Genomic DNA, 280,062 nt, shown 5'->3' on the forward strand with positions numbered 1-280,062 from the left:
AAGCAGGAACTGAGTGTAACAGCTTTCTCCCCGCTTGCAATTCCTTGGCTCCCTGCCCTCAGGCCGGGAGACGGCCTTTTCCGTAGTTTCCAGTGCCCTCTAGTGGCTGTTAAAAGCCATGCCCACAGGATACTGAGGCTTTATTAATGTTGTGTTTTAGGATGGAGGCCAGCAGAAGTGACAGTGGAGCCTGCATGTCAGGGGAGGAGGATGGTGTCTGAGGGCGAGTGGGGGCCATGCCCCACCAATCTAAGCTTGCTCTCAGACAGCCCTCCCCCTGCCTGCCTTCTTACTGACATCCAGTCCAGGTGAGTTGCCCCAGCTGTCAGCTTCCCCTGCCTTTGTGGAACCCAGTGGAGAGTAAGATGGGGACCAAGCCAGAATGAGTTGGCTCTGCCTGTCAGTGGCTCTGGCACCACCTACTGTTGGGCCTCCTTGCCTTCCTCCCCACCAACAGCAGCTGTATCACTTTTCATACTGCAAATGTTTTGGGGTTGGCTTTTTTGCTTTGTATTTTTGTCCTGCATTTGTTGTGCTACAGCCCCTCAGACAGCGATAATGCAGGATCAATGTTTAAACCATAACCATAACCCAGGTCCAAAGTAAGGACCTGGGTTATGCAAATTTGCAAATTTTCCCTTCATTTCCCCAGTCATGCAAGAGAAGCTCCGAGAGCCACACAGTGTTCGTTCTATACTTATGAGAAATCACTCTTTTAATGTGGCAACACCTATTCTCTGGAAATTCCTGCCTATTGAGATTAGGCAGGTGCCTTCATTGTACTGTGTTCAACGCCTCCTAAAACCTTTTCTAAGGCAATGTAATTTTACCATGTACATTTGTTTTTTAAAATATGCTGATTTTACCTATATTTTGATAATTTTATTATGTTTACTGTTTTAAAAGTCTAATGTTAATGAAAATGTTAACAAATATTTAATACCATTTTATATAAGTTGTGAGAATTATTAAATTATCATATATAAAACTTGTTAAATAAATAAAACAAATAATTGCTTTTCTTTCTTTTTTTTTAAGAAAAAGAGGCCAAGTTCTAAACTTCCACTGTGTTGGACACATTTTATTTCCCCCAAGTAATTTTTTTTAAAAAAAAGACTATGTATGTATATATTTATAAACAACATCACAGTTTCTAAACAATTATTACAATATTCAAAAACCACAACAAGCAGACAGGACAAGATCTCTAAGAATAATCTTCAGTTCAGGATGGGGACAATGAAGGGTGGAGGTAGCAGACCTGGGGATTGGCTGTGGCTCCATACTGTGGCTGCATTCAGATGTAGTGCTAAGCTAAACCACAGCTTGGTGTTCCAAGAGTGAGCCTAGGTGAGCCTCAAGCCCAAGGACTCTCCACTCTGGTGCAGATGCAAAGAGGTGAGTCAAACCTTCTGCTTCCATTTTAGATTTTGCTTAACCACAGTTTAGTGTGCCATCCAAACCTTATGGTGCAGTTAATCTTAATGTGGTTTGAACTGAAAGAAACCAGATTCCTAAATTATGGTTTGAAGTCGGCTTGTTTCTGCTAACTATCGTTAAGAGTTGCCGTATTTTTCACTCTATAAGATGCACCAGACCATAAGACGCACCTAGTTTTTGGAGGAGGAAAACAAGAAAAAACCTATTCTGAATCTCAGAAGCCAGAACAGCAAGAGGGATCGCTGCGCAGTGAAAGCAGCAATCTCTCTTGCTGTTCTGGCTTCTGTGATAGCTGCGCAGCCTGCATTTGCTCGCTCCATAAGACGCACACACATTTCCCCTTACTTTTTAGGAGGCAAAAAGTGAGTCTTATAGAGCAAAAAATACGGTAATTTATGCAGTTTCAGATGACACTGGAATCTGCAGTTAATCAGAAGTAGAAGCTTCTGAACTCCTCCATGCAAATTGCTAGAGGAGGTGAAGGAAGGGGGGAGAAGAGAGTGTGTAAGGAGACTTGCTGTGGCTCATCCTCCTAAGGCTAAACTATTGCTCAGCACTAGGTCTGAACCTTGGTCTTAGGGCTCATCTCTATGCAGTTTCACTGCTTTGGAGCTGAGTCTTTTGGAGAGCTCAGCATAGCCAGCCCACTCCCACCTCCCAGGTCTTCTCCTGCACCAGGTGCCCTGCCAAGAGTGTCCCAAAAATAATAACAATAGTAATATTTTTTTTCCACTTGAGTCCTCTAGTTGGCATTACAGAGGATCCCCATATTTATTTTACCCTTCATGTCTTGCCTTCTTCAATGCCTTCTTCTATTTGCTCAAATTGGGGCATTTTCTTTACGTTTCACCCACATTTCATGCCTGGAAAAACGGGCTAATGCGGCTTCCGTCACAGTGCAAGTTTGCAAAATTGTAAACTTTCAAGGAGTGAACAAGAGGGCACACAGCCCACCCACTCACTCCGGGCCAAGAGCTTCACACAACCACATTGCCACAGGCCAAATGCAATCTGGAAGAGGGGTGGGAGAAGAGGGGGTGGGTAGGGGGGAGAAGAGAGGGCTGTCTGGGAAGTGCAGCACTGTCCCAGCAAAAAGCAGAGACCCCTCCCACCAGGACCCCCCGCCCCAGCAATTCTGACATAGGATTGTTTGGCTCCAAACCAAATCTGTTTTTGCTCAACCTGGGGGCAAAATGCATTCCTCGCCTACAGTAAAATAGCAAAACAAAACCCAGTATTATCTTCCACACCACCAGTGCACCAATGAGGCAACCTGAAGCAATGGGCAGCATGCTCCACAAGAGACAGGAGATCCTGATCCCCGCTGCCATTTTTCTTCCAGCTGCCACCCTTCTCTGGCCTTGGTGGCAACAGCTTCCATCTCAGTTTTGGATAAACCAAGGACACAGCTGAAAGCCAAAGCCAGGGAGAGTCTTGGTGAAAGGGAGCATTCCCCCAACCTGGTGCTGGCTACATTACTGCTGGTCTCCTTCCAGCAGGCCTGGATCTCTCTCCATGTGTGTGTCGGCAGTGTGTCTTGCCTCAGCCACCAAAAAGGTCTAGGGCTGGCCCTGCTCTTCCAGACCGGGGTGATCAGGTCAAGAGTAGGGAACAGGAGGCTCTGGAGATGCTTCTGGACTCTGACTCCCATCAGCCTCAATCAGCAAAACCATCTGTCAGAGGTGATGGGAGTTGGGGACCACAGCAACACCTGCAGAACCACAGATCTTCTGCATTAGGTTTCTGCCAGCATTCAAAGCTGGACCCTAAAAATGCAAGCCTCGGGTTCTGTGTTTCAAAGGGGCTCCCTTTGCAGCCAAATATAAAATGTACAATAACCATATTTGCAATGCAGTTGAGCATCCCCTACCCACCAAAAAACCTGACTGTTGTCTCATGTTGGGTGGAAGAAGGAGAGATGCTTCAAACATGGAATGCCAGAATCCCAGAATCCTATAGCATTTCCTCCACCTATCTAAAATTCTTTGGCCCTTTTGAAATGCAGGTGTTTCTTTCCCCCTGCGCATTAGTAGATGGGATGGCAACAGCAAAGGATTCAGGAAGAGCAAACACAGAACACCCTGCATTTTCAACATGGCGATCTTAGGACAGTGCCACCCAACACAGTGCCCTCTAGATGTTTTGGACGACAACCATCAGCACTAGCCAGCACCAGATTGGAGAATGCTGCCCTATGATTACCCAGAAACACTTCTTACCTCTGGCAATGGCATCCCCTTCAATGGCAGGTGGTGCCACTCTATTTTCAAGGAAGGGAGGAGGAGGAGGAGGAGAGTCTAGAGGGGGAAAGAATACCTTTGACCCATTGCTAGGACGTTTTGCTGCTGCCATTGATTATTCATGGTTGTGAAGAAAAGAGTAGGAAAGGTGTTGAGGGGAGAAATGACCTGTTCCCCATTTGGGGCTTCAAGCTGAGTGTGTTGGGCAGGAGGAATTACAGGGCAGGGGAGGGAAATGGCTGCCCCAGAGCTGCCGTTCGAGGGGCACATCTGAAGATTATGTTAAAGGGTCACCAGAGGGAAGAGATCTGCCCTAATCCTAAGAGCTACAACTGAAGTGAAGGTAACAGACTTCTGAGGATTACAAGACCTTGCAGTTGTCAAGGATCATGGATATATAGGCAAGCCATCGAAAGGTAAGTTGGCCTGTATGTTCTTGGGAATGTCCGGGTGCAAAGGGGGAGGCAAGAGGGATGACGGGCCCCAGAGATGGTGGGACCAGAGGGTTGAGACGGAAGAAATTCATTCTAATAGGACCTTGGTGAGGTCACAAGAGCAATGGCCAGAGGAACTGTGCAAATTATGAGCTGCAGGCCCCAGGGGATTGCATGGCGGGGCCTTGTTTGGGGCCCAGGAGGCTGTGCAAAACACAGTGCCTCCTGTCCCAGGGAGTGGAGTCTGCAGCTCCCCAGGAGAAGGGGGGAAAGATGCAAGGATGGGTAGGCCAGGCCAGGGGAGGCGGGGGGCGAGTTGTGCATTGGGACCCTCCCTCTACTTCTGCATGTCACACTGCAGCAGGAGGACAATGGAAGGGTCACTCTTGGCGGCTTCTTTGAACTCTTCCAGGGTGATCTGGTCATCTTTGTCTTTGTCCATCTTTGTGAAGATCTTGTCGACACGCTGCTGCGGCGTCAACCCATCTTGGTTCATCCTCATCATGATGACAGTGCCCACCATCTTGTAGATGGCCTGGAAGGTAAAGGAGGAAGGACTGAGGATATGGCTCTGTGGCTCAGAGACTCTCTGAGGTCTCTGCAGCCAGGAGATATCTGCTTGGGACTAGTCTCAGAGGGCAGGTGGAGGTAATTGCTGTTATCGGTGTCTTGCCATCCCAGGAAAAGAGCTTACCTGGCTGTCTACAGGAGGCTTCCTATGTAGTGCTCATGCCCCAAACGAGTTTTTGTCAACTTAGGGCCCTCCAGAGGTTTTGGACTACAACTCCCATCAGCCCCAGCCAGCCCTAACATCTGGAGAGCGCTGGGTTACCAAAGCCTGCACTATATTAATCTAATCCACCAAGACTGTGGAAGAAACACATCCACAGAGATTGCTAGCATTCTCCCATACCTCAATAATCTCCAGCATCTCCAAGCGTGTTATCTTGCCGTCTCCATCCAAGTCGTACATCTCAAAGGCCCAGTTCAGCTTTTGCTCAAAGCTTCCCCTGGAGGTGACTGAGAGAGCGCAAATGAACTCCCGGAAGTCGATGGTCCCATCCCCGTTCTTGTCAAACGTGCGAAATGCATGCTGGGCAAACTTGGAGGCATCACCGTAGGGGAAAAACTACAAGGAGATAAGATGGGATAGGAGCAGCCATGAGAGGGAAAGCAGCTAGCAGCAATCTGGGAGGCCAGTGGGCAACAGCCAGGCAAAGACTTGGTATAGGCCACCTATATTGGATTCAAGCCTTTTCCAATTTAAAGCCTAGATGGGAAAGCTTTGCCTACAAGTTGCATCAGCATTAGCTGACAATGGCAAGGCAACATTGCAGAAAATATCACAAGCAGGTTGCAAAATTCATGCTCTGCTCTTTCCCCTATTGTATTCATGGTGCAATTTCCCAACATGGAGATCACAGAATCATAGAATTGTAGAGCTGGAAGGAACCCCAAGGGTCATCATGTGCAACACCCTGTAATGCAGGAATCACAGCTTAAGAATCCTTGACAGACAGCCATCCAAACTCTGGTTAAAAACCTCCAATGAAGGAGATTCCACCATTGCAAAAGTCTGAGTTTTCAGGACATTATTACAGCTCAAAGACACATTCCAGCCGGGCAAAAACAATGAGTGTGTGGAGGAGGGCCACATTCAGTCGCTGGGAGGGCCTGAGGGTCCCTGTCTTATGGGAACTAGCTTTGCTGCTGTGCCAGGCTCAGACAGCAGGACCTCAACAAGGCCCACCAAGGCAGCCCCTGCATCCTTGTGCAGACCACGGACTCCCTGCCACCGCCACCATACCTTGATGTAGAGTTGCTGGAATTCCTCCAAATTGAGGATGCCTGTGGGGCAGTCCTTCAGGAAGCCCTTGTACCACTGCTTCAGCTCTTGCTCATTGAACTCAGTGCTCCTCACCAGGTCATCCAGCATCTCTGGAGCCAGTTTGCTGTTGTGTTTGCCCATTGCTGGTTCTGGAGAAAGAGCGACATGTCATCAGCGATAGTAAACCCCTGGCCTATGTGCAACAGATAAAACAACAACATGTTATTCCCTTGTTTGGCCCTCTGCCACCACTTCCCTTCATCAGGGGACTCACAGCATCCACTGGACAAAAACATACATTGTCACATAGCTCTCCCCTACATTTCTCTGCCCCTTGACCTATCAACCCACATATTGCAGGCAGGGTCAGACTAATAAATTTTCCCGCCTGAGGCAAAGGACAAGATGGTATCACACATCCTTCCTGTATACGGAGAATGACTGATTCTTTCCTCAGTACAAGCATCCTCAACTGCGCCTTCAGGGAGCAGGCTAGTTTTTTTGGGGGCAGGACATGTGATGTACACAGCACTGCCCCCCAACAAAGAGGAATAGCTAGAGACAGCCTCAGGGGGAACAGTTGGGGGTCTGCCATTGCTGCCCCTCCAGGGACTGACACCTGAGGTGGTTTCCTCCATTTGGCTAATGGCAGGACCGGCCAAGACACCAAGGAAAGCCAGCAGCTCAAAAGAGGGTGCTATTCCCCCCCGACTTCCTATACAGTTTAACAGGCGGCCTATTTTGGCAGAGATGACGAATCCTCCATCGCCAGCGAGGGCTCCCACGCAGCCTTGGCACTTCCTTGCTAGTTCACTCTGAACAACAGATGGCTGACGGGAAGGCGCTCGCTTCTGCCATCCTTGCATGGGGCTCTCTCTCCATTTCTTCCCTTGGAAGTTAGCTCAGAAAAAAAGCCCCTGCTTGGATGAGTCTCTCTCTCACTCGTAACAAACGCGGCCTTTTGTGCACTGTTACAGCACGACACACACGACACACACACCATCCAATGTACCATACACGGAAAGCACTATTATGCCGCTTTCAAGCGTCACGGCATCTCCTGAAGAATCCTGGGAACTGTAGCTTGTTACAGGTGCTGAGAGTTGTCAGGAGAAGAGCTACGATTCCCAGAGTTCCCTGTGAAAGAGGGATACAAGTCACACAGGAAATTGTAGCTCTGTGAGGGGAATAGGGTTCTTTGGGGGAAGATATGGCTGTGGAATGGTAGTTCTTTAAATGAATGTCTGTTCTGTGTGGCTGATTCTTATGTAAGCATCAGACTGCAGCCCTGATGGTGCCCTTAGAATTCACATGTGCAATAATGCAGTTCTGCCCTGAACCAGCGCCTCCCATTGCAGCTTTCTTCCAACCTGTCTCCCTCCTCTGCTGCCCTCATCCCCCCACCCCAGCAGCCTTGGCAGGCAACAGGTTGGACAAGGCTGCAGTACAAAGATAGGCACGAACCAATAGCCTGACTTCGTAATTGGAGTTTGTGTTTTGAAGAAGGTGTCAAAAGGTGGAGGCAGGTGACCCCCTTGCCCACATCCCCCTTCCCCACCTGCTCAAGCAAAGGAGATGCAAAAGCCTTCCCTTCCCTTGCCAGTTAAATTCCCCTCTGTCACTTCTCTCTCGGTGCCAAGCAACTGACGAGGGCACACTTCACATGTTCGCTCTCCCCTCTTGCATTTCAAGAGATAGTTATTTTGTTAACCTTCAGGGAAATCAAAGGCTGGGAGGAGAGATTCTATCCTCCGGTTCGGTTTTTGCTCTTGAAGGCAGCTGGGATCAGAAGTGCTTCCGTGCAGCAGTTTAGAGGCATGCAGGGTTGTGGTTGTTTGCTGCACTCACACAACCTTGTCCTCATAAAATTGCCATCCCATACCCCCCCGCCCCCATTTAATCCAAATCTAGGTTGTCACTACTTTGCTTTTGTTATTGTCGTTTTTTTACTTATCAAATTTTCCATGGAAATGGTAGATCCAGATCAAATGGGGAAATAACATACATTTTGATGAGAAAAATGTGATATGGACATGGCAAAGCTTGCATGCAGAAGCAGCACTAAGCACACAATAAACTGCTGTGTGGTGAAAAAGGTGTGCCAGCCAGCAGAGAGGAGTGGGGTGATATGGCCGGAGACCCTAACAGGAAGCCCAATTCTTTCTTTGTCTCTGCCCAGCTATTACATCCAACACAAATCATGTATCCATGCAGCCTTCCATACGCACAAGAGGTGGAGAAGTGGGGGATATTTTCTGCAGAGAAAGGTTAACATAAGAGCCCAGCTGGAGCAGATCAAAGGCCTGGTTTTGCATCCTGCTTCCGACAGTGGCCAGTCAGAACCCCCCAGGAAGGCCAGAGGCAGCCCTTGCCTTACGATTCAGAGGTAGGTTCCTTCTGAACATACCAGCTGCCTTGTCCTGAGGCTGTGTCCACACTAGGGCTTTAATGCATGCACGGGCCAATTTTCCCATGTGCGCATTTGTGTGCCATCATGCACCCATGAGTGCTTTCAATCTTGATGTTTCCAGTTCACATTGCATTTTTTGTATTTATTCCTCCTGAAGGACCCTAATAAGCACAGGAGTGGCCGGTCCATCCTGGGGTGTATTTGGGCTGTGTGCTGTTGTCCACCCTCCCTGAGTTCCAGCCCCTTTGCAGATTGAGTAATTGAAAATTGGTCACATCTCTATATACTTATCGCCAGAAAGATGGCTCACCTCCCCCACCTCCGCACTCTAAGTCTGTGCTGTTCTCGCTTGTTTGCACACACGAAGCAAATCTTATGGTTTTGATTTTTTGTAACAAAAATAAACAAACAGCTGTTTTGCGCTAGAGCAGTTTTGCAAGAAAGAGCTGCATTTTTATAATACAGAAATAAAAGAAAATTGTCACGCATGCAGCATCCTTTCCTTTGGGCTAATGGAAACAAAATGGGAGTAGGCACCTAGCGAAATGTCACAGCACACATCAAACCCACCCACCCACCCTGCATTTCAGTCTCTGATCATGAAAGGGAGGCTTTGCAGCTCTGCCTGTAGATGCCCTGTGGCATTAAACCTGGGAACGTCTGCGTGCAAATGATATGCTCTAACCACTGAACCACAACCCCATTCTATGGAGTTATCACAACTAGCAGCCACTGATAGTCTTATCCTCTATGAAGTTGTGAGCCTCTGCCATGTCCCATTCCCCCCCTCCCCCCGTCACCTGCTTTCTAAACAAAAATGCTCCAAATGTTGTAGGTTTTGCTCATGGTGCTGCTGAAAGTCTGCTGAGTTTCGAGGTGGGCAGGAACTGTTTAATTTCCAGATCAGGCAGCCTGAAATCTCACATCCGTTTTGCCACAACAAAATGGGACATGCATTTTAAAGGGCTCTGAAAAGCTCTATAGGTGACATGATGTGTTGCACTGTACATGTATTCCACCTCAGGCAAAATGTTACATATCTGGCATACACTTGTGTGAATAAACAGATATTTTGAGAAGAGGGTATTCTTACTTCCAGACTGAGGAAGAGCTCTGTGTAACTGAAAAGCTTGCAGCTACATTGCGAACCTTTGCCAGCCCTAATAACGGCTCTGTTCCACCGTCTCTGTAGATTTTGCTCTAACAGACCAAAATAGCTACCTCTTTTGATTAACAATAAAGAGATTATGAATAACAGCTTCTCTTTCAGGTTTTTCTGACCCCCCCTCCCGCTCCTTCACTGGGGTGTTATGTTCAGGAGGAGATTTGGGGCAGAGAAGAGAAGGGACAAGCATTTCAATACCCATCCTTGCTACACATAGCAACGGGTGCTGAGGCTGCCATGGCAACAGCTGCACTGTAGTGAAATTGTTCCTAGCAGCAGCAGCAGCAGCAGCAGCAGCAGCAGCAGAGCACATCCCTGAAGCTACCAGCCAACTCTTTCATCCTTGCATGTCTCCCCATTTGTTTCCCCCATCTTCCTTCCACAGACCTTATTTGATTCAGCCAAAAAAAGACCCCCTGCCCGCCGCACAATTAAGCCATTTTTTTCATTTTCTTTTGAAGGAAGAACAGAAATAGAAGCGAGCAAAAGCATTCTGATCCCACCCTGCAAGCAGTTATTATGTTACGCCTTCTCTATGACCCTCAAGCACGGCTTGTCTCCCCACATTCTAAAACCAAGCTGCATCCAGCTGATATGTATTTCGGTGCTCGTGTCACACAAAAGGGCTGCCCAACAGCTGCATACAGTATATTCTCATTCTCCCTCTTTCAAACACGGATGGGGAACCTGTAGCCCTCCAGCCAGCCCCAGCAGCATGACCAAGAGTCAGGGAAGCTAGGAATCATTTCCCAACAACAGCTGGAGGGCCAAAGGTTCTCTACTCTTGTTCTTTAAAACAAAAGCAAAAACCTGTTCAGGCAGCAAGTTCAAGAGATGAAGAGGAAAATCAAACCCACCGGCTACTTTTGCGCCAGATATTACTGGTGAGCTGTAAGGGTTTGGTATTGGAGTGCAAACAAGAAATACATGGAAAGGAGCACCTGTTTACTTTTTCAACAGGGCAGCCTTTCCCAACCTGGTGCACTCCAGATGTTTAAGACTGCCACTCCTAGCGACCCCAGCTAGACAAGAGTTGCAGTCCAAAACACCCAGACGGCACTAAATGCCAGAAGGCTGCAATAGCTGGTGTTGCTTCAAGGTCATGTCACTGGGCTTGTCTGCATGGGAACATTCAGAAGAGGGAATTTTTATCTTCCTTCTCCCCTTTTGCTTCTCTCCGCTATTAATCAGCCAAGATTAAAACGAACCCAGTAAAACTCAGGAGGTAAATGCTGCATTTTTCACTCTATTTCTAAATGTGGTCGAGGATAAGACATTTCCCTTTGAACTCATGATTCTACTCTGTTTCTCTAAATTCTTCTGCTTTGTTGGCAAATAAGCTAAGTTGTGCTTCTATGGCAAGAACCCCTTGGCAATAACAGCTGTGCTGGCTGGGGCTGATGAGAATTGTCCTCCATAACATCTGGAGGGCACCAGCTTGGGGAAAGGCTGATATAAATGTTGCCAATATTTTTGGGAGCCAAAATGAAGGTGAAACTGGCCAAAAGAAAATATAGGTTTGGGGGAGCATATTTCAGAACAGGAGGCATCAAACTGAGCATTTTGCCATCTGCTGGAAATGGAAAGGAGGGTGACTTCTTTAAGCCAGCCTTCTCCAACTGGCACTCTCCAGATGTTTTTGGACTTCAACTACCATCAGCCCCAGCATCATTCAACTGTGCTGTCTGGGGCTGATGGGGGCTGTAGTCCAAGCTGAAGCCAATCATGATGGCCCTCCAGAGAGTCTCTCAGCCATATGCAGCAACGACACTACAGACGCCACAGCCGAAGACATTTCATTCCTTGTGATGATGCTCAAATCTCTCTCTCTCCCCCTCTCTCGCTCTCATCTCACACAACACACTTCTTCCCAGGGTCAGACACCAATTCCTACCTTCGTCAACACCCAGCCATGGTAGCACCCAAAGCAGACAACTTCACCTTGTTGCATGATAGGTCTGACCCAGAGAATGTAGTGCCCACGTTTCTGGACTGCAGACAGGGAAATCCTCTCACTCCCCCAAATTAGAACCGCCTGGGTGCACCCAGTTTGGGAAGGAAAAAAAGTCCTCTGGTCCTGCAGCACACAAAGGCCACTATACACTATGGTTGTATTTTTTCCATGCTCTTACCTTGCTGATTGCCACACGTGCCTCTGTCTATTTCTTTCTCGCAATGCACCAAAGCCTCTACTGTGAAGCGAAGGCAGAACCAACAGCTGGGGTGTGAATGCAGATTTGCGGCTGGACTCAAGGAATCTCTGTCTAGTGTGTGAGCTGCAGAAATTTGCCTCCCTTTCTGGTCGACACACAGCCCTTCTATGCTGGCTGGGACAGGGGGAAATTATTTGCATAAGAGAACAGGAAACCTGTTGTAAAGGAGGCACCATTTGCATGACCCTCTCAGATGCAGAACTTAGCCTGGGAAAGGTGGCTTTTTGAGTTACCTTGAAAATAGAGCAGGGGTGGGGAACCTGTGCCCCCCCCACTGACCCTCCAGCGCACATCAGCCTCAACCAGGGTTTATGGGAGTTGTAGTCATGCAACATCTGGAGGGCCACAGATGTTCTCCACCCCAGGAGAGGGTGAAAACGGCACCAATTGATTTCAAAGGTGCTCCTCTTAATGCTCAAAAGCTGGTCAGCGTTGACATTGGCCCCATTAGCTGCACTAGGGAATTCCTGATGTAGAATTCCCACCATGTCTTTACCTCCCCCATCACCTGATGTCACACTTGATGCCAGTTATTGGGCAGGTGGGTGTGATTGGGGGCGGGGGGCAGCCTCATGAGCCTAATCAACTGGAAGTCAATAGCCTACTGCTGTTTTAGGAGCGGGAGAAGTGAGGCACCATTTTGAAGAAAATCTACTTCTGTTCAAAAAGGGATTATTTGTCCCAGTTCTAATGTGTAGGTTAGGTGAGGATGAGAGGTATGGGATGCTGGAGAGTGGGATGGGGCAAGAGCACAGAGATAGCTAAGGAGCACATGCGCACATTACGGCAGGGCAGAAAGCTGTGTGAGGTCTGGAGATTTTACACCTAACCACTGTACATCCTATCTGAGCCCTCCTCTGAATCCTAAGCCTTAACTTGTTAAACGTTTTCTCTGTAGCCATGAGGGACAGAAACTTAAAAGCAAAGAAACAACCAGAATAATAGACTTGCACAGGTGGAAGGGGGCCCAAAGGTCCAACCCCCTGGGTTGCAGAAACCACAGCTAAATAATCCCTGACAGATGGTCATTGAACCTCTGTTAAAAAACCCTCTAATGAAGGATGGTCCACCACCTTCCGTGGGTGTCCATTCCACTGTTGAATAGCTCTTACTGTCAGAAAGTCCTTCCTAATGTTTAGTCAGAATCTAATTTCTTGCCATTTGAATCCATTGGTTTGAGTCCTACCCTCTGGAGTAGCAGTAAATAGTCTTGCGCCAGATCCCGGGAAAAGTGACCATAACCCATACTCCTGCAATCTGTGTGGGCAGCGCTGGATTTAGGGAAGTGTGAGAGTTTCCCCCACAGGGCACCAAACTGAGGGGGTGCAAAATGATCAGTATCATCATCAAACCTATATTTATATGGGTACCTACTCTAAGTTAGGGGGTGCCAATTTCTGTCCTCGCTCAGGGCGCCCCTGATGTGGGGCTGCCCTTGAATAGGTCTTAAAAACCTCAACTGGTCCAAAGTGCAGCGACCAGATTAGTGGCTGGTGCTCTATTTAGATCTCTGATAACCCTTGTTTTAATACAGCTGCATTGATTGCCAGTTCAGTTCCAGGCCCAATTCAAAGTGTTTGTATTAAAGCCCTCCAAATATCTGAAAGACCGCCTCCTTCCCTACAGACCCCCTTGGGTGTTAAGATCAGCAAAGCAGGTAGTTCTGCTGCCCTCAGAAGTTCAGGAGTGGCGGCGGCTTAGAATAGGGCCTTCTCTGTGGCAGCCCCTAAGTTGTGGAATGCCCTCCTCACAGGGGTGCATCTGTCTTCACCCTGGCCTTCGACACCTGAAATCTACATTTTTGGGACCCACTCTATTTCTGTGAGTGTTAAGTTGCCCTAAACTGTTTTTAATATTGCATTTTAAATTCTTGAAACCCACCCTGTGACCTTAGGGAGAAGTAAGGGTAATAAATTAAAACCACCACCACCTTCATCATACCTAATAAACCAACACCTCAAAGATGGAGAAGGCAGGTCAGTGAGGTTTCAACCCCTTTCTCTTCCCAGAACCCCCAGTAGGAAAAAGGAAGCTCCAATATAGGTGGGTGAGAATCTCAAACTGGGCCAGAGATGGCTTATGAAAATGGAACTGCATTATGGGGAACCTTAGAGGACAAGAAATGTCCATTGCCCTCAACAAGCTGTAAGTTTATCACAGCAACAAACAGAAGGAAACACTAACTAGGATGTCAGATGATAATTGGATGCAAGGCACAGTTCTCCCCCAGTGCCACGAAACCATTAGGTCTGTTAACTACAGTTAAACTAGGTTGACTATGAATTCCTTACATGTACCAGAGTTGCTACATCAGATGGAGAGGTAACTACCAAGCGTGACGACCCTCAATGACAAGGGGGGAGTTGGAGAGTTTGCATCAGATCAGAGGAGAGACACAGCTGAATGTGACCATCCCCAACCTGGTGTCCTCCAGCTGTTTTGGCTACATTTCTCATCTGCCCCAGCCAAACATCTATGGTGCACCAGCTTAGGGGAGGCTGGCTTAGAGAAACCATTCTGCCCCATCTGCAACAGTAGAACACGGATCTGCCTTGCAGAGGTGTTGTAAGTAAGGATGGAAGGATCTGTCAGTTTCCCTTTTCCCAGTTTCTCATTTTTCCAATCTTACATGCACTTCTCCTGGTTTATGCAGCAATTTCTGAAATTTCTTCTTTTGTCAAATCCTCATGGAAATTCTTCAGCATTTTAGTGCAAATTTCTCCCAACAAATACATTTTTGCCTACAGTTTTAACTTATGTAATTTTTGCAAGCAATTTCTCCTACTATAATGCATTTTGTATGTTGCTTTCACTGGTATTATATTCATTTTTATACCCATCTCTCCCTAATATATGCATTTTTGTAATCATCGGTTAGTTAGAGAATTGGATTGCAAAATTCAGATATGTGTGAATTTTGAAGGGTGGTTCTGTATTTTGATTCTCATGCTGTTTCGGAAAGTGTGAATTTGATACATTTGGTTTTATAATGAGAGCTGAGGGCTTAACCACACTTCCTCTTGTCCTGCTGCTTTCCCCCACTCTTTAGTGCTCAATCACAGCAAATGGCAATTTGTGTTTTCTCCAGATTGACAGTTGCTTTGCTTTAGAGCTAAAGAGCAAGTTTTCCCTGGGAAAGGAGCAGGACATGGGGCAAACCACTGGAACCCGTGCTTTCTAGGCACCCGACAAGCAGAGGTTTGGATGAGGCCTGAATCGAATTTCTCCCCCATCTGTTACTGTAAGGATTACAGGATAATACATGGACACAGGAGACTCTTAAAGCATCATACAAATGTCAAAGATTATGCTTTCTGCCTCTTTTGTTTGCTGGGACCCTGTTCTGATAGGAAGAGAAACTTCCTCAACATCCACCCGTGGAGGGAAATCATTTATTGAAGTCCTTCCACTCTTCTTGTGCCTGTGCCTGGGAAAAGCCCTTAAAGTAATCTTCCCCATTTCATAGAATCATAAAATTGTAGAATTGGAAGGGACCCACATAGGTCCTCTCGTCCAGCCCTCTCGTCTCAGCTAAAGCATCCATGAGAGATGGCCACCCAACCTCTGTTTTTAAACCTCCAAGGACAGCGAGGCCACCACCTTCTGCGGGAGACCATTGCGCAGTTGAACAGCTCTTAACTTGTCAGATGTTCTTCCTGATGTTTAGTTGGAATCTCCTTTCTTGTAACTTGAATCCAAGTCCTTGCAAGAGAAAACAAGATTGCCCCATCTTCCATGTGGCAGCACTTTAGATATTGAAAGATGGCTCTCTTATATTCTCTCAGTCTCCTCTTATCCAGGCTAGACATGCCCAACTCCCTCAACCATTCCTCTTAAGGCTTAGTTTTCAGACCCTTGATCATCTTAGCCGCCCTCCTATGCAGACGTTCCAGCTTGTCAATAGCCTTCTTGAATTGTGGTGCCCAGAACTGGACACAGTACTCCAGGTGTGGCCTGATCAAGGCAGAAGAGAGTGGAACTATTACTTCCTTTGATCAGAACACTATACTTCTGTTGATGCAGCCGAAAATAGCATTAGCTTTTGTTGTTGCTGCATCACTGTTGGCTCATGTTAAGTTTGTGGTCCACTAAGGCATCCAAATCCCTTTCACGTGTACTCCTTGGCAAGCCAGGTATCACCACATCTTATAAGATGATTCTTTACTATGGGATAGGAGCCCCTCATGCACCCAGGTTTTATGCAGCATCTCTATTATGTCAATCTCATCAAAATGCCAGCCTGCATCTCTCTCTTTCCCCACCCTATTTAGCCTTTATGGGGGAAATACATGCCTGACGTGTATCTCAATAACTTGTTCACAGTACTGAGCCCCCACCTGCAAGCACATCCTGCCCACCTCCAAGATCTCTCTACATCCCTGCTTTGCTTGCTCATTTTTCTAACTGGTCTCAGGCAACTTCCTCAGGAGTGTTGCTAAGTCATTAAAGGACGTGGGACTTAGCCATTCTATAGCACACATTTCCATAACATATGCATATGCTAATTTTTATGTAAGGATGCACATATAAACTGATTTTCAGCTTATATTTAAAGTGGGCGGGGTCAGACAATCCTGGTGCATAAGGCCCAGGGCTCAGGTCCTTGCCTAACAACACCCCTACCACTTCCTCTTTAGATTTAAAGCAAAAAATACTTTGCTCTAGCCTGCTATCCTCCCCTTGGAGGTGGATATTGCAAAGTGGTGGGCTTTTATTCTGGAAGCTGCTGTTTGGCCACCTCTCATTTCCCCATCCTATTCCCGGTGGCAGATCTTGGGGTCTTAAAATTCAGTGGCACCCTGTGCGATGCCAAAATTCAGCGGTCCACCCCACCTCTCACCTTCCATTCTACATCATGGTTGCAGCACCCCCTGCGGCACCCCTGAAGTTCTGCACCCACTGTGACCGAACCAGTCGCACTTTCCTAACCTGCCTCCACTATTTCCCTATTTGCAGGAAAGGGAGTCAACCTTGGGCAGCTGCCCTCCTAAGCATTCTTACACAGAGGTCCCACAAAATCAATGAAAGTTTCCTCCAAGTAAACCTGCTAAGGACAAGATTGCCTCTAGGAGAATGGAGACCAACAACCTTTCAGTAGTGAAAGCAGAAAGTCCAAATAGCCCCAGTCATATGTGCTAATAATAAACATGAGCCACAACCCACTGGGAAGTTCTCCTGCACAGGCTTATTTGAAATGAATGGGAGAAATTGTGAGCTCAGAGGCACACCAAGATTTCTTCCAAGGTTGGAGGACTGAACCCAGAGCTCCAAACCCCCTGCTTCTTCCTTTCACAAAAATGCTTGATCCCTTACGAAACCCCTCACAACTCTGACTTTGGGTTCTATTTTGCAGAGGACTGGTCTTTATTTGATGCCTGCTACTCTGGTCTTAGTTCTGGCTTGTAAATACTCACCTATGGTGAATAAGACAAACCTCTGGGAGACCAGGGCTGCTTCCAAGCAGAGAAGTGTTTTGCACTCTGAAAGAGATTTGGCACTTTCCCTCTCCTCAGGCCATTGGTGTGCTGTAAATGGCTTCAGTCAGCCCTGCGTTGTCTAGTAGGTTTTGCAGACTTGCTTGCAAGGATATCTGAAACTGTATTTTTATGGAGGACAGAGAGGGAATCCTAAAAGGGTGACAGTCTACTGACGTCTCCAGTTGTTCAGTTGAATGAGTAAGACAATGGTCATGTCTGCACAAAACCACTGGCCTCAGCCGATGTGCCAAGGCTTTAGCTCCAAGAGATTATTATGCACACACTAAGTGTTCCTATTTAAGTGCCCTTGTCTTCTGGTACTTCTCCCAGATAAATCATTAGCCCTTTTAAGGGAACTGTCAGGATTCACCTTTTCCCTCCCAACAAATCCTGGCCATACTTCTGCTCTTCAGGGTTCAGCCCCCCTCTTTTGGGTCATTAGGTCTCTGTAGGCAGAATGGAGGCCTTTTGACTTGAGTGTACGTGGGTGTATCAACACATGCACGGCAGCCTCAAATGCCCAGGCCCTGTCTCCTTTTGAACCCTTTCAAACACCTATCCAGTATTGCTGAATGTGAATGTGTCGAGCACCCGCTTTTTCACAAGTCCAGGCAGATCCATCCCAAGATTAAATGCTCTATTGCATGTTCTTAGGAAACTGCCAGGGCCACTTTGTTTAGCAGCGCCTGCTTCAGAGGCTGTCACAGGAGAGGTCACTGCAAAGTGAAGGAACACAACCACCTCCAGCAACCTGTGGGGGTTGAATGGTGGGGTGTTCAGGCACTGCTGCGTGAGAATGGGGGGTGTTGCAAGTACAGGCAAGCATTCCTATTTTTGTCTGTGCAGTGTTGGAAATCAGTGCAGAATGGGCACAAGGATTCCCCCTCAGTCTTTGGAGAGCACAGTCAAACTGCAAAACTGAATTGCCGGTTCCCTCTCCCTGCCCAGAGAGGAGGCCACATCACACACCTCCCCCTTCGCTTCCTTCCTCCCTCTCCCCATCTGCTAGCTCCTAAAGGCAGGAACGTTCTCCCTCTACCACCACAGCCCCCCCCCTCCACTGCAGTGCCAGCCACTCTGAGATTTTATACGCTCAGACACGGAATCCACAAAGTCTGTTTTCTTTTTGAAAGGGGGTGTTGAAGAGAGAGGGGAAGAGAGATAATTTGGGAAGGGGGGATTGCTACAGGGGCAGCAAGGGGTTTGGATGGAGGGACTATGCCAGTGGGGTGGACTGTAAGGAGGGTTTCATCTGCATGTGCAGAACCCATTTTGAATTCCACATGCCAGCCCTAGAACATGCAACGGTAGAAGCATCAGGTCATGGGTATCCCTAAGCATGTGCAGAGAGCTTTTCCTCCCAGGCAAGGGACACCATCCCACTCCTATCTGTTTGGGATTAGGGTGGCAGGACTTCCAATAAAAGTTGATCCCAACCCCCCACCCACCCACTCACTTCTCTGCCGAGGAATTAAGCATTTTTTTAAAGCATCTGGTATTTTCCATTGTTTTGGGGTAAGACAGCTTTTCCTGGCATAATTGTGGTGAAACAGGTGAGTGGACCCAGTGGCGTAGCGTGGGGGTGCAGGGGGGCCGGCCGCACCGGGCGCAACATCTGGGGGTTAGGGTTAGGGGGCGCAAATCCACGGGTTAGGGGGTGCAAATTACTTGCCTTGCCCCGGGTGCTGACAACCCACGCTACGCCACTGAGTGGACCTCACTTTGAAGCTGTGTGCTTGCTAGACACCTGGGTGATACCTGCATCCCCCTGAATTAAAGGATAGACAACCAGGAGATGCCCTGACCAGAAAAGAGAGGACAAAACAGATGCCATAACTGCAGCACTGTTGATAGCACAAGGATAGTGGCTTGCGATTGTCTTCCCTGTAAAAGCATCAACACACACACACACACACACACACACACACACACACACAAACACACACACCCCATTGCTCTTCCCAAACCTCTGAGACTGCTGGGGTCACCAGAGCTGTTGCTTACCTTGGTGGGTCTGCCTGCCCCCAGGGGATGCCCACCGCAGGTGCGAAGTTTGAAGAGCAGGAGGGAGCGCTTAAGCCATCCACTGAAGGAGATGCTGCCTGCTGTTTTGACTGCTCCTCTTGCTGCTGCTGCTGCTGCTGCTTGGCACCTTCTTCCTCCTCCTTCACCTGCTCTGCCTTCTGAATTGCTTCTCCGCCTCCTCTTGTATCAGTATGTGTCCCTCCTAGCAGGGAGAAGGGAGGGGCCCCATTGGCCTGCCTCTCAGCCTCATTGGCTGCAGTGAGTGCCTGTCAGCGCACACTGCTCCAGGTGGGGCTCTGCCTTTTGCTCCTGTTCCTCAGCCCAGACCAAGGCTGAAAGGAGAGCTGCCAGGGCACGGTTCCCGCCTGGCATCAAGCAAGTCCTAGCCTGCTTGCCTGAAGGGCTCTCCCGCCCGACCCTTTTGTTTTTGGACAACAAGGGATGCTCATAAGTCACAGTGCTGGAGACAGATGCATAGTGCTTGGAGGAAAGTAATTGCAGCAGACTGCCAGCCCCAGTGCCGAGGCTCAGTTGCTGCCCTCAGGACCCAGAAGCCCTTAGACAGAGTTGGAAAGACATCCTCTAAAAAGCCTCAGCTCTCCCTGATCAGGGTTCGTTCCAGCCCTTCTTTAGCCTGATACTCACATACAGTCACAGTTACATGCTGTGGAAATGGGCAGAGGGGCAGAGCAAGCTGCTTTATCCCCAGTCAGTCCATTGCTCAATCTAGCGTAGAACTGCCAACACTGACTGGCAGCAGCTCTCTGGGGTTTCAGATAGGGGTCTCTCCCAGATCTGTCTGGGAGATGCCATGCATACAAAGCACGTGCTCCCCCACTGACCTACAACCACAGGGTGAGCTTCCGTTGCTCAGTCCCAGCTCCTGCCAACCTAGCAGTTTGAAAGCACATCAAAGTGCAAGTAGATAAATAGGTACCACTCCAGCGGGAAGGTAAACGGCGTTTCTGTGCGCTGCTCTGGTTCGCCATAAGCGGCTTAGTCATGCTGGCCACATGACCCAGAAGCTGTCTGCGGACAAACGCCTTGGCCTATAGAGCGAGATGAGTGCTGCAACCCCAGAGTCATCCGCGACTGGACCTAACGGTCCAGGGGTACCTTTACCTTTAAGGAACCTTTGGCCCTCCAGATGTTGTTGAACTACAACCCCACCATCCCTGGCCACTAGCCATGCATGCCGAGGCTGATGGGAATTGTAGGCCAGCCCCACATGGAGAGGCAGAGGTTCCCCATGTGTGCTTTAAAGTAAAGGCAGTGTCTCTTCCAGTCTAAGGATGTGTTGGCACTGAAGATATGCAGTGGGGTGACTCCTGACTAAAGTCACATTACATTACATTTATAGCCCACCTTTCTTCGAAGAAGCTCAGAATGGTGTATATACTTCTCTTCTCCTCACAACAACCCTGTGAGGTGGGTTAGGATGAGAGTGAGTGACTGGCCCAAGTGAGTTTCATGGCTGAGTGGGAGTTTGAATCCTGGTCTCCCAGATCTTAGTCCCACACTCTAACCACTGCACCACACTGGCTAGTTAACCTAGCCTTGGAGATGAGCCTTGGAGGTGAGACCCTCCTCCTGCTTGAATCTGGCTGGAATATTTGGGCAAGGAATGGCAACAGAGCAAATAGGAGTTCTGGGTAAAGTAAGCTCTGGACTCTTTTTCCAAAATGGAAGTTGGGATTCCGAGTTCTGCAACAGAACAGGTGGATGGGAATCCACAAGATAGGGTGTGTGGTTGTGTCAAGACTGAGGGAAATGATGGTATAGAGTTTGGATTTGATATCCTGCTTTATCACTACCTGAAGGAGCAGCTGCATGTGGAGGAGCGGGGACGCGAACCCGGTTCACCAGATTACGAGTCTACCGCTCTTAACCACTACACCACACTGGCTCACACGAATTTAATGCCCAGTACAGGATCTCATGCAAGCTTCCCCAACCTACTGCCCAGCCAGTGTAGGAGTTGTAGTCAAAAAGTATATGGAGGGCACCCGGTTTGGGAAGGCTGGGCTCCTGCACGCTCCCTTGTTTTGTTTCTCCTTTCCCTCCTCAATGCCTTTTCAAGTGTCAGCATTTGCTCTGTAACTTCCTTGGGGAAGGGCCCTTTGGTTGATGAAATTCTAAAGCGAAAAGTAAATTCAATAAACTACTTTGTTGTTAATAAACAAGCAAAGGCAACAGAAGCAGGTCCCGTAGATACCCCATGACCTGAAGATCACTGGATGGGCAGTGTATCTTCCCTTTTGACTCTGATCCTTTAAGGAATCCATGCCAGTTGGATGGACTGGTCCTCCCCACCCTTTGAGTGGGAGGAAAATCAACTACCTCTTCCCTTGCCCCGCTGTTGTCACAATCAGCAGGAGCCCTCTGAGACCAGGCAGCTTCACTCTCCACTCAGCTCCTGGGCAGGATTGAGGTCTCACCTGCTCCATCACTACACAAGGCTCAGACAGAGGGAAGGAGATACAGTTTCTTTTGTGAGAAATCTGTCGTCATGATCTTTAAAAAGAGGGAGAAGCAGATTTCAGAAACAAATGTGAAGCATTTCCATGGCAACTGCCCATGATATGGAAGATTCCCCCCCCTTCCTCCTCTGTGCTTCACTGCAACAGCCTATCCTGAAGGTTACAGAGACATATATATTTTTTTGAGGGGGAGCTTCTTTTATAACCAAAAGGGACCTATTTGAACAGAAGGAGGGGGCCAGGCTACCTCCCCTGGCCCCCCAAAGCCAGCCAATCCTGTTCGAAATGTCACAGAGAAACATTTAAGCAACCGAGACAGTAGAAATGGCAAAAAGGGGCATCTCCCTGAGGACACCCATAAAGACACTGGGCTAGGGAAGGGCCCATCACTCAGGCAAAGAACAACTGCTCTGCATGCAGAAGACATCCAGTTTCATCTCTGATATCGCTGATTAAAAGGGTGCAGTCGCAGGGGATGCAAGAGACCCTTCCCTGCCTGAGACCCTAGATGAAGTAGGAAATTTGGGGCACGACAGACTCAGTGTCTGAAGGCTTTATACGTTCACTAAGCACATGCAGAGTTCAGTGGGAAGGACCGTAGCTCAGGGATAGAGCACCTGGTGGCAGCTTGGCATGGGACCAGGAAACCTCTGGAGAGATGGTGCTGGCCCCTGTGGAGAAGCCTCCTTTAGCTTTGGGTCCTCAGGTGTTATTGGACAGCAGCTCCCACCAGCTCCAGCCACCTTAGCCAGTAGTCCAGGATGTTGGGAGTCACAGGAGCCAACTCCTAGGAGTCAAGGTCCATTCAGCTTCCCCCAATAAAGTATTTGAGGAGACTGCTCCCCCCCTCCCCAAGTTAATGGGCATTGCCATTCAAATGGTGTGCATGCACATTGTCTTGGTGGCTGATTATGCAGGGCTTGCCTTACCTGACCCCTTCCCCCCTGCCCATATTTTATTCAAGTTGGCACTCCTGATGGAAACTGTAGTCCAACAACATCTGGGGACCCAAAGAAGGTTGGTGTAGACAATTCTGAGCTGTACTGACCAAGGCTCTTGGTGTATATCAAGTGTAATTAACCCAGCTGCCTGCATTTTTGGACTGCCATGGGGTGGCTGTCATGATGAACTCTTGCACTTCAAAATTTACTATTACACCATTGTGAGTGTGTGTGCATCCCAGGGCTGGCTGGTCCATTAGCTTCGATGAGACAGTTCCATTGCTTTCCCCTTCAAAAACCTGCTCTGTAACACTGAATAGGAACAAACAGCAATTCAGGTTTTCTGTGGATTGCCGTTTGCTCTGATCCAGCAGCAAAGAGTGGGGTTGTGGGGGGAAACAACAATACCCACTTAGACAAGGCACTTTAAAATGTGGGACTGGTGTTACTAACAGGTTCGTGAAAGAGGGGGGAAAGAGAGCTATCAATTAAAAATCCCACAACATTCCCCCCCCTTCCATGATCCTCTGAAGCCTTGAAATATTTATGAAATATTAATTGAATCAGATAATTTGTGAGGCCAAGGGAATCCAGGATCTCTGACTGTTGGGGTAGGGGAGGCAGGATCCACCTTCCAAAGCATTAGCAATTAAGGTGGATTGTGTTTTGTTGTCCCCATTCCACTTCCGGAGGTCAATAGATCATTGGTTACTGGATCATTTTCTCTGCCAGCAAAGCACACACATTCCCCAAGAGCATGGAAGAAGGAGGATGCAAGGGTGGTGGTGCGGATTATTTTTGTTTTCATATTACAGTTACAGATAGGTAGCCGTGTTGGTCTGCCATAGTCAAAACAAAAAAATTTTTTTTCCTTCCAGTAGCACCTTAAAGATCAACTAAGTTAGTTCTTGGTATGAGCTTTCGTGTGCATGCACACTTCTTCAGATACGAAGAACTTCTTCATATTACAGTTGTAATATTACAGTTGTTTTACATATTACAGTTGTAATATTTATTCATATTACAGTTTTCCAGCAGAGCAAAGGCATTGCTTTTCATGCATCAGCTAGATGCAGAATTAAAATGCAAGCACTGTGTAGCACATATAGTGCTATGTTGTTTGGCAATTGCTACAGCCAATATCTGTCTATAATGTATACGCAACAGTTTGTCCCATGGAGCAAAATTCCCTTGCAATATTAGTTAAAAGTTTCTTTTTCTTTCAGATTTGGCCCTTTTTATTGCTTCCTGTGGAGTGCAAACTGGGGGGTCAGTGGTGAATTGTCTCTCAATAGAAGAGGACTAATTAAGGGATTATTCATCACTCCTCCCACAACTGTATTGGACAGGAAGGAATAAAATGAGCTGAATCTGCAAAGAGGGATTTTTCTGTTAAAGCCACAATAGCCCTTAGAAGTCTCCATCCCACTCTGTTTTTCCACACTAGGTACTGCAATTGTGTTTTGCTACAAACAATCACCCTGAATCAGGGTGTCATGCAGGGGCGTTGCAAGGGGGGGTGCAGTCCGACCCAGGTGTAATGCCTGGGGGGGTGACAACTCCCCCCGGGTGAATTGGCATGGCGGTGCTATCACCCCTGGCAGGCAGATTTTCATGATTTGCGCAATCGTCGTTGTGAAAATCTGCCCGCTGATTGCGCAAATACTTCCGATGATCAGCTTGGCACCCTGGCAGGCGTCATTTGACCTCCTGGGTGGTGGTGGTTGCATCCCCAAGGGGCGCTTTTATGCAATCAGCGGTTGGTTTATTGAGATCACCAGGTGGTGTTGGCACCCCCAGCAGGCCAACCCTCCCTAAAAAAGGTCAACAACTCAGGGCAACGTTCCCAAAAATTGCAATGTGGGGCAGCAACAAAAAAATATATATCGCACTGGGTACCACCTGACCTTGCTACGCCTCTGGTGTCATGGATTGGTTGGACGCAGAGGAATGGTGGGAGGAAGCATCTGGAGAACCACCAAGGGATGAAGGCTCAGAGCCCAGGAATGGTGGTGGGAGAATGCTGAATAGTAAGAGGGGAAAGAGAAGAAAAGACTGGAAGGAGGAAGCTGAAGAGGTAACAGGGCTTAGTGAGCTGGGAGAGTCTGTGGCAGAGAGCAGTCAAGAAGCAGAAGCAGAAGCTGAAGCAGGAGAGTGGAATGAGGAAGGCCAAGAGGCAGAGATCAGCTGGGCTGGTGGAGTCATGAGGGTCTCCCCCCTTGTCTCCCAGAACCAGAAGAGGCATTAAAAGGACAGAGGAGAGGTTGGCTGCCTGCAATTGCTTGGAAAAAGTCTTGGCAACTGATTTCATGAAGGAAGACCACTGGGAATGAGCTGCTCTGCTCATTAGGCCTGACACTCAGCCAAGTCTGTGGAGGTCATGTTTTTGCTAATAAATAGTTAACTCCATCTTTGACATGTGTGATCACTGACTGGCACACTCCTGTGACACACAGTCTGGTTTACCCTCTTAGGATGTCTTCAGGGTTACTGCTATTATTATAATAATTAACTCAGTATATTTATTAGTTCTGTTTTATTTTGGTGGACATACATTAATTCAGGTTCTTGGTGCAATATGAAAGTGATGGCTGCTTTTAAGTAATTCCTGTGTGTATAGTTTTGTTATGTTATTTTCCTGTTTTTTTAAAACTTGTGTGACCCATTCCAGCTTGCTTTAAAAATGTGGAAGATAGATTTTTAAAAATAATCATTACATTTGCCTCATCCATGTTTCATTGTCTGTATCTTAAGCATTTCATGCCTTCTTAAATATTTGTTAGCTGCCCTGAATGTTTCCTAAAACAGAAATGAAGAGGGGAAGCTGCCTTACACAGAGTCAGGCCATTGGTCCACCTCCCTAAGTACTGTCCGGGCTGGCTTCCCTGGTTTCAGGCAAGGGTCCTGACTTGGAGATGTCAAGGACTGAACATTCAGCCCTTCCACAAGAAAAGTAAATAATCTACTACATTAGAAGCTTAAATTCTAAGACACTTGATTTGCCATGACACTGGATCAATACTGAATTGAAAAGTAGAAGTAGCTGTGTGAGCCCATAAGGAAAATGGCAAAATGTGACTTTTATTAGGCCACAAAAGGGTATGCCAATTTTTGAGCTCTCCAGAACTCTTCACTGGATTATATGGTAAATGGGAGGCAGGGGAGAGAGAGAGATTGGCTAGTTATGAAGCCGGAGAGTCTGCATTGGGTACAATGCAGTAATCTGTTACCTGACAGTTCTAGACAAGATGTGTTATCAAATACATTTTGAAGCCAGGTAGTTTTCATCCTGCTCTAGACATTCTGCAGTTGCTGGCTGGCCTTCGGCAGCAGCAGGAGGCAGTCCTGCCTCTTATTTTTCCAAAATACCCCTCTCTTTTCAAAACAGAACCTCCAAGCTAGAGCCTTATTTGAAAGGATGTCATGACCAAGGCGAGACCAGCAGAGGGTGCAGGAGGACATACTGTAGTTATGAGTTTTTTAAATGCTCATTTCTACGGAATGAAGCAAAAAGTGGTGGGATTCTGATCCATCTATTTTCAAGCGTCCAGAAGTCAGAGGGCACTTGCCCTCCATGAATTTGCCTAATCCAAGCCATTCAAGTTGGTGGCCATCACTATCTCATTTTTTTTTAGTAGTAGCAGGCATCTAACAAATGTAATCAATAAACAATCTAATTTAGAGTACAGTGATAACCTCTACACGGGGCTGTTCGGAAACACGGGGCTGTTCAGAATGTTGTAGCCAGGCAAATTATAAGGAACATATGACACTCTGCATTAAAACAATGGCATCACTGGTGACCCATCTGTTTTCAAGGCACAATTCAAGGTGCTAGTCATGACCTACAAAATCCTACAGTGGGAAACAAGTGTGGTGTTGTGATTAGTTTTGGGCTAGCACCTGGGAGACCAGGGTTCAAATCTCCACTCAGCCAAGAAGCTGAATTTAGAGCCATCCAGTTCAACACAGTATAAACCTGTTAATCAAAATTGGGGAAAGTCACATCAAACTGGGTGATTACATATTCATGTGTGTCCATGTTGGCACAGCTTGGACTCACAATGCCAGATTGGGCAAAGTCATGCCAAGGCCATGCATCAGTCTGCTGTCCTGATTCAAAATGGAGCCCAGCACCAAACACAGAGGAAGATTGTCTCCCCCTCAGGAACCCTCGTTTTAAGTTGAGCCCTGATACCTTCAAATGTATCCATACTGGCACAGGTTAGAACCATCACAGAAGATTGGGCAACAATATTTTCAGAACTGTGTGAATTGCTGTACCTCGGGTTACAGACACTTCAGGTTACAGACTCCGCTAACCCAGAAATAGTACCTCGGGTTAAGAACTTTGCTTCAGGATGAGAACAGAAATCGTGCAGCAGCGGGAGGCCCCATTAGCTAAAGTGGTACCTCAGGTTAAGAACAGTTTCAGGTTAAGAACAGACCTCCTGAACGAATTAAGTTCTTAACCCGAGGTACCACTGTACATTGGTCTGGACCATCATGCCATGTCCCAGCAAATGTGGTAACAATGTCTTCAGAGGTATCTAAATTGGTGCAGTTTGGCCCATCACACCGAAAATCAGGTGATAACACGCCAAAGTCATATTTCAGTCCACCATCTTGATTCAAATGATGCCTGGCATACCAGTCTATGAAGACCACTGCCCCTACCCCAAGAACCCTTGTGCCAAGTTTGGTGATATATCCAAATGGACCAACAACTTTTTTATAGTAGATACACACACATGGGATGCTTCAAAGAATGGCAAATATATATTTCTAGATGTATCTGGCAAGGGAAGAAACCAAGAATAAAATATAAATTACTATCAGATACGAGAGAAAGAGGAGGTTTCGCCCTGCCAGATTTGAGATTATACTATGAGGCATCTTGCATTTGCTGAATCCAGGACTGGATAATTTTGAAAAATGGAGATGTGTTAGATCTAGAAGGACACGATAATAGATTTGGATGGCATGCATATTTATGGTATGACAAAGAGAAAGTACACAAAGGCTTTCAGAATCATATAAGAAAATCAATTTTTAAAGTATGGGAGAAGTATAAAGATTTACTAGAACAAAAAACACCCTGGTGGCTTTCCCTGTTAGAAGCACTATCTGTGAAGAAAGTAAATATGAGGACAAATAGAGAGCTGTTAACCAAGGTAGAAAACCAAGTAAAACTAAAAGATTTTGAAGAGGTGAGAGAACAGGTAACAGATTGGTTACAAATATCATCAATTAAATGACTTTTTAAGAACAGATAAAAAGAAAGTTTTTAGTTATGAATGATCAAGATTTCAAAAAGAGATTTTGGAAAATAACTTTAAACTACTGTCTAAAATGTACAATTTGCTCCTGGAATGGGATACGAAAGATTAATAGGTAAAATCTGTGATGATAAAATGGGTGAGAGATGTGGGACATAATATACAAATGGTGGATTGGGAGTTGCTATGGAAAACCGATCTGAAATTTATGGCATGCTCTTAATTGAAAGAAAACTGTATGAAAATGATGTATCAGTGGTACTTAACCCAAGTAAAACTAGAAAAAATGTTTAAAACAAGTAAGAATATATGCTGGAAATGTAAAGGAAAAGAGGGTACCTTTTATCATATGTGGTGGAACTGTAATGTAATCAAAAAATTCTGGGAAATGATATATAATGAAATGAAATTTTTTTTAACCTTTGTTTAAAAACCAGAAGCTTTTTTACTAGGAATTATAGGTACCAAGATTCCAAAAGAACAGAATAAATTATTTATGTATACAGTGGTACCTCAAGTTACAAAGACCTCAGGTTACAAATGCTTCAGGTTACAAACTCCGCTAACCTGGAAGAGTTACCTCGAGTTGAGAACTTTGCCCCAGGATGAAAACGGAAATCATGTGCTGGAGGCGCAGTGGCAGCAAGATACAACGGCTGCCCAGATACTGCTAGCCCAGAGATGGAAGGAAGAGACAACCCAGACAAAAGAAAAATGGCAGACCAAGTTGATGGACTATGCCAAAATGGCAAAATTAACTAGGAAGCTTAGGAACCAAGAAGACAAGAAATTTATAAAAGAATGGGAAATGTTTATAATGCATATGCAAAATTATTGTAAACAGGTTAAAACATTAGCAGGATTTTAAATACACTTGTAATGGAATAGAAACCATAGATAACTTAGGAAGATGAAAATTTTGGAGAGTACTGATATGCAGACGAAAACAGAATTAAGAGAACCCACAAATGGGATGGGGGAAGTCAGAAGATGCAGAGTAATCTCAATACGTGAATGTGTAAGACATTTAGATGTAATTTTGCCACCTTTCTTCTTTGTTTTTTTCTCTTTCTCTCTTTTTGAAAATCCAATAAAAAAATTATCATAAAAGATACACACACATGGGAAAGACTGCATTCTTCCATACAAGTTTGCCAGGAGAGGCTTGTCTTTTTTTGCCCCACCGATATCTGAAGCACATCCAGTGGAACTCAAGGGAGGGTCTTCTTGGTGGCTGCTCCCAGGCTCTGGAACTCCTTGCCAAGGGAACCTGGCTAGTCCCGTTTCCGATGGCCTTTTGTTAGCAACCAAATGATTTTTTATTTAGACCAGCCTTTGGCCCATAAGCTGACTTGAAAATATTTTGCATTTTGTTTAAGGATGGGAGAGAATGCAAACCTATCTAATTCATACTTCCTGAAACAATATGTGAATGGAAACAGTTATCCTTCGAAATTCGCACTTCTCTGAATTTTGTGATGCACTTCTCCAACCAAAACAGGAGTACAAAAATGTGTGAACTGGGGGGGAAATGTGCATAAAAATGCATATATTAGTGAAAATAACATACAGAAATGCATTATATTACGGGAAATAATTTGCAAAAATGCAAACATCAGGCAAAATTACATTAAAATGTATTTAATCGGAGACACGGGCACTAAAATATTGGTGAATGGTTAGGTCTTTTACTTATTTATTTAAAGCAAATTTATGTGGGAAATGGGGAGAACTGAAAACGGGGGGGAAGATGAGAAGCAGAAAATGACAGATTTATCCACTCCCAACGTGGTTTGAAATAGTTACTTTCATTGATGCTTAACCTGCCTTGTTTTTATTTTATTAATTTTGCATTTGATTGCTGTTTAATTATTAGATTGTATTGAGTTTGTAGTGTTGTTTTAGCCAACTTGTGCAACATATGATGGGAAAAGGGGGTGCAAATTGAACAAATAAAGAAAAAAAACCAAGAACTGGGATGTGTCAAACCGGGTGCTAATGTGTTGTCTCTCTTCAAGCATCAGGCCCTGGGAGAAGAAGGCTTGATCTGGGCATTCCTCCTGATTGGCTCAAGACAGGGGAGGGTTTTATTGTCTGGTCTGAGCATCTGTCCTGGGGCAGTTACACAACAATGTCCTGCATTGGTCCTCATTTGCTTGTTTACAGACCTTCCCCTTGATCATTCCTTCACCCTGCCTATTTTTTGCAGCAAAAGGTCTGTTGTTGCACCAGAGCTACAGAACTGCCCTGAGACCTCTGGGTATAGGGCGGTATATAAATTCAATAAATAATAATAACCCTTTAATCTGCTTTAACTGAGCATTATCCGCTTGGATCCCTCTTGCAAAATACTGGAGGCACCCCAAGTGTGGGGGGAGAGAACCAGCCCCAACACAACCATATCCTTTTTCCCATGGTCGGTTGCCAACGTTTTTACCGGCCCTGCTCCTCTGCCTCCAATAGTAGCCTGAGACGCAGAAAAGAAACAAGTGGTATCTTTTGCTGCTACTTCTCCCCATGCCAGGAACAGTTCCTCTTGCTAAATGTTTATCCACCAAGTGGCTGTTAAAGGCTTGAAAGCAGGGAGAAGGACAAGCCCCCTCCCACCTGCATTCCTTCCCAGGAATTATTCCAAAGATATTGGGGAGGGAGGACTATCACTAGAGAGAGCGTCACAATGGAACCAGCCCCTGGCGTCTCTTAGCACTCCTCCTCCTCCTCTCCTTGGGAGTATGGCAAGTAGCAAGAGGTATCCTGGAGCCAGAAGTCAGAAGGGAATCTTGTACAGATAACCTCCAGGGTCAAGCTGCAGAGCTGAGAGAGGACCCTCCAGGAGGAAGGGAAGGGTGTCGGTGGGGGTAGGAGAGAGGAGACCCTGCCATGATCTGACCTGGTTTTTCCTAGAAGCCTCTTTCCTGATAGGTTGCAGCATCAGTTGCACACGGATGAATCTTTTTTTGCAGGGCTCTGCTAAGCACAGCTATGACCATATATGGGATAGTTGAGGATTGGCTCACAGCAGCAGCAACAGCGGCGGCGGCATCTGAGGTAGAGAGAGGAGGGGGTCCCCGGTGGGCAGTTTTCTGTGTCACTGTGCAGCTTCCTTTATACGCACAGTCAGCTCCTTCCAAGCAGAAGGCAATGCCTTCCCCTTAGTAGTATTGTATCCCCAAGGGGGGCAGGGCAAGGGCCCCCTTGGATTGCTTCTTGCTGCGTGCGCTTGTGGAGAAAAGCTGCCTCAGAAAACTTCTGTCCGTTTCCGAGTACAGAGAACTGAGAGAATCAGAAAGGGTACAGAACAAGACCCAGCAAAAATAGCAAGCAGGAGCTAGCATTTAGAGGGTGCTTCTAGAGTGCTTAAAACACTTCACATACTTAACCACAGTTGCAGGGGGTTAGACTAGATTACTCATGGGGTCTTCCCAACTCTACAGTTCTGACAAGCCTTCAGAGGTAAAGGTAAAGGGACCCCTGACCATTAGGTCCAGTCGTGACCGACTCTGGGGTTGCGGCGCTCATCTCGCTTTATTGGCCGAGGGAGCCGGCGTACAGCTTCTGGGTCATGTGGCTAGCATGACTAAGCCACTTCTGGCGAACCAGAGCAGCGCATGGAAATGCCATTTACCTTCCCGCCGGAGCGGTACCTATTTATCTACTTGCACTTTGACGTGCTTTCGAACTGCTAGGTTGGCAGGAGCAGGGACCAAGCAACGGGAGCTCACCCCGTCGCGGGGATTCGAACCGCCGACCTTCTGATCGGCAAGTCCTAGGCTCTGTGGTTTAACCCACAGCGCCACCCGCGTCCCAACAAGCCTTCAAAACAGGCTTATATCCTTATCTTAAGAGGCTGAATATGAAAGGTGTTAGGCTACCTATGGCCACCTTGTGGGTTTGCAGGTGGGAGGGTGAGATTTGATTGGGGAGCCTTCCTAATTCACCAGCCGCAAGGCTATCAACAGCTACTAGCCGCAATGGCTCTGTTCTACCTCCACTGTAGAGGCATTATGCTTCTGAATATTAGTTGTTGAGAACAGCAGGTGGGCAGGGTCCAGCTTGCGGGCTTCCCACAGGCATTGAGTGGGCTGCTGCAAAAATAGGCTGCTGGACTGGGTGGGCCATCGGCCTGGTCCTGCTACAGGCTCACCTTATGTCCTTATAGTAATGCTCATGTACTAGCGGTCTTTCCAGTTCAGTGCAAATATCACAACACATTAATGGAGAGTGGTTAACCTGGAGAGAAGCTTTCATAGCCCATAGCATGCAGTTCATCCTCCTAGAAACTGAAATTGCTCCCCCTCCATAGTATCACATTCCACATGGCTCCTAGTCTGAGATATACAGCTGAAAGTAAGGGGGCACCCGCAGTGTGGGCATCAGGAAAAGGGAGTGTGCTAGGCAGGCAAGGAAGAACTTGGTGGTCTCCCATTGTCACCCCTTTCTGCCTTGTGGACAGGGAGCAAGCTCAGGCATTCATCCTTTGGAGACTGAAAACAGGGAGGAATAACACATTTGTTCACTGAAGTGAGACAGGACCAGGAAGCCTCTCTCAACCTGGTGCCCTCCAGATGTTTTGGACTGGGATTCCCATCTGCCGCAGTCATCATCAGCCACAACCTCATTCAGCCTGTGGGGTGATGGGAGCTGTAGCCCAAAGCATCTGAAAGGCACCGGGTTGAGGAAGGTGGCTTAGGACCACGTTGCCCATCATGTTGACCTCCATCTCCTTCAATGTCCTCTGCACAGGAGCATAATCTCCTATGCCTTATCCCCTCTTGAAAATCCCGGCACTGAACACCCTCCCAATTTTTTGTTTGTTTCACTGCTGAGATGCACGCTGAGCTTAGGATGTCTCTAGAAATGCAGCCCTTTGCACCTCATATCGATAATTACAGCACAGGCAACAATTAGCATTTTGTCTTTAAACACTCCAGTGGGACCAAGCAGTGATGAATTTCAGGGTGGAGAGAGAAAAGAAGATGTGTGCCCATGATTGGCTGTCTCCATGGAGATACAGGACTGACCGAGCCACCAGTAGAGATGCTGAGCAAGGCACGGAGGACGGCCAGTCACACCCTGCCTGCCTGCCTGCCTGGTGCCTTTCCAAGGGGGCAGATGCACTTTGCCAGGATGCATCAGGGCATCCAAGCAAGGGGGTCTGTGACTAGTGTGGCAAAGGGGAAAGTTGCCTTTCTCAGTTCAGGTGGGTTGGATGCTGCAGCCTGCAAGAAAGTGTGTGGGACGCATCCTGAGGACAGGCATGCTCTGACTATGGACAGAAGCAATACAAGTAGCAGTTTGAGGGCAACAGTATCTGAATTTAAACAGTGCGTGCCAGAAAGGTACCCGAGGGTATCAATGAGTGCTTCCTGACGGCCACTGTTTTGCAAGAGGAATTCAAGCATCTATTAGATTTAGGTTTGCACAATTAAAGAGGATCAAAGCATTTCATTCATTCATTCATTCATTTCATAAAGTTTTTACACCACCTGATAGTAAAAAAAACCTTCAGAGCAGTTTACAAAAAGATAAAATAATAACAGCGAGAAAAATTCACAACCCTACGTTAAAGCATGCAAAAGTTAAAATACTAAAGCAGATTAAAATTACTTCAACTTCCTAAGCATCTTGGTAGGCTTGTCTAAACAAGAGTTTTTAGCTGGCACCAAAAAGAGTACAGCCTGCTAATCTCAGTAGGCAGGGAGTTCCACTTTAAAATAGACAATAGGCAGCAAATCCCAAAAAACACCACACACAACCCAGACCTTTTGCGGTGAGGAATGTGACTGGACAATGCACTGAAACATGTGGCATGAACAAATGCTCACTAAAGGTCAGACATAGCCTAACCTCTGTGTAAGCTTTGCGCAAGCAGATCAGGATGGATGCTCTGTAAATAGTTACCTGGAGGAGCCTGATGCTTGTGGCCATGCTGCAAAGGAAGGATGCTCTCAGACTGGAGGGCTCACAGTGGCTCCCACCACCCACAGCAACCCTGAGAGGATCCTGGTGGAGCACCTGCAGAGAGGCTGCAGTAGTGCATCTCCTAGGAGTGGCAGAGTGGACTGGGTCACCGTACCTGGGGAAAGGTAGCTTCCTTTCTCCCCAGGGTTTTCTGTGGATGGCCATTTGCCCCAATTCAGTGGTAAAATGTGGGTTTTCCTGAGAGAAGCACCAGGACAACAACAAAAAACCTACTCAGACATGGAGCTTTAAAGTGCGGACCTGTGCCGAGAAAGCGCTACACAAAAGGACGTCTGGATGAGCCCTGAGTGATGTGGAGAAAGCCCACTTCACTTTTGCAGTTGTGCCACAAGCTCTGGGACTCAGCCCTGTTTGCAAATAAGGTCTCTGTTCCAGGTCTACCCAAAAGGGTCCTTCACTACACCCTACTCTGCATCAATCACCATTCAATATTTTTCAGATAGAATCCAGACCAAGGGCCAGGTGGCTTGATATGCCCAGTTGCAGAGTTTGCTATATATGTACCTACTAGCCACAGTGTCTGGATTCTACCTTCACTGCCAGAGGCAGCATGTCTCTCTGAATACCAGTTGCTGGGAATCACAGGAGGGGAGAGTGCTGCCGCCATCAAGTCCTGCTTGTGGGTTTCCCACAGGCATCTGGTTGGCCACTGTGAGAACAGGATGCTGGACTAGATGAGCCTTTTGTCTGATCTGACAGGGCTCTTCTTACGTTCTTATAGCTAATTAAAATCAGCACTGGAGCTTCAGCAAGGGAATTCAAGTCCTAGATATCAGCTTTCTCGGCCTGTCAGAGGTATGCCATCTTGCCTCTTCCTCAGAATCTGCAATCTTGGATCCACTCCACTGGCCTTACATCCTACAGTCAGACCCTGTAAGGCTTAGCCCATGCTTCTTTCCGTCCTACCCACAGAAACGAATTATTTCTCGCTGTGGGGCAACTCATGCGTTCTGCATCGCCAGCTACGTTCAAAGGCGGAGAGAGTACGGTAGTAGTGGCTGCTTGTCAGTGCTGATCAGCATCACCTGGGTTGCCACTTGCCTAAGATGAGAGATCTGGTTCAGGAGGCTAATGCATTCATGTCAGGCCCGGAGAAGCAGAAACAGCCCCCTCCCCACCACGTTCCCTCCTCGACCATCGTGCTTTGGGAATGGGGCCAAGACGCTTCCCTTTCCCTCTCTGGGCGACAGCAGGCAGCTTTTGTGCCCCAGATTTCTGTGCCCCTCCCTCCTCGTGGCATTTGCAACCCAAATGGATGAGCCAGCAAAACTCCAGCCTCTGCAGATCACCCAGCCTCCTCCTCCTGCTGCCTTCATTCCAAGCGGATGCCCACCACGAGCTGAGCATCCCTAACCACCTTCAGAGACAGCTGTTGTCATCATCACCAGGGTGTGTCCAGAGGGCTGTTGCTCTAGAGTGCACAACTGGAAGCCTGGCGGGAGGGAATGCATGCAAGCAATTTAGAAATAGGAGAAAAATGTGGGAGAAGAAAGTAATCTTCTTTCCTCACTTGCATTAAACCAGACCTCAGGATCACCCACTGACACTTAACCACCACCAGGTTCACTGGGCCGGACCTACCATTAAGCAGAGTAATACGGCTACCTCAGGCGGCAGATGCTGCGGGGCAGCAGTGCCAGTGAGATGCTGAGGTGTGCCTTGCCTACACTACCTTAAATTAACCTTCTGTTCACCAACCTCCTGCTGTGGTGCATGCTGCCCCATCAACAGTGTTGAAATAAGAGCTAACTGGCAATCCAGTTGGGTTCTGTACCTAGATGGGGAGGGAGCATAATCTTGTCTTTTGCTGCAGGCAGCAAAAAGTTTGTGACTGGCTCTGAAGGTTCTAGTCAGGAAACAGAAGTTATGGAATTTGCTGCCACAGAATGAAGGAATGTTAACAAAGACGTCTTGCAACAGCCTTTACCTAACCTCCAGGTGCTTTGGAGTACAGCTCTCATCAGTCCCAGTCGGCGTGGCTTATGGGAGTTGCAGTCCAGAACACCTGGAAGACACCAGGTTGTGCATGGCAATCTGCGGCCTCTGCCACTACAGATGAGACAAGGTCAAGGATCTTTGACATTGTCTGTTCAATTGTTCAGTGACATAAGGGAGTGGGGGGGGGTCATGTGGATCTGTTTAAAAATTGTGCCAACAATAATTTTTCTTTTTGACAAGGAATTCAGAGCTCGTGAATTCCTAATGGTGAATTCCATGGCAGGTGGCAGTGGCATGTGAAGACACTTCTGGACAAGTTTTAATATGTTTAATAGTTACTTTCTGAAGATGTGAATATGTTGGAATTCTTAATCCAGGCCCATCATAGGCTGAGATGGATCTCATAATTATGCCTTTTGTTGGGTCACCTGCAAGGTGCTTTTTATTGACTTGTGCTTGATTTTGCTTCATTTCTCACCTCATTTGCTATTTCATGTCCATCTGCACAGGCTCTGGTGGTTTTAAGAAGGGAATTAGACAAACTCATGAAAAATATAAGCTCTGGGACCTAAATGGACCCTCTTTGGTCAGAAACAACTGAGCTGCAGCTCTTCTCAAAAATATAAGTAATTAATGAGACATAGGGCTCATCCAGGCTTCCTTTTGTGCCACACTTTCCATGCACAGGTCCACACTTTAAAGCTCTGGGTCTGAGCATTTTTATTATTTTGACCTGGTGCTTTCCCTGGGAAAACCTGCTCTTTAGTGCTGAATAGGAGAAAATGACAATCTACAGAAGACTGGATTCAGCAGTAGAACATGGGTTTTACTTGGGGAAAGCATTGGGACAAAAAATAAAACTGTTTGGACATGGAGCTTTAAATCCCAGAGCTGTGCCTAGAAAAACTCGACAACTTGGGCTGCCCCACCCCCAACAAAAATCCTGGCTACACCCCAAGTGAAACACTGACAACAGGCCACAGATCCGCCTTTAACCAAGATTTTGATTTGGGGTTGTTATGCGTACAGCTCCTGTCTGGGACAGGAGGGACAGGCTGGATGACCTCTTGGGTGCCTTCCAATTCTCCATATCCTGAACCCAGGCTTCCCTTGCCTGGCTCTTGAGACTGAGAGAGCGAGAGAGGAAAAGAGGGCCTGGCACAGCAAGGCAAGGGTTAATCTGCCCTGGCTTCCTTGCACTGCAGACGTCACAGATGTTTTAGAAGGAGGGGAGGGGGCCGAGTAGTGGTCTATGGTGGTCTTTGTGATGCATTTTATACTGATAGCAGCAGCTGCACCAGCAAAGCTCCCTTCGTTGGATTGACACACACAGGGAGGGCAGCGCTCCTTCTGCAATCTCTCTCTCTCTCTCTCTGCAAAGGGGCTACTCTTCCCAGGCACAAGCAAGGATCTGCAGAAGATTGGGAGAAATATTATTGCATCCTCCCCAGCGTGTCTTTCTGAGATCTCTGGCTTTGCCTTGTCGTCCTCGGCAGAAAGGTGGGTGTCTCTTCCATTGGCAAGTGGGGAGGAGGAGGGGTGCGAGGACGGAATCAGACGAACTGAAATAGAGATTTTAATTATTTTTTTTGCAAGAACAAAAGCTGCATATGAGCACCTGGTATTTCCAGAGCAGTCCAAAACAGGATTTCTCATGAATCTTCCTGGCTGGCGGCCGGGGCACCCTTTCTACACAGTGACAGGGAGGGTGGGGGGAAGAACTGCTGAGTTGGGTGGGGGTCAGGGTCTCCCCAGTAGATTTTCTGAGCTCTCTTTACGCAGGTCGCCACCTGCTCGCCCACTGGCTTTCTATGCTGAAAACCTGGGCACCATCTCGCTCTAGGGTTGCACAGCCTCAGCGCTCTGTTCCCGACCCACACCCTGTTTACTGTTGCCGTCGGGCGCTGAGCAAAGGCGCTCTGGTCCCCTTCCGTGTCCCATGTGCAGGCAGGGACGGCGCTGGGGTAGCCGCTGCCTTTGGAAGCAAGAGCACGCTCCCCATTTTGTGCCGCGCAAGGCCAGGGTCTCGGTCTCTCTCTGATCTGTGAAATGGGTGGAGCGCAGGGAGATGTGCTGTGCCTGTGCCCCTCTCCTGCAAGGCGGCACTCATCGCTGCTTCATCCTTAGCCCCCTGCGGAATTTTCTTTTCCCCCTCCCTGCCTGCAGTCGCAGGAAATGAGATGCCAGCGGCAGCGGCAGCACATGGCTCTCTCTGCCTCTTTTGGGGGGGGATTAAAAAATAGCTGGGTCTGCTCAGTGAGATTCTTTTGTGTGTGTTGGCCAAGGAAGGGTATAGCTCCTGGTTGCTGGAGCGCAATGGGCTTTTGTCCAGAAGTTCTGCCCATAAATCGGTACCCAGGTGGTCCAAGATGCTGGTTACCTTGCAAGTGATGCTGCTGACCGGTGAGTGTGTATGGGCAAGGGTGACTATTGCAACCTGGGATAGGGATGGACTTATCAGTGTGTGTCAGCATCTAAATTCACCTGTACAGCTCTGTCTTCCTCCCACTGACATTGGTCCAGACAGAGGTCAAAGTCTCCTGGGATACTGAGCAGATAGATATAGAGAGTCTATTGTCTATTCTGTAATAATGAATGAAGATTCAGGTTTGGTCTCCCTTGTCAAATTGCACCCCCCCCAGCACTCTTTACTAGTTCCTAGAAGGGAGACTTCCTCTGAAGTGTGGGGGATAGGCAAGCTGCCTCCATACCCTTAGAAGCATTGAGCTGTCCCTTGTTGGAGGCCGGAGGCTGGACCAGGTGGTTGCTAAGGTCGTTTGGATGCTCATGTTCATATGTGCAAAGAGCTTTCCAGGTACATCTACCTCACAGCTGGATGAAGGCTACAGGCAACTGCCCCTAGGAATAGGTCGTAACCACTCAATAATTGTTGGATGTCTGGAGTGGATTCTGTTTGGGAGGATAATTATAGATGCTGCAGTGAAATCTACACTATGGGAGCTTCTCTTGGGAGATCTCATTAAGGAAAAAAGGGGGGGGAAACAGATCTGCTCAAAATCCAAGGCCTGCCTGGGGTTGATTTAGGTCACTCATTGATGGAACTTGAATGAGTGTGTTCCTTCCACAGCCAGCTTTGTGTCTCCTTTCTCACAACCTCTTGAAGGCTGTGAGTGGTCTCCTCTGTAGTTTCCCCCTCTTCCATTCTTTGTCTGGAAATAAGAGCAGAATCACAGACTCTGGTCTCCTTCATGCATTCGCTTGATATGGTGAGAAGAACAAGGTGCATGATTCAGGCTTGGTGTTGGCTACATGAGATCTGGGGCACTAGGCGCTTTCCCAGACAAGAAGCAAAATGGCCCCAACAGCATATGTAAAGGATTTTGATGCCCCAATGAGCAAAACCTGATTGCACATCTTGGACCAGAGGAAGCATGTGCTCCTGGATGGGGATGAAGAGGTAGTAGCAAAGGCTGGTCAACGACACATTGGAGGAAAGTGCCAGGCTTTACTTGGTGGGCCTGGAGTTGGAGCCTTTGCCTCCTGGTATCAAACAAGGTGGAACTCAAGATTCTGAATGAAGGGCTGATTTAATAGAAAGAGGAAGCTGCCTTGAACCAGGTCCAATCTAGCTTAGTACTGTCCATATTGACTGGCAGTGGATCTCCAGGGTTTGAGGATCCAAGCCACTAATGCCATTTCCCCTCTTCCCAGAGCCAGGTCCCTCCTTCACCCTCGAAACCAGTCTTTCTCCAAAGCTGGTTCCCTTCCAAACAATTCAGAGTCCAAATCCATGCATGGTTAATGATTAGGGATGATGGGAATTGTAGCATCTTGGCTGCTGCCTATGGCACAGGTCAGTCTTCTTCCCCCATGCTGGTGCCCTCCAAATGTTTTGCTGCCCCAATGGGCAAAGGAACGCAGCCAGCACAGCTGCAGAGGGCACCAGGTGCAGGAAGGTGGCGGCTGCAAAGTGTAGGCTTGCCTGATTTGGCTGCAGAGCACGGTGACAGTGAACTGGGAAGGTCTCAGACTGTGAGCAGTCAGTTTGCTCCTCCAACCCACCCCCCTTCCCAAACTACTTAGGTGTGAACCTGCAGAATTTATTTGCCTCTGGGATGAAACACTCCCTTCCTCCCTGGCAGAGCAGGAAAGGAGAAGCAGAGGGGCGACAAGGCAATGCAAGCCATTCTCCCATCTCAGCGCTGGTTGCCAGAGGCAAGGGGTGTGTGTGTGTGTGTGTGTGTGTGTGTGTGTGTGTGTGTAAAACAGACCAAGAAAATCTGGGTGGCATAAAACCTATGATGTGGTGTGCTTCCAGACAAGGGTTTGTTGTGGGATGTCTGCTCCTCATGCATTCCACCTGACACCATCAGATCAAAATGCCGGCTTGTATCCCCCACCCCATTTAATCCACGTTCACCCTTTTGAAGGGAAATCTGATAAGTTTTTTTAAAACCAAAACCATAACCTGTTTCCAGTCACTCATCTATGATATCTGAACAACCAGTTTACAATATTGTCCCCATCTAGAAGCCCCTGCAGAGACCATGAACTGTGTTCCTCTACCCAACTCTCAGGACAGACTGCTTCCTCCAGAATTTACTTTCCTGGATCAAAACATTTGGTTCTCCTCTCCCAAAGGCTGACTCCTGCATCTCCTCACCCCTTGCAAAGCCCAGAAGGTATTTGGCAAAGTCTAGATAAGGTGGACATAGCGCAGAGTGAAACCAGAAGCAGGGCAAGATCTAGAGCAAGGAAGCAGGTTCCAGGCAGCTGGTCAGAACTGGGTAGTGCAGGTGAAGGGAGACATCCCAAGCAGCACAGAAGGAGACTTCACAAAATCCCCATAGATGGTGCCCAGCAAAGGAAGCCACCAAGCATTTACAGGCACAGCAAACTGGCACAGAAGAATGAATTATGGTGGCGATGCATGGGTAGTGTCCATTGCAGGAATCTGATGAACAGGTGAGAGGCTGAGTCAGACTCCGCACCTGAAAGGTCAAAGGTGCAACCAGTAGGTCCTCCTTCTCACTAGGGAGGCTGTCAGGATATCCCTTTCCAAATTCTAGTGAATTCAAGGGGTCACAATACCTTCCACGTTGTCATTCCTGACTAAAAATGGAGCACAGGAAGCTGCCTTACACTGAGTCAGACCAATGCTCCATGTAGTTCAGTAGTGTCTACACTGCCTGGCAGCAGTTCTCCAAATTGTAAGGCAGGGTTCTCTCCTAGCCCTAACTGGACATGCGATTGAGGACTGAACCTGGGACCTTCTGCATGCAAAGCAGAAGCTTTACCACTGAGCTACGGCCCTCCCTGATCAAAGCAATTATCAAAGGCATCCCCATTGGAGAGATCTGGGACCAAGTCACAACACCAGCATGCAGCTCCTGGCTCTGTTTCCCCTTTTCAGATGACAAGAGTGCTCTGAGCATGTGCAAAATGTCTCACCCCTTGGCTTGCTCACATGCACTGGAACTGAGGGCTAGGAAGCAGAATGAGCCCCAGCACCTCTCTCAGAGTACCTTTTACTTCCCTCTCACGTCCAGCTCCCACTCACACCATTTTCTCATGAGCAAGGTTGCCAGTGGGCTCATTTTGCACCATGGAAGCATTTCGGAAGCCCCCCCACCTCCTAAAATGAAGTTGGCATAATTAGGAGCACAGAACCATTAACATTTGAGCATGCATAATGCGGGTCTGTGTAGCTCCTCTCCATTTTGTACTGATGCAGGAAATTGAAAAACCAAAGCAAATTTATATTTTGAAAGCCCTCCTTGTGCCCTTCAGAAGGGGGACCACAAAGGACTTACCAGAGCATGTCTGGCCTTATGGCACGTTTAAAGACACTCTCCCCCCTCACAAGCCCCTGAAGTCAGTTAAATCACTGTAAAACAATGCAAATAAACTGACCATTAGTTTACTGTGCAACTTTCACAAGAGACACTGCTTGTGCTGAAGGGAGGGGGAACGAAAGGCAGGCCAAGCCACCAGCCTCAGTGACTGCACCCTGCAGCAGAGGCAGTTTAGGATAGATCTTAAGTCACGTCTAGGGTTAAGTTCACACGGCAGCTTAAAGCTGTGTGTCCTAGGTGTGCATGCCTTTTTGCATTGTCCACAAGATGTCATCCTTACCCAAGTAGTAGCCTGCATTTCCCCCACCCTCTTATTCCACACTCTCTGGGCTCACCCACACTTCTCTGGGAAAACCTGATAATTAGCACTGAACTGGAGCAAATGTCGGTTAGGTTTTCTCCTGATTTAGTACTAAAGAGCAGGTTTTCCAGGGCAAAGCAGCAGGGGAATGGCAAAACTGCTCGGAGCCATGCCTAGAAAGCATGTGACAAGTGGAACACCACTTGGACCCGTGGACAAGCCCTCTCTTTTTTAAAATTACAAAGAATTGTGAAGAACCTGCAGCCAGGGCTTACCTCCTCATCTACTGGTCTTTCTTACAAGTTTGCTGCTAGGTGCTGAAACTGCAGGGCACACACCTTCAGGAAACGGCAGGCTGAAGAAGCCCAGCAGCCTTGCAGAGAAAAAGGAAGTTGCTCGCGTTGCTAATGAATTTCCCAGACTCAGGGAAATGAGAAGAACTGGGAACTTATAAGTAGCAATAGCAGTGGATTGGCCCTCAGTTGTCACCTGATTCCCTGGCCCAGGAGGATTCTGGGACGTTGTGCATAGCCCCCACTGGAGCTACCTCTGGTTCCTTCCTCCAACCCATGGAGCCAGTGCCTGACCTGGTTCAAGCCCCGCAGCTCCTGATACTGGTTGCATAAAAGAATGTTACAAAAATGTGTTGGAAGAAGACCTGGCACTACCCTGGCCCTAGCTGTCCTTTCCTCCCTCCCCCCAATCAATGAGGGTGGCTTTAAAAAGAAAAGAAGATGATTTTAATCTGATATTTGCTATGACTTCTATGGATGTAGCCCCGGCAGTAACCTTCATCAATGCTACATTACACCAGCAAGAGGTCTGGAGTAGAATGTGAAAAGAGAAAGAAATGATCAGGAGGGGACAGCATTGTCTGTGAGCCTAGAAATAAAGCAGTTTGAAAAATGAGACCTGCCTCTGCTCAGTTACTGAAACATGGTGTCAGAAGCAACCAACCCTTGCGACCACCACTTTCTGCAAAAGCTGAATAAAAGCTCAGGAAAGGCCAGGAAGGACTTAGCTAACTTTCAGCCAGGCTGCAGATAAAGTTCAAGGGTTGAGGTTCATGAAGCAAGTGCTCTGTGGTATGAAACAGACAGTGGAAGCCTTTTTGAACCAGGCAAAATGGGTTTTTGCAGTCAAGGACCTTCAGATGCTGTGAACAGGTCTGTCCTGCCTGTGTACACATTGGTACATTCCCATGCATTATCTGGGGATCCTCCAAGGTGGGCCTCGTAGGGACTGCCTTGGAGCAGCTACTCAGTCTGCGTAGGTCAAGTAGCAGCAAAGAGCTCTTGAGAAGACTAATCAGGAGAGAGATTTAGACGCCATTCTGCACACTGCAAGGGGGGGTGCACATAGCAGAAGACAAGCTCATGTACCACAAAGTTGGGTGGTCAGGTGCGTAGGACAGCTCTCTTTTGATACACTTGCCCAGTATCCTTAATTGACCTCTGAAATCCTAGTGGTTTGAATGGTTACAAAAGGTTTCTGAATTGTCTCTCTCTGTGTGTTTGCATAAATATTTGCATATGTGTGTGTAGTTTTCTAAAGGTCTGTTTTGCTCTGTTAAACTGCTGGGACCCCTGCAAGGTGGCTGGGTTTGTTGCTGGTGATGTTAGCAGCAGCAGTAGCTGTACACATTATCAGGAGAACGGGCACCTTTCAGTGCATGTAGACAAAGCTCTTGACTTTCTTCTTCAGAAGGACCGCTTGGTGGTCAGAGCTTAATTTCCCACTCAACTCATGATCTTGCAGGTGGGGAGCTTGATAAAACTCTGCCTCTGTCCTCCAGCATTTCCCAAAGAGAAAGAGAGAGGGCAGGACTTCAAGTGGGTTGCAGAGTGCGTCTCTCCTGCCCTCTCCACAGCTGCTGCCATAGGAGAAGGCTACTGAATCTGGGAAGGGGAGGTTCAGGAATCTCAAAGTTCTTCAGAGGAGAAATAGACATGGATAAGAAAGAGGAAATGGCTGTGCAGTGGTGCTAGCCTGGTAAAGCAAACACAGACCCCAGCCAGAGTTTACAGCAAGTGGCTTCTTCAAGCATTCACTGTTCGCTACAACATGTTGTGCTCAGGTTGTGCTTCCAGAGGCTGAACAGTTGTATATAAAGCTGCAGCTTGAGTCCACAGTGAACAGTTCCAATGACCTGTTCACGACAGGCGAGGAAAATGTTGCCAGCCAGAAGCAAAGGGAAGCAGTAGACTGAGGGTGATAATGCACTGAAGTTTGATAGGGGAGGGGGTGAATTTCACAGCAATTTCCTGCTAGTTGTTCACATCAACATGGCTTCAATTTGTTTTTGTTTGTGTACACACCAGGGCAAAGCGAGGGGGGGCAGTGGGCAGGGATATATTTACCCTATACAAAGGTGTTGGTAAGAGACAAATCAGGATCAGTGTGAAGGTAGTTTGAGAAACAGGACACCAAACAGGAGTCTTTTGTAATCCTGGATACATATGCATTTTGGATATTGTTGTGTGAATGTGGATTAAAACCCTGCTCAGCCTTCCTCTCCCCTTGTCCTGTTTTACCTCTAGACATGTGGATATAGACAACAGTGCCTTTCTGAATGCATAAAGACCCCTGCTTAGCTAGAGCTGGCTTCAAAACATCAGAGATTAGGGGAATGCTACTGCTGGGAAGGAAATGCCTTTTAGCCTGCTGGAATGGCCAGTGCAGGCCCTTAGGAACAGATAAAAAGACAAGGCCTCGGCCCTTTATATCAAGCCCCTGTGTACCTGCCATTCATCCCAATGGGGCATGTGATGTGGGGGACCTCCTCATGGACTGTATCCAAATAGTAAACTGATAGGTCATGAGGGATGAACCACCATGGCAGAATAACTCCAGGAATGGAAGAAGTACTTCATGCTTCTACTGAATAATGCTTGCCTTGGCCCGTGTGGCAATGTGAGGGAATAAAATGACTGTTCTGTGGTCAAAGAGCCACACTGTGACCTTTGGTCATCACCCTCTCCATTCCTTCTTGTGCGATGCACTTGATGAAGTGAATACTTTCTCTCTCTATCTCTGGCACGCATGCATGGGGTTCAGTTTTCACAATTCCAGGTTTCCACCAAGGACACAGCTTCATTTCAGGCACCTTCGATCAGCAATTTGAAGGCGAATTGCTTAGCTCATGAGAATGGTCTAAATCTGGAAGCCTAACGGTGCGTTTTCTCTCCCCCCGCCCCCTTCTCTCTCATGCTGCAGGATTCTCCCAGTTAATGAAGTGTTTTATGAACCCTACAGAAGCCTGCTTCTTGCTGTAGAGGTTACCGAAGCATCACAAACTGAGGTAAAAAATACAGCCCCCTTTGCTGCTTGTGTGATGCAGGGACCTATCCAGTCTTAGAGTTCAGAGGGCGCTGGGCAAGGCCTAGAAAAGCAAGTGTAAAGGCAGGTGTTCCTCTAAACATGTAGCAGAACAAGGTGGCAGAATCCTGAGGGAGCGGAGTGCACTGTGCCACATCAGATGGAACATAATATTTTTTAAATAAAAAAAATACTCTTATGTAAAGAACTTGCAATCAAAACATGAGAGTTTGGGGGTGCAAATAAGTATTTTTAAAATGTGACAACTCCCCCTCCCCCACTTGCATTTTGAAATTTGCAATCTGAAATTATAACCATCCATTCTGCCACATCACAACTTATTTATTATTTATCTGAAATATTTACAGACCACCTTTCACCACAGATTGTCACAAAGCGGTTTACGCAAAAATCAATAAATATATCAGTTTAAGACAAACCAAAATCACAGATAAAAACATAACTTGAATAAATAAATTAACTTGAACAAATACACTTGAATAATGTACAATTATTTAAATACCTGCTGAAATAGAAAGGTCCTTGAGAAGTGTTTGATTGAAGTCCAGTAGAGAAGGGGTCTGTCAGATCTCAACTAGTGAGGAGTTCCACAGAATTAGGCCCACAATATGGACTGCCTGGCCACAAGCCATGCATGTCTGACCACAAGTGGTGCTAAGTTCTTCTTTAATGCTAGGGGCTGCCTCCCCTGCTCACTCCACTTGCCAACTCCACCTGCCCCTTTGCCAACAGACCTTTCCCCACACTTGACCCCCCCTCGCTTTACACCTCACCCATGCCCTTGCCTGTGCCCTCTCACAGCTCACTCTGCACACCCTCCCCCCACCCAAGCTCACCCCAGGCCCCACCACCTTTTAAAGGAGAGTGAAGTGCTTCACAGAGCAGCTTGCTAAACTGCTGTGTGAAGTGTTTCCTGTCCTCCATTAAACCTTGCTGCAGGCCCATTGGTTGGTGTGGCTATCTATTGGCAAGCCACGCAAACTCCAGAGCATGACAGCACTTTACATTTCTATGTATATAGACAGATAAAGCAAGGATACTCACTTTGTAGGCCCAAAACAAGTGGTTTTTTTCCACAAGCTGGCTAACACAGGAAAATAAAAGTAACCACAAGAAGAAACTGAAGGATTGAGTCTTAGCTCCAACCCATAATAACTGGAGACAATATTTAACTCTGTAATTACCAATTACTACATTGGGTTGCTAGCAGTGATTCCCTCAAAGATCTCCACGATCAGGGAAAGTTATAACTCTTTTAAGTGTCCTGGGCCCAAGTTTTTAAGGGTGTTGTAAATTAACACCATAACCTTTAACTTGGTCTGGTAGCATATGGGCAACCAGTGCAAGCTTTTAAGCACCAGAGTTATGTGCTGGCAATAGTCTGTCTCCACCAACAGTCTAGCTGCAGCGTTTTTCACCAGCCAGCTTCCAGACAAGGCCCAAGGGCAGCCCCACATTGAGTGTATTGCAGTCATCAAGTATTTACTGCTTCATTCGCTGTATGGTTAGGTCAGGCTTACAAAGCATTCATTGGTACACAGTTGCAAGGAAGCAGAGAGCCGATCAGGAGGACAGGTCATTGACCAAGTGACTCACTTTTTATCCAAAGCGCAACAGAGCCTTCTCCCAGTCTCAGGCCTTTCCTGATGATCAATGACTGCCAGGCTCAACTCACATGAAGTCACAAGGAACTGAAAAGAGTCACTGTTGTTAGTGATGCCAAGAAAGGCTTCACATCACCCTGTACGGTATCAGGCATAGACCTTGTTGGGCACTTGCCAAGGCCCGCACACTTGCAGGGAGAGCCACTGCAACTCTCTGGAGACTCCTAGCCCTGCTGCAACTCCTCTTTGCTGTCACCTGCCTCCTCTGAGCATGCCAGCAGCAGCAGCAACACCCTCAGCGCTGCCTTGTGCTTTCCCTCTGGGTGATTGTATGGATTGGGCCTGGAAAGAGAGGACAAAGTGAGCAGGCAGACATGCTGTGGAGGAGAGGGCCCACTGAAAGTGCCTTACCTGAAACCTAGAGCTGCCCCAGTAGAGAGCTTTAGGAGAGCAAACTGGGCTAGTGGGTGGCTACTGCCAGGATCAGATTATGGTCTCTCCTTGGCAACGAGTGCCCATTCATACCCTAGTCAAGGGGTGGGAACATCTGTAGCCCACCATATGTTGTTGGATTTCAGCTCCCATCAGCCCCAGCCAAAATGGCCAATGGCCAGGGATGATGGGAGTCGTAGTCCAGCAAAGATGTCTATGGCCACAGGCTCCCCAGCCCTGCTGTAGGCATTGCGTGGTGGAACTGAAGCTGCTGAGCTACGGTTGTTCTGCTGCTGAGCTGGGAGGAAGGGGAAGTCCAGTGGAGGCTGGGGGCTCTGGAAGCACGCAGAAAGCTCTCACAGGAAGTCTGAGGTGCAGCACAGCACACTCTGCTTCCCTCTGGGAGTCCAAAATAGAAAATATAGAAGTGGTTGTGGGATTTCCACACAGACAAGGCTGCAATGAGATATACAGACAGAGCTGAGCTGCCTGCAGCAGCAGCAGTGACACGTGCCCTCTTCACTCACTCAAGCCCTTCAGAGAGGACCTGTTTGAGGACAGAGGGCTCTCTCTGAAGCAGGTAAGCTGGGAGGTCCTGCTTTCTCAAGGGTGCTGTGGGCGGGATGGTTTAGGAAGGAGAAAGGTGGTGGTGAGAAGCATTGAGGAGGAGGAGGGTCTACACTGGGCCAAAAAGGGGCTATGGACAGGGACCCCATTGGAAAAGGGGCTCTCAGTAAACACCTTTAACTCAAACACCCATTTCTGAATTTTGTACCATACATCTACATGGCGGAAGTGGTGCTGCTGCCACCCACCTTAGAACAGGCCATGTGACCCAATCGTGGGCTCCGACCCCTCAACTGAAGACCAGTGTTTCTGAGTAGGGGAAGCCAGTGTGGTGCCCTCCAGAAGTTCCCGCACTCCCAGTTCCCACCCTCACTGACCATTGGCAATGGGGGCTGCTGGGAGTTGGAGTTCCACACCTGGAAGGTACAACGTGAGCTGCTCCTTCTTCTCTAGAGGAACTCTGTACTCAGAGGAGCTTTCTTGCAGCCTTTCTCTTCCTCTCTCTCTCAATCTCTCTTTCTTTCTCTCTGCCTCGGTTGTTTTCTTCCATCTTCTGTTCTGTTTCTCCCGCTCAGGTCTGCTGGCCATGGGCAACCTGATAAAGGTATTGGGCAAAGATTTAGAAAACTGTCCTCATTTTTTCCTGGATTTTGAAAGTAAGTCCCATGCGCAAAGGAGGGACGGGGGTGGTGTCTGTGATTACTGGCAGAAGGAGTTGCTGTTCTCCACAAATTTTGGGGGTCACACTTTACTATATAAATATTTGAGGTGGTGCCAATATACTTTTTTTAAAAAAGAAGAAGACTTTGTTGGGAAGCAGCAGGCAGTGACAACCAGACACTGTAACAGACTGGGCATAACTACACTACAGATTTGCCATGGCTGCTCCCAGAGAATCCTGGGAACTGCTCCCCCCCAAGCTGTCTTAGCTGAACTGCAAAGTGAATGGAGTGGAAGCTGGTTTGAGGGAAGATGCATCAAACCACAGTCTTTCACAGGAAACTTCAGAATAGATACGGATTGTGACTAACATCATGTGTACACATCTTCAAACACCAGCAGTGGGAGCGCACTAGGGCCAGAGTAGACAGTTATGTGTACACAGCCTAAGAAGAACTTTAAGCTTGCAAAAATGGGACTTAGGAAGGGAATATTAATACATTATTATTATTATTATTATTATTATTATTATTATTATTATTTGCACAGAAAGTTAAGTTCCACTTTTCCCGTTGAAAGCAATAGGATGAATATTAGTTGTGACCAGCCCGTCCAACATCCAACATGCCCTGGTGTTCCCAGTCAGGTGTGGTAACTAAAGTGTGAGCTGAGAACTGGGCAGTCCCTCCTTCAAATTGTGTTCACCGCACTCAGACTACTATTTATTGGCCTTGGAATTTCCATCTGTAATATGTGGATATTAATTTATCTGGAAGAGACAGTTAAAGGATTACTGTGAAAGTGTATCTGAATCACTCTTGAGTACTTAAAAGGACTATATTAAGTATTATTGTTTCCAAGAGGAGTTGGATAGAAATATCTTTCTCTGTCTGAGGGCCAATTTCCACAACTTTTCAAACATTTGCCAAGTGTTTTACAGTTGACTGTCTTCACAATATTTCTTTCTTCAGAAGAAATCCATAGACTGACTAATAATAATAAAAATCTTTTAAGTGGCATACATAAAATAATATAAAATAATTATCAATAACACGGAAACAAAATCAACAGCATTTTAAAAACAATACACCTGCAAGGAATGCCAGGGTTTGAGAGACTTGTCCAAAACTACTCAAGGAACTTAATAGCCAAGGACAGAATTTGGGCCTTGAACTCATGGGTCTAATCCCCAAACTCTAGGGTCAGTGACATCTTGGACTCATCAAAGAGGGAAAAGAAAAGGCAGCCTCTGATCTGGGCAGCAGCAAACCATTTCGTGCCAGCTGTTCTTATGCCCTCTCTGTGCTCCCAACCTGGTGCCCTCCAGATGTTTTGGACTACAACTCCCATTGGCCCCAGCAGCATATCTGTATGATACTGGGGCTAATGAGAATTGGAGTCCAAATCATCTGGAGAACACCAGGTTGGGGAAAGCTGTTGCAGGGCTTTGTCTGTTGTTCCCTTTCCAAAGAGGTAAGGACTGATTCACAAAGGCCCTGCAGCATTTCTGGCCTGTTGCTATGGCCACCAAGGCTATTGGATCCTGCTAAGCAAACATGACTGGCACTTGTGCCAATGTGTGGGCCGAAAGAAGGCCTGATGGCTAAATGGAGCCCCTATGTGGGCAAATGATTTGGCTGCCATCATAAATTCAGCCTTTGGTGAGACTCCCAAACTTGCCAGCCATAGGTCCTGTTGAACAACCACGCTCCCCTTAGCCCCCAAATCTGGTTGGAGAACAGTGACTCTTGTCCTCCTCTGTTCCTTATCATTGGTCTTCCTCCCCATCAGTCAATGCACATCTCCATTCAGGGGCAGGAAGAGGTGGGGTGGGCCTCTCTATACTCAAACATGGACCACCAACAGTTGTTTATTTTCTTCCCCTCTAGTCTAGCCTTCGCCAGCCTGGTTCTCTTCAGGTGTTTTGGGCTACTACTCCATTGGGCTGATGGGAGTTGTAGTCCAGTACACCAGGAAAGAACCAGGCTGGCAGAGACTGGTGCAATTAATTGAGAACTGACTAAAACATATCTCTGAATGCTACAAAGTTTGTGGGCATGTTCACCTCATCACCAAGCACTTGCAGCCAAATAAGCCGTAATGTCTGGTTAGTGGTCCTATTTGAATGTAGAAATTGTTTGCTGAATGACTCTTCCTGCCACCCAGAAAGGGGCACCTTTCCCAGTGACATTCTCCCACAGACCTCTCCTTCCTTCCCCACCTCACTACCCATCATGCTTTTCTCCCTCTTGTCTCTTCTCTTGCAGGTAGCACATGGGGAACCTTCTTAAAGTGTTGACTTATAACGAGCTTGACCAAGGCCCTAATTTTTTCCTTGACTTTGAACGTGAGAAGGGATTTTTTTATTTTTTTGCCTTTGTTTTCATTCATGCCTTTCTTTCATTGATTTAATTCATGATTAAAATTGATTTATTTCGTTTTGTGTGGAGGTGTAGAGGCAAGGGCTTGTATCCTCAGGGCAGTTTCTTGTGGATTCAGCGCTGCTCAGGCATACAAATGGTTTTTTTGCAGCATCCACACAATGTTGACCTCACCAAAATGCCATCCCATATCCCTATCCAGATTTACCACTTCCACAAGTTATTTACTTACCAGATTTCCCATGGAAATGGTAAAAGACAAAACAAAAATTCCATATAAAAAAGGAGAATAATATGGGATAGTATTTTGGTGAGGTGGGTGTCATGTGGATGCTGCAAAAACATTACTGGATGAGCAGCACCGAGTCAGCAATAAACTGCCATGTGGAATTCCCCAAGAAGCTTCAGGGTGAGATCCAAAGAGGCAGAGGAGGGAGTCAGCAACCAGACAAGATAATGGCTGCTGGGCTGTGCACAGCAGAAATATGCTTCTGTTGCAGGTGCAATGCCTTCTCTCTGGCAAGATGACCATTATATAGCAGTGGGAAAGGGCAGTAGCCAATCACACTGAGAGCAAAGGAGGTGGGGCAAGGGAAGAGATTGGTGGACCTTCTCAGAACCCTGGATAGTGGACAGTTCTTTTCTGAAGAGGAGGGTGATGGGCCAGAAAGTAAGGCTTCTCCTCCAGCAAAGCGCTCAGAAGCTCCCACATTTGGAGACGTCCTACAGGCAGCAGTCTGCATCTCCTCCAGAGTGATGGTCTGACTGCAGCCACATTTCCAGGATTTGTTAGAGTTGTGCTAGCTTCTCAGTGAAGAGGCATTTAGCAGCCCTGAGGTGTCCAGGCAGCACTGCCAAACAATTAACTTTCAGGGTTGAATGGCACATTGCCACACCTCCTCACAAGCAGACACCAGCCTGGACCTGGACTGCTGTAGGTGGGCTCTGTGTGCCTGACCCCCTCCCCCTTCTCAAGCTCCCATAGGGTGTGCATGAGAACTGCTGGGCCCTAGGACTGCTGAAGGTATGCCGTCTGGGGAGAGAGGCATGGAAGACGAGTTAGCGCTAGATAAGGCAGACAGGCAGGCCAACAGTCCTGGAGCCCTGCTTTGGGGAGGAGAGTGGGGGGCAGCTCACTGCCTAGGATGCCATTGGCTTAGTGCCTCCTAGTGTTTTGTTTTTTATACTTTGTGGTTTCTTTTTGGTCCTCCTGTATATTTATTTTCTAATATTTTCCCGGCACAGCTAAGGGCCAAAGGTCTGTGGCAGCCCTCCCCAGCTTGTTGCCCTTAAGATATTTCGGACTACAGTTCGCACCAGCCCCAGCCAGCATGGTTGTATGAGTCAGGGTTTGTCCATATTTACGTTTGTCCTGTGGCAAGGAAGCACATGTCTGGGAGGTTTTCTGCTTCTCCCATGCTTTCTAGGCACACGTCCAAGTGGTTTTCAGTTTGCTTGGCCGTTTTCTTTGGGGAAACCCACTCTTTAACCACTGAATCAGAGCAAACGTCAATCCGTGGAAAACCCAGTTGACATTTGTGGATGAGCCCTCGCTGAGGCTCATGGGAGCTGTAGTCCAAAATGTCTGGAGGGCTACAGACGGTAAGGGTGGTCTGTGGGCTTCCCAGAGAAAAACATGCAAGAGAGGGGCTCTGTCGCAGCTCACAGGCCGGGCCATGGCTTCCCAGTGCTCTTTGGGGGCAGCCCAAGACCTCATCCCCTCCCCAGGCGGTTGCACAACGTGACCTGGGTACACCCAACAAGCCTTGCCCATGATGCCAAGGGGTTTGGGGGGAGGCAGAACTCTCTGGTTGCAAATGGCTACTCCCCTGGTCCCCCTGACATTCCTTGGGTTGCCCCCCCAACCCCTGACCAGGCCGAGGGAGCTCTTGGACCCCCTCATTCCAAGCAAGCCATCCCAATGTCCCTCCCTCCCTTCCCCCTGGGGCTGGGCTGAAAAAGTGTCCTGCAGCACGAGTGTCCTGACCTCTCCCTTTCTCTCTGGGCGGGGTTCACTGCAGATGCACAGCCCACAGAAGCCGAGACAGCTGTGTGGAACCAGGTGAACGCTGTCCTAGAGGAGGCGCAGACCATTCTGGCGGAACTGCAGTCCTACACCGGAGCTGGACAAGAGATCAGAGAGGTACTAGGAAGAGCCTGCTGGATCAGGCCAGTGGCCCACCCAGTCCAGCATCCTGGTCTCACAGTGGCCAACCAGATTAGTCAGTGGGAAACCAGCAAGCAAACAAGAGTGCTCTCCCCTCTTGTGGCTTTCAGCAACTAGTATTTAGAAGCATTGCTGCCTCGGACTGTGGAGGGCAGAGCATAACCGTCATGGTATGACCTGAGCCCTTCCCAAAGCTGACCCCCACATTCCAGAGCTAGGAGCAATGCTAGCAAGTGGTCTGGATTTTTTCCCCTCTCCCCACAATGATTTTTGTACTTTTGCAAAGCTAACATTTCAGGAAGAAAACTTAGCATCTTGTGTTACTTTATCACAGGCCATCCAAAACCCCAGTGACTTGCAGCTCCAAGAAAAGGCATGGAACGCCGTGTGTCCCCTTGTGGCAAAGCTGAAGCGTTTTTATGAGTTTTCCCTTAGACTTGGTAAGTGCCCTCTCCCATCTCAACAAGAGGGGGTGTTCTCTCATTTTCTCATTCTTCTCATCTTCAGTCCAGTTCGACCCATTTCCACATTAGTTTGCAAACCTCTTTTTTTTTTTTTTTTACATAAGGAAACAGTGCCACATGAAAATGTCTTTCTTCCAAATATGCCAATCTGGGTACATGACTTTGTTTAGCATATACATTTTTAAGAGGCAATTTGTCCCTAATACAATGCATTTCTTCATGGTTTTCAGGAAAATACTTGCTTCTGCATGCCCTTCTCATTACTATAAACGTTTTTGGTGTGAATTTTCAAAGGAGAAGCTGTGCTTTGGTTCCAGAAGCAGAGCTTTGGCAGATTCACATTAAAATGTAAATTGCACTAATCCTGCAAGCTGTGCAGGGATTGGCCGGGTGAGGGGGCTGCTGCCTAACTTAACCATCTCCCTCCTCCTGTCTCTCCCAGAGAATGCCTTGCGGAGCTTGCTGGAAGCTCTCACCAGCCCACCTTACGCCCCGACTCAGCACCTGGAGAGGGAACAGGCTCTCGCCAAACAGTTTGCAGAAATCTTACACTTCACCCTCAGTTTTGACGAGCTCAAGGTACGTGTGGGAGGAGGCGGCCGCCAACAGTGGCTGGTCCAGCGGCAGCAGGGAATGTGATCTGAGCATAATAACAAGTAAAAAAATCTCCCACAGGGGCTTCTGACTCTTGCTCCTGTGGAACAATATTAGGCACTTTGCACAGCACCCACTCTGGATGGTTGGCACAGGTGCAGATGTAACCTGCAAAAAACACACACACACCATCACTATCCCTTTCCCTCCCATATGTGAAGAAAAGCCTTCTGCTTCATCTTCTCCATCACCCCTGAATGAAGTCTCCCTTCTCTGTCTCCCAGATGACCAACCCTGCCATCCAGAATGATTTTAGCTACTATAGAAGAACCATCAGTCGAAACCGGATCAACAACCTGCAGGTAAGGAATGGTTCCTTCCTTTCACTGGGAGGCAGAGTAAAAACCCAGGCTGGGCAAAATGAATGGAAATTCTAATGGCAAAGGAATGGTGGGAACTTGAAGCTGCCATGCAAGTGGAAATGTGCAGAGATGCCAGAGCAAACAGAGTATATTCACTTGAGAGCCAGGGCTCATCTGCACCTCCTCTTGACCCATATTTTGATTGCCTTGTGTACTGATTAATTCCCTCAGGTCCAAGAGCGTTTCTTGTTCTCCCATGGCTGTACCTTGCAAAAATCCAAACTTACCTGCTGAACTGAAGCTCAATTAAGCAAAATCACTCTTTGGATTTTCTGCATATCCGATTCAGCAGGCAAGATCGGATTTTCGCAAGACACGCAAGCTCTCAGATCTGGGAGAATTAATCAGCACACAACACAATCAAATTAGGGGTCAAGCAAAAGTGTGAATGAGCTCTGTCAAGAAAAAGAATAATGGAAAGCCAAGTGGGAGGGGGAATGGAACAGAATGACTGGAAAAGAAGGAGAGAGACATAGATATTAAAAGAGTAAAATGAACTATCTCGTCTGGATAGGTGGTTTCCTGTTTCACACTGAGAAGTTATTTTTAAATGTCCCCAGGGATGGAAATGAGAGCTGTCTATAGAAATAAACATAGAAATTCAACATTTTAAGGTAGCTGGGGTTGGGCAACATGGTGCCCACCCTCTACCACCAACACACACACACACACACAAAAGTAACAACAGAAACAACCTAGTAAGGACTGAGCATGCCCAGTGGGCATGGAATGTTGGCTGGTTTTGGAGGGGAGGCGATGAAAAACTGATGGAGTAGAGTGGCTGGGACCTTAAACAGAAGCCCTCCATGCCGCAACGTTTTGCTGCAACTGATCTCCATTCCTGCCCTGCAGTTAGACGCTGAGAGTGAGGTGAACAACGAAATGGCCAACCGGATGTCCCTCTTCTACGCAGAGGCCACCCCAATGCTGAAGACTCTCAGCAATGCCACGACCAAATTTGTTTCAGAGGTGAGTGATGCCTCCCAAGGCGCAGAGAAGACAGAGGCAAGAGTTGCCAAGACCAGCTTAACGTGACAGCCTGCTGCAAAGTCCAGGCTTGCTTGGTTGTTCATGCAAGGTTAACACTGCACACTGGCTGGTGCGTTGATGGGCAGAATCCACCCCAAGGAATCTGTGCTGTGGTAGCACAGGGACTGGGGCTGCCTCTCTCCCTTCAGATATTCAGCTTGTTCTCTCCCTGGGGAGGAAGAGCAGGGGGTAATCAGCATGCAAACTGGGTCTCCTTTCAGAACAAAACTCTTCCCATTGAGGACACAACTGACTGTTTGAGCACCATGGCCTGTGTCTGCCGGGTGATGCTGGAAACGCCGTGAGTACAATGCCCTACATGCTTGGCAGGGGGTTGGACTCGATGGCCCTTGTGGTCTCTTCCAACTCTATGATTCTATGATTATAGGCCCCAAAGGCTGAGCAAAGTGGCCTTCAGGGTTGCACACATACAGCAGAGTCTAAAAAGCCACACAATTGACAATTGCAATTAAAACCCGACTAAACTGAGACCCCATGTTAAAAATATGGGGTCACTCAGAAACTACAATTAATCCAGAATGTGGCTGCTAGACTGGTGACTGGGAGTGGCCGCCGGGACCACATTTATTATTATCATTATTATCAAATGAATGTGCAAAAATGTAAATGAAGAGTCACCAAGGGCCACCGTACAATGGGATTGGTCAGCCTTCTACATGCCGCAAAGCAACTTACCTGGTGAGCCTCTCTAGGGAGGGAATTCCACATCAGAGGGGCAACCACTGCAAAGGCCTTGTTCCTGGTCACCAGCATTTTGACCTCTGGGCCAGGCATTTTTAGCAAGCTCCCACCCATTAGATGACTTTAAGGAACCCATACCGGAAATCACATCTTTTTAGAGTCTTTAGGCTGTGTTTAGCAGCTCCATGGTATGAGCTCCCCAGGAAAGCTGGGAAGGAAATGTGGGGCATGTCAGCTGGTCCAAAGAGGCTTGTTCATGAACCTCTTTCTTGTTTGCAACAGGGAATATCGGAGCCGCTTCACCAACACCGAAACTCTCCTTTTCTGCATGCGGGTGATGGTGGGGGTCATCATTCTTTATGACCATGTCCATCCTGTGGGGGCTTTCGCCAAGACCTCCAAAATTGACGTGAGTGACATTTCTCTCTTCATATAGAAACATCAATCAGAGAAACTCAAGGAGCTGACAAGCCAGCCTTTGATGACCTTGACCTTCTTGATGTTTTGGACTACAACTCAGCAGCCTCAGAATAATATAGCCTTAACTACTGGGGCTGATGGGTGTTGTAGTGCAAAACCCCTGGAGGGCACCAGGTAGGGGAATGCTGGAGCCCCCAGTGTTTTTAGTGACAATTGATCCTCAATTAGCTTTTAAAGGGAAGGAGGAGCAAAGATCCATAGGAGCAACCAAGCATCAGAAGAACAACGCTGGGTGGGACTTTCCATTCCAGTTTAAATGCGGGGTTTTCCCCCTCTCTTACTGCACCTCCCATATCCACATGTTCTGGAAGACCCTATTTTGCCTTTCTCAAATCTCGTGAATCTGCTCACAGACAAAGGGACTGTTGTCAGTATAAGTGGGTGCACTTTTCCAACATTTTCCCCCTTTGAAATATGACTAACAAGGGTTTTTTTCTTTTTCTTTTTTAATGCCGGTAGATGAAAGGATGTATCAAGGTCTTGAAAGACCAGCCTTCCAACAGCACAGAAGGCCTTCTGAATGCACTGAGGTACGGCAGCCCAAGAGGCACCTTTGAGGAAATGGGCTTTGGCAGCCAGAAAAGGTCTGCTGCAACTCTCAGAAAAGAACTGCAAGCGCATGCACACATGCACACACACACACCTTGCACAAGCACCAGGATTGCACTGGGATGACTTTGGCAGCCTAGGCAGGTGCTGGAGTTGAAGGTGCATGGAAGGATTTTTAGAAACTGAAATTGGTTTTGTAGACATGAGCAGTTCTTATTGAAGGAGTGCTGTGGCAGGAACTGGAGAAGTTGGCTGTTACTAAATGACCATTGACCTGGCTTCACAGAAGGAACTCCCTCGTGCATTGCCCTCACATCACAATTATCCTGTGGGGCAGACCATTATTCCCATTTTACAGCAGGGGAGTTGAGGCAAGCAGCCCCTCCAGTGTGCATCGCACAGGAGGGGCTGGCCTGAGTCCTGGATTCCGAACTAGCTCATGCCCACCAGCCGGTGCTTTGGTATCAAGGGAGCTGCAGTTTCTCAGCACTCAGACCATGTATGCTGTTCAGGGACACTGCATCTTCCCTGTCCCCAACAACTGGCACTTTAATTGCTTTGGCCAGCATCACAGAAACCTACCTTTTAGTCCAGGCGTGGGCAGCCTTTGGCCATCCAGCTACCATCATATCTGACTATTGGCTATGTTGGCTGGGCCTTATGGGAGTTGATGTCCAACAGCACCTGGAGGTTAAGCTATTGGCTACACTTGGGCATTCAGGTTCCTACCCTCCACTCACCGGCAAACTCCCCCCTATATCCACGCTTCCTTTCTGCCAAACTAGTCCCTACTAAGAAATCCCACATTTTTACCTTTGATCAGAGGCTTAGACGTGCATTGCACCTGTTCCCACAGCGGCCAGCACAATTGGCTTCTTTTCTCTGCAACTGGTGTGCCCTTTCCCACTGCCTCCCTTCTTCTTCCTAGGTACACCACCCGGCACCTCAATGATGACACCACATCCAAGCAGATCCGGGCCTTGCTGCAATGAGCACCCCCTGCAGTCGAGGGGTGGGTGGCATTCACCAGAGACCCAAGAAGGGGATTTCTCCATGGAACCTTCAGCAGAAATTTTAATGTTGACATATTGCTATAAATAACCATTGGCCATCATATTCGTCATTTTGTAAAAGAAGAAGAAGAAGAAGAAGAAGAAGAAGAAGAAGAAGAAGAAGAAGAAGAAGAAGAGGAAGAGGAAGAAGAAGGAGGAGGAGGAGGAAGGGGGGAGATTTTAAATGAATATATATATATATAAACATATATATATATATATATATATATATATATATATATATATGCGCACACACACACATACATACATACACACACACACATATATATATAAAATTATGAGAGATAATCCTTCCAGCTCAGTGCCAATCTGCCCCATCTCCCAAGACACTCCATGTTCAACTCTGGCAGAAGTGCAGCTTTGCCAGAGAAACGCCATGTTGGCAAGGCCGCTCCTCTTCACCGTTCCAGTCCCAGTCCCACCCATGTTGATGTGACATGTCTAGTTCTCAGCCCTGAAAGGCTGACATCGAGTCTGACCAAGCTTCAGGAGGGACAAAGGGGGCAGGGTTTGGCCAAGCTGGTAAGAGGTTGAACCACCATCTTGGAACCAGGTGGATGGTCTGTTCCTAAACTCTTGAGAGGTCCAGAGATGGATCTCCTGAACTAGCCCAGACTCCAGAGGAGGGTGGGGGGCTAAGTGAGAAAGATGGAGAGATGTTCTCTTGTTTAAGATGTAAATAATGTGTCTGGAAAATGACTGTTGATCAGGAATGACTAGGATGATTGATGCAGGATGATGATGATGGTGGACATCATCATTAAAAACTTCAACACTGATTCCATTCAAAATGGCTCAGTTACACCTTTTAGATTTTTAATATAAACAATTAAAATCCACTCACCTGTTATTTTGTACATTTTTGTGTCAAATAAAATAAAAAGAAAAAAATAATCTGTTGTGTGAGAGACTTGCCTGGTTGTCTGTTTTGCTATGTTGGCAAAATGCACATGCTCAGAGGGGTCCCTTTTATTATGATTTCATGTTCCAAACAAGGCGAAGGTGATCAAAAGTGAGATTTGTGTGCACGTGCACACAAACACATTATTCAAACATGTTTGTCAGGAGTAGGGAGTAATCTAGGTGGATAGGGAGAAGAAAGTGGCAAGATGTAAAGTGGTTGTGTAATCTGACCCACAGATCTGAGCACAAAAGCCACATTCTTTCCTTTATCCAAAATAATAGCACAACAGAAAAAAGGGTTCACATCAATATATTATACATAATCAAAATATTGTCAGTACTTAAATCAAGCCTTAATAGCTCAAGTAGCTGGGCAATGTATGGGCATACACACACACCTGAATAAGATTAAAAATGTAGATGTGTTTCAATATTATCTTCACCATCTGCTATTACAAATCAGGAAACTCATCCTTCAGAGTTTTCAGAGCACGGTCCACATTTCCTTAATTTCTGACTCTTGATTAAAAAACAAAACAGTATTACCGGTCCCTTTGTTGTCTAGTGGGTTTAGCATCTCAAGACCATTCACCTCTTTCAATGCCCATCATGGTCTATGAATGGCTTTATTTTTTTTATTTTTAAATAATACTTATTAAGAGTTTAAAGATTACAAATGAAAAAAAAGTGTTAAACAAAACAGAACAATACAATACAATACAATAAATACAATACAATACAAGAAAAACAAAAACACTACTTATCTTAACAAAACAAAAACAAAAACAGAGACAATTAAAAACACATCCACTATTTCCATATCTTATGTTTCATCTACTTGTTTCAGCGACCTCCTCGCACCTCCCTTTTTTGTATTCCAGTTCAGTTAGCTATTTCAGCAAATCCTTTCCATCTTCCTCAGTTTTCTGTTCTATAATTTATCTTAACACAATCTAACCTTATTTTTCCCTTTAGTCCATTAACAATCTATTTTTACTTAATTCTTTGTAACATTCCTGCTAAAGCCATATATAAAGACCCCTTTTCACCCACTGATCAACAACAAGATTGTACTCTCCAGATGTTTTGCTGTGCTGGCCGTGACCAACGGGTTGTAGTTCAAAGCATGTGGAAGGTACCTGGTTAGTGGAGGCTACATGAGACTACTGGACTATGAATAAAAAAGTAGCTTATTTCTTGTTTTAAGCTAGAGCCACAACTTGAGGGAGGGGAAACTCTGGATTTCCAAATGCCTCCTCTGGATACAAAACACACAGCCACATTGTTCCACTGACACTTGATTTATGTCAATAAAGAGTGACAATATTTTGGTAATACTGGTTGATGCTAACCTTTCTTCTGGCTAAAGCTCAATCACACTGAATCCGATCAAAATCAACTGGGCTCCATTAGCCACAGCCACTAACTGACATCCCATTGTTATCCAGGGCACAAGGGCAACACGCTTCCCCTGCCTTGAGGTCTATTTATTTACTTATTGAAAAGTTTCTATACTGCTTTTCATTTACAGAAAGAAATGCCAAAGTAATCGACACAATAACAAAGCAACAAAGGGTTGCAGTCAACTAACTTTTATTCAGAGCAGACCCGGTGAAATCAACGGGTCCAAGTTATGCATGGGCATTCATTTGAATGGGACTACTCTGAGTAAAACTTAGTAGATTGCAACTCAATGGCTGATAAACAATAATCGCCACAGTGCCTGGTATTAACAATACGAAGGGTCAGGGAACACCTGGGTGAACAAGTATGTATGTCTCCAATGGATGGGGAAAACACCTTGCAGGTGGTGCCAGCCTGATCTCAACAGGGAGAGCCTTTTGCATGACAGGTGCCACAGTGAAGAAGGCTCTCCTTCACACCCCCACAGATAGGACTCCATAGGTCATGGTATGGTCAAAATGGCCCCACCAGCAGAACCCAGTGGCCTGAGCCATCTATATGTCAGAAGATGGACCCTCACACCCATCAGGTTGTGGTGGTTAACTCAACACTGGTGTAGTAGAGGCAGCCCCACCAACCTCAGCTTGCCTTCAGCCAGCCCATACCTGCCTGCCTTCTTGCTTACAACTAGTCCAGAGGGTGGTCCTGCCTGGCAGTTTCCTCCTCCTCCTTCATCTCAGTGCTGCGCTTGTAGAACATGGCTGGGAGGAGGATGGGGACAAAACTGGCATGAGTTGGCTCTACTTGTTATTGGCTCTGGCGCCACCTGTTGGGATCCCTGCCTTCTGTTCTACCAGTCCCAATGGGCACCAGCCGCCATGCCAGTTTGTGGCTTATGGCTACAAGCGCTGTTTTGCTCAATCAGCCCAGCTCCTGTCTTGCCTCCCTTGGCAGGTAGGGGGCACTTGGGTACCACAAACAGCTGGTTAATTGCCTCGACTATGGCACTCTCTTGCCCAAACTGGAGCTGTGCTCTAGGCCTGCACAAACGTGTGTATTGTTACAAACAACTTAGGGACGCGGGTGGCGCTGTGGGTAAAACCTCAGTGCCTAGGACTTGCCGATCGCATGGTCGGCGGTTCGAATCCCCTTGGCAGGGTGCGCTCCCGTCGTTCGGTCCCAGCGCCTGCCAACCTAGCAGTTCGAAAGCACCTCCGGGTGCAAGTAGATAAATAGGGACCACTTACCAGCGGGAAGGTAAACGACGTTCCGTGTGCTGCGCTGGCTCGCCAGATGCAACTTCGTCACGCTGGCCACGTGACCCGAAAGTGTCTGCGGACAGCGCTGGCTCCCGGCCTATAGAGTGAGATGAGCGCACAACCCTAGAGTCTGGCAAGACTGGCCCGTACGGGCAGGGGTACCTTTACCTTTACCTTTATGGCACTCTCTTGCCCAAACTGGAGCTGTGCTCTAGGCCTGCACAAACATGTGTATTGTTACAAACATGCGTATTGTACCCATATATTCTTGGTGCAAACCTGGGTTTCATGTCATGTGTGAAAAGGCCCTTAGACCACATTTACAAACAAGCCCAGCCTTCCCCAACCTGGTGCCCTCCAGCTGTTTTGGACTACCAAACTGCCCTGAGATCTTTGGATGAAGGCCGGTATACCACCACCAACAACAATAACATCCTACACTAAAGATGTGGGATGGATCTCCAAAGTAAAATATTACATTCTAATCAGTGCAACTGTTCATTCATATTGTAGGCAGATCTAGAAACAAGTGAAAATGTGCCCTGCCCCCTCTCCAATCACACAGGCCCAGGAGAAAGACCCACCACTGTGTTGGACCATATGAAAGTTCAAGGACCACCCAATGAGGGATGTTCATCTTTCTCACATTTTCTACCTTTCCACGACAATTTCTTTGCCGAGGGGCCTCTGTCCATTGCAAAGGATTCTGGGACATGACCACCCATAGTATGCATTTGAGTCATGCTCAGCTCCTTGCTGCTGCCTTGAGCCAACTGACAGATTACACCCACCCAAGGCCCCCCTTGTGGTTGTGCAGTGCAGGGGATGAGAGCTGACTCTCCAAAAGGTTTGCCTGCCATAACTGAGCTTCTCTGGGGTACCACAGTATGTATTTGGAAAATCCCTGGTCTAAGCTTATTGGTGGCACTCGCAGACATCTTCCCGGGAATGAGCAGGATGTGGGAGAAGGGTTTCCAGGGAACAAGGCCTTGGTTTCCAGGGATCCCAGAGCCCTGAGCACCTCTCCCCTGAGAAGCTAAGCAAGATACTCCCTTAAAGTGCACACACTCCACTGTGTACAACGGCAAACTTTTCCAGGCAGCCAGCCCAAAGTGCTGCTTTCTGGTCTCAGGTGGCTTGTTCTCCTAACCGCCACTCTCTTGCTCCGCTTCAAAGAAGGGCAAAAGTCCAAATTCCGAAAGGTTGCATTTATCATGCATGCAAAACAAATACAGTGGGTGAGTTTTGCCGCCAAACCTCCAAGGCTTTCCCGCCAGGGAGCTGCTCTCTTGAATCTTTGCCGTTGATATGACACAACAAGCACCTCGCCTTGGAACGGCCCCAAACCAAAGCCACCAACATCTCTGGGGGCATCTTTATGCAAGTCTGAACCAGAGTTTGGGCTTAGCCCCAGAACCTATTTTTAATTGAAAGTCTCTGTCTTAAAACATCCCAGGAGGACAAGAACACCAATATTTATTTTTCTAAAGCATTTGAGCCCGGTCTCGCCAGGTTTTGGCTCCAGAGCCTAGCTTGAGTGCTTAGGTTTAACCTGTGAACTTGGTGTTGGAGAACTGGGACTACAAAACCATCCAATCCTCCTCAAAAGACAGACCCACTTACACTTTCCCCTTCCCTCCAGGACAATTTGTATAGCTAATAAGGCAAAGGATGACCCTGGGCCTCTGCAGACTGCCTTTCCCTCAACTCAGACCAAACTGCAGATTCCCAGGATTAAGGGACGGTATTGCCAAGCAGACCACCCGAAAGTTTCCAGTTGCAACTCTGGAAGAATGGCAGATGAAGTTGATTGACTGTATGGGACTGGCAGAAATGACCGGCAGAATCCGCGACCAGGGAGAAAAGTCAGCAGAAGAAGATTGGAAGAAATTTAAGGAATATCTACAGAAATATTATAAAATTAATGAACTTTGAAAAGATGTTGGTTTGAACTTTGGTGGTCTCTAGCTGTTATGATAAAGATAATGGGGATTATAATTGTTTTTGTTATTAAATTTAAAAAAAAGTTGAGTGGAAAATAAGGTGATATTCTAAAAGGAATGTTAAGAGAATAGGATTTGCTGAATTAACAAATTGAACTAGAGAACAAGAAGGGGAGGTATGAGGAAGTCAGAGAAACATGTGATTGAAAAACTGTTATTGAAACTGAATTGTTTTAAATATTTTTCTTTATCTTTTTCTTTTTGTGTTTATATAAAATTGGAAAATTTAATAAATATTCATTTAAAAAAAAAAAAAGAAAGTTTCCAGTTGCAGAGGGCAGGACTGCAAGGCAATGGTGGCTCGTGCCTGTTGGGCCTGGTAGGGCAGAAAGCAGGGAGCCCAACAGTAGGTTGCACCAGGGCCAATGACAGGCAGAGCCAACTTACCCCAGCTTTCCCTCCACCCTGCTGAGTTCTACAAGGACAGCAGTGAAATGGAGAAGGAAGCTGACAGGCCCAGCCTCCCCATGGCCAGGTTGCAAGGCAAAAAGCAGGCAAGCAGGTTGAAGCTGAGGGCAGGTTGAAGTAGGTGGGGCAGGGCCCCATTTGCCCAAGCAACAACCCAGAGCCCAAGAACGGCCCCTTTGGTGGCCTCAGATCATGAGCTCCTTCACTAGCACCCCAGGAGACCCTTGGGCTGCTGGGAGCAGACAGAAGGTCAGTTGGCAACAATTGGGAACTGGACCTGCCCCACTGGTGGAGGGGGTTAGGGCAGGCAGGGGGAGGGAGTGACGGCTGCAAGGGGGAAGCTTCCGTCAAATGGTAGGGAAAGCCATAGGAAATTGAAGACGGCAGGAAAGTGTGGCAGGTGTGGGCCAGCATGAGCGAAGGGAGAGAGAACTCTTTGTTGCAGGTGGTTTCTCCAACTGTTGAGCTGGGCCTGGAGCCAGCAGCCGGGGAGGGGAGGACATTCTCCATACATGCACACAGGGAAGGGCCGTGGCTCAGGGGAGAGAGCATCTGTTTCGCATGCAGAAAGTCCCATGTTCAATTCCGAATGGCACCTCCAGGGAGGGCTATAATGCTTTTGAATTTCCATTCTTGAATATCCTTTACCTGCTTAGAATCCTTACAGCAACCCTGAAAGGTAGGCTGGGAGAAAGGAGGAAATGAGAGGTGTTGGCATCAGGCCACCTTGTGAGTTAATCGCAGAAGTCAGATTCAAACCAGCAGCTTCCTTGATACGCAACTCAGCTCCTCCCCCTGCAATAGCTCCTTTGTGCTGATATTCCTGATAGTCCTCCCACCCACCTGACCCCCTCCCCGGAGCTGATGGGAGTTGTAGTCCAAAACAGCTAGGTTGTAGAAAGCTGCTCTGCAGTCAGCCAGCTGGAATGTTTTGCTTTCAAACTTCTGGCTTGAGACAATGCACACAATTGCTCTTTATGCTTCCTGGAGGGGCCTGTGTTTGCTTTGCACTCTGGAGTGCAGCCTTTGGGGAGAACAGCTGTGGGGGGGGCAGTGGCGTAGCGTGGGTTGTCAGCACCCGGGGCAAGGCAAGTAATTTGCGCCCCCTAACCCGTGGATTTGCGCCCCCTAACCCATGGATTTGCCCTAACCCCAGATGTTGCGCCCAGTGCGGCCGGCCCCCCCTGCACCCCCCACGCTACGCCACTGGGGGGGGGGGGGAGAGAAGGAGCACTAGATAGCACGTGAGCCATCGCTACACAGCTGCAAAACTTTGCAACCTGTTTGCAGGGGCAACTCCTGCCATTGGAAGTTAATACTAAGCACGCAGAATCAGCAAGATTTATTTGTTCGCCTCCACTTAAAAACATTTTCGAAATGTCATTCTGAATTGTGCCAAATTTCTGTAAATGAGTAAAAAAAATCAAAGTGTTCCTATTTTAGTGTCAACCCGTCCCATATCCCTGAGAGGTTCCTATAGACCTGCCTTCTCCAGCCGGGGTTTGAAGACCATCAGTCTCTGCCTAACCTACCTCACAGGTTTGTGAGAGGTAAAAAAGGAGGAGAGAACAGTATGTGCCACTTGGAGCTCCTTGGAGAAACGGTGGGACAGAATGCAGTGATAGAGAAAAGTAGTCCCCAAACACCAGGTTGGGGACTTGGGGGGGGGCAGATCTATCCTAGACCACTTCACTGGCCTCCTTCTCACAACCACTATCCACCGCTCCTTCCACAGTTTCAGAGCTTTTTGTTCTGCTTACCCAAATGTTGAGTCCAACCACCTATACGCCATTCTGAGATTTAATCTGGGGACCTGTCTCAGGTACCTTTTGCCTCTTTCAACTTAGCAAACAACCCACGCCTTTTAGACATGCTTCTGTATGCTGCTTTGAGTGCACTTTTTTTTTTTAAAGTAAAAGCAAGGCATAAGTGTCACAAAATAGACACAAATAGACAAAGCCAACCCCCAACCCCATTCATTTTAATGCCACTAGGCCTTCAAGCTACCTTGAAGTCACAGCTGTGCTAGCCAGAGACCCCCATCTCTAATTCCCTTCTTCACATGCTGAAAGTGGCTACTTAGGGACGGCTACTCTGCACACACCCAGAGGCATTCTGCTTCCTTTTATGCCACATTTTTTAAAAATTCAAGGCAGGTTGTGCAGTTGAACTTTCAGACTGAAACCCCGCCCCCCCCAATTTGCAACAAGGGAGGATGCGGTGAGGATGGATGGGGGTCAGTACATGTGTAAAACAGGGTTTGCATAAAAGATACAGACAGAGGGGAGGGACAGTGATGGTGGGCTTGCGCTGCCTTTTAATCCCACTGTAATTAATGACCTTATCTTTGGCCCAAGCCATTTAGCTAAAGTGGCTGGAGGAAAGAAGGGGGGGCGCACAGGGCAGCCAGATGGGAGGCTGGCATTTGTCTGCGGATTAGCTGTAGGCAGATGGAGCTAAGTGGCCTTCCTAGTCCCCACCCCCTCGCTACTCTCCCTCTCTCTCTTACACACACACACACACACACACACACACGGACTCCAAGTGATAACAGCCCCAGACCTGAGAAAGTACAACTGGTGATTGTGCCCATGGGAGTAAATGCAAGAAAGCTTTTTGATCCTTGCTGTTTCTTCTTCTGTAAGGGGCAGGGAAGGATATTACCTTTGTGAGCTCAGTAGGCAGACCTACTGATTCTCCATGCAGCGTCTATCCCAGAAAGGGCTGGGAGAAATTCCCTGCCTGTCAGTCACAGTAGAAAATGCGGGGTGGATGGGCCACAGGTGAAAGGAAGCTTCCTCTACTCCAAGACCTTTGGGTGCCTAAGGCAAGGAGCTCAAATTCTCCCGTTAACTCACAACGGAGACATCTGCACAGTTCATGGCACTTCTCTCTTAAGGGCACCCCGAATCTGCCCCCTCTCTGGGCCAGGCCTTGTCTGGGCACAGAGTCATCTCTGGTCTTTGGTCTGGGCACAAACAGGCTTCCCATTTCACACAGCTTTGTCCTGCTGCAGCACAGCTGCTTGCCTAAACTACCCTCACCAGGCCACTGTGCCAGCCTTGACACAGCACTGCTCTGCAAAGCAACGGGCTCCCTGCATCTCCACAGACCTGTAACTCTCTCCCTCCCTCCCAGTCCCCAGGTGGAAGCCTCCTTGAAACAAAGCCTGCTCCCAAGAGGGCAGTTCTCCATTCTCGACCCCATTAAGCATTTCTCCAGCAGCCACAGGAAGGCCTAAACCTTTCAAAGCAGTGATCTCCAAAGGGGGCAGTACTGGCCCCTGGGTGGGGGATTCCCTGGGGGGCCCTAAGAGGCAAAGGGGCGACAGGGGGGTGCTGGAGGTGGGAATGACTATCAGAATTTGAAAAGCTAGCATCACTGGATCAAGTTCATTGCTTTTGTTGAATTAATTAAACCAATTAGATTTAACTGGGTTTTGAATAAATGTGCAATTAACTGTTGCTGTTTTGAACTTTATTGTGTGATTATCTTCCTTAGTGGGTCGTGTAAACTGCTGCTCTGAATAATGCTTTTTATAGGGTAGGGGCGTAAGGGACACGGGTGGCACTGTGGTCTAAACCACTGAGCCTAGGGCTTGTCCATCTGAAGGTCAGCGGTTTGAACCCCTGTGAAGGGGTGAGCTCCCATTGCTCAGTCCCAGCTCCTGCCAACCTAGCAGTTCGAAAGCACGTCAAAGTTCAAGTAGATAAATAGGTACCGCTCCGGCGGGAAGGTAAACAGCGTTTCTGTGCACTGCTCTGGTTTCGCCAGAAGCGGCTTAGTCATGCTGGCCACATGACCTGGAAAAACTGACTGCGGACAAACGTCGGCTCCCTTGGCCAGTAAAGCGAGATGAGCGCTGCAACCCCAGAGTCGCGACTGGATTTAACGATCAGGGGTCCTTTACCTTTACCTTTTATAGGGTAGGGGCAGGGTTTTTTCCTAGCTGGAACTCACCGGAATTCAGTTCCAGCACCTCTCAGGTGGGCACCATTGCCAAATGGAACAAGGAAGGCATTCTGGCCCCCCTTTTTCTAGAAAAATAGCACTGGGTGGGAGGCACTGGGGATGGGTTTATGGAACCACAGGGGCAGTGGCCCAAAAAAGTTTGGGAACCATGGTTTTTAAAGTCAGAAAAACCCACATAGAAGGAATCCTATCACAGGCTAAGATTTATCTCCCTTTACAGCCAGAGGGTTTGGAGGAGAGGGCCAGAAGAAAGGGAATTGCATTTTAAAGTTGCAGATACAGGTGGATCAAGCAATTTTCACCAATCCATCCAGAACCCAGTTCAGATACTAGTCAAGTACCACAACAGGGTATTCAGATGTCAGGCCCAAACATGAAATACCCTCCAAGATCTGCACACACTTTGTGGGAGGAACATCATCAGCTGTGTAAGCTTCCAGCTATGGAAAAATTCTGAGTAGTACCAAGAAAACCCTTCAAAAAATCATCCCCAAAAAGGCTCTGTTTATGTGTTCAACTTGTATGAGATGAACAGAGGAGGTGACGGTCCCCTCCCCACCAAAAAAGTATTTTGCAGTTACTTAGGAAAGCTGTTTCCACATGCAATGCTACAAAAAGATACAACTAAATGAGAAATACACACTGACTACAGAAGCTTGTAGCTATGCTTGTGTTTGTTTCAGTTCATGGGGGCACATTCAAACCCTTTAAGTCAGCCTTTGCCAACCTGGTGTCCTCCAAATATTGTTGGACTACAATTCCCATGAGCCGCAACCAGCATGGCCAATGGCCAAGGATGATGGGTGCTGGAGTCAAGCTACATCTGGAGGGAGAACAGGTTAGCAGCAACCCCGAAGTTACTGGGGAACCTTGCCTTATGGTGACATTTCCCTGTTAAAAACAGATGGAATAAAATCTGAGAAGGTGAAGCAGCTTAAAATGATTGGGGATGTTTTGCAGCAGTCAGTTTCCTCGCATGTCTTCTTCCTCTATTCCCCAAGAGGATGCCCAGTGGATCTTTGCAGACACGCTGGTCCAATAATAAAAAGTCACTGTATTGGAATGTTTAAAAATATAGCCTTTATCTTTTTATATAAATAAAAAAATAGTCAGGAGGTAGAGCAGCACGCCGGCATTCATGCCTGGATCAACTCGATTATTTGCATAAAATGGAACCGTCCATCTCTGGAGAAAGGCGACTCGGCATTTTTTAGATGAGAGATCCTTGGTGAAGGTAGGATCCTGCCTTCCGGGCCAGCGTTCCCACCAACAACCTGGTTCCCAAAGATGGAGTCTACATTTCACAGGCTTCCACGCTCCCGTCCTTCTCCTCCTCTCTCTCGTTCCCACCAGTCATGGCACTTTCTTCATGGTGCTTTGTGGAAAGGGGATCTGAGGTCAGGTGTCGCTGCTGTTGCTGCTTCTTCTGGTGAAAACGGTGGCCTTTGGATTTCATGTGCTCTGCCAACACAGGTTAACAGGAGATCATTTTGGAAACAAGACCATGAACAGTGCTGCTTTTATATAATATTGCAAAAATAAGAATACAATACTGTTTATTATAAACACACGCTCGTTCCGCACACTGAATGTGTTTTGTACCTTTCATGGTGGAAACTACAGATAAATTGGTGTGGTCTGAGAGTCTTTCATCCAAATCCTCCAAGCAAAGTGCTAACCAGAAGTTCCATCCTGTATTTCAATTCTATTCTAAATCTATGATCGTGTGGATACACTGGGCACTGTCCAGTAAAGGTCAAGCATGATTTTGGCCTGGTCTACACATCTGCCACAGGTAGCTCTGAGATAACAGAGGAATCCTGAGCTAAAAGTCCCACTGTATTTTTGAATGCTCTCCAACTTAAAACATACACACACAAAAACACAAAACTCCTTGCAAGAAGAAAACTGGCACAGAACAAAGAGGCCTGGGGTCCTAGTCTGTCTTTACTTGCAGGAAGGTTTTTTGTTTTTGTTTTAACATGGGGCAGCATTCAAGAATGGCATTTTCTACCTGAAGAGTTAGGTGATTCTTGAGAGTGTCACTTCAGACTGCAGAGGCTGCCTTTTTAAAATAAAAAAAAAAGGTTCCAAGTAATATTCCTTCATGTAATAAGCATCTAGTAAACACAAGGGGCCATTAAAGACAGCATTGCATACTCAATCTGGCAATCTGAGACGGTAAATGTCAGGATTCCACCACTTCCACCTACTGCCTCAGGCAGGCATAGGCAAACTCAGCCCTCCAGATGTTTTGAGGCTACAATTCCCATCATCCCTAACTACTGGTCCTGTTAGCAAGGGATGATGGGGGTTGTAGTCCCAAAATATCTGGAGGGCCGAGTTTGCCTATGCCTGGCCTCAGGGGTTTATCAGCTCTAGGCTGGCCTATGAACACACACGGAAATAAGGTAGTAGACTCCTGGGCTGGTAGAGGGAATTGTAAAACAGCAGGTGGGGAGGACATTTCCAGATGGTTTTCACTTTTGGAAATGATCCCTGCAAATAAAGGTAGAAATGTTCTAACACAGCCAGTTCTCATCTCATGAGCCAGTTTTCTTCTTGTAGGGAGGCATGTGTCTATATACATATATTTAAATCTTTCTAAAAAGAAGGTTCTTTAAGAGAACCATGATTTGAAGTGATTGATGCCATCATATCACTACCAAGCCAGTTGGAGGCATGTGCAAACCACAACAGACTCCCATTTAAAAATATATCTTTCAGACATTACCTTCTAAACAAGCCTTTGGCTTCTTTGTTTCGGCTGCACTAAAAAAAAAACTTTCAACTCTTCCCGCTGCATTCATAAAGGACTGAATTACAGACAGCCTTCCAGATGTTTTAGACTACCACTCCCATCAGCCCCAGCATCACATAGCCCCACTGGCTGAGGCTGATGGGAGTCGTAGTCCAAAACGCCTGGAGAAGGCCAAGCTCAGACAAGAAAATCCAAGCACATCCCTTTCACCTTCAATGGCAAGGTTCCTGCTGTTCTAAGCAGGTGGAAATACCGTTTCTCCCTGAAGAAATGCTAATTTCTCTCCCCGCACCCCACATTTAATACGGAAGCAGATCACTCCTGCCTTGCATGCGATTGCTGGGTTCAAGATCCCTTTGCCCGAGGAGGCAACTGCTTTTACAGCTACAGTAGTGGAAAGTTCGGGGGGCGAGGGGGAGATGGGAGAGGAGGATAAAATGACAGATGGCGGCTCCTGGAAGGGTTTATGATTCTCCCCACCCCCTTGTAAAGTGGCTCCTTTTATAAGAATACTGTAAACAGCCCTCCAGGAGCTGATCACTCCGGCAGGCAGGAAGAGGTTGAGGAAATTTTGGGGGCAGGGGGCGGGGAGCAGGGCTTTGTTCCAGGGAACTGGGAGAGCTTTGTTCCTTTTGCTCCCTTCCCATTCCCACCCCATCCCCCAGCCACGATTTCCCCCTCCCCCCACCCAAAACCTCCTGCAAGCGCAATCCTTCACCTTTCCACTCTCTGTCCCCGATGATGACTCTGCTGCACAGCTCACACATGTGCCGCCTCCGCTTGCCCTCCTGGGCTTCCCCTGCCTCGTCTGCCATCGTGATGGGCTCGGCTGGTGGCTGCCGCCCCTTGCGAGGAAATGACATTTTGGACCAGTGGTTGCCAGCCATCCCCTCAGACTCATCCCCTGCTGCCCCTACCCTGCCCTTTAAAAAGCATTGCTCAGAATAGCAGTTTGCACGACCCACTAAGGAAGGAAACCACACGGTAAAATACAAATCAGGAACCATTTAATGGTGCATTTGTTCAAAACCGAATCAAAAGCATTTAGTTTAATTAATTTAACAGAATTAATGGACTTGGTCCCGTGATACTAGCTTTTCAAAGCCTAATAGTCATTTACACCCCTTGCCTCTTAGCACCCCGTCTAGGGAATCCCACAACCCCCCAGGAGGTGGTGCCATCTACTTTGGGAACCACTGGTTAGAAAAATGGTCCAGAAAATGAAGAGGGTGACAGAGAGGCTGCCCCTCCATTCCTTAAAAGGCAGGCGGGCCCCTGGCTTCAGAACTTAAGCAAGCCAGGCCTCTTCTCACCCTGTGAAGCTTCCCCACAACTCAGTTCCAGATATGGGGAAAGATGGTCAGTGGAACTCATTACATGTGAACTAAACTGGACTCTGCAGGAGCTCAAGAGGCCTCACTCTCTTCTTTAGCAAAATACCAGGCTGGATATGTGTGTGGAAAGAGAGAGAGAGAGGAACCCCTGAAGGAACTCAAGATGCCACAGGTTTCTTTTGTCAATCCGGTGCCTTCCAGATGTTTCAGACTACAACTTCCAGCGCTGTCTGGGGCTGATGAAAGCTGCAGTGGAAAACATCCCGAGGGCACCAGCTTGGTGAAGGCTACATTGCACACATGCCCTGTGGAGTCCCTGTGGGTAACCCAGGGCCAAGAGGTGATGCCTGCCCCTGGTAATCCTATTTTTTGCCGGTAGCCTGTTTACTTTCCCCATAGAACAGAATGGAGCCAGAAGCTGGCTGCTATCTGCACTGCCTCCCTGCAGCCCTAGCCTGGATGGTATTCCTTGGTCACATTAAGGTGTGACAACCCCTGGACACCTGCTTTCAATTTATTTGCAAATTTATGTACCCTCATATAAAATGGGCAAATGCATGTTTCAAGTCACATAATAAACTGCCTTATGCAGAGTCAGACCACTGGTCAACCAGCTCAAAATCGTCTAGACTGGCAGTCACTCTTGAGGATTTCAGACAGGGGTCTGTAGAAGTGCCATGAGGAATTGAACCCAGCACCCGGGACCTTGTGCGAGACATGCTGTTGAACCGAATGGAAACAGTAGCCAGAGCGCTACCAAAGCCAGCATAAAGTGGAAGTGGACGATTGCCACAGTCACAAAAGAGGAAACTTCTTGAAAATGAGAGAACTGGTAAGAAGGAAGCTGAAACGGAAGGGCAAAAGGGTCAAATCTCTGCAGAACACTTGGGGGTGATTAAAAAAAATACAATCAGAGCTCATCTAGGATGCATGTGAGCTGAAGGTTCTCAGCCTGGAAAAGTCCATACTGTACAGGTGAAGGAAGAAGCCAGACAGAATGTCAGCAGCTAGTTATTTTCTTTCTTTGCTTAGCAGAAATAAGGTTTTCAGCAGCAGCAAGGGGACATTCGGAGGGGAGAGCACTTGGGTCTGCCCACATCAGCACATGCAGCCCCCTCCATGGACAGAAGGAAAAACACCTCAGCAAAGGCTCCTGAGAAAACTTAGCAGTTTGCATGAGGTAAGAAGACAGGCCCTTTACTGGATCTGTCCATGGTTAAAACACAGGTATAAGAATAAATGGGTAGTTCTCAAAGAGGTAGGAGAGGTGAGGTCCCTCCAAGGGGGCCTAGGATCTTTCATTTCTTCATTAATGATCTATAGAGTTAGGGGTGAGCTGTGAGGTGGCCAAGTCTGTGGATGACACCAAATGATTCAGGAGGCAAAAAACCAGATTGCAAAGAATTCCCAAAGGCTCTCTCCAAACTGGGCAACTGGGCACTGAAATGGCAGCTGCAGTTCACTGTAACTCAGAATTGTAGATTTGCAAGGAACCCAACAGGTCATCTAGCCCAACCCCCTGCCATCTAAACTGATCCATAATCATGAGATGAGGCACTTCTGGCTGCCTTGAGGCTTCTGTGGGTTCCTGCAGGTCCTCCTCAGCTGCATGGAGGTTCTCCACAGAGCTCCAAGCCCCACTCTTAAGAGACGGCTTCCCCAGAGTTTGGGTCAGGCAAGGTCCTGCAAAAAGGCATCTCTCTCATCCTCTGGCCTTAAGAGTGCAACTGCCAGTCAGAGCAGACAAGACTAGGCTACAGAAACCAGGGAGCTGACTCAGCATAAAGGTGGCTTCCACTTTCCTAGCATTGAGTCTCTGTTGATTTGAAAAAGGGTCCTTCACATTTTTAAATGCTGTTTCTAGCTCCCTTGACTACCAGGTACCTGGACAAAGCTCTCCACGATCTGCACGGCAGGTTCCAGCACTTTCTCCTCCCACTGAGAGAGATCCGAGACTTCCAAGCCATAAACAGGGGGTACGTTTGGGCCGGGTCCTAGAGAGACCAAGGTAAGAAATCGGGGGGTGGGTGGAGGGAAGGCAGCAGTGAGGGTCAGCAGCCTGCCCACCCCATTTGCCAGTCTGGCAGAGGTCCATTTGCTCCCACCCTGCCTGGGATAAAAGCAGAAGGCTGAGCAACAGAGAGGACAACTTCACATTATTCCTTTAAGGGGTCTTCATAAGCTCAAGGAAAGGAGAGTGGTCAAGCATCTTTTGGAAGGGGGGAAACCACCACATGGGTACCAAGGGCCCCACCCACCACTGAAGTCTGGCCCTTGGAATGTTGCCCAGAAAAGAAAAGGACCCCCCAGCACCCCAATTTAAAGCAAAATGCAAACCATTGTGCCTTCTTCCATGAGATCTAGAAACTTGTTCTTTTCAAAACAACTTCTGCTGTAGGCATTCCAAATCCTGCATCAAATTCGTACCATGGGGCCTGCAGTCTCAAATGCCCGCCTGAGAAATCCGGGGGTGTGGCAGCCCACCCCACTCCCCACTTACTACCTTCACCTCCTGCAGGATGCCTCCAGCCAAAAACTCCTCCTGGTTTCCCCCCTCCAGCTCCTGCCCTTCTGAGGTCCAACTGCCAGCTGGCTGGGCAAGCTCAGTGGCACCAGATGAGACAAAAGGCTTCCCAAGTGCCAAAACCTAAGCAGGTGATGCCTCTTAATGCCCTGACCACAAAAACCACCAGCCCAGGGAGCACCTGTCGGCTTTTTGGCTGGAGAGGGAGCGCGGGCTGCGCTGCACCTGTGCCGGGAAAAGACTGGGCCATCGACCCAAAGCCTCTTCTTGTCCCTCCTCCCTTCTTGGGTTTCTTGAGGGCTCCTCCCCACCCCTGCCCCCCTCACCCTGCCTCGCAAACCTCCCAAGGACCTTTCAACAAGTGCTCGGCTCCCAGCTGTCAATCTTGGCTCTCCTCCAAGCCTGGAGCGAAGGGAGGGAAGTCCGGTTGGCTCCCAGCCAGAGGAGGCTGTGCAGCTAGCCAGGAAGGAGCCAATCGGATCGGGAAGGGCAGCTGTCTCTCCCCCCCCGCCCACCCTGTCTTTCACTCCAGGATGATTCAATGGGGGGGCACAGTGTGTGGGTGTGGGGGGTGTCTGCGGAGGGTCCCAACACATTTCTCTCTCTCTGCCTGGCCGGTGACTGACAGGGAACAAGTTGCTTCACAATTCATACTCTGCTTACAATTCACAGGCCTAGGTATGGCCTCAGGCCCAGCCTGCATAGGGAGAGACAGGGAAGTGGATCAGATCAAAGGCAGGGCTGGAATCAGAAAGAAAAGCCACACCCTCTTGAGTAGGTTGTGGGTGAGGGCTATGTCACTTTGAGGAGAAGGCACTCTGCACATGCTCAAAGGAACAGAAGATTTTCACAAAACTGAGCACTGGCTGTTTTTGAGGTGAGGGCAGAGGAATCCGGGTGAGCATTGGCCCCAATGAGGAGCCAAGGGAAGAGGGGGAAATGCAAAGACTTCAAGGAGGCAGAAACAGGAAATGGAGGGAGGGGAGGACAGCCGGCAGAGAGCAAAACGGCGGGAGAGAATGGAGGCAGGAAAGAAGGACTTACGTCTCAGGAAGCGGTTCCGGACCCACTTGTTCTGCTTCCGGGCGTACCTTTTGGTCACTATCTTCAGGGCCTGGATTCCTAAAATCATAAAAAGGGGAGAGGTCACAGAGGACAAGGACCCTGGGCAGGGAGCAAGCCTGGGAAAGGGGACGTGCTCAAATACTGCAAGAACTGATGCCCCAAGGGGGCAAAGGACAGATCCTTCTCAGCAAGACTGGGGAGGAGAAAACACCAAAAGAACCACCCTCCCGCAAAGAGTCTGAAACTGCAAGGCAGCGTTTACACTGCAAATTCAAACCAGCTTCACACCAGCCCAGCTGCCAGCCACTTCCCTCAAAGAATCTTGCCCATGCCACACAGGAGCTGGGAATTCTTTTCTAGAAGTCCAATTATTCTTCTCTGATTTTTTCTCAGTGATAGCTACACTGACCTAGATGGGCCAAGGGTCTGACCTGGTATAAAACAGTTCCCTACAGATGCAAAGTAGGGTTTTGAAAAGCAGCAGAACGTTTGTTCCATCCGCAATACATAAATCCAAAATGTATGGCCGTGAAACCCAAAACTCGCTGGCCAAATGTTGAAAAACATTGCCCATCCCTTCCCTGCAGCAAGAGCAGCCCCATTCCTGCCAGCCTGGTCCCCACCTTGGTTCAGGAGCTGCTGGCTCATCTCCTCTGAGCACTTGCCCTCTGCAATCAGGAACTGGTGGAATTCCTTGAAGCCGATGGACTGGAAAATACCGTGCTGATAATCCTGGCTGAGGCAGAAGAAGGGGGGAAAGCAGGCAGGTCAGCCTGTTCTCCAACTGCAAAACACCACAAGCCCCTCTGTACACTGGGGGCTGAGATCCAGGCTGGCCAGTCTGTCAGGCGACAAGCACATCCGTTCCAGCCATTATGAGCCATGCACAGGGTGCATTTCAGATCAAGTCACAGCACTTCAGAAGAAGAAAACTGCTACATGGGTGCTTGGTGCTCTCTGCCACTCCCCCCCCCCCCTCCGCCGGCATCCTGAAACCACACAGAGTCCCAGCCTCTGACCTCTATCCCCATCCTGGGTGGATGAATGCCAGGACAGGAAGTGGCAAGGCGGGCTGTGGGGGGAGATGGGAAGAAACTCGCCTGTTCTCATCTACCCTCTCCTGGTTATATCGCTGGTGGAAGTTCCGCAGCTCTCCCAGCAGCCCAGCCTCCAGCATCGCATCCACCCGCTGGTCCAGCCGTTCTTCTAGAACTGATGAGTACCCAGAAGGTTAAGGATACAGCCACGCAAAGGCACGCCCCACCCCATGGAACAGGTTGGGAAATATCGCTCTGGATGCCACGGGCAAAATCAGGTCACACAGGGCACCAAGCCACATCATCCACCTGATCTCAGAGGGTGAGAGGGAAGCAGCATTGCTATTTCCTCCATTCGTTCTCTGGAATAATCTGGTTGGTTTGGAATTTGCTGGGGGCTGGGGAAGTGGCCCACCTCTCCAACCCCTGAAATGGACCAGGTAATTTTTTAAAAAAGCATACTATGCAAAAGCCTGGAATATTCACATTTTGCATGCAGATTAAGTGGGCCTTGTGAAAGGATCAGAAAAGCAACATTTTCACCACTGCCCAAGGGGTGGAGGACAGGTGTAGGCAAAGCAGGAAGAAATACTCAGTCAAAGGGCTGTGGCCTTTAGTCCCTCCCTCTTTTTTACCTGCCTGCTCTGCATGTAGCCAGAGGATGCAAGGGTTGGGGTACTTCAGGGGGCCGCTCAGCGGCCCTCCCCCTTCTTCCTGCTGCTGCTGCTGCAGTAGCTCGCTGTGGGGGATGCCCGTTTTTTCAAACACTTGCAAACTCCTGCAGGCAAAAAAGACAGGCAGGCAGGTTGAGTGGGCAGAAGAGCATTTGGCCTCCCTCCCTCAAGCTTCATGCCTGGTGGGGGACAGGCATGGCTGACTTAGACAGGACTGCCATGAGGCAGAAATCCCCCCCCCCCATCCATCTGGCACAAGTGAGATGCTTTTGAACGTGCAAAAATCTGTCTTTAGAGCATTACTTTCCTGTTGGCCACAGCCAATCCTGACAATTGCTAGGAAGGGAAACCTGCAGGCCTTTGCAGGTTGTGGGACTCCAACTCCCACCAGCCCCAGCCAGCATGGCCACTGAACAGAGATGATGGGAACTGCAGGCAGCAACAGCGGGGGGGGGCACAAATTCCCCACCTGCTGGCTTAATGTGGGAGCCCGGGGGGGGGGGACCCTGAGGCCCTTGCGGATGTTGCTGGCATGCAGCTTCCATCTGCTCTGACCAGTGACCACGCTAGCCAGGGATGACAGGAGCTGAAGTCCAGCCACATCTGGAGGGCATCAAGTGCTCAACCACTGGGAAGAAGGAAGCTAGCTGAGCAGGCCACTGTGAGCCCCAGGAATCCACAAGGCACCTAGGATGCATACAGCTTCTCTCAAAGATGCAAACTCCTTTGCTGGAGAAGGGCAGGCAGCACCTTTCAGCTGAGGAGCAACTCAGCTCCATTCTCCTTCTGGGTTCACACGACTGCCTTCCTCTCAGACAGGCAGCACAGTACCCAAGTCAGGGGGGTGCTTTTTGGAGCTGTAGCAATGGAGAACACTGCTACCCCTGAAGGCAGCTTGGTGGACAAGTGTTCATGCAACAGGACTCACATAAAAAACCAGGTATTACCATGAACAGCAAGACCGCCAAGGAAGGCAGTCCAACGTGACACAAGCCCCAAGGAGCCCACACAAAAACTGCTGCCAGAGGCCAGCAGGCCAGTAACATGATATCTCAATCAGCCGGATGCTGCTGCCTTCCCCCACCCCCAACGTAGGGAGCAGAACAGCCAGCCAGCTTTTTGTGAAGTCACCAGAGATGCCTTTAGCGGCTACGGTGAAATTCCCAGCGTTTGTGTCGACATTGATATTAGCTCCTAGTTCCCAGCTGGGCAAAAAGCTAAGTGCTGGGCCCAGACACGAAGATGAGTGAAGAATCTTGCCTTTAATAATAATAATTATTAAATTAACATACTGTCCTTCATCTGAAGATCACAGGGCAGCTCACAAGACAGGCTGTACAGCCTTCTGATGGTGGGTGTTGTGGATGTGTGACGTTTGGGGTGAGCACAGGGTGCAACGTCTTCCCCACGTTCCCTGATCCTAAAGTGTGGCCTATTGCACAAGACAGAGAGTGTGTGTGCTCTGGCATCTCACAGGGGACAGTCTCCAGGGGGTGGCCTAGCCCTAACGTAGGGTAGCTCAAGGCTCATTTGGGATATGCATGTAAACTTCCGTTCCTTACTCAGGCTGTTGTAATAAAAAAGGAACTGGGAACAAAGAAGTCACTCGGGCCTCATGCATAAAACAGCCCCAGTCCTTGATTCTGTGCTGTTTGTAAGGCAAGAGGAAGGCGGCTCCACCCCGCTCTCCCAAATTCTCAGGAGAAAATCATCCCCAGCAACCAGCCAGCCAGCCAGCCAGCCAAGAAGTCCCGGGGCTAGGCAGGACGGCTCTGGCTCAGCCCCATCCCAGACACACCCCTGATCCATGTGAACGGGGTGGGTGTCTCTCTGCCTGGCTCCCAGGCAGGGCACGGCAGGGCAGGTCCGGCTAAGGCGGCAAGCTGAGGCTCGTCACTGCCCCATTTCCCACAGAGCTGCGGCACGCAGTCCAGCCGGAAAGGTGGCTTTCTCTCTTGCTGAAGTGAAAAGCATCAGCCAACACCAGCAGAAGAGCAGAGCAGCTGGCAGGGGGCGCGGGAAGGGGTGTGTGTGTGCAGCGGCTGCTTTGCAGTGCATGAAACAAAAAGGCAGGAGGGGAGGGGAAGCAGTTCACCTCCAGGGCAGCCTGCTTGAAGCCCTGGAGGGAGGAGGCTCTGCAACCAGGGAAGGAAGAACTGACTGTAAAAAAAGAAAGAGCATTCGCAATAGGCCAAGCAGGAAGAGTGCAGAACCCCACAGCTGGCTTTGTGGTCACGGCTGTGCAGGCAGGGAGAGCGTAGCTGGGATTCCCACTTAGGCTCAACCCCAGAGCCTGTAAAGGAGAGGAGACATGTAAAGCAGAGTGTGCAACTCTCTGGTTTTTTTGCAGGCACCAAGGGATTAACACAAAGCACATAATTGCTGCGGGCTTGCATGGCGTAGTGAATAAGATACGTGATTAAAATGGCTATTAATAGCAACAAGGAAACAGAGCCTCCATGCTCAGAGGCAGTGTACCTGGGAATAAGAGAAGCTGGGGAAAAGCATCAGTGGAGGGCAAGGGCTTCCCAGAGGCCTTTGACTGACCAGTTTGGGGAACAGAATGCGAAACGGACCTTTGGGTATCAACCAGCAGGCCTTTCTGATGCTACATTCTTACAGAAAGCTGCCCGTTAGTCACCCTTTTGCACTGACCACAGGTGACCAGGTGAAGGGGGTAACGAAGTCTACCTGGCAACTGTGGCTACCAGCTGGAGAAACAGACCTGGCCATCTTGCGCTTATCATGGGGGTGCAGTTTGGCTGCCATTCTGGGGTCCACCTGGCTTAGTCGGCGATGGAGCTCTTTGCCATCCAGTTTCTCCAGCTCCATTTTCCGATCCATAGTCCCCTCTGCCGAGCCTGAACTCCTGGCCACCTCCTGCAAGATTATAAACCATGTTCACCAAAGCTTCTGAACGTCACTATAGAACCAGGTAACCTGCAGCTTGCAAGGGGTGCCCTCCCACTCTTGGCAAGGGGGGCCAGCTGACCCAAAAGGAAAGGGCCCTTCCTTACGCCCACCTCAGGGATTAGCAGGCTGTCCTGCTGAAGGGCCAACAGCTGGGCAAAAGGGGCCCCCAGAGCCAGGTGAGAGAATTTCACCAGCATGGGATGGTTTCCAAGGTTGCTCCTACTGTGCTTTTTTTCTAAAAAAAATATATGTTTAGGGGTATTCTCATTTTCCTGCTCATACTGAAATACTGCCCCTCAATGAGGCCAAACTTAGATTCACAAAATGTTTAGGGGTATGCATACCCCTGAGTCCCCCCAGAAAAAAAGCAGTGGTCCTACTCAGGACTGTCCCAGTGAAGTTAACGGACACGACTAACTCAAGCTGATTGTTAGCATATAGAGCTGGTATGCAATAGCTGAAGTTAACTTGAGTGAAATGAATCCTTACTTGGAGCACTCCTTTATAACTGAAAGGCATTCAAGAGGAGACTTGGTATGAAAAAAGAATGCCTAGTTTATTCAAGGAAGTACTATAGAATTCTTTCCTAACTAACTAGGGAGAAATAAATAAGCCCTACTTGCTCCTTTGTTCTCAGAAAATACATCCAAGATGACCTCATGCCTCAAGGTCCAGAGGAAGTGTGAGCAGGAGGAGGAAGTTGTAAACAGGATGCAACCTAAGATTATCAGTCTAAACTTTAAAGGACAGAGAGGTCAACATAGAGGTTAAAGGTACAGGGATAGTCTGGGAATCTGGAGGTCCCATGCTCTATCTGTTTAAAAACCATGCGAACACCTTTCTACAAGCTGAGTTGCACCCAACATGAATTTCATTGGGAACATAAGACTCTGCCTTATCCTGAGTCAGACCTTTGGTCCATCTAGCTCAGTATCGACTACCCTGACTGGCAGTGGTTCTCCAGGATTTCAGGCAGGACTCTCTCTCAACCCTACTGGAGGTGCCCAGGATTGAACCTGGGACCTTCTGCTTGCAAGGCAGACTCTCTACCACTGAGCTATGGCCTTTCCCAAATGGGTCTGCTCTGAGTAGGACTTAACTGAATACCACTCATGGCCTTGCAAATCTCTCTAAATACATGGAGCTGTCAAAAATGTCTATGCGACTTGGAAGCTTGCATCCTCTTCTTGTGACAGAAGTTGAGCAACAGGCTCACAAAGGAGCTTAACATCAGCAATCAGAAAGTATTATGAGCAGCTGAATGAATAATGAACATTTGATTGGCTCACAAGCAAATGAACAAAGCGCTTATTTAAGATAGGAGAATCTGGGGTAAAACTTGCATTGGAGGAGAATGAACTGCAGCATCAGTATTTTGTTATTCTGCAGTCACAGAATTCTGCAAGAATTCAAGAAAATGGAGGGATTTTGCAAATCATTCTGCAATTGCAGATTTTATAGGACCTGGGGGCATGTTACAAAAATAAAACAGAAAGGGTCAAAACTCCCATCAAGAGGCCACAGCATGCTGATGACAGAATGCCCTGCAAGAAGGTGCTTGTGGAATAAATGGCTCAAGCAAGTAAGCCAAATATCTGAGAGCCGAAGGACACTTGGTGAAAATCCTCTCTCGTCTCAAATGTGCTGCTCAGCAAGGCCCCAAGAGTGGACCAGAAGCCCTTCTGTAAAGTGATCATTTTACCGAGCACACTTCCATCCACACCATCCGATACCCCTCATCTTATTGAAAAAGCCCCTGCTGCTGTTGCTGAGCGTGGCATCAACCCCTGAACCCAGGGCCAGCAGAAGAAGCCACAAATACCTTGGTGTCAATCAGAATCTTCCAGAGCAGGGACTCGATGTAATAGTTGGTCCCTCCGACCACAATGGGGATCTTCTTGCAAGCAAAGATGTCTTCAATGTAGGCCATTGAGGATTACAAGTGAGAATGGCAAGGAACAACCCCAGGAAAAACAAGTGCTGCATTTAACAAGGAAAAAAGGCAGCCCTGAGGACAATTGGGCAATTTGCCTTGCCCTCAAGGGCCGCCCTGAGAGCAGAGGCTATGAGCTACGCTGTATCTCTGAGCTGCAGGCATTGAACATTCCTTGCAACAGAGCATGGCAGATTCCTGACAACTAAAGTCACACTTTGTCTTTTGAGCCCTCTCCTCCTCACACAGGCCAGTGAGCCTCTCTGTGCTCCCTGCATTCAGTGCAGCTGCCTTCGTCGTCCTCAGCTGCTCATGGTACTTGCTGGCACCTTTGTGCCAGCCTCTGCATCTCTAAAAACGATGGTGCTTTTGCATGGGCATAAGAACAGAAGAAGAGCCCTGTGGGATCAGGTCAGTGGCCCACCTAGTCCTGCATCCTGCTCTCATGGTGGCCAATCAGATGCCCCAATGGGAAGTACCCAAAGCAGGACCTGAGCACAAGAGCCCTCTCCCCTCCTGTGTTTTCCCAGCAAGTGGTATTCAGAAGAGTGCAGGCAGAGCAGAGTCTGTACCATCAGCAAGACTGGGACAAGAACAGCAGGCAGTTGAAGCTGGAAGTGCACAGCACAACTGTGTGCTCTCAGATTTCCATTTATTTTAAAATCACCAATCTAACTGCAGCCAAGAAGGCTACTGTAAGTTCTAAATCTACTTCCATCCATTATTTCTTTCAAACAGACCACCCTAGCTTACTTTATATACTCCTAATTTCCTCTGTTATCTCCAATATTTCCTGCCAAAGAGTTCTAACCTTGGGGCAGGTCCAAAATACATGTATAATACCTGCTCCCATATTTCACAATCTTCCACAATTATGCTCTTGTAATCTCTACTTCTTCAGGAGAGCAGGTACAAGATATCATCTGAAGGGCATTTAATGGGCATTTTCCTTCAATGTGATTGAGATAACTTTTTTTTTTTGCATTCTTATATAACCAGGTCCATTCCTTCTTAGTAACTGAATCATTCTTGCCATCCTTCTTCAAATTTAAAGTCAGTCTGGTCTAGATTTAATAATATTTCATACCATCCGACTGAGATTCCTCTACTACTAAAGGCATGCATTAAATGCTTCTGTCATTTTCCAAACTTCTTTTTTAAGTGCTTAATTAGTGTTTCTTAATTAGTGTTATTTTTTATTTGTAAGTATTAGAATATGCAGATTTCATCTCCCAGAACTTCCTGGTCATGTAATTTTGGCATTCTCTCTCCATAGTTTCTCAGCTGGTCTAGACCAGAAACAAAGCATGACTCATGATCTCTTGGTATTGCATTATAAAAGATCAAGGTCAGTGGTGACTTAGCGTGACTTAGTTCACTTTTCAATTTGTACCAGACAGTATATACTGATGTTAGATCTTTCTACAACCTCCTTCCTACTAGATCCTGCTTCCGGCCACAAATGGTTCATCAAAGGCATTTCTGCCTCCTCTGCTGACTTCCCTGATTCACAGAATCCTAACAAGAATCCACCAGGAAGGGCACAGACTATTAGCTGCCCATCTCAGCTGGAAATGAGCATTTTCCAGCTTTTTCCTTTTCGTTCTCTTACATCCATTATCAGCCCCTCACATCTCATTGTTCCCCAATTCCGCTTGCCTGCTCAAAGGCAGATGATACCCCCTAATCGCTGTCCTGTACTACACCCCAGATGCCACACGCCCCAGAAAGACACTCCCCCTATGAAAGGATATGAGGGCTGTGGCCTTGTTGCGGAAGTCTATCACGGTGTAGTTGGTGACCAAGGGGTCCACAAAGCTGATCATGTGATGCCTGCACAGCCGCTGCTCCTGAGGAGAGGCTTTGTTGGTGATGATGTCCAGGCCTTGGTACACCTGAGAGAGGGAAAGAAAGGGACATGCAGACTTTCACACTCACTTTGGGCTTAGTTTTATAGATAAAATAAGATCCCCCCGTTTTGTTTTATACTGGTTTCAGTGCAAATGTTTGCTTGCTTATTGTAAGCTGCTTTTGCTAAAAAAGAAAAGAAAAAAGAAGTGACTAGTAAGTTTTAAAAAATACCGTACTTTTCTGTGTATAAGACTATGTTTTTTTTTAAATTCAAAAATCATGTTCAAAATTAGGGGTCATCTTATACATGGGCTGTGCATTGTGGGGACGTGGGATTGGTTGCTGCTGCGAATTGGAGATTGTTACTGGTGGCTGCGGCAAGGGCTGTTGTTGATTGGCTGTTGCTACGGCAATTGGGCGGGCGATTTGCTCTGCTCCCCCCCAAAAAAAGCTCTACAAAAAAGCTCAGTAATTCTGGGCAATCCTCCCCCAAAAAGCTCAACAACTTTGGGGGAATCTTCCCCCCCCCATTTTCTTAATTTTAAATTCCCCAAAATAGGGGGCATGTTATACATGGGGGCATGTTATACACAGAAAAGTATGGTAAATAGTTCTCACAGAAGGGGTGGTCAGCTGCTGTTTGGACCATCCCACTGCAGAGCTGCAGGTCACCCAGGGCTGAAGGCTCCCCAATATAAAACATCCATTTCACAGGAAACTAGCATGTCAGGAAGAAGGAAGCCAGCCAAGCCAGCCCCCTGACTTGCTGCTTCTCTGTAGGCAGGTGCGTGGAGTTGGAGGTCAATGACTGGGGAGGTGTGCGTTGCAAGGGGCGGGGTAACCTGCATGTACCTACAGAGAAGCATTTCTTCATGTGAAATCTGAAGTGGCACAGCCCAGATGCAGGTTGTGAACCAGACTTCATGTGTTAGTAAGATTTCAGGGTCTTTGGGCTGGTTCCTGATGCTCCTGGACAGAATGGACTGTGGTCCACTGGAAGGAAGGAAGGAAGGAAGGAAGGAAGGAAGGAAGGAAGGAAGGAAGGAAGGGCTGGGTTCCTAGGGGAGCACAGCACACACTTACAGAAGGTGGCAGCAGGTCACTTGCCTACACCTCTAAAATAAAATAATAATAAGTGATAGGCAACGGACCTCCCAACAGCTGCAAGCCATGATAGCAATGTTGCATCTTCACTGTTGGAGGCAGTATCTCTCTGTATACCAGCTGCTGGGAGTCAGAAGTGGGGAAAGCACAGCTGCAGTCATCTAGCTGGCCACCATGCAAACAGGATGCTGGACTAGAGGAGCTCCCTTTGCCTTGATCCAGCAGCCAGGAACTTCTTGTGTTCTTACGCCCAAGACCCTTGAGAGCTACTGGCAGTCAGAGAAGATGACACTGGGCCGTAAAATGGGGAAAACAGTCCGGAGGCACCTGGGGTGGCAAGAAAGGAAGGCAACGTGGCAGGAAGTGCCAAGAGAAAAATCATCACCTATGACCTAATCCTGGGGTGAGCAACCCCTGGGTCCCTCCAGATGTTGGACACCAACTCCCATCATCCCTGGCCATGGGGCACACTGGCTGGGCTCTGAGCTGTTTGCAAGCAAGCAGAGAAGCTCTGCAGGCTGAGAAACCAGAGAGGAAGAAAGAAGCAAGCTTGTTTTCTGCTGCTCCAGAGGGCAGGCCCTGAACCCACGAATTCAAATCACAAGAAAGGAGATCCCTTCCTAAGCATTAAGAAGAACTTTCCGACAGTAAGAGCTGTCCAGCAGTGGAACTGACTCCCTCAGAAGTTGGCGGACGATCCTTCACTGGAGGGTTGGATGGCCATCTGTCAGGGATGCTTTTGTTGTGAATCCTGCACGGCAGGAGGTTTGACTCACTAGAAACTATGAAATGCCTGAAGCCACATTTCCTCTGTCAAATCTTTGTCTGCGGGGGGGGGGGGGGTCTCTTGACATCACAAGTGGGGGATGCACCAACACTGGAGACAATCACAGCACAAGCTGCAAGACTTGGCACTGCTGCTCATGATGAGTTTACATGTGCCCTAATGACCCAGTACTTCAACACAGCACGGCTTGCCCGGGTCAGCCTGCCCTGCTTAAGACCCAAAGTTCACCGTTCGGGCAACACAGCTCTCCTTTTCTCCCTCTGACCATGTCAAAACAGTATCTTCTTGGGTGCTTGGTGGGGCAGACCCAGAAAAAGAGGCATGTGGCCCCTGTGTTCGATTTGGAGTTGAGTCTGCAGACAGAGCCACAAGCCACACAGATGAGCAGGAAGGCACCCCAAACCCACAATTGTTTTCACAATCTCTTTCTGGTGCAATTGTCTGAGACCTGGTATGCTCCCCTACAATGTCTGAGGGTGTGCCCTAGAAATAGTCGCAAGCCTCAGAACACCGCAAGCACAAACATGGCGATCCTGAGCATGTATAGAGTCCCTCACCATTGAGGAACCACAATTAAGTTGTGCTTATCTGAGCTTGGGAGTGCCATTGTGGGTCAGGGTCTGTCAGAGAGCTTGGTGTCCTACCCACTCTCACTGTGGTGATCAAACAGGTACAGTGAGCAGGGAGAGGAACGGAGGAAGGCAAAGGCAAGCAGGAAGGCACCTCTGGGCAGCCAGACACAGCAAAGCAAAGAAAGGGAGAGCCACTTCAGAGGGCTGGCCGGACAGCCCCTTTCGGAAAAGGCTTTACATTCCCGCAGCAGATTAGAGGCCCTTATAATAGAACCTAATAAGGCAGGCTTACTTTTAAGCCGCTATTTGTGCATGTCATCAGGGCAAGCCAGTAGGCATTTCGTGCACAAGGCAGCCGGGAGTTTGAGCTCCCAAACATCAGCAATAAGAGGACAATGTGGGAGGGGGAGGAATGATGCTGGAGATGTAGAGGGTGGGGGATAAATGCCATTCAGATTGCATTTGAAGCTGAATCCCGCAAATTTGCACTTTCCGAAACAACATGAGAACCGAAATGCAGCCCTCCATCAAAATTTGCTCTTATCCCAATTTTGCAATGTAGTTCACTAAAGAATGTTTACAAAAATGCATGTAGTGCATACATGTACTAGGGGAAAGTGCATAAAAATGGATATATCCGTGGAAAAAATGCACTGCATTAGGAGGTTTTGTGTTTATTCCAAGAAATCCACACTAAAATACCCAAGACTTTTTACAAATTGCTGCAGCAATGTGGAGAACTGAATTCATGACTGGAATAAAGAGAAATTGAAAGGACCAACATTGACAGAACCTTCCATCCCTATTGAAGAGACAGTTATATTATGCTCATTCTGGATCCAGACTATGTCCAAGATTGGCACAACCCTACACCCTGTGTACATTTTGAGCTCCCCCCTTTTATCAGCTAAAACACAGTTGTTAACCAGAATTTAGTCTGAAGAAGAATGAGTTCAGCTACAAGAGACTCCCTAGGACACAAGGGAGGAAACTGCATGAGGTTTAAGCAATCCCCAGTTGTGGAGCACTGGGCACCGCACTGGGGCAGCCCCATCGTGTTCATAGAGCTTGCAATTTATGTTAGGCAAGTAAAACAGGGGAGAGAAAAGGGATTCATTGATAATTTACAAAAGATTTTGGGGAACAGCTGCTCCTGTTTCATCACTGTTGTCGTGTTCGTGACCCCTTCCCTCCCCATCTACCCTGGCTGAAAGAGAAGTTGGCAAGGACAAGCCAGCCAGCTCTCTGCCACACCCACCAAGGCAGTTCTTCCAAAGAGCGCCATTGTCCCACCGACAGGCCTTTGCCCCAGCATTCATTCTCACCAACACAGATCTCTTTAGTGTTATAGTCCCTGAAACTGGCCTTGCACAAAGGGCTCTGGTGCCACTGGCAGGGCACAACAGGCAGCATCTGCCAGGGCTGCTCTGAGAGGTCCCCGGAGAAAAATGCAAGTCAGAAGGAGCCTCCACAGGAAACCCAGCCAAGCACATGATGTGCAAAGGGTGCCTGTCCATTCATGATGTGGGTGTCAGAGCTGAGAACAGGATGAGGCCTCCTTTGTGTGGGGCAGGCTTGTGCTCTGCTGTGTAACTTCGAGGCTCCTGGGGCAGGGGGCAGATATGGCTAGCACACAGGATGGCTTCTGCAATTTACAGGGTGTGTTTTCCTGCAAGACGTGAACACATTATCAGAGCAAAACAAAGTAGATCAGAGGAAGAAAACTTAAAGCAGATTTAGCTCTCTCTTTTCCTGACCTATCCTGGCTTTGCTTCTCCTCCACTACCACCTGCCTCTCTGCCATTGCATGACCCTCTTCTAACAAACTATGAGCCGATTTTTTTCTAGAGGTGTACATGTGTCATGTTTCCTTTTTCTTGTGCCCAATTTCCATTTTTTGCTATTAAAAACCCCAGCATCATTAAAAATTGACCAATAGTGACCGTGTTTTTGTTATTTGTGTGGAGTGAGTGAGGACTTTCTTTATCATTTTCTGCATCACCTGTAAAGAAAACTCAACAGCAAGTTTGGCAGGCACAGGGGGAGTATCAGGGTAATGGAGGGTTTTTTGTGTGTGTGTGCAGATGAGAGCATAGGGAGTTGGAAGACAATAGAATAGTGATCCGGGCAGAGTTAATGTGCTGAGCCTCACTGCCCTCTCCCCACCATGTTTACTCTGCCCTAACTGCAATGCCTGAAGAAGGTTCATGGTTACAGTCTCTCTCAGTGAACAATAACTGTTTAATGGAAATTATAAATTAGCAGAGAGATAAACTTTGACATTTTCAAGTTTGCAGATATGCAAATTTCACCTGACCATGTTACCAGATGCTCCAGCTTATAGACGACATCGTGTACAAGGTAGGGATGGGGAACCTTCCCCCTGACCCCGTTATTGACAGACATAAATGTAAAAGGAGAAGGCAAAACTATGGAAGTGCAAAGAACTGAAGAAGAGTTTACTGTCTTAGTCCACTCTTGCACAAATCTACAGCCCATCCCTAAGGCTCACCAGCTGGTGTGTCAAAAGCCAGAGTAAAGAGGTGTGTCTTCAGCATCCTTTGGAAGCTGTATAATGAAGGTGCCAGACCTCTGGTTGATTGGAAGCGGCTCTTAATCAACACAGTCTAACTTCTGTACGAAGGTAGTTTCAAAGTCACAGAGCAGCCACTGAGAAGGATCTTTCCCCACCAAACTGAGAGAAGGGCCTCCCGCAAAAATCTCAGGGCCCAGGCGGGTTTGTGCCCTGTTGGCATGTGATACTGGGGGCAAAGGTCACCAGTGCCCCAAATTCCCTACTATGACAACTCTTTACCTCTTCAGCCCAACTTAATCTGCAGGTGATGCTTGGCATTATGAGCCAGTGCAGGCCTTCACATTCCATGCATGCTCAGAAGCACTCTCTCCATTACTACACATGACAGATAGATAGACAGATAGATAGATTAGAATTTATCTATCTATCTATCTGTCATAACATCCCTTCATCCAAGGATCGCAATGCTGCTGACCCAGGGTTCAGTCCTGGCACAGAAAAGAGTTTCCGAGGCTAAGCCCTGCCTCCCCTCTTCCCTTGCCACCAGAGGCGCTTCCTTCTTGCTGATCCCCTCGCCTCCCAATTAGTACCAGGCAGGGACGGGGTCTACTTCCCTCTGTTGCCTGCCTGCCTGCCTCCCTCCCTACCTACCTACCTGCATGGAGTCGGCGCTGATGATCTCCCCGCCGAGGCGGCGGCCCAGCTGCAGCGCCAGGCGGGATTTGCCGGTGCCCGTCGCGCCCAGGATCACCACCAGGGGCAGCGGCCGCGCGGCAGACGCCATTGTGGCTGGCTGGCTGGCTGGCGGGCGGGCGAGCGAGGCGGGCGGCTAATTCGCCATGCGCTGCAAGGCCTCGGCCGCTTTGCGGTAGCCGGAGGAGGAGGAAGAAGCAGGCCGCGAGGAGGCGGGGCCGCGGCCGAGGGGGCCGGGACGCCCGCCTGCCGGGCCCCAACCAGCTGCTGCCTGTGCCTTCGCCGTGCCCGCCTCCCTCGCGGCAAGCCGGCCCAGCGCATGCAGAGAGCATCCGTGGCCATCGCCGCTGGTCCTGCCGAGGGGAGCAGGAAGATCTGGAGGGCCGCGAATGTGCGTCCCCCTCCGTAAAGCAGCAAAAACGGGCGCTCCTTTTGCAAAAATACTACTACTCTGCACATTCCCAGCGTCCAGGGCGCCGCTTCTCTGATAGCCTGCAGCAGCACAAGCGTCTTCTTGTGTGGTCGAGGCTAACGGGCTGTTTATTTCAGGGTTTCCACAGTTTGGGTCTCAAGACAACATTTCCCATAATCCCTGACCACAGGCCCTGCTATCTGAGGATGATAGGACTTGCAGTCCAAAAAGAGCTGGATATCCAAGTTTGCAAAACCCTTGTTTATTTCATTTTTAAAATCCCACCGTTTTCTCAGAGGAGGCAGTAAATGAAGCCACGGGTGCTGGAAGGTGAAGAGCGCTCTTGTGCTTGGCTCCTGCTTGCAGGCTTCCCATTGAGGCATCTTGAGCACTGAGAACGGGATGCTGGCCAAGGTGGGCCTCCTTTAGCTTGATCCAGCCCACTGTTCTGATGCACATAGTTCCACTGCTCCAAGGTCACCCAAGGAGCCTCATGGCTGAGTGGGGATTTGAACCCTGATCTCCCAAGTCCTAGCCTGACACGCTAACCATCAATCCACACCGGCTCTCCTCTCAGATGCATTAATGGGGGGGGGGGGGAGAAGCTAACACCGTTTGCAAAGGAAGGATTCACTGTGACTACAGTATCCTGCTCTGAGCGGGGGGTGGGCTGGGTGAGCTTCAGGACACCCTTAAACTCTTTATCATTGTCTACAGATGGTATTGGTTGCCAGTTGGCTATTTGTAACATAGAATGGCACCTGTTGAACGATGGCTTCAGTTGCATGGACTCCATTTGTCTGTTCCGATGAACAAGCAAATCTGGGCTCGGTCCAACTGTGCCATGGACAGGCATGCAGAGGTGAAGCTGGAACAAATCGCAGGATAGGGAACCTTACCAATATTGTCTAAATAACGTGCCTGTTAAGGCTGTGGCCCTTAGAACCTTAAAACCGAGCGTTTTGGCACTTCAGTGGATATGAAAAGCTCATAACAATATGCTAAGCCAGGGATGAGGAACCTGTGGCCCTCTGGGGGTCACTGAAGTCCCATCAATCCCAGCCAACATGGCCAATAGCTAGGAATGAGGGGAGGTGTCATCCAAAAACATCTGGAGGGCCACAGCTTTGATGTAGTACAGGGTTTCCCAAACTTGGGTCTCCAGCTGTTGTTGGGACTACAACTCCCATCATCCCTAGCTAGCAGGACCAGTGGTCATGGATGATAGGTATTGTAGCCCAAAGAGGTAGAGACTCAAGTTTGGGAAACCTTGATAGTGGTTAAGAGTCTTGGACTGTGATCCGGGGGGCCAGAGTTTGGATCCCCACTCAGCCATGAAGCTTGTTGCATGATATTAGAACAGTCACTCACTTTCAGCCTAACCTACCTCACAGGTTTGTTGTGAGGATAAAATGGGGACTGGGAGAAATCATGCATACCACCTTGGGTTCCTTGGAGGAAAGGTGAGATATCAGTAAATCAAATAAATCAATGATAAAAAAGGCTTCCCATCCCTGCATTAAACCCAAAAGGTTCTTTTTAATCACATCAGTCGATGATGAGGGCTGATGGGGATTATAGCCACATGCAAGGTGATGAAAATGAAGGTTGAGGGAGGGAATATTACCATAGCAACCATATTGGAAGGTGGGGGATCTAACATTGGTAACTGGGTAGGAAGCAGAAGCTCTGCAGAAGCATAAAGAGATGAACTTGTGACCAAAGACAGGGAAAAAGGAATTGTTACTGTAGCAACAGAGTCAGGAAGAAAAAAATCATAGGGAGACAGTTGCCAGGGTGATGGAGGCTATCGTCAGGGTAACAGAAGGGGTTCTGTGATTTTCTGCCATGACAACAGAGGGAGGAGGCGACTGCTCTTCTCCTAGCAACACACATCTCTTGCCATGGCAACAGAGGGAGAGCAAGGATCCCTTTTCAAAAGCAGAAGAGCTCATTGGCAGAGATGGGATTAGAGCAGCCTCAGCCAAACTGACACAATAATTTACTAACCCAGGCACGAACCCACCTCCCCGTCACCCTTTATGCAAGGCGATATGAAAAATGCATGAAGTTTTACTCACCCATGTGTCCAAAATAAATAACACTGCTGTCTGAAAATAAGTAACAATGCTTTCTGAAAAATCATTCAAGATGTTATATAGGAAGACTTTGAACCAGGCTTTCTTTATGTGTATATGCCTATACATGCAGTATGTTTGGGGTAGCATTATAAGGAAGATCTGTGCTAGATTTTTGAAAACGGGCTTCTGGTCTGGTTACACTTTAAAGTCAAAACAAAAGAGGTTCAAAGACTACCTTGTAGAGCATAGGTTTGGCACACAAAGGTTCCCAGGTTCAATCCTCATTGGTGTGTCCAGTTAAATTTTAGGAAGGCAGGTACCTAGACTGAGAAAATGGACTATATCTCAGTGGTAGGCTACCTGTTTTGCATGCAGAAGATCCCAACTTCAGTACCCAACATCTCCAGGTAGGGTTGAGAATGTCCCTTCTGAAACTCTAGAGATTGCTACTAGTCAGTGTTGACCAAGGATAAGAAGCCTGCAGCCTTCCAGAGTTTATCCACTATCCCCAACATCATTGAAACATCTGGATGGCCACTGTGTAGACAACACTGATCTCAATGGCCCAGCTTGGTATAAGCCAGCTTTCAGTGCCCAGTGCTGGCTCCAGGTTTTGGGAGGTCCTTGGAAAGGATCCCTCCACCACCCTTTGCCATTGTGGCATCTGCCGCATACATGCTTTTAATCTGCTTGCTGGCTTGCCAGAATCAATGAGCGAGCAAGTATTGGCGGCTCCTCTTCCTCACCATCACTCCTGTTTGCTTGCGCATCCCTTCTGCGTTAGAGCAAGAGGCAGGTGAAAAAGCTGGTTACAATGGCAAAGGGAGGGGGGCTCATGGCAGTGGTGGGTGTCTAACCATGTCTGACACTTTTAACACCACCCTTCCTCTTCCCCAGAGCTTAGGAAGCTGCCAGTCAGAAGGGCCAACACCTGGCTAGATCACCTACCAATGGCTGATCAATGTAAAGCCATTTTCTCCCTCCCTGCCACAAAGAGGTGCCTTCTTTCTTCTAACATCCAACACTACCACCCTGTCACGTAAAGACTGCTAGGTAGGATCCTGACAGGGCTACCCATCTATAGTTTCCTTCCTTTGGAATTATGCTGCTGTTTTTTGTTACGAGTAGAGGTGTGGTTTTATTTCATCATGTTTGGCAGCCTTAAGTGCTCCACTTTGGCATGTAAAGGCAGGAAGAAACCCTGCAAATAAAGCTCACTTTAAGAGACATAATTTCATGAGAATCCTGTTGCTCTCTTCTTCCTATAAGGGTATGATCTGCCCAAGCTGAAAACCCACACAAGCCCATGGAATGACAAGAGTGCTCAGTTAAACGTGGTTTACATGCAGAAGGTCTCAGGTTCAGTTCCCAGCATGTTCAGTTTGAGCTGCTAACCAGAGCCAGCAACATAGTGTTCAGTTGGCCAGCCTAACTTGGTGCAAGGCATCTTTGTACTTCATAGGTCCCAAGGTGCAATTCATGCTACTGAGATAATTTATAGTTAGCAGTCACTATGCAACATATTAGCATGAACATTTATTGTGCCACTGAAAAATGAATTGTCAGTCTTCATTAATAAGACAATACTTCATTTTGTTTTGGACCTTGATCCAAATTCCAGCTCTGCCACTGGGAGGCTCAGGTAAATCACAACCTCCTACACAATACCCCATCTGTAAAATGGGAATATCAGTAATCTACCTCACACTGAGAGCAAACAGAATTGTAAAGCACTTATTAATAAGTCTGTTTCATCAGCGGTGCCTATTTTTAGAAGCCACAGAGCTACTGAAGTCCTGAGGCACCTGACCTACATACCTGATTTTGCAATGGGATTCAGACATGCCCCAGCCTCTCCTTAATCCCGATAAAAGAGAAACCTTTTCCCATCTGCTTGTGGAGGATTCATGCTTTGATTTTCCTAAAGTGCTTAGTCATCGTCTACTGAAAGGGCAGGCAATGTTTTTATGCCGAGGGCCACCTTCCCTCAGGATTGAGGGCCAAATGCCAGGAGAGGGCAGGGGTGTAGTTTAATGAGCCAGGCATGAAGGGGTGTAGTTAATGCTACTCCTACTCAGAGTAGAGTCACTGAAGATAATGAACACAACTCAGATCCATTTATTTCAATGGATCTACTCTACAGAGGACTTAGTGGGATACAGCCCAAAGACCCTTTCATCCTGGCACCTCAGATTGGAATGCTCAATCCTAGACAGGTCCATTCTCAAATTACATATGCAGAGAGGATTTTCCTTTAGTACAACAACTGATATAGCTGCTGTTCTAGAAGTGCGACCCGTTCAGCTTGTTCTAAAACTTCTCAGAATGAAGGGAAGAAAACTTGCTTTTTAATGCATTGTGGTGAGAGATGAGTAAAACCCAAATGTTCTTAGGCCCATTTGCCTTGTTCAAAAACACCCCCTCAAGTAAAAGTCCTCATATCTTACCATATTTTCTATGCAAGAATAGCTATTTAAAGACTGCTATGATTCCGGGTCACCTGGTTAGCCACTCTTTTCTGCTTTCTGTCTGGACACAATGGTTTGAGGATATCAGCAACGTGAAATGTGTCCAGCGAATATCAACAAAGATGGTGAGAGGCCTGGAGACAGTCCTGTGAGGAAATGTTGAAGGAAGTGGGTAGGTGAAGTCTGAAGTAAAGATGTGACAGGAGAGGCTTTCAAAACTGTGAAGGTGGCTGTCATATAGAAACAAATTGTCACCATCTGTTGGTTCCAAGGATAGGACCTGAACTGGTAGAGAATAATACTGTATAGACTAAACACAAGCATGAACTTCCTAATGGTGCAAGCTGATTCTCCGTGAAAGAGCCTGCCTCTGATAGTGATGGGTTTTCCTTTTTTATTAGAGGTTGTTGAGCTAAGCAGAACCAGGATGGCTCTGACAGAATCAGAGCTGAAAGCATCCCAAAGTTCATCTAGCCTCAGTGCTTCAGAGAGGGTCTGGTCCATCTCCCAGCAGAGGAAAGATGATGTGCAAATACAGTTAATCACCTCAAATACACAGCTTTTTACATTTTCTACTACTGCTGCTGCTGAAATATTGTCTTCCATTTATGTCTTTTTCTTATCCCAAGATCATCATAAGCCTATAGAATACTGTAAAATCCCCCCAGGTCCTATATAAACACAAAAGAATCTCCACACATCAAGAGTAGCAGAGAAAGAATTCCTGCCTACACTCCCTCTTATTAGCTGCATGTGGATGGGTTGATTCAGCTGCGGGCTATGACAGCTCTCCTACTTCTTCTCTGTTTCCCATGCTCTTCCTTCAGAGCACATGCCAGAACCATGCTCCCCTGGTTCTCTTTTTCCAGGATATTGTCCAAACTTTCTCCTCTTCCCCTCCTCTACATAACTAAACAAGCATGCATTCAACTAAATTACAAACGCGAAGACTGATTTATCTTTGCAGATAAGGGTCTCACATACATCCCTTGGCTCAAAAAGGAAAGGGAAAAAAGCAGACTCAGCCTGTCCTTTTGGAGATTCCGTTTATTTAAGAAGTGCGAGGTAACAAAGAAAGTGCTAAGTCTGACCACCCAGCGGGCCAGTCAAGGAACGCCTGAAGGAGCCCCCAATGCATTGTGGGAGACCAGTCTGCGCCCACCAAACTGTGTGCAAGCCAAGATAAAGGGTCATCCATCACCTCCAGCTCTGGCCTCTCCCTACCCAAGAGACAAAGGAGGATGGGTGGGAGGGATCTGCATAAAAGGGAAGGAGGGAGAGGGGGGTAGCCCCAGCCAGCTCAACAAAAGCTGTTAAGGACCTAGCAAAACCAGAGCAAAAAACACATCACCACATTATCATTGCTTTCTTTCTCTTTATGCATGGGACTGAGGTGCTCCCTTTCCTGGGGGCGACACAGTGGAACCTAGCTGTGAGTAAACATCAATTAACGCCACACTGCACATTTCCCCCAAAATATATTCATGCAGCCCTTTTATTTCCAGAGAAAGGGAAGGTGGAGGGGGAAAGGCTTCTCTTAGTCTTAAGAATCAGTAGGACATCTTCAGTAGAAAACTTCTCTATAGGTGGCAGTTGAAATAACAATGTTCCCATCTAGGGACTCCCTTACCCACCCACTCTACCAAAACACCCTTAAGATGTCCAATAGTCTCATTATTGGTGCTTGAAACTTGGGACCAGACCCCTGACTTAGGAAATCATTTTCTAGTCAAAACAGAAATATTTTTTTCCTGCTGAATCTCAGTTTGAACAATCTCATCTACAAAAGCAGTACTGAGAGCCCTCTACCCACTGTTTTATCTTTGAAAATCTGGGAGGAAAGAGAACAAGTATTTTACAAAATAATTTCTAAAAAAAGTATAAAAATAGTATATCTTAAAAAAAAGCCATCCAGTATAAAGAATCAGGCAGTCACAACAATGGATTCTAGGATATACAAAACCAAAGACAAGAAGCTGCATTGCCCAAGTTGAAAAATAAGTATGAGGTAAATGAAATCCAAGGTGATCTCAGTGCATTTCCAGTGAAGGAGCAGTTGGGGGGAGAGGGGAGGAGAATGTCTTAAATGCACACATCAAGCCTCTAACAGTTCTTGAGAGAAGGTTCTGCACCCCTCCATCTCAGAAAGAGGAATTACCCCCGAGGGGCAGATTCAAGGTTGACACAGCAAGACAGCAGTCAGGTCTCATCACTGGACACAACTGATTAAAAGTTCACCTGAATTAATCCCATTGAAATCAATCCACTTTGGGGTCTATTATGCTGATGCCATTAAGGGCAGAATCACACCATACATTTTAAAGCACATGTTTTCACCCAAAGAAACCTGGGAACTTTAGTTTGTTGAGGGTGCTGGGAATTCTGGCTCTGTGAGAAACTACAGATGCCAGGATTCTTTGGGGATTGGGTGGGGGAAGTCATGTGCTTTAAGTGTATGGTGTAGATCTGCCCAATATTTTTTTCCACCTCAAGTGTGAAAGGCACTGATCTTAGCCTGAGGGGTAATCTAGCTGCAGATCTCAAGCAAAAGCCAGATTTAAGCTGTCTTCAAGTGTCAGCTGTGAAATAACTTCACATAATGTGACATTCTCCACCTGGTACCCTCCAGATGTTTTGGACTACAACTCCCATAAGCCCTAGCCAGGCCATCAGAGGTGGCAACATTTAAAAATTCACCCATAATAAATTCCAAGAAGGGAAGAGAGCTGTTAATCCTAAACAACATTGGAAAATAGGGTGGGGGAGTGTACTTGGGGGTGGGAAAAAGTCTATTGCGTAGGACCATTGTAAAAAAAGAAACAAATTGCACAAGATATCTGTCTTCTTAAATGCCAGTGGCAAGAAGCAGAGCCTGGGGAGAAAAGAGGGTATGTAGAACTATCCATAGCCAGTGTTTACAATCCAACTTTGACTGGGGGAAACAGAAGAAGCCTCTTGAGAGAGACAACTGAAGGGTCCATCTTTGCCCCAGCTTTAGAAATGTTGACTCAGGCCCCTCTGTCAGAAAGTATTGTGAAGTATTCCACAAGATGCTTTTGGTGATCCCAACTGGAATGGAGGTTCATTCAGCCTGTGAAGAAGTCAGCATTTTGCTGTAGAAGCTGAAGTCTGAGTAGCTCAACCCCACTGCCCTGATCATCATCACTCCTGCACAACTTAGGAGATTCTCCAGCACCCATAACTGGCTAAGAGAGAAGACCAGGGTGGAAAATAGTGTATGGAATGCAAGCCCCCATTTGTGTGCACCAGCTGCATTGCATTCTGGGATCTGCAAGTCAACAAACCAATTTGTTTTTGTTTGATCCCCCCCCCCCACAAAAAAGTGCAGAGATCAAGCTGGCAAGCAGTTTGGAGTTCCTGGCAGCTAACGTGCACTCTTGAGGTACGAAATCCGTTTCAACAGCTGAAGCTGATGCAATTTTAGCAGCTTCTTCTCAGCAACCATCTGCTGCTCCGCTTTGAGTAGTGACTGCAGATACTCTGACGCTTTGCTCAACACCACCACTTTGGGGGTTTTGGGGCAGGTGGCGAGACCAGGGACCTGGTCCCTCAGCGCCAGGAAACGCGAGCGGAGGTCGTTGCGCCGCTTGCGCTCCAAGTAGTTGTGGTTTTTCCGCTTGGTCACGTCTTCACTGTCCGAACTGGGAGCACTCCCGGATTTCAGGAGGAAAGGTTCAAGAGAGGAAGGCTCTGCCACTTGCCTCAGGGACTGTGCACCACCATCATCCTCCTCCTCCTCCTCCTCTTGACTGCTTTTCTCCAAGGCAGCCGTGCAGGAACAAGCCTCAGGTGGTGAGCGGGCTGCGTAATTGTGCTGCTGCTGGTGGATGGATATGTGGAAACGTTTCATGCAAGGGTCCAAGGGGTCAGCCCGCACAGTGATGGTGACCGGCTTCCTCACACCCAGTGACTGCCTCTTCTCAACTGTCACCACGTCAATTTCTTCCCCTTCTGTGTACAAACAAGAGGGAAGAATCCATTAAACCTTGGCAAACACCACAGGCTGTTTCAGGCAGTAACACACAAGTTAGCACACCAGGGTGGGTTTCATGCAGCCAACCAGGTGCCCCCCAGATGTTTTGTACCACAGCTCCCATCAGCCTCAGCCAGCTTGGCCAATGGACAGGGATGGTGGGAACTATAGCCCACTTTTTTATCACCCCACTTTTTTACCACCACGAAAATCAAGGCAGCATACATACATTCAAGCTGTACTGAGGTTACAAGGCAGCCTCACTGACTAGACTCAACCTGCTTTGCTTCAAAGCCAGCTCTGTACATCAAGTGGAACTGGATTCCTCAAAGGGTCTGGGACTGATTCCCAGTTCCTTATTCTAAACAGAACTGCATGAGGTGTCTAACGAAGGAACCAACCTTTCTATGCCATTGCAAGATGTAACAAGGTGGTGGTCCAAGCATTTTGAGGGGAGCGGGTGTTCTGGAGCATAAAACCATGCAGCTCCATTTCAAGTAAGAATCTGGGAAGCAGTAACCAACATCAGCTGCATCACAGAAGGAGCAGCACACTTGGGGCAAGTCATCACCTTCCCAGACCTGAGCTATCAAAGTCTTCCTAAAGATTTCTACTGCAGCCTCTCTACTTTTCCTCCTTCCTGAATCCCAAATGGAGAACTTGCACATGCACACACACAGGGTGGTGACAAAGGTTGCTCAAATATCAGTGGAGAATGATGAAGAAGAGATGGGGACCTGCACCAAATGTTGTGGGGGGGGGTGAGGGGACTGAAAACAAAAGGGCAAGGCAAAGCCCCATCTTTCTTTTAATCCCTGGCTCCAGGGATGCTATGAAATCTGTTTCTGCAGCATCAGCAAAGAGCACGTCTACTGATGTCTTACTATTGAGCACTGAGGCCACTGGGGACAGGTGGGTCTCTTCATCTCTTTTGGTTCCTGAAGCTACCACACACAGCAGAGGCTGAAGTAGGAAAGGAATAGGACGATGCACAAGCCAGGGGGTGAAGTGCAGGGCAAAGGGGTCATTTAAGATGCACCTGCTGAGCTAGGTTCCTTCTGCACCTCATAAGCCATATATAGAGATGAAAACTAACTTTAAGACCTGATTATCAAGTTCACTTGTTTTCTTTTCCCCTCCTTGTTTTCATTTATCTTTTTGCCTAAAGAGCAGAATAAGTATGCTTTTAAATTAACGGTGAAGCTACACAACTCAGAAACTGGTAAACAGAGGTCCAAACACCACATCAAAATCCACCAAGTAGTGCTCATTTTCATATGAAGAACACCCAAGATGAAAGATAAGTCATTAGCTCATGGCCAACCAGAAGGTTTTCATTTTTTTTCTTTTTTTAAAAAGGCAAACTGAAAAGTCCTTCCCAATCTACTACTAGAGCATCCTAATGTACTTATTGCCCACTCCATAAAGTGTTGGGCATGGTTCCAGATTCAAATCTCACCCTGTAAGCTGCTTTATTTTGAGGGCAAAGACTAGATTCTTAACCTTTAGCATTTACTGAAAGGGTGAGCGGTCTGATCTACCTTCTCTCAAGCAGTCTGACTTGGTGCTATTGCAAAGTCCTGAGCAAATGTAATTCCTGCAGGAATCCTGTGGTACTGGGAGCTTCATTCTGGGGAGGGATGAACATTTCTGTCCCCCAAGGGTCTGTTAACAATTGCAATGGAATGGAGGTTTTTTGTCTTTGTGTCCCTGGAGGGGAGGGGGTGGCTTTCCCAAAGGCAATTGTAAGGGACAAAAGGCCAGGCCATCATCAAGGCATTCCTATGCTCCCCATCCCCAATTAAAAAGACTGGGGGCAATAGTCACCATTGGCCTGGAACAAAGTTTACCGCTAAAGCTCTATCTCTCCCCCACCCTCCACCCCCCAAGGCTCTTTCATTGCCCATTGGAATTGTAAATGAAGCAGCGAATGGGGAGAGATGGCCTTTGCCCCTACAGCTTCACACTTCAGGAGGGATTTGCTACTTTTCAGAAGTAGTAAATCCTGTTCAAAGGATTCCATTCCCCTGCACAAACAACCTCCACAACACACACAGTGGGCAGCCCTCCCCACTTAGCCAGAGATGCACAGAAAGGATCTCGGCACCTCCCCATCCAGTATACAGGAAGGGGGTGGGAAGAGAAGGTCCTTTAAAGGCCTTTGCACAGAAGGCTTGAGTGACTTTCAAAAGATTCAAGTTATACAGCCTTCAGACAAAGTGGTCAGAGTTTTTTAAAGAAAGAAGTTTAAGGGGAAAGGTTATCACAGTAGAAAACAAAGAGATCGGTTCTGAACTCACAAAGCGAAGTCCCGCTAGTCTGCATGAGCAAGAAATCAGCCATCTGGTTTACTGCAGCAACAGCTTTCAGAGGAAAGCTTCTCCCTATCTGTGTTGGCTGGAATTAAGTTCTGCTGAGGACAATGGAACTTGTATGCCTAAGACAGCCTGTGACAGGTTGCACATAGACAATGTTTCCTAGAAACTGACCAAGGGCCCTTGTGGAGAAAACTACAGGAGGCAAATTTTTCACAGAAATACACAATGAAAATGATTTCAAGTTACACAGAAGGTGGCGTCGTGCCTACTTAAGAGTTGGAGTCATTCAAAGCATGTCTCCAGCATTTCACATGTCACCTACTAAGGGTCCTCTTGCGTGCTCCCAGGAAACAAGGCACAGACAGTTTTCTGTGGGATGCATGTCTAAAAACCATTCTTACAAGGTTCTGTGACTGCTTGCTACCATGAGGCCCCCAGGAGAGTGCAAGACACTCTTGTCCTCCTTTTTCAAAAGCTTAAGCACCATCATATGCACAAGAAAACCACCTCATGTCACAAATGGGGAATGGTGCAAAAATTTTAATACTCTTCAGAAACATGGGTGGAAGGAATTCACTGCTTCTATCAAGTCAGCTCACGATGGCCAGCACTGATGCAGAAGCGCCAAGTTGCGCGCACACCCAAGATTGAGGGTGCAGAGGAGCATTGTGCTTGTGTGATGTCACACATGCAACGTTGTCGTCTGCAGAAGCCAGCCACTGAAGCTGAGATGTGCAACTGGCCTCCTTCCAACCAATAATGAGACACCTTGGTCCCCTAGAGTTGGCATGCCTGCACTGATGGGAGTTGTAGTCCAAAAGACCTTGAGAGCACAAGGCTGGGGAAGAATGGCATAGCGGAAGTCAGCAGTGTTATTTTACCCCATCTCTGTGCCAGAGGTTCCAAGCCATTAAAGTCCATGGCAAATGGAGAATCACAGCCAGACAATGGTAGCAGCAGAGCATACAGTGGGCACTCCAGCCTGCTCTGTCTGCTTAATTCTATGGACAGGGAAAGGTCTCCTGCAGCAGGCTCAGTTTCAGCAGGGCTTGTGCCCCACACCCTCCCAGCCCTCCACATAAGTTCTCATCCACAGTGCACACTATCTGGTGCCCCCAATTGCATTGTTTAAGCCTTGTTTCTGCCTCCATTAATTTATAAATAAAGAACACAGGCCAGCTATGCCCCCACTTTGCCTTACCCCCACTTGCTTTGAATTTTTAAGTGCTCTCCTTCTAAAACTTGCATTGGGCAAACAATCAGCACTTTCCCATTAATAAAAAAAATGTGACTCAGTGAGAACAACCTTCTCCAAGCATCCTGGCAATCAGCCAATAGCAGTGCTTGAAACACTGCTGTTACCTACCCTCAGTCTCTCATTGGCATAGTGAGCTATTGAGAGTGCACACACACAAACACTTGCATCTGTTGCTTTTTGTCCCAGGAATCATGTGACTGGCTGAAAAAAACAGCATCTGAAGGAGGAGCCTAGATGCTGATGGGGGTGAAAAGTCCAGGTCAGCAAGGGCAAGCACAATTAAATAAATTAATAACATTCCCCGCCCCTTCTGCTAATTGAGATTAAGACCTGCTTCTCCTAATGTAATTAAATCTTATACCCAATTTGTTTCTCAACCCAAGCCCTATTCAAGCTCTGTAGTGAGTCATATAAGCAGTCACTGCTTACCCAGTGACTCAGCCCTACAAGGATTAACAACAAGGCCAGAGTATTAGAAAGTGTGCCCATTTCAAGGCTATGTCAGTTTTTCAAGGGATAACACATGCCACAAGTTTATTTATAGAAATGTTAACCCTGAACACAATATTCATGTGGTGTTCTAGTTGGGGCTGTTGGGAGTTGCAGTGCAAACAACCTGAAGCAGGTGAGAGTTTGCAGGGGGGGGCGGGGACGGACCAGGTTGGCAAAGGTTGCTAGAGGCTCACAAAGAAGATTGCCCCCTAAAATATGTTGGTGTGTACAGAAACCCCTGGTATTATTCTGTGGTTTGCCTACAAATGAGGACTGGATGTGCAAGCGAGGTACATCAATCCAAACAGAATGAAAGCATTTTAAAAACTTAAGATTTAAAAGCATTGAGATCAGATTAGCCAAACAAATTGGGCTGGGGGAGAAGGAAGAGGTTGTGAAATTTTCTTCCTTGGAGACTTGAAAAGGCAGAGGCAGGCTTCTAGCTGTGAGTAATTCAATCCTGCATAGGAAGCTACCTTATACTGTACCAAGTTAGTATTGTCTAGATTCTATACTGACTTGCAACAGCGTACTAGGATTTGAAAGGATGTTTCTCATTTCTACTTGGAGATGCCAGAGATCGAATTTCAAATCTTCTCCATACAAAGGTGATGCTCTACCAAAGAATTACAGTTCTTCCCCATTGATGTTGATTCCTGCATTGCAAGGGGTTGGTCTAGATGACTCTTTGGATCCCTCCCAACTCTACGATTCTGTGTCCTAATGTTCCTACATCCTAGAGCACTTCAAAGACAGAAAGGTGGTCTTTATGATCTGTGATCCCATTCACGCACACACTGCCCCTGCATGCCTGATCTAGGGTAGCAAACTCAGCAAAGTAGTGGTTACATGTCAACTGATGCACTTATAAGCATAGATGTGGGCACTTATGCAACAAAACTTTTATAACATGCATAATATGGCTGGTTCCCCTTGGCTGCAGAACCTGACCTGAGACTGCATTCAACATTTTGTGGGAGGAGGGGGATTTGCAAGACAATTCTTGTATTTCCCAGGTCAAATCCTTCCAGAGCCTTTGTCCATCATAGGTCCACTGTGGCAACCCTCCAAACTCCACAAGCATAAGAAGCCTGCAACACCAACCAAGCCAAACTTTTTCAATAAACACAGGTTTATAGACAGGGTTTACAACCTGAACCAGGAAACTCTGGAGAAGCCTGTCCTGCTGAAATGCAACCTCTCAAAGAAATGCTCTGTCTCTTGGGTCCCCCCACCCAACCTCCTGGAGTGGTGGAGGGAGTTGTGCAAGTGGCGCCTTTTCTTCTCTTTTCGGTCCTGCGGCAGGCACCCCCCTCCCCCGCCGGCTGTGCTAAAGGGTGCTAAATTGGGAGAGGTTGGAGGAGGAAGCAAGACAGATGGGTTGGGTTCACCACGTTATGCAAGTCCCAGCAGCAGCCTTGGGAAGCTGGGCCGGGACGACAATGCACACTTCCCCCTGAAAGTAGAACCTCTGGTGAAGAAGCGGGAGGGGGGCAGAGTAAATGCAAGAGCTCGGAGAATTTTGCAATAAAAGATCCCTCCAAGGGGACTGCAGAATTCTGCACGGAGACCTGGGAAGACAGGGGGCGCAGTCCAAGGGGCGCCACGGGAAATTAAGAGCGAGAGGAGCCTTTTGTCCCGGGAGAGAAACTTTCGGCGCCCAGCAAGAGCTGCAGGACTGGGTACCCCTGGGGGTGCCGTGCGGTCCGCCGCCCCGCTCCCCGGCCCGGAGGCAGCCTTACCCGATTCGCTTTGGCTCTCGGAGCCGGAGGAGGGCGGGAGCTTGCAGTCGGCGGGCCAGGCGAAGACGGCGCCGGGGGCCACGCACAGCCCTCCTAGCGCGGCGTCGTGCGGCGCTTGGGCGGCGGTGGGGGCGGCGGCTGGCGGGCCCTGGGCGGGCGGCTTGGCGGTCAGCTTCTCGCCCATGGCTTTCTCCAGGCGCTCGCGGGCCGAGAAGCCGCTCCACATGCAGTCGCGGAGGACGAAGGCGCTCAGGTTGCCCAGCAGCCGGCCGGGCTCCAGCAGGTAGTCGGCGGCCGCGTCCTCGGCGGGGCCCGGCGGCAGCGGCGAGGCCGGCGGACTGGGCAGCAGCTCGAACTTCTTCCAGATGTCCTCGCTGGGCGCGCTCGAGCGGTGGAAGTCGTCGCCGGGCGACTCGTGGTGGTCGTAGAAGTAGGGCGGCGCCGGCGGCGCCTGAGGCAGCTGAGGCGGGTCGAGCTCCATGGCTTGCCCGCGTCCCACCTGCGACGGGAGCTCACCTGAGCGCAGCGCGCGGACGGGCACGCTCCTCCGCCTGGAAAAGTGCAAGCGCCGGGCTCTTTCAACTAAGAAGGCGGTGCCGCCGCCTGGTTTGGTAGCTTAGGCTTTCTGCGCTCGCTCCCGAAATCGCAGCTTTTCCCGCTTCCCCGCCCCCCCAAAGCGACCCAGTCGGGATCGAGGCGCATTGTTCGCTCGCTCCCTTATATCGCGTCTGGCGCCCCGAGCCCCGCCCGTACCACAAGCCGAACCAATTAGGAGCGCTGGATTTGCACAAGGGGGCGGGGGCAGACAGCGGCTCGCTCCGCGGGAGCTGCTCGCGTTGGCCCACCTTGCTGCGAAGGGAGCGGGCGAGCCCAGCTGGAGGTGCAGAGCTGCTGCTGTTGGGGCACAAGTGCCAAGGCTTCTAGACAGGTGTTTATCGTGAAATCGGCGCTCTGCATGCAGACAAAAAAGAAGAAGAAAAGTGCAACGCCCATACACATACCTGGCATCAAAATACCAGCCTGTTTAATCCATATTTACCCTTTCTGGTAAAAAGCCGTTGAGCAAAAACAAACCTGTTGCTATCCTAGTGGCCCCTTTGCAATAGCTCAACAAAGTATTTGCAAAGTATGCCCCATTCTTGGGGAAAAGCAGTAGCTCAGTGCAGTGGCGTAGCGTGGGTTGTCAGCACCCGGGGCAAGGCAAGTAATTTGCGCCCCCTAACCCGTGGATTTGCGCCCCCTAACCCTAACCCCCAGATGTTGCGCCCGGTGCGGCCGGCCCCCCCTGCACCCCCCACACTACGCCACTGGCTCAGTGGTAGAGCATCTTCTTTACATGCAAAAGGTCCCAGGTTCAATCCCTGACATCTCCAGGTAGGGCTGGGAGAAATTCCCTTCCCGAAATTCTGCAGAGCTGCTACCAGTCAGTGTGGAAGATGCTGAACAAGGTGGACCAGTAAAAGACAGCTTCCCTCGTTCCTATTGGGAGCAGTTTAGGCATAACCAGGAAGCAAGACTCTCTGCACATACTCAGTGGTACTGTTATTTACATGTTCTAGGACAGAAATTAAGCTCTAGTATTCATATTACTCTATGACGAAAGCTATACCACACCAGGATGGCTGCCAAATCCAATGCATGCTCAGCACAGGCAGATCAGGAAAAACAACACCACCCGAAAGTACAGAAAGTAAAGTAAGTTGTGTAAAGATAGCATACATGCTCACCAATTAGGGACTGTGTTGCTTATGCCACACATGGATGGAGGGAGCCAACTAACCAACAGAGGCCACCCTGTGGCCATGTCTGTCAAGTTACCACACCTACAACAGACAAGAAACACAGAACTACACAGCAACCACCAGCACAGCCAAAGGAGCGCTGTGGTGTTGTCTGTTAAAGCAGCCATCAACACCTTGGGGAAGTTACTGGTTCATGTGATATCATGTACAGTTTGCAAAACAGCCACATAAATATATACAGGAGGCTGCAATTCAATTCTTTCTTTCTTTCTTTCTTTCTTTCTTTCTTTCTTTCTTTCCCACAAGGCATCATTAATTGAAAAGGGGATAGTCAGTTAAGTTGTGGATACACTAAAACAAGGATGCAGACATACTCCCAGGAGCACTGGTTAAAATACTGCCAGGGGAAATTAGACTTCCTGAGCAGGTGAGGCAGAGAGTGGTGCTTCTAAGGTTCCTGATATAGCATTCCCATTGGTCTGGCTGCTTCTGGGGGCTCCAGACTGTGCCAGTCTGATTGGTCAGTTGCCTGCCAATCAGGTCCTGGCCCTACCCCCAGGTAGTTGCCCCTCTCTACCTGATTGGCATCACTGCTCCTTCCTGTGACCTTACAAGCATATATCTGGGCTGCACTAGGGTCATGGAGAAATACTCAACCATTATTTAATACCATGGTACGCAGAATAAGAATAGGAATCATAAGACACCCATGTTTTTGAACTTAACTGTAACTTGGTAAGGCATGATTTTGATCCTGTTCATCTGCACAAACTTCCTCCAACAGCATCTCAGACTTGAAACAAACTGCAGGCAGTGCCAAATCCCATCCCACCCCAAACTGGTGTTTGCTTTCATCTTATTATTTTGCTTTTCTTTTTAGCATACTGTCTGATAAAAGATTCTGAGTAACTTAAAAGCTCACTCACAACCCAGGGAGTCTTGGTCTTAAATGTGAGATAGTATTCTTAATGTTCCTGTTGTTCCTGTTAATAATAATAATAATAATAATAATAATAATAATAATAATAATTTATTATTTATACCCCACCCATCTGGCTGAGTCTCCCCAGCCACTCTGGGCAGCTCCCAATCAGATGTTAAAAACAATACAGCATTAAATATTTAAAACTTCCCTAAACAGGGTTGTTGTTGTTGTTGTGTGTGTTTTAAAACAACAACAACAGAGTTGTTTAATGAATCTATAGATTTATTTGTTTGCAGAGAGCTTAGAGGATCTTGGCTATTTAATGAACATTCATCCTGATTTGTTTGTGAGGAAATTAGATGAAGTTGCATTGAGCAAGTGTTATCCCAAACTTTCCAGCGCATTTTCCCACCACTTTCCTTATTGTAAAAAGCCCGTTTTTAAGTAAAGCAGGTTTGTTTCGCAGGAGCTCCAGATCAGCTTTAATTGTACTACATGCATTGCGGGTATGTGATTAAATCTCACCCCAAAATAACAATAGTTTTGATTTGGTTTGATTAGCACTAGCATGTCAATGGATGTCAATGAATTGTTTAGGGTGCTGAAGTTTAACTCACTGTTCAATGCTACCATCGTCTGGTGACTTGATGGCATTGCACTGGGAAATTTTTCTACATTGGAAGCTTCAAACTCAAAGGGGATGGGGGAGCCAAACTCCTTGCAAAGCAGTTGCTAGTAATAGGCTGCACTCAATTGTTTTTGCTGCCCAGAATGGCACTGTAGGCTAGCTTCTAAAATGCCTTTTGGTATACTGCTCCAATGTGTTGCCAAAATGAGAGTCAGCGTGCTGCAGCAGTTAGGGCACTGGACCAGGACCTTCATGGATCCTCATAATTTTTACAAGCACTCCCTCCCCAAACCACCATCAAACGGAAGCTGTCATTGATTCCTATATGGTCTACTGTTGTTTGCCTTGGTGTTGCATCCTTTCTCTATTGAGCTTAGCATGGCATACACAAGCATGTGGGCTACCTCACTTTATCCTCATAATAAATTGTGAAGTAGGCTGCACTCAGGCACTGACTAGCTCAATGTCACCTAGTGAGCTTTATAGCAGATCAAGGATGTGAAGTCCCAGCATGGTGACCACTAACAGTGCAATTTGCAGTCTTACGATTCTGTTTATTTAAAATGTGTATAGACTCCTTTTTGAATAAATTGTTTCCAAAAGTGGTTTCCAAAAATATACACAAACCATTGTACAGTTTGAAAACCAGTTTAAACAGATTTAATTACTGTACAAAATGTTATTAAAATCAGCATGAACTAATATGACCAACTTGATTCTAATAAATTGGGTTATTCTATGTGCTGCTCCTCTTTGCAGTTCATATATCTATGCAGTATTTATATAAAGAAAAACTGTAAAACATCAAGTGGGGGAGGCAAAAATATGTACTTCATGTACGCCAGACTGCTATAAAATATGGGTGTTTTATCATATGCCTCATTATTTGTGTAATCAGTAAAGTCACACCAGAATGCATAAAAATAAAAATTGTTGACTTTCTTTTGGCCTCTTACAACTTTTAATTTTTATGTCAGTTTTTCCTTTAATGTTGTTTGTCAAATTGCATTATACCATTGGTCCATAGTTAATTGTAATGATTCCCACATCCTGGCAATAGTTGTTGTTGCAGCAGTTAACAGATGTGTTAAGTTCTTTTACAATACAATACATACTGTATTGTGATGACATGAGTTCAGTAGAGCCAGTCATGGGGACCATCTGCCTTGTAATTGTAATTAAAGATATTTCTGTAATCAAATATATTTTTGTAAAAACATTTTCCCAGAACTTTCAATTTTTGGACACTCCACCACATTTGCGGATATGTCCTTATAGTGGGACATCCTCTCCAACACATGGGAGGACTCATCGGTTTTATATAGCCTAGGCTTCTAGGTATTAGGTTCCAGCTCTGTGCAATTTTAAGTAGTCTTTCTCTGGTCATTGCTGCTATTGATTTGTACGGCACTTTTGTCCACATTTTTGCCCATGCCTCTTTTTAGAGCCAGTATAGTGTAGTGCTTATGAGAGCTGACCTTAGAAAGAAGAAAGAGTGCTGACCTAAGGTTTGGGGTAACAGGGTTCATAAACCCCACTCAGTCAAGAAGCTCACTGGATGACCTCAGGCCAGTCACTGCCTCTCAGCCTAACCTACTACACAGGGTTGTTGTGAGGATAAAATGTGGAGGGAGAGAACCATATACACTACCTTGAGCAATGTGGAGGAAAAGTTGGTATACTGTATAAATGTAAAAAATAAGACAAACTCGAAAGAATGGATGGAATGAATCTGGCTCACTCAGCCTACTCATAAGGGAACACATCATTATTTACCCAGGCTTTGTTTTTATTGGGAGGGCAGGTAGATCAAGGATGAACACAGCAAAGGCCACAGACATAAGTTTAGTGGGAAGGGCTTTGAAATGTACGTATTTTGGGGTGGCCTTATTGCCCTTTCTTACCTACTTTAATGCTGTTGTTTTATTACTTTGAGGCACTTGAGGGTTAGTGTAGTATAATGCTTATACAGTATCAGACTAGGACCTGGGAGAGACCAAGGTTCAAATCCCCATTAGGGCATGAATCTCTCTGGGTGGCTTTGGGCCTAGCCTACCACACAGGGTGGTTATGGGGGTTAAATGAGGAGGTGAACCATGTACTGTATGCTGCATTAGAGCTGCTTTGAGAAAAAGGTGGGATATAAATGCAAGGAATCATAAGAATAAAAAAATCAAATTAAGCAACCAAGCATGATACGGAAAGACTGCCGTCTCATATAAATCCCCCTCTTGGCCCCTCCTAAAATGCCACTTTTTTTCGAAGCCCGCCCAGGGAGTCTCACTATTATTATACAGAAGACAACCTCCTGCGCCAGCATTTCGAGAGCGTATCACCCTAAAGACTTTCTCGCCCACATTGGGAGTTGTAGTCCCCCCTCGGCGATACTTCTATGCCAACTAGTCTAGCTTGGGCTAAAAAGACTCCACCTCCCATCAGGCCTAAGGGTGGCTCCTGCTGACGTAGAGAGCGCGAGCTGGAAAAGGGGGAGGAGCTTGCCTTTAGAGAGAGAGCGCGAGAGTCGGCGGGGCGGAAGATAGTCGATGACGGGCTCCTGCAGAGGCATGCCGGTTCTTGTAGTACATGACGTGAAAGGCGTCCGCGGTACAAATAGGCCAGGGTGGGCGGAAGAACTACATCTCCCAGCGGCTTCACTAAGTTCGCTCCTGGCTGGTAGTGCTGCGCGCGCAGGACGTCTGGGCCTGCTGCTACTGCTGCGGTGGTGAGCTGTGAGGTAGGCAAAGGCGGGCGAGAGAAGAAGGCCGCGTCTGAACGGTGAGGAGGAGGCCGCGGCCTGCGGATTGTTGTTGTTGTTTTTTGTTTCCCCTCCCTTAAGATCGAGAAAGATGGCGAAGGATTATGTTTCTACCTCACACACCCCAGACAGGGGGGTGCTGAGGTGGAGCTGGGGGGGGGGGAAGGGACGAGTGGGGGAGGGGTATCGCGTGCCCTGGGAGGAGGTCGGTTCGCGGGTAGGCCAAGGGGTAAATGGAGGGGGCCGTTATTTCTGATCGCAGCTGAATCGGGGCTTTTTTAAAAATCGCCCCCGAAAACCAGACGGGGTTTTGGCAAATCCACCTAGAAGTGTTGGCGGGAGAGGTACCGGGAAGGCGGCCTCTGGTCCTGTCCTCTCCTTTCGCGATTGAATGGATGCCGACATATATTTTTTTTAAAGAAGTCTGCGCGCGATCGGGTGAGGGGGCCACTTCCCCTCTTGAGTCAGGTGCCACGACACCCAACCCCCCTTGCGCGCAGTGTTTATTATCTGTCCATTCCGTCTTCCCCATCGGCATTCTGCTTTTGTTTCTCTAAAAGGGAGCTGCAAATTAATTCACAATTAGATACGAATTAGCTTGTGTCTACATAGTGTGAGGAGTGGTCCTCTAGATCAATGTTTCCCAACCTTGGGTTCTCCAGCTGTTTTTGGGCCACAACACCCATCATACCTAGCTAGCAAGACCAGTGATGGGGGGGGGGGAATTGTAATCCGAAAACAGCTGGAGAACCCAAGGTTGGGAAACACTGATCTAGATGATGACGATTAATTCCTAGCTCTTTGTAGCTGCAGCTCCCACTCCGTGTGGCCTTGTAGTGCAAGGACACTGCAGGACTGCAGCTTGCCTACCCCTGCCAGCAGGACTTTACAGGACCCAAAAAGAGAAGAGAATGTTGTAGTTAAGTCTGGTTTCAGTAGGGCATGGAAATTAGGGGCTTTCTGTTCTAAAAACTCCCTTGGGTAGGTCACTTGTGCAGACTGTTGAGCATGCTTTGGTTCTGCCACACACCAGCTGTTAGGTGGTACAGCTGAAGCCTGCTTTCCTTTACCAATGTAGTATTAGGAGTGCACTTCAATGATGCTCCTAATTGTGCATTGACAGCTGCATCTCTGTCTTCCTCACATCGTAGGTCTTAGTAAGTGGGCATGATTTGGGAAAAGTGGCCTAGCAAATGAAAGTTTAGACCCTGGTTGGCCAGATTTAGCCTGTGGGCCAGAGGTTCCCCACCCCTGGCATAGTTCATAAAACAATTTATTTACTACTTTTACTTCTGAGAATTGAACTCAAACCATTGGGATCATATTACATGAAAAGGGTTTTAGGTTAAACATTAGGAAGAGCTTTCTTACAGTGCAAGTTGATACAAGGCATTTTGAACCACAGAGGTCACGTAAATATTGGGTGACAATATTGAGTTAATACTAGCCCCTAAACTGTGGCCCTAATGCATAAGAGAATGCAATTTTTCCACAACAAATTTAACACCATCATCTGGTCAGATAAACCACTTACCAAGGTACCTCCATCTTGATTGAATATCAGTCAATAAACCCTTATCCAATCCTCTACCACACCTAGGCACTGATTCAGGGCACAAAAGTCTCACCTAAAAGATGAAAAAGAGAAACAGCTGGATGCCTTTTTGTGTATTGATGATCCCTCAAGAAAAATCTCTGCAGACCTCTCCCAGCAGTTTTATGTTAAACAGTGTTAGGGGCAGGGAGGGGAATAGAATTGTGTAGACCCCTGGAGTGTAATAACTAAGGGGCTGAGCCACAGTTTCCCAGCAGAACTCTCTGGAATTAGCTATCCAAATAGGAGAACCACCACTATGTGGTATCTCAAGCACACTGTTCAGATATATTATCCTGATGGTCAATGACATCAAAAGCACCTGAGAGATCCAAGAGAATCAACAGGGTTTTGAACCCGTTTTCAGAAAAAGCCATCCTACAAATTGCTCAAGGCAGTTTCTGTCCTAAAACCTTGCCTGTAGCCTGATTTAAATGGATATAGAGAAACACTTTTATCGAAGCACTTTACTCAGGACATGTTGTCAACCAGCCTATAATTGTTGACATTTTCTAGATGCATGCTAGGTTTCTTTATGACCAGTATTATAACTTCTGAAGTGGAAGTTAGAAACACCCTGCCTCCCCTGTCATCTAAGACTAAGACTGATTCCAAGGAGTCCTCACACTCCACCCTTGGAGATGGATTAATGCCATTGAATGCCTAAAGTTTAACTTGAGCAGATACGTAAAATTTCCAGAAATTTTGAAGCCATGGAGAGGGGGACAGGTTTTTTGGGGGGTGATTGTTTGGGGGCGGGGGAGAAACAACTTTTCTGGGGGAAATGCAATTTTTTGTTTTGTTTCCAGTGCTCCATATTGAAAATCACTATTGAAAACCAATATTATAACCACTCCATATTGAAAACCAATATTATAGTAAAACAAATTATTATTCAGAAAATAACAGTTAAGCAGACATAAAGCATTCATTTCCATTAAAAGAGCTGAGAAAAGGGGAGGGGGAACAAAACTCATTAAATTACATGCAGTGTTCATTGTCCCATGTTCTAAATTATTGCTATCAGTTCCTCTTTCTTTATCTTAAAAGTTTATTTCCAATGTATGTTTGAATGTAGTAGTTGAAATGAGATATTTAAATAAGAAAAAAGAATATAATGACGTGAATAATTATATTCAAACAAATTCGGTTATCTGATAGTCAGAGATTTAATCTTAAATCCCTTGTGATGGTCAGATCTTGTTTATAGAGATGTGAAGGCCCAGAAAATGAAATGTTTTCTTTTAGAATGATGAACAAAATGTTTTAAGACACAGTGTTCATAAATTTAGTCTCCCAAAATTATTTCTAAAGCTCTGTTAACAGAAAGACTGTTATGCAAGGCTTTGTACAGTATCAAATCATTACAATTCCTATACGCTGAGGACAAGCAGGTCCTGAGCTGTACATAGAGTACAATTCTAAAAAGCAAGAGTAAGATACATTTTTGCCTCTTGGGAGGCACTGTCATTGTTAAAAGAGAATAAAGGATTCAGTTCATTCTTTGCTTGTAGCTTTCTTGTTGGATCTGTTTCTGTCCTCTTGACTAAGCCTTAAAGGACTGCGAGCAGGAAAAAGTACAGAGCAACATAATTTTGTTGCCATCCAGTTCAGACTGCTGCAAATCAATTGGATCAAAGATTCAAAGGGATAAATGTAAGTGATAGTACTGCTTCTGCATTTGACTAGATTACAAAACAAGCAGCATTCTTAGGGTTTGATATTTGAAAGGTACCTTCAAAGGTTACAGAGAGCAGAATTATATTTATGTACTTGGCCAAATAATGCAGTCTGGGATTCTGCACATCCCTCCTGCAGCACGGTGACCAGATCTTTCCAGTTTGTTTCAATCTGGGCATTCCTTCACGGGCATTCCATGATAAATACAGTAGGTACAAAGGTGACTCTCTGAGGATACTATGCAGCTGAGTTTTGAAAGATTGTGATCCTTATCTTCAAGTGTGAATTATTAAAACTTTTATTAAACTGACATCCTATATTAAATTCAGAACAAAGAAGGCCAGTTTTAATTTAATAAGAAATGCAATTCTCAGCCAATTTTTTACTTATGCAAGGGACACTTTAAAAAAATATTACCTGTTATCACCAGCATGTGATTTAAGTCACCATCATCACAGTTTGTATTTGCCCATTACACAAAAACTATTTTAGTACTAGTTCTGGCTCATTTAACAAGATAGCCTAGTATAACAATTGCTGTGATTAAAGGTAGCTGCATCAGTGAATTACTGAAAATTGTTCCCCAAAAGGTCTGCCACATTTTTCTTCTTAATTTTTAAAAAAATGTCTTCAAGGCTGTCTAGACATCTTTTTTTAAAGGATTTGTAAAGCATTAACATGTGAGCTTGCAACTAATGTAGAATTCTAAATACATAGCATAGTAGTCTTTATATGCTGGAGTTGCAATTGTGTGTATTGGTCAGCTTGTCTTGGATCAGCTGCCATTACACCACAAACTTAATTCTTTTCTTGTGTAAAAATACATTAACATTCTGATGTCCCATAGGCATTACTGGAACTGTTACAGAACTGCAAACCTAATCCAAAAAACTGTTATTTCTTAAGGTGGCTCATTGCCATTTTCAGAAGTAATTGTTTTTCATTGTGGTGGGAAGTAGAGAGAGACACAGTTCTGTTTGGCTGTGACCGAGAAAATGAGTGTGATGTAAGAGTTAACTGGCACCAGTGCAAAAAGCTGAGACCCCATCACAGCCTAGGTCTCATATCATACTCAAAACAGTGTGCTTCTTCTGATTGGTTGAATGATTTACTATTTCAAGTTTTGGGTGTCTCTTTGCTATAAAGCACTCAGTTTCAAAATTCCTCCTTGGTGTGTCATATCTTGGGCACAAATTTTGTTTTCCAGTGATGGACTGAATTTACAGTTCTAATTCTTTCCTTTTTGCCATCATGTGTAATGTGTCCTTTAAGGAGTTTGAGAACAAATGCTCTTTCCTGCTGATTTGGCAGGGTCTCCTCCCCATATTTCAAAAGTGTCTGTTAAGTACACTTGGTTATCTGGATAATTCATAGTGAACTATATGTAGTAGATATAATCAGGAGAAAGAAGAGTGTCTTCAGTCTTTTGTACTGTGGCTGTTCTTAATTATTTTGTGGAACTGAAATAGAGATGAGAGTGTTCTGTTGCTCCCAAGCAGCTGAATACAGTGGAACCCCGGTTTTCGAATGTAATCCGTTCCAGAAGTCTGTTTGACTTCCGAAATGTTCGAAATCCAGGGTTTTACTTCCGGGTTTTCGGAGTTCAGCTTCCGAAGTGTTCGGCAGCCGAGACTTTCGAAAACCAAGGTTTAACTGTACATAATCAGTGACCATCAGCATGTCATTCCATATGTTAATTATGTGCCAAGTAAAGTACTATCTTTTGTGTGTCCTGTATCTGACAGTCTATTCCATTAGATAACCCCGAGTTCTATATGAGAGGAAGAACAACCTACCTTCCCTTCCACACTATGCATATTTGTAAAGGTAAAGGGACCCCTGAGCATTAGGTCCAGTCGTGGCTGACTCTGGGGTTGCAGCGCTCATCTCGCTTTATTGGCCGAGGGAGCCGGCGTACAGCTTCTGGGTCATGTGGCCAGCATGACTAAGCCGCTTCTGGCAAACCAGAGCAGTGCACGGAAATGCTGTTTACCTTCCCGCCAGAGCAGTGCCTATTTATTTACTTGTACTTTGACATGCTTTCGAACTGCTAGGTTGGCAGGAGCAGGGACCGAGCAACGGGAGCTCACCCTGTTGCGGGGATTCGAACCATCGACCTGATCGGCAAGTCCTAGGCTCTGTGGTTTAACCCACAGCGCCACCCGCGTCCCTAATGATATTGGTAGTTACATTTTAAATCACTTTTCTAGTGATTTTGTAACATCTTTCACAGTTTCTACATTCTGGGTTTATTGAGCTATACGTCATGACTCCAATATCTCCCAGTATGGAGAAATCTTTTTGGAAATCTACTAAATCACAGTATCTTCAGCAAACTTGAGCTCCTCACTTCTCAAGGCCTTTGTAGATCCAGGGACAGAGAGGTAACTTCAATTTTGCTTGTTTGCTTCTGTACACATATCTGACCTCAGGTTTGAGGGTTAGAAACATTGGGTTGGTTCTAAACTGCATTTTGAGGAACACAGGGAAGTTACTGATCAGACATCCATTCACTTACCTTTTGTTCTTTCTCTGCTTTCTGTGATAGTAACTTCTGAAGTCCTTACTAAAGCACAAGTCCTATCTGGGCTGCATGGCCCTCTATCCTTTCTCGATCCTATCGTTTCTGGCAGTGGGCCGTGTTGCAAAGCCTGTGGTCCTCAAGTTTTTAAGAGATCTCAGATTGCTGTCTCTGTTTTGGGCTGATACGTCTCATTTGAAAGTATTTTTAGGCACAGGTTTTCATGGCTACAAGTAATACAGGACTTCATTGCTTCTGTGGTCCTATCAATGTGCATTGCCCATTGTACAGTATCCTGGGATAGGGCTTCTCAGTGGTGGCACCTTGACTCCGTGACCCTGATTTGCATTCAATACAGTGGTACCTCCGGTTGCAGACAGGATCCGTTCCGGAGCTCTGGTCGGATCCTGAGATTTCCGCAACCGGAGGGACAGCTTCTGCTCATGGTGCAGTAGAGCGCTTCTGCGCATGTGTGCGAGGCGAAACCCGGAAAAATACTTCTGGGTTTGACGCGTACATATCCCGAAGGATATGTAACCAGAGGTGAATGTAAGTAGAGGTACCACTGTATAGCACTAAGCAAATCATTCTGTCAACATAAGGATTTCTGCATGCACAGTGGAACAATCTTCTCCTCTCGTGCTCCCCTAAATCTGTTCTAGGGTTTCCCCATGCCCTTCAGAGCAGATTTGGAGGCACATGTAGGGTTCCTTAAGACAATTGTTCACCCAAGCTTTTGGGAGATCAGTGCCTGGTGCTAGACTACTTGATCTGATTTATCTGCTGCTTTATCATTAATGCATTTTAAACTCTTGCTTTTAATGTATATTGCTGTTTTGTTGTTGGTAATGTTGTACTTTGTTTTATGTGGAGTAAATCACCCTGGGGTTTTTGATGAAGGGTGGTCTTTAAATAGAATACATAATAATAATTAGATATTCAGAAATGTGGATTATCTAAATACAGGTGTTGTATGTTTGAGTTTAATTGCAATATTTTATTTTGCCAAGCAAAGTGTTCAAAATATTTGCAAGGGAGAAACAGTGACATAGGCAAAGTCAGCCACCTCATTAGTCCTTGCTTGGACCTATGCTTATTGTTTAATTAAAATGAACCAAAATGGGTTACTTCTATTCTGGTGTTTAAGAGCAGGCCTTAACAATAAATCTGGTGTGAAAATTCTGAACTCTATCCCATAAAATGAAAGCAGATGAGAAGTTGGCAGCAAGTTATCTACTTGGCAAGATTAATCTCTCTTCACCAAATTGAGGTGGAAGGATTAAATCTATAGCAAGATTCTAAGTAGTATTGAATCCTGTTTTGGCTCTCTCTCCCTTTGCTGGGATTTGAGCAAGTCTGTTCTTTCCTTTTTAAGGACAGCTTGCCAAATGTAGCACATATGGTATTGTTAGGCCTTGGTTTACCTCTGAGAGGAGCTGTAGCTGGGATCCAGTTCAGGTGCAGGTGGGTAAAAATCAGAAAAGCAAGAGATGTGGTCACTGGCAGGCTGGGAGTCTGGCAGTGGATCAAGCAGATGAGGATCAAAGGGTTAGCAGTAGGAGGTAGATCCAGGCAGAAGGCTGAGTTCCAAGACAGCAATAGGTTGAAGGGGCAGGGGCAGTGTCAAAAGCAGGTTGTGGTAGCAAATCTTAACACTCAAGGCAGGTTCCTCAGGCTGATCAGATGCCTTTACTGTAATTGCTTCATAAGGCATTGTGTGTCCTGATAGGTTTGGAAAGTCAGCTGTAGTTGTAACTGCCGCCTACAAGACCCTTTTGCCAGGGGTAGGCAACCTAAGGCCCATGGCCCAGATGCAGCCCAATCGCCTTCTCAGTCCGGCCCGCGGACAGTCCAGGAATCAGCGTGTTTTTACATGAGTAGAATGTGTCCTTTTATTTAAAATGCATCTCTGGGTTATTTGTGGGGCCTGCCTTGTGTTTTTACATGAGTAGAATGTGTGGGGCATGGGAATTCGTTCATTCCCCCCCCCCCATATAGTCCAGCTCACTACATGGTCTGAGGGACAGTGGATTGGCCCACAGCTGAAAAAAGTTGCTGACCGCTGCCATAGGCCTTCGCTTTCTGGCTATCTAAGAAGTAAGAATGCTGGTCGCACAGTAAGGTGCTGGACACCCTGATTTGAAACCCTTGACATCTTACACCTATCCTTAAAGCATGACATGATTCTGGACTCCTTTGGAAGTAAGGGCAAGATATAAATTTATATAAATTTAGATGATTTATATCTGAGGGTATGTCCTGCTCTCCTTATAAGGCTAGAACCTCAAAAGAGCAGTGTGTGTGTGCTTGTCTCTCCTGGAGAAAAAATTGCCCTTAGGCTAAAATGAAAGATGTGTGTCTGTTATATAATCCAAATAAGAGATTTGATAGTTTAATTTGTTCATGCGCATAACAACTTCACATGCTTCAGTTCATACATTCAGAGGAAAAAGATATTGCAGTATTGTGGCTTCTAGAAGTACTGAGTTCTCACTGTGCTGCTTTTTTCTTTTCTGGGGAGGTGTTTCCCTCTGTGTGTGTGTAGTACTTCTGCATAGTGTTCAAAACTCCCATTGTGCTAGGCACATTTTGTGACAAGGAATTTCATTAGCGTGAGCAGTTTCTGAGCTCTGAGCGTAGCACTGTGCCTAAGAGTTCAGATTAAAACTGCAGAGTAGAAGGAAAGGAGGACCTTTTTCTGCCTCCCCACTTCCAGCTACTCTCTGAAGACTGGAGAAGAGACTCTCCTAAGAATATTAGGGGGTGGGCAGAGGAAGGACTAGACCATGTGAAAAATGAACATAATATTTTAGCTGCAGTTCATTCATTTTTAGCTTTGTATTGTTATAAAAAAGCACACCTAGACATTCCGTTGTTGCACCCATAACCTAGGTTTAAGGTGCCATTTAGCTCCTAGCTTTCATATCTCAGTTTCTAACACTGCTTCTGCATAACTTGGGTTTAACTCTAGCACACTGCTCCCTCTTGCTTGTTTCTTGCTGGTTCTGTTTTGGCTCCAGTCTTAACAGCATGGCGGTACTGATTTCAGTATTAGAGAGGATAATGTGATTGCTTGGCTAATAAGAGCAGTGGTCCACAATTGTTAGTTTGGCAACTGCTGTTTGTATGGCTCCAGAAATGACTACCTGTCCCTGCAGACACAACAGACAGAGTCCCTTTCCCTAAGTTGCTGGTGCATCAGAGCGTACTTGGAGTGGGTCTTTTTCTCTTTTAAAGAAAACAAACTTTTATTGAAGAAATAAAATTTCTTCTATAGATATATTTTTGTACATTTTAATGATAGATATCTTTCTAACAACATATCCATCAGTTTTCAACCAGATGCTTATGCTCCTCAGTAGTATACCGTAATTAAAAACCACTGGTTATGCATGTTGATACAGTGGTACCTTCGGTTGCGAACGGGATTCGTTCCGGAGGTCCGGCCGCATCCGGAGGAATTCACAACCGGAGGACAGCTTCTGCACATGTGCGTGGCGTGGTTTAGTGCTTCCGCACATACGTGAGCAGCGAAACCTGGAAAAATACTTCAGGGTTTGCCGCTTTCGCAACCCGAAGTTTACGTTACCCGAGGGTAACGCAAGCTGAGGGTCCACTGTATTTATGTAAATTTTGTTTCGTAATTGTTCATCAATTATCTTGAAATCTTACATTTTATTATAAAACCTTTTTTGATGTTGTGAACTACTTTGAGCAGAGTTTACCATAGAAAAGCAGCATACAAATAAAATCAATGATTATATATAGCTGCCCAGAGACTGAAATTATGATATTAATGATTTCTATTTGGTCCCTTGTAAACATCTGCAAGGACACTAAAAAAGAGTGGTTACACAAAGCAGAAGAAATTGCTCTGGCCCATAAATTGAAAATTATAATACAGTAGAGTTGTTATTTGAATATATGTGTGCTGAGTCACATACAAAATTGACCAAATCCACATGTTTCGCCTTTTCTTATCCTTAATAAAAGAGGCTTGTTCTGAATAGGAATTTAGAATTCATTGAGAAATACAGCAGACTCATCTGGTGCTTTTCTTGGGAAAAGAATGGAAGAAGCTTAAATGGAAGGATTTTTTTTAAAGGATGGGAAGTCATGGCAAATGCAACAGGAAATTGGATTGTAAGATATCGAACTAGGTGCAGATGAATACATAATATGAAAATAATTATGGATGAATCAGAGTGAAGAGATTCTTGTGTGCACAAAGATGAAAACATTCACAGTATTGTTTAACATGGAGGAATGTTTGTTGAGGTTATTGGAGGCAAAACTGATACGTTTGACTAAAGGAAAAAAGCATGGTTGATATTTTTAATAATAGAAAACCCCTTTTGGACTTTTTGTGTGGAAAGGAAAATGAATGAATTTGAGACATTTGTGTCTAAAAATTGGGAAAATATTGCTTAGCAGAAAGTAGAACAGTTGGATGTCATCCTAGAGTGAATATTTTGAATAATTTCTTTTATGTAACCGAGGCCAGAAAAGCAGAAGTCCATTTTATTTATTTAGTTTTCCTTTTTCTTCTGTTCTTTACTTCTTTTAAACATCTTTTTTCTCTCTTCCCCCATTTGTTTTCCCTGGTGTCCTCTGCTCTAGGCCATTATGGGGGCCTAGGATTTCACAAATATGAAGGTGGTAGATGAGAGACTGGGAGAAGAAAGGAAAGCTTCCGGGTGAGAGCTGGGAGGGTCCACCACTTTCTGCATCAGACAAAGGTTAAATGCTACCTTTGAGAGAGAACTCTAGGTTTTCTTTCCTTTTTCTTTTTCTTTTTCTTTTTCTTTTTCATTTAAATTAGTTTTCGCCCCTCTTATTGTATTATGAAAATGCTTTAATAAAATATTATGCAAAAGAGAGAGAGAGAAATACAGCAGACTCCTATCCGGTTAGGACAGACTTTAAAGGCAACACGCCTCTCCTGGGGAGAGGCCATAGCATACAGTGGTACTTCTGGATGCGAACGGGATCCATTCCGCAGTCGTCTGCGGATCGTGATTCACCGTATCTGCGCATGCATGTGACATCATTTTGAGCATCTGTGCATGCGCGAGTGGCGAAACCCAGAAGTAACGGAACACGGTTGTCGCGGAGCGCAACCCGAAAACGCTCAACCCGAAGCTACTTTAACCCGAGGTATGACTGTATAGCCCAAAGCTAGTGGCTAAGGGTTAATCGCTGCTTAATTATGGCAAGGTGTGAAGATAATAAATGGTCTGTTTTTAGGTGCAATACAATTAAAACATCCTTTGAGATTGCATACTGTGCCCTCAGTGCTTTGAGATTGAGATGGAACAGGTGGTGACTTCTTGTTTTTAAAAAATTGCAGGTGGATTGATAGGATTGACTACATTGAGGAGTGCTCACTTTACTGCCACACCTGCTGGTGAGGGACTTCTGGGCTTTGTTGTGTTGAACAAAAGGTATGTTTTCCTCTCCAGCTTAAAAAATAGCATAAAAATTGAAGCAGCCGTGGTTTTGGCTTTGGTTTGCAGCCGTGGCAGTAGGAAAGCAAAGCAAACAACTTCCAATTGCAGAGTCCCAGGTTTCCCTCCCCAAACACTTCAGAAGTGTAAAATACAAAGCAACATAACCTTTTATATCTGTGTTATTGAAAGCTTTACACTACAGCATGCAAGCAATTTGATTTGCGGACAAAAGGAGCCTGGTGTAAAATCTTTCTGTGCACAGAGCAACTTTTTGCGGGAAAGTGGAACTTGTGGACTGCACCTGATTAACAGTGGAAAATGAGTGGCTCAGGGATTAAGATGATTTGAGGGTCACAGTATGTGCAAAAACTGCTTTTGTTTCCAACACCTGATATTTCTTATGGCTTATTTTGAATCATGGAACATAGTTAAAACAGGGAATCCTATTTTTCTAATCAGTATATAATTTTTCAATGTGTATGTTTTAATTTAATCAGTGCCTTTTGTCTGGGAGTACGCAGGGGTACACACACCCCTAAACGTTTTGTGAATTGTAACAGGAGAAGAAACTAAAGTTTTTTAACATTTTTCGTTTCTTTAGCACAGTGAATCGTCAGTTCTGTTGCTACTCCCGATGGCGGCCTCATTTCCTGTCATGGTGTTTCCTAAGTCTCAGACGGAATGAGAGTACAGTCATACCTCGGGTTACAGACGCTTCAGGTTGCGTTTTTTCGGGTTACGGACGTGCCGAAACCCAGGAGTACCGGAACAGGTTACTTCTGGGTTTCGGCGGTAGCGCATGCGCAGAAGCGCCGAATCGCAACCCATGCGTGTGCAGACGTGGCTCTGCGGGTTGCGAATGTGCCTCCTGCACGGATCACGTTCGCAACCTGAGCGTCCACTGTACTCCTAAATTTTGTTTTAGGAAAAAAAACACTGCATTTAATTATGCCTTGCTGAGGTCTTCAACTGACTGCCATTTTTGGAGTTGAGATAGTGTTTTCATGGTACGTCTAGAGAGGTGACCCTGCACTTGGCTTGCCCATGTACATCATCTACAGCTACAGGCAATGACCAATTTGCATGGGGGTAATGTTCCAGGAAACCCCCCTCCCCAATACATACATTGACAGGGCCTGTATAAGCCTGTTCTGCCTCTGCCCCGTTCTACTCCTTTTGTGATGATTTCATGTCACTTCCAGGTCAGCATGATGAACAAATGTGCAGTCACACACATAATTGGACGTGCCTAAAACAGTTGCTGCCTGCATTTGGTTTGCCAGCACCTTTTCGCTAAGCACCTGCTCTTTGTGTATGCCACGCTATGGTTTTCCTCTTGTGAATTGATTGCAGGCAACAAGGGTTGCCTAGCAGGCAAGGCAGTTCTGGTCCTTTCTAACTGGGGCACACTTTTTCGAATCTGCTTTGTTCTGATTTCATTGTGCTCCCAAGCAGAAGTTAAGCCTCTCTAGTTAGCAAACAAAACAAAACAACAAAACTCTGTCTATTGGTAGTTCATGAAGGTATGGTACTTATCTCTTTGTTTCATAATAAAAATAAGGTTGTTGGATCGTTAGTATTATTAAGTTTCGTCCATGAAAGGTATCTTTCATTTTTCCCAACTCCAGAAAACAAGTGTAACAGTCTGCAACACAGATTTTTTAAGCATTTAAGACAGTTACAGTTTTGCACCCTTCATTTTTAAGACCAGTGCTTCTCTGCAGAAATTCTGTTCTTCAGCTCCCATTCTTGGTTAATCGTTAGCATTTAAGAGCCAATTTCAACCAAGCTAAAGCAACAGCAAATGAAAAAAAATCAGCATTTGATAAGCTTACTTCTGTTATCAGCATAACAGCAAACCCCAAGATTAGTTAATTTCAGGAAGTGCATGGACAGAAAGTTTCCTATTCCCGACTCATCTCTGCAGTGGACCCACCCCCCAAAATGCCTTGTTGGGGGGTGGCAGCTCCTGGACAGTGTAGGATGGGTTAGGGGATTTGTCTAAGGATTCAAACCAATGAGTCTTGTGGCAACTTAAAGACTGGTTCATGAAATAGTGGTTGTTTCTCAGGTGAAACAAGGCTCTTTATTGTTTTTGCTGCAACAAACTAGCACAGCTTACCCCCCCCTGGAAATTTCTGCTGACAGATTTATGTGGCAGTTAAAGCTTTATTTGTCTTGGCGTATATGATTGTTGAGCACAGCAATTCCAGACAGAAACTCTAGCTTCTGCGATCAATGTGTGGGCAGCAGGAAGAGGAACGAGAGCAGTGGCTCATTCGAAGGCATGGGTGGGAAATCTTTCTGGCCCAGCAGGTCAGAATCTGTTCCCACCCCCACAGGCCAACTTTGATAGGTAGATTGTCCTGCTAACCTTTCAAAAATCCCTTGCATAACACTGGTTGTCAGTCACTTGGGAACCAAAGTGCAAGGGGCTTTTGCCAGCCCTTTGCTTGGCAAAGCCTGGAGCACAAAGCTGCTTTCTGCAGACACCAGCTGCATAGTTGAGTTCCACATGGGGATCTCACTCATGCACCCAACCCTGCCATGTCTCTTCCTGCTACACACCTGACCACGCAAATGATGTCAGGTGTGGAGCAGGTGGACACTGTTTGCAGTTCAAATTGGGACCCATGCTAAGCCTGAATTGGCCCATGGGCCAGAGGTTCCTTACCCCGTGCTAAGGCTTGGTGGACCTTATGCAGGATATGGGTACAGATAGTAACAGTTCTCATATTTGTTTTATACTTTCTATCTACCTTTCTATTTTTTAACTTAAATGCTTCTCAAAACATTACTTACTTACTTTTAATTACATATGGTATGCAACAATTACACAAGATGAAAATAAAAATAAAACACAACAACAGCGGACACTCAGAGAACTTCTCCAAGCACACTAACAAAGTTATGTCAGAGTGTATAGTCTAAAGCCATTACAATTTTAACAGACACAAAATGATGCATAGCAACATATTGCTTGGATGGTTGACCACAAAGAAATAAATATTTTGATTGACATGAGTTCATATGAAGGTGGGAGGAAAGAACAAATAATAATAATTTAAATATATTAAAATAATTTAAATAGTACTACCTTATGTCTCATTATTTGTGTAAGCTATAAAGCCACCCCAGACAGCATAAAAATGTTTGTGTTACTTTTTGAAAATCTTTTTAAAGCCATGAGGACATAGCAGGAACATGATAACCTATTTCTAGTGCTTGCTTGTGAGGCTGACAATGCAAGCTGACTTTTTCCCTGCCCTTCATCCAGAAGGGCTCTCAAGCAGCTTGCAGTTTAATAAAAACATTCACAGTCTTTGCCCTCAGGTTTGTTTGTTTGTTTGTTTGTTTGTTTGTTTGTCAGTCAGAAAGCCATATGATGATACTAGGAGACCGACCAGTAGACAACTAACTGAATGTTTTCACAGTCATAGCCTTTGTAAATTTTGCTGCTTGTCTCTCCTTGCAGGGACTGGAGAAGTGTGAGATTACTACTGAGGTGTGTTCAAGTTTGGTACGCTTATACATGGACACATTTACTTGAGAAAACAAAGTGGTTTGTGCTAGAGTAACAGATTTGAGGAAGGCTTAATTAGAGTAGCGCTGCCTTTACACCTTTCTTCAAGGTAGAATGGTTATTGTGGATGTTCTCCTGTGAGCAGTTGCAATATTAACAATTACTTTTATTTTGCAGATTTTTTTATTTCAAGTGGAAGGAGACAGTGCCAGGCAACCATCAAGTTGTGACAAAGCAGTCCAAGTAAGGTATGTTGCCCACAGGGCTTGAGTGTGTATGTTGCATAACCTTTATGCAAATTTATTTAAAATATTTATAGACCACTTTCTGACCAGGCAGGGTAGAACACAGTTATTAAAAACATGCCAAAAAAAGCCAGTGGATTGTATCCTGCATTAGTCATACTCCAAGTAGACCCATTGAAATTAATGGACCTGATTTAGTCATGCCCATTAATTTCAGTGATCCAACTAATGTTGGATACAACTTCTGTTTTAAATACCGTGTAACACTAATTCTTGTTATAGACTCAGTCCATGGCAAATCAGCAAATGGGTTTCATCATAGGACTGCATCCTTAGAAGTTTTTAAGTAGAGGCTGAATGGCCAGCTGTCAGGGATTCTGTAGTAGTGGATATCTTGCATCAGCAGGGCATTGGACTGAACCATTTTATGTTCTTTCAATTCTGATTCTTTGACTTTTTACATTGTGTGAGTTCATTATACGTGCTCAACTATATTTAGGGCCTTGTTTTTTTAAAGTTCCTATTACTGCTGGTAGAGTCACACCCCTCTGAAAATTGTTTTAAAGGTCTTATTTCCATAAAAAGTGCTCATTCTTTTTTGGCAAAGAATGAGATGTACATTACATTTAAGAGATTCTTCATGTTTATTTTACTGTTTTGTACAATTCTGAAAACATTTCTAGAAAAATATATCTTTTAAAAGTAGAGAGCTGTGGGCCAGAATTTGTAGAAATGCAGCAGTTAATTGACAGCCAAATGTTTCGAAAAACTCTATATGTTTAGGAATTTCCATGCTCATAATTTCCTATATAATCTTAATAAATTGGGTATTATGCTGTGTTCTATTGCTCTTTGTTGTGCCTGCATTATTGAATTCTCCTTGCGTGGGTGTGTGTGATAGCAATGAGGGCTGTCATTATGTGTGTTTGTACAGGCATACCTCGCTTTATTGCACTTTGCAGATATTGCTCCTTAGGAGGGTGCTAGTGCAACTACAGGCAGCCTGGCCATTCCCAGGGGAAGGAAGCCTCCTGCTGCCACTGTCCCTCTTCTGACCACGAGAGTGGAGCTGGCTAGGGCTGGAACCAGGTTTTTCCCCTTCCACCCCTGCAGCCTGGGGGACCTGGCTTAATAAACTACAGTTTAGTGTAAACCAGTGGTGGCCAAACTCGGCCCTCCAGGTGTTTTTGGAATTACAACTCCCATCATCCCTAGCTAACAGGACCAGTGGTAAGGGATGATTGGAAATGTAGTCCCAAAACAGCTGGAGGGCAGATTTTGGCCACCACTGGTGTAAACATAACTTTTATGTGCACTTGAAAACAAAAAAATTGGTGTGACTTGCTTTATTGCAATATTCACTTTATTGTGATGGTCTGGAATGAAACCCGCAATATCTCCGAGGTATACCTGGACTTTAAAATTTTACCACTACACCCCTGTTTTTATCGGCGGGGGGGACAGACATGTGGCCCTTCAGATGTTGCAGGACTGCAGTCATTTACCAATGATGCCTGAGACTTGTGAGTTGAAGTCCAATAACATCTGGAAGGCTGGAAATGTTCCTTTTTCCTGATTTATATGTACAGATCTAAATAGCATCATGCATGAGAGGTATGCATCTGTAAAAGTTGTAATTTTTTCTGGCACATTTCAAGTAAGAACTAAACTCTGTGTGTGTGTGTGTGTGTGTGTGTGTGTGTGTGTGTGTATGAATGAAAGAATGAATGAACAGGCTCCAAAGCACATATTTCAGTGGCACACACACACACACATATATATGTGTGTGTGTGTGTGTGCGCGCGCGCGCATGCGCGTGCATGCATGCCACTGAAATATGTGCTCTTTGGAGCCTGTTCTGATTGTCATCTCTTTTTTCATCTCCCCCCACATTTATATCCTGTTGGGTACATGTCAGCAGAGGCTGAAATCTTTAAAATCTAATCTAGGGCTTCTTGAACGCTCAGAACACAGCTGACTCTGAAATAGGAGCACTTGTGCTGGAGTGGGAGGAGGGTGAAGTGTTAACCCTTGAGACCACACTGTCTGGAACTCAATTGTGTTGTTGCTTCACTCTGTTTAATTGCTTGGAATGTTTATAGGAGAGTGTGTGGCAGAAACAACATCTGAATTTGTCCCTAGTTTCTAAGAAGCAAAAGTATTCCCAGTTAAGGGGTGACTGATGAATGAAGTCAAAACATACTTTGCTGAACTGAACTTGAGCTTCAGTTTGCTCTTTGTACAGTGAAAGTGATGGGCCAGGCCAGGTGTTAGCTTATAGAGTTAGGTCTACTGAACAGTCCTGGCAGAAGTAGAGGGAGGATTTCAGGTCCTCACTCAGGATTACTTGAGGTATGCCACTTTACCCGTTACATTTCAAAAATGGCTTGGGAATGTAAGGGAGCACTCTTTTTATTGCTACCCTGAATTAGAACTGTGCTGGGTTGAGGGTGAAACAAGTCTTGTACCAAGAGCTGTTTTGTGGATTATGTTAAAGTTGCCAATTTTGAAAACAAAAATTCCAAATATGACTATGGAAAACGTTTGCAGAAATAAACAGATTAGTAGTAAGTTGCTTTTTCTAGGGTTTCTGCAAGTGTTTTATGTTTGTAGTACTTTATAAAACCAATTAAAAAGATAAAATAATGCTTTTTTCTATTTTGAATTAGGATATTTTGGGTGGCATTGAATAAAGTTGCTTCTTATTTGTATTGGTATTTGATGTTTTCTCTTTAAAATTGTGTGTTTTTCTGTCATGTGCTGGGTTTTTCCCTGGGTGTAAAACTGGACACACACAAAATCGTCATTGAGAAACCACCTAATCATTCTCTGCTTTGTTACAACTGCGTCATGCCTGATGGTTGATTTGCCCCTGCTTATTTCTATAATCGTGGGATTTCCGTTTGAGATAATTTTGCTACATTTCTTCCTGTTAAAATTATTAATTGATTATTCAAAGCTGTTGAGTGCTACAGAGAAACTTCTTTTCTATCACCAACATTTGAACCCTTGAAATATTTGGAAGGGTTCCCGATTTATTTTGGCTGCAACAAGAGTCCCTAGTGGCTGCTTGATTGTAACAAATGTATAACTTGGTTTACCAGCAGCAGGGCTTTTCAAAGAGTCGGCACCTCATCCATTGGAGATAGTATGTAAGTTTTCTTTTGTCTTAAGTGCGTTAGTTGGTGACTGTTACGACTCCATTATCACCACATAAAGGCATAGTTACAGGAACCTGGACATGTATAGGCTTTGTGATTAGTAGACTTAAATCAAAAGCAGGATTGGAATTGTTATGGAATAAAAGGGTGTCTAAACTAGTCCAGAGACTTCTCAAGTTTTCTGGTGTTCTTTTTAGAGTTAAATTGCAAAGGCTGTTGGATATATGTTATTTGCTTTGCAAAGAGAATTTTGCTATTCTTGGACATCTTTAAACAGCCAAAGAGAGAATCTGGAAAATGATTCATTTGTTGTTGTTTTTATTTTTCCCTCTATGTTGACAGAATTAAGTGAAAGGAGTGAGAAAAAATGTCAAAAACAAATAAATCCAAATCGGGGTCCCGTTCCTCTCGTTCAAGATCTGGTTCTCGATCCCGGTCCCGGTCTTTCTCAAAATCTCGGTCCCGATCCCGGTCTGTTTCTCGATCAAGAAAACGCAGGCTCAGGTAAGTGCCATTGGTTGCTTCTGATGGTGTTTTGTTCTTTTCTTTGTACCTGAGGGGAGCCCTGCACAAATGGGAATTCTCCTGCGGAAAGCTTTTGCTAGATTCCAATTTATTCTACCATCTTAAGTTACTTCCTTTGTCTGCCAACCAGTTCTATTTTTATAACCTTACCATCCAACTAGCTCTTGCTCGGCCATGAAGTGGGTAGCTTTTTTAACCCAGTGTTCTCTGTGTTTTGGTTGTACTAGGCCCTTTTGAGTTGTTGTTTTTGAAGTTGGTTATTGTCAAACGTTCTGAGTAACTGGGTTGCCTCTGGAATTATTCTGACTTTGAGAAATGCCTAAAATTGCAGAGGGAGCAGAACAGAGGGGGTGTATCTTTACCTGTTCTTCAGCAATCATAGTGAAGTCTGTGCCCAAGATTTTACATTTGGATTTCTATTCTATCTCTTTAAATGTCCTTGTGATTAGATTTGTAATGGCAAGAACTTTGTCTCTAATGAAAAGTTACTGATCTTAACTCACTGCTCAGGATATATGTCTAAGAACGATGCAGCAGAGAGCTATATTGCAGAGAAAGATTGATGAAGATTTTCGCTAGTGAAAGTTAGGAAAGGGTACTAATTCTGTGCTTTTCCAGTTGGTTATTTAAACCCTGGACTGTTAACAAGAAGAACAACATTCTGAATAATTTCTGGGATCTGTTTATTGGCACATCCTGCAGAACCAAACCCCACTTGGCTGTTCATTGTGTTGCTTTACTTTTCAGAAGATTTTGAGTCTCTAGTTAGATTTTGTTTGTATCATTCATTTATTTTGTTACCCTTTTAAAATAATGGTAAAAGGCTCACAGATTTTCTGTAACTGTTGGGACAGAAGCATAAGTGGCTGTTAATAATTAGTGTGTGTGGTTTCTGAGAAAGATACAGAAAGGGAACAGTAAAATGCAACAGGGGGTGGAGAAAAGGACAATGCCAGAAAGAGGAGAGGAGCCGAAGCACAAACGATCTCCTTACAGAGGGTAAAAGCATTAGGAAGGGCTTACCAGTAGGCTGGGAATGTCCGGCTTCATTGAGGGGAGCTTTGCCAATGGAGAATGAGCCCAGCGTGCAAAATGTCCCTGGTTACAGACAGCTTTTGGAGAAACTTTGATTATGCATATGACTTGGCTGGAGAAGTAAAATGGAAGAGGCTGGGGAATGCAAATCTAGGAAAAGTATAGAAAACTCACTGAGGTAGGTTTCCTGCCTTACATTGGCTTCATTTCTTGGGGATAATAGGCTTGCTGGTCAGAATCTTGTTGTGGTAGAGGGAAGCAGCTTGGGCAGCTGGTTGCTTTTGCTGTCTCGACTGCAGAGAATGTGGCTTGTATTACATTTGTGTCTTTCTCCAGGGAATTCCCCCTCTCCGCCTCAACTCTAGTCATAATCTATTTAGTTCTTTGTAGGAGTCGTTCCACCCCAGTAGCTCTATTTTCTGTAGTGCCTTTGAACCCATGCAGTTACTCAGCTGCAAGCTTTGGGGAGAAATAACTTGCATGTTCTCCCCCCGCCCCCCAGCTGCACAACCTCAGCTGCATTTCATGTGCTGTGTCTTTTCAAATGATTTCTCATGAACAGCCTCCACAGATCTTTGAAGGGAAACTTTTCATATTCCATGCCTCTTAAAATGGCAAAATGGATTTTGGAAGGATCAGGCAACAGGTCCCTCAGCTGTTAATTGATAACAAAATGCAGTAGCTGTCTAGGGACTGGCTCCTACGTGGGCTGTGGAACACCTCATAATTAGCTCATTTTCACTGTCTGCACCAGGCTGTGTACATGTCAATTCCTTCTTAACGTTGCTGAAACTGTTTGCGAATGAGACAGAATCCAAGGTAAGCTGCTCTGGTTTTTTTCCTAATAGTAAAAGAGGCTGGATTCACGGAACAAACAAGGCAGCAACTTCTCTTTGTGTAGAAATTGTACCAGATGTTGTTTTAGACGGCAGACCTTGCTTTTCCGTTTTTAAACCTGTTTTCATTTGACTGCGTAGCTCCTCACCAGCACAACTTCTTGTTACATAATCCTTGTCTAATCTCAGATTAGTCATCCATTTGGGCTATTCTGGTTTGTGGTTCTTCGGGGCTTCAGTTGCAGTTTTGTTCCCTGCTCGGTCATCTCCCCACCCCAATCCTTCAGTTGGGAGATGCAGCGTCTGGCCTTCTTTTTCCTGCAAAGCACCTGCTATTTCAAGTCTCACTCCAGCATTCATGGGCAGCTGCACCCCATTTGTGAGCACCAGTGGGATTTATTAGTAGCTTTGTATCAGTTGTTACATGAAGTGAATAGACTGCAAGAGTAGTGACCAAGCCAACATCACTCTCTGAACTTCATGGCTAAGTGGGGACTTAAACCTGGATCTATCTGGTCCTAGTCTGATACACTATAACCCAAACAAAGTGAACTTAATCCTGAAATTGTATCTTCCACATCATGCCCCTCATACTAGATACGTCTATTTAATGTGGTGTGTTAAATATAAAAATATACTCAATCACATAATATTGCTTTAAAAATCCGCAAACACAAAAGACTTGAACCTAAAAAAGATCTATTTGATTGAGTAGTGTGCCCTGATGGCAGAAAGTTGCTGGCCATTTAACTCCCTTATTGGAAGACAGAATAATGTCTGATATTCCATTTCTTGTTTTTTCTGTCGCGTGGGGGGGGGGGAGAGCTTTTTGTTGCCTTTTAAAAACAAAAACAAATCATCCATGAAGTGGAATCTTTGCTGGGTTATAGTAGATAAAACTGAAAGGTTACAAATAATGGTTTCCTCTCTACGCTATTGGGTACATTTGCCCCATGCTGCAAATTGAGCTCTGGAAGGTGGGTGCTCTGAGGATGGCCTTCTGAGGGAGAAAATGCTGCTTCCTCTGTGTCTGAAGTGGTTTTGTAGGAAAGCGCTCATCCTAGCAATAGCAACTTTGTTCCATCTGCATTGCCCTGCATTCCTGAGGGCTGTTTTTAAGGATACTTATCATTATGAGATAGAAGCTGGAGATGAGCTAAAGGGAAACCTATGCATCATTATGAAAACAGGTTAATGTCTTTGTATTGCAATCAGAATGCTGTAGTACTGTGTGTAGCAATTTCCAAATACATTTTTCTTTTTCCTCAGTTCTAGGTCCCGTTCGAGATCATACTCTCCATCTCATAACAGGGAGAGGAACCACCAGCGGGTCTACCAGAACCGGGATTTCCGAGGGCATAACAGAGGTTATCGGAGACCCTATTATTTCCGTGGAAGGAACAGAGGGTTCTACCCATGGGGTCAATATAACCGAGGTGGCTATGGAAATTACAGGTCCAACTGGCAAAACTACCGCCAAGCCTATAGCCCTCGTAGGGGACGCTCACGTTCTCGGTCACCCAAGAGGAGATCTCCATCCCCAAGATCTAGAAGCCATTCAAGAAATTCTGACAAGTCCTCATCTGATAGGTCAAGGAGGTCTTCATCATCTCGATCCTCCTCTAATCACAGCAGAGGCGAGTCCTCCAAACGTCGGTCATTGAAGGAGAAGAAGTCTTCTTCCAAGGATGGCCGGGGGTCTCAGGGTGCTGGAGACAACCAAGGGGATGACACCAAGGAACCGCCCTTCTCAGGAGGAACTGCACAGGATGCCAAATCCTCAGAGGGATCGAAATCTTGGCAAGAAGTGGGTGCTTATGGCACAGGTTCAGCATCAAGGGCCTCTGCTGTGACAGAGTTGAGTCCAAAAGAGCGAAGCCCAGCACTAAAGAGCCCTCTCCAGTCAGTTGTCGTGAGGCGCCGTTCACCTAGGCCAAGCCCACTTCAGAAGCCCAGTCCTACATCTTCCAACCCTTCACAGCTGGGCTCGACTCTGCAGAGCAGCAGCTCCTTCCAGGCAGGCTCACATCAGTTTGAGCATAATTTAGCAGGCCTGAGCCCAACAAGGAAAAGTCCTGTGTGCAAAAGCCCCACAACAATCAGTTCCATTTATGGGGCATCTCAGAAGGAGGAAATGGGGATAGCCTTCTCCAAAAGGCAAGTTGTCTTCATTCCTAAAATTGATTGGTTGATGTTTCTCTGACTTTCAGCTGACTGTTAGATTGGCACAATTAGGCTAGCCATAAGTAATGTAAAAAGTTTAGTCTCAGCTAGTCAGAAGTTGCAAAAATCTGTTGTGAAAATAATAAAAAGCAGACTTAGGTAATAGTGGTAAAAGTATTGTTTTTATTAAGTATTGTATTAATTGCTGTGGTATGTGAGATACTATTATTAACACTCTTTTTCAATCTCTGATTTTTTAATGGAGAATTACTCAAGGTGGCATACAAGATAAAAATAGTCATGTGGGGTTTTTGTACAATTTCATAGAGCTTCAGAGAAGATTTAAGATGGCTGTTTGATTTATAATGTACTAAACAAAACAAAAAGTAAACCATGCCATGCTAATTTATTTGCTACATACATATCTGAAGAGATCTTTTAGTAGCCAAAGGTAGTTGAACTGAAATATTTTATTGTGGGAGGAATTAAATAAATATACTTGGTGCATTTTAATGTTGTATTTGACCTAGTGCATAGCTTTACTTGGCAATTATTATTAATTGAATTTTTTAAAGATTAATTTTACCATACCTGAAGTGCTGTGTGTAAGAATATGCACTTCCAAGAGATAGTTAACTGAAAAGTTAATTACAACTTCGATTTTGAATTTTACTAGTAAGGTGTCCATTCCACAATTTGACTTCTGTTTATTCATTGGGCTAAATTATACAACTTATTAAACCATAGTTTACTGTTACATGTATGAGTTGTTGTATGCCACGCCCTCCCCTCTGAGGTGTGCCAAAGAACGTGATTGGAAGTATCCAGTTCCAGTTTTAAACTAACAAAAAATCCTGATTATGTCTAAACTCTGGTAGTTCTTGTCAGTCTAACTATGGTTAGATCTTAAGGCACAGTTTGGTCTTGGATTGCTTGAACCAATCTAAGTTCCTAGAGTTCGATATAATGGAGAGTTTTGATTAGTTTAAAATTGTAAGTGGATTCAACATGAAACATGAAATTGGTATACAAGTCTGTAGATTGTACAAATAACCTAAACCAAGGATTGGACAGCCTGTGGTCCTCCATGTGATGTTCAACTCCCATCAACCCCAGCTACCATGGTGGGTGGTTAGGATTGATGGAAGTTGTAGTTCCACAAACTCTTCAAGACCTCAAGTTGTGCTGCCTTGTGGTTTAGCATTGCTTCCATACTGGCCCATTAAATTACTAGTTCATTTATGAAACAACAAATGTCTAAAAATGGGAAATTTTCTCTGGAAAAAATATGACATTGGGAAACTTTATATAATTCTTCACCCCAGTTCAGTGCAGCATGTATATATATATTTTAAATGTTTCAAACACAAAAATAAACCAGCAAAAGTAATGACATGTTAAAAACCTTGGCAATCAAAGAAATTCAAGGTGCACAGTTGAGTAGCTTGTTAGACATTCCTGAAGAGGATAATTCATAATATAGATGTGTCACCTCCCTGAAAAGTGTTTGCTCCCTGGCAGATCTTGCATTCTGAACAGAAGGAACACAAGAGTTGCAGCCAATACAAGAAAGAATTGACCTTTCCATTTTGCATGTAACTGGTTTCTAGTCTGCAAGTAGGAAGCTGAATTATCTCCCCAGAAAGCATGCATACACCTCTAGGAGTTTGTCTTACTTAGTGTACAGCACTAGTGGTCACTTGTGTAAATAACTTATGGCTACTAACCATGGTAGCCAAAACTGCAGACTCGTTTTGGATGACCAGAGGATAGGTGCTTTTGGGGTTGGAACTCATTATCATGATGAAATTTCTGTTAAACAGTAGGAGTTAGACCTTCACTCTGCACGGCAGTTATTGTTTTCTTACAGAAATGAAACTGCTGCTATAAAATTGCAGTAGTACCTATGGAATAGAGCTTGGTAGCTTTTGTAATGACAGTTGCCCCTTTATATACCAAATTCATTTTTATCTAAGATGCAGAATCAGATCTAGCTCTGAGATTGTGTTAAGTATTATTACACAGCTGCCTAATATGCTCATTTTAAAAGGATGGTTGCCGCTTATTTCTCTCGGTGTACAGCAGGTGTAAAACCCTTGGATTTTCCCCAAGGGAGTTACAAGCTGGTTTATGGTAAATAATCCAGCACAGTTACATACAAAAGCATTTTTAAAAAGCATTAATCAATAAATACCTTTTCAGTAAAAAAGAAAGTAAGTTGTTTTTAAGTTCTCCCAGTGTGTTCGAGAGGTAGTTTGTAGAACTGAGATTTGTGCATAGGTTTTGCTGTTATGTAGAACAGGTGTTTCCTAAACCCTTTTTAGAAGGAGTGGGGGAGAAAATTGTCTCAGATTTCTTGGCACTGGCTTCAGATTTTCAGGAGTCAGCATTAGATGTGTAGGTGTCAAGTCTTGTAAAATATAGTACTTAAAAAACCCAAAAAGCAGATTACCAGGCACCACAAGTGTAAAAATTTAGGAGCAGAAGCCCCACTTTTGGAAATATATGAGAAGACTGTTAAAGAATAGGTACAATGTTTGTCATCCCCTGGAATCTGCTGGTGGGCTCAGCTTCCAGCAGATACAGAAAACAGCTGTCATGGAGCCAATTTTTGCATCTAGTAAAACTTATCCAGCGCAAAGAGATAGTTGTTAGTAAATGTGCTTTGGGCAGGAACATTACTTGAATCTTTGCAAATACATTCCCCCCAGGGAGTCACAAACACCAGTTAGTACAAGGAGCATTGTTTTTAGTTGTTTAGTTGATCTCAGCAGCTATACATCCATCTGTTTAAGAAGCGATTGTATTGTTCTCAGATGCTCCACAATTATTTTTCCATTCTCAATTTTGTTACATCATCAACCAATGTATAGTTTTGAAATTCACCTCCAGTTGTAATTACAAAATAGAAACTTGCCCATATAGTTTAGATATATGCCAATCATCATCCTGTCAGTTTTAGTTGGGGATTGACCATCTTTATAATATTGCTGAGTATTCGTGTTCCTCCCAGCCAATTAAGCATTTCCCCCCCCGTTAACCTTTTTGCTTTTATTTGTGTTTTGAATTGTCTATAGCTTCCATAGGAGACTTTCCTCCAAAAATTTGAAGTAGCTTTTGAGGCTTTTATTTCCACTGTGTATTACTTAAAAAGCACACCAATCCAAGGTGAAAATGTTGATGGGTTAATTCTCCACAAACAGGTTTGTAAGTGAATGCGCAGGTTGGGTAAGATCTTTTACGTATTTCCTGCCTTCTAGCTATGGCAAGTAGGTTCTTAAATACGATTTTATTGGTTTTACTAAGCTTTGTGTGTCAAGGTTCTGTGACCTGTAGTGAATAGGTGTACTAATTTTAAAGCATTAAGAGTTAGAAAAAAGCTAAATAAAGCTTTGTATCAGTAACACAGGCATCATCTGCTTTATCAGAACTTTACGAGTTCCTGAATTGACTGTCTCTCTCTCTTTTTTAAATAGGTATTTGGAAGAGCAAAAAGCTGAGAATGGGAAAGACAAAGAGCAGAAACTGTCGAACATGGAAAAAGAAAAAATGAAAGAGAAAGGAATTTTCTCTGACCTGGGATTAGCAGATGGTAAAACAAAAACAGATCCGTATGCCTCCAAAGCTGATACAGAAAAGCTGTATCGTGGAAGTCAGTCCCCAAAGCGCTATAAGCTCCGAGATGATTTTGAAAAGAAAATAGCAGAGTTCCACAAGGAGAGCCACTATGGCAAAGACGAGGCAGATGAGCCCGAGAAGAAGGTTAAAGGCAAAGGGCGAAAGGAATCCAATTTTGATGAGGATGAGGACGATGAGCCGAAGTTTCTGTCCAAGACGTTGTCTGCTTCCAATAAAAACCAGGAGGAAGATCGATCAGGCAAATGGGAAGGCCTAGTATTTTTGCCTGGAGCCAAAGAGAAGCAGAGGAAAGCTGAGGAGGTGGAGGAGGAGTCCTATGCTGAGCAGACCAAGAAGGAAGAGAGGCAGGTTGCCAAGAGAGCAGAAGCCGGGCACAGAGGCTTTGTTCCAGAGAAGAATTTCCGAGTTACCACTTACAAAGCCAGCCAGGAAAAGAATGCTACATCTCCTCCTCCACGAAAAACTTCAGAGGGCAGAGAGAAGCTGGGCACACGGGGAGAGGGCCTGGCCACTGGCAAGTCTTCCTTTTCCATCACTCGTGAGACCCAAGTCAACCTCCGAATGGATTCTTTTGATGAGGATCTTGCACGGTGAGAGGCTCAGTGTGTCTGCCCCACAGTTGGAATAAAGGGTTAGGGGAAACCTGAATGGGAATATTGCTCTGTACTGTGTACAGTAGTTCTCCAAAGAGAGTAAGCAAGAAGCCTAGTCTGCCCACTGGTTTATATTATTTGGAACATATGGGTAGATAACAGAGCCCAGAGATTCTCTTTTTAATGTCAATGTGCCAGAGTTTCTCACTTGCCATGGCTGCATATGAGTGAGCATCATGCTGGTGTATGCTTCCCATTAGGTCCAAGCCAAAGAGCATGCTCCTCCCTAGCAAGCCACAGTCGGTAAGCCAACAACAAACGATGTCTTAAGGTTGGCTAGCAGTTATGACTCCTTAGGGAACAACAAACCACAATCCTGGGTTCAGATGTAACAGGAAGCCAAAGCTTCATGGTTTGTTTCTCCTTCTCAAGCTAACAGAGAAGCAAAGCGGGAGGCATTGGCATCATGTACCAGCACACTGCTTATTCACAATAAACCACAATATGCCAGAAACACCAGTTTATCATTATGCAAATGCAGCTATTGCCTAATCCCAATTTTATTTTGGCAGTGGAGTGACAGGGAGAACCAGAGCATATGTCTCTGTAAAGGACCAAAAAGAAGAGCAGATCACAAAAAGCTTGCAAAAATGGGGTGCTAGTCAAGGGGTGATATTCAGCTGCATTTTACTCAGAATAGACCAGAACAGTAAGTTACGTCCATGCATTTCAGTGGGTCTGCTTTGAGTCAAACTTAGTTGAATACCACCCTAGCTTTCAGGTAGAACAAGCCATATAACTACTACTACTACTACTACTAATTTTATTATTTGTACCCAGCCACTCTGCACCTCCCTTCTGTTCTGAGCAGATGGGAGGGTGGATGTCCAGTCCTGACATCCATTGAAATGTGGCCATATTTAAAGACATGTGCTCCGTGCAGAAGAGACTGAGCCTGTGAAACACAAACTTGAGCAAGAACAGCTAACAGTCTCTGTGTATTGTGGTTTTTTCAAAGGATATTTGCTGAGAGCTTTCATGGGTACCATAGGAGGTACGGATTAGCACACTGGCATGTGTGGACACCATGTTAACAACCCTTGCCCTAATTAATGAATGAATGAATAAAGTCCAAGGGTCACCTGGAGCAGGCGAGCCAATCTACAGCAGAAAACAGCCCACCACCTTCCCAAGCCCTAAATACACTTTTGAAGCATGAGTAAAAGACATCCGAAAGGACACTTTGTTGGGCACAACTTCATGGTGCACATCATCACTCCTGCTGATAGCCATGGTAGTTCCAATGCCTGTAGAGAAATAATGCAGGGATGGACAGAGGAACATATGTGAACATGCAAATAAAACCTTGGAATAGAGAGTTGTATCCAACTTAGTTGTACTCCGAGTAGACCCATTTGAAATTAATAGCCCTAAGTTATGTCTAGTGTTTTCAGTGCATCTGCTCTTGAGTAAAACATTGCTCCTAAACTGATCATGAAGTGCCTTCAGTGACAAGTCTTTGAATTGAACATGTTGCTCCCAGGCCAACTGTCTGTTCACCAGCCTCCCACAAATGAATTCACACAATCTTGTCCCCCATAATCCAGAGAGTTGGTGCACTGCAAAAAAGGAAAAGATGCTTGACAATCATTGAAGTGAAACACAGCTAATAAGCTTGCATAGCTAGACAATGGTGTATTTTATTCCTCATACTGTTGGCTGTTGCTATTGATTTACTTGACTTTTATACAAAGGCAAGTGTCTTGTGGCATTGTAGAGACTAACAATTTTTTTGCTGATAGGAGCTTCTGTGGACTGAACTCTGTCCATCCAGACCAAGGTGTACTTCACCTCAAGAGTTCCTTGGGCCACCACCTTCTTTCTTAGTTGCTTAGCTGTCACGATATAGTGGAACCTCAGTTGTTGAATGTAATCTGTTCTGGAAGACCATTTGACATCTGAATCGTTCGACAACCGAGGCACAATGGGCAGCCGGCAAAATCCATTGAAAAAATGGAGAAATGAGCCCCAGAAGCCGTTCAACTTCTGAGGCGTGTTTGAAAATGGAAGCATTCACTTCCAGGTTTCGGCATTTGAAAGCCGACATGTTTGACTTCCGAAGCGTTTGACAACCAAGGTTCCACTGTACCTTCTTGTTTTGTTCACTATGCCAGACAAACAAAACCACCTCTCTGGAAGTAGTTGCTTTTGGAGATCATAACAATTAATGAGCATATCTTTGTGTGTTTCCCCACCAGCCCAAGCGGGATTTTGGCACAGGAGCGCAAACTGTGTCGTGATCTGGTGCACAGCAACAAAAAGGAGCAGGAGTTTCGCTCCATTTTCCATCACATCCAGTCCGCCCAGTCTCAGCGGAGTCCCTCGGAGCTCTTTGCTCAGCATATTGTGACCATTGTTCACCATGTGAAAGGTGAGTTGCATTTGAGACTGGTGTTAGTTTATTTATTGCTTTAAAACATTTCCATCCCACCCTTTATCGTACAGAATGATCCCAGAGTGGGTTACAACTGCCAATAAAATACTGAACAAACTGAAATGCAGATCACGGAACAAATTCTAAAAATATAAAACTTTTGCCAAAGTGTTGCTTAAGGAAAATACAGTTACTCCTGGAGCTGTCCTCTTGCTGTAGATCCATAGAAGGAAAGAGAAGACACTATGCAATCCTGCTTGTTTCGCTGGAGCTCTCTTCCCTCCCCCTGCCCCCTGATGAAGCTTATTCACTCTTGATTAGTGCTTCATCTTGCAGTTGTAAGGTTTTCCAGTTGGGAAGAGTGAGAAATCTATTTTAAAAATTCTTGTCTCCATTTCACCTCTTTGTTTTATTTTCATTTTGGTCCTTCTGAGCTGTTCTGGTTTATGTGGGCTAAGTGGCTAATTGGCAGCCCCCTTCATTTTCTCTTTCCCCTGGTTACACTACCGATAGGGGCATGGTAAAAGTTTTAAAGCAAGAGTTCACAACTGAATGCCCAAATTCTTTCTTTGGGTTTTTACGTACAATGCTTCAGCTGTGCTTGAAAATATGTGATCGGAAACTTCAAGTGGCACCAACGGTATCAGTGTATGTGGAAAAAATAGACATTCTTCCCATACAAGTTCTCTGTTGGAGAAGTTGAGCTTAATTAACAGTATGGAGTTTCTCAGCAAAAAGGGCAGCATGTGGTGTGTGCGTTCCTTTCCATTTAGTGTCCATCTCTTCTCCCAAGCAGTCTGCTTTACCTGAATATCTAAGAGCAGGATGGATATTTGAGATGGGGATAAATACTAAGGTACCCTTTTGATATTCCATAGACTCCTAGCCCACATGATACTTCCCCTCCCTCCGAAAAAATTAGATGGATACCCAGCCAGGGAAGATGACAATAAAAAGACTGTGTCTCGACTTTGAACATTGGACTATGGTATAAAAAATTGTGGAAGATTGCAATAGCAGAAAAAATAACCCATCTAATCCACATGTGGAAGAGAAAAGAAAAATCTGACTCCTTTCATGATATTTGGCAAAACATTATTACTTTCACAAGTTGGACTATCACGAATATGGTCCCTCTCCAGCCAGTCTTCAGATTTGGAAATCAAGATCAATTGACACTATGGTTGCAGTAAGATCAGATTTGGAAATCAAGATCAGTTGACACTATGGTTGCAGTAAGACTGTCACTGTAGTTTTTCCTGTACAAAAAGATAAAGGAAAGTATGATGTTAACAATCTGATCAAGCTTGTAGTGCTTTGCTGATCTTCATATGATGTCAGCCTTGTATTGGATCTTACACTTGAGACTTATCTGGTGTTTTAATTATTCTTATATGAGTAAAAGCAATTTCTTTTAAAAGTCTGCACTGCTTAACCTGCAGACAGATGGATCCATCTCCTTCCCTCTTTTCTCCTGCCTTCACCTTTATGTTGTTTGCTTCCTGAATTGTTTCAGACCCTCCTGCAGAAGCCACTTTTATATTGTCCTAAAGTATAGATGCAATGTTAATGATGTGATATTTCCTCACTGCATATCAACAGAGCATCATTTTGGGTCTTCGGGAATGACATTGAATGAGCGCTTTACAAAATACCTAAAACGAGCGGAGCAAGAGTCTGCTAAGAACAAAAGCCCTGAAATCCACAGGTGAGTCCTCCTTTGCATGTAATAAAGGCATGGTTTTGGGAGAAAATGTGCACCCTTACCACAAAGAGTCCTTAAATGAGTAGGCTTTGGCATAGCTCACCAGCACAAAAGCAGGCAGTCTACTAGACAAATCAGACTACTATCTGCCAAGTGTAGAGTTTTGACATGTACTTATAAAATCCCGATTTAAGAGACTTTTTGAATCATAGCCATTAAGCAGCATAAAGGCTTGCATTTAGCTACTAGGCATTTGCTTGCTTATCATAAGCAAGTGCTTCTCATCCAAGGCAAACTCTGCCTTGCCCTGCCACTGTCTTGGGTGCCTATCCAGGAGAGAAAAAAGGACTTTGATTCAAGCATATGGAATCCACAACAAGAATAAAGTACGGAAATCAATAATTTGCTCCTCATGGTGAGGCAAGGATGTTGGAGACCCAATCCTTACAACTGAAACTCTGAAGCAGCCATTTTTCTGGCCTTCAGCAGGTGATGCCCACATAATTCAGCCATACTTTCTGATGGCTAGAAGCTTCCTTTTCAAAAAGGAAGCTGAGAGTGGAGACTGAATTCTGAACCTTTTATCCATCGGAGGTTCATTCATTAGAGTGAATAGAGCACTGGCTAACCAACCTCAGTCTGCTCTCAGCCAGCTCCAACCTGCCTGTCTTCCTCTCATTTACAGCTAGTCCAGGGGGTTGCCCTGCCTGTCAGCATCATCCTCCTAAGTCGCTGTGTTGCCCCTTGCAGAACACAGTAGGGAGGTGGATGAGGACAAAGTTGGAATAAATTGTCTCTCCCTGTCATTGGCTCTGGCTCTACCTACTGTTTTGTCTCCCTGCCTTCTGCCCTCCTGGTCCCAAGGGACACCAGCCATCACTGTTGCTATCAGAGTCTGCACGAATAAGTATGGCTTTCAGAGCAAGAAAGAGATAAACAACTCTTCGTTGTATCCATAACTCTTTAAGGTGCCTTAAGGTCCTATATTGTTTATCTTTGAACAAGTCTCTGTCGTAGCTGAGGCTTGCCAGCATCAACTTGCCCAAGGCCACTAGGGAGTCTCGTGATGGAACAGGAGATTGAATGTTCTATCCACAAGTCAATTCAGCCCTGAAGTTTTATGTCTGTCATGTGCCATTCCTTACACTATAGAACTAAGGCCTAATTTATACATTCCCTGAATGCAGAAGGGAAGGGGGGGGCATTCCTTGACCTTTTCTTAATCATGCATGCTCTCTTTTTTAGGAGGATAGACATTTCTCCCAGTTCCTTTAGAAAACATGGATTCTCGCAAGAGGAAATCAAAAGTTCCAAAGAATCCAGCTACAAGGTGACCTGTTGCTTTGATCTGTAGTGAAACAAAATGTGTGCACTTCGGGCATGAACTTGTTTTTTATAATAAAAAAGTGATATTTTTGTTTAACTTGCTCTCTACTTAAGTTTGTGTTTTTCTTTCAAGGATGGGCATAATTCTAAAAATGAACTACAAAGGGTTAATTTTTATTAAAAAAAATGTATCAACAACCTTTGTGAAGTGGTTAGAAATATGGTAAATGACCCCAAAGTCAATTGAGGTTGAGCTTGAGACAAAAAAAATGGAATTTTGGAAACAAGTGACCTTGATGATGGAAGACTTTTTGTGATATTTTGCTGCTTGTAAGTATGATTAAATCACTTGTATTACCCGTGATATTTCCAACCATGTTTTCAAAAAGACGTGCATGTCAGGAAGAGAGGAAAGTAAATCAAATCCATATCTGAACCAAGCACACAGATATTTTTTCTGCTAATGTGTTTTCTGTTGACTGCCGCTAGTTTATTTTAAAATGCTGCTCAGAATTAAAAACACTCTCTTGGGGGTCTTTAAAACTGTTACAGGCAGCGAAACAATTATATGCCCCTAAGTTTAAAGGAAAAAATGACCATCTTGAGTTGAAGCATTGTCTGTTCACTTTCATACACGTTTGTCTTAATGGTTTTTAGCAATGCTGTTGAAGGGTTTGCTTTCATGTCATACCTGTGTTCTCAGTTTCTCCAAACACACTTGTCGCGTTTGAAAGATACTCGACTGCTGGATTTGATCTCTCTCTACCACACCATCCGACAGTGAACATGCTTGTGTATGTGAATAGACACATACTTCAGGTTTACAAACAGTCAGGAGCTCCTGAGACGACCTCTTTATGAAATGGAACTACACAAATGGCTACAACAACTGATCTAGGTTCTGCTGATGAATGACATTTGATGATGAAACGAGTTTCCATTCTGGCAATGACAGATCGGCTTTGTTTTATGAGTTGAAAAGAGAGTTCTCCTTCACTTATGGAAGGCAAAAGAACAAATACAGCTCCCACATTCAGCCATGCCAGCTTCTTTATTTTAATCAAAAAGTAGGCTAGAAGCTTGTGTAAGTAAAGTACTTAATAGAGAGCTGCTACCCATTCTTTTTGAGTTAAGGCGAAACTGATGCTCCCACTTTTCCCTGCCCTAGTTATTCCAAAGACTTGTGCTGGACTGAAAGTTACCAAGTTGAAACAAGAAGCTCCACTGATTGACTGTTTCAATAAAAATCAAAGAGACCTGTAACAATTCAGAAATGACTTTGATTCTACTGCTGTTGACTGAAGATTTTCGTTTGCCTGTAGAATTTAATCTTCTCACCACTTTCTCCTGTTCTTAGCCATTCTTCCCAGATGTGCCACTTAAAGTATCCTAAATAAGGACAGGGATGATGAAATAGTGGGATGAGACATACCTGTGTCTTTTTTGTGTTTTGTGCATGGGAATCTCATTCCGTAAAGTGATCTCCAAGGATATCTTAACTTTTCCAACTACAGCTCCAAGCACACTGTTGATGCTGAATAAATGTTTGCTGTTTATAAGTATTGCTCAGAATAAGTAATATAGATACATTTATCTTGCACAACGTGTTCTGCTGTCAAAGTTCAAGTTCCCGCAAAATTCAGGAGCTTCTCGGCAATGGAGACAGGGAAGGGTGTGTGGAGACTGGATTGTAGCTGAATGGCAGAAGCAGGGAGTTCTGTTTTGCAGGGGGTGGGAGTGTGCAGTGAGCACAGCAGTGCAGAACACCTAAGTTCTAACTCTTGTCCCCTAGAAGCCAGGCCAAGCTTGGCTCCATTTGGTTGCTGAGTCTTCAGCAGCAGGTGTATGTTCAAATCTTTTTTCTGCCATCGTAAGTGTGAGAAACACGATGCCTCGTTTTTGTGCTTACGGTGCACAACTCTGAATTTGAGAGGTTATGCTGATTGAGAGCAAACTATGCAGCAGCCCCTTCAAGGCTCATTATGGATTTCTCAACAGCCAGTGGTGATTGGAGGGGGGAGCACACTCAGGAAGCCTGCCTCCCCAAATAACTCCTTCATTGGTTCTCTGGAATGTAGAGAATTGGCTCTATTATGATACTGGAGCTTAGACAGTCTGCACATTTCCCCTTCACTTTCCATAACTGCAGCCAATGTCTCTTGCAGTGAGAGGAGGGGGCGTCCCTTTCCAGGCACAGGGAAGGAATTCTGTTGTTCAGTCAATTCCCTGTAGAGCACAAGAGTCTGTCAGAAGAGGAGAACACAGTTCTTAGCTTTGGCATATATAGATCATTGCCCCTTGAGCCTATTCTTTTTCCTTTGGACATCAAAGGGTCTTGGCTTTGGCACCCAGTTTTGCTCCCTTGATTTGATTAATAATTACTTACGTTTGGCATAGAGAGAAGTGGATGCAGAAAGATTGAAATCTTTTGCGTGGATCTTGTGAAGTCATTCAGTCTGTGTATTAGCACCAGCATAACTTCCCTTGCTTGAGTATTTTTCAGTCCTGAGCAAGGTAAAAAGGGACGTAGTTGTGAAGGAATTGCTTAAGGCTCAGGTGTCAAGTCTTTCCCCTGTTTTTCTCTTTGCAGGCCGAAAGCAAATACAAAGAGGACCCAGTTGACCTGCGCCTTGACATTGAACGGCGTAAAAAACATAAGGAGAAAGATAAGCGAGGCAAGTCAAGGGAATCGGTGGACTCCAGACCCTCAAGTCATTCACGGGAGAGATCAACGGAGAAAACAGAGAGGTCTCATAAAGGGTCCAAAAAGAAGTATGTAGGAGGAGAACATTCTCCACTTCTTCCTTCTTTCCTTCCCTTTTTATTTGAGATGCCACACAGAAGAGTGATAGTGAGCTGACATAATGAAATCCCGCATGGAAGAAGCTAGCAGGGAAACATTTTCAGCCCAAGGGCTGCATTTCCTCAAGAGGAACCTCCCCAGGAGGTGCATGCCAGTGTGGGTGGGGCAGTGGATGCTCAGTAGGATACGTTCCAGAGGTTTCTACAGTCACACGTGCAGTTATCCAGCCTTGCATCCAAGCAAGTAAGAGGTGCTACCACAGTTCAAGGTGCTACCACAGTTCAAGGAGACATTCCAACCAGGCACAAACACTGAAGGAAGGTGCAGAGCAGAACCAGTACGGGGTGTGGCCTTGTAACAGTCCCAAGGGCCAGATAGAGAACCTTGGAGTTTCCCCTTTAGCCCCTGAGCCTGAGGTCCTTCCCCTCACTGAGCTAGTTGATGATACTTGCTAGGATGCAGCAGGTGTCAGTGTGGGGCTGTCCTGTTACATAGCACAGGCTTCTGGGGATGTGAAAAGTGCTGTTTTTACATCCAGGCTTGTTAGGCCTCAGCTGTTGGGTCCAGCCACCCCCCTCATGTGCATTGCCTGTGGGCTGTACACTGTACCATAAGGTCTGCGGTAAGTAGGCAAGCTACTCCAAAAGGGATGCTTGTCCGTCATCACTGGTCTTCTCATTGAGCAGTCGCTAATAAGCCTCCAAGGAACCAACCCTACATTTTCCCAGAACACAGTTTGTAGGGTTACTTATTGAAAGGACACAGGCAGGCTAGTCTAAGTGCTTTTCAAGTCAATGTATTTTACACTTATTTATTTGTTTATAAAAATATTTAAGTACCACTAATTCATTTTTTAAAGTTATAAATGTGCATTTGTGATTGTTAGCTTAGCCTTTCCCCCTAGACTTCAAATGCAACTTTGCTCTTTCAAGCCACGAGGGGTGGGTGTAAGAGAGAGAAGAGCTCTCTGGATCATTGGATGGGGCATGCTAGCATTGCTCAATGCTTTCCTGTCTGCATTTCTGAAACTTCCATTTTTACAGCAAATAGCTGTGTGTTTGGGCCACTTTGGGCTGAATGAGGCACTGATCTTGGACACCACTATGCTGCCCAAGCTTAATAACAGCGGGTATGAGGTGCACCTCTGTTGCTGGATTGCACTGGAGCCCTAAAGAACAAGTACTGTTTTTGGGGGACAGGAGGCGGGCAGGTGTGGAGGATTCCCTGGTCCTGAATGGGGTAACTGTGCCCCTGAAGGACCAGGTGCGCAGCCTGGGAGTCATTTTGGACTCACAGGTGTCCATGGAGGCACAGATCAAATCTGTGTCCAGGGCAGCTGTTTACCAGCTCCATCTGGTACGTAGGCTGAGACCCTATCTGCCTGCGGACTGTCTCGCCAGAGTGGTGCATGCTCTGGTTATCTCCCACTTGGACTACTGCAATGCACTCTACGTGGGGCTACCTTTGAAGGTGACTCGGAAACTACAACTAATCCAGAATGCGGCAGCTAGACTGGTGACTGGGGGCGGCCGCCGAGACCATATAACACCGGTCTTGAAAGACCTACATTGGCTCCCAGTACGTTTCCGAGCACAATTCAAAGTGTTGGTGCTGACCTTTAAAGCCCTAAACGGCCTTGGTCCAGTATACCTGAAGGAGCGTCTCCACCCCCATCATTCTGCCCGCACGCTGAGGTCCAGCGCCGAGGGCCTTCTGGCGGTTCCCTCATTGCGAGAAGCAAAGCTACAGGGAACCAGGCAGAGGGCCTTCTCGGTAGTGGCGCCCGCCCTGTGGAACGCCCTTCCAGCAGATGTCAAAGCGATAAACAACTACCTGACATTCAGAAGACATCTTAAGGCAGCCCTGTTCAGGGAAGTTTTTAACATGTGATATTTTACTGTATTTTTGGTTTTTATGGAAGCCGCCCAGAGTGGCTGGGGAGGCCCAGCCAGATGGGCGGGGTATAAATAATAAATTATTATTATTATTATTATTATTATTATTATTATTATTATTAGAAGCCACTCTAGATAAAGGAGGGGAGACTGTACGCTTGCTTTCATTTTTGGTCTGGAATCTCCCGACACAGAGACCCAAATTAATGATTCTCTTCAGTCATTGAAGACAGCAGGTTACAAGCAGGGTGGTTGCGGAGGCAGGGAAATCCAGCCTAGTATAATATGTTTAAGTTGAAGAATGACAGTGGGAGAGTGTGGTAGGTCACTGCCAGTTTTTGATATTGGATGGTAGATCTCAGACTACTTTTGGCTGGACATGCCTGGTATATATCATGTGGTGAAGTTGCAGGGAGAGGAATGACTGACATTGAGGCAGTAGAGATGTGCCCTCCCCTGACATTCATATATCTCTCTCTTTGCCTCGACTTAGGAAGCACCGGCGTGTGCGGGAGCGATCTAGGTCAAGCTCCTCGTCATCACAGTCTTCCCGCTCCTACAAAGCAGAGGAGTACCCCGAGGAGACTGAAGAGCGAGAGGAGGCTGCCCCTGGCTTTGACAAATCCCGCCTTGGGACCAAGGAATTTACGGGCCCGACTGATAGGGGCAGAGCCCGAGGAACCTTTGTAAGTTGTCCTTTTGGAGGGTGTGTGCTCTGGGCCCTTGTTCCAGGGTGATAAGTCAAAATAGTTTTGAATTGTGACAGAGCTGGAGTGTGGACAGGCACCTCCCAGCTTTTGAAAGGGGTTCAGTGTTAGGTGTTGGCAGCTACCCAGTGTAAGGGAGTCGTTCTTGCTTATAAAATTCGTCTCACCTCTTCCACATATTTACTGAGCACAAGTTCAGGGTCTTTTTCAGAAGAAGTTTCCTATTTGTGGTGAAAGGGCAACCTTTTTTTAAAAAAAACCAATAGGATATACCAAAAGCAACAAAACCACAACACTACAGTGCACATCAGTTGCTCAAGGAAGTATAAGGAGCCACACCCAGAGGCTCACATCCAGACCCAAAAATCAGTCAGAATCTGAAGGACAATTTAACCAAGAAGGGGCCTAGCTAATAGGTTGAGCCAAAAGGGTTGGGTTTGTTTTAGTAAATGGGGGGTATTATAGCACCTCTCTGCCCAGCTATGTAATGCAAAAAGGGATCCTAAGTGCCTACGGATTTGTCATGTTTACTTAGCTATTGGGTCAGTTTTTTTCTGGAAAGACAGTAGCCCACACCTTGAATACAGAAGTGTGATGAGTATTTCTAGTGATGGGCAATTTCCATTCTATCTGTTGCTAAGAGATAAATGATCAGTGTGTGTGTGTGTGTGTGTGTGTGTGTGTGTGTAGTGCTCCAGAAATCATGACAGGCCATCCCATCCTAGGCAGATCCCCTTTCTTTCTGTTGCTCACTTTTTGACGTTCTCTTTCTTCCTCTGCTCCTGATGACAGCAACAGTTCCGGGCCAGGGGTCGTGGCTGGGGAAGAGGGACCTTCTCTGGCAACAGCAACAACAACAACAGCAGTGGCGGCAGCGGCAGCACCGACTTCCAGAAGCGGAGCAGGGAGGAAGAGTGGGACCCCGAATACACCCCCAAGAGCAAGAAGTACTACTTGGTATGTGCCCTGGGGGTGAGATGGGCATGTGGCTGTGAGCTGCCTGCACAGAAGTTGTCCCTTCCACCAGGTGACAGGCCCCAAGTTGGTCTTGCCGTCATTGTCTCCTCAGCCATGCAGCATTACTGGAGGGCTTATTCGCAAAATGCAGAGGCGGGGGGGGGCCATATTCCAGGGTGTTTATCCTCCCCTGTCTGTGTGGGAAATGTAGCAGCGGCCACTGGGGAAAGGAGAGGGAGTGGACAGAGGTGGGGCCTTCTGGTGGGCTGTTGAGGAGCTCTGCATTTGTTGACTGACAAATACCTTTTTCTTTTTCTTCTTCTTCTTTTCCCTTTGCAGCATGATGACCGTGAGGGCGAAGGGGGTGAGAAATGGGTGAACAGAGGCCGGGGAAGGGGCATCTTCCCCAGAGGGAGGGGCCGTTTCCTGTACCGAAAATCGAGCACCAGCCCCAAATGGGCCCATGACAAGTTTAGTGGTGAGGAGGGAGAGATTGAGGATGATGAGAGCGGGGCTGAGAACAGAGAGGACAAAGAGGCCCTTCAGTCGGTGGCGGAGTAGCAGTCTCGACAAGTGGAAAGAGGGTCCTGAGACCCTGAAGCAGCAACAGCTGTTGGAGGGGGGACTCTGTCAGTCTGGACTGTAATTGATCCTTATTGACTAGTTGAATGTTCTTTTATTTTCTCTTTTTTAATTTTTCAGTGATCTCATGGAGGACAGTGGAGTGAGTTCTGCCCAATACTATTGGCAATCAGTTTTTGCGCGCTCGCTCTTTTTAATGTGATGATACATGTGGGAAATTAATTCCCTGCTCTTTGTTTTCCCCCTCTCTTCCTGTTTGTGGATATTCTTTTTTAGAAATCCTTTATTTTAAGCGTTTGCATATATATACACATATAAAAACAACACCCCTTAAAATGGTTAACTTCAGAAAGGCGTTTGTGGTTCTTATATATAGAAGAAAAATGCATGTGAATAAACATCTGACTAGAAACTGTTGGGACCAAACTCTGTGGTGTTCTTAATTTAAAGGAACTTTCCCTCTGCTTGAATTTGGAGTCGTTTCTCTTTAAAGAATCGCCTTTTGTTTTTTCCCTTTTTGTGCTGAAGTTCTAAAGTGTAGCATGGCACAGTTGAGGGGGAAGGACCCAAGCTCTCCCCACCACAACCACCAAAATGCAAAACTGCTCTTGGCTAATGTTAGCAGCATCTTGGTCCGTTCACTCTAGATTTCTTGCATACCTTCTTTGCCTCCAATTGTGAATCTGAACACTATTTTTGGGGTCACATAGTTTTCTAAGAAACTTGTGAATAAACTAGGTTTTAAAAAAGAAAACCAGACATATAGCATGAGAAATGAGGATTTTTTCCAGTATTTTTATTAATCTTTTTATAAAGCAATTTTGACTCACTTCTGTGATGGCCATGGGTAAGTTGCTGACAGTTGGTTTTGTGATTCTCTTCAGCTTTAAATCCGCAGCACTCGAAACATGTTGGGCAGGTGATGTGCTCACTCTCCCAAGCCAGCTACAGAGACTGTAGTTGCCCTATTGAGAAATCTGTCCCCCTGGAAATGAGACTTTGCAGTGCTTCTCTTTGTTCCCCTTTTCCTCTCTGTGCTATAAATAGAGCTCATTTTGTGGGACTGGTGCAGTTCTTGCTTAGCAAAGCCTGCAAGCTTTTGTTTTGACTCCTTGTTCAAATAAAATTACATTGAAATGTACCATGCAGACCTTTTTTTATTGCTGCTTTTATTGAGCCTCCACCCCACCCCCACCCCCAAAATATGGTTGCAACATAACCTTACATCAAACAGGGCCAACATGATAGTGTTGGGCAAAAGAAAGAAAAAAGAGTTCAAAGCTCCTTAAGGGTAGCAGAAAAATGCTCAGCTTGCCACTCTTGATCCCAGTAGCCATATGTTTAACATTGCAAAGAAGTCAAAACAAAAAAAAAAATTTCCTTCCAGTAGCACCTTAAAGACCAACTAAGTTAGTTCTTGGTATGAGCTTTCGTGTGCATGCACACTTCTTCAGATACCTTCTTCAGATATCTGAAGAAGTGTGCATGCACACGAAAGCTCATACCAAGAACTAACTTAGTTGGTCTTTAAGGTGCTACTGGAAGGAAAAAAATTTTTTTGTTTTGACTATGGCAGACCAACACGGCTACCTATCTGTAACTGGAATTGCAAAGAAGTGTGTGCATTCACAGAACGCTGTACATCTGTAGGCCTCTCCCTACCTGGTTGCCCAAGATTCCCAAATGAGTGGAAGAGCCTCCATCCTTTTCTCACCCAAAATGCCTAGCTGATGTGGCCTTATGAAGCACTTTCTTCCATCTCACATACCCCTGGAATCCCGGGGGGGGGGTTGTTTTGAAGTCTCCTATAGAAAAGAGAGAAAGTGGGGGAGCAAAGTATTAGAACTGGAGGCTGCATTTGGGTTCTACAGATTCCATTGTAGAAGCCACGGCAACGTGAAGGAGAGAGTGTGACCAGGCAGTGCATAAACAAAAGTGCCTGTAGGCTTTTCTAGATACTGTAATTGGCTTTGATCTTTTGTCAGCCCATCAGCTCACATAAGGCAAATTTTAAGGATGGGTCCATGTGCGTACTTGGGAGTTTTCTTGCTTTGTGGAATATTTCTTTTCTGTGAGACACACCTCTGCACACACAAAAACCCTGAATGGCCTGGTCTATAAATTATGCAAATTAAGAAAAAAGCCTTTTGTTTGGGAGGAGGGTGCACTTAAGAGCTGTTCAAAAGAATTGAGTGGCGTATTAGGTAGGTGCAAAGTTTAAACCCTTCGGGAAACGGTGGGGAATATTGGCGAGCCCTGTTCTTTCCAGCAGCTATGCTTTCCCCCCCTTCCAAGTTTTTAATTGAAACACCAGCCAACCTGCCCTGTTGCCTGAGGCCATAATTAGAAGTGAATATAAAAATGTGCTGGCAGTTCTCAGAGCTCCTGTGCTGGGGCACTGTGGCGCCTGCTGGGCAAGGGCAGGTGCTGCCAAGGAGTCTTCTGGCTCAGATCTTTTAGATACTTCATTGCACTTCCATTCATTCTTCCTCTCTCTCCTCTGAGTGGGGGTTTACCCTGCACCCCCTAGGCTGCTGCACAACAAACAGGGATTATGAACATTTCTGTCCAAACAAGTCTTCTGCACCACAGAGGCTCTGGATTGTGTCATGTTGGGGGCAGCTTAACACATTTAAGAAGTGGAAACAGCAATTCTGCAGAAACACAGCTGGTCCCCTGATTTTCTCTGCATGGTGAAGAGAAGATTTCTACCCCCTTCACATGTTACAGGGTCTGTCTACTGTGTTCCCAACACATGAAGTGACTAAAAAAACACCAGCCTGCGAGTTGTGTTTTATGGGTCTCTGGGTCCTGAAATTTCTTAAATGGCACCATTCCCAGGCTGGACCTTGGATGGCAACCAATCAGTTGAGATTTAGGTTTACCCTGTCCTAGCTTTAAAAATTCAAAGTAGGAACAGTCCAAAGTTCAAAATGACATGCTTTAGTGGCTTTAAGGCAGCAGGGTGGTTTTTTCAAAAACAACACTAGAATGGTATTCTTGACTCAGCCCATCTGACCCTGGTAGAAAATGATTAGCATTGGGCTTTTCTGGATCTGGTGAATGATGGCTGCAGACCCTACAAAGAGCTGCTAGAACACCTTTTTGCAGGTCACCCCAATGGTGGATGATTTTGGTCGACCAATATTACTGAGTGTGGCAAAGGTGAAAGATGTATTTGAGATTAGAACTAGTACCTTGAACTGTGCTTGACAGCAATTCTACAGAAAACCAGCCTCAGATGCCAGAGCATTTGAGTCATGTTCTAATCAAAAATCCATATTGGGGCAATATCATTTATTATTTTGAGTTCTCCAAAACTTTACACCAGACTAAATAGGTAGCTGGTTGGTCCTTTGTGTGTCTCAGGTGGGGTGGGGTCCAGAAACCACGATGCAGTAACACTTTAATTACAGTCGGTCAAATTATCACAGGGTTGTGAGCAAGCTTTAGTGTAGAATTCTCCAGCAGGTTGGAGTAAAGTGCACAGGAAAGTGCGGGCAGGAGTTCAACATGATGTAAAAGTCCCTAAAACCTGCAATGTGTAAGAGTCTTTAAGATGGAATGCAGGAGTTGCTGATCAGGCATAATTAGATCATTAAAATGGGGGAGCAACTTTCCTTGCTGCTTTGTGGCATTAGTCCCGTGGGGATTTTGTACCAAGCAAGACTGATCCATTATTCTTGTACAACACCTCTGGTAGCCTGTCTTGAGACTTTTAATTCAGACTTTGGGGCACAACATACCAAACATCTCCCTTTCCCCTTTAACATCCAACCCGAAAAGGACTTCCAAGAACTAGTAATGCTTGTTCTTGGCTTTGACATTTGGGTCCTGCTATAAAGGTATTACTCTCAAGGTGGCTCAGTTTTTTTACAAAGTCCTTATGATTTGTGGGGCAAAAGGACTGCTTAGATGTAAGAAGGGTGTGGAAGCATTGTTCTAAGGCAGGCTTCCTCAACCTTGGCCCTCCAGATGTTTTTGGCCTACTACTCCCATGATTCCTAGCTAGCAGGACCAGTGGTCAAGAATGCTGGGAATTGTAGTCTCAAAACATCTGGAGGGCCGAGGTTGAGGAAGCCTGTTCTAAGGGATGAGTTTTCTGGGTGGGACTCTCCCAGGTCTAGGAAACTGGAGCAAAACCTATTCCCTCATCTGTCTCTAAAGGAAACTTTCTTTGGGACTGTCCTTCCGTAAATCCCCTGGCCAGGAAGCTAGAAGTTACCTACCTTGAGCAAAAGAATCCTCTGCTGCCTGGTTTCCATCAAATGTGTTGCACTAATGGGTCAGCTGGTTGCCCATTAAATGTTAGGTGCTTATTTTATGGCACTGTAAACTGCCAGAGAACAAACAGGTACTTCTGCTTGTGTGGGGTCAGGCAAAGTTGGGATGACATCATCTCAATAAAAAAGCCTAATTTGTGGGGGTGGGGGTGGGGAGGCAAAATGTTCACATATGGAATTGCATTCATGTCAACTAACTTACTGTGCATTTAGGTTCCACGGCGCCAAAGAGATAAAATAGATCTAAGTCTGTACTGGGGCAATACCTTTGTTAGGTCAATCCAAATGGAATAAAATATATGCAAGCTTTTGAGTTCCCTGGAACTCTTTATAAGCCTTGATGTTTAAAGGGAAGCAGGTGTGTGTGTTGGTATTTTAAGAATTAATGTGTTAGGAGCTAGGAAACATTCAAACGAGGTGCTTTCAGGTGCTTGCTAGTTTCACGTTTCACTGCAGCCTCTGAGTCTAGAAAGAGCAAGTTCATAATGGCCTAAATGAGGGGGATGCGTCTTCCCAGGAGGCTGTGGTGCAGAATGAAACCGGAAAACACCTAGAAGTGAATGTCAGCTGGCTCCTCCCCTACTCAGTCTTAAAACTCACCAGGTGTAGAGATGTTGTTCTTTGTTTATTTGATTTGTCACCTAATACAAAATCTCTCTATGTGAGTTACACAATTAAAAAGCAGCCACCAACAACAAATTAACAATATCCAAACACACAGAGAGAAACAGCAATTATTATCATAATGCCTCGGAAGTCTGGGAGAAGAGGTACCTCTTAACTTGGTGCTGAAAAGCTGTTAATGTTGGCTTCAGGCAGGACTGACTGGAGAGAGCATTCCACAGACAGGAAGCCAGCACTGAAAAGGCCTCCGTTTTTGCTACTCTCTGAAGCTCTATTAGAGAGACCACCAGAGAAAGGCCTCAGGTGATGACCACACTGTGCAGGTATGTTTAAGTCAACAGCCTTCTTTCTTTTTCTTTTTCCCCTTCAGGTCCCGCCCCCCCCCCTTGACATCAACACCACTACTTAACATGACTTTAGGGGTATATGTCAATGTTAAAAAGGAAAGAGGGAGCTATAGTCAATAAATCAAATGTGGCTGTCCTGTAGTCCTTCAGATGTTGCTGGACTGCAACTTCCACCATCCACATCTGCTGGCCATACGGACGGGGGATGATAGGTGTTGTAGTCCAAGACATCTGGAGGACATCAAGCTGGGTTAGGATAGCCCAAGTGAACAAGACACAATTCACCTGGTGCCTAAAAGCTAACAATGAATGTGCAAGGCAGGTCTCCCTTAGGAGACAGCCCTGTTGTGATGATGCAACGCTAGGAAAGGCTCTCCAGTTATCATTCGCTACCCAGTCGACTACCTATTGTTAGGTTTGGTTCTGTGAAACCTCCATTGCCCCATTAGCTTGATTTGTGATCTAGAACAGCTTTCCTCAACCTGATGTCCTCCAGGTGTTTTGGACTACAACTTAATTTTGAATGCCTATAATTGTGCTTGGCTGCCATGGGGCTGGACACTAGATTTTATTAACTGGTACGCTTCAGACAGGGTTCTTGTAAGAAGTTAGATTCAGGTGCCAATTGGAAAGACATTATCAGAGTTGTTGCATCTTAATTATGCTGAGTTATTGGACTATTTGAATAAAGCATTCCAGTGTCAATCAAGACACATTTGTTGGGAGCAGGGGGAGGGCATCAAGACAATTCAACAGCCACAAACAGAGAGGGAACTGAATGCATTGAGGAAATGACTGTTATTTTCTTGCATCCTCGGGCCAAGTGTGTGTCATTATCTGCCGTCCCAAGACAAGTTCAGTAACCCAATCTGTCACCCAGGTGCTTGGGGAGTGACAGGCCTGGACAAATTCCTCCTGTCCATTATGTTTCAGGCAGGATGTGAACAATTCCAGTCTTGGTCATCTGCAGTGCCGTCACCCAACTTCTATGGACACTGTTTGGGGTCTGAGCAATAAAAGCAGGCTGAGTTTCTGTGTGGGTGTGCCCTGGGAGCTCTTTATGACTTTTTCGTGTCCCATAGATACTCCAGCCAGTTGTTGATGCAAAGAGGGGCTCAAGTGAGGCAGGGACACCAGGCATAAACAGAATTAACTGTCACTTTCTGCTAACTGGAAGAGGATTTCCCCCCAATTGCAGGTATTCAAAAGATCTTGGCCTTCCAGTATTTTGAGTTCTTCAAAGCATCTATGCCAGAACTGCAAGGAACCCATAATCATACTATGTAAGGGGTGTTTTTCATCCCAGCTTTACCACCATCTCTGTGTGTAGGTATGGCCTCTAAGCATACCGTATTTTTCGCTCTATAAGACGCATCAGACCACAAGACGCACCTAGTTTTTGGAGGAGGAAAACAATAAAAAAATATTCTGAATCTCAGAAGCCAGAACAGCAAGAGGGATCGCTGTGCAGTGAAAGCAGCAATCCCTCTTGCTGTTCTGGCTTCTGGGATAGCTGTGCAGCCTGCATTCGCTCCATAAGACGCACACACATTTCCCCTTACTTTTTAGGAGGGAAAAAGTGAGTCTTATAGAGCAAAAAATACGCTATTTTCCAGAGGAAATGTGTAAATTGAGAAGTTAAGCGTCTGGGACTCCTTGTGTGGGAAGCAACCTGAGGCAGGGTGGGAATGCATTACTGTACAGAGGCAGTCCTCTTCATGAACACATCCTCTATTTGAAGGGCTGTCTAGTTTCAAGATTTAAAAAAATAACCAGAGAGGAGCACAGGGACCTTGAGGTTGTGCACATCTCACAGTGAGCAGCACCTGGGCAGCAAACTGAGCACTAGGTGGAACTATGGTGGAACAGCAGTGGAATAGACTGTATTTCTATTTAACTTATAGCAATTGTTTCTAAATATGTATCTATGCATATAAGTTAGCATATGCAAATTTGACACCAGAAAAGGTCCTCTCTTGTCCTTTTTTGTGTGATGTGTTCCTCCTTTTTTTTCTTTTTTTTTGCCGATGCCTGAGTGGCTGTTCCTGAGGGCTGCTGTGCCGCTTGTGAGTGTGTGCAGGGCTGAAATTGGTCTTCAGCACAGCAATATCTTCCAGACTTCAGACCAATCAGCTGCTAAAGTTTACTAAACTGTCAGGAGGAGATTCACAAAGCAAAAGTAGCCTAAGAAAACCCCCAAGATCTCTGTGAGGGATGCTTGCAGATTTGTGTTTGATGGTGAATCCTCAAACAAGCAAGTTTTTTTTGTAGTGCCCACATGACATAATCAACATCAAAATCCTGTATCTTCCCCTCATGATCTGGCTAACCTCTCTTTACATTTCCAGGGAAAATCCAGCGAAGTAAAAAACACTTGCCAGCTACTAGTTTGTGATATCTCAATAACCCATCTGCCAATTAAGCCACACCTGGACCAGAAGCATTCAAGGACCAAGTGAATAAATATAAGAAATAGGGAGCAAACTTTCAGTTGACCTGTCATCAGGCTGGTGGTTAACCAGAGCATGGGGGGGGGGGCGGGCAGCTGCTGGTTTGTCGCTAAAGCCAGACCATCTGCACTGGCTCTTCAAATGGTGTGTGGGCAAAAGCAGCAGCGCTTTCAAAGACCACCTTTTCATCTGTTCTGTGCAGGATTCAGGTTACACCAAGGGATAATGGGATATCGAAACACACAGCAGCAGATTCCCCCCTTTAAAAAAAAAAAAATAGAATCTGGAAGTTCTCTAGATTTGTCTCCAGCAGGAAGTGAAACACCCAGGTTCCTTGTGAAAGATAACAACAGCGAATAAAAATGTGGTGTTTTTGCACTGCTGGAAATCGGTACAGAAGAAAGGAACTCTGACCATGCACAGAGGGCCTATTGAGTAACCACACCCAGCTCCTGAACAGCTGCCAGGTCAAACAGTGTGACTTCAAGTTGAAACAGAGCTCCAGGGCCTCTTTTTATTTTTAGATACAGCAAATGCACTGAAGGTACTGAGCCATACTGTACAACAATACTGATACAGCCATTTAATGCTTCCCTGTCAGACCTTTCCTCTCCTCTCAGTGACATTTAGAGTGTAAGCTGCTCAAGTCCGGGGTTTGTCCTTTTAGTTAGGGTATCTTGCCAAGGAGTGGCTCTATATAAATAGTAAGTTACAATGGCAGAGATGCCAGTTTTCATACATCCATTTTACCCTGAGGCTGGGAAAGATGGTGTACCTAAGTAAGGCCGCTTCCCCCGCTCAGGTGCAACCACCCACACTTCAGGCCTGCACGTCAATGCTTACCCCCCTCCCCATCACAGGTAGGCTCTGCTCATCTATTTGGGGCAAGCAAACCCCCTGGCCTGGCCTACCTGCCCGGTAGCAGCCTGGAGCCCTCCCTGCTCCTTCCTGGGCTCTCAGGAACCCGCCTCGCCTGTTTGCCTAGTCTGGGCTTGTCCCTCCCTTTCGTGTGTGGCAGGCTTGTCCTGACGGGCCTTCCCTCCCAGCTTCAAAAAGGGAGTGCCTGGCTTCCTTCTCCCACTTTTCCCAGGAAGGCACAGCTGGCTGGATCTATGCGGAGGGAGGCAGCCGGAAAGTGAGGAAGGAGCTGCCATGGGTAGGTTTCAGAGGCCACCTACAGGGAATGGGGCTGGAGCTGGAATGATTTCTTTATTGCCTGGGTTTTCCAGATGACAAATCTCACAGGTGCTGCCAGCTGCGCCGGCCGCCACGTCTTACACAGCTGTGTGATGGCATACAGTTCTGTAGGATCACATTTCCTGTGAACACTACAATTGATACATAACATTGAATTGGCTCACTGCTTCAGTGGTCTGGCAAGTCAATGATTTAAAGGGCATTATTTTTGTAAAATAGGTTTGTTTAATGTGAGTCAAAGGGGAACGGCTATAATGTGTATGTGTTGTTGTGGCTGGGATTTAGATGGTTTTTTTAAGCATTTTGAGTGTCTGGGGATTATGAGGGTGGCAGTCCGTTCCAGAGCAAACACAGTGTGGGCACAGGGTGCCCACTGCCAGGCCCACTTCAGTGGAGCTTACCTCCGACTCCACCCCAATGGGGGTCCCACCTTCTCCACTGAAGTGATGAAACTGAACTTGCTGGGGGAGGGTTCTGTGTGTGCCTGCATGCTTGGCATACCAGGGAAACATGAGAATCCCTGCGCCCTCAGGTAACTGCTAGGACAGAGCAAAAAGAAAAGTAAATCATGCTTAATTGTTACTGATGTAACTGTTATTAAGGCATAATTAATAAAAGGGTCCCTGCCCCCATTTTTACTGATGGTTCACCTTGGCCACAGTCTCTGTCAGAGCATCACTGGGCCCCTCTGCCTCCATCCAGGGCCATTCCGGCCCAGCCAGGTCTCCCTCTGAACTTTTGCCTGGCTAAAGAGCTTGGCTTGGCCTTCAGTGTATGTTCAGTGCTTGAATTTAACAGGGAGAGGCAGAGAGGGTCTGGCCAGCCCCATTTTCCTCATTCAGGCTTCTGGTTTTAGCAGAGTACTGTGTGAGATTCAGCTACCATTGGGAGGAGTCAGAGCTTATCCTCCACTCTTTCCAGACACAGTCTGTGCTTTAAAGCTCCATGTCCAAGCACCCCCCTTTTTTGCTTTCCCCACAAAAACCCGCTCTTTAAAGCTCAGTTGGAGCAAACAGCAATATGTGGAAAACCAAAATTGATGTTTGATCTGATTGTGCCATAAAGAGCAGGTTATTGTGGGGGAAAGTCCAGGTCAAAAATGAAGAAACCATGCTTGGGCAAGGAGCTTTTAAGCAGGGACCTGTGCCTAGAAAAAATGGGGCAAAAGGTTAATGTGGATAAGCCCCCAGAGAGTAGGGCTTGTGGATTTGGTGAAGGCTTCTCTCTGTCCTGCCTTACTGCACCCCCAGGAGAAAGAACTTAGGATGCACCATCTGGTTACTGGGGTCCACTTAAGGTTGCTTTGGGGACCAGCTGGAAGTTGATGCACTGGTCACTGGCTGGCCATTGCTGCTTTATGGAAGCGGCCCCAGCCTCACAACCCTGGGAAGAAGCTGCTTCTGGGACAAGGGAAGTAAATACCAGTCACTTGTTTGGAAAAGGTTAGGCAAACTTGGTGGCCTTCAAATATTTTGGGCCACAGGTCCCATCAGCCCCAGCTGGCTGTTGCTATCCATAACTGCTTCTTGAGAATGGTTTCCTGTCTCATTCCAGGTGCTTATACAATAATCTCACCAATATTAAATTATCACCAATTAAAACAGTTATCCTTGATTAAGGATAATTATCACAGACCGCTTTTTTTTTTACATTGCACTGCCATTCAACTCCCACTTCATGGTTTGTATCCAACATTAGGCCACATTTGCACCATACATTTAAAGCAATATGGTACCACCCGCGGATGCGGGTGGCGCTGTGGGTTAAACCACAGAGCCTAGGACTTGCTGATCAGAAGGTCGGCGGTTCGAATCCCCGCGACGGGGTGAGTTCCCGTTGCTCGGTCCCAGCTCCTGCCCACCTAGCAGTTCGAAAGCACGTCAAAGTGCAAGTAGATAAATAGGAACCGCTCCGGCGGGAAGGTAAACGGCGTTTCCATGCGCTGCTCTGGTTCGCCAGAAGTGGCTTAGTCATGCTGGCCACATGACCCGGAAACTGCGGACAAACGCCGGCTCCCTCGGCCCATAGAGCGAGATGAGCGCCGCAACCCCAGAGTCGGTCACGACTGGACCTAATGGTCAGGGGTACCTTTACCTTTACCACCTTAAACAGTCATGGCTCCCCCCAAAGAACTCTGGGTGCTGTGGTCTGTTATTGGTGTTGAGTGCAGAGCTACAATTCCAGGAATTATTAAACAATCAATCCCCCTTCCCAGGGAACTCTAGGAATTGTAACTCTGTGAGAGAGATATGGGTCTCCACACCCATAACAAGCCACAGCTCCCAGGATTCTTTGGAGGAAGCCAAAGTGATATCATAGTGGAGATTGTGGATCTCCCTCTGTGGAGGCTTTTGAGCAGAGGTTGGATGGACATCTGTCATGGATGTCCTGCATTGCAGATTCCTGCATTGCAGGGGGTTGGACTGGATTACCCTTGGGGACGCTTCCAAATCTACAATTCCAACCGCGCAATGTACTGTGTGAATGTGGCCTTAGACTACAGTCTAGATTTAAGGTGGTGCAAGCAGTTCCCCTGCACAGGATGCCGAGCCGAGGGAGTGCAAAATAGTGCACTTGAGAGCATGCAAAGAATGGAAGGCAAGAGGTGGGAGGGTGCTTCAACAAACTTGAATTATTGTGAAAATAAGTGTGAAATATTATTTGTCCTCGCTCAGGGCGCCATATTGCCAAAGTCAGCCTCTGCAGACTATTACTCTTTTGGGGTGGGATTTAATCACCAAGCACCTGCAAATTTAGGTTGCACAACTGCAGCTGATTGGGAGGTTTTGTGCAATGGTCCTGCTTCTCCCAAAAGATCAGACTTTTGCAATAAGGAAAGTGATGGGTAAATGCACTGAAAGGTGTGGACTAATGACTCTTTGGTGCAGGCTGTGTACACACTAGACTTTTAAAGCACATTCTTTCCCTCAAAGGACTCAGGGCTCTGAAGTTTAACCCTCATAGAATTACAATTCCCAGCAACCCTTAATAAACTACAGTGCTCAGAATTCTTTGAGGGGGAAACGTCCTTTAACGTTTCAGTGTGTGCATAGCCGCAATGTTGCCTAACCTCCCCGAGGGCCAGTTGGAAGGAATGCTCTACAGAAAGGTCATCTGGGAGTGCCCATAGCTTCTCTCTCCTCCTCCTCCTCCTTCAGAGGTCTTGGTCTTGGTGGACTTTGACGGGCAGCTGGGTGATGAGCTGAAGATCACTGCTGGCGACATCATCCAGAAGGTGCAACCAGGCCCTGAAGAGGGATGGCTGCAAGGGGAGCTGGAGGGCCGGGTGGGGCTCTTCCCTCGCCAGTTTGTGCAGGTGAGCATTTACACCCCTTCCCACTCCAGGCCTAGGCATGTCTCCTTGGAAGTAGCTTAGTCCCAGGTAAGTGTGTGTCTAGAGTGTGTTAAGTGTGCTTTTGAGAAGCATGAGGAACAAGTGGAGACAGACTTGCGTGTTTGCAAACATGCCTGTCGCACCTGTCTCAGAAGGGCCATTGGCTCAGTGGGTAGGACATCGGCCTTGCATGCAGAATCTCTGAAATCTCCAAGTAGGGCTGGGAACATCCTCTGCTTGAAACAACTGCCATTCAGTGTAGACAGTACTGAGGTAGATGGACCTACAGCCTGACTTAGAACAAAGCAGCTTCCTATTAGGGAGCAACAATCGGGTATGATTACTGAGTGACCTGTTAGCAGGGAAACTGGGATTTGCCATGGCCTAAATGCATGAAAGGGACGTGGGTGGCACTGCGGGTTAAACCACAGAGCCTAGGGCTTGCCGATCAGAAGGTCAGCGGTTCGAATCCCCACGACGGGGTGAGCTCCCGTTGCTCAGTCCCTGCTCTTGCCAACCTAGCAGTTTGAAAGCACACAGTGCAAGTAGATAAATAGACACCGCTCCGGCGGGAAGGTAAACGGCATTTCCATGAGCTGCTCTGGTTCACCAGAAGCGGCTTAGTCATGCTGGCCACATGACCCAAAAGCTGTACGCTGGCTCCCTCAGCCAGTAAAATGAGATGAGTGCCACAACCCCAGAGTTGTCAGCGAATGGACCTACCGGTAACTGTCAAGGGTACCTTTACCTTTAAATGCATGAAAAGGTCCTTTGTTAGCCCTGGGACCTGTGCCCAGTGCCATTATCCAGCAATGAACATGAGATTCCCTCACTGGAAATGAGTGCCTCTGAGCATGTGACACGCGCCATATACCTCTCACCCCTGAGCTCCTACAGAGTGAGCGCACATACACACGGATGTGTCTGTTGCCCGACCCTCAGCACCTGCCACCTTAGGTGCCTGCCTCACTCTGCCCAATGGCTGGACCAGCTCTCTGGAGGCCAGATGCAAAAGCAGACAGGCACCTCCTGCATCTTTTTTGGCAGGTGTGACTTGCATGACAGATTTCCTCTTCTTTACAACTATTAAAGGTGCAAGAATACCATAGAGCAAGAGACAGAGTGTCTCCATTCTCAAACAAATTTATTTGGCATTTGGGAGTGGTCAGAGGAAAGGCTTTTCAAACCCAAACTGAGCCCTTCTGGCACTGGGCATTATAGCAGTGAAGCAGTTCTCTAGCAACAGTGTACCAAGGAACAACCTCAAGGCACACAACCTCAAGGCACACAAGGAACAACCTCAAGGCACACAAGCTAAGCAGGTCTGGTTCTGGTCAGTTCCCAGACTGAAAACTGTGTGGAACCAAACATATGCCACTTTGAGTTCCATGAAGGAGGAATGGGGGGCAGGGCGGATATAAATGTAAGAAAACGAATACTGTAAAGTGTCCTGGTGAATAGTCATGTAGAAGAGGGAACCTACACCTTGCATGACAAGCTGCCCTCTTCTATAATAACAATTAAAGGTGTAGGAGCCCCTTCTTCCTTTCCACCCGAGGCCTGGTCCTCCAGACTTTTCCTCCCTCTTCAGCTTTGTTCTATTCCTGCAAAATAACAAACTGGGTATTTGCCTCCTGCTGGAGTTCATTGCCAAATAATGCAAATTATTTCCCCAGCTAATTTGCACCCCTGAGGACAATTTGTTTAAAGGGAAGCTGCATGGAGTTGGGTAAGATGTGCTTTGTTCCCCCAGTTTCACCTTGTAAGGGCTGCAACACACCCATGTCTGTCACCTGCCTCCTGCCAATGTTTGCCTGGCCTTGCAGCTGCTTAAACAAGACAGCTGGGCTGGCTGCAAAGGAGAAGGCTGTGTGGAAATGGGCAGCTGTGCAAGGCCCCTGACTCAATGCGATGTTGTGTGTCACTGCACAGACTGCCCCACATCTGAGCCAGACATGTGCGGAGCCAAACAGAACACCCTTGTCCAAATAGCCCGTGGGATCAGTGGCTGGTTCTTTACTAGGCTGTGTTACGAAATAAATAGCAGGGCTTTGGCCATCAGTTGCCCAAGGGGGGCTCCAGGCTGCAGCTCTTTTGTAGGAGGCATTCCAGCCAGTGTGGCATCATGGTTAGAATATTGGACTAAGACCTGGGTGACCAGGTTTCAAATCCCCCCTTGGTCATGAAGCTCACTGGGTAATCCAGGGCCAGTTGAAGTCTCTCAGCCTAACCTACTTCACAGGGTTGTTCTGGGGATTAAATGAGGAGGGGGAGAGCTATGTACTCCTTGAGCTCCTTAGAGGAAAAGGTGGAATATAAATGCAACACAATAAATAAATAAGCACTTTAGGTTTGCATAATTAAAGTGGATCAACGGGCTCTGTTGCCCTAGTGCAGGCATAGGCAAACTCCGGCCCTCCAGATGTTTAGGACTACAATTCCCATCATCCCTAGCTAACAGGACCAGTGGTCAGGGATGGTGGGAATTGTAGTGCCAAACATCTGGAGGGCTGGAGTTTGCCTATGCCTGCTAGTACAAACAAATCCCCCTTTTAAAAAGAATCAGACTTTTCCATTGCACCTGAGGGCAATCAGCTATCTTAGGTGGTGTGTGCAGGCCAAGCTGCATGGTGCACACAATTCTGCCCTCCAAGATCTCACCACTGCTCACTCCCCCAAGCTGCCTGGGTGGCATTGCATCACATGATCAGAACAAAACACACACAGAGAGGCAGTGCCTGCTGAAGTGCTTCTCCTGGGCTGACTGCCTCCTTTACTGGGAATGATGCCAATGGTAATGCATGGGAGAAATTCAACCAGGCAAGAGGGTCAACCAGTGCAAGCAGCTAGCAACAAGACAGCATGCCATGGAAGAGGTTGACTATTGCTGCTCTCCTGTCCTGCAGCATCTGCCACTTGAGGCAGGTGCCTCCCTCTACCTAATACCCTGAACAGAATGCATGTGCAGAGTCTTATGCACAATAGATTGTACTGCATGTGGGCCACAATGGAGGGGTGACCTTGAATGCATGGGGGCAGGCCCAGGTGACCTCAACATCTTCCCCCAGCTGCACGTCTCTGAACATATAGAATGTCAGCACAGGGTTAAGGCCACTTGCACTAAGCCCCCTTGCCCCCCCCCATTGCTGAACATAGACAGCTCTTGGCGGGGGGGGGGGTCTGCACCTGCCATTCCAGTTCCTGATTTCCTTGAAAAAGCTCCAGTTCCTTGTAGGTTGCCAGGCAAAGGTGTCTGAAAAACTTCCTCCCCCTAGTGCATAACTCCTGGCAGACAGGTGGTCTGTCCTGCCACAATCGGCTAGAGTCCTCCTTTGTGGCAGGAGGGTGAACGGGATGCCCCAGTCCGCACCCATTATTCTGTGAAATAAGATAACGCACCAGTGAAAAGCAGGCACATACACACACCCCCTGGCAAGGAGCACCTTTGCCTCACATGCCATAAAAGTGACACTCCTTCCCCTTTCACCAAGTCCCGTCTGCTTGTTGCTCCAATTGTTCTCAGGGCCTTTCCCACTTTATCAGGAGTTTCCCCCACTTCTGATAAAGGGGACCCCTTCCCTTTCTGAAAAACGGGGGCTAGTTGTTTCTGCAGTGGCAGGTTTCCCACAGTTCCATGGGCAAGTTGCCAGGTGACTTTATCAGTTCTTAGCTCTCTGTGTTTCTTTGTTCGAATGGAACCCAATAAACAAGCCTTGCAGGCAGGGTACAAGGAGGCATGAGAAGAAGAAAAACACATAAAAGCAGGCATTGGCTTTTGACTTCAATACCTGTATATAATTGCCCTAATTCTAGGGTAAAAGTGCTTTTCAAACAACCACTTGTCCTCCCAACAGCCCCCTGAGGCAGGCCCATTTTACAAATGATAAACTGAGGCTCAAAGGCAGGGACTTACCTGAACGTGCTCAGTTAAGTTCATGGTTGAAGAGGTGGGATTTGAACCCATGTTAAATCCAGCATCTTCAGAAGGCCATATAAAGACCCATCAGGAAAGTATCTGCCTTAATGTTGTTGTTGTTTTAAAAAGCATGCATTATAGCCCATCTCCAAAGAACTCTGGGAATTGTGGATTATGGAGGTGTTGAGGGTTATGTGGGACTACAGGTTTGCTGCCACGTGGAACTACAATTCCCAAGGTTCCTTGAGGGGGGAGGAGCCAGAAGGGTCGTTCCATTCTGCTTTGTAGTATAGACAGGTGACAAGGTGTGTGTTGAAGCACTTGAAGCCACGCCCACTCGCCGCCCCCTATATACCTGAGGTAGGTGCCTGCTTTCCCCAGCGTCCTCTCCAGGATGGCTGTTTTGACCCAGAGCCCTTATCTTTTCCGCAAGGTAAAGGGGGAGAGGCCTCTTCCGATTTTTGAGTTTCTGAATGTTTCTTTTCCAGGAGGCAGTTCCTTTGCAGGCTGCACTCTCACCTGTTCAGTGGAGCAGGCCAGCCAGCCATTCCAGTGGTGATGCTCGTTTGCTTTGTCTCTTGAGAGCAGGGAAGAGAAGCAGGAAACTCCTGGCTTTTCTTCCCAACTTTGGTTCACCTCTAGTGAATTTGGGGCTAGTATTGAAGGTCCTTCACAGTTAAGGGCCAGGTTCCTTGAGGGGCCACCTGGTCCCTTCACTGCCCAGGAAGTCACTGTGTTCTACTGGAGAGGTGAGTCTTCCTTAAAGGCCCCCAAACATCAGATACCACTGCTCCAGAGTGGCTCAGAGCAGGGTGGCTGCCTCTGTTCCCCAGCTGAGAGATGAGAGGGACCTGATATCTGCACTGAAGGGATTTTGGCCCCCATAAGCTTTCCCAGCTAAATGCAAAGGTGTTCACTTTGCACTGTTTTTAAACCTCTTGTCACTTGGAAGGGAGATGTTCTGCTTGCAAGGCAGACACTCTTCTGCTAGCAGAACGTCTTGGGCTCAGTCCCCAGTGGCATCTCCTCCAGGGAGGGCTAGGAGAGACTCCTGCCAGCCACTGCTGCCAGTCTGTGCAGACAGTGCTGAGCTGGATGGGCAAATGGTCTGACTTGATAGAAGGCAGCTTCCTATGTTGCTGTCGGTTTTTTGTACTGTTTATATATGTTTTATGGTATGTCTGTTCCTTACCTCAACACACATGTAAAAGGGGATTCCTCAATTAATAGTTTTCTGTTTTCTAGAAACTTCCACCACCCCCTGTCCCTTTGACTTATGTTGTATAACCTGTGAATAGCAAGTTGTGTGTTTAGATCCTCTTTCTAAATTATGTTCTTGAATCAATTGGAGAGGAAGCATGAAAACATGACTACAACAGGAAGTCTCAAACTGCCAGCTTTGTGCAAACTAGACGTGGTGATTTAATGTCACCATTAGCTACAATACCTGCTTGGCAGGGGGTTGGACTAGATGACCATTGGGATTCCTTCTAACTCTATGACTCTATGCCTTCTCTGACAGCCAACATGTAGTTGGGAATGGTTGGAAGGATACAGGAATGCAGTCTGGACACAGAAGCCCTGTCCACATATAAAGTGACATGCATCACATAATTTGTTGACATTGAATTGCATATGCATTTTTATTGCTCATTTGCTCTGTTTGGAGAGATTCTTCGTGATCCATTTTTGTTTTAGCCACCCTGAACAATTTAGTGTCATCAGCAAACTTGGCAACCTTAAGCTGGTTGTTTTCAGTCCTCACTCTGTGTAAGAAACAAGATGCTGGAGGGAGACCCTCCCCTCCCACCCCTCCAGGCTGCTCTCTCCTCCTGCTGTCTGACCTTTTCTTTGTTCATAGTCATGGGCACCTTTTTCTTCCCCTTGCCTCAGGAAATCCCAGTGAGCCTCCGAGCTGATGGCACCCAGCGATACCCCCGATCCATTCGCAGTGGTGAGTGTATTTTTTTTGTTTTTTTGGGGGGGTACTTTAGGCCAGTGCTGAAGCTTCAAACTAAGGACAACTGGGGAGGGACTATCTTTAAAAGGAACATAAAAACTTTTGCCCATGGCTTTTTCCTCTCTTTTTTATAAAAAAAGCAAAGTTCTATTTAATTGAGTGCTGGTGGGGAGTAGGCAAGTATAAGGTGGCATTCGTGGCCTTTATGAAATCCAAGGACCTTGCTGGAGGTTCTGTTTATGTTTCGGCACAGTACCTGTGGGGCTTGGCATTTTCTCAAAGCGGTATGGGTCTCTTTCCATCAGTGCTGCAGCTAAGGCAGTTCAGAGTTTGAACCAGTGGCTCTGTGGAGCATGGCCAAAGTGCTGCCACCTTATTTCACAGCTGTGAGAATGTTATCTCCTGGACTGCTATATGCTAATCTTCTGCATGTCCAATAATCAGCTGCTCTTGGGTGGAATTTCACCAAATAAGCTAAACATAGGTTTTATTGGTGTTACTGACTAAGGGTTAAACTGCTGCTTTTATTTTGAAAGGGGGGACACACAACTGCACTCCCTTTATTATGCGCAACCAAAATGCCACAAAGTAGTGAGCAAACTTTTGAGTAAGCAAAGGTGTTGGTGTTGGGGAGAGTGGAAAATGGTTTGGTACTGAAGCCAAAATGGCTGCATAGGACAGAGGTCATCAAAAATTCAGTTTTTTGCTGTATGGTCTTGAAAGGAGCATGGGTATGATAGCTATGATGACCATCTTGAACAGCACAGAAGTTCTCACTACACGGCTGAGAAGGCCGTGTGTCATACTTCAGTGATGAAACACATACTTAAGAGTCCTCTTCTCTCTCTCCTGCCTGCCCGCCTTTCATTCCTTGCTTTTCAAAAGCTTCTACATTCCTGAGATGTTAGAACAAATGGCAAAATTGTTTGCCATCCTTGATTTTTTTAAAACAGAAAAAAACAGACATTTTAAGCACATGCACTTTGAATTTGGGTTTGCTTTTGCTGCACTGATGCGCAACACATCGATTTTGGAATGAGCACTGTTTTTTGCAGAAAAGGATGGTATATATTCAGATTTAACATGTGCATCTGAAACCGTGTATGTGCCCTGACTATAAAAGGAAGGACGGCTGCAGGGATCAGTGCCAATTGGGGCCTGAAGCCTGGGGCATGGCCATGACAGGCCAGTGGCAAGTTCAGCTCTTGGCTTGCTTCATTTAAATCAGCTTTCCCCAAACTGATGCCCTCCAGGTGTTTCAGCAGGACAGATAATGGGAGTTGCAGTCCAAAACGGCCAGAGGCCAACAGGTTGTGGAAGGCTGCTCTTGATTAATCCTACTGGGCTGTGAGAGCAAAGGGATCTGTCAAAATTTATCGAACTTCTTTTCTGCATTCTTTGTTCCTAGAGTGCTTCCAGATGGGATGCATTTGTGAGATTGTCCTTGCTCAGGCACACAGGTTTTTGGCAATGTAACCAGGCTATGCTGTTGACCGCAGATACAATTTATCACTCACCCCCATTTAATCTGGATTTACAATTTTCATGGAAAACTTTCTTGCCAGTGATCTGATCGTGATATTAAGAGAACACCTGCTCCCAAGAACGCATTCCGACTCTTTAAACCTACATATTTCTTTTACAAGATTTATTGACAGCTTAACCCACAGCTTTCCAAACTTTTCATGTTGGTGACACACTTTTTAGGCATGCATCATTTCGCGACACAGTAATTCAGTTTTACTAGCAAACCGGAGGTTAAACTAGCGCCCCTTTCCAGTCCCAGGAGGAACGCAGGGAGCCAACACACTAATGTGTCCCAACATAGTTTGGAAATCTCTGGCTTAACCAGAAAACAGTAATAATCTCTCAGCACTTGACCTAAAATAGTATAAAATAATCATAAGAAAATAAGATCAATGGGCTTTAAAAACAAGTAGAAATAATAAACATTATATAAAACCCAGCAGTGTTTAAGAGCAAATATACACAATATACACTATGTCTGGGTGTTGTTGTTGTTGTTTAGTCATTTAGTCGTGTCCGACTCTTCGTGACCCCATGGACCAGAGCACGCCAGGCACTCCTGTCTTTTGGCAGGTGTCAAAATCAGTATAATGCAAGCGCCTGTTTTATATTACTGTCCTGCCACTCTTCTCCAAGGCAAGTTAAATTCGTGGGAAAAGAAGAATCCGCCTCTGGTGCCCATCTGGAATTTGGCTGTGCGGTCATGTTCTCTGTTCTCTTTGTCTTATTGCTTCCTGCCTTCCACATTTATCCTTTCTGTAGTCCACGCTGTGAACAAGCTGCCAGCTGTGAAGGTGCGCTGGTGCCTGGTCACCTTCTCTTACACCCCAGCAAAGGATGATGAGCTGGAGTTGTGCCCCGGAGAAGTGGTGCAGATCTTGGAGGAGGTGAGGTAGGGGAGCGAGTATGTGGTAGAAGGATGGGTTCCTAGAGCAGAAGAAGTGGGGGGGGGAGGGGGAAATGCTGTTGGAGGCTTAGGGTGCTTCCAGGTGAAAATCCCTTGCAGGAACCCTGCTTCTCATTCATGCCAGGGTTTTTGGGGAGGATGTTTTTACAGCATCCACAGGGCACCAATGCCATCAAAAGGTTGGCCTGTATTCTCCCTCCACCCCCAGTTTAAGACAAATCTGTCATTTCCTGTCTAATTATAAAAAATAAAAAAAATTGGTTGCCAACAACCCATTTATAATATTTGGCTTCTGCCTGGGAGAGATCTTCTGCTGCCTGCTATTATCACAGGCCATCTTCTTCTGATCCCACTGGCCTTAATCAAAAGTGTATCAAACTGAAGGGGGATAATAGTAGGCTACAAGTTAGATTTCTCCTTTTCTCTCCTTGTCCCCCCAACCAATGAAGTGCTGGCTTATACCATATGCACCAAAGCAGCCTCCAAATAGAAAGGCACTTCATCTGGTGAAGGTGCTATAGAGGCAGTCTTACTCCTTTGGCAATTGTGTGTCTCCAGTCCCCACCCCCAGATTATGATGCCCTAAAAATGAGAGTTGTGAAATTTGGGAGGCTCCCTCAAACTGCAAGTGGGGAAAGCGTTGCAGTTGCACTCGGGTCCTGCTCAGGAGCTTCCCTTCCCGTTGGGGCACCATGAGGGCACAATGAGCCTGCATTGCAGCCTTCTTCTTGTTTCTCCATCAAATCTCTGGGTGCATCCAAGGAGGTGGGAGGTGGTTAGGGGGGCACCCGATATATCTGGAGAGGGACCCTGGGACTCTTTGCCTGACTCTTTGCCACTTCTCTTCTGTGGGCCGGTGGTGGGTTGTGCAACAGGAAGGCAGAGGCCCTTCCAGAATGACAACGGCTGTTTTTTGTCCTCTTCCTCTGCAGATTGAAGACGGCTGGTGGTTGGGCAAGAAGAACGGGAAGTTGGGAGCCTTCCCGTCCAACTTCGTACAAGAGCTAAACGACTTGCCTTCAGGTGGGGGGAGCACAGGGCCTGGGGTGGGCATGTTGTGGAGGTGGGTTGGGGATGGGGGCACCGGTGCCTCTGCAGCCTCTGTGACATAAATGTTGGGAGTGGTGCAGAGCTGAGGGGAAATAATCTGAATTGAATGCGGGTGCTCCCTTTTGGTTGGGGCTTCCATGCAATCCAGGAAGCACTCCCCCCTCACATCTTTAGGAGGCTCAAGATCTGGTTAAGGTCTATAGAGGGGGGGAGAAGGGGTAGAGAGGCAGGGCCTGACTGGAAGTGCTAACCTCACCCCACCCTTCCTCCCTCAACTGTCAACTTCCAGAGATGGTTTTTGCAGAGCCCAAAGTCGGAGCGGGGAAGCAGCGCCCCAAAATGACCAATGAGACCTTCGTCCTCAGTGAGCCGGAGAAGGTGAGCGGAAGGAAGGTGTTTCCGTGGCATTGGGACCAGAAGGGCTTCAGGTGCCCTCCTTCACAGAGGACAGGGCTGTGTTTCGAGGGGTCCTCTATTTGAAAGACCCTCTGGTCTGTTTGAACCAGGGATGGGGGAGGGGGGTATGGATGTTGTCTATCGACAGTTAGCACTTTCACAGCAAGACTGAGCTGGCACACTGTCCGGATCACACAACATGCTCAGCAAGACCTTAGGCTTTGTGGGTCTAGGCCGCTGCTTTGCTCCCTTTTGCTGCCACCCCCAGGCACTATGGTTTGTCTTAGCACAGGATGTCAACCAGACCATAGATCACCAGGTCCCAGCCTTCCCCACGATGATTTCTGCCGCCCCCCCATAACATTTATACACTGCTTGATTGTAAAAAAACAAAACAAAAAAACCTCAAAGTGGTTTACAAAAAAAAGGTAAAACAATAAAACTGCCAGTGAGGAAAATTAACAATTTAAGACTTTCGAAAAGTTAAACTAGCAATAGACTCACATCAGCTATTTATTATTATTACTCTTATTGTGAGATGTGTTGCATTTCTATTTAAATTAAAGTCATTCTAAATATTAGCATATGCAAATCGGTGTCCTTGTTTTTGTTCTTCTTTTGAGGCTGCATAAGTAGTTGTCTTTCCCCTGCAGCTCTCTGGCACTGCTTCTACAAAGGGCTTCTCCCGTGGGACAGCTGTGCTTTGTTCATTGATTTTTTTTATGGAGTATCTGCATGACACCATGAGCAAAACATCTCTCTCTTGTGTTTTCCCTGCTCAGCTTCTGTTGTTGTTTTCCCACGGAGCATTTTTTTTAAAAAGCACACTGGAAAACGGCTGTGCAGTTTCCCCAGGTGTGAACAACCCATCACATGGCTATGCAACAGCCATTCTTGGTAACTACAGCCTGCATATATTATTCCAGCCCAGGGTGTGGCTAACTTGCGACCTGCCATTTGCTGCTGAACTGCAATTCCCAGCTGACTGTTGGCCATGCTGGCTGGGGCTGATGGGAGCTAGAGTCCAACGGTATCCGAAGGGCTGAAGGGGAAGCTCTAACCATTTCCTTTTCTATGGTCCTCTCTCTGTCTATCACCCCTTCAAATAGCATTGCATTTTTAGCTGTTTATCTTCCCACCCCACCTGCATTGTTAAAGGAGCAATCATGATCAGTGATGCAGCAAGGTGGGGAAAGGAAGTATTTAACACTGCACACACACTGTGGTCCCAATGAAAACGATCCTGTCCCCACATTTGGGGCTGGGGAAAAGGGACACATTTTCTGTCCTGGATTAAAAAGGTCTGGAAGCAGTTTTGCTATTTTACTTGCAACTTAAAGCAAAGCAGCAATGACTGAGTGCTACAGAATTGTCCATATCTGGAAACACCCTTGGACAATGTCCTCTGTTTAAATCCAGGGATCAGTGCCTCTATTTTTTTGGGAGGTGGGAAGCAATGAAATATCTTTTACATTGACCCAAGTACCGTAAGTTCTTAAGCCAGTTTTCTGTTCAGAAAACAACCACCGGGTCAAGTTTACTGCTCTCTGCTAGAGAGAAGGGCATCATTTGCTGGCTGGGGCTGATGGAAATTGTAGTTCAAAACTTCTGCTGGGCAACAGGTTGAGGAAGCAACTGCTGGTGTTTCTTTAGCAGTGGTCAGGTGCTGCACAGAGCTTGTGTTTGTGTCAACAGCCTTCTTTCTTATTTCCGCACCCCTTTCTGTTGCTTCTTGGATCCTGCTCTAGGTGGAGAACACCCTGGAGAAGCCTACCCCTCCTCGGATGCAGGCGAGTCCCAAAGTCCAAGCTCTGCAGACCAGTGAGTTGTGACCAACATAGACTTCTGCTACCTCAGAGCTCGCTTTGTTTGGGGAGGGGGAGCACTGGGGCCCTCCTGTGGTTTTCAGAGAGGGAAATGAGGCAGGGAATGCCTATTTTTCCATTTCAGTCTGGAATGGGGTTGTTGCAGGGGAGGAAAAAGGTGGCGTAGGGGGCCAAGCTATATTAGGGTGTGCAAGGCCCCAGGTGGGAGCCTATAGTGAAGTGATGGCTGCAAACATCTGGAAGGGAGGGATAGGGTATGGGGAGATTAACCTGATGCCCTTTTGTGTGGGAAAGCTGCTGCGGGTGTGTGGGGCTTGCTGGATGCTGTGGAGGGCTTAATTTCCGTGGACAAGTCAGCCCTCTTTAACTCAGTGCTGTCTAGATGTTTTGGACTACAACCCCTTTCAGCCTCAACCAGCTGATGGGAGTTGTAGCTCAAAGCTGCCATGTTGGTTGGAGCTGATGGAATTTGTGGTCCAAAGTGGCCATGTTGGTTGGGGCTGATGGGAGTTGTGGTCCAAAACATCTGGAAGGGTACCCAGCTGGGAATGGTTGCCTTCAGAGCACTCAGACCAGAGCAAGAGAAATATCCAAATCCGAAGCCAGGGGTGTCTGTGCTTTCCTCCACCTGCAGATGACGCTCCTGTCTATTGCCGAGCCATGTTTGATTACGAACCAGAGCATGAAGATGAGCTCCTCCTCCGGAAAGGCGATTTGGTCCTTTTGTTGAGCAAGGTGGGAGTCCTGGGGAAAGTTGGGGTGGGTAACTTCCCCGATGATATCAGGGCCACCCACAAAGAGCCTTGGCCCCATCTCTGCTCAGAGCTAAAAGGGCACAGTGTATTCAGCTCTTAAGAGCTGCTTTGCTGCTGGATCAGACAAGAGACCCATCTAGCCCCATCCTCATGTTGGCACCCTAGATGCCTTTGGGGGAGCCAGCAAGCAGGCCCTGAGTGTGGGAGCCACTTACTCTCCCTACTTGGGCTGCTCAGGAACTGGTACTGAGGAGCAGATCTTATCTTAAGGGTGGGTGGAAGAAGCTGGCACTCTGGAAGCAACCCTCTCTGTCCTCCAGTTAACTGTTCTAAATCTTAAATACCCAAACAACAGCTATTTCATAGGTGTTCTAGGAGGTGTTAGTGACCACTGATACTATATCTGGAACTTCCTCCCCAAAACTGGCAATTTGGGGGCACGACCTGATTTAATGAAATTTATACACCGCTTGATTGGGGGCAAGAGAACCCTCAAAGCGATTTGCAAAGAAGACATACAAAGAAGGATATCTTTTATTGAATATATGAAAAAGTATTGCAAACAAACAATTAACCTAGCAGGATGGTTAGATTTTCAGCAGTGTAAGAAAAAACTAATGTGTATATAAGTAGTTGCGATAGACGGAGTGAACCAAGAAAACACGAGAAAAAGAGGAGACAAAAGGAACCATGTGAGGAGAGGAGGTCAATGGAGGAATTCCTTAATGGTTTTCTGTTTATTTTTCGATATCCTAAAATTGTTATTTCTTTTCTATTTCAGAGTTTTCTTTTTTGTGTCCTTTGCATTATTTCAATTCATTTACTTGATATGGAATTGTATCAGAAACACAAATAAAACTTTTTTTTAAAAAAAGGATTATCAATTAGAAGAATTAATAATGATTCAAGACTTTCAAAAGGTGAAAACAACAGTAGGCTAAGGACAGATTACAACTTTTATTGGTGCAACTGAACTGAATGATTCTTCTTGATTAAATTCATTGCTGGAAAGTAATTCTGTGTGCATATCCTTCCTTTCCTCTTCCTTGTTGCAGGAGACGGCGGATATGGGCTGGTGGGAAGGCGAGTGCCGTGGCCGGAAGGGGCTTTTCCCGGACAACTTTGTCATGCCTCTGGCCCAGGTGGAGCCTGAGGTAAGGAAGTGGGTGGCCCCTGACCCTCCCTTGCATCAGGAGGAATTGGCAGGGCGGAGGGGAGATGCTGACTCCTCCACACAACACTGGAGCACTTTCACAGGCTTGGAATGGCTGAAGGGCCACAAAGGAGGACTGCAAGAGCCTCCTCATCAAGCCAGCTTCTCCCTACCCTGGTGCCCTCCAGACAATTTGGACTACAGCTCCCATCAGCCACAGCTGGCATAGGTGGGCACCAGGTTGGGGAAGGCTGTCCTGACAACCAGCCTAAGCTGCCACATGCAGTTGCTGGCAGAATCTGCAGCTTGCTATGTGCCTTTGCTCAGCATCCGCCTGGGCACTGTAAGGTTCACTCCCGTCCTGCAGGTCCCCTTGTCCTGTTCTCCCTCCCCTGAGCCTCTGATCTCTTTGACTTCTCCTGCCTCTGAACTTGTGCAGGAGTGAAACCCAAGCCTGGCCTGCCTTGAGGTGCTGAGGCTGCTCTTTCTTTTTGGGTGACTCATCACCAGCGCCTTCCTTCCCCGTCAAGCTGCTCTTTTCTCTCTTCTACAGATAAAAGCCAAGGTACCAGAGCGGAGGAAGGACTCCGGTAAGTCACAAGCTCCCACTTGGCTCAGGCAGGGGATTTTGTAGCTCAAGGGGGTTGCCGTCACTGCCCATTGGATCTCTGGGTCTCTTTATTTATTTTAATGTCCGGGTGCAAGCAGGGGCCGAGGGGGAGTCAGTCGGGGAAAGGATCATAGCTCTGTGGCAGAGCACAATGCAGAGAAGGTCCCAAGTTCAATGGTCGCATCTCCAGGGAGGGCTGGAAATGCCCCTTGCCTCACCACCTGGAGAGAGGCGCTGCTGCCAGTCAATGTGTAGAATACCCAGGAATCCGTCCCTTCTTCTTTCCCCATCCTCCCTGATGCCTGGTTGGGGATCTTGTGGGGATCCAGATGTTGTTGGCCTCAACTCCTATCATCACCCCTGAACTTTGGCCAGGCTGGCTGGCTGGGAGTTGGCAGCTCATCTGGAGGGACAGAGGTTCCCCTGGCCTTGTTCTTCTTTTCATTCTCACTTCTCATATCACCTATCTTACAGTACTTTCCTTTTAAAAAAAAAAAATAGAAAAAGCTCCCAAGCCAGGGAAGAAGGTCCTCCAAGGTGGCAAGGTGGAGATGAAACATCCTGGAGACCACAAAGGTGAGGAGGCAGCTGCTGGCTGACCTTTTGCAGAGGGTCAGGGTGCCTGTGAGGAGCATGTCCAGCCCTGGCTTTGCCCAGCAGCAGCCGAGACAAAGGCAGAGGTGTGCATATCTTCCTCTTCCTGTTGTGGTTTGGTGCTTGCTTGTGTTCGGAGCAGAACAATCATGTTTCTTGCAAAGTGGAGCAGAAGAGTTCCCTTTCGGAGGGCAGTCCCCCATTTCGCAGGGTTGTCTGGCCCAAGTCTGGTTTAAAGATATAGTGGTACCTCGGGTTAAGTACTTAATTCATTCCGGAGATCCGTTCCCTGCAGAACCATTAAAACTTGAATGCACAGCTGAACTGCAAGTGCTGCCTCACATCCCTACTGCTATTCAGAGCCTCCAACTTCAAAGTGCAATTCAAACCCACCCACCCCCGCCAAATAGCATGTGTGCAATTGCAAAATGCATGGACAGTCTCTTGCCTCTTTGGAAGGAACACGGCTCTGCCTCTCTGCTAGGCATTTACCCCTCTGCTTTGGCAATCTTGCAGCAGAAAGAGCTGCAATTGCTTACTTTGCAAAATGTCAAGAGCCTTTTCCCTTTTCACCTGCCCTCTGCTGGACAGCTGATAGGTGGGAAAACTGGCTGTGGACCATAACCTGCCTACAGGTCAAGGGTCTTCCTTCCCTCTGTATAAATATTCATGCTGCTGAGGGGAAAGGTATCAGATGTAGATTATTGACATTTAAGCTAGAATTGGATGCAGCACTCCATTTTCCCTGTTCTGCTTTTAGAACAGGCCCTTTCCATGCCTTCTTTTTTGCTGGCAGGATGCTGAAGCAAGACTTGGGCTCAGGCATGATGCTGTACTGATCTCTCCCCCCACCCAGGGGGACCTTGGGCTCCTTTGGGAGAAAGAGCAGGATACAAACAGAAATAATAATTTTAAAATTAATAATAAAATCGTCATGGCCTTCTTTGCATGGTTCTGCTGAGGATATAATGAGCAAAAGATTACTGAGATGCTTCCTTAGGAGATAAATTGCAATAACTGTGTGTCCTAAGTCATTCATTCATGTCTTGCAGACTCAAAGGAACAAAAGAAAATGGAAAGCCCCAGGCTGACTCCTCTTCCGGTCAAGAAGGCAGCTCCCCCTCCTCCTGTGCCGGCTAAGACCAAACCAGCCCCCAACATTCCCCACAAGTAAGACATGATAGTCTTGGAAAGAGTGTCTGCACATCCTCTTTCCTGGGATCGGCCAGCACTTGATATGATCTCATTTTGAGTCATTGGACATGGACCCAGAAACAGAAAAGCAAGTAAGAGGCAGGTAGAATTTGCCACCTGAGGCTGGAAAGAAAGACATCTGGTTTAGCAGAGTGTGGAGTTTACAGGCAACCTCAAGCATTGGCATGTCCTTGTTTAGAACAGGGCACTTCTGGTGCCCTGCCAGGCCTAGATCTTTGGGGGATATGCCCTCCTAAGTGGGGTTCACAATGCTGGTAGGAGGGAAGACTGGGAGCAATTTTTAAATCCTTAGCTATTTGCTTTCTGGCACAGCAAGTGCTTTGCACGTAGGAGGAGGCCCCGGCTGCAGTATCTAGCCAAAAGGATCAGGTAGTGCTTGAGGGAAAGGCCTCACTCTGCCCCAGACCTGGAGAGTGCTGCCAGTCAGATGGATCGGGCCACTGTGGTAGATTTCTTCACTAAATACAACATTGTAATGTTGAGGCAACTTTGATTGGTCAAAGCAATAACAGCTGCCAGGGAACTCACAAAAGTGGAGTCCACAAGTGTATATAGAAGCATTCACTTTGTATGTGTAGAAATTAAGTCGCAATCTCAGAGGAGAGGCATGCCTGCATTATCAGAGCTGAAGAATAGGGTGCCTACTACTCTCTATCAGACTAGCTCAAGGCCGCTCTTGACACATTCTTAATACAGCCTGAATAAGCAATTTCTCCCAACAATATCCTTTCACAGTTTTTACATCTCTTCGCATGTAGGCTGCCTATCAAATCATATGCTATAATTTCCACTACACAGCTATCCTCAACCTAGTGTTTTCCAGATGCTTTGTGCTACAACTGCAACTCCCATTGGCCTCAGTCAGTACCAAGTTGGCAAAGGCTGGTGTAAGACAGCTCTGTGTCTTATGGATTCTGATACAGATTTTGTGATAGTTGGAGGGAAGTGATAAATTCATGTGTTACCTGGATTCATCCCTTCATCCCTCCTGATCCACCTCTACTTTCTTTTAACCAATTAGATGCAGATAGCTGGCTTGGGTCTGGGGTGAATTTGCTGGGTGTACCTGCTTTGTTTCTGTGGCTTTAGTAGTCAGCAAACTCTTCATTCATTCATTCATTCATTTTTATTTATATGCCGCTCTTCCACACACAAAAGTCATACTCAAAGTGGCTTACAACAAAGAAAATAGGAATGCATTACAAAATTAAACAGCCGAAAACCAATTTCATAATAACATAGTAAAACAGCACAGTAGAAAATAACAGCATTTCAGCACTATAAATATAACAAGAATACATAAACAACATCCAGAATCCAATAGCAAAAATATCCACAGAGCTTTTATAGTTTCACCTTGGTCCTCGAAACACCAATCCCATAATGTGGCTCACAGTCCTTCTGCAGCAACAGGTTCTTCTGGGGTTTCCAAAGGCCAAGGGTGTGGGTAGCTGGAAACACTCCTCCCATGATTTCTCTCTGTATGTCTCTCTCTCTGCACATGATGATGATCCAGATCCTTAGGCATTCCAGTTCCCAGCACAGCAACCCCTGTGGGAAAAGGAAAATGCAAGGAGAAAATAGCAGGTAGGTTCCGGCCCTTTAATTCCTTCTCCCACTGTCCAGTGTCCTCCCCTTTTGTAGGGGCTAATGACTTCTGTTTTGAGCCTTTATCTTGACAAAAAAAATCACTGAGGATGCGCAACCTCACTTTGAACTGAGCATCCGTTCTGATTAATTTGTGTAGTGGTGATATGACATCGCCCCATGTTGCCCGTATCCCACACTTCTTAGGGTGTTTCCCCATCATTTTTCTTACTATTTCCCCCCAACAAAAAATCCATGTGATGGGCAGCGCAGTGAGCGCGCAGGAGGGAGGGTGTTGCAAAAGAGCCCAAATCCAGCTTAATTGCACAACCTCAGTTTGCTGGTATATGATTAAACCATTCCCTGGAGCTCTTGTTTTCCTCTCCTTCTCCAGAGTCGTGGAGAAGCAGCTTGGGGTCTGGCAGGGCATTGCAAACCCCAGTCCATGCCGTCTCTTCCTGGGCTTGCTTTGGGAATGACGGATCTCCCTCTGGCCAGTATTGCACTCCCTGGCTGAGGTTCTGCAGTAGCTGTGCTTGCTCCCCAATAGCGCCACTTTTCTCCATTACAGAGATCAACACTTTTGATGCCGTCCTTGTTCCCAGTGCCAAACTGAGCCACCCAACAGCCAGCCGCCCTAAAGTGCCAGGGAAGAGGCCACCCAGCCAGCTGATGACCAGCTCACTGGTGAGTTGTTGCCCACCCCCCGCCAACTGTTCTCAAGGAAGGAGGAAGAGAGCTGTTAAAGGGATGGGATCTTGTGCCTTTTTAAACAGCGGCTGCAGAGCAGAGGAACTAAAGCATGTGCTCTATGTGCAGCTTCCCTCATGCTTGATCCAGAAGCTGCAGTTAGTGCAGAATGCTGCAGCATGATTGCTGTCAGGGGTGAGACCTCATCAGCATACAGCACCTGTGCTCAGAGATCTGCACTGGTCACTGATTTGCTACCGGGCCATGTACAAGGTGTTGTTATTGGTATATAATGCCCTGAACAGCTTGGGACACGTTTACCTGTGAGATTGCCTTACCCCATATACGCCTGTTTCGATCTGCAGAACTGGTGCTGCCACAGGTGCCATGTGATGCCTGCTCTGCATTTGTAAAAAATCAAACTTTTAGTGTGGCTGCACCTACACTTTAGAACCCCCTGCCTATTGATGTCAGACAGGTCCCTTCACTGCACTCTTTTTGGCAACTGCTAAAAACATTTTTTGTTTAGGAAGCCCTATCCAGATGTGCAGGATGTTGGTGTGTGTTGCAATCTGTTTTTAGCTTATTGCTGGTGTTTTTTTTAACGTTTTACATGGTTGCTTCTAATTGTTTTAACTAATAATTATATTGTTTTATTCTGCTCATAAACCACTTTGAGGTTTTTCACAATTGAGTCGTGTATAAATTTTGTGAAATATAAATTAAAACATGGCTAGTCTTGATGATGGCTGTCACCAAATCGCTCTCTCTTATTGGCTGTTGCAGGATGAGATGGGATCAACCCAGCCCTCGAGCTCCACAGAGAAAGCTAAAGGCCCTGAACTGGTGAGTTGTGTGAGGTAGCAACACAATAGGCTTAAACTGGTTTGAACAGTCGTGCGGTCCATGGTTTCCTCCTCCTTTCTGGGTACCATTTTCAGGATCTTAGCCCAGAAAAGAGAAGACCGAAAGGTGACATGACTGCCACCTTCAAGTATCTGAAAGGCTGTCAAATGGAGGATGGAGCAAGCTTGTTTTCTGCTGCTCCAGAGGGGAGGACCCAAACCAATGGATTGAAATTATAAGAAAGAAAATTATGACAAAACATTAGGAGGAACTTTTTTAGAGTAAGAGCTGTTCAACGGTGGAACAGACTCCCTCAGAAGGTGGTGGCCTCTCCTTCCTTGGAGGTTTTTAAACAGAGGCCGGATGGCCATCTGTTGGGGATTCTTTAGCTGAGATTTCTGCATTGCAGGGGGTGGGATTGGCTGACCCTTGGGGTCCCTTCCAATTCTACAGTTCTAAGATTCTCTGATTGGTGGGCTTAACCCTCCATCGCCTGCCTTTGTTTTATTATGGGGGTTGGGTTTGGCCCATGGAGGAATTGAAGCATCAGCCCCTTCCAACCCTCTCTGTCCTGTATCTGTCTCTCCCTGGTAGTTGAAGGAGCAGTCCAGTTACACCAGAGAAGAGTCTACAGCTCTAACCTGTGAGGCGTCACAAACAGAGGAACAGCCAGCATCTCTGGATGATCTCAAGGCAGAGCTCCGGTCTCTGAAGACCATGATGGACCTGATGCGTGCACAGCATCGGTGAGGTGGGCCAGCGGTGGGCAGGTTCCTCTTCTCTTCCAGGCAGAGATCCCAGAAGCTCTGGAGAAGCCTCTCCTGCCCACAACAGTGGACAAGCACAAAGCAATGTCACAAGTCATACATTCGGCTTGGTGGTGTCATTGTTCATCTGTTCAGGGTATTCCTGAAAGAAGCCTTCCTGGTGCTTTTCAGCTGTCTTGATCTCCAACTCCTATCAGCCCCAGCCTGCACAACTGTACTCCCACCAACCTTAGCATCATGCAGCTGTGCCGGCTGGGGCTGATGGGAGCTGTAGTTCACAACACCAGGCTGGGGAAGGCTGGCTGTAGCTAACTTGTTAGTGTGTGTTTGTACATTTATTAAGGATTCTCCCACAACAATGGGGTGGAGGAGAGCTGGTCCTGTTTCCCCGCCCCCTCCAAAATTCATGTCTCTCCTTCCTCTTGCAGGAAAGACATGGAGGATCTGAAGGTGGAGATGGGACGTGAGCAGACCAAGCGGGCCGCCTTACAGGTAGGAAATGGCTTTGGAGGGAGAAAGAACTGCTGTTAGGATATGTAGCCAAAGCCAAGCAGGGCCGGCCTTGCCATAGTTACAGTGGGGCAGCTGCCTCAGGCCGCAGATTTTGGAGGTCATGAAAGGCTGAAAACTGTTGTTTAATTTATTGGTGGTGGTGGGGTTTACATCCAGGAAGAGATAATTGTGGGGTTTTCTGCCTTGGGTGTCGAAATAAACTTGACCAGCCATGACTTGGGGAAGAACAGCCATTTTGCTCCGCTGCCACAGGCTGCACAATGTCTTGCTGTTCCTGCGCTTGGATTTTGGGAGATGTGCATGGCTCACTTTTGTTTGTTCCTTCCTTTGCAGGCAGAAATTGAGTGGCTGAAACAGACGGTGCCTGTACCTGGGTCACTGGACAGTAAGCGCCACGCACCTGGAAGTGGAGCCATAGAGCTGGCAGGCCCTGCCATCCCATCCTCACATACTCCCAACACTCCCTCCTCAATCTCTACCAAGGACTGAATAAGCTGCACTGCTGCAGCTTCTCTCTTGGCTTATCCCTATTGAACTCTTAGCTGAATCTGTACCTTTTTTGGTGGGGTGGGGGGAGATACCCCTCTGCCTCACAACCTGTGGCCTTCCCCATCTCAGCCACATCCAGAGAACCATATTGATGTGTGACTAGCAGTGCCTGACGCCACCCATTTGTACTTTCCTCCTGCCTACTTCAGGTGGCTGCTCTGTGGCTGAGGACACCTTGCTCACTGGGATGGTCCAGCAGCAGTTACTATGACAATGGTGCTGTGGGTGTTTGTCAAGTGAAACCAAAGGTGATCAACACACCTTTGTTTCCTGCCCCCATGCCCTCCTGCATCCCCCTCCATATTGGCCCACAAACATCAACTATGGGTTCAGTTTATTTTTTACCCTCTGAAGCCAGGGCATAGCTAACTGGGCAGGCTTGTGGCACATGAAATTTGGGTTGGCTGCCATAGCTTCTCCAGCCAATGGGCTAAGATGCTTCAGCCACCCAAGAGTTCTTACAGGTCAAGTGACGGCTTTCATTGGATGGCGCTAAACTGTTTTGGAAGCAGTTGGGTTTCTTTGCAATGTGGGCAAACGTTTTCAGTCTCCCTTCAGAAGCAGTCATATAGCTTGCCATAGGCTGCACCAACTTTCTCCAACCCCTAGTGCCTTCCTGCTGCCATGGACTACATCAGCCTCTGCCTAGGTTGTCCTCTTCTTAATATGTCCCAGTGGGGAGCAGTAGGTAAACTGCCCAGTCTCTTTTTCAACTGCCCCAGGACAGGCAGAGAAGTATGTCTGAAGAAATCTGACTCACTCATGGACAGTTCCTTACACAGTAGATGAAAATACTCAAAACTCTTTATGCATAACTTTTTAACATTTAATTTAAAATAAAAATATTTTTCTATGCAATTGGTTGGTTTTCCTGTGGGTGTGGGGGGAGTATGTATAGATGACTGGATCTGGGTGATGAATCTCCTGCAAAAAAAACTCTCCTCTGTGAATATGGCTACAAACCATGGTGGCTATGCTCTACCTCCACAGCTAGAGGTAGCAATACTTCTGAATACCAGCTCCTGGAAGCCACAGGAGGCGACAGTGCTTGAATCCTGTTTGCCGGTTTTCCCCAGGCACCTGGTTGGTCACTGAGAAGAGGATGCTGGATTAGATGGGGCATAGAGTGTGAGGGGCAGCCTGCGAGTGTTCCAGAATAGAATTCCAAGCATCTGGAAGAGAAAAAGGACGATAATAAAGTGCAAGAAACCATAGGATGAATAAGCACAGAATCAGAAGAATGAACAGAGCAACTAGGCCTATAGCGGGGCACCAAGGCCATGTGATAGGAAGCCTGATCATAAAAGTAAAGACATGAAGCTTATAAAGTATTCTAGAGTTAATAGCTAACCTTGCTTTTTAATTGCATGAATGCTTTGAGAGAAGGAAAAGTCAAGTGAGCAAGAGAGGAGGAGTAGCAGGCCTATTACTGGCTGCAGGGTGTTTACTATCCTCAGGGCTTGTTCCATGGCTAGAAAGCACAAGTCCAAGCGATTTTCCACTTGCCCCGCTGCTTTCCGCAAGAAAACCTGCTCTTTAGCGCTGAATTGGAGCAAAGGGAGCAATCTGGGCGGGTGGGCGGGGGGCGGAACCCAAGTGATGTTTGCTCTGATTCAGCGCTAAAGAGAGGGTTTACGCGCGGGGGCGGGGAGTAGGGGGACAAGACATCTTTGGAGCACCTGGAGAACAGCAGTCAGTTACACAGGACCCAGAAGATTTGGCCAGTGTTGGGGAGGCCAGGTGAGAGTAAGCGGCAAACCGGCTGAAGCCCAGCTCTAAGGAATCGGAGAGAAACACATGCCCTTCGCAGCGTGTGCAGCCTGAAGAACAAAGAGCGCGCCTGGGCAGCGCCACCTCGTGACTGCTCGTGAGAACTGCAAGAATAAGAACATGTGGACTCGCTCGTCGCGCGTCGGAGACGTCATCGGAAAGCGCGGTTGCCTGGGCAGCCAAAGCCGAAGAAGATGACGGAGAGCGAGGAAGAGCAGCAGGAGCTAGTGCTGAGAAGGAGGAGGAAGGTGCTGGTGACGCTGCAGGTGCCGGAACCAGGATAGTGGGTGACACTCAAGGCAGACCTAGGGGTGCTAGTTCTCATGGTTTGGCTTCCTATCGTGGCCTCATCCCCCTGAGGACCCTGCAAAGGAGCAGCAGCCCTGGGAGGGCGGGAGGCTTGGTGTGGGTGCAAAGCAGACAAGAGGAGCTTCTGCATGCAAAGCAGATGCTCTACCGCTGAGCCATTACTCTCCCTTCCCAACATGGCCTGCTTTGCGTAAATACACATTTCACCCATCCCACCCCTTTCCTCAGTGATTCCCTTGCAGCCAATAAACTGCTCTGCTTAAAGCATTTTGTGCTGCTGCTGCTGCTGCTGCTGCTTTTAAATGGAAATGGTGGCTTCTGTTAAAGAATGCCCATAGGGAAAAGTTCTCAAAAGTGGTGGTGGTAGCATGTAATATATAAATACGCACACATACATATGCCTTTTGCTCCTCTTTCTTTCCTTTCCTGCCTCCAGCGTCTGTTCTCTTGGGATTGGGGTCAGAAGCACAGTATACTAGGACTGCCAACTTCCTAACTGCCCTTTCTCCTGCATCTTCCACAGAAGCCTGGCAAAGATGGAGATAGAAAAAGCGTCACTATATAATTCCTGCTTGTTGGGTAGCTTTTTAAAGGCACAAGACCAGGCAGTGGGGGGGGGGTCATGGCAGCCCTAGAAGACTGACCTGTGTTATATCCAGGCTTGGGCTCATGGCCTCTAATTCCTTCCTAATTTGTGATAGTTATTTTTTATGATTCATTTTCTTCCTAGGCTCATGTCAGGGGATACCTGGTCAGGAAGAGATTTCAAAGCTTAAAGGGGGAATATGAGAGCATCGTCAAGGAGATTGAAGGGGATCTGGATTGGCTGAAGTGGAACAGGCATTCCATGCCAGTGCCGGTGTTTCTTCCAAAGGTACGGTTGCTGGTTCTTTCTGCTCTTGGTAGAAGCTGGCAGTGCTTTCACTGGCTTTTAATTGCACCAGAAGGAAAGAGAAGAGGAAAATGAGAACTGGCTTCAGTAAATGTGAGGGTGCTGCTCACTGTTGCAGCCTTGTACTGAAAATGGTGCTCTTCTTCCTCTGTCTTATAGTCTGTCCAGAAACCAATAAAAGCCAGGGAATTAAGTGTCGAAGAGCCAGGAGCCAACAAGAACAAGTTGCATGAAAAGGAGGCAGAGCTTTGTTGTCAAGAGCTAATCTCCAAAAAAGACCCTGATTGCAAGATGCAGCTTCCAAGCAGCCTTCCAGCTGAGGCTGAGGAGGAGTGTCTTGTGGGCAGCCCCCCTGGGAATGCCTGCAGCCTGCCAGGAGAGAGTGAGGAAGGCAAGCACCACAACAGCATGTCGTCCGAATGGAGCAGCATGATCCTCGACATAGAGTCTCCAAGGTTGAGCCAAGGTAAGGCATGTGGAACAATTTGAGACTCCCCAGCTCCCACCCACCGTCTTCCTTTGCTTTGCAGTACAGTCATACCTTGGGTAGCTTCAAGTTAAGTATTTTTGGGTTGCACTCCGCGGCGATCCAGAAGTAACGGAGCGCGTTACTTCCGGGTTTCGCCGCCCGTGCATGCGCAAATGCTCACAATTACATCATGTGCGGAAGCGGCGAAACGCGACCCGCGCATGTGCAGACACGCAGTCGCGTGTTATGTTTGCTTCAGGATACGAACGGGGCTCCGGAACGGATCCCGTTCGTATCCAGAGGTACCACTGTAGTTACTGTTTTTCTCTGTTCTTCAGCATGGTACTTTTTGCTTATGCTAAAAAAGCAGGTCCCTGCCCCAGTAAAATTACCTGGGGGGGGGCAGTGAAGAGGAGCCAACAGGAGGGGAAAGGCAAGGGGGAGGCAGACTAAGAGTGGTTTCTTGACTTTTTGTTGTGCAGAGCTTCATTTCCAAAGAGTACCAGAGATGCCCCAAGCTGTGCCTGACCTCCAGCGCTACCGAAAGCACCTGGCCATGGAGCTGCTGTGGCTGCAACAAGCAATCGCCAGCCGTAAGAATGTAAGAGCTGGTCCTCAAGGAGCCATGGGGTATCTTCTGTGCATGGGGAGGAGATGCTAGGAGAGCAGGTGCTGTGGTGTGGAGCTGTGACTTCTTGTTCACACTTTTGTAAGATGATGCCTATAGCACCCTCCCACCATTGAGAAAAGAGCTGGTGGGTCTGGGATGATTCTTCAGCTTTTGGTTCTTTTAAATTCAGTGGGTGGGTGCTCAGCCACAAATAGCTAAAATGGACAGAGGCAGTATCCATTGGAGTCTAAAGGGGGTACATTGTATGCTGGTGCTTATTAGTGTTTAATATTCATTTCAGAACTAACAGTGCACTAGGTGCTGTACAAAGGACAAGACAAATTTCCTTATTTCTCCCTTTTCTTTCTCTCTCTCTTTTCTCTCTCCCTCCCTTCTTCATAGTATTTGATCCTGAAGCAGAAGTTGGGGAGCCCAGAGTGACTGCCGACTTGGAGGTCTCTAGCCTATATTCCCAGTCACACAGAAACAGATGTAGCTGCTCTTACCAGCCGTCAGGGGGAAGAAAGCATTGGGGGAGCAGCTCCCACCATGACTGCAGGGAAGGGCTTGTGATTCCCTGGAGCTGGGTACTCTGCATGGTCCCAGCTTTCATGCTTGTGAAAGCAAGTGAAGATTCTCTTCTGATTTTTCATGTCACAGCTTTGCCTGTTGTGGGTGTGTCTCTTAGAGCAGGGTTCATCATGGAAGGGGGCTGAGGGGCTTTATGAGGGTCAGAAGACATTGTTCCAGTGCGAGTCAGACTGGCAAGTCCTGTCTTCACATAATCATTTTTCTCAATTCTTGTTCAGACCATAACCATTTTTGCTTTCAATTTGATAATACCCCTGGGTCTCTTTCCTTCTCAGTGAGACAGCTGGAAGAGGTGAGCCAGGCAATCTCTCTCAAGTTTCCCACTGTATAGTATATATATTAAAAAGTAGGTTTTAAAGTACAGGGTTTGTTTGTTTTTCTCCCGGACCTTGTTTAATATTCCTTCAAGAATGCAACTTTCTTTCCGTCACTGAATCCCTAGTTCTCATCCAGCATTTTTGACCCACTCCTTTGACACAAGAATGATGAGCATTTATTAGTGAGGGCTGATTTTACCTTCATTTTATTGCTACTTAAGTTTGCATACAATATTTTATTGCCATATAAGGAGCCATTTTTGTGAAACCTCCCTATATGGAAAAATTACGCAGTAGTCACATGAGAAATTGCCCCTTTACAGCCCTCCGCTTTGACAACGTTTTATACAAACTATTTATTCCTTGAGTGATACTGAGGCAGTGATGTCACCACATGCAAACCACCACACTCAGTGGAATAAAGGTGAAATGGAGACATGTGTCTTCAGCATAGTTATCTTCTTAAATCTTTGCTTTCTTGTTCTTCTGTACTTTGCTACATTAGCAGTATATATACAAGGACAATCTACACACATGGGATGGGTTTCTGAAGGCTTGGAGGGTGGGGAGTGCTAATGTTTCTAGATTTTTAAAAAAAAATAGAAAAATGAAGACTAGACATGTTCAGTGGCCACAGAATACTGTTTTGGGGAGAGGGGTGCTGTTGATGGGAAACTGGGTGGGATAAAAGATGGAGTATCTTGCACTCAACACTGCAACACTCACCACCACCCCTCCTCTTCCCTGATCTTAAACTGTATACAACAATGATGTCTCATATCAAATGTAACCAATCTGTAGAAAAGACTTTACAACCAGAAGAAAGAAGCAATACATGTACTTATGTAAACCAAGAAAACCTTTATTTAAAAACAAAAACAAAAACCAACAACCACTGCAGCACTCCGTTGCAAGTCTCACATGTGTACAACTAATTAGTCTTTCTGGAGTTCATTGAAAACACCAGGGAGTTTCCAAAGAAGAGGGTATAGCTGTCCACACATGAAACTTTGCAAATGCAGCCAACACAAGATTTATGCTTTGCCCAGAGTTATCAGGGGTTTATTTCATTTATTTTTATTTAGTGCTGGAGCTCAAGATGGCCTAGAAGCCTGCGCTGTCATTCCAGTAGCTTGGGTGGGTAGGGAGCTGTGGTTACACAGTGGCAGGGAAAAGCCACTCTGCACATACTCAAATGCAGTATTGTTTTTATTTTTTTACAATCATTTACACATCACCTGTCCAGGTAACAACTTTCTATGGTGGCTTATACTATGACTAAGAAACATTTAAAATAAGCATCAAATAGTAAATCTACAGAAAAAAATCTAGGCATTAGCCTAGACCAGACTTTCCCAACACATTGTCCTCCAGCTTAGTCTTTCTGCATGCCCTTCTGATCTTAACTAATTATGGGCCAGAGAGCAGGGCTGCCAGAGCCAATTTCAGTGCTTCGGCAACTTCACATAGGCCTAAGCAGTCCTTCAGATGATGCTGTTTGCAGCTCTGCAGTTCAGCACTTCCATTGTCTTCCTCCACTGTCCTGCCTCCCAGCTCTGTGTGTGCACTAGCAGGAATGCATGCACTTTTAGTTCACCTTTGCAGAAAATTGCTCTCTTGAGCACTTTGAACAAACCCTGCCCAAGCTGAAAATGCTCCTTATTGCACCCCCAGAATCAAGGGTTCTGCTGTGGACAGGCTGGCAGGAGCATCCCAATGCCAAGTCATTCCACCCAGGGCCCGCCGCCAACCAGTGGGGCTAGAGGTTAAGGAAGACAATGCTTTCCCTTCAGGCCTTGACAGCTCTAAGCTTGTGCGGAGTCCACTGGGTGCCTCCAAAAATGCTGTGTGTGTGTCCTACAAGCAGAGCCAGCATTAGCATGGAGAACTGTTGCCTTCCACAAATTCTGTCCTTCCAATACGGTTCTCATGACTTCTCATGTACAGACCCAGCTATGCAAAGTGCAACTCCCAAAGCTGTCAGTAGCATTCCCAGTGCTGCCCCTAAAGGAAAAAAATGGAAAAATAACCAAAAGCTCTGAAAGTGCTCCCTGTTGCTATCCACTTCAATGAAACTTGCTCATGGAAGAGAGGTGCATATGGCATTCATTTATAAGCAAATCCTGTTAGCTCTCTATGAAGAAAGGCACAGTTGTAAGAAGGGCACAGCTGGAGCTGACAGGGTTGGCACCTGCTCAGGAAAAGAGAGACCTACTTGCACCGCCAATGTCTTCTCCAAGAACCTTCCCTGTTGCTAATGTGAACATCAGAGCCAGAGAGTTACAAAGAGGTACAGCCAAGGTCAGGTCTGAAATGGAAGAGGGAAAGGGTTACCATTGAAACATCTGATCTAATCAAACAAATATGAAATGGCTCTGGGATGGGAACAAGCCATCCTCAAGCAGGAAAATGTCTGCAGGGAAGATACTTCCAGACTGACCTATGATAGTGCAGTCCCTTGAGTAAGTGAAGGAGATTGCAGAGACGGGGGGCTTAATATAGCAACAGGTTTTAGGATTTTTACACTTACCAGATTTACTATAAAAAAAGTAAATCCAGGTTATATGCATGAAAAATAATGGGTTGGTGTTTGTGCCAGAAATGTCATGTGGATGCTGCAAAAAGCTTGCATGTGGGAGGAGCCGCAATAAACACAGAAAAGCCACGGTGACTCTGGCTCTGTCTACACATGCAGCAGAATTAAGTGGTAGAATGTGCAGGTGACAGAGTGAATGATACCACTTCAAGCTGTAGGTGAGGGGTGTTGTTTTTGAATGCTCCCCTTGTGAAAAGCATTCTGTCAGTAAACAAACAAAAAAGTGAGCAGGTTCTAAGCAAGCTCACTTGTTGAGTTGGCTCTCTCTCTGCAGGTTTGTTAGTGTTTTTACACGGGAGCGTTCAAAAACTGCACCCCCCCCCACTTGAAGTATGTTCTATTTGAAACTGGGCCACAAAACAGTAATCAAGACTTGGAAGTGTCTGCATCTTCCCCAAATATTACTCGCTTCCCCTATAAGCAGTAATTAAGGACTAACCTGTAGATGCTAAAGTAAGATAGTAGACAAAAGAGCCGCACTGGTTGAGCACAAATGGCACCACGTACTGCAAAAATGAAAAATAACAGCATTGTCAGACCTCCAGGATTACTGGATTTGAAATGGCAATGAGCTGCAATGAGATCCTGAAAAGACCTTAGCTGCTAATACCCCATTTCAGGCTACTGCAGTGTTCTTCATACATGGTTCCCCAGCTGTTGCTGACCTACAATTCCCCAGCCCACTTCACAAATGGTGAGGGATGATGGGAGTCGTAGTCCAACTTCTGGGGAACCAAGATTGAAGAACACTGGTCTACTGTAATGTGTTGTAATTGGGGCTATTTTTGTTAATAGCTGCAACTGATTCAAAATATGGCAAATAAAATTTTAACTGGGAACAAAGTATATCAATTCTGAAAGTTCTTCACTGGCTACCAGTTCCTTACCAGGCCAATGCAAGGTGCTAGTTTCAACCTTTAAAGCCCTTTATAGCTTAGGACAGGCACCCCCAACCTTCGGCCCTCCAGATGTTTTGGACTAAAATTCCCATCATCCCTGACCACTGGTCCTGTTGGCTAGAGATCATGGGAGTTGTAGGCCAAAACACCTGGAGGGCCGCAGGTTGGGGATGCCTGGCTTAGGATCTAGGCATCCTAAGAACCACCTACTCTCATGTCACCTCCAAAAGCAAGTAGTTCTCTGCAGTGTTCCCCCACATCAGAAACCTGACAGGTGGCAACAACAGTGAGCTTTTTCATCTGTGGTGCCTCAGCTGTGAAGCACCCTCCCTTGCTTCATGTCTACTTTACTATCTTATGTACCAGGTTAAAACATTTTTACTCTCAGGCATTTAAAGATCTGATGTTTTAAATTTTGTGTTGCTAGAAAATTTGTCTACTCTGCTGTTTTATGATTGCAATGTTTTAATAATCTTTTGAACCACCATCTATTTTACTATAAATGCATTTACTGTAGTTTATTGTACTGTGTTTTAAATTGTACCTTGAATTGCCTTAGGATACCATTTTATGAAAGGCAATATACAAATCTCATGAATAAATAAGCACATTTTATTTCTGCTTGAGTCCAAGGCTGTAGCTATGGGAAAAGCCCTCTTAGGCTATTGATGCTGTGAATCCCTCCATCATAGGCTTATGTTGTATATATGTGTAAAGAGACCATACATCATAGACACCAGAGTCTCCGCTGTGCCTCATTTCCAAAAGAAAACACGAACCCTGGGTAAGCACCTGGACCCCCTGGGAATCTCTCACCACTTAGAGATTGGAGTGGTGTGCAACAATACCTTGTAATTGAGGCAAAGGAATTTAATTTCTGCCAGCAGCTGTAGAGTTCTGCTCGCTCTCTTCACTCGCTCCAGACCCTCAGTTCCTCTCTTCAAAAATGGATTGGTTCCTCCCCAAAGAACTGCCACCAAGACCAAAGCAGCAACTTCACCTGTAACAACACAGCGCTCTAATCCCTACAGTCTAAGAACTGTTTTCAAGAATTTTTCAATGCATGAGTTAGGGAATGATTCAAGGTTCAGCATCTAACAGTTCCCCAGCACCAACACCATTTGACGCTGTACCAGAGCCCGCACACCCGTAAGACTTCCAACAGCATAAACTACAGCATCAATATATGAGGTGATGGGAAGCCCTAGATCAAAGGTTGTGAACCTATGGTCCTCCGGATGTCCCTGAACTAGTTCCCATCACTCCAGACCACCAACCCTGCTGGCTGGCGCTGATGGGAATTGGGAGTCTGGAGGGCTGCAGGTTCCCCATCTCCACTTGAGAGCAGGGGAGGGGAGAGAAAAAGAGAAACTGATGCTGAACTCAGCGTGGTCCCCTCGTTTTCTTGTAACAAATCGCACACACTTCCCCCTCCCCGCCTCAAAACTTGTCTCTCAGTCTTTGTAAATAAGAACCCTTTGATGACGCAAGAGATTTCAAAATCAGTTTCAAAGCAGGCAGGGCGAGCCTGCGACCTTCCTGACTGGCCATGCAGGCTACGACTGGCGGGCAGAACGGCGGCCTGCAAATAAATCGAACAAAGACCACCGCAAGGTCGTGCGCGTTACTCAGAAGGAATCCCTCCCCTCCCTCCCGGTTAAGAGGGCCTCGTTCCCAGGTCACCGTCCCCCCACCCGGCCCTTATTTCTGTGGCACCGGAAATAACTTCCTCACCCGGCGACACCATGGCGACAGACCCGACCACAGTCGAGCAAGAGGCTAGAGAGACGCGCAGCCTGGCTTTCCAGTACAAAACGGAAGTCGGCCATCTCTTTGGCAGAAGACGGGGCGAGTGCGCGCGCGAGGGGGGGAACCATAGAGAGGAGAGCGCTAGAGCGGATTGTTATTCTTCTCACCGCATAGATAGAACGAGACTGGGATCTTTGTTCGCTTTCTACGTGTGTGTGTTTGTGATCTTCTTGCGTTCCCCGCATACGGGGAATCTTCAAACGGAAACCAAGCTTTGGATGCACCTCTCTCTCCTTTTCCTATCTCTATAATCCCGCTGCCGGGCTTTTCCTTCCGGTTTGGTGCCGGAAGTGGATCCTCTGCCTCTTTCGCTCGTGGCGCCGTTCCTGTTCCCGGTGGCGTCTCTTCACCGCAGCCATGGTGAGACTCCCTTTCTCCCCCGCCGCCCTCCGGATTTCTCGAATTAGGTTTCTTAATTGACCCGGGCGTTGTTTCGCTGCCTGTGCGCTTTACCTGTGGCCTGTATAGGCCGCACTGCGGGTTGCTTTCATGCTTGTTTCTTTCGAGCCCCGCGCAGAAACGGGACGCGTGTCCGTGGGCGCGCGCGACACTTTCGGAATCCGCCACACCCCAAATCCAGGCTGCCTCCTTGTCTTGTTTATATTCTCCCCCCAACCCACAAACGCCGACACCCCCTTTTATCCGAAAACCCGCCCCTTTCCTTGCTCGGTAGGTTTAAAAAGTAGTAATGGCCGAACTGTTTCTTCTACAAGGCAGAGAGGAGGGAGAGAGAGCGCCTTGCGATGCTATTGAGACGACAGTTTTACCCTTCCTTCCCTCTCCACCCTCACCCCCTTCGCTTGCCTAACCGAAATGGCCTTATTCGAGAGAACATCATATTGCAGACCCTGTGCTTGGAGACTTAAGTTGATTGTAGTTATTTGTGGTTTTAGTGACTAATGTTCAGCTCAGCAACTAAGCTGAGGAGCCACCTTATTTTTATGATTTGAAAGTTGTTTTAAACTTCTTTTAATGTTGTAACCCACCCTGAGACCTTAGGTTGAAGGGTGGATAATAAATAATAAGGAATATGTGATTTAATAATACATTTCTTCGCAGAAACCCATATTGTTGCAAGGCCATGAGAGATCAATTACTCAGATCAAATATAACCGGGAAGGAGACTTGTTATTCACAGTAGCCAAAGATCCGGTATGTTTTCCTTGAACTGTTCTTTTCTACACCTTTCTCACAGTTGCATCTTCTTGCTGTCTTTAAAAAGTATACATTGTTGCCTATTTAGCATATTATTTTCTCTTGTCCTTTTGAAGGCAAATATTTTGTCGATTAGTAGCTAACCATATAAACAGTTCTCCGAGTACTTCCCCCTCACCAAAACTCAGTGCAAACTTGTTTGCTTCTCACAAGCCATTAAGTAGTCAATAAATTGTCCAAAATCAGGTAAACTAGAAGATGGTAATTTTGTTCTTGTCTTTCTGTTTTGGATGCATTTTCATAATAGATTCTTCTTCTTCTATCAGATTGTTAATGTTTGGTACTCTGTCAACGGGGAGAGACTCGGCACATACAGCGGACATACTGGCGCAGTCTGGTGTGTGGATGCTGACTGTATCCTTTGGTTTTAGAAATCAGTGTATTTGAGACCCTTTTTCAAGTATTAAGTTGAGATACTCTTGAGAGACTTTGGAGTTGGAGTGAGCATTTCAGAGAGTAGTGGAGGCATAGCCAATATGGTGTCCTCTGGATATTTCAGTATTCCCAGATCCCTGACCATTGATTGGCCATTTTGGCTGAGGCTGATGGGAGCTGAGTCCAACAACATGGGCACTACATTGGCTACTCCAGGAGTAGTGGCTGGGCCTTACATTAATGCTGATGTTACTTTTGACCACTATTTTGGGGATTCTGGTAGAGGAGCCTCCTGTACCATCAAAGAGACAAGGGTCGTAGTGCTGGACTTTCACAGACAATAACCTAAATCATCAGATGCGTGAGTTTGACTAAGAGGCTAATGATTTAGTACAAATACAAATATGACTTTGAACATATTAGCAGATGGTAAGAATAACCCTAAGAACACCTACTTTTTAAAGAATACAGATTGGTTAAAAGAAACTTCCTGGATGCTTAGATTCATATGAAAGATGTTGAGGTTTTGCCCCAGACACCTGACGGCAAAAGGCTTGTGCAGTTGGATGAGCCATGTTTTGGAATTCATTCAGTATGGATACTTGAAGCTGTGCAGTAAGTCATATCCACCTCCTTCTGTAAGTTGTACATAATTGCGTTGGGGTTCCTTGACTGCTCCTATAGGGGACACGAGGCATGTGCTGACAGGCTCCGCAGACAACAGCTGCCGGCTCTGGGACTGTGAGACAGGTAGAACCTCAAATAAAATCTTTTGTGGAGTGATGGGAGCACTATGTGCAGGGTGGAAGATGGCTGAGGCTGATGGGAGTTGTAGTCCAGAACATCTGGTGGGTGCCAGGTTGGGAAAGGTTTGATTAAAAACCTATCAACCTGAGACAGACTTGGGAGAAGGTCCCACTGGAATTCATTTGGTCTTGCCTTTGGGTAAACGTGAGGGATTGAACTCTAAGCTTGGCAGGCGCTTATCTGGCAATAAGAGGTGGGCTGCTGTTCACTGAGTTTGCATCAGTAAGATAGCAGCATCCAGCCCTCAGCATCTCTGGTTCAAAAGCCTCTGGTAGCAGAGCTGGGAAAGCTCTCTGTCCCCAACCATCCTACTCCTGTGCCTGAGGCCTAGGAGAGCTGGTCAGAGCTGACGACCTGGTATGCAGAGGTTTTCACACCTTCCTTCAAGCTCGTTTTATGTGTGATGTCTTTTCCCTTAGGGAAGCAGCTTGCTCTGGTCAAGACCAACTCAGCTGTGCGTACCTGCGGCTTCGACTTTGGAGGGAACATCATCATGTTTTCCACAGACAAACAAATGGGCTACCAATGTTTTGTGAGCTTCTTTGACCTCCGTGACTCCAGCCAGATTGGTGAGGCCACCAGGTGGAGGGCTCAGGGTTGGGATGGGTGGGTGCCTCCCCTGCCCTTTGGCATCTCTGAATCTCACCTGGTTTTGCTTTGTCTGCAGAGGACAACGAGCCATACATGAAGATCCCCTGTAGTGATTCCAAAATCACCAGCGCTGTTTGGGGTCCCCTTGGGGAATACATCATTGCGGGACATGAGAATGGGGAGTTGAACCAGTTCAGTGCAAAGGTTAGTGTGGGTTGGAACTGTGATAACCAAATGACAAACCACATCCAGCCATGGATGAGGATTCTTTTTTCTCCAATGTGCTTTGCAGTCCTGTTGAATTATGTTTATTTTCCCCTGATTCTTTTTTTTTTTAAAGAGGAACTTGGATGAGTTGTTTTTAAGTTTAATGTTTTGTATTATTTTTCTCTTTTTTATTATGTAAGCTGTTTTGAATGGGCTTTGTTCAGAAAAGCAGCCAAAAAATGCTTTAAAATAAATATCGTTTACCATTATAACCACCTTCTGAGGTAAACTAGATAGAAAGGGAATGATTATCTGAAGGCCATCCCATGAGCTTCAGCTAGGGGTCACTAATTCTAACAGTTACCATAGTAATTCTGTTCTGTAAGATTGGTGATAATGACAACTGCTATAACTAGTAGCTAACAATGTGAGCTAGTTGACATCTTTAACCTGAGCCCTTCCCTGTCTGCAGTATGGTGATGGTAATACTGTCCCATCTTACAAGATTGTATGAATTCTTGAGCCATATGTGAAATGCATCGAACACTGTAAATATGTTCTATTAGTGTTACTGTTGTTGTTATATTCAGGACTTGAGAAAGATGTGGCTTCTCCCTCCATTGGTCTGGAGGCGCTCAGTTTCCTTCACCTCTCTTTCCTCTCTTAGTCAGGAGAGGTCCTCATGAACGTCAAGGAGCACACCAAACAGATCAATGACATTCAGACATCTCGAGACATGACCATGTTCATCACTGCCTCCAAGGATAACACTGCCAAGGTGCGTCCTGCATCTTTCCCTGATTTGCCCTCTTAAGTGTGGAATTTGGGGTTGGTGAGAGATTGTCTTGGCACTGTGTGCGAAACCCATTAGTAGTCACAGAGGTAAAAAGTTCACCCCGAAAGGAAGCTTCTCATACTCCCCATCCGTGTTTTAGCACACTAGGAAGTGCTGGAAGAGCAGGCTTTTATGAATAGGTTCCACTTCCACTGTTGGGAGGAGGTACACCTCTGACACCCCGTTGCTAAGAATCACAAGTAAAGGGAGTACTCTTGTGCCGGAGTCCTGCTTACAGGCTTCCCATTTGGGCATCTGGGTGGCCACTGAGCTAGATACGCCATTGGCCTGATCCAGCTGCCAGGCTCTTATGTTTGATATGGCACAAGAGTTGCTTGCACCAAGTATCAGTTTCCTGGTTTGGAATTGGTGGCACAGCCTGGTACTCCTGTCCCAGCTGGCCAAAGGACTGAAGATTGCTTAAAACAGTGTAATAAATCAGTGCATGTCATAATGCACCATCAAGCAGAAGCAGCCCTCCTTGGCTTCTGAGGTCTGTTTTGTGCTTGCTGCAGCCACCGTGATGGGCTACCTGCTGCTGTCGCTTTTGGGTGGTCTCTGCAGTGGCTGAGAAGTCTGCTTCGGGTGCTCAGCCGGTTAGACATTATATTGTGGGATTCCCAGGGCAGGCGACTGTGACCTTTCCCAGGACTCTGATGCTTTGCGTCTTTAAGAGATGAATGTGCTAAGAAGGCTCCTGCCAATTCACTTCTTCCTCTGCAGCTGTTTGACTGCACGACGCTTGACCACCTGAAGACGTTCCGGACAGAGCGGCCAGTGAACTCCGCAGCCCTTTCCCCCATCTTTGATCATGTATGTTGGTGGGCCAGATGGGGCACCTCTCCCTTGTCCTGGGGCATCCCCACCTGTCCTTATAGCTAGACATTCATAGAGTCCCAGAGGCTTGTGGAGGATCTTCCCCATGTGACACAGAGATGCTAGACTCTATGTTACCTTTTGAATATATGCTGTTGGTTGTGCATTGCCTCCTTTGCCAGCTCCACCTGGCTTCAGTAGGATTGGGTAGGTGTGATGTGACAATACACTGAGAGATGGAGGGGCAAGACTCAAGAGTGAAAGAGCAAGCAGGGAGCATTGGCTAGGCTTCCCCATTTCCCTATCCTTGGAGACACTCAGGTGGGCCAGAGCTTAGAGTATTGATTGTAATCCCTGTTGTCTGGTTGCTGGAAGAGTTCCTAGAATTCAGGTGGACACTGGAACATCAGTATATTATTTATGTATTTAAGTATTTATTTATTACTAAACTTATTGGTCGCTTTTTAAAAAACAAAAGTTACCCGCAGCGACTTATAACAATAAATAACACACACATTAAAACCAGCATTAAACAAAACAGGAAAAAACTCTGAAACACATTCATATTTTTAAAAAAGGCCTATTTTTAAAATGCCCCACCCACTGAAGGAGGTCACAGATAATTAGAAGCCAAAGGCCTGGTGGAAGAGACATGTTTTTCCCTCTGGCATCTGATGGTATGTAATGACTGTGCCAGGCAAGCTACTCCACAAGCAGGGAGCCAGCACTGAAAAAGGCCTCTTGCATGTTGCCACCCTCCAGACCTCCTGCGGTGGGGCCCCATGGAGAAGGGCCTCAGATGATGATTGCAAGGTCTGGGTCAGCTCATATGGGGAGAGGTGGTCCTTGAGGTATTGGGGTCCTAAGACACACAAGACTCTATAGCACTAGCTGCAATTTCTGAAGCACCTTCAAAAGCAGCCCCATGTACAATGCATTGCTGTAATCTAATCTAGAGGTTACCAGACTGTAGACAGAAGTTAGGCTATCCTTGGTCAGTATGTTGGGCTCTGAGTCCTTGGCCCATTAACACATTACAAAGGTGTGTGTGACTGAGGTGTTCTCTCCCCACCCCCCATTCCGTCTGGCAGGTGGTGTTGGGTGGTGGACAGGAGGCCATGGATGTGACGACCACTTCCACCAGGATTGGCAAGTTTGAGGCCAGGTGAGCAAATTATGGATTCTCCTATTCCTGTGATGGGGGCGATGCAGTCAATTCCCCAAGCAACCAGTAGGCAATGGTTACCTCTTCAGTGAGGTATGTTGAAGATATTCTCATCATCAAAATCTGGGCTCTGTTGCTTGTATCTCACTGCCTTTTCCTTTGTGGTTCTAGGTTCTTCCACCTGGGCGTTGAGGAAGAGTTTGGGAGAGTCAAGGGCCACTTTGGCCCTATTAACAGTGTCGCTTTCCACCCTGATGGAAAGAGGTAAGGGTGTCCCTGCGTTCTAAGCAAGTGTGCATCTCACCAGGGTCAAATCTGGAACTCCTGGAATCGAATCTATAACTTTGTTTCTGCTTTGTTTCTGCTTTCAGTTACAGCAGCGGTGGAGAGGACGGCTATGTTCGCATCCATTATTTTGATCCCCAGTACTTTGAATTTGAGTTTGAAGTTTGAACCAGCCCCATCCTTCTCCCCTTTCTACAGTTGCCTTCTGGATCTCTGTCTGTTTCTAAGGAGGTTTAGTGGAGATGCACAGACTGCTTCAGAGAACGGTGCACTATAACTGCTGCTGTGTTCTGGGGAAATGCGAGAATGTCCAGCTTCTTGTCTGTTCTTGGGAACAGCTACTTCCTGCCATGCTTGGCATATTTATAAAAGTTATACAGAAGGAAATAATAAATCCTCACTCTTGTTTCCAGCTACAGTAGGAGTGTGTTTGAATTTCTTAGCTGTTTATTTCTTTGTTACTCTTTTAACACTTGGTCATTTTTATGCAGATTTGTTGAAGGGGAATAGTTTACATGGGCCTTAGAATTTAGCCTCAGGATTTGGGTGGCCTCGCTGCAGAATTTCCCTTCCTTTCTCAAGCTGCACATAACTCCCAGGGCATTTGTAGTAGTAGTAACGGTACTGACTGGATTTCTTACCCATCCTTCACCACAAGGTCCCACAGCAAGTTACAACCGTATAAAAACAGAATATTAAAATCAGTCAGAACAACAGTCCTGGAGGAGAGGGCTGTCAATGGCTACCAGCCATGCCTATGCTGTTCCTTCACAGCTGGAGGCAGCAATACTTCTGAACAGGAGTTGGAAATGGCAGCATAGGAGAGTGCTCTTGTGCTCCTGTTCTGTTTGCTCATTCCCTGTAGGCATCTGGTTGGCCATTGTGAGAACAGGGTGCCAGACTAGATGGGCCATTGGCCTGAGCCAGCACGCCTTACAATCAGAAGAATAGGGCAGGTACTGTACTAAAAAGACACATCTCAGGTGTCCAAAAACCAGAATAAAAGGCATAAATGCTGTTATTCTCTTGTTGGACCAAGTGGCCCAGCAAATGCCTTGCATGCAGAAGGGCCAAGGTTCAATTCCCCATGGCATTTCCTGGTTTAAAAAAAGGGCCCTTGGGAGGAAGGTGAGGGAAAGCTCTTGCTCTGCTGGGGACTTGCCCCCAGTTGGAGTAGATCAAGCTTTCCCCAAACTGATGTTTTGGACTCACAACTCTCATTAGCCTCAACCAGCATGGCTGTGCTCCCTAGGGCAGAGGGGAATCACAAGTCTGGAAAACCACTTGGAAGGGAAAGCTAGGGGAGATGGCCCTGGGCTGGATGGCCTGATTCTGTAGAAGGACATATTCAACTAAGTTGTGATTCTGGGGGAAACTTCCTAGTTTCAGTTTTTAAGATCATATTCTGGAGAAAACCCCACCAAACTCTTTGCCCACTTGCCAAACTTACTCTAAGCACAGGATTATTTCCTTGATGAGAAGCCTGGATAATTGGACTATACAAAGATCTGGCAACTTGTGTAGTCCAACATGAAGTGTCTTTTAATTGTCAGACTTTAGCACCATTTACTCTCCTTGATAGCTCTGTGCTTGCTGGTTTCCAGCACAGCAGAAACCAGGCTGTGGCTGATCTTTTCCTACCCAGTTCTTTGGTTTCTGCTTTTGAATTGGCTTGTGCTGCAGTCTGCTTTGGTGCCATCCCACTCAGTCTTCCTGTGTGGACTTCATTATTTTCTGAATTTCTCCCCATGCGTCATCTAGATGGTGGGATGAGCGGACCCAGCGGAGGAATAAGCCTGTAGGAAACTGTTAGATTAATATCTATATCCCCATATACAGCAGGTTGAAAAAGTAGTGATTAAAGATATTTCCTCTTCTACTCCCCTTCTACTCTGGGCTCTTGCTGTGATTGGGATGGTAGCAGTATCACCATAACAGTAATAGTCTGGAAGAGGAATATCGAGTAAAATGCCGCAGCTGAAGGAATAGGAAAGGTATTTGGATATCCCAAATGGGCATGTTGTAGCATAATCTGAATCAGTCAGTGAAATTATGCAATAAAAGGTTAAATTGACAATTTGATTGCACCACAATTGCAAAGGACTAAAACGAAATGTTCTTTGAAACCCCAATGTAAAAGAGAAATTGCTAAAGTTAACTAAGGTTTCTTTAAAAGGAACCCCCCCCCCCCATTTTAAAATGTTTGTAATGGAAATTAGCAATACAAAGTTGTCCACACAAAACAATGGTGTTTTTTTTTTTTTAAATAAAGTTTCAAGTCCTCAAGAAGACTGCCAGCACTGCGTTCCTGCTAGTGCAATGGGCCTTCCTCTACTCCCTCCATGCTTCAAAGCAAGTTGGGGAAGGAGAGAGGAGGCTTTTCCATCATGTAACCAGAAACACTTGTGCTGATGAAACATTTGTTTTAGTGCTATATTGAATTCCTCTCATAATTCTGTTCTGATATGGTGGGGGGCTTGGGTTTGGTTACAGAGTCCAAATAAAGCAACTTGATGTCCCTATTTTGAGAGAGAATGGGCTTATCGATCCTACCTTGCCAGAGTAGCAAACTCTGCGGCTCCACGGATGGCCAGATAACCAAGGGGTTGTGTGCATAGAGCGGATTCAGGAACTCCTCCCCTTTGCTGTTCAGCCAGGGCCAGAGTGAGTGCGTCTTCTCCTTCACTTCACAGAGCTTCCTGCAGGGGGAGATGGTGACATTTTAGTTCCTCTTGCAGGGTAGGTCTGAGCTAGAACAGTCTTCACCGATCTCTGGAAGAAACCTGGTTGGTAAAGGCTATGCTAGAATGTGGAGAAGTGCTTAATAATAAAATACACAGGTGCTGCACATGTTGAACTAGCCTGCAGCTTGGGGGTAGGAGGGGAACCCTGGAGGGAGGGTCTGGCTGGCTGGGAGGGTCTGAACCAGAAACTTGAGCACTCCTGTTAGGGCAAGGAGGGAGACCTTGTGGTTCCCACCAACAGCCAATGTGGCCAGTGATAGAGAATGAAAGACGGCCGTGAGTTCCCCAATCCTATCCTGAGATCTACAATGACAATGAATCCTGAGATCTTGACAATAGAGAGGGCTGATGTGAACAACTGCAATCGGATGTGCGTAAGCTGTTTTGTACTTCTAGCTTTTGGGTGCCCCTCCCATCTTGTGGCTGCATCTCTGTTTCACCACATGGGGGTTGCATCCGTAAGAACGAGTAACGAAAGCACGGTGGCAATTTCTCACCTGATGGTGACATTTCCCTGTGAAAGTAGATTGTGTGTGTGTGTGTGTTTTTTCTCTTTGCCTGTCGCTCTCTCCTATACACATAAAAATGTAAGGGTGTCACCACACAGTCTCCATTAGAGGATTTGTAGTGCCACACTACAAACCTGGTTTTGCATGAGGCCAGGATGGGAGAGGGGAGCAAAAGAATAGGCAGGTTTAAAAATGGTGGTTTTAAACAACAGCAAAGGTTTGAATAAAGCAGGGGTGGTGGGACACAGGAGCTGTGTAAGGATGGGGGTTTGGGGGAGATGTAAAGGGAAGGATGGGGCTGGAGTGGTTGGCAGAGGTGTAGGTGGGGTTGGGGGACAATGCAAGCAAGAGCACCAGCCTCTGCATTTGTGTTTGTGTGTGTCTGGATTTATATAATCACTCAACCTGCACAGGGATAGTTCTTTTTAGGGGCACCTACCATGGTGCAGGACGCGGGTGGCGCTGTGGGTTAAACCACAGAGCCTAGGACTTGCCGCTCAGAAAGTCGGTGGTTCAAATCCCCGTGGCGGGGTGAGCTCCCGTTGCTCGGTCCCTGCTCCTGCCAACCTAGCAGTTCAAAAGCATGTCCAAGTGCAATGATGTGATAAAATAACCCTCCACCCCAGAAAGAAACAAGATCGTCGCGTTTTTTAAGAATCATAAGCAGGATTTTAAGAACTGTGTGGGGATGGATTACAACAGGAGAGAAGATTTGAACGGTGAGAAAGTGGAAAATTCTTATGACGCAGTTAAAAAATGGCGTCTCGCCAAGACAGGCTTGCTGGAGAAAGAAGGACGGGGGAGGAGAATCAGGAATGTTGGAAAGAGAAGGAGTGTCGGAATTGAAAGTTTGACCTGACAGAGCCCTCTGACCTATTTGATTTATTTGGCTAGCCTGGAAAAATAAAGGACAGACCGAAGATTAATCTTGTTTATGGAAGCGTTAAACAGAGGCTGTCCTGGACTGATTTAGCTTTTGAAGAGTACAAAACCCACACAGAGACGCCAGCTTTCAGTCTGCTTGTGAGAATCATCAGAGATCGCAAAGAAAGGAATATATGACTACAACAAGATGAGAAAGAAAGTAATAAAGGACTATCCGGATTGAAGTGGATAGAACTGATTAATTAATGCAGTAAAATGAGTGATGTCTGGACTTATCCGGAATTTTGGACTCGTGCAGAGCTTGATATATGGGTACCCTCAAAAATTTAAAATTTGGCTGTATAATTCGGAACCAATGTGATTTGAATAAAGTGATGTGATTGGCCTGTTAATAAAAATTATTTAAAAAAACAAAACAAAAGCATGTCCAAGTGCAAGTAGATAATAGGTACCACTCCGGAGGGAAGGTAAACGGCGTTTCCATGCGCTGCTCTGGTTCGCCAGAAGCGGCTTAGTCATGCTGGCCACATGAGCTGGAAGCTGTACGCCGGCTCCCTTGGCCAATAAAGCAAGATGAGCACCGCAACCCCAGAGTCGGTCACGACTGAACCTAATGGTCAGGGTCCCTTTACCTTTACCATGGTGCAGAAGTGCTGCCTTTCCTGCTCTTCACCTCCACCATGTGGCGCTGTAATTTATAAGAGCCAGTAACAATACAAGAGTTGCATTGGAATGTCCCATGGCCTTTTGATTGTGTGAGCTTGCTGTGAACACTTGAGCTGTTGCCATCAATTTTTCTCCTAGCCCTGACTGCCATTAGATTGGAGGAGTCACAGTTCAGGAGCAGGACACCTGTATACCTTCTGGCAGTGCGGTGCCATAGCTTAGTGGCAGAAGATCTACTTTGCAAGTAGACGGTCCCCTGTTCAGTCAATGGCATCTCAAGGCACAGCTGGGCAAGACCCCTGCCTGAAACCATGGCAAGCTGCTGCCGGTCATAGTAGGCCTGCCAGGCCTCCCCCATTTGGACTGTGTGGCCATTTCGACCAAGCCTTGCCCACCTGCCCCTATAAAAATAAGGATGCCACTGGGCCAAAGAGGGGCTTGCAGGCCAGCAAAGCCCAGGGCACAGGAAACCAACCAGCTCTCAGCTCTATGGTTTGAAGCCCAGACAATCACTGGTATCCTGTCCACTGGCATGTGGTAGAAATTTAAGGATCTGGTTAGCTGGCTGGATCCAGTTCGTTCCCCACCTCTGGTGTGGAGAGGATTGAGTTAGATGAGCCAGTGACCTGACTCTATAGGGCAGCTGCCTATGAAAACGCAAATGCCCAGTTCAAATCATTGGATGACATTTTGAAGACCTGGTCAAGCTGCTTGATGCCTGCCCCGCTGCTGAGCCTCTTGGCCTCTAGTCTCAGTATCGCTCTCCCAACTTTTGCCTCACCTTTCTTTCTCGTTGTTGCACAGGAAGGTGCCGTAGGGAGACGCGTAGCTGTGCTCAAAGAGCGCCAAGAGGAAGCCCTCGTTGAACTCCAGTGATAAGGGAAACTGGCGCCCCAGCTGCCAGACGCAGTCAAGGAAGAGGAGGAAGGTGGGCGCCTCATGCTTGAGACGGACGTGGGAGTAGGCAGAGTGGGCGCAGCGGAGGCAGAACGGATGGCCAGCCTGGGAGGAGAGGAGGAGCAAGGAGCAGTGGGCAGGTGGGAACATAAAAAGGGGGTTGCTAGTCCTTATGGCCTCCTGTGTGCATGCACAATCACATGCACACATGAATGTACATGTGTGTGGTGGCCACACATACCTCTAGCACACAGGCTTGCTTGAATGGCTTTTAGCAGCCTTCTCCAATCTGGTGGACGCCAGATAATTTTAGACTACAACTCCCATCAGGCCCTGCTAACACGGCCCAGTTCTCATCAATCCCAGCATCACACAGCCATACTCTCTGGAGCTGATGGGAGTTGTAGACTGACCTGGCAAAGATCCACCATATAGAAAGATCTGCTCAAGCGTACCGTATAGCCTTCACAATTAGGAGCTAATGGTATCCTTATCCTCTGTGGAAAAGGCTGGTTTATAACGAGAGTCAGTACGTAAAGCCAGAGATAAAGGGTGTGCGGAGGATAATCCCATAGGATCTGAAGATGCAGGGCACCCTTCAGACTGAGCCCTGGCACTTGAAGCCCCACCCAGCGCAGGTACCTGTATCCACTCCCGTTCCAGCAGCCCCTGGAACCCGGTGAGTGTCCTGCAGTTGGGATCCAGGATGACCTGGGCAAGGGCTGTCACCAGCAAGGTCGTATCCGTTCCTTCGGCTCCATGCACCAGCACGCAGGCCTCCTCCCTGTAAGCAAGCCACAGAATGCCCAGTAGCTTGGCACCACCCTGCCCAGCCCAACAGAAATGTGGCCCTGCTCAAGGGACTTTTCCTCCCATCTTCTCAGTCCTCCTTTCTAATCCCCCTTTCTAGTCTATTCTCCGCCTGCCTCTGCAGAGTTCACCTGAGCCCCTGTTGCCTCAGCCTGCTGCAGAGGATGGGGGAGAGGGAGGTGTCTGGGTCTCCCCGCCTGCATCAGTACCTGTCCATGCACTGGGCCACAAGGCAGGCGGTGCTCAAGGCTTCCTTGACGTGGTACAGCCATTTGGAGGCTTCAAGCTTGCTCAGCCAGCGGTCCATGTTGTGGGATGGGTCGTTGCAAGCCTCCACCAGCTTGATGAAGCTCTCTTGGAGGGGACGACCCCTGGGGGGGGGGGTTGGCAGGGAAGCAGCAAAGAGAGAGAAAAGGAGACTTGGTCAATATGTGGGGGATAAGCCATTCAGTGGCTACTAGCCATGAAAGCTACGTTCTCCTTCCACAATCGGAGGATGGATGCCTCTGCTCATCCCTACTTCCTTTTTTGCCATGTTTTTAAAGCTCCATGTCTGAGTATTGTTGTTTTTTGTCCCTGCACTTTCCTCAGGAAAACCTGTGCTCTGCTGCTGAATCGGAGCAAATGGCAATCAGGTTTTTTTTGTGAATTTGAGACAGGAGGAGAATTAAGGACCAACAGAGCCGCCTTTTACTTTTTGAGCTATTAACTTGTTCGGTTATAGATGGAGCTTTGAGGGGGTAGGTACTGTTGAAATTGTATTTTTAAAATTGTTGATATGAAGAATAAAAAAAGAAAATAGTCTGGGATCTAGAGAAATGTAATTTGATCCCAGGACCATCATCAGAGTGATATTCCCTGTACTAACTCAGCAGAAGAAATTACCTGTAAACCAGGTGATGCCTGCAAAGTAAACAGAGCCACATAAGCACAGACCACACCCAGCTCTGCTTATTCTCCTTTGCGCTTTAAGAAGAACATCCATCTCTTCCCTTCTCTTGGACTTTTTCTTTTAAAATCGACTTTTCTTTCAAAATTGGTTTTTCATTCCATTTGTGTCCTGGTATGCCCTGCTCATTGTTTTATTTCTCACATTCATACCCCACTTTTCCTGCAGGGAGTTTATACAAATGTGGTTCCCCCTTCCCTGTTTTATCCTCACAACCACCCTGGGAGGTAGGTTAGACAGAGAGACGGTCACCAGCCCAAAGCCACCCACTGAGCTAGACGGTTGAGCTCTGATTAACTACTGCCCCATTTCATTTCTGGGGCCCAGAGGGCATGCTCACCTCTCCAGAGGCCGGTGAAATCTCTTCCAACCAGGATAGGCGCTCCGGTGCTCTGTGCCTCCCCCCAGCATCCTTGCCTGCTTGGCTGCCTGCGCTGACCTGGTCTCCAGGACGAAGCCACGGTCCCCCCCTGCCAGCACAGCGTGCAGCAGCAGTTCATCCTTCTGGCAGCGCTTCCGGTTGGGCCCCACCAGCGGTTGGCTGCTGCGGAGCATCACCTGCCAAAGCAACATGAATAGGATGGTGGGGGCGAGGGGGCTTCTGTGGCGGCACCAGAGCAGTTCTTTTCTGCTCTCTCGCCCTGCGGTGGCCGTTGCAAATCCCCGCAGGAACGCTGCCATAGGGGCCAAGGGAGTCAATCCTTTCTCATCTGGTTTTAGTCTATTGCTGTTTTAGCTTTCTGAAAGTCTTAAATTATTGCTGTTAATTTTTCTCATTGATGATTTTATTTTATTTTTTGTAAACGACTCTGATTTTGTTTTGCTTTTACAATCAAGTGGTGTATAAATTTCATGAGGTAATAATAATAATGATAATAATATCCTTTGCAACAGGGGCCGCTCTAGCTCAGTAATAAAGTGCAGAAGAAGAGCCCGTTGGCCCATCTAGCCTGGCATCTTGTTCTCACAGTGCCTGACCAGCTGCCCCAATGAGAAACCCACAAGCAGGACCCAACCACAAGAGCGCTCTTTCCCCTTCTGCGGTTTCCAGGAACTGGTATTTAGAAGCTGTGGAGGCAGAGCACAGCCATGACGTCTAGTAGCCATTGATAGCCATGACCTCCATGAATTTGCCCAGCCAAGTTGGTGGCCCTCAGTGCCTCCTGGGGGAATGTGTTCCATAGCTCCATAGCTGCTTGAAGCAGTTTCTTTTATCTGTCCTGAATCTTCTCACATTCAACTTTGCAAGTTCTTGTGTTATGGGGGGGGGGAGTTTTTCTCTTCCCACTTTCTCCCTACCATGCAGAATTATATAAATTCCTATCGTGTTGCCTCTTACTGAAAAGTCCCACCCGCTGCAACCTTTCTCCACGGGGCAGGCTCTCCATCCCCTCCTTGATCATTTGGGTTGCCCTTTTCTGAACCTTTTCAAATGCCATAGTATCTTTTTAAAGAGGATAGTCTTTTTGCTTTCATGCAAAAAGGTCCAGGTTCAGTCCTCTGATGGGGCTGGGAAAGGGCACCCCTGTCTGAAACCCCAGAGAGGTGCTGAGCTGGCTAGACTTTGCATCAGGCTCCCTTCCTGTGTTCTTTCCCAGACCATAATTGAGCAGAGGACTATTTTCACTAGTGGACCAGTGGTCTGGCTCATGGCAAGGGAGCTTCCTAATGTAACTGCACGACAGATAACAACTGTGCATCAGTTATGCAAGTTCACATTGCACCATTTCTTGCCTAATTCTTGCTCCGAAGGGCAGCTTACTAATTTACCAAATAAGTGACATGCTCCCCCCCCCATAACTTGCTCAGCTTCAGACAAAACAGGCAAGCTTGTTTTCTGAAGCTCCGTCACCACCACTCACCACCGCAGAATAACACAGGAGACTAGGAGTGGGTTGTCTGTGGGAAGACGGGTGCAGGAAAGAGACACTGGAAATGAAGGTGGACTCACTGTCCCATTCTTCTTGTGGTAATAGCTGAGGATGGGGAATCGTCCCCCCTGACGGAAGCGGGCACTCTCTCTCAGGGCTCCCTCCTCCACTTTGGTTGGCACGATGACAACAGGCGGGTAGCTGGAGCAGGCCCCAAAATCCTCATTGACATAGCTGAGCCTCCAGGCACCTGTCTGGGAAGTGGGTCAACGTCAGATTGTTTCTCGTAGCCTGTAAGGCAGAGGTCTGGAACTGCTCTCATTCAGCCAGGAGCAGCCCAATTGTCTGGCACTGAGCTCCTCCCTCAGCCTCCCCATTGTCTTTGGTGTGTGTCCACCAACCCCCACAGTGGCAGGTTGGTGTGTGTGTGTGTGGTGCGGTTTTCTTTAAACTGCAAGGAAACTTCAGGCCAAAGGAAAGGATCAGGGCAGTTAAGTTGGAGGACCCCTTGTTATAATAGCAGCCTTTAAAAAAATGTTACATTTAATCAGGGGTTTAGTCATATGTAGATAAAATAAATGATTATATACAATTTTTAAGGTAGATTCTATATAGTTGGTCATTTTTTGAAATGGATAAGATATAGGGAGAAATTAGAATTAAGTAATGGAAAAGAAAGTAATAAAATGCACCATGGAAGGGGTGGTGGTGAAGCGGAGTCAATATTACGTTGTCTATTTCTTTTATTTGAAATGTTATTGTTTCAAGTGTAAAACGAAAATGAAATTTGAAAAAAAAGAGGAAATTTTATCTGGAAATTGTCAAGTCCAGTGGCAAGTAGAATACTGTTTCTTTTGATGCTGTCATCCAGTTGGGTGTCCCCTCCAGGGACTAAATGTCCCACCACCCCACCCTTTATGGGATATGGGGACGAGGCAGTTCAGGGTCAAGAGATGGCTATCGGGTGGGATTGCTTGCCCTGCCCTAGGGGAAGACGAGACATTTTGATGGGTGCCCGGGTGAATGGTGTGTGTGCGCGCGCATGCACATGGTGGTGGAGTGGCTTGTCTTCTGCGGCAGACTCCTGCTCTGCTCTGGGCAATATGGCTTGTGGTCCACACTAACTGCAAGACTGGCAGGGAGTGAAGGGGTGCTGCTCCTTTGGACATGGAGGGGAGGAAAGTTGCCCCCCTCAGCCACCACCCCTGCTTTTCTTTGCCTCTGCAAAACCACAGACCCTCGTGACTCACATCTGCAGCTATTTGCTGGTAGAATTCCTCAAGGCGGTGCAGCCCCCACCCGTCTTCCAGCTTCATGTTCTGGGGTCTGTAGAAGAAGGGGTATGTCATCATCACCGACTCCACGGAGGAGAGGGCCTGCAAGAGAACAAGGGTGGTGGATCATCCCCAGAGCTTTCCCCACACCTAGGCTTCACCAGTCTGGGGGCCTCCAAATGTTTCAGATTGCAGCTGCCATCGGCCCCAGCCAGCATGAGGCTCTTGGGAGTTGTAGTCCAAAACATGTAAATGGCACTGGGTTGGTGAAGGCTGGCCGAGACCAATTGTGTATTTTTGAACCGGCAGCCCCCCACCCCCGGCAACTTACCTAAACAACTTGCTTAAGGGGCTCTGGCTCTGTCAACCATGGGGAAGAGGGAGCGGCATAGACTTAAAACATCTCCAGTGTCTAGAATTATTTTTGTAAACCGCTTTGAGGGTTTCTAAACAATCAAGCGGTATATAAATTTTAGAAATAATAATAATTTGAAAGCCTTGAGCTTCATGAGTTGCAGCAGCCAGGGGTTTGTGCAGGTAAAATTGTCAGATGGATGTGTGTGTTCTCCTGCACCAAAGCACCCTCTCCTTATCTTGTGGGCTATTTCCCCACCCTTTTTCTGTTCGGTGCTGTTAACGATAGAGCAAGGCTGGGCTGATGCATCAGGGTGCCAGCTTTTACTCTAAAAAAAAGAAGAAGATATTATAGTCCTTATGGCTGCAAAGAGATGCTTGGAACCATATGGGCAAGCATCTCAGAAGCCAGAGAGGGAGATACTGCAAAATAATAATACTGGGGTGTGTGTCTGGGTGTTAGTGTTTTGCATTGCCCAGCCACACAACTATATGTCGTTGGCCAGTCAAGGCAGCACTGGTGGCCTTGAGTGCATCTCACATGACATTCTGAATAGTACTGCATGCGCAGCTCTGGCTTCTCAGAACTGGATCCTGGGGAAGTGATGACCTTTCCGGCCATCGCTGCCTTGCTGCTCAGGGACATCCCTCTGGAAGGGTTAATGGTGCCTGATGTGGAAAAATAACTTGGATCTTTTTCATGCTTTTCCACTTCTCCGTATTGTTTGCCTTCCAACAAGGAAATCCCGAGGTGAACAGAGGCTGCCTTTGCTAGCGGGTTAGTGACGAACAAATAAACAGGCCAGCAGCAACTCTTGCCAAAGAGCCAGAGAGCCTTTCTGTGCTGCCTGCGGGATGCAAGCCAGCCCCTCCTGCAGCCAGTCTTGCAACACCCCCCAGGCACTTCTGGGTGCTTCTAAGGCAGGGGTCAGCAAACTTTTTCAGCAGGGGGCCTGTCCATTGTCCCTCAGACCTTGTGGGGGGCTGGGCTATATTTTGAAAAAAATAATAATGAACGAATTCCTATGCCCCACAATTAACCCAGAGATGCATTTTAAATAAAAGGACACATTCTACTCATGTAAAAACACGCTGATTCCCGGACCATCCACGGGCCGGATTTAGAAGGTGACTGGGCCAGATCTGGCTCCCGGGCCTTAGTTTGCCTACCCATGTTCTAAGGCCAGTGTTTGTAAGGCAAAGCTGCCCCCCCCCCGCCTGCATGGGAGCAACTGAGGTATGTGCCTGGGGGTTGCACGTTTTCCTCTTTCCTATCAACGGGGTCCTTTGTGGTCACAGCATCAGACTGAACCTGGGTTCCAGTTCTGACGTGTGGCCATGAGTCAGTGACCTGGAGCTTCTCATATGTTCTGGGAATAAAACGGGTTGTGGGCTGAGTTCCTTGGAAGAAATCCAATAAATAAAAGTTGCTGTTACAAAGACGGGTAATTTGTGTTGATTGGCAATACTGCAGCACTTCATTAGTTTTTGCTTCCTTGGGGGGGGGGTAGAAGATAGTTGTAGCTGCTTGCTGGTCGGCAACTGGCCTCACCAGAGACCCAGGGTGACAAAGGAGGCAGAGAATAGTGGGGGGCAAGTCACTTCTCCCAACCCTGGGCAGAATAGCCTTCAGACAAATCCCATTGCCTTGGTTTCTCTTTTCCCTTTTTGGGTTGGCTCCATGTATTGTTCATGAGGCAGGATTTTGGGCAGAGGGCAAGCAGTTGCTGATCCCTAATCTGTGGGAGTTGGGTATGTTTAGCCTGCAGAAGAGACAACTGAGAGGTTGTCAAATACCGTATTTTTCCGTGTATAAGACTAGAGGTTTTTTTTTACCCCAAAACCATGTTAAAAATTTGGGGTCGTCTTATACATGGGTAGTGCTGAGGGGTGATGGGCAATTGGTTGTAGCTGCGGCTGTTTGTTGGCTGTGTCAAGGGCTGCTGTTGATTGGCTGCTGGTGCGCCAATCGTGAATACGATTTGCTGCTGCTAGCGGCAACCGGGAGACGACAGTTGGCTTCTGCGATGTGTGCTATCGTCTGCACCAGTCATTATGGTGAGTAATTTCCAGCAATCTCCCACCACCCCTCCCAAGCTAAACAAATGTGGGCATCCCCCCCCCAAAAAAATCAACAACTCCGAACAACTTCTCCCCCCAAAAAGCTCAACAATTCTGGTTAATCTCTCCCCCCCCCATTTTCTTAACTTTGAGTCCCCCAAAATAGGGGGTTGTGTTATAGACAGGGGCGTGTTAGACATGAAAAAATACGGTATCTTCCAATATCTGAAGGGCTGTCCTATGGAAGATGGAGCAGCAAGCTTGTTTTCTGCTGCTCCAGAGGGAAGGATCTGAAACAAAGGATCCAAATTACAAGAAGAGAGTAGTTTATTATAAGTAGTAAGAGCTATTTGACAGTGAAATGGTTTGTTCTTGGATTACTAGTTATAGTTTGGGACTGAAACTACGCTAAGCCAGGGACCATTTGTTTCTCCCAAGTGTGCCTGGGGCAGTGCAAACAGCCCAGCTTAGTGCATGCATGACTAACCATTAACCATGGTTTACAGTGACATGTGCACTGGGACTGTGTGTGTGTGTGTGTGTGTGTGTGCGCGCGCGCGCGCGCCTAGGGCCCTGCAGATGTTTTGAATGACTGGTCAGCCCAAGTCAGCACTTCCAGATATTTCTGGCTACAAATACAATCACTGTGTTAGCAGGGGTCAATGAGAGTTGTAGTCCAAAACATCTGGAGAGCACCTGGTTGAAGAAGGCATACACATGCACCAGCGAGATCTGCTTTTCTGGAGGGGATAGGTCTGGTCTAGCAAAGCCTCCTGCCCCCTTCGGCTGGTCGAGAGAGTAGGCCACTCAAGCTAGCAACCCCAGGTCACGAATGCTGGCTGCGGGCCACCATAGCAGTCTAGATTCAGGTACTGCCACTCACAGGCTCAACTTGGACCCTCCAAACTCACAGGTATTTTTTTAAATAGAACCAGAATTTAAGTTATGTCTTTGCCTTCCTGTTATGATTTGGGGGAGAGAAGGGAAACCTGAGTTACTCATCCTACGCTCTAGTTGTCATTTTGAGCTGCTACAAAGTGCTTTTCCTTCCCTCAAAGGCCAAGGTAATTTAATCTACCATTGGAGGGGGTCATAGTTGTCAACTTTTCCCTTTTCTTGTGAGGAATCCTATTCGGAATAAGGGAATTTCCCTTAAAAAAGGGGGAAAGTTGACAGCTATAGAGGGGGTGCAGAGGACCATCCCTGCTACCTTTTCCCAAGGAATTTGTGGGCTGACTGTGGCAATGACAGGCACTCTGCATATGTTCAGAGGGCATTTATCTACATCCGAGTTCAGATAAAGCTACATGGGATGGGCATGTTGTTCACCTCAATGGAGCTGGCGATATTAAGACACTCCTCCATCCCAGGAATCTCCAGCTGCAGAATTTTCAAGTCTTTGCATTTGAGCGTGATGGTGCCCGAAGCGTTTGCAAGCCTGCAGGGGGAAATGAAATAAAAGGGCAGTAAATAGGGGAAGATCCAGAGACACTTTCCTCCCCCCCCCCCCAACTTCTCTGCAGCAGAAGAGGCAGCAGCAATGAGCATGGTGGGTGTGGAGGCCTTTGGCCACAATCCCAAGCAGCCGCACACTCTGGGTTTGAGAGGGGCAGGAAGTCACATGAGCAGCCTTCTGGGAGCGACAGAAAGCAAAGCAGAGAGGGGAGAGCTGGCTCAAAGAGCAGAAATGTCTTTTCGAATCTGCATTAAGCCAACAGCAACTGGAGGGTGCCATGTGGGCTGCGCTAAACAATACTGAGCTAAATGGAGCAGCTGTATGACTCAGGATAAGGCAACCTCCTATGCTGTCTGCAGATGGAAGGATTCTCCTCTAATTGAGGTAGCCTCCATTATTATTATTATTATTATTATTATTATTATTATTATTATTAATATTATTATTATCGCTACTACTACAAGTTCTTGCCCACCCTTCTCCACAGGGTCCCAGGGCAGGTTACAGCAGAATACAATGTTAAAATCAGTGTTAAAATAAGTAATAATAATAATAATAATAATAATAATAATAATAATATTTATTTATACCCTGCCCATCTGGCTGGGTTTCCTCAGCCACTCTCGGCAGCTGCCTTCAGATGTCTTCTAAAAGTCAGCTAGTTGCTTATTTCCTTGACATCTGTGGGGAGGGCGTTCCACATAGCGGGCGCCACTACTGAGAAGGCCTTCTGCCTGGTTCCCTGTAACCTCACAGTGCTGGAACCACCAGAAGGCCCTCGGAGCTGGACCTCAGTGTCCGGGCAGAACGACAGGGGTGGAGACGCTCCTTCAGGTATACTGGGCCAAGACCGTTTAGGGCTTTAAGGGTCAGCACAAGGACTTTGAATTGTGCTCGGAAACATACTGGGAGCCAATGTAGGTCTTTCAGGACCAGTGTTATATGGTCTCAGCGGCCACTCCCAGTCACCAGTCTAGCTGCCACATTCTGGATTAGTTGCAGTTTCCAGGTCACCTTCAAAGGTAGCCCCACTTAGAGTGAATTGCAGTAGTCCAAGCAGGAGATAACCAGAGCATGCACCACTCTGGCAAGACAGTCTGCGGGCAGGTAGTGTCTCAGCCTGTGTACCAGATGGAGCTGGTAGACAGCTGCCCTGGACACAGAATTGACCTGCGCCTCCATGGACAGCTGAGAGTCCAAAATGACTCCCAGGCTGCGCACCTGGTCCTTCAGGGGCACAGTTACCCCTTTCAGGACCAGGGAGTCCTCCACACCTGCCCGCCCCGTGTCCCCCCAAAACAGTAACATAAAATAAAATAAAAATTTTAAAATAAATAAAATCAGCATTAAATAACTCAGGTGGTGGGAACGGGTGGGGCTGTGGATACTTAGAGGTGAGGGATGGGCACACTGCACATGCTCAGAGACACATTGTGATTCTTCCACATTTCCTGAGGCTGAGCCCTGGGGAGCTCTGCTTCAGATTAGGCCTTCCTGGGCTCTCACCCACTTGGCACAATCCACCCTCCGCCCCTCCGCCCTGACTGTAGGTGCAGAAATCAAGGGCAGGATAACTTGCATGTATTTCTCCCTGTACAAACAGGGTTCAAGAAAATAATGGCAGGCATCTTCCAGGCATGAGGCGGGTCTTCTGGAAATGTGGGGCCCAGGACTGCTTCAGGCCCCACACCAGTTTGGCAAGCAACGCAAGCTGAGGAGGAGAAAAAAACCAAGCCTCTAAGCTGTGGCCATGCCTTGCAGCTTGAAATGGAGTTAAAAGGCGAACCTGGTTTCTGGGGGGGAGCCGTTAGTCCGGGCGCTTTGATACCAACTTAGATTCTGAACGCTGGGGAGTCACAGGAAGGAAAGAGGAGAGGTTAGCATTGTGCCACAGGTGCATGCAAGAGGTTGGTGGTCTGGGCGGCGGTTGCTGGTTTGATCCTCATCTGACAAGAAGCCAAATGTGGGGGTCATTTGGCAAGATAGACGGCCCAGCATCTTCTTGCCATCCCAGCAGGGTTACCAGCCTTTCTCTCCCAGCTCTGCTCTTCTGCCTTTCACAGCAGCCTGAGATGAAGATATTAGGGAGGCAAGGCTCTTTTGCCAGCACTTGGTTCAAACAGCACATGCTCAGTGTCCACACATTAAAGGTAAAGGGACCCCTGACCATTAGGTCCAGTCATGACCGACTCTGCGGTTGCGGCACTCATCTCGCTTTATTGGCCGAGGGATCAGGCGTACAGCTTCTGGGTCATATGGCCAGCATGACTAAGCCGCTTCTGGCAAACCAGAGCAGCGCACGGAAACACCGTTTACCTTCCCGCCGGAGCGGTACCTATTTATCTACTTGCACTTTGACATGCTTTTGAACTGCTAGGTTGGCAGGAGCTGGGACCGAGCAATGGGAGCTCACCCCGTCACAGGGATTCGAACCGCCGACCTTCTGATCGGCAAGTCCTAGGCTCTGTGGTTTAACCCACAGCGCCACCCGCGTCCCACCCACATCCACACATTAGGCTGCTGTTAAAAGAGCAGCGGAGCACAGCCAGGGTAAAAGCTGGCAGCTGGACCTTGGAGCAGAGGAAAGGAGTAATTCAGTATTATAGAAGAGGAAGATTTTATTCCCCATGTTCCTAAAGCACTTTCTTCTGATAGTACTGCTAAGCACAAAAGGATAGCTCAGTTGGTGAAGCATGAGACTCTTAATCTCAGGGTTTTGGGTTCAAGTCCCAGGTTGGAAAAAATAGTCCTGTATTGCGGGGGTTGGACTATATGACCCCTGTGGTCCCTTAGAACTATACAATTCTATGCTTCTATTGGTCTGTGACTTCATGAGCCAGGACACTAGCTTGAGGTGGGCATGATAGGAACAACATAGGAATATAAAAAGCAGCCTTACACTGAGTCAGACTATTGGTCCGTCTGACTCAGTATTGTCCACACCGATCGGCAGCAGGGTTTCAGGCAGGGAGTCTTTCCCAGCCCTGCCTGAAGATGTCCTTTGGGAACTGAACCTGGGACCTTCTGCACACCAAGCAGAAGTCCTGCCACTGAGCTACAGCCCTTCCCAGAGCTTTGCATCATTTGCTAATATTTTGCACTGAGGTCACTTTGCAAGACCTCAATCTGGGCTCAGGTTTAGGCTCAGCAATGCTTCTCTTAAAAACTGCAGCTCCTTTGCAAGTTGTTCTTGGTGTGGGGGAATAGAAGGGGTTCTGATTTGCTCAGGTTCTGTAAGGCTTAGTTTGGTTAGTTCACAACCCGGGGAGCAAAGCAACAGCATTTTGATTTCATGCATATGGAGCCTCAGTGATTCTTAACAGATTCTTAACAGTGATGGTGGGGCTGGGGGTAGGGGAGGTATGATGTGGGAGAGACAGTCACCTTTTCTCAATGGCGTCCACATTGCGAATAAGAAGCCACAGCTCAATCTGGCCCTGTTCCCCGTTTCCCCCTGACTGGGAAGATAGAAGGAGGTGGTGACTGGTGATGCAAAGTGTCCCTTTGACTGACGGGAGTCCTGGACGTGACAGCACCACATGGTCCACTTTGGTGGTCTTGATCAACTCCGCAAACTCCATGGTAGGGAGAGGCTGGGCCCACACAGCAAATGTGTCTGTTTTGCTCCAGAAAGTCCTGTGGACCTGGCTGCAGAAGAGAAAAGGCCTTCCAGCGGAACCTGTTGGAGGAGCAGACAGATATGACGGATGCAGGTGAGTCAGAACAGCATTTAGAAGACCAGATACAGTTATGTGACACAAATTCTCAGCATTTCTGCCCAACATACAGATTATGCACACTGATCAAAAGTTTTGGTATGGGGCTGATGGGAGTTGTAGTCAAAAACATCCAAATAGCACCTGGTTGGGGAAGGCTGTTTTTGATCAGGATGAATGAGGACTAAATGGGTCGTCTGGTGTGGGATGTGAAACACAGAGCAGTCAAATACAACATCCCTAGAGTGGACATAAAAAGAGGATGTCTGGACTAGCCAGTCGGAACTTCCTATTTCTTTCTGGGCTGGGACAGACTTTCTCTGCATGTGACTAGATGTGGACGTGGCCTTACCTGTGCAGGTAACAACATACCTCAGTGGAGGCCGCCATCTATCTCTCTGACTCCATTTGTCGAAGAAGCAACATCTGCTTAGCCTAAGATGCTCTCTAAGATGCTTCCAGCCAAGAGAGGACAAAGGGGCTATCTCTTCATGGGATAGATTCCAGGTGTACATATTTTGTAACATAAGTCTGCCTTCTGGGATCCATTTGTGAACAGAATGTGAGTAAACTATTTTGTATACTTTTATACAAGACTCTGCCGTATCTACCTTTTTATGAGGGAATAAAGGGGTATTTACCAGGAAACTTATTTTAGAGGCTTATAGAGGCCTGGCAAACGCTATCCGCTGTGCAAGTTTAAAAAAGGGGAATGATAATCTGCTAAATTGTAGAACTTGTTAACACAAGTTGGAAAGGATATAATTAAACAATATATCCTCTCCTGCCTCCCTGAACATTTCCACATCTGGAAGGGCTTATAGTCGTCATATAAAATAACCAAAACAGATTGACAGTAGTAAGCTAGAACCCAGCAAAAGGGACACCTTCCCAGCTTGAGAACGAATCGCAATATAAGAACTATTGGTTTGAAACAGGAGGGCTTCCCATTGCCAGTTTTATTCGGACAGTTGTGTGACAAGCAGAAATTCAACAGGTGATACTCTCCCCTGGTATGCAGGGAGACGAATGAGAAAAGCATGGGCTGCCAAATTTCTGTTCTTAAAAGGCACAGCAGCCCTGCAATGGAAAGAGGAGGAAAGTTGGATGCTGTGTTGTCTTATTTTCAGGGGGCTGCAACATCACAGCAGTCTGTGAAAGGAAAGGAAAGATAGAGGTGCCTCTCTGATGCTTTGTTCCATGTTTCTCTGTTGATGGTAGTACAGTGGTACCTTTAGTTATGAACTTAATCTGTTCCAGAGGTCCGTTCTTAACCTGAAACTTCTTAACTAGAGGCATGCTTTTGCTAATGGGGCCTCTTGCTGCCGCTGCGCCGCCAGCACACGATTTCCATTCTCATCCTGAGGCAAAGTTCTCAATTCGAGGTAACTCTTCCAGGTTAGCGGAGTTTGTAACCTGAAGCATTTTCAACCTGAGGCGTTTGTAACTCGAGGTACCACTGTACTCAAATATCTACATGGAATTCAGACAAGGCTTGTTACTCAGGTGAAGGTCTGGGTGCAGTTCAGGCTATAGTGTTGCTGTTCAGCTTGACTCCAGAACCCCTGCAAATTTGCTTAAGTAATAAGACTCAAAGGGTATATTCAAAAAGAAAACAAAATGGTGAACACATTGTTTCCAAGAAGGAGGAAGCAAAACTGGTGTGTCTATGTCCTTTCCCCTCCGTCCCTCAGCTAGAAGCCTGACTCAGATATTTCAGCTAAAATGGAACAGCCTGCTTCTAACGTTTTCACAATTTCTATGCCTCCGGGGGATTAATGTGCCAAAAACGAAACAAGGATTCAAAGACAGATTCCTAAAACATTCCAAAGACTGTTTTGAAAGTCATTGTTTGGCACTTAAAAATCATGCAAAGCGAGGCCTATAATTTGGATAAAAAAATTGGCTTCCAGGTGGAAAAATAAAAATTGGAAACAGAACTGTTAGATCCCAAAACTAAGATACTTTCAAGAATGTATAACTTGCTGTTAAAATGGAATACGCAGGATGAAACGGTTAAATCTGCTATGATCAAATGGGCACAAGATATTGGTCACAACATTATGTTTGCTGACTGGGAACAGTTGTGGACCACCGGTATGAAATTTACGGCATGTAATGCCTTAAGAGAGAATATTATGAAAATGATATACAGGTGGTACATGATGCCAGTCAAGCTTGCAAAAATATATCATTTGCCCGATAACAAATGTTGGAAATGGAAAGAAAATGAAGGTACATTCTTTCACCTTTGGTGGACGTGCCCAAAGATTAAGGCTTTCTGGGAGATGATCTATAATGAAATGAAAAAGGTATTTAAATATACCTTCCTGAAGAAACCAGAGGCCTTTCTCCTGGGCATAGTCGGCCAATTGGTGCCAAAGAAGGATAGAACTTTCTTCATGTATGCAACAACAGCAGCAAGAATACTTATTGCAAAGTATTGGAAGACACAAGAGTTACCCACCCTGGAAGAGTGGCAGATGAAGGTGATGGACTATATGAAATTGGCGGAAATGACTGGCAGAATCCGAGACCTGGGAGAAGAGTTGGTGGAAGAAGGTTGGAAGAAATTTAAAGACTATCTGCAGAAACACTGTAAAATTAATGAATGTTAAAATGATGTTGGATTGAAAATAAGTGGTATTAGCATCAAAGTTAATAAGAATATGCAAAAATGAATTGATAATGGATGAAAATATAGAGTTATAATATGTTAAGATACAGAGTTAAGATAAACGAAAGAGGGTAAGGATTTGCTGATTTGATTATTTAAATGGGAATACAAAAAGGGGAGGTGTGAGGTCAAGGAAACAAGCTAATGAGTTTAAAGTTACAAAAAACGGATTTGTTTTTAATTCTTTTTTATCTACTCGTTTTTTGTATTTTGTATTTTTTTTATTTTTTATTTTTTATGTATTTTTGTATGTTTTCTTTTTTTATCTTTTTCTTTCTATATGTCTTTCTTGTGTTTTGTAAACCTATGTTTTTGTAAAATCTCAATAAATATTTTATAAAAATAAAAAAAAATCATGCAAAGCGACCCCAGTCCAGATACGTGCTTCTCTGACAGCCACTCAACATACAGAAACATGTGAGATGTGATTCCCTTTCCCAACAGGAGATTAAGCAATAGAGAAAAGCCTCGTCACCTGCTTAATTTCCTTATTTCAAGCTCTGGCCTTCAAGGTTCCTCCTGAACAGCACAGTCTGGCTTTGGGGGGTGGGTGGGAGGGATTGCTCCCTGCTTCCCTTGCTCCCAACCAGGTGATCTGGGCTGAGATGTGATATAAAAAGGTATGAATAAAACCAGAAGAGCTGTAGAGCCCTCACAGCTAAAGGTGTGCTAAATAAACGAAACTAAGAAATGTAGCTCATCCCAGGGTGGAGATAAAGGCACAGGAAAGGATACACCTGCCTATAGTGCAACCCTCTGAACCTCTACCTGGGCCATCTCAAGACATTTTGCTGCCTGAAACAAAGCAGCAAATGACACCCCAATTCAAGGTGCAAGAGGCCTCAAGGCTGGTTGGAATATTTGGAAACCTGAAGCAGACAATCCCACAAGTCATCTTTCCCCCTCCCTGGCAGACAAATGCTAATAATTCATTTTCTACCCTTTCATGATATCCAAAATCTGCTGACAGAGGCAGCCTGTTCCCTCCATCTCTTGGCAGGGCCCTGATCTTTACTGTGTTAAGTGAGGCTTGCTCTCAATGTGTTTGCATGCCATACTTCTACTTTGAAGGCACAGGAAGAAAGGATGGAAAAGTAACAGTAATATTTAACAATGCTCCGTGTGTTTGTGAATTTATTTAACTTCCTTATAATGTTGTGGAATTTTGTTGACTTTTAAAATGCTTTCCTGTGAGAGCCGCTTTGAACATGAAAAAGAAACCAAAATGACAATATATGGGATATCCAAATTTGGAACAAAATCTGCCCAGGTGCAGGGCCTGCTTTTCACATGCAGGAGGTCCTAGGTGTATCCTCAGGATGGCTGGGAAATAAAGACCCCTATCTGCAACCCCCCTCAATCATCATAGGCAATCCTGAGCAAGATGGGCCTATGGTCTCACTCTGCAGATTCCTACCTTCCTCTTCACATAAAGGCAATACATTAGGCTTCCATAATGTGTGATCGGCGGCCAAGCACGCCTGTCCTGTTCCTGCAACGCCAGTAAAAGGAAGAGGGGCACCAGATCCCTGGGCATGCCACCATATGTGGGCCAAAGGTAGAGTTGCCAACTGACCAAGAAAGAAAAGCAGCCTGGTCTGTTCTTTTGCCTTTCAGAGCAGCCTGAAGTGCAGCTTTTAACGAAGCTTTTAACAGAATGGAGATAAGCATCACCTGCTAACAGGTGTACAATATGCTAGGGTTAAAACCACAGCTACAGAGCCCTGGGGGTCCACAATGCATGCTAAGCCTGCACCGTTTATCACAGCAATCCTTAGAACAGACACAGCCCTGAAAGATAGGCCAGTGTTCATTTTTTCAAGTGAGGACCGTGAAAGGATCCTTGGCTACTAGCTGGATTTATGTGAATTTAAGTCAGACCTTGGAGCCACCTAGCCAGTTCATCTCCTCTGGCCGGCTGGGTCATCTTCCCAGCCCTACCATTTGGGAGCATTTAACTAGAGGTTCTCGGGATCATACCTAGACAGAGCAAAACAGCCTCTTAAAAAGCCAGCAAAGGAGTGCTCCCTGCAGTGGGTGGCCCCTTTCCCTTACCTGACAGCTGGATTTGGAAGCAGAGCCCTGTCAGAACCTGCAGGAGATCTTGCTTGGCAGATGTCGGGGGTCAAGCCCCTAGTGATGAGGACCGCAGGGGGGCAAGATGCAGAGCCTGAGCATGTGCAGGGCCTGCTGGAAGTGCCATGGCCAGAGAGGGGTGCAGGAGGCAGCTGCTGCTGCTGCTGTTGAGAAACCTTTCAACAGCTGTTTTGCTTCTCAAAATAGCTGAGGAGTTCCAGCATGCTGGCTCTTAGATTGTGAAAGAGAGAGGAAAAAAGGGAGAGCATGCAACAGGAACTGCACACATAGCCGTGTGGGAGAGGCTGAGAAGCAGAGAGAGAGGGAGGATATTGGGTTTAAGGTAGCCTGGCTATGATGTTTTCTTTTCCGTTTATTTGTTTTTTCCACTGTCAAGGGACTTAACGGGTGAAGATCGTTAGATAAACTGGCAGTGCAATTAAACTACCACAATATTTCCCCCCCTCCTGGGTGCCTTGATGGGCTCCAGGCAGATGGTGGGGGAAATGGGGCTTGAAGATACACAGAGAACCACAGGAAGTGAAACTCTGGCAGCGTGGAGGGGGGGGAGAGAGAGAGCTCTGCAGGCTGGTGTGCTAAGCCATCTTTTTATCCACGCTTTTCGACAAGAGAGGAATGGAGCAGAGCCTTAACTTTCCTACTGAATTATCCTGCAAGAAAGCAAAACAAAACCCTCATGCTGTGCAAATATATTGTTATTAGCTTGTGGGTGCCAGACACTTAATCCCTGGACCCAGAAAGTGTTAAAAAGATAAATAAGCCAGACTAGTTTCCTCATGAGGTAATCGCCTGGGAGATGAGCTGTTTAGAGACCTAAGGAAAGGTAACGGGCCACTAAGAAGACAAAGGCTCTGTGCCAGATGCAAAGTTGGTGGGGCCCCTCCAGTTCCTAGTGAGTTAGAAGACAAAGCCAGAGTCTGAAGTAGAGTTTTGGGGGACTGCAATTTGACCTAGAGGGGGGGAAAGATTGTAGCTAGTAAAGGAAGCAAGCTGGAGAGAGGGTCAGAGCAGAATGATTCTGTTTGAATCCAAGGCTGTGGTAGAAACAAGACCCTCCTGGGGTGTCCATGCTGTGAGCCCCTCCATCATAGACTCAGGCTGTATACATGCGTAAATAAACCATATATCATAAAGACACCACAGTCTCCGCTGTGCCTTATTCCCCCAAAGAAACACGAATCTTGGGTAGACACCTGGAATCTCACAGCTCGGAGATTGGGGTAGCATGCAACAATATTGAGATTTCATCCCCTACAGCATATTAGAGATTGAAAATAGGGCCCCTGGTCTCCTGAGGGGTAGCTGGGCTATTCTCTTGCTGCAAAAACAAAGAGCTTTGTGGCACCTTAAAGACCAATGCAACAAATTTATTCTGGCATAAACTTCATCAGCTGCATGAAATCTTATCCTAGGTTGCTTCATTTTGAGGGCGGGGGACTGTAAACAGTGAGGTCAGAGGGAAATGAAATGCAGAAAAGAGCAGTGAAAATTGCATTAACAGTGACCTTAAACCACTTGTTGCTGGCATCCAAGAGTCAATTAGCATAGGTAGTGTGATAAAAATCCTTTGTCCCGATTCAGTCTACAAGTGATAAGGTGGAACTCCTTGAGAAATTGCAATGCAATGAATTTCAACTTGCCTTCTCCCTTTGAAGTTTCTTCCTTCCAGGCTGGCCATTCTCCAGTCTCTTGCATGTTGTGCTGGAGGTTGAAATGCCCTAGTCCCCCTTGCCTGAAGGCTCTGTTCCATCTGTTGTAGGCAGCAGACCCAACTTCACCGCCTTTAGGCTTGCTGTAACCTTAGCTGATGGCAACAGAGGCAGGAGACCATTTAAAGACCATTTAAAGAGCCAGGGTGGGGTAGTGGTTAGAGTGCATGTCTATTCAGATGTAAATCCCCCTGAGGTCAATGAGACTTGCTCCTTAGCAGAATGCGAAGGTTGCAGACTTAACTGTGCTCAATATGGTGCCTTGAATGACCTCTCTGATCAATCTGAAGCTGCAGCAAACCTATGCAAGACTGTGTACAACCACGCTTGTATTAAATCAGCCTTTGCCAACTCAGTGCCCTTCAGATGTTTGGGACTCAACTAAGGTGTCCGGGTGTCCTCCTTTATAGGGCACAGTCCTCTGTTTGTACAGCTGTCTCGTCCAAGTCCAGTTTAAAGATAAGGAGCCATAAGAAAAGAGAGAGGGTGCTCAGAGTTGTCCATCCACAGCCCCAGTGCAGCAGACTGAGCAGGCACACAAGTCACTATAGTGAGATGTACTGTATTTCTATGGAAATGTAACTATTATTTCTAGATTTGCATATATATGTGTAATACAGCATATGCAAATTTTATGCTTACAAGCATAATTTTTATTTTAAATTAACCCCTCCCCCATTTTTTTGGTGATGCCTTTCCTTCTTTTTGGCAATGCAATAAGCGGTCCTCCTAACTGCAACTACCTTTGGCCCCATGGTGGGAGTTGTAGTGCAAAACATCTGGAGGGCTCAATGTTGGACATTTTGAAGGAACCAGCACACTGCTTGGCCATTCTCTGCTGTGCTTTAGGACACCCCTCTCATTCCGTTTCTTTGTCCCTTCAGTCCAGACTTCCTCTTCCACCTTAAAAGCAGTGCAGCTGTGCTCTAGCAGCAAATAAGCCACCAGCTTAACTTGACCTGACCAAATGCCCTATGGCCCAGCTGAAGGGGACTAAAGCAGGGGTAGGCAACCTAAGGCCCATGGGCCACAAGCGGCCCACAGGGGTCGTTTAACCGGCCCATGAGCCACCCCCAAACTGAGCTGCCAGCTCGGTGAGTCCCTGCATGCAGCACGGCGTGGGGACTCACTTCTGTGACACCATAAATCGCGTCTGCGCAAATGCAGACGCCGGAAATTGCAGGCACGGGCACTCACACACACATGCAATCCGGCCCACAGAGGGATCTTTGCTGGAGTGAACCAGCCCAGGCAAGGTAAACCTTGTCGACCTCTGGACTAAAGGGAGCTCTGCAGAGACTTATTGTGGGCATCCTCAGAGCCCATCCCTGTCCGTATCATGCCTATTGGGTGCTGGAATTTTAGTGGCCTCACCAAACCTGGGAACAGGGAGCACAATGCAAAACTACTCACCCTGTAGGTAAAAAAAGGTAAAGGACCTCTGGACGGTTAAGTCCAGTCAAAGGTGACTATGGGGTTGCGGTGCTCATCTCGCTTTCAGGCTGAAGCAGCCGGCATTTGTCCACAGACAGATTTCCGGGTCATGTGGCCAGCATGACTAAACTGCTTCTGGCGCAACAGGACACCGTGACAGAAACCAGAGCGCACGGAAACACTGTTTACCTTTCTGCCACAGCAGTATCTATTTATCTACTTGCACTGGCGTGCTTTTGAACTGCTAGGTTGGCAGGAGGTGGGACAGAGCAATGGGAGCTCACCCCGTCACGGGGATTCGAACCGCCGACCTTGAGGGCTGGACAGAGAATGCTTTTTCCTAAGCCTAATTGCTGGGGAGGAAGGTGTGTCTGTGGATATGCATGCATGTGCCTGTGCTGTGCTGTATGTGTGTGTGTTGTGTGGCATATGAATGGATGTGGTTTCTGTGCTCACTTTGACCACAACCAACCTTTGGCATATGGGCCCTAGAAGATTGGCCAAGAGGGAATGTGGTCCTCAGGCCAAAAATGATTCCCCACCCCTGCCCTATAGGAACCCCAGTCTCCCCCACACCGTTGGAGGAGCCAACTGGGCCCCTTTAAACAAAGAGGCTTTTCCTACAGAGAGTGGAGCTGGCAGCTCAGAGAGACCCACGGTGCCTATTTAAAGCTCAACCAGAGGTCCACTGGTGCTGGACCAATATCTGGCTATGTTTTTCCTGCTTATCCAATGTGACCCATGCATAGAGCTGTCCAGGGTGCTATTGAATTCTGGACTTTTTGCCTTGCCAGAACATGGACCTTGCTCTACTTCACCCCATCTTGCTCTGCTCACTTGCTTTGGGTCAGAACCTCTATACTTCTGAGGCCAATGCATGGAACCGAACAGAAATAAGGCAATGTTCTCTGTTCCCCTAGACATAGAAATTGCTACTGGTGGTGTCTGTGCTCTGCTAGTTCTCACATGATGCATGACTGCAATGTATAGGTAACTCAAAGTGTGCTAGAGTTCACTGGTGAACACTATGCTGCACTGAGGTGCATCAAGTGGCTATTTTCTTACTGGTCAGCAGGTGGTGCTATGCTGTAATTAAAAGGAGTATTAAAACATAAGCAAGCTGGGTGAGGGCCACAATGCAGAGGGACAATAAGACTTTGGAGGGTAGTTGCCTGAATATGTTACTAATCCACTATCTCACCTTGATTTTACTGACATGTCAGCTGAACGAGGGCACGATTTGCTATAAAGCGCCCTTGAATCTTCTGGAGTGACCTTTCGATCTTGGCTCCTTTTCAGACCTGGGTGGAGGACCCATATCTTTTTCTCTGCTGACAGTAAGAGTCAGGAAAGGAAGGAGTGCTGTTGGGATTAATGGCTTTACACTCTCGCTGTCTTTTATGTCATTGAAACTTCCTTTCAAAGAACAGGGTGTCTCCTCCCAGTTGGAGACAATAAGTCAGGACCAAAGAGAGAGAGAGAAAAGGCCTCCCATTAACCTCTGGATAATTAAAGTTCCTGCTTTCTTTCTTTTATTGCCAGGGCTTTATTGTTCCAAGAATAAACAGCTTTCCTCTATGCACGGACACATATGACACAGAGTGAGTGGGTGACTGAGGGAGTCGGTCTGTCTTGGAAAGAAAGCCCTTTGCCTGCACACCTCTGCAATGTCTTTGGTGAGGTTCAAGGAGTTTGGGGAAGAGGAGGAGAACTTGGAGGCAGAGAACCTGGACAGCGTCAAGGCCTTGACGGCAAAGCTGAAGCTGCAGACCCGGCGCCCTTCCTACCTGGAGTGGAAGGCCCGCGTACAAAGCCCCTCCTGGCGGAACGGGCTCAGGACCCTGCCAGAAAAGCAGTGTGGGGAGACAGCCGGGGAGGACTCTCAGGCCCCCGTCCCTTTGAGGACCATTTGTGGGTTCCCCACCATTGGTGATGCCTTGGAGTGGCTCAGGATGGAGCTGGTGAGTATTATCCCAACCTTTCTGGGGAAAATGTGAGCACCGGAGCAGCAGGCAGAAAGAACTAGCCCCAGCCCTCAGGGGCAAGTCTGGAGCAGTGAGGCAGAGGAGGCACCTCCACCACCGGTGGTCGCAAGCTTTGCAAAGGCTGCGTCCTGGCACGACCTCCCCAGTGGTCTTCTATGGCATGGCTCACTCCACTGGCCAACTTGCATCTGACCGTCTTTTTCAGTTCTAGCTAAAATATTTAAAGCTTCAGGCAGTGAAGTAGTACAGTCCAGGTACATACCAGTAGGTGCTCCCTGTACAGTCCCTGTTTCTTGGTACCTGTTTTGTCTCAAATTTCTGCTTAAAGTTTGTAGAGTGAGTTACTGGAGTTGTCCGTTTTCACAACTTTTAGCCCACCTCTACAGCAGCCTTCCTCAACCTGATACCTAGATAATTGGGACTACAACTCTCATCAGCCCCAGCATCATAAAGCTGCGCTGTAGTGGAGGAGCGGGTGAACTCAATGATCAATGTACACTTACGAAGACCAACTGAACTCTGTCCTGCATTGTCTTTCATTTCACGCAGTGTATTTGCTAGGTTTGTCTTGAGCTTTTGGTAAACTGCTGTAAAACAGTTATGATTTCCTAGCATATTTTTAACCATGTAACGAACACACCCCGTTCTGTGTTGCTGGAGGAAGAGGGGGAAGTTAATGAATATATAGAGAATACGTAGACGAATAAATGAAACTACAGTTTCAGAGTAGAAGGCAGAGTAGCGCCTGCAGCAATCAGGGCCAGCCCAATATATTTTGCTTTTTGAGGAACAGTATTAAACATTGTGTGTGTGTGCGTGCGCACGCGCGCGCGCACACACACACACACACATCAGGGTCCCTAAAATTCAATCCCACCAAGTTATTTTGGCACCTGAGGTGGAAAATCCCACAAGTGTCTCCCATTTCCTAGTAGTAAAAATATACAATAATAATTCAAATAAACTAACCACTTTGCTTCAGCTGCTTGGCTCATTTTGCTTCATGGTAGGGCTCGTCCTGACAGCAGTGTATAATAATTGGGGTGTGTGTGTTTATTTTTGGCTTAAGACATGTTGTTGTTGTCATCCGTCTGCTTCGGGAGACAAGGGAAGATTGGGGGTTAAGTCAAACCATTGCTGACCCTTCAAGTGTCCCTATTTTCCAGGGACATCCCTGATTTAGAGAAGCCATCCCGGTCTCTTATTTCATCCCAGAATGTCCCACTTTTCCCTAGGATGTCCCTAATATCATTAGAGAAATGTTGGAGGGTATGGAGTTATCTGACCCTCAAGCTGTCTGAAGGCAATCCTGTATAGGGAAGGTTTTTTTAATGTTTTATTGTGTTTTACATCTGTGGGAAGCTGCCCAGAGTGGCTGGGGCAACCTAGTGAGATGTGTGGGGCATAAATAATAAAATTATCATTATGGAATGGGAACGTTCCTATTTTCATTAAGGTTGGAGGGTACTCCAGGTTACAGCGGCTGCTGTGAATGTAGAGATGTCAGCTGTATGTGGGCTGTGAACCCCTTACACCCCCTTTAATTCCCCCTCCTCCAACTGCTGCCTTCCCACATGTCCTCCTCCCTAAATCTGGATATTCCCTATGAAATTGATGTCCTGTTTCGATTTCCAAAGCATAGGGAATCTCTGGATGAGAAATTATAGGACAGCAGTAGCTGGAGGAGAACACTGCATGGACATGTAAGAATTAAAGGAGGAACAAGGGGTTCACAGCCCACATACAGCTGACATCTCTACATTCACAGCAGCCGCTGTAACCTGGAGTACCCTCCAACCTTAATGAAAATAGGAACGTTCCCATTCACAGTCCATTCAGCTAAAGTGTGGATGGGCCCTAAGACACTGAACCAACGAGTGGCACACTTCCTGCACCTTCCATTGAAGGGCAAGGCAGGCACAGCATTTAGCTGGACAGCAAGCAGTTGGGGTCCCAGGCAAACAGGTGCTCCTTCTGGTGGGCTGGCTAAGTGAGGTTTGTGCATGCCAGCCTCCTAGGTGACAGAGGCAGGGTGGCTGTTGACTTGGCATCCGATTTGCTCCTAGCTTCTATGTAACGGGAGGAACCACCTCCTTGGCTGGATCAGCTATGGTGGGTGTGTTTGGGAGGGAGGTGACAGGAGGCACTTTTGAGTTTGCCTGAGCATCCTTGGGAGGGAGGGTCTCCACCCTGTAACCCACTGGGACCCTCCTTGAGATCAGAAGTCTCTTGGGGTTCAGAACCTGTTACCCCACCTTCCCCAGGGTCCTCCAATTCCCCAAGCTCCTCACACTCCTCCTCAGGGTCTGACCACCCTCTCAAAGACACTTCCACAGGACTCAGGACAGGACATGGCCTTTTTCTGATCCAGCCATGCTCTTTTAATTTTCTTATGGGGTGTGTATGTGTTGCCTCTCAGGCTTCATGGTTATTCTTTTGCTTCTATCCAGCGGGAGATGCAGGCCTTGGATCACCAGTTGGCACGGCAACTAATGGGCCTGCGTGCTCAGATCCACCGGCTGAAGGTGGAACAGGCCTGTCACCAACACAAGGAGATGTTGGACGACGCCACCTTCGAGCTGGAGGGCTGTGAAGAGGACTCTGACCTGCTGTGTAACATCCCACCCAAGATGGCGTTCCTCTTGTCCACACCCCTCAAGCACATTGGCGTCACACGCATGAACATCAACTCTCGCCGTTTCTCTCTGTGCTGAGGGGCCTTCCTTGACCCCTCTTCTGATTGCATTGTTAAGGCCTGCAGCCTTAAGCAAGTGATACACACGCATAAACCCATCAATTTCCAGGGACTCACACAGAGAAACCTGGCATAGGTTTTTTGTTATGGGATGGAGAGAGCCAGTTTCTCAAAAGGCCAGAGGCTGCCTTGTCAGCAGGTGGTTCTGTGCAACTACCAACTGCTTTGTAAAGGAAGGCATTTTTGCTGCAGACAGTAACAGGCATCTGCCTGGCTATTGAGTATCCTCAGATCCACCAGCCCTCACATTTGGGGATGGGAATGTTCCAGGATAGGGCCTTCTGAGTTGTTCCCCCCTCCCTGTCACAACTTTGGAACGCTCTCTTCAGGGAAGCCTGCCTGGCACCAGATCTGACGTCCTTTCAGTTCCTTTGCATTTCCTCAGGCGACTGTACTCCGGCTTTTATTATCTCTTCCTGTTGCCCCTGTTTTATTTTGTATTACCGTATGTTATTCTTAGTACGCGTTAGCCACTCTGAGAGCCTGTTGCCTCAAGAGCAGGTTACGACTTCAAATAAACTGACAAATAAAATGTTTGCTGACCTCTTTGTACCTGTTGTACTTTGCCACAACGCTTCACCCACTCCAATGTTCTAGATACAACTTTGCACGGTTTGTTTCAACAGCCCTGTGCCTGAACAACGTGTGTTCTGTCTGACATACGTTCATTTACAGATTAAAAGGCTGAGCAGGTAATGAGCAAACAAGGAAGGTGGGCATCAGTCCCAACAGCAGCAGAGCCCACAATTCTGAATGGCTTTTTCAGAAATAGCCAGATCCAAACGACGCCAACTGTTCTTTTCAGAGTGTGACATGGAGTAGCCACCAGCCATCAAGGTCCTAATTTGCACCTTCCAGTGCAAAATAATGCAAACCCCTAAAATAGGGCCAGCAGATCAAGGGCTGAACATGGCCCTCTAGGTACTGTCGGTACCAGGGGTGCCAACTTGAATAAAATATTGTGGGGGCCCAGGTAAGCCCCGCCCCACATAATCGATCACATGACACAGTGCACACACCCCATTTGAATGGCAATGCCCATCAACTTTGTGGGGGCCTGGCCCCCTCAAATATTTTATTGTGAGGGCTGAAGCCCCCACGGCCCCTAGGAGTTGGCTCCTATGGTGGGTACTCTCCCAGGTCATGACCCTTAGCCACACCCACTCTCCCCAGGCCATTGGGTCTGCTGCACTCCTTGAATACTCTTGCCGGGCTAGAAATTATTTTTAAACTGTGATGATGCCTCTTGCCTGAGGGATGTGTGCATATGGGTATGTGTGCAGCTTTTGCATAGCTGGAATGTAGCCTAATGTAAAAAGTCAAGCATTTGCCTCTGGCCATGCTTACTGCTGGTATACGCCCCCAGGCAACAAGGAAATGCAGCCCTTGGGGTTCTTCGCCCCTGTCCTAAAGAAGGAGAGGGCCACCTTGCATATAATAACATTTCTCAAACACTAATACTGTAGCACCCTGCTTGTGGTTAACGCTTAGCTGGAATGAAATATTCAACGCAGCAATAGAGAAATTAAAATAATAATTTATTTGTCAGACAAATAAATGATAGGCACAGTGGTAAATGGTTACCAAAGCTCTGCCCACTCCAGCCCTGATGGTCAGCACTTATATTTCCTCAGCCCAGCCACCTTGCTCCTCCTTTGGCTGCCTCTGTCCAATCAGCCTGGTTGGAATTCCTATTGGCTGTTTGCTAGAACCAATCATAAAAGATACACCCATTTCCTATTACCTTTTATGGGAGACAAAGAGCTATATTTCCTTCTATCCATAAATGGCAGACAAGTAGCCATATATCTTACATTTGCCTCGACAAGGCACCTTAATCACCAGATCACCCTTTGCCCTTGTTGCCCCTCCATTCCAAAATAGATGGCTAAAACAGATGGCTCACACACCATCAATGAAATAAGAATCTAACATAAGAATCTAACATTTCTTACGTTCTAAATCCTTTGCATAATTACATTTAAGCCAACAAATCTCATACATTAACATAGATAGCTTTTTAGAAGAAAAGGCCTTTGCAAAGTAAAACTCTTCAGTTTACACCCCTCCTTTCCCGGCCAGCTGCTTTTCCCATTAGCTCTTGCCCTTTAACCTTAGGAAAACGTGGCTAGTCTCTAACGGGAGGCACATGGTATTATTTTCTGTTAAACAATAAATCCTACTATTTACCAGCTCTTAATTAGTGTTTTTGCAGCTTGATTTTATTCTGTAATATGTAGGGTCAGTGTAACCTTTGCTCCCAGCCTATAATTCCCTTTTACAACTTTGAGAATTTTGGCTCCTGCTATAAATCAGGGGGGCCCTTGTCCAGGAGGATAAACATCTGCCAAAGTCCTTAGCCAGCTGGTTTTCTGCCTGGCATAAAACATACAAACATTTGCAAATATATCTTTAAGCTGATTTTAAAATACAGGCCTTGATCAGGTGCCTCAATACTACAATTAATATCTGGGCTTCCTGGGAAGGGAGCCTGGTTCTGTCACTATATACTTATTGAAAAGCATTTATAAACCCCTTAATGTTTTAAACATTTCTAAGTGGTGTAGAATATAAAAACACACAACATCACTGAAACAGAAAGCAGAACCAGGTTCTCTCCCCAGGAGGACTCCAGAACAGTTGGTTCCACAGTCAGGGCCGCTTGTACGCCTGAGGCACTAGCAGCATTCATACGTCAGAGTAAACCACAGTTAATGGTTTGTTGTGAATGCGGAGATCACTTCCACTTTGCTCTGACCTCAAGGTACATTCACATCAGTGGTTTAAAGTGCAGTGAGGTCATTTCTTCCCTTCTGTGGTTCAAGCTGCATTTGCACGGAGCTGCCTTATGTGCAAATTGCCTGTATGGTACTTAGATCATTTAACTGCTCCTGTCCCAGAAATACTCACCCTCCAAGAACTTGGCATGTTGAGTTACATTCTGTGGGTTGCCTTCCTTTAGGCTGAGTGTCATCAGGCACCATTGCTTTGGCTACATTTCTACATGTTGAGATGGCAGGAGGCAAATTACTATAATTGTAGAGTTGGAAGGGACCCCAAGGGTCATCTAGTCCAACCCCCTGCAATGCAGGAATCTAAACTAAAGCATCCATTACAGATGGCCATCCAATCTCTCCTCAAAAACCTCCAAGGAAGGAGAGTCCACCATCTTTAGGGAGAATCCATTCCACTGTCAAATGAGGTAAGATGTGAGTCTGAGAATCTGCAGCCCAGTCAGGGAAACAGCATGTGGGAAGCCTAGGCAAGTGAGGGCGGCAGTTGGATCAAACCAAAACATAGTAGGAAGGTTGGCACTGATGACAGAGCAAGATACACTCAGCAAAGTGACACATTCAGAAACAGGTGGGTGGGCTCGATTCTTACAGCCAAAACAACTGGAAGAGTCATGTGGGAGATCAGTAACTGGGTCTTCCAATGCTTTCACTGTCACCTCATAGCAGCCACCAAGGGTGTTGGGGTTGGCCCTCTAAATTTAGAGCAGTGCTGTTGGGGGAAGGGGTGGCTAACCCTCTCCCCTGATTCAAATGCATCCCCCATTTCCCTGATCAAAATACTGTCCCTGCCCTAACCCAAAGTTTTTGTTATCCACGGTAGGAATATCTACAGGCATGATAGAATAGCAACCCTGTGATAGAAGCGAACACACTAGCTGCTTCAAAGAGAGTGATTTAAATTCAGGAAAGAGCCCCCAGTGCTGCTGTCCAATCACATCTGGGGCCTCCCTGGGCAGCTTTAAAGTTGGAGGTTGGGGCAGGGGGGACAGTATGGGGCTGTCAAATCTGAGCAGTAGTGCAGTTAGGGAAAACGTACAAAACTAGTTCAAATATATGTTGGAAGTGTAAGGAAAAGGAGGGGACATTTTATCATATGTGGTGGGATTGTAATGTAATTTTAAAAATTTGGGAAATGATATGCAACGAATTGAAGAAAATGTTCCATTTAACATTTGTTTAAAAACCTGAAGCCTTTTTTGTTAGGGATTGTAGGGAAAGATCTGCCAAAAAAGCTGAAAAATATCTTCATGTATGCGACAATGGACGCGAGAGTTTTAATAGCACAAGAATGGAAGACTGAAGAAACCCCAACTAAAGAATCATGGCAAGAAAAATTTATGGACTATGCAGAACTGGCAAAACTGACATATAAGCTATGGGGCAAGGATAACTGTGACTTTAAAGATGAATGGGAACCCTTTACAAAGTATTTGAAGACGCAACAAAGCGAACTGGACTCCTTGGCAGGTTTTGAATAAACATTCACAAACGTTTTATTGATAATAATCAGCTAAATAGTTTGAGGATCTATACAACTGTGTAACACGTAGAAAACAGCATTCTTAGAGAAATCAAAGACTGGAACTGAGGGAAGTCGGCGTGTGGGTGTGGGTGGGTTTTGTGTAGGAGGGGAGGGGAGGGAGGAAAAATGGGGGGAATAAGGATGATATGTTTCTGGATAATGTTTTGTTTTAATTTTGAATTTAAAAAGTTTTTTAAAAAAACAAAAATCTGAGCAGTAGCTTGCATCTCCTTTGCGTCAGCATTTACGAAAGTAACGCTTAAAAAGAAAGATCTCATGCGCTTCCTCTCATATTCATTTCACTGCTTCTCAGGTCTGCAAAGGCCCTGGTTTAGAGCACACATAACTGATAGTGATCATTCTGGCTAAAATGCTGCTGCTGCTTATTTGTATTGAAATTTACTCTGTGATAAAATTCAGGTTGGAGGAGTATGTGGTTGCTTTTTGGGCGGGATGGGTTGAATTTCTATATTTGTAGCACTTTACTCAATAAAAAAACTACCTCCTTGTTAAGAGCGTGGAATTTCACATGCCATGTTTTGCTTTATCGTAAGATCACGAAACCGTAAGCAGAGCCTGTCTGATGCATCAGGCCGATGGCGCCTCAAGTCCAGCGTCCTCTTCTCACAGGCCCTTGGGGGAAGCCTGAAAGAAGGACCTCAGTGCTATCATCTGAAGAAAAGGAACAACTGGCCTACGAAACTCATACTCTTCAAATATGGTGCATTCATCTTTTACAAGGCGCTACAAAGGCCCTACATTTTCTTGTGGTTTTTTTTTTTTTTATTCTGTGTAGGATCTCTCTCTCACACGTACTGTTTCCTGATCACGCTCTTTGCTTGCTCTCAGGCCTTTTTGTTTGGTGACTCTGCTCTCCCAAATGGCGAACAATGCGTCTGTGGTTCTTTTAGTAAGCTGAAAGGGTCGGCTTGGGCTTGGCATGAATTAATGAAACTTCAATGGAAAAGAAACCCCAAACTTCATGATTCACCAACCCTTTGTCTTTTTCTTTAGAATGAAAAGAAAATCTCTTTTTCCTTTCCCTTTTCTTTCTTTATATTGTCAGCTTTTCTGACCTTCAGAACATGAGAGCAACCTGTTGGTTCAGACCAATGGCCCATAAAGTCCAGCATCCTGTTCTCACAATGGCTAACCAGATGCCCCACATGCCACACGAGCACAAGAGCACTTTTCCCTCTTGTGGTTTCTAACAACTGAAACTCAGATCCATTGAATTTCAATGGTCTCCAACCATGCAGACAGAGCATCATGCCCTCCAACTTTTCTCCGATGAAAATAGCAATGTCCCATTCCATAATAATCATTTTACTATTTATACCCCACACATCACACTGAGTTGTCCCAGCACTCTGGGCAGCTTCCAACATATATATAAACATAACAACAACAACAACAATTGTTATGTACTGAAGTTCTCACCCTGGGCCAGCAGGGGGATACTGTAGATAGTTTTCACTCAGGTCCACATATGCAAATAAGGAATTGAAAGTGACATTCAATGATTGGATAGTTACAGAAAGTTGTTACTGTTGCCTTGTAGTGGAGCTCTATATAAGCAGGCTGGCTGAACCCTTCAGTTCAGTTCTGTTCTGGGTCTGTGAATAAACAAGAGCTGTTTGAAGAATCGCTGAGTCGTCTGATACGTTCACCCACAACTTAACAATAATAATAATAATAATAATAATAATAATAATAATAATAGTAATAAATTTATTGAATTTATATACTGCCCTATATCCGGAGGTCTCAGGGCGGTTCACAGAACAAACATTAAACATTTAAAAACTTCCCTATACAGGACTGACTTCAGATAGCTTGGGGTTTGGATAACTCCATACCCTCCAACATTTCTCCAATGAAAATAGGGACATCCTAGAAAAAGCGGGACATTCGGGGAACAAATCAGAAACTGGGATGGCTTTTCTAAATCAGGGACGTCCCTGGAAAAGAGGGACACTTGGAGGGTCAGCAGCAGGCACCCCCAACCTGCGGCCCTCCAGACATTTTCGCCTACAACTCCCATGATCCCTAGCTAACAGGAGCAGTGGTCAGGGATGATGGGAATTGTAGTCCAAAACATCTGGAGGGCCGAAGGTTGGGGATGCCTGGTCTGGAGCATACCACCAACAGTTTTCTCTTCCATGAATTTGGGTAATCCTCTTTTAAAGCTGGCCAAGTTGGTTGCCATTACTGCCTCCTGTGGGAGGGAGTTCCAGAGTTTAACTAAGCACTGCATGAAGAAGGACATTCTTTTCCCACTGTTTCGCTGCATTTATTGATGTGCAGATAATGCTGTGAAGAAAGGCCCTGATCTGTTCCTCCATTTCTCTGAGCCGATCTGTCACATATCACCTGCAAATCTCTTCAAATGCAAAACAGGTACTTAACATGCCTACCTGAGAGACCTGAAGGACGCTGAGCACCTGTCTCTAGGGTCCCCTGAAAGGCTTTAAAAAGACTGAGCTGCGCTTGCAGTTTTTGTTCCCTCCCACCATCGGGGATACAGACTATAGCCTCATGGACTAAAAAAAAATCTGAAATTTCGTTATTGCAGAAAAACAACAACATTTAAATTACAGGTCTCTAAGATACAGGAGGATCCCAATCATTTCTTGTCAATAGAGTGGAATTTTATTTCATATAGTATATTTCTTTATTATTTCTTTTAGTTATTATTTTTTACATTTATTAGATACCTTCACTCACTGCAGGCAACTCAAGATATCTTTGCAAAAACAAAAGAAAACAACAAACAAAACAAAGCAAATAATAATAATTTAAACGGGCAGGGGAGAAAAAAACAAAAACATTAAAAACAACCCCACCCTGCTTTAAAAGGCCATAGATCGTTAATAGCCAAAGGCCTGGTTGAAGAGGTTTGTTTTTGCCTGGTGCCTGGGGAAAGCATTCCACAAATGGGGAGCCAACACAAAAAAAGGCCTGTTCTCAACTTGCCATCCTATGGATCTCTTATGGAAGAGGCACACAGAGAAGGGCTTCAGATGAAGATTACAGGTTTTGTGTCGGTTCATACTGGAAGAGGCAGATTTTGAGGTATTGAGGTTTAGTTTCAGATATGCAGATAGCTAGAGAAATATGGTTGTCATGATGTTAGATTAGGTATTAATATATAATACGTATGCTTAGTTTTTGTATGCCCTTGCCTTTATTTGGATATATTATTGAATTTTTGCTATTGTTTACTTTTCTCTGTGGTTCCATTATAATTTGAAAACTAATTTTTTAAAAATAAAAGCTATATCTGGTTGAGGGGCCAGAATCAAAGAGGGTGGGGAGAGCAGTCTAATTAATTAATTAATTACATTTATATCCTATCTTTCATCCAAAGAGCTCAAGGTGGCATACATTTTTTATGCATTTAACAGTTTTTGTATACTGCTTAATAATATGTTATAAAACCCCTACGTGGTTTACAAAGCATATAAAATATACATTAAACTCTTCAATAAAACTAAGTTTTTAAAATGTAAACAGAAGCAACTGATTTAAAAATATATATTATAAGCTAAAATTACATACTAATACCTTTTCCTCTCTCATTTTTATCAATAGAACAACCCTGTGAGGTAGGTTAGGCCAGGAGACAGTGACTGGCCCAAGGTCACTTGATTTCCATGGCTGAGTGGGGATTCAAACCCTGGTCTCCCAGGCCATACTTCAACTCTCTACTCCAACCACTATGCCTCACGGGCTCTGCTTGGCCTGAGGGTGTTTGTGGTTCACTGTCTCCATCCAGCTTCATGCCACAGGCACTGTGCATTCCCTGATTTGCCAGATGTCAACTATGGGCCCCACCAGGAACCACAGAGATGTGGTATGGGCAAGGCTAAGAGAACAAAAGGACCATGATGGCATCGTGAACTACTCACCGAGTGGCCCAAGTCTTTGTCCACTACTCCATGCTGGCTTGGAGGCCAAGACAGCTGCCACACAGAAACATGGAAGCATTCACAACATTAGCAGCTGAACTAAGCTCACAGGAGTCCCCTGGGCTTGGATAGGAGCTGACCGTGTCAGATGTGCAAAGAGCTACACAATGTGGGACATGGGATCCACGTGGGGCCAGTGGCACCATCCAGCACGACAGCACGACAGCAGGGAGGGCTTTGAACTTGGCAGGAAACCTCTAGGTTTTCTTAGCAGCCTTGGAACCTTTTGTGGTCAAACAAGTGCTGAGAACAAGCTTCTAGAGCTGTCTGTGCAAAGCACTCGGAGGGCAGGAAATCAGCAGAGAAGGTGGCGAGAGAAAGAGAGAGAAGGACAGGGTATGCGTCTGAGATCTCCTGGAGCCTTTTGGCACTCTAGACACACTATGATTCACTGCCCAATGTGATGAGGAAGAAGCCATTTCCCTCCCTTTCAATTTGTGGGAACCGGAGAGAGACTAGTTTTCACCCTGCTAACAGGTAAGTGACAGAGGGCAAATATGGCCAGGTGAGGCGTGGACAAGGACCAGGTGGCCCCGTATAGTTCTCAACTCTAGGCAAGAATTGTACACACAGACACACGAATTCTCTCCCAAGGAAGACCTGCCAAGTCCATTATATTTGTTCTTTTATGTGGACATTAAAACATTTTATTTGGTTGTGGTGGGGAGGCTTCTGAGTTAAAAGCGTCATAACATTATCTCCCATTGTTTATTTATTTAATGTAACGATTTTATTACAATTTCAACATCTGCACTGATCTTTCTTTCTTTCTTTCTTTTGGGGCCCTGTAGGTTGAAAAGCAGGCAGTGCATTTAAAATAAAAAACTGAAAAAGATGAGCTTAAAATGAGAGGCATAAACCATTAAGAAGGCAAACACAAACCTTTTCTCCCTTTAAAAATGTAGACATCAGTATACATATTTTTGTGTGTGTGATATGTTTATAGCTTTACTAAGTGAATCTCAAATATCACATATACTATTTACACAGAAATGCAATGTGTGCAACATAAATTATGTATATATCCACATAGAACACAATCAAGATACATGACAATTAAGTGAATAAAAGAGAAAAAAAGAGATGAAAGAAAACATTTTTGTAAGTTGCCTTAAGTTTCATTTTTTAAAAGATATAGTAAACCAAAATAATAATAGAATTAATAGTTGAGGTGGATAAAAGTGCTTCTGCACAAATATTGCATTGTGTTAATTAATGTGCATACTATATAATAATGTCTATTGTACAGCATGAAAACAGCAGTATTTAACATTTACATAGCACTTGAACCAGCTAGAATTCTATGTGCTCTTCTCTGGGAGTAAGTCCCATTGAAATAATAGGAGCATGAAGAGATATGCACTGTAAGAGTGTTGAAAGCACCTTGAATACCCAGTCTTGTTGCAGACCTTACACCCACCCTGTAAAGTAAGCTCTGGAAAGCGCTATTACTACGGGAGCACATGTTCCAAAAATGTTCAGTCTGAATTACTCCCTGGCAAATGTGTTGCAGACTGCGACGCCCGTGAATGCGTGTGTTGAGGCAACACTGGAATTGGTAGTTCTCTTCGTCATTGGTAATCCCCATTGTTCCTGCATTGCCCCATACCAGCTTTCAGCGATTGCATTGCTTATTTAATTTATACCCCAATTTTTCTCCAGGGAACTCAAGGTGGCATACATGGTCCTCCCTCTCTCCTTTTATCCTCACAGCAACCCTGCGAGGTAGGTTAAGCTGAGAAGCAGTGATGGGGCCAAAGGTCATGGCTCATGGGAGGATTTGAACCCTGATCTCCTACCTCCTTGTCCAACATTCACTATAGCACACTGGGAAAACAACAACAACAATTAATACCCTGCACATCCCCACTCCGCTACAACACACTGCATTTTTATAAAAATTTTCTCAACCATTGCACCATTTTTAGATTTTTGCCCCCGACCTGAGTCCTTGTTTATTAGGAAAGGGGTGCCATATCCCCTAAAGACACCACAGTCTCTGCTGGCCTTCATTCCAATGAAACCAAACCCTGGATAAGTTCAGAAACCTCTGGAGTTTCTCACCATTTGGGATTTGGGGGTAGCTACATGTAGGGGCTCATTTTGCAGCTTCATACAACACACAAGCAATATGATTTATAACATTTCAGTCTTTTTCCTCAAGAATAATTATAATCTTTTCCAAATAACGAGTGATTGTTATATTTATTCAGGGTGAACTTCACCCTCTTCCTCCCTTAAATTTTGATACATAAGGTAAAGTGGCAGTCCTTTAATTTGCCCGGCGCCACAAAGACATCAACTTTAAACAATTTTTTTTTATCCTGGGCTTTCCAATCCTTTTGATCAGATGAACTGAAATAATTAACGCTGTAAACACCCAGTGTAAAAAAGCACAAAACTAGGCTATGTCTGATAGATATCTTTCTAAATCATTGGTAGTTTTAATAAATGTATTGTAATCCTGTTACTATCTTCTCCTGCAGATCAAGGATCTAATCTAATCCTTAATCGGGTTCCTTAATCTAATCCTAGAGGGTCCATCTACTTGAGCATTCTTCGTTGTTATAGTAGCCTGTGGCTTAAACATAAACTGAGTTGTATTTTTTACCTTCACCTTAGCTCTAGTAGCAGTCGTTAAGTAATCAAACTTAGCTATAGCTATAGTAGCAGTCGTTTAGTAATCAAACAATGAACAATATTTTGACAGAAGTTATTCTGCTAAAGCCTGGATTTGCTCGCTAGTGCATAAATTTGGCTATTATTCTATTCCATTACCAAAATCTAAAAACTATGCTGAAAAGTGAACCTTTACTTCTATCAATAATTGGCCCAATCCTCGTGAACAAACCTTGTTAGACTTCAGGGAGGAACATGCAATGATAGGCGTTTTTTGTTTTGTTTTTGTACTTTCAAACCATCCCACTCTCTTAGCTGTCAACACTTGAATCATGGGTATAACCAGACTTCCTCCCACATACTTAGCAAAGAAAAAAGAAAAAGAAATTGTGCATCATATTGGAAAGATTTTCTAGTTCTGGGTTTTCATTACCTCCCACAGTTTTTGCGTATTTTCTTGTATGAGGTTTAGGGAAGTTTCAAACACTAGACATTTAATTCCTCATTTACCTAGGTTTTGTGGGGCATCCACATGATATCAACATTCAACAATTTTCCCTCCCTTGTTTTCCCTATAGTTCTTCCATCATTTCTCAAGATTGCAGAAATTCCAAATTTGAATAGAAGCGGTGACATCATATGCAGTATAGCAGGGTCCCCACCAGAATGATTCATCTGCTGCATGTTTTTATGTTGATATTTCTTGAAGAATGTGAAATACATTTTTTAAAAAATCAGGATGATCCTTAATAAATAGCTGACATCCTATAACTTCTGCACAGGCAAAGGAGGGTGAATGCTCAATAAACAGGAAATCTGAAGGTCGTCTTCTTCTTCTATGGCTGTCACTCATAGCCGAGTAAGATTGTCTTCCATGAACATGGTCTTAACAGTGAGTCTGTAAGTCACTGTGGAGGCCAGTTCTGGATCCACACGTCCTTCCACAGTGGGGACATAGGTTTATGGGTGGAAGTTGATCTGGTAAGGGTTTGCCAAATGTGCCTTCCTCTTAGCTCGTTTCTCCTTTTCGTCCTGAGTTCGAGCGTCTTCAAAATCAATGACACCTTTGGTAAAGGTTGTTCTCCAACTGGAGCGCTTGCAGGCCAGTGTTTCCCAGTTGTCGGTGTTTATACTACATTTTTTTTAAAGATTTGCCTTGAGAGAGTATTTAAACCTCTTTTGTTGACCACCAGTATTACGCTTTCCATTTTTAACTTTGGAATAGAGTAGTTGCTTTGAAAGACAATAATCAGGCATCCACACAACATGACTAGTCCAGTGAAGTTGATGTTGAAGACCATTGCTTCGACACTGGTGATCTTTGCTTCTTCCAGTACACTGGCATTAGTTTGCCTGTCTTCCCAAGTGATGTGCAGAATTTTTCGGAAACACTGTTGATGGAATCTTTTGAGGAGTTGGAGATGGTGTTTATAAGTGGTCCATGTTTCACAAGCATTCAGTAAGGTTGGTAGTACAATAACTTTGTAAACAAGCGTTTTGGTTTCTCTGCGAATGTCCCTGTTTTCAAACACTCTGCACTTCAATCAGAAGAAAGCTGCACTTGCAGAGCTCAGGAGATGTTGGATTTTGGCATCAATGTCGGCTCTTGTGGAAAGATAACTGCTCAGGTAGGAGAAGTGATCAACACTTTCCAACATTACACCACTGAGTTGGATTTGTGGTGCTGCAGAGGTTGTTATGTGCTGTTGGTGCAGAACTTTGGTTTTTTGGATGTTAAGCGACAGGCCAAGCTTTTTGTAAGTTTCTGCAAAGATATTTAGGATGGCTTGGATGTCATCCTCTGAGTGTGCACATTCTACGTTGTCATCAGCATACTGACGCTCTATGAAGGAAGTTACCCTGACCTTATTCTTTGCTTTCAGTCTACTCAAATTAAAGAGCTTTCCATCTGTTCGATATATGATTTCTATTTTTTTTTAAATGATATTTATTCAAAGTTTCAAGAATACAGAAAAGAGAAGAAAAAAACAAAAAAAGAGAAAAAATACATAAAAGCCAATACAACAACACCACAACAAAAAAGAAAACTACAAATCCCATATTACATCTTTCATTTGCTTATTTCCTTGACCTCCTCACACCTCCCTTTTTGTATTCTAGCTTAATTAGTTATTTCAGCAAATTCTTTCCATCTTTCTCAATTTTTATTTGAATAATTTATCTTGGCAGTCTAGCCTATTAATTAACTCAGCAAATCCTTTCCATCTTTCACCATATTCTGTTATTCAATTTGCCTTATTTTGTTTAACCTTATCTTACCATAAAATACCTTAAAGCTTAAAACTTAATACTTATTTATACATAACTCCTTATATCATTTCTACTATAGCCAGATAGTTTCATTCCAACATTTTCCCTAATATTCATTAATTTTACACTAATTCCCAAAATAAAAATTTTTCTTTATAGACTTTCTTCTAATTTTCATCCAACGTCCCTTCTTCCTGGTCTCGGGTTATGTCAGTCCTTACTGTCCATTCCATCCAGTCCATCAACCTGGTGATCTTATGTCCGAGGCCCTTAAGTCTCTTCCATGCCCCTTCTGCAGATTTTCTTCTTCTTGTTTATACTTGCACTTTTCCTTGTCTTTTGTTGGTCTCTTTCTTAATTTCTTTCCTTTCTCCTTGAGGAGTAGATCTCTGGGGGATTCCAGCCGATAGTTATTTCCATCTCCCCTCATCAGACCAGCCTATTCCCCACAGTCCCACTCCCCGCAGTCATCAATGTGATCCAAAAAATAGTTAACAGCATATTTCAAAGTCTCTCCAAAGTTAAGAGCCTCCTCAGCTCCAGGCTCCCCCTGGCCCACTCCAAATTCAATCTTCAAAGACAGCAGCTTATGCTCCTGCAGGGCCTCGGATCTCTCCATTTGCATTACTTGAGGTGCATCCGCCACCTCCTCCATTATCATCTGCCCTTGCACTTGCCCAGTCGATCGATATATGATTTCTACTCCGGTGGGGAGTTTCCCTTCAACAAAGTGTAGGATCATGGCAATGAAAATAATGAATAGAGTTGGGGCGATAACACAACCCTGTTTAACACCTGATTCCACTGTGAATGGTTCACTTTGAGAGCCATTGTTATCATGGAGGAGCTGAATGATGTTCACAAATTTATCTGGGCAGCCAGTTTTCAGAAGGACAGTCAACAGGGCATTACAATTTACATTATTGAAAGTCTTAGTTAGGTCAATAAACGCCATATACAGGGGTTAATTTTGTTCTCTGCATTTTTCTTGAAGCTGTTGAGCAGTGAAAATCATGCCCCCTAGAAGGTCTAAAACCATTTTGGGATTTTGCCTCTTAGCTATCCCATCTTCTTTAAGGGGCCTGGTTGTGACAGGTGTGTGCTGACATATTGAACCTATTGCCACACAGGGCACCTTCACTATGACCTTTCTAGCCTGTGCCATTTTATCAAGCTGTTTATGTATTTATTTAAAATATATATTCTAATTAGTGCTAAAATGCCTATCTATCTGTCTGTCTATCTATCTATCTATCTATCTATCTATCTATCTATCATCTATCTATCTATCTATCTATCATCTATGAAAAATTAAATTATTTGTGCAATAAGATTTAAAAGAAATAATATTTATGTACTAAAGTTTTAAAATCACCATCTCCATTAATTTGCATGGGAGAAGGTAAGGCTGCATCGCCAAAATGAATAGTGAAAGGCACACACACACTCATCCTTGGTCCTGCTGCAGAGCAGGCTGTTGCGCCTGGAGTTTTCAGAGGTGCAGCTTTTCCCAATCCACGCAAATCATAGAAGGCAGCAATGTGGTTTTAATAGTGTTTGCTTAATATGAGCACTATAACACCTTTGAGTATAATTTGTAGGAGTTTGTGATCACAGTTGATATAGAACAGAACATGGAAGAGAAACCTTTGTAAACTGAGGCTCCGTGGCGGCAGATGGTTGTGGGACAAGCAGGTGTCTGGATTTTTACCTCTTTAAATATGGCAACCCTATCATAAATGACTCCACCCTTTATTTCACTCTGCCTTTTATGCCTCTGTGTGTCTACTGGGTTGGGATTGGGCAGGTCAGGGGGTGGGACAGGATGGGACAGGACGACCAGGTTGAGAGCCACACAAAACTTGAGAACTATGGTAAATTAATTGCCATTCTTCGTTTTCATGCATGTTTCCCTCCACTCATGCACTGCAGGCATGAATCCATTGATCCAAATCTGGGGTTCCTTTTGATCCCCACCCACCAATTATTCAGAACTGCTAGCCAGTGATCAACCATAGCTGCTCTATGAAACCAAATTATGTGGATGGAGTAAATTTCCAGGGGGGTTGGGGATCCATCCACATACTACATGAGGTGACTGAACATAATGAGACATGTTAAAGGTTATGTTTATGCATTTATTGATTTCCACCCACTGGGCAATCCTGCATCAAATGAAACAGCCCCATGTCTGTGTTAGCAAAACCAGCATTCATCCATGTGTCAATTCTAAGTTCATAGAATCTCACCCAGGTGTAATCTTCACATGTCTAAATGCTGTATAACGCAAACAGGGTTAGAGGTCAGCCACAGGTTTAAAACAGAAATTGTGTCGATGGAATCTTGGTTTTATGTTTTTTGTTTTTTTTACTTCTTTTTATTAAGTTCTTTTTTTAGACAAAAAACAACATAGCCAAAAACATACAAAGTGAAAGAACAAAAGCTTATAAACGAAAAGAAAAAGACATTACATCCCATGGAAAAAAAAAAACCAACACAAAACAAGCCAAACATCAAATTATATAACATTAATTGACTTCCCTCCATCTCGGTTTTGGGCTATATCACCACAATATCTTTCTGCGGTATCTTTTTACAACCTCTATCTATACATCGCAGGTTTTATGTTACACCTACTGTGATTTTATTATTTCCTAAATTTGTTTCTGTGTATGTTATGAATTTGTTCCAATCATTAATAAATTTTACGTTTTTTTGATGCCTGATTTTTTGTGTCATCTTTGCTAATTCTATAAATTCAAATAACTTAGTTTGCCATTCTCTAACAGTTGGGATATTAGGGGTTTTCCAATTTTGCGCTAGCAATATGATGGAATCTTGGTTTTAATGTATGTCATATGCTCAAATCCACACCGTCCTAACCTTCCGGGTGTTTTTGGACTTAAACCCTACAAGATCTGGAAGGTCTCAGATTTGCTGGTTTTTGTTTATACAGTGGTACCTCGGGTTACATACGCTTCAGGTTACATACACTTCAGGTTACAGACTCTGCTAACCCATAAATATTATCTCGGGTTAAGAACTTTGTTTCAGGATGAGAACAAAAATCGTACTACGGCGGCACAGCAGCAGCAGGAGGCCCCATTAGCTAAAGTGGTGCTTCAGATTGAGAACAGTTTCAGGTTTAGTACGGACCTCCGGAACGAATTAAGTACTTAACCCGAGGTACCACTGTATAATTAAATTATAAAATCATAGACTCATATTATTCTTTGTAATATTTTTACATGAGCCAAATATACAGACACAACCGGGGTGCCAACTTGAATGAAATATTGGGGGGGGGGAGTAAGCCCCGCCCTGCATAATCAATCACATTATATGGTGCACACACACCATTTGAATGACAATGCCCATTAACTTTGGGGGCCCCCAGCCCCATTAAATATTTTATTGGGGGGTGAAGACTCCTCAGACCCTAGGAGTTGGCTCCTATGGACACAACAGGAATAACAGATGGTGGAATGTGTGGTGGACTTGCAGTAATAGCATTAAGGTTGTGAGGAAAGCAAACAACAACAACAACAACAACAACAACATGAGGACACCCCATTCCTGTTCTAAGAAAACTCTTTCTCTCTCCCTCTCCCCACAGTGTCTCCATTTAATTCTTTGGACTTGATGAATGTTATCCTTAGCAGAACGGGGACGTGAACCAGAATTTATAGCCTGTCTCTTGTTTTCCCCATGCAGAGATTATGGGTTGCTGCTGCAGTGACTACGATGACGACTGGGATTACAACATAGAAATTTGTGAGACATGCCATTACCCTATTGACCCTGCCACCAAGTCCCAGGTGAGAGACCTTGCAAAAGTTGCCACACAATAAGTAGATTAATTGCACCACTCCTTTTCTTAAAAGCCCACACTAGCTCCTTATCAGGTTTTGCATAAACTTCAAGACCTAGCTGCTCACTCTCTTCACTCTGATAATAAGCCCAATTGCACATTGGCTTATTCTACTGTTTAATCCATTTCCTGCCCCAACCTGTCCATTAAACTGCAATGCCTAATTTTAGATGCTGGAATTCAAGCTGTATGTCAACCTGCCCCAGCAGGGCAACTTTTAATTCTAGCTAACTCTGCATAAAGTGTTTGCCCCACTTTGCTTCCACATTAATTTTCTCATTAATGTGACAAAGCCCAAGAAAAATAAGGGGGAAGTCATAAAATTATAGGGCTGGTGGGAAATCCGAGGATCACTGCTATGGAAGGATCCTTGATTTGAACTTTGTTTCTTCCACAGAGGCTGATTTCCAATGGGTCTGAAATGAACAATCCTCTGATATCTTGCGAAACTGTTCCTCCTCCCAGCTCACCTCTTCAAGGTTAAAATCTTGCCTTTCTTCCAACTTCTAACTATAGCACAAAGACTGTCTGGATTTATTGGGGATGCAAAAACCATCTTGGAGTGGGTTTGACAAATAGGCAACTCAAGAGCAGAGACCAACTAGGCCAGGGGCCATTGCCAGTGTAGTGGTAGCTAGCAGAGAGAGGCCCAAGACTATTGTGCTCTCTGTCTTGAAAGACCTGCATTTTAGTGTTATCTGAAACATATCAAAGGAGCCTGGGATGAACTTTTCTGATTGCTCTACAGGCACCACTAAAAACATTCCTCCCACCCTCTACAATGGTGAATGCTTTTGTTGTTTCTGTGGTTGATCCAGTCTTTGCTTGTTTAATAAATTTCTGTTCTGGTTTTCTATGCTAGCACATTCAAAACACCTAGTGAAGAATACAAACCATTACAACAATCAAAATCATAGTCATGCATAAAACAACTAGCAAGACTAAGGTCAGAATAAGGCAGACTAAAGACATTTTAAAAACATCTATACACCATGGAGATGAACCTTGAGGTTCCTCCGCAAAGCAAGAAGAGAGAGGGACCAGCAGATCTTCTTGGGAAGGGCATTCCACAGTTTTGGTGCCAACACCAAAAAGGCCCCATGATTCAATCTTGAGACATGAGCAGGATCACATTATGACATGCTAGCCCCTGAGAAAATATTAAAGTCCTTCATGGAGTACAGCCTTCTCCAGCCTAGTGCCCTCCAGATGTTTTGGGTTACAAATCCCATTAGCACAGTCAGTACATGCTGGCTGCAGCTGATGGAAGTGGTAGTCCAAAACATCTGGAGGGCACCATGTTAAGGAAGGGGGGGGGTAGTGGATGTTATGTGAGCTGAATTCAAAATAACATCTCTTCTAGTCCTGAAACCTGGTTTGTCTTATAGTGACATGCTGATTTTCTTTATAGATAAACTGGTGGTTGCATTATATGATTATGAGTCGCTGCATGATGGAGATCTGGTGCTCCGGAAAGGTGAACAGCTCCGGGTACTGGAAGAGTAAGTCTTATTCCACGTTAGAGTGTTACCTGTAGGTCTGGCACACCAACAAAAAGAATCATCTGTCACACCCAAGCAGCAGCAGCAGCTGCATTGTGGGTTTGCATCTCATGATACATTGCCTTCTACCATGCCATCCAGAAAAACTGTTGACCTCTTTTGGCCAAGACAATATGGTTGATACACATCAATATGGTTGAACGCGGTCATACTTAGAATGGTAGATGCCCTAAGTTGGACGTTCACTGAAACAGTGGGGGGAATTCCATATTTTTCGATGGTTGAAACCCTTATCATTGTATCTGCTGGCATTTGGAGTTAAGTGCTCAACAGAAGCTGAACTGAATAAAGAAATGAAAACAGATTTTTTTCCCCCTAGAAGCAAATAACATAGAAATCAGCATTAAACTTGTGGCTATATTCCGATATATATTTGGAGGTGGCTTTCATGTCTTGTGAAAGCAGAAATGTAATGCAGAAACTAATAGCTGTGGAAACATTGGGGGAAATGGAATTAACTGCCGTGTGAATGCAACCCATGTGTGCTTGCTGGATTAGAATTAAAGGCAAAGGAACTCATTCAAGGTGACACAAGACTATCAGGTTTTGGTCCGTTCTTTCCCTTTGCCTGATGGATGTGGGATCAAAATCAAGCAAAGGTAGGAGAATGACTGGTATTCATTTCTTCCCCTTTAGGACTGGGGAATGGTGGAAAGCGCAGTCTCTCACCACCGGGCGAGTGGGTTACATTCCAAGAAACTTTGTTGCCAGGATGAACACCCTGGAGCAAGAGCCGTGAGTAAAAACATCTCCACTTTTCTCCACATGCAATGCCCCTCCCAAAACCCAATTAAATATAAAGTAATCAACTGTATGATATTTTACAGTGCCATCCTAGGCATGGTTGTCCCAAAGAGTTTAATGGTGCTTAAGTGTGCAGCTAAAAAGTGCAATCCTGGATAGACATGCCTACTCAGGACCGTTCCTCTGAAAGTAAGCAACAAACTTATACCCATTAACTTCTCTGAGTACATCTCACTGAACTCAGTGGGACTCATTGCTTAGTGTGGCGCTGTTAGTTAATCTGTTTGTTAAGGAGAAGGGCATGCAGAAGGCCTCATATTCACAAATGATTGGTGTGACTATGGCCTTTGGGTTCTCAAGATAGAGTGGGTGCTGGAAGGGGTGTTATTCCTTGGAAATTTTGTTTAAAAACACACACACACACATCTGAAAAGTTGAACATTTTATTGATTCATGTTTTCTTTTGCTTTAAATTAAAATGGCTGTTGCCTACCTGAAGCATATTGAAAGGCTCAAACTCTGTAAACCTCTCTGTGCTACTTCTTTCTCGCAGCTGGTTTTTCAAAGCTCTCAGCAGGAAGGATGCAGAACGGCAGCTCCTGACCGCAGGCAACACGCACGGCGCTTTCCTCATTCGGGAGAGTGAATCCACCAAAGGTAATCAACAGCCGCCACCACAGTGCCCAAATTAGGGGGCGGTGGGGGGAAGAGGGCCCTGGGCAGGCATGTGTATCACACCCACCAAACACATGTTATCCACACAGGGTCATTTTCTCTCCCCAGGAATTGTAACAGAGGCTGAAGGAAAAAAAAAAAAAACAAGAGTCTGTGTGCACACTTTGCATCCAGTGTGCTCCTGCTTCTGGTTTGGGAAGTGGTGTGTACACATGACTTGTAGCTACAATCCACATCTATATTGTCATTTCTTATGAAATACAGTGGTACCTCGGGTTACAGATGCTTCAGGTTACAGACTCTGCTAACCCAGAAATAGTACCTCGGGTTGAGAACTTTACCTCAGGATGAGAACAGAAATTGTGTGGTGGCGGCGCGGTGGCAGCGGGAGGCCCCATAAGCTAAAGTGGTACCTCAGGTTAAGAACAGTTTCAGGTTAAGAACGGACCTCCAGAATGAATTAAGTTCTTAACCTGAGGTACCACTGTACTGTGCTATGGCGTATTTTACCCCAAGCTAGCTTTGCTCTGAATAGAGAAAAAGAAGGTCCTAGCTGTGTTCTAAGATGGGAATGTGTACACAGCCTGAGTTGAGAGAATTTTCCCTAACCTTCCTTTCATACACACGAACACCCCTTTCATCCCGCCATTGGGTGATAGCTTGCCAAGCCATGCTCAGGCTAGAGCCACTGAGATAACAGGATGCTGGCTTAGCTAGGCTATTGGCCTGATCCAGCAGGCTCGTCTTTAGTTCTTATGTTCTAAACCAGAGTGTTCAGCAGGTATTGATTCTCTCTACTTCTTGAATATTATCTCATTGGTATGGTGCCTGGCCGGACCACTTTGAGGGTGCTGTTCCATTCTGTTGAAAGAACCAGAAGAGATTCTTAACATTTGAGGAAAATTTGGGGCTTCTGTTTAAAATAAAATATCTGAATGATTTTGTGGTGTACATAAAATAATTTTTATAAGACCAGCATCATTTTCTTGGAGTGTGGGTCCACAGAGGGGGGAAGAGGAAGCGCCAGGGAGACAAAAAACTGAGGGAGAAATATCTGTGGAATTTTGATGGGAGGCGGGCAGAAATCAGCAAGGCAAGTACTGGGGTTTTTTTGTGGGGAGTGGGGAGGAGCCCACATGTCTCTGGGTATAAGGGGACAAAAGAAATCCAGGATCCAACCTCTTCACTCTGTTTCCTTGCGTGTCTCCTCAGGTTCCTTTTCCCTCTCCATCCGTGACTTTGACAAGAACCAGGGAGAAGTCGTGAAGCACTATAAGATCCGCAATATGGACAACGGCGGCTTCTACATCTCCCCTCGCATCACCTTTGAGAGCCTGCACCAGCTGGTGGAGCATTATATGAGTAAGGCTAAAGAAGCCACCCGACCCTGAAAGCCTCTCTCTGCCTGTCCTGGCTGCTGGGAGGAAGGACACTGCTCCTTCTCCTGGAGGGGGCTCTGGTCCATGAAAGCTGGTGCCACCAATACACCTGTTGCTCAAAGCCAGCTTTCACCTGTTTGGTGCCCTGGCCTGGGCTGCCCATGGAGCTTGGTGAGGCAGGTTGGGGACAGCTGAGAGGGGCAGCAGATCTGGCCCCACAAGGAGTGTGACACTTGCCACCTCCTGTGCTTGTCACCCACTTCTGCCACAGGCTATTGAGACCTAGTCACAATAGCTATGCTCTGCCTCTGGTCAGAGGCAGCAAATGCTTCTGAATACCAGCTGCTGGAAACTGCAGGAGGGGAAACTGCAGGAGGGGAGCAGGCTCTTCTTGTGTTCTAATGTTCTCTTACGCGGATGGTGTAAACACATCTTCTGCTTACCCCCCTCCTGTCCTTCAGCTTCTGTCTTTCTTTCGTTTCTTTGCAGGCAACACGGATGGGCTTTGCACCCGCCTCGGCAAGCCCTGCCAGACGCAGAAGCCACAGAAACCCTGGTGGCAGGATGAGTGGGAGGTGCCTCGGGAGAGCCTCAAGCTGGTCGAGAAACTGGGAGCCGGGCAGTTTGGAGAAGTTTGGATGGGTGAGTAGTAGGGGTGGCAGCAGGAAAAGATGGGTGGAGGCAGGGGTCATCGGCATCCTACTTGCCCATAGATTTCAGCCAAGGAACCTCAGCTTTGATTTTGGAAAACCCAGCAAGTTTCTAGCCCTCATAGCGTTAAGCATGTCCACCAACATTTCAGTGATTAAAAAACGAGGACAGTCTTGGGGTCTTTTAACACCCCCATTCTTCCGCCAGACATCCATTGGTCCCTTCACTCAGCAAGGGTGCCATTGTGGAGGTACATGCATTGCCAGGTGCGATCCCAAATCCTGGCTCCAGTCCTCCTGAGCTGAGATCCTCACTCTGTCCCTCGGCAGGTTACTATAACGGCCACACAAAAGTCGCCATCAAGAGTCTGAAGCAAGGCAGCATGTCGCCTGAGGCCTTCCTGGCTGAAGCTAACCTGATGAAGAAACTGCGGCATCCCCGGCTGGTGAGGCTTTATGCTGTGGTGACCCAGAAGCCCATGTACATCATCACTGAGTACATGGAAAAAGGTGAGGCGCTAGACAGCATTACCTGCTCCCTCACTCTGGCAGAGCTTCACTTTGAGCCGGGGGTTCTCCAGAGACTCCAGCCATGGAAGGGCCATAGCTCAGTGGAAGGGCCTTTGTTGTGCATGCAGAAGATCCCACGTTCCATCCTGAACTTCTCCTGGCAACGTTGGGAGAGAGTCCTGACAACTTGCTAGTGTCCAATGCAGCAGCAGGACAGCAGACAGGGCCTTCTCACCTGCTCAAGATGGTACCATTGACTCCCACTGCCCAGAATTTCCCAGAAATCAAATCACTAACGTGACACTCCCCCCTTCTGCAGTTTCTAAATTTGTCCAGTCCTCTTGTAAAGCTGAATTTCTGGCCCCCACTGCCTCCTGTGGGAGGGACATAGTTTAAGTATGCAGTGAGTGAAGAAGTTTTTTCTAGTCTTATAGGGCCCAACCTAAGGCCCTCCAGATGTTCTGGATTGCCTGTGTACTGATGGTGTTGCAGTCCAAAGCATCTATAGGTCTTCAGGTTGGGGAAGGCTTGTGCTTCAGGGTTCTTTTCCTGTTGGGAGAGATGACTGGAGTCAGCACTCAAAGGAGAGCATTGATACCTGTGTATTTGCACAAACGTTAAGCATGAGGGAACAGGCAAGCATCCAAACCGAAAGTGCTTATCTTTAAAGCAGTTTCTCTGAAGGCAAATAGCCAACTAAGGCTCCTTCTTCCAGGCAGCAAGAATACAGGAATGTTCCCTTGATTGTTCTCTTTAGAATGGCTCAGAATACGGCTCCAACGTATTATAAACAGCAGATATGTCACCTTAAGTGGATTCTGCCCCATTAGGCATGAGAAAATTTGAAGCTGGCGGCAAGGGGAAACACAGGGGCCTCCTCAACTTGCCCTGAATTTTGATAGGCAAACAAAGCTCAAGTCTTTGCTTGGCTGACCACACGGCAACCTCACTGCCTCTTTAGTCCCTACGTGAGCCGTCTCATACAGTAGCATTTAGCCACCAAAGCTGATTGAAAATGCATCTTTTAGGCATTTGTGCACACTGAGAAAATATCAGTTGGCCACCGCTGTCTATTAGCATGCAATCAACCTTTGCTGTCCATTAGCATGCAATCAATTGACCTTCACTGCCCGTTCGTGTATTACAGAAAGATGACCCTCAATGCATGACACCACACAACAGTACCTCTGAATGTTATAACCACTCTTCATTCAGGTTTGGGCTGTGCCTGGGATAGAATGAAGAGCAAGTAACATATGAAAAGGGAGTAAAATTAGCCGTGGGATTTATTTTATCCCCTCCCCATGACAGAGGGTGCTGACTCCCATGTTCCCACTCCTCCTCCTGTTCTCCCTCTCTTGTATCATCAGATTTGTTTTAGACACTTCCTCTGTGGTGCCCTTTGCTCTAGATTAATGGAGGTCAGAACCCCAGCTCGCTTGCTGGATTTGGCATAAGGCAGTGGAGAAAGAGAAGGAAATTAAAGGTTATTGTGCGACACAGCTACAGCTACAATGGGAGCAGCCTGCCAAGGCACAAAAATAGCCAGAGGATTTGGGAGGGGTTTCCTGCTTCTCAAAGCTTTTACCACCCATTTTGGCTCTCATATGTCCCTTCAGCAGGCTGCACCAAAGATGGTGTCTGCCTAGAGCTGACATTTATCCTTCTACTTCTCCATCCATCATCATCAAAAATTGTCAGGCATCACCAACAAAGAGAAATAACACAGTCTTGCAATCTAAAAAGCCATGATGACACTTTAGGGGGGGAAGGGGGAGAAGAGCAAAAAGGAAAGAGAATAAATGGTGGGATGCCAAAAACGCATAGCTGTCAGCAAAGGTCAAGGGAAGGGTCTCTTTCACCCTCCAAAAGAGGCCGGCTGGCCAGCTTCTAGGAAGCTTGTGAGCCTTTTCAAGACGACCTCTTCGTTGAGCATCTATCTTGATTCATTTGCACAAACTTTGCAGGGAGGTTAGATAACACCAGCTGTTTATTGAGCATTCATTCTGATTTGTTTGTGGGGAGGCAATTCAAAGCAATAGCTCTCACACTTACCGGTGCATTTCCCCCCCCCCCCAAGTCCAGGGTTCTTTGGAGGTGGGTTTCTTGTACAGCATCCACTTTAATTAGACAACCTGAATTTTCCTGTTAGCAACTGAACCCCCCCCCCTTAGTGATGGTCTACAAGCAGCACACATTCCCTGGAGTGAACAACATATTCAAGTTCACAACCACAGCTGAGTGATAGCAGCTCGGAACTCTAAAATAGGTCAGCAGAGCTGCGCAGAGATATACTTCACATATTTTAATAGGCTTTTCCCCTTCCCCATACAGGAAACTTGGTGGATTTCCTCAAAGCTGTTGAAGGCATCAAACTGACCATTTATAAACTGCTGGATATGTCAGCACAGGTGAGGATAAGAGCGGGCAAGGAATAAAACCTGGGAGGATGGTGGAAGAGGACCAGTTGCTGGGAATATATGATATGGAGAGATGGGCTGGGTGTCTGGATTGCATTTCCTGAAAACTTAATTTCAGCACCAGAATAAATGTGAGGAAGGATTTCTGCTGGGAAACAGAACCTAAAATAGAATAATGTCCACATTACAAATGAAATATGGGGTGCCTAATCTTTCCATCAGATAACGGACTTAGCTTACCTAAGACATAGGTAATAAGGTTTTATTTAACTTTTGGAGTGCTCAGTGCAAGCTGCCATTTTTCTTGGTTCAAATCTGCTGCTGAGGTGCTGCTGAGTCCCAGCACCCTCACAGAACTACAATTCCCAGAGTTTTGTGCAGGAAGTCAGAATATCCAAAGCAGTTGAAAGCCAGTGTCAGACCTGGAGCAGGATTCACATGCTTGCTCAACCATGAAGCCCCTTGGGTGATCCTGACAGTCACTATCACTACTCCTCAACCTGTCCTACCTCACAGGATTGTTGTGAGGATAAATATTTGTATGTGCGAAGGGCTCATGTGCCAGCTTATGTTCCTTGGGGGAGAGCTAAGATATTAATGAAACAAACATAACAAAACCAAGGACACACAGCCGGGAAGAAATTTGCCCTTGTTGAAATTCTGCCTGCTGGGCAGCTGTGAAAAGCACACAACATCTGCCAGACAAAAAGGGGAAAGATGCATCAACGGAGTGAGTAGAAAACTGCAGGGAAAGTTGTTCTTGGTGACATTCACCTGTCTGGTGCAGTGGTTAGAGTGGTGAAGCTAGACCTGAGTTCAAATCCTGCCTCAGTCATGAAGTTTCTTGGAGAGTGTCAGCCATGCACTATCCTCAAATGACTATCATTCCAACCTACCTAACAGGGGAAGGAATCTTATACTGGGTTGCTGGGAGGAAGGGAGCAGTGGGATGAAATTGCAAGAAAGAAATATGTAACAACCCCATCCTCTTCTCTCATAAAGATAGCGGAAGGAATGGCCTTCCTTGAAAAGAAGAATTATATCCATCGTGACCTGCGAGCTGCCAACATCTTGGTGTCAGAGATGCTCTGCTGCAAGATTGCTGATTTTGGCCTGGCCCGGCTTATAGAGGATGAGTACACAGCTCAAGAGGGTGGGTCTTCTTCCTCAGCCTGGTCTTGTCAGCTGCTGCTTGACTCTTTGTGGGAAGCAGGAAAGTGACAGGAAAGGGTCCTTGCAGGGTGCAGCCAACTGGTACCACCCACAAGGTGTGAAAGGCATATGTTAGACCCCACACCAGACAAGGATGCCTGCTTGTGAATGGACTCTTATACAGACTCCTTTCACACAGTGCCACCTGTGCAAGTGAATCAACAAAAGGTACTAGTCCACATGTTTATCAGTATTGATATTATCTATCTATCTATCTATCTATCTATCTATCTATATCTATATCTATATCTATATCTATCTATCTATCTATCTCTATCATCTATCATCTATCATCTATCATCTATCATCTATCTATCTATCTAGAGGTGGACAACTAATGGATGATCAGCAAATAGATCAGGGGAGGTTTCCAATTCCCACTCCCCACATTAGCGACAATAAATGGCTTTTCTCTTCCCCTCTACCTAAACCAGACTCCTTCCTGAAGCCCTGGAGAGCAGCTGTCAGTCAGTGTAGACACTACTGAGCTAGATGAACCAATGGTCTGACTCAGTTATGGCAATTTCCTACGGCAATTGGTTCCAACCCTGAGTCAAAGGTTTTTTTCTTTTTGGTAACATAGTTTTTTATCCTTGTCATCTTTAAACATTGAGATATAAATTTGTTTACATTAGAGCGTATCGACATGCAACAATTACATAAAAAGAAAGCAACAACAAACACTCAGATAAACATTTCTGAATAGTTTAACGAAGTTGTGTCAAAGTGGTACCTCGGGTTAAATACTTAATTCGTTCCGGAGGTCCCTTCTTAACCTGAAACTGTTCTTAACCTGAAGCACCACTTTAGCTAATGGGGCCTCCTGCTGCAGCTGCACCGCCGTTGCATGATTTCTGTTCTCATCCTGAAGCAAAGTTCTTAACCTGAGGTACTATTTCCGGGTTAGCAGAGTCTGTAACCTGAAGCGTATGTAACCCGAGGTACCACTGTATACCAAAATTACTGCAGTTATTACAGTTACGTCATTATGTATAGTAAGCTGTATCACTTAGATTGGTGAGCATAAGTAAAGGTTTTCTTGCATCAAGTATCAATAACAATCACATCACAATTGTATCTCTGGCTGTGCCTCCCCAGTCACTATGGTTGGTGGACATTGAGGATCTAGTGAAAAACAACAGCATAGATCCTTCAAGCTTGAAGGCTGTCCACAATTGGCCTAAAATGGGGTTGCTGTGGGGTGTGGGGAGGAAAGATTTGCAAAACTTCTTGAGTGGGGGAAATTATTCCTTGCCAGAGGTGACATGAGGCTGAGTGGCCATTTTACAAGCCTGCACAATGTGGAATTACTTTATTTCACAGGTGAAAATATCCTCACATGTGCAGTTCCCTCTGTTACATGCCCACACCATCACAGTCACTTTTTCTCTGCCAGAACTTTCTACCAGCCCGGGGGCTAGTGCCTTTTATGGACTTATATGTGCAGATAGACTTGCGGAAAAGATGATGTGCTTGCATTTCATGACACACACACCTGCATAAGTACTGGAAGCTGGATCCCTAAAATGTGGGTCATGATGCTCCTCTCCCCCCCCCCTGCAAAGTCTTATGGGGCTCGGTGGTTCAGCTGCTCTCTTGCCCCTTTCCCACTGCAGGTGGGTGAAGACATATAATAACAACTGACAGCCACAGCTGCTTAGCCCAGGCCTTCGCTTGAAGCAATAACTCACCTCTTGAGGAAACCAGAGCCTGCTGGGGTGGGGGGGGGCTGCTTTGTGTGTGTGAGAGAGGGAAGAAGTGTGAGCAAGTGCTTTGCACACAGAGGCTGCGCTGGGGGGGCTGCGGTTTTGAGCTGGAGCAACCTGTAGCTGGAGCTCTCTGAAGAGATTTTTCACCCAGCAGTGCAGTGAGGAGAGAGCAAGTCCCCTTCTTAGATAACAAGCCCTGCTTCTTCCTCAACCTGGTTACCTCTGTTACATGGAGGACAGGAGGATCCAGTCTTCAAAAGGAAACCATTTCTCCTCCTCCTGGGGGAAATCCAGTCTAGTCCCTCCCCCCCTCTTTTGTCTTGACTACCGAGATATAGTAAAGCTATTTTAAAAGAAATATATTACACAGTGGCTTCAGAATTGGTGTGTGCATGTGTGTGAGAGAGTGTGTGCGCACGCTCACACACAAAATGTTAGGTACCAGGAAAAATGATTCTTTTCCACCCGTCCTTTGGCCTTCGGTTATATGTGGCCTCCTTCAGTATTAGTTCTGCCTTTTTATAAATATGAATGTACTTTTAGCTTTGAATTGTTTTAGTTCCATGTTGGTTTTAATGTATGTGGGGTTCTTTTTTTGTAAGTTGCTTCAAGTTATTTTAATAATAATAATAATAATAATAATAATAATAATAATAATAATATAACACCTTTTGCCAACCTGATACCCTCTAACGTTTTGGACTACAACTCCCATCAGCCCCAGTCAGGGAAGCATTTTGGCTGGGGCAGAGGTCGATTGGAGTCCAATACATCTGCCAGGCACCAGCTTTTTGAAGGCCGGTAGGACACTCCCTCTAGCGCCAGAGGCAGCATCCCTCTGACTGAGTACCAGTTGGTAGAGATCATGGGTGAGAAGAGGGCTGCTGTCCCACTCACATCCTGCCTATGGGCTTCCCATTTGATTGGCTGCTGTGAGGACAGGATGCTGGGCAAGATGAGCCTTTGTCTGGATCCAGCAGGGCTCTTCTTACCTTCTAACGAAGGTCTAAATGAGATCCAGTTCCTATCACCTCTCCTCCTGCTTATAGTCAGTAGCGTTTATATTTCCAGCCTAGGTTGCCTGAACAAGCAGCCAGAAATATTTACCAATGGTACAAATGTGAATTTTGCATCTGTTCCTGTAAAACTGCATTGGGAAAGGTTGTAAGTATGGGGAAAATAAGTTTTTGCTCGGGACCAGGTTGTAGGTCTGCAGGGCAGTCATTGGTGTCAGGTGGAGGTAGAGCTCCTTCTTGTGGTCAGCGCATTAACAGCCACCAGTTACAGCACCAGGAAAAGTACCGGTACTTGAATTCTGCACCAAGGATCATATAACCCTGCATTCTTTGTGTATTTCAGGAGCAAAATTTCCCATTAAGTGGACAGCCCCAGAAGCTATCAATTATGGAACATTCACCATCAAATCAGACGTGTGGTCATTCGGGATCTTGCTGACCGAGATCATCACCTATGGGCGGATTCCTTACCCAGGTCAGAATTTCTCAGCAGCAAAATGCAACCATTTCCCCTCCTGCACAAAGTACTCTGTATCCACAGAGAGAACCAGAGTCCTTTATGAAAACAAAACCACAAAACTCTTCTCCTGCCTTGCACTGTGAATTCAAAAATTCAGCCAGAAAGCCATACTAAAGTCTCCACTGGTGGAAAACTGGGAGGAGGAAAATCATTCTATACAGATAGTCTTAATAGCTGGAAATAAAATGGATAGATGATCCACAGCACTGAAAAAAACATTTCCATAAACTCTTACCTGTGGAAAGCAAATGTGGTGTAGTCATTTGAGAACTGGACTAGGAGCTAGGAGACCAGGGTTCAAATCCCCACTCAGCCATTGAGCCCACTGTGTGCTCTTGAGCCAGTCACTGTCTCTCAGCCTAACCTACCTCACAGGGTTGTTGTGAGTATAAAATGGAGAGGGGTAGAAGTGTGTACTCCACCTTAAGCTCTTTGGAGAAAAGATGGGGTATAAATGTAATAATGAAATAAATAGAACAAGCAGAAAAATAGCATCAGCTCCAGTCATGGCCCTGCTGACTGGAACTGATGGAAGTTTTAGTCCCAAACATCTGGAGGACACCAGGTTGGGGAAGGCTTGTACATGACTTTGAAATCTGACCAGAAGAGCAAAGTGAGCAGATTCATGGTAGATGGCTATTAGTGGCTATTAACCACAATGGCAATGCTCTGATTCCACGGTCACCTGCTTCTGGCAGAGACTCTTTGCCCTGTTGATGACTTTTATTGATGGGCCCTCAACCTGTGTTTGTTTGCTGAACAACTTGGCCATTATCAGGTGGGTAGGACACAGAAGCTGAGCCCAGCTATTAAGAGTGTGCCTCTCCAAGCACTGGTTACATTCTAACACTTACTAAACCTAGAATTTATGGGTGCCTGACACCTACAAACTCTGGCACCCAAAACTCATAACGGTATTTTAGAATACTCCTTGGATCAAACATTTTGTTCACCAAAGCTGTGTATGCCCTGTGCCTTTGAAGCACATTCCTTCCCTCAAAGAATTATGGGACTGTAGTTTGTTAAGGGTGGCTGAGAACTGCAGCTTAGTGCCAGGTAAACTACAGTGCCCAGAATTATTTGAGGGAAAGAATGTGCTTCAAATGTGCTTTGAAGGTACCACCTTAGTTTCTTTAATGCAAAATGAAGTGATGGGGCAGGTGCCTGCCTAGACAAAGTCTTCTTTGGGGCGACCTGAAATATTTTCCATTAAGCATATACTGTACCAGCCTCAACCTAATGCGTTTGCTATGAGCTTCCTGAGTCACCAGGATGGTTAAAATATTGCACACAAAGCTTCTATGATTCCCTGTCCCACCTTTTTTTGGGTGGTAGTGGTGGTGTTAACATCAAGTCTGAGGAACTCTGAAACTCAAAAGCCAATTTGCTGCTTTGCCATGTTTTTTAGTTGGTCCTAATACAGGTGCGTGGGACGTGGGAGGTGCTGTGGGTTAAACCACAGAGCCTAGGACTTGCCGATCGGTTTGAATCCTCGCGACGAGGTGAGCTCCCGTTGCTCGGTCCCAGCTCCTGCCCACCTAGCAGTTTGAAAGCAAATCAAAGTGCAAGTAGATAAATAGGTACCGCTCCGCCAGGAAGGTAAATGGCGTTTCCATGCGCTGCTCTGGTTTGCCAGAAGTGGCTTAGTCATGCTGGCCACATGACCCGGAAGCTCGGCCAATAAAGCGAGATGAGTGCCGCAACCCCAGAGTCAGCCACGAGTGGACCTAATGGTCAGGGGTCCCTTTACCTTTAATACAGGTGTGGGGGATCTTGCTCTTTGGACCCCAGAATTGGCCTGGATGTCCTTGGGACTACCCTGCCTCCTAGTCTACCCATATATGCTACGATCTTTCCCAGGCTCCTTCTAACATAACACTTTGCATTGTGGCTGTAGGGATGAGCAACCCAGAGGTCATACAGAATTTGGAGCGAGGCTACAGGATGCCAGCACCTGAAAACTGCCCAGAAGAGCTGTACAAACTGATGCTTCAGTGCTGGAAGGAGAACCCTGAGCAGCGGCCCACATTTGAGTTCCTGAAAGGTGTCCTGGAGGACTTTTTCACTGCCACTGAAGGACAATATGAGCAGCAGGTGTGACAATGGACCTCAGAGCATCCTGAACAATACAATGCAAAATCTCCCTTCATGTTGCTCCCCTCCCCCCCCCCCACTGAGACATTTTGTAGCAAGATGCACCTTGAAGACTTGGAGGAACCTGATGTATCCCAGACCTCAGATGAAATGACACCCTTTGAGTGAGACTTAGATGCCTTTCCTCATAATCCCTGCGGAGGACAGATGAGGGTGGAGTGGGGCTGCAGCTATTATACAGAAACAGCTATTGCTTATATTATTTCAGAATTTCAAGGACAAGGCGGGGGGAACCTTCTAGGCTAATCCATGAAAAGCTGACTTTACAAAGCCCTTTTAATAAATGCTAAAAAAAACAAAAACGGAGTTCAGTCCTGCATGGAAAAAATAAGGTGTGATTCAATAATCCCAGATGCTGTGATTTATTACGATATATTCTCCAGGGCAAAGACCTCTCCGTTTTTAATTTTGTATTTGTTTTGCTTATGTTATTCTGCAAAGTGCCACACATAATGTTGGTGTTGTATAATTAATTAGCAAACAAAGTAAAAAAAATACAGATAATTGTGAAGGCATGCTGTCCATGCTCAGAGGCACTTGCTTCTCTGTGACTGCCATGCAGCATATTCCAGAACTGAGCACTGGCTATGATAACATGATCTGGCACTGATCCTGGATGAGCTCTTAGTTCAGTCTAAGGACTCTTGCTCTGGAATGAATACATAGCAAAGATGCTCTGTTAACTGTGCAAATAAACAGCAGATTTTATTCTGAATTTTTGGCTCTTGCAGAAAACAAAAATGGTAAAGTGCAGACTGTGTGTGTGTGTTTAGATTTGTGCTGAACTCGATTAAAGACTTGTGCAGCGCTGGGTACTGTGGTTGTCAGCCAAACCCACTCACCCTACTCCCTTGGTTATGTGTGCAGTGCATTGACCCATGATTTGCAGGGGAGTGCAAGATTTGGAGGTCCTCATTCAGGGCAGGTGAAGCAGAGAAGGGGAAACAGATTGGCTGAGCTGGAAAAGGAGGAGAGGAGGAAAATAGAACCTTAGAGATGGGGTGTGAGAATTTGGGGCTTTGGTGGAGAGGGAAGGAAAGTGCTATAGGTGTGCTGTTTTCTCTTCCTTTGGGCCCTTCTAGACTGTTGCTATTTTTAGCTGAAATTCGATCACATACCTGCAAATTGAGGTTGTGCAATTCAAGTTGATTAGCGCTCCCGCACAACAATCCTGCTCCCCCAACCTGGACCTTTTTGCAATAGGAAAAATGATGGGGGGAATGCACTGGAAAGTGTTGAACAGCCATTTGCTTGATGCATCATTCTATAACCTCCCTGCAAACAAATCTGAATGAATGCTCAGTCCTTGTCTAACCTCTATGCAAAGTTAGTGCAAAAGAATCGGGATGAATGTGAAATAAACAGGTCATCAGAAAGCAGCCTTTATGTGCTAAACATGCTAATGCTGCACTCATATAATTGTATTGCTGGAAGGGACACCAAGTCCAACCTCCTGCAATGTGAATAGCATCCTGAAATGTCATGGATCCTCCATTTTGCTTTAAGATGAACAGAGTGCTATATTAATTTTAAAAAATATGACACAAACACATATTTTCTTTGTAAAATATAACTTTTGAAAATTATATTGACCGATTGCTTTTAGAGATTTATATCTCAAGGTATATTTACAAATACACCTCTAAGCCATCTACAATTAAAATCTATATACTCTAAATAAAAGGCCTGAGATAATAAATGTAAATTTACGGGCCTGATATGTTACAAATGTTAACCTTCCAGACCTAAGCTATCTAGCAGCTCAGGTTTAGCAATCTGTCTCTTAATAAACTTTGAAGAGGGGCGGCGGGGACATGAAACTCAGGAGTTGCACAGTGGAAGTTTGACAGGGGGGAATCTGCGCACCATTAAAGGTATCACGGTGGGGGAAGCATGCGTAGCCTCCCCCGCTATGATAATGGCACACTCCAGCTTGAAATTTCACATTCTTTGTTGGGTGAGGAGGTGGGCATCTCCATTTCCTCGGCGCGGGGGGTTGGAAGAGAGCGATTCACAATCACCCCCTATCTTATGTGGAAATGGTATAATCCCGTCATACGTACACCCCTTTACTTTTCCTCCTGTGGAGAAATGGTACAGTCCAAGCAACTCCTCGCCGCTCGATCTAACCTGTTCGCTCGAAACGCCCCGCCTCATCAGACGTCTCATTGGTCGCTGGTGGAACATCTCCACTTGCAATAGGCTGTGGAGATTGGAAGGGGCGGGGATGGTGCCCCCTCCCGCCGCCGCCCTCCCCCAGGCGGGCTCGGTTGCGTGGCGGGACTCGGGTCCGAGCTGAGGAGGCGACGGGAGGCGGCGGAAAATGGCGCTGACTCAGGGGACCAAGCGGAAAGTCTGCTACTACTACGACGGTGGGTCGGGGGGTTCTGGGCTCGCGGACGGGCCGGCGAGGGAGCCTCTGGACTGAGGAGGGGGCAGCGGAGGAGGAAGGCTGGCGGTGGGGTGGGGGAGGGGCAGTCTGCGTGCAGAGGGGGCTGCTCGCTATGGGGCGCGGAGGGGGCAAGTTATAGGGGGGCAGGGAGGAAAGCAGGGCCGGTGCAGCCTTCTGGTATTTGGGGAGGAGGAAGGGAGGGGATGAAGGCGAGGTGGGAGTTGACGGGGGGCAGCGATGAAAGGAGCTAGCGAGGAGGGGAAACTTGAGTGAGGGTCTTGTAACCTGGGGGTGGGGAGGGGGGCGAGGGTCTTGGGAAGCGGGGACGGAGAGAGCCACAAGGGGGAACAGTTATGTATTTCATCCCTGGTTTTGCTCCAAAGGAGCTCCAGGCGGTGTTAACGCTCTCCTTACTGTCACAACAACCCTGCGAGGTAGGTTAGGTCGAGAATAAGGATTGACTTGGCCCAAGGTCACCCACTGGGACTCGTGCCTGGCTCTCCCCAGTCCTAGGCCAGGCCAGCTGCACCGCACCAAGAATGAGGGGGTGATGGTGGCGGCGGTTCTGGAGAAGGGGAAGGAGGGAAGAGGACTCTTTAGGGGCATCAAATAGCGCTCAGCGTTTGCAGAGCAGGCGTCCGAATCACTTTTTGTTCACTCCTTGTGATTTGGGGTATCCTTATGCCAACTTTACACAGTAGGCCGGCATTGTCGGTCCCCTGGTCTTGCAGAAGGTGGGGCTGGAGGGGGCGAGATTGGGGGTGCCTTCCCTGAGGCCCAACTAGTGAGTTTGTGAGAAAGGCACTTGGGCTCCCCGACCTCTGCTCTAACCGACCCCAGCGCTGAGGAAGACTTGGGGGGCAAGAGCAGGGAAATGTGAGTCTTGCTCAAGGAAGTTGGGTGCACAGGTTGTTGTGGGTGGAGTGAGACGGAAGGAATAGTGAACAAGGTTTTTGGGAAGATAGGAGAAGGTGGGTGTTGTGGGGGCAGAGAGGATGGCTCAGGAAGAAGGAACAGTGGTGATGTCTTGGGGTACGGGTGAAGATGGGGTGGGTGAAGATTTAGGGAGCAGCAGGGAGGGCTCCAGGGAGAGAGGACTGTGGAGATGGCTTATGGGAGGGCAGTGGGCAGTGTTAGAAACTGAGATGTGAAAGCAAGGAGCTAAATGGCACCTTAAACATAGGTTACTGATGCAGCAATGGAATGTCTAGGCGCGCTTTTTTATAACAAAAATAACAAAGCTGAAAATGAATAAACTGCAGCTAAAATAATTATGTTCACTTTTCATGTGGTCTAATTCTTCCCCTGCCCACCCCCCTAATATTCTTAAGAGGGTCTCTTCTCCAGTCTTCAAAGAGTAGCTGGAAGTGGGGAGGCAGAAAAAGGTCCTCCTTTCCTTCCACTCTGCAGTTTTAATCTGAAATCTTAGGCGCAGTACTGTACCCAGAGCTCAGAAACTGCTCACACTAATGAAATTCCCAGTCGCAAAATGCGCCTAGGACAATGGGAGTTTCGAACACTGGCAGTGGGCTAATAGCAGGGAAGTCAGTCAAATAGGAAAACTGGATGGTGGGAAACAGGGAAAACCTGAGCTAGGTAGGACAGACTTGCAAATAAGCCCAGTAGAATTATTGGTCTTCAGACATTTCCTTTAGCTTACATTCTCACACATATCTCCTTTAAGGCAAAAAAAGTATCATTTTCAAGTTTGCCAAAGGTTTCCTGTCCGGTTGCTTGGAGGTGGTCTCACTACTGGGTATTAAGTGGCTGTCTAAAAGCTTATGGGCAGGGGAAGATGTTCAGTGGGATTGGTGAAAAATTAAGGGGGGGGGGAATTAAGAGCTTTGCAGAGGGGGTTTTGTGGTGGGATGGGGGGAAATGAGAATTGTAGTGTTGAGGTTGGTGCTTTGGGCAGGCAAGAAATGGACAATTAGTATGGTCTGAGTTGTGGAAGAGGGGTAATTTTCAAAGCGCCTTGGAAGAGGAACTGGTGATATATCAGGGTTGATAGAAGTAGAAATCATACTGTTGATTGGGGAGGAAGCTCCTATGGAATGGACCTAGAACTGGTTACCCACTCACCACTTCTAAAAGCTCCTTCCAAACTTCAAGGCTGTTTTGCTCGCAGGGGACATCCAGGCCTTTGATTTCCTCCCCAAAGTCAGCAGCACATTATCTTGGTTTTGTTGGTGGTGGTAAGAGTGCATTGTATCCTTATAGGATATGGTGAGTTCCACCAGGGTGCTTTCCCAGATGCTGGGGTATTTGCCTTCACACTCTGGCCAAATCTTACCCAGAGCAGTTTTCCTTCTACCTCCTTCTCTTGGCAGTGTTTCAGCAGGAGATGCTCCTGCTCTTGCCTGTTCTTTTCTAGGCTTATCTGTTTGCCACAGGCTTGGCTGTATCCGCAACGTTTTGCTGCCTCTGAAGAACTCCTGTGTCCTGGTTTTTACACCAGTTTTAAGCACTTCATCTCTAGTTGAAGCTATTTCCTCACTTAGGGCAGGGCAGATCTGGATCACTTGTTACTCCCAACGGTATGCTTGACTCTTGGGGAAGATGGTTCCTGGGAGTGGGGGAAGAACCCTTCTTTGTGCAACAGTTTTGTTTTCTGGAAGTACATTGGCAAATAAAAAATGTGACTTATATTTGCATTTCCTTAAACACATACATATGCACTTTTTGGAACCCTATCTTTTGGAAAAGAAACTGGCTTAGATAATGCAGGCTTAAAATCTGTTTTCTTTGACAAAAATGAAATGAATGTTCACATACAGCAGCCTTCCCCCAACCTGGTGCCTGCCAGATGTGTTGGACAACAGCTTGTATTGAGTCCAAAATATCTGGAGGGGACTATGTTGAGTACCCCGATCTAGAGTTTTGCATCCCATTTTCAGTGCTGGCCAGCCAGATCATGTCTCTTGAACATTCCCATGCATAGCCTAAGGGTAATGGCCTTCCCCAGTTGTTTAGTTCCAGTCTCTTGTAATCAGAGGCATGCTGCCTCTGAATGTGATGGTTAATCATAGAATTGGAAGGGACCTTGAGGATCATCTAGTCCAACCTCCTGCAGTGCAGGACTATGCAGCTGTACCTTAAGGGGATAGAACCTGAAACCTTGGCATTATCAGCACCACACTCTAACCAACTGAATAGTTATTGGTCAACCATGAATTTGCCTTATGGCTTTAAATATATATTTGACAGCACGTTTCTATGCACTGTTTACTCACTTCTTTAAAAAAAGACTCTTTTGTGTTCAGAGGAGACTTTTCCTAAGTATGTGTCATAGCATTAAAGCCATCACATATTATGGCAGTGAGTTCTGTAAGTTAACTGTGTATTGTGGGAAGGAATGCATTTCTTCGTCTATTCCAACTTGCTCCTCATGTCCAGCATATTATGTATGAAACAGGGCCTCCTCCTGCACATTTGCCCCAAATTTGTTTTAGCTTCCCCACTTTTCAGAGTTGAGACTGGTGGGGATTTGGAGCAAAGCCTTCTTGGTTGCTGCACTCCATCTGGAATACCTGGCCTAAAGAAGCCCACCTTACAATATTATTACATTCTTTCCATTCTTTCCTTGTGGTTGATAAGCTGGTTCTATGTTCTGGATAGTTTTTGTTTTGTTTTTGGTTTGTTATGTTATACAAAACTTTGTATATGTTTTGATTTTGGTGCCATATTTAGCCAATGCAAACTCCCCTTCTCCATTAATTAGGAACATAAAGATCTCAATCTTGATGTATGTAGATGATTTAGTGCTGCTTCTCTCTTTCCTGACTGGGCCTCAAACATCTCTTGGAGGTCTTCAGTACTTACTGTAAACAGGAAAGTCTATCTATATATTACTCTAAGGCAAAGTTTGTGATTTGTGGCAGAAACAATCCTAGGTATAGATGGTGCTTGGACCAGCAGGTTATAGAACAAGCTTACTCATTTAGATACTTGGGCGTACTTCTTAATCAAACCCTCTCTTGGAATTGTCATATGGAAGCAGTGAAAGTCAAAGCACAGAAAACCATGGGAGCATTGATGTTCTGTTACAATAAGGGAGGGCAACTGATTTAACCTGTCCTAAATATATTTGGTAGTAAAGTGCTTACTCAAGTGCTGTATGGCGTTGAAACCTGGAACTCTGATTTGAACTCCATTTTTTCTGAAAGTCGTATCTCGGCTCCTGAACGCCTTGGGAGTCGAATGTTCCGGTTCCCAAAGGATCGAAAACCGGAAGTGAGTGTTCCAGTTTTTGAACTTTTTTTGGAAGCCAAATGTCCGGCGTGGCTTCCTCTATTGTTTCCAGTGCGCCTGTGCAGTTGGAAACCAATTAGAAGCCGTACCTTGTTTTCCAAACTTTTCGGAAGTTGAACAGACTTCTGGAACGGATTCTGTTTGACTTCCAAGGCTCTACTCCCTACCATCAGGAATATCAGCAGCTCTTCTTCATACAGAATCCTGGTGGCCAAGAATTAAGGCAAGGGTGAGCAAGAGTGAACTGTTCTCTCTCTCTCTCTCTCTCTCTCTACCTCTACACACACACACACACACTATGGCTATTGAGTGTTTTCCTGCTTGGTGCTATATGGAATTGAGTGATAACCGATTCTGGAAAACAACTTGTCTAGATGTTTTAGACTACAGTAGTACCTCTGTCTAAGAACAGCCCTGTTTACGAACTATCCTTTTTACGAACTCCACAAAACCGCAAGTAGTGTCCTGGTTTGCGAGCTTTACCTCGGTCTAAGAACGGAATCCGAACAGTGGAAGGGCACCAGCGGTGGGGTGGGAGGCCTCATTAGGGAAAGCGTGCCTCGGTTTAAGAACAGTTTTGGTTTAAGAACGGACTTCCGGAACGGATTAAGTTCGTAAACTAAGATGCCAGTGTATGTTTACTTTCCACAACTGAGCTCTGCTTTGACCTTGAATAGGTATCAACTAAGGGATTGGCTCTTCTTTATAGAATCTAGAAGGGACCTGCAACTAATCAGAAATGCCAAATTTTCCCTTGGTATCCGCTCTTGAGAACAGAGCATTTTAGAGCTAGTTATTTGACCAAACTCTCACCAGTGTCCTTAAGAAATGCCTTTATTGAGCTGCATTTCCACGTGATTCCCACTGCAGTCTTGGATGCCTGCTACGACAAGGTCCCATATGCAGACAAACTGTATTTGTGGTCAATCTCTGGTAGAAGACATCACTCATCATGGTTTGTGCTGCAGGAAGCTTTGGCACACTCTAAATTTTGAGCAACAAGAGGCCTCTGGATGTGTACGTGCACACACATGTGTCCTGGCTATCAGAGTTTCTTTTCTCTGCACAATTCCCCTTTCTGGAGACATCTTAAGCCCTGTCCCATCTTTATTCCCAGCTGCAGCAAACTCAAGCAGCATTTTTGAATCAGGCCATTGCTCCATATAGTGTGCTTTTGTCTGCTGACTGATAGCAGCTCCTTAGGAGAAGGGTGTATTTCTCAGCTTTACTGCTTGAGACCTTATTAATTGGATATGCTGGGGATTTAACTTTGGGCCATCTGTATGCAAAGTATTTGTTCTCTGTTATGATGCTCACATTCATTCCTTGTTAACACTCCTAAAGTTGTTTACAACATAATGTGCATTTCTTTTCTTCTTGTGTCTCAGGTGACATTGGAAACTATTACTATGGTCAAGGCCACCCTATGAAGCCCCACAGAATCAGGATGACTCACAATCTCCTTCTGAACTATGGCCTCTACAGAAAAATGGAAATCTATGTAAGTTTCTAACTACTTATTTAAAAATCCACAATTTGGGGACCAAGATGCTGCAGGCTCCAGGAGAGGAAATCATGGTCACCTTGCTCCTCTCCCCCATTTTTCTGCTGCTGCGCTGTGTTAAGGCATGGCTTGGTTTAGCATGTAATTCAGACCCAGACTTGTAGTTTAACTCTTTCCAGACTAACCACGAACTATGACAAAGGTTTATCTGAGAGAGCTATACCACAAACCCCAGATTCAGATAACACGCCAAGCCATGGCTTAGCACAGTGCAGCAGCAGAACATGTGTAGAAAAGCAAAGCAATCCTGATCTCTGCTCTAGGAGCCCAAATTCTTGCATATTTGTATTAAGCCATGGTTTGGCTTAGTGTAATGTGCAAACCAGGGCATAATAAGAAGGTGTCACAGACAAGAAACATTCTTAATACATCAGAACAAAAAACTGTTTCAGCTACCCTTATTAAAGGACTAGGGGAAACAGAATAATCCACTTATTCACTAAACTCCCCCGAGTTATCACATGCAAATGAAACTTCGCAAATAATAATGTGTGTTGGGAGGTGGACAGCCAATGACCCTTTGCTACAGCGTGATTGGCCCGGTGGGATGTAAACTTGCTGGGCTGGAAGTGGTTTGGGACCTGCAGCAATGGAGTTCTAGCAGTCTGATGCGACCTCCTAACTCACAAAAATAGGAATGGGAGGAAACTGATGAGGAACCAGACAGCAATAGGGTTAGAAGAAAAAAGCTGGAACAGCTGATGGGAAGCTGGGAATAGCATGTAAGACTCCCTTGCCATAGCAGGATTGGCTGCTGGCACTCCTACAGGAAAAGACAATTGGGCCCCACCCACTAGGCATGCCCAGTCAGGACTTTTATCCAGAGGCAAGCACAGTGAGATGAAGGGAGTACATTCTGGCCTATGATGAGGCCAGAATTCTCTCTCTGAATTCTGAAGGCACTCTGGCATACTTTTTGGCTTTCCATTAAAATAGTCTTGCAGACAAGTCCAAAAAGTTTTCTAGCCCACTGTTTTTATTCTCTCTCCTGCTAATGAATATCAGTAAGTGATTTGAGGCAAAATACAGACCCAACCATTCTTAATTTCACATATTGTACAGAAATTGATACCCATTTTCCACAAGGCTGTTGGTGATTCCATTCCACCTTTTCTGTTCAGACATAGAACTGTTACGTGTCACATGTCTATTTACATTCCAACACAGTTTGCTGGTGTAAGTGGAACTTCCGCTGTATTGCTTTTGCTTTTGACTCTATCTCTGAGAAGATGACAAGGAGAGATGACATGTTTCTTTGTCCTAATTTACATTTAATAAACCCATAGTCATAGTATGTATCCACAGCCTCAAGCCTATCCTGTTTGTGCAGTTTGCTCTGCTAAGTAAAGTGTGCCCATGTCAGCAGACCTGGGTCACTGATATATGTCGGAACCAGAGGTTGAGGGATCTTCGCAGTGTGACGGCTGGAAGGAGACGATCCAGCTGGGGGCTAGCCAGCTGGCTGTTCAACCCCCAGATGCCGACAAAGGCAATCCTAACTCACGTGGCTGTTTACAGACCTGCCTTAAAAAATATACCATCAATTTGAACAACACACTGATGCTTAAGCTTATCAATGGCAGACATACAGGTCTGATTGTACCTGGATTGGTGAGCTCTCTGCTCTTTAGGTTTTCCTACACAGTCCTTTCCATCAGTTCCTTCATTCTACATTGTATGGTAGAAGTAGAAACTAGACCCTCCCATTGGGTTCTCACCTTTCCTGTACTGCTCAGACTCTTGAACAGAAATGCCGCTGGAAAGCATTATTGGTAGAGTCTGAACTATGTTAACATTTTGTTGCATTATTTAGGTGTTTCTTTTAACTGTGTCATTACAGCGACCCTATAAGGCTAGTGCTGAAGAAATGACCAAATACCACAGCGATGACTACATCAAATTTCTGCGGTCGATTCGCCCAGACAACATGTCTGAGTACAGCAAGCAAATGCAGCGATGTATGTTCTGAGTGTGATTATTTTATCTTTGCTGGTAGTTGGAGCTGAAAGGGAACTTTCTCCACACAGTAATCTTGTTTTTGAAAATATAAAAACTATGGGTATACATAAGATATGAGCAGCAGAATTTGGTACCTGCAATAGTAAAATCACTTTGTGTTGTCATCAGCTTGTACTAAGCTTCCAGAAACCATTAGGGATAACACTGGCTTACCCTAGTAGGACAGTAGCTGTATTCATACAAAACAGTATAAAATAAGTACATCAAGCCTTGGGCTTGCATACTCCCTCCTCCTCTTTGCCCCCTTTATTTGTCCTCAACGTGAAGTTCAAGCTTTTAATATCTACCACCTCTGCACAAAGGGACGCGGATGCCGCTGTGGGTTAAACCACAGAGCCTAGGGCTTGCCGATCAGAAGGTCGGCGGTTCGAATCCCCGCGATGGGGTGAGCTCCCGTTGCTCGGTCCCTGCTCCTACCAACCCAGCAGTTCGAAAGCACGTCAAAGTGCAAGTAGATAAATAGGTACCGCTCTGGCGGGAAGGTAAACGGCGTTTCCGTGCGCTGCTCTGGTTCGCCAGAAGTGGCTTAGTCATGCTAGCCACATGACCCAGAAGCTGTATGCCGGCTCCCTCGGCCAATAAAGCAAGATGAGCACTGGAACCCCAGAGTCGGTCACGAGTGGACCTAATGGTCAGGGGTCCCTTTACCTTTACCTTTACCTTACCTCTGCACAAAGGGATGGAGATGTAGGAGACTCAACGGAGAGGCTTATTCGTGCAACAACAAACCATTGTTTATTAGGTTTGAAGTGTTCTGAGCTACATGAAGCACCTTAAATGCTGTATAGTTACTAGCTAGCAGAAAGTCCCTAGCACTGCCTGGAAAATTAACCAATTTTTAAATGGATTTTTAAATGGATAGTGTAATTTGTGAGTTTTGGGGCTCCAACCCAAGGAAATCTGTGGATCTGGCTATGAATCAGTTTGTGGGAGTGGGGAGAGAAAATGTTTAATTAGGGTTCATTTGGTTTGCCATCTTGATTCAACATGGTGTCTGCCTTCCAAACATAGGCAAAAACCACTTCCTCCACCTCAGGAACCCTCATGCTTTGTTTGGCAACAGTATGTCAAGAGGCATCTAGATTGGTGCAAGTTGGAAGTGCTCTGCCAATTTCGGCAAAGTCCTGCAAATCGGGTGGCAGTATCTTCGGAGGTGTCCAAATTGGAGTAGTTTACTAACATGAGTTTGACCAAACTGCGGGAGGCAGTGGAAGACAGGAGTGCCTGGCGTGCTCTGGTCCATGGGGTCATGAAGAGTCGGACACAACTAAATGACTAAACAACAACAACAAAGACCTGTCACACCAAAAATTGGACAAAGTCACATCAAAGTGAAGCTTTAGTTCACCATCTGGTTTCAGAATGGCACCCAGTGTCCAAACATTAACAAAGACTGGCTCCACCACCTCATAAATCCTCATGCCAAGCTTGGCAACAAAATCTTGAGAGGAAGCCAAACCTATAGAGAGCAGATGGACAAACAGATAATCCACTTTCCAAAGTACCGGTATATATAGTAGATTTAAGCTCCCTCTTTCAGTTCCATGTGACTCCAGCAGGTGGCGAGTTACTCTAGCGTTGATTCCCACCCTTCTGGAATGCGTTTGTGTTCTGTGCCAAGGGACAGCTTTTACAAATACAAGCTCTTGTCTTGAGTAGCCAACAGGTTGATATACTTTCTCCGCAAGCACCCCATTTCAGTGCATCTGCTCTCTAGTTGTGCTACATGTTTGGATTAACATGGGCAGGTTTGAAGGGGAAATATTGTCCACCCAGTTTACAGTTTTGTGACTTTCTGCCAGGTTCCCACCTTGCCTCTCCTCTTCACCCACCCTTCAGATATGTTAAAGTACTGTTGTTGTCTCAGGGAGAAGTTGTTTCAGAGTTCTGATAGCTCTTTCTCCAGTCTGTTAAGGCCCTTAAGTTAAATCTTGTCTCCTCAGTGTTTTCTTTTTCTTTCTTTATTCAAGTCAATGTTGGAGAAGACTGTCCTGTGTTTGATGGCTTGTTTGAATTTTGTCAGCTTTCTACCGGAGGGTCAGTTGGTAAGTAACAGCTAATTTTTTTTTAAAAAAGGATGAATTAACTGTAGATTGAAGTGTGAAAAATATATCTCTAATGAGGTCTTAAATGTTGCTTAATTAACGGGGCAACCCTGTGCATGTTTACTTGGGAAAGAAGATTCCACCTAAACATTAGGAAGAACTTCCTGACAGTAAGAGCTGTTCGACAGTGGAATTTGCTGCCAAGGAGTGTGGTGGAGTCTCCTTCTTTGGAGGTCTTTAAGCAGAGGCTTTACAACCATATGTCAGGAGTGCTCTGATGGTGTTTCCTGCTTGGCAGGGGGTTGGACTCGATGGCACTTGTGGTCTCTTCCAACTCTATGATTCTATGGGAGTTAGACTGTATTTGGTGGGGCTTATTCCTAAATGAGTGAAAATAGAATTGCAGTCTATTCTTACGTCTTGTTCCTGTTCTCCTTATGCCTGACATTTTGGGAAAATTGGGATTCGAAAACAATGGAACTTGCACTCCACAACCTGAGTTCTGATAATTTTGTTGGCAAGTGTGTTTACTATTAGTTTTATTTAGTAATCATCCTATAACTTGGTTTTCCAGGTGGTGCAGTTAATTTAAGTTTTGAAAAGAAAGCCACATGGAATACCACAATAGAATCAATACATACATATATAAGCAGCATGGAGACTAAATCTCTATGTGCAGCTTTTTTCAATCGGGCGCACCACCCCTGAGGTTGCCATCTCCCTTGTAGATAGAGGGGAAACCTGGCAAAGGATTGTTTATAAGCAATTCTGCATTCAGTTGTAGAGTTTGAGTGTCCTCTGCAAAGTTTTAGGGTTCCTGCTGTACGATTCTTTGCTATCTGGTTGTGTCATTGGTCTGAAATTCTCTCTACAGCCAGTGCAGTGAAGCTGAACAAGCAGCAGACAGACATTGCTGTGAACTGGGCAGGAGGCTTGCATCACGCCAAGAAGTCTGAAGCCTCAGGCTTCTGTTATGTCAATGACATCGTTCTGGCCATCTTGGAGTTGCTAAAGTACGTACAACAATTTACCCCTGAAGCTCTCAGAAACAATAGTCTCAGTTCTTGCAGAGATGATAGCAGCTCCTCCCCTATAAGTAGCCCCCTCTGCTTTTTACTACTGATTTTTATATGATTATATTATAATACCTCTCTGAATTTGTCATTCTGAAATGAAAATATCTTCTTGGACTGTACTGCTTCAAACTGCAAGTGGAGGATTGCTTGATTATTCCAATTCAAAAATAGTTTTACACAAGGAAAGCTAGCTAGATGTTGGGTGAAAACCTCCAGTTTAGCCTTATTTCCAGCATGCTGGTTTTATATGCACAGGGATTTCTTTTTCCAGGGGGAAATGTTCAGCTGCTTGAGTTCTTGTCCCTGAGGTGGCCCAGGTAGTACAGGCAGTGACTATTTTGCACAGGGGTTATCTTCCAGACCCCCGTGCATGTCAGCAGAACCCACGTAAGCCCGCCCCACCCCTTTTGTGACATTTTTGGGTCACTTCTGGGTTTGGCAAGATGCGCACACGCGCAGTCGCGCACATATCAAACACTCCTAAAATGGTTGCTGCCTCTACTCCATTGATGCTCCTCAGTCTTCCATTTTCATGACTGTCCCTTGTGCAATCAACTGTATAACCGATACAGCAATTTTAAACTCTTTTTTCCTAGTCTGTATTGCTTGTTTTGGCAAGGAGATTCAAGGCAGGCAGAAGAAAGTTGCTTCTTCACCCAAAACATAACAATTGTAGGGAATTTGTTGCCACAATATATGGTGATAGCCCCTAACCCAGATGGCTTCTAAAGGGGATTCGAGTGACAAATTCATGCAGGATAAATTTGTCAGCAGCCACTAGTGTTGATAGCTGTATGGCACCTTTCAATTCAGATGCAGCATGCCTCTGAATAGCAGTTTCTTGGAAGCAAAAGTGGGGTCAGAGCCTGCTTGTAGGCTTCCAAGGAGCATCTGGCTGGCCACTGTGAGAACAGTTGAATAAGGTGGACCTTTTGTCTGATGAGGAAGTTCCTAGGCTTACCATATTGTTCTGTTGGTATCAGTTGAAAAGCTAATCTGCGGAAACCTGTCCCTGTGTAATTTTATCAATATGTATGTGTGTCCTTTCTGGTTGTGATGCTAATACACGGGTCGGCAAGGTTTACCGGCCATGGGGCAGATCACTCCCATGGAGATCGTCCGTGGACCGGACTGGCACAGCGCGACGCCAGAAATTGTGTCTGTGCTTGTCACCGGCGGCAGAAATTGCTTCTGCACATGTCCAGACGCCAAAAACCGCACCTGCGCAGAAGCAATTTTCAGTGTCTGGACATGCGCAGACGCAATTTCCAGTATCTACGCATGCGCAGACACGTTTTCTGGCACCGCTCAGTGAGCCCCCGTGCTGGTTTAGCGCAGCGCGCGGGGGACTTGCTGAGTGAGCGGCTCATTGGCCGGTAAAACGGTCTTTCATCCGGCCCATAGGCCGCACGTTGCCGACCCCTGCGCTAATACCTTACATCCTACAACAAGTAAAGAAACTGATACGGGGGTATCAGGCTAGTGGGATGATTTCCAAACAGTGCTCCAAGGAACCTTGGGGGCTCTTGGAATTTTATTGAGGGTTCCTTTATGGGAAGATGGGTCCCTGCAGACAGGTTTCTGTGGCTAACCAACAGCTTTATGCTCCGTTTCCCTTCTTCCCTGTCATGGGCAGGTAAGTGGTTTTGGGCCTTGTAATGCCAGTCTGACAGCCCCTTTGCAATCCCAGGTACCACCAGAGAGTGTTGTATGTCGACATAGACATTCACCATGGCGACGGTGTGGAGGAGGCCTTCTACACTACAGACCGTGTCATGACAGCATCTTTCCATAAGTATGGCGAATACTTCCCAGGAACAGGGGACCTGCGGGTGAGAACGGAGGCTGCAGCAGCACCTCCCTTGGAAGGCTGGCTGAAACAGCAAGGTTCCCCTGTGACAACTCCCAGGCCCTTTGATGAAGAGAGCAGCTTTGTTCATGAGCTTCTCCCATTCTAAAACTAATGCATAATGTTCACCAGGCACTCACAGTATTAGTTGCCTCCCCTTGAAAATATCTACAAGCAGGGGGCTGTATTTTTCATGCTATTGTGATTGCAGCAAGAAAGCTGGCCACAGAATTCAGAATCCAGAGGATTGCCTCTCTCTCCCACCGCACCCAATCTCTAAAATTGTGTTTTTAGCCCTTTACATGTGAGGGAAAGCTTTTTTTTTTTTTTACCAGTATTCCTGGTAAAATCTCAAACTGGAAGGAGTGTGGTCAGTATCATGTGATCAAGTGGTGGGACTTTGCTCTTCTGTAGGTCCTTTTCCCTCATCTGAAGCCTGCGGACATAGAACAGATTACCACAAAGTAAGCTAGCTTGCATATTTGTTAAATCTGTGTATTTTAATCAGGTAAAAGAGTGGGGTTCCACTAACCTCTCCCCAGCTCTGTTTTATTGAATACTGATACAAAATATACCTAGCCTTGCCTTTTCTAAATTGCTGTGTTGAGATTTGTTGCGGAGAGGCAGGTCTGAATAAGATGTTGGCCGTTTGTGGACAAGGTCTCAGTTGCCCTCTTAAATTTGGAAAAGCAGGACATGCTAGCCCTTGGGTGTCCTATGCAAATTGAGGAGAGCAGTGCTGTGAGGACAGTGAGACCTCCAAAGGCCAAGAGACACAGCCCAGGTTATTTCACAGTGTCTCATTCCCTTTACCCTCTAGGACATTGGTGCAGGCAAAGGAAAATATTACGCAGTCAACTACCCCCTCCGGGATGGGATAGATGATGAGTCCTATGAAGCCATCTTTAAGCCGGTAAGTTTCCCTTTCTGGAATGTTCCTTGTGGTGGGATATTCTTCCTTAGTGTTCCACATTTCTGCTCACCAAGGCAAGGGTGATGTGTCGACTCCCAATCTGCTCTTATAGCTTAGAGATGAGGTGGGTGGGATCCTTCTTCCATTGTGCTGAGCTCCAGAGGGGCACTAGAGAGAATGGCTGTGGTTTGGAGCTAGTGGGGGTGGGGGCAGTAGATTATTTCCTGACTTCTTGCAGGAACGCATCACAAAAAGTAAGGAATTAGGACTGCAATCTTCTGCACACATACATGCTTGGAATAAGCCCACTTGAATGCAGTGGAACTAACTTCCTAGTAAACATACAAGTTTGCACTGAATGGGGGCGGGTTCTGATAATCAAAATGTGTGTGAATTTATGTGCTTGCTGCAGGCCGATCCTGCTCAGGTATGCATCTGGACTCTCTCTCTTATTTGATCAGGTGATGTCCAAAGTGATGGAGACATTCCAGCCTAGTGCTGTTGCATTGCAGTGTGGCTCAGATTCCTTATCAGGAGACAGGCTGGGTTGCTTTAATCTGACCATTAAAGGTAAGCAGGCTTATTCAGGACCTGTCTTGCTCTCCAAGGTAGCACCATGCGATCTAAAGAGGCCCTATTGAGGAGATCTGTCTTAAAAGTGGCTTATTGGGTTGCTTCTGCTGTTGGGCACACGTAGTTGGACAGTTCATTATTGTGCGGAAGCTCTCCACCTCTCGTCTCAGCAACCCAACACCCTTCTTCCCTTCTCTGCTTCTCTGAGGTCATGCCAAGTGTGTGGAATTCATCAAGAGCTTTAACTTGCCCATGCTGATGCTCGGAGGGGGCGGCTACACCATCCGCAACGTGGCCAGGTGCTGGACCTATGAGACTGCTGTGGCTTTGAATACAGATATTCCAAATGGTAAAGTCACCTGCCTTTTGATTTCTAGAATACCTTTAAAAGATTCTTGTGGTGTTGAGCTCTCTGGAAATGGACTTTGAGGGGAGCCAGGCCTGCATGCAGCCTAGTTACACATGAGGAGGAGTTGGCCTTTACATGGGATTTATAGCAACGAAACTGGCAACCTTTCTTAGGGCTAGAAGAAGGTCTCCAGTGGTTCATATTAATCTGAGAACCTCAGAGTCCTGGAGAATTTCAAGCAGTGTAATGTGATAGAAATTTTGCATTGCAGCTGTGTGCATTTGGGGTAGGGCAAACAGCACCCCTCCAAACAAGCCATATCTACATCCTAAACAAATTATGCAGATTAAATGTTTTTGCATGCATTTTCTTTCACTGCTAAAATGGAGGCAGCATCATGGAAATGTGAAGAGTCTTCCCTGGCAGAAGCATTTTCTGCCCCCTTCTTCATTTGCACCTGCCTTTTCTTACAGCCAGTATTTGAATTGCCTCGATGGAGACCCAGTAACATTCTGTTTGTTTTTTGTTTTTTTAAAAAAACTTTCCGCAGAGCTTCCATACAATGATTATTTTG

The 280,062-nt window shown here is 46.2% G+C and overlaps 13 protein-coding genes and 1 long non-coding RNA gene across 36 annotated transcripts in view; 8 read left to right on the plus strand and 6 right to left on the minus strand.

The window, feature by feature from the left end:
• Positions 1–1,060: 1,060 nt before the first annotated feature.
• Positions 1,061–42,385, minus strand: HPCAL4 (hippocalcin like 4). 3 transcript variants are annotated; one of them, XM_083625379.1, is made up of 4 exons: positions 42,245–42,385; positions 5,922–6,091; positions 5,028–5,243; positions 1,061–4,649 (listed from the first exon to the last, which is right to left on the minus strand). In XM_083625379.1, the coding sequence occupies exons 2-4, from the start codon at positions 6,081–6,083 to the stop codon at positions 4,452–4,454; spliced, it is 576 nt and encodes a 191-aa protein (XP_083481505.1). In that variant the 5' UTR covers positions 6,084–6,091; positions 42,245–42,385; the 3' UTR covers positions 1,061–4,451. The 3 variants fall into 3 exon arrangements, with proteins under 3 accessions (XP_083481505.1, XP_083481503.1, XP_083481504.1); XM_083625377.1 differs by lacking the exon at positions 42,245–42,385 and adding an exon at positions 19,212–19,427; XM_083625378.1 differs by lacking the exon at positions 42,245–42,385 and adding an exon at positions 11,650–11,796.
• Positions 36,972–59,326, plus strand: LOC310767815 (CYFIP-related Rac1 interactor A-like). Of its 8 annotated transcripts, none has more exons than XM_083625311.1 (13): positions 36,975–37,352; positions 45,186–45,270; positions 48,487–48,567; positions 50,839–50,918; positions 52,974–53,095; positions 53,454–53,559; positions 54,026–54,162; positions 54,462–54,539; positions 55,452–55,568; positions 55,850–55,929; positions 56,613–56,739; positions 57,270–57,340; positions 58,288–59,326. In XM_083625311.1, the coding sequence occupies exons 4-13, from the start codon at positions 50,846–50,848 to the stop codon at positions 58,349–58,351; spliced, it is 975 nt and encodes a 324-aa protein (XP_083481437.1). In that variant the 5' UTR covers positions 36,975–37,352; positions 45,186–45,270; positions 48,487–48,567; positions 50,839–50,845; the 3' UTR covers positions 58,352–59,326. The 8 variants fall into 8 exon arrangements, with proteins under 8 accessions (XP_083481442.1, XP_083481441.1, XP_083481437.1 ...); XM_083625313.1 differs by lacking the exon at positions 36,975–37,352 and adding an exon at positions 38,072–38,255; XM_083625315.1 differs by lacking the exon at positions 50,839–50,918 and having other exon boundaries at positions 36,974–37,352.
• Positions 59,327–69,438: 10,112 nt separating this feature from the next.
• TRIT1 (tRNA isopentenyltransferase 1) lies at positions 69,439–90,730 on the minus strand. 2 transcript variants are annotated; one of them, XM_083625280.1, is made up of 11 exons: positions 90,128–90,730; positions 84,377–84,517; positions 82,512–82,610; positions 80,502–80,656; positions 77,738–77,880; positions 77,162–77,277; positions 76,689–76,797; positions 76,045–76,122; positions 74,361–74,470; positions 71,861–71,987; positions 69,439–69,842 (listed from the first exon to the last, which is right to left on the minus strand). In XM_083625280.1, exons 1-11 carry the CDS (start codon positions 90,254–90,256, stop codon positions 69,676–69,678), a joined length of 1,374 nt encoding a protein of 457 aa, XP_083481406.1. In that variant the 5' UTR covers positions 90,257–90,730; the 3' UTR covers positions 69,439–69,675. The 2 variants fall into 2 exon arrangements, with proteins under 2 accessions (XP_083481406.1, XP_083481407.1); XM_083625281.1 differs by lacking the exons at positions 84,377–84,517; positions 90,128–90,730 and having other exon boundaries at positions 76,689–76,801; positions 77,166–77,277; positions 82,512–84,279.
• A 5,428-nt stretch (positions 90,731–96,158) lies between these two features.
• Positions 96,159–105,625, minus strand: MYCL (MYCL proto-oncogene, bHLH transcription factor). The gene is made up of 2 exons (XM_083625323.1): positions 104,931–105,625; positions 96,159–99,098 (listed from the first exon to the last, which is right to left on the minus strand). The coding sequence occupies exons 1-2, from the start codon at positions 105,409–105,411 to the stop codon at positions 98,512–98,514; spliced, it is 1,068 nt and encodes a 355-aa protein (XP_083481449.1). The 5' UTR covers positions 105,412–105,625; the 3' UTR covers positions 96,159–98,511.
• Positions 105,626–110,733: 5,108 nt separating this feature from the next.
• Positions 110,734–151,493, plus strand: THRAP3 (thyroid hormone receptor associated protein 3). 5 transcript variants are annotated; one of them, XM_083625172.1, is made up of 14 exons: positions 110,734–111,000; positions 122,126–122,219; positions 125,926–125,996; positions 129,497–129,658; positions 132,820–133,707; positions 137,190–137,942; positions 140,204–140,376; positions 141,982–142,087; positions 143,330–143,414; positions 146,001–146,182; positions 148,602–148,794; positions 149,608–149,772; positions 150,112–150,136; positions 150,475–151,493. In XM_083625172.1, exons 4-14 carry the CDS (start codon positions 129,522–129,524, stop codon positions 150,498–150,500), a joined length of 2,733 nt encoding a protein of 910 aa, XP_083481298.1. In that variant the 5' UTR covers positions 110,734–111,000; positions 122,126–122,219; positions 125,926–125,996; positions 129,497–129,521; the 3' UTR covers positions 150,501–151,493. The 5 variants fall into 5 exon arrangements, with proteins under 5 accessions (XP_083481298.1, XP_083481296.1, XP_083481299.1 ...); XM_083625173.1 differs by having other exon boundaries at positions 110,902–110,959; XM_083625170.1 differs by having other exon boundaries at positions 150,112–151,493.
• Positions 140,908–159,038, minus strand: LOC310767888. The gene is made up of 3 exons (XR_014551095.1): positions 158,970–159,038; positions 152,017–152,159; positions 140,908–141,638 (listed from the first exon to the last, which is right to left on the minus strand). It is a non-coding gene; the product is annotated as an uncharacterized lncRNA (long non-coding RNA).
• A 74-nt stretch (positions 159,039–159,112) lies between these two features.
• Positions 159,113–184,308, plus strand: LOC310767780 (CD2-associated protein-like). Of its 2 annotated transcripts, none has more exons than XR_014551056.1 (18): positions 159,113–159,214; positions 162,414–162,571; positions 168,399–168,459; positions 170,755–170,879; positions 171,832–171,922; positions 172,239–172,327; positions 174,094–174,166; positions 174,806–174,906; positions 175,982–176,080; positions 176,633–176,669; positions 177,191–177,265; positions 178,336–178,453; positions 180,015–180,085; positions 180,657–180,772; positions 181,562–181,621; positions 182,216–182,372; positions 182,817–182,880; positions 183,235–183,293. XR_014551056.1 is itself a non-coding variant. In XM_083625226.1 (18 exons), exons 1-18 carry the CDS (start codon positions 159,211–159,213, stop codon positions 183,388–183,390), a joined length of 1,650 nt encoding a protein of 549 aa, XP_083481352.1. In that variant the 5' UTR covers positions 159,113–159,210; the 3' UTR covers positions 183,391–184,308. The 2 variants fall into 2 exon arrangements, 1 of the variants encoding a protein (XP_083481352.1); XM_083625226.1 differs by having other exon boundaries at positions 182,216–182,367; positions 183,235–184,308.
• Positions 184,309–185,329: 1,021 nt separating this feature from the next.
• On the plus strand, positions 185,330–188,875 carry LOC310767849 (IQ domain-containing protein C-like). 2 transcript variants are annotated; one of them, XR_014551063.1, is made up of 6 exons: positions 185,330–185,486; positions 186,260–186,403; positions 186,581–186,887; positions 187,373–187,491; positions 187,903–187,992; positions 188,191–188,875. XR_014551063.1 is itself a non-coding variant. In XM_083625371.1 (5 exons), exons 1-5 carry the CDS (start codon positions 185,415–185,417, stop codon positions 187,939–187,941), a joined length of 681 nt encoding a protein of 226 aa, XP_083481497.1. In that variant the 5' UTR covers positions 185,330–185,414; the 3' UTR covers positions 187,942–188,875. The 2 variants fall into 2 exon arrangements, 1 of the variants encoding a protein (XP_083481497.1); XM_083625371.1 differs by having other exon boundaries at positions 187,903–188,875.
• A 374-nt stretch (positions 188,876–189,249) lies between these two features.
• TMEM234 (transmembrane protein 234) lies at positions 189,250–193,726 on the minus strand. 3 transcript variants are annotated; one of them, XR_014551066.1, is made up of 6 exons: positions 193,379–193,631; positions 192,752–192,903; positions 191,444–191,510; positions 190,624–190,716; positions 189,995–190,412; positions 189,250–189,955 (listed from the first exon to the last, which is right to left on the minus strand). XR_014551066.1 is itself a non-coding variant. In XM_083625400.1 (5 exons), exons 1-5 carry the CDS (start codon positions 193,648–193,650, stop codon positions 190,336–190,338), a joined length of 402 nt encoding a protein of 133 aa, XP_083481526.1. In that variant the 5' UTR covers positions 193,651–193,726; the 3' UTR covers positions 189,250–190,335. The 3 variants fall into 3 exon arrangements, 2 of the variants coding, with proteins under 2 accessions (XP_083481526.1, XP_083481525.1); XM_083625400.1 differs by lacking the exon at positions 193,379–193,631 and adding an exon at positions 193,638–193,726 and having other exon boundaries at positions 189,250–190,412; XM_083625399.1 differs by having other exon boundaries at positions 189,250–190,412.
• Positions 193,727–193,759: 33 nt separating this feature from the next.
• Positions 193,760–200,426, plus strand: EIF3I (eukaryotic translation initiation factor 3 subunit I). Its single transcript, XM_083625336.1, has 11 exons — positions 193,760–194,072; positions 194,772–194,864; positions 195,194–195,281; positions 195,987–196,052; positions 196,529–196,678; positions 196,777–196,904; positions 197,575–197,685; positions 198,466–198,555; positions 199,650–199,723; positions 199,895–199,987; positions 200,095–200,426. Exons 1-11 carry the CDS (start codon positions 194,070–194,072, stop codon positions 200,174–200,176), a joined length of 978 nt encoding a protein of 325 aa, XP_083481462.1. The 5' UTR covers positions 193,760–194,069; the 3' UTR covers positions 200,177–200,426.
• LOC310767781 (myotubularin-related protein 9-like) lies at positions 198,976–218,120 on the minus strand. 2 transcript variants are annotated; one of them, XM_083625227.1, is made up of 12 exons: positions 217,869–218,120; positions 216,271–216,330; positions 214,358–214,466; positions 210,590–210,715; positions 209,420–209,593; positions 207,809–208,026; positions 206,729–206,890; positions 206,352–206,493; positions 205,594–205,814; positions 202,562–202,707; positions 200,530–201,804; positions 198,976–200,469 (listed from the first exon to the last, which is right to left on the minus strand). In XM_083625227.1, exons 1-11 carry the CDS (start codon positions 218,063–218,065, stop codon positions 201,713–201,715), a joined length of 1,647 nt encoding a protein of 548 aa, XP_083481353.1. In that variant the 5' UTR covers positions 218,066–218,120; the 3' UTR covers positions 198,976–200,469; positions 200,530–201,712. The 2 variants fall into 2 exon arrangements, with proteins under 2 accessions (XP_083481353.1, XP_083481354.1); XM_083625228.1 differs by lacking the exon at positions 216,271–216,330.
• On the plus strand, positions 212,845–231,393 carry FAM167B (family with sequence similarity 167 member B). Of its 3 annotated transcripts, none has more exons than XM_083625389.1 (3): positions 212,845–213,025; positions 227,660–228,078; positions 230,553–231,393. In XM_083625389.1, exons 2-3 carry the CDS (start codon positions 227,785–227,787, stop codon positions 230,814–230,816), a joined length of 558 nt encoding a protein of 185 aa, XP_083481515.1. In that variant the 5' UTR covers positions 212,845–213,025; positions 227,660–227,784; the 3' UTR covers positions 230,817–231,393. The 3 variants fall into 3 exon arrangements, with proteins under 3 accessions (XP_083481515.1, XP_083481513.1, XP_083481514.1); XM_083625387.1 differs by lacking the exon at positions 212,845–213,025 and adding an exon at positions 218,115–218,197; XM_083625388.1 differs by lacking the exon at positions 212,845–213,025 and adding an exon at positions 225,123–225,233.
• An 8,002-nt stretch (positions 231,394–239,395) lies between these two features.
• Positions 239,396–262,571, plus strand: LCK (LCK proto-oncogene, Src family tyrosine kinase). Of its 2 annotated transcripts, none has more exons than XM_083625247.1 (13): positions 239,396–239,622; positions 247,750–247,853; positions 248,304–248,385; positions 249,318–249,408; positions 250,105–250,203; positions 250,766–250,869; positions 252,100–252,249; positions 252,756–252,908; positions 253,247–253,426; positions 255,761–255,837; positions 256,849–256,999; positions 260,127–260,258; positions 262,201–262,571. In XM_083625247.1, the coding sequence occupies exons 2-13, from the start codon at positions 247,755–247,757 to the stop codon at positions 262,401–262,403; spliced, it is 1,521 nt and encodes a 506-aa protein (XP_083481373.1). In that variant the 5' UTR covers positions 239,396–239,622; positions 247,750–247,754; the 3' UTR covers positions 262,404–262,571. The 2 variants fall into 2 exon arrangements, with proteins under 2 accessions (XP_083481373.1, XP_083481372.1); XM_083625246.1 differs by having other exon boundaries at positions 239,409–239,626.
• A 2,007-nt stretch (positions 262,572–264,578) lies between these two features.
• Positions 264,579–280,062, plus strand: part of HDAC1 (histone deacetylase 1) — a 20,178-nt gene continuing 4,694 nt past the window's right edge. The window contains exons 1-10 of the mRNA XM_083625267.1: positions 264,579–264,829; positions 270,489–270,601; positions 272,505–272,622; positions 274,654–274,728; positions 275,603–275,741; positions 277,495–277,636; positions 278,474–278,566; positions 279,028–279,136; positions 279,348–279,488; positions 280,039–280,062. The exon at positions 280,039–280,062 is cut by the window's right edge and continues 85 nt beyond it. Of these exons, the coding sequence (XP_083481393.1) occupies positions 264,781–264,829; positions 270,489–270,601; positions 272,505–272,622; positions 274,654–274,728; positions 275,603–275,741; positions 277,495–277,636; positions 278,474–278,566; positions 279,028–279,136; positions 279,348–279,488; positions 280,039–280,062 (1,003 nt within the window). The 5' untranslated portion in view covers positions 264,579–264,780. The remainder of the gene's footprint in view (positions 264,830–270,488; positions 270,602–272,504; positions 272,623–274,653; positions 274,729–275,602; positions 275,742–277,494; positions 277,637–278,473; positions 278,567–279,027; positions 279,137–279,347; positions 279,489–280,038) is intronic.

The sequence above is a fragment of the Podarcis filfolensis genome (genome assembly GCF_964270895.1).
Source record: "Podarcis filfolensis genome assembly, chromosome: 8".
NCBI classification, from domain to species: Eukaryota; Metazoa; Chordata; class Lepidosauria; order Squamata; family Lacertidae; genus Podarcis; species Podarcis filfolensis.

What these genes read in the sequence shown, in the direction of transcription:
- HPCAL4 (XM_083625379.1), bottom strand. Translation starts at nt 6,083, where the DNA reads ATGGGCAAACACAACAGCAAACTGGCTCCAGAGATGCTGGATGACCTG. An exon ending in TCCAGCAACTCTACATCAAG is followed by an intron (nt 5,244 to 5,921) that starts GTATGGTGGCGG and finishes ATCTCCTTGTAG; the next exon opens with TTTTTCCCCTACGGTGATGC. An exon ending in AGATGCTGGAGATTATTGAG is followed by an intron (nt 4,650 to 5,027) that starts GTATGGGAGAAT and finishes TTTACCTTCCAG; the next exon opens with GCCATCTACAAGATGGTGGG.
- EIF3I (XM_083625336.1), top strand. An exon ending in CTGGTGTGTGGATGCTGACT is followed by an intron (nt 195,282 to 195,986) that starts GTATCCTTTGGT and finishes CTGCTCCTATAG; the next exon opens with GGGACACGAGGCATGTGCTG. An exon ending in CCGTGACTCCAGCCAGATTG is followed by an intron (nt 196,679 to 196,776) that starts GTGAGGCCACCA and finishes CTTTGTCTGCAG; the next exon opens with AGGACAACGAGCCATACATG.
- MYCL (XM_083625323.1), bottom strand. Translation starts at nt 105,411, where the DNA reads ATGGAGCTCGACCCGCCTCAGCTGCCTCAGGCGCCGCCGGCGCCGCCC. An exon ending in CGAGAGCCAAAGCGAATCGG is followed by an intron (nt 99,099 to 104,930) that starts GTAAGGCTGCCT and finishes GTTTGTACACAG; the next exon opens with AAGGGGAAGAAATTGACGTG.
- THRAP3 (XM_083625170.1), top strand. Translation starts at nt 129,522, where the DNA reads ATGTCAAAAACAAATAAATCCAAATCGGGGTCCCGTTCCTCTCGTTCA. An exon ending in GGGATAGCCTTCTCCAAAAG is followed by an intron (nt 133,708 to 137,189) that starts GCAAGTTGTCTT and finishes TTTTTTAAATAG; the next exon opens with GTATTTGGAAGAGCAAAAAG. An exon ending in AAAAGCCCTGAAATCCACAG is followed by an intron (nt 142,088 to 143,329) that starts GTGAGTCCTCCT and finishes TCTCTTTTTTAG; the next exon opens with GAGGATAGACATTTCTCCCA.
- LOC310767815 (XM_083625311.1), top strand. Translation starts at nt 50,846, where the DNA reads ATGGGGAACCTTCTTAAAGTGTTGACTTATAACGAGCTTGACCAAGGC. An exon ending in TGAGTTTTCCCTTAGACTTG is followed by an intron (nt 53,560 to 54,025) that starts GTAAGTGCCCTC and finishes TGTCTCTCCCAG; the next exon opens with AGAATGCCTTGCGGAGCTTG. An exon ending in CGGGTGATGCTGGAAACGCC is followed by an intron (nt 55,930 to 56,612) that starts GTGAGTACAATG and finishes TGTTTGCAACAG; the next exon opens with GGAATATCGGAGCCGCTTCA.
- TMEM234 (XM_083625399.1), bottom strand. Translation starts at nt 193,454, where the DNA reads ATGGCCAGTCAGGAAGGTCGCAGGCTCGCCCTGCCTGCTTTGAAACTG. An exon ending in ATCTCTTGCGTCATCAAAGG is followed by an intron (nt 192,904 to 193,378) that starts GTTCTTATTTAC and finishes GTGTTGTTACAG; the next exon opens with GTGAAGTTGCTGCTTTGGTC. An exon ending in TCTTACTTTAGCATCTACAG is followed by an intron (nt 190,717 to 191,443) that starts GTTAGTCCTTAA and finishes CTTCCATTTCAG; the next exon opens with ACCTGACCTTGGCTGTACCT.
- TRIT1 (XM_083625280.1), bottom strand. Translation starts at nt 90,256, where the DNA reads ATGGCGTCTGCCGCGCGGCCGCTGCCCCTGGTGGTGATCCTGGGCGCG. An exon ending in GCAACAAGGCCACAGCCCTC is followed by an intron (nt 82,611 to 84,376) that starts ATATCCTTTCAT and finishes TCAATGGCCTAC; the next exon opens with ATTGAAGACATCTTTGCTTG. An exon ending in TCGTGGAGAGCTTTGTCCAG is followed by an intron (nt 71,988 to 74,360) that starts GTACCTGGTAGT and finishes TTTCCTCGCAAG; the next exon opens with GGGCGGCAGCCACCAGCCGA.
- FAM167B (XM_083625389.1), top strand. Translation starts at nt 227,785, where the DNA reads ATGTCTTTGGTGAGGTTCAAGGAGTTTGGGGAAGAGGAGGAGAACTTG. An exon ending in AGTGGCTCAGGATGGAGCTG is followed by an intron (nt 228,079 to 230,552) that starts GTGAGTATTATC and finishes GCTTCTATCCAG; the next exon opens with CGGGAGATGCAGGCCTTGGA.
- LOC310767849 (XM_083625371.1), top strand. Translation starts at nt 185,415, where the DNA reads ATGACGGAGAGCGAGGAAGAGCAGCAGGAGCTAGTGCTGAGAAGGAGG. An exon ending in GTCTCCAAGGTTGAGCCAAG is followed by an intron (nt 186,888 to 187,372) that starts GTAAGGCATGTG and finishes TTTGTTGTGCAG; the next exon opens with AGCTTCATTTCCAAAGAGTA. An exon ending in CAATCGCCAGCCGTAAGAAT is followed by an intron (nt 187,492 to 187,902) that starts GTAAGAGCTGGT and finishes CCTTCTTCATAG; the next exon opens with TATTTGATCCTGAAGCAGAA.
- LOC310767781 (XM_083625227.1), bottom strand. Translation starts at nt 218,065, where the DNA reads ATGGAGTTTGCGGAGTTGATCAAGACCACCAAAGTGGACCATGTGGTG. An exon ending in TTTCACCGGCCTCTGGAGAG is followed by an intron (nt 206,891 to 207,808) that starts GTGAGCATGCCC and finishes CCCCCCCCCCAG; the next exon opens with GGGTCGTCCCCTCCAAGAGA. An exon ending in GAGTTTGCTACTCTGGCAAG is followed by an intron (nt 201,805 to 202,561) that starts GTAGGATCGATA and finishes AGTTTCCTACAG; the next exon opens with GCTTATTCCTCCGCTGGGTC.
- LOC310767780 (XM_083625226.1), top strand. An exon ending in TGGTGCAGATCTTGGAGGAG is followed by an intron (nt 170,880 to 171,831) that starts GTGAGGTAGGGG and finishes CTTCCTCTGCAG; the next exon opens with ATTGAAGACGGCTGGTGGTT. An exon ending in TGGTCCTTTTGTTGAGCAAG is followed by an intron (nt 174,907 to 175,981) that starts GTGGGAGTCCTG and finishes TCCTTGTTGCAG; the next exon opens with GAGACGGCGGATATGGGCTG.
- LCK (XM_083625247.1), top strand. Translation starts at nt 247,755, where the DNA reads ATGGGTTGCTGCTGCAGTGACTACGATGACGACTGGGATTACAACATA. An exon ending in AACACCCTGGAGCAAGAGCC is followed by an intron (nt 250,204 to 250,765) that starts GTGAGTAAAAAC and finishes TCTTTCTCGCAG; the next exon opens with CTGGTTTTTCAAAGCTCTCA. An exon ending in GTTTGGAGAAGTTTGGATGG is followed by an intron (nt 252,909 to 253,246) that starts GTGAGTAGTAGG and finishes GTCCCTCGGCAG; the next exon opens with GTTACTATAACGGCCACACA.